Source organism: Suillus plorans, assembly GCF_016647745.1.
Source record: "Suillus plorans strain S12 chromosome Unknown HD556scaffold_1, whole genome shotgun sequence".
NCBI lineage: Eukaryota > Fungi > Basidiomycota > Agaricomycetes > Boletales > Suillaceae > Suillus > Suillus plorans.
In genome coordinates this window covers 2041672-2294174 of record NW_024537385.1, presented here as the reverse complement: position 1 = coordinate 2294174, position 252503 = coordinate 2041672, and the positions used below count along the sequence as shown (strand labels likewise).

The 252503-nt window shown below is 47.0% G+C and overlaps 69 protein-coding genes and 1 pseudogene across 70 annotated transcripts; 33 read left to right on the top strand and 37 right to left on the bottom strand.

Annotated features, from left to right (window-relative positions):
* Positions 1-8709: 8709 nt before the first annotated feature.
* Positions 8710-9568, bottom strand: HD556DRAFT_1302736 (uncharacterized protein; the record flags this gene model as incomplete). Its single annotated transcript, XM_041299532.1, has 11 exons — positions 8710-8724; positions 8777-8797; positions 8853-8882; positions 8935-8955; positions 9011-9043; positions 9096-9116; positions 9172-9204; positions 9257-9277; positions 9333-9365; positions 9418-9438; positions 9494-9568. The coding sequence occupies 11 exons, from the start codon at positions 9566-9568 to the stop codon at positions 8710-8712; spliced, it is 324 nt and encodes a 107-aa protein (XP_041168100.1).
* Positions 9569-16144: 6576 nt separating this feature from the next.
* Positions 16145-18363, bottom strand: HD556DRAFT_1454504 (glycosyltransferase family 15 protein). Its single transcript, XM_041308101.1, has 11 exons — positions 17973-18363; positions 17603-17922; positions 17410-17553; positions 17276-17306; positions 17175-17227; positions 17049-17122; positions 16937-16999; positions 16796-16888; positions 16641-16741; positions 16424-16592; positions 16145-16376 (listed from the first exon to the last, which is right to left on the bottom strand). The coding sequence occupies exons 1-11, from the start codon at positions 18015-18017 to the stop codon at positions 16327-16329; spliced, it is 1143 nt and encodes a 380-aa protein (XP_041168099.1). The 5' UTR covers positions 18018-18363; the 3' UTR covers positions 16145-16326.
* Positions 18364-19436: 1073 nt separating this feature from the next.
* HD556DRAFT_52517 (uncharacterized protein) lies at positions 19437-21171 on the top strand. Its single transcript, XM_041310869.1, has 9 exons — positions 19437-19593; positions 19693-19937; positions 19988-20020; positions 20069-20241; positions 20294-20376; positions 20438-20635; positions 20688-20826; positions 20884-21041; positions 21108-21171. The coding sequence occupies exons 2-8, from the start codon at positions 19794-19796 to the stop codon at positions 20987-20989; spliced, it is 876 nt and encodes a 291-aa protein (XP_041168098.1). The 5' UTR covers positions 19437-19593; positions 19693-19793; the 3' UTR covers positions 20990-21041; positions 21108-21171.
* Positions 21172-23240: 2069 nt separating this feature from the next.
* Positions 23241-24041, bottom strand: HD556DRAFT_1320405 (uncharacterized protein). The gene is given in 8 exon segments (XM_041301304.1): positions 23241-23311; positions 23379-23622; positions 23667-23711; positions 23766-23774; positions 23807-23868; positions 23888-23907; positions 23988-23990; positions 24003-24041. 3 exon segments carry the CDS (start codon positions 23772-23774, stop codon positions 23437-23439), a joined length of 240 nt encoding a protein of 79 aa, XP_041168097.1. The 5' UTR covers positions 23807-23868; positions 23888-23907; positions 23988-23990; positions 24003-24041; the 3' UTR covers positions 23241-23311; positions 23379-23436.
* HD556DRAFT_1320389 (uncharacterized protein) lies at positions 23407-24836 on the top strand. The gene is made up of 9 exons (XM_041301303.1): positions 23407-23449; positions 23517-23582; positions 23650-23730; positions 23800-23868; positions 23988-24041; positions 24098-24143; positions 24195-24341; positions 24399-24605; positions 24660-24836. Exons 4-9 carry the CDS (start codon positions 23842-23844, stop codon positions 24668-24670), a joined length of 492 nt encoding a protein of 163 aa, XP_041168096.1. The 5' UTR covers positions 23407-23449; positions 23517-23582; positions 23650-23730; positions 23800-23841; the 3' UTR covers positions 24671-24836.
* Positions 24837-26196: 1360 nt separating this feature from the next.
* HD556DRAFT_1204162 (uncharacterized protein) lies at positions 26197-26652 on the bottom strand (the record flags this gene model as incomplete). The annotated part of the gene is made up of 3 exons (XM_041296435.1): positions 26197-26302; positions 26369-26407; positions 26459-26652. Coding segments are annotated over 3 exons (339 nt in total), but the record flags the coding sequence as incomplete, so codon positions are not given.
* A 7728-nt stretch (positions 26653-34380) lies between these two features.
* Positions 34381-34737, bottom strand: HD556DRAFT_1222915 (uncharacterized protein; the record flags this gene model as incomplete). The annotated part of the gene is made up of 1 exon (XM_041296845.1): positions 34381-34737. The coding sequence occupies one exon, from the start codon at positions 34735-34737 to the stop codon at positions 34381-34383; it is 357 nt and encodes a 118-aa protein (XP_041168094.1).
* A 2917-nt stretch (positions 34738-37654) lies between these two features.
* On the top strand, positions 37655-39589 carry HD556DRAFT_1436171 (uncharacterized protein; the record flags this gene model as incomplete). The annotated part of the gene is made up of 9 exons (XM_041305526.1): positions 37655-37679; positions 37736-37850; positions 37906-38082; positions 38131-38399; positions 38459-38711; positions 38762-38861; positions 38908-38976; positions 39037-39376; positions 39429-39589. 9 exons carry the CDS (start codon positions 37655-37657, stop codon positions 39587-39589), a joined length of 1509 nt encoding a protein of 502 aa, XP_041168093.1.
* Positions 39590-41867: 2278 nt separating this feature from the next.
* Positions 41868-43439, top strand: HD556DRAFT_1522705 (uncharacterized protein; the record flags this gene model as incomplete). Its single annotated transcript, XM_041309204.1, has 20 exons — positions 41868-41976; positions 42029-42049; positions 42102-42128; positions 42181-42201; positions 42253-42279; positions 42337-42357; positions 42409-42435; positions 42488-42505; positions 42557-42583; positions 42636-42659; positions 42711-42737; positions 42790-42816; positions 42868-42894; positions 42947-42973; positions 43025-43051; positions 43104-43130; positions 43182-43205; positions 43258-43284; positions 43337-43363; positions 43416-43439. The coding sequence occupies exons 1-20, from the start codon at positions 41899-41901 to the stop codon at positions 43437-43439; spliced, it is 555 nt and encodes a 184-aa protein (XP_041168092.1). The 5' UTR covers positions 41868-41898.
* Positions 43440-50206: 6767 nt separating this feature from the next.
* HD556DRAFT_1320362 (aldehyde dehydrogenase) lies at positions 50207-52608 on the top strand. The gene is made up of 11 exons (XM_041301302.1): positions 50207-50542; positions 50594-50871; positions 50927-50965; positions 51019-51409; positions 51468-51745; positions 51798-51872; positions 51923-51978; positions 52045-52104; positions 52158-52196; positions 52251-52323; positions 52380-52608. The coding sequence occupies exons 1-11, from the start codon at positions 50516-50518 to the stop codon at positions 52480-52482; spliced, it is 1419 nt and encodes a 472-aa protein (XP_041168091.1). The 5' UTR covers positions 50207-50515; the 3' UTR covers positions 52483-52608.
* On the top strand, positions 52609-55333 carry HD556DRAFT_1532407 (uncharacterized protein; the record flags this gene model as incomplete). The annotated part of the gene is made up of 7 exons (XM_041309528.1): positions 52609-52740; positions 52799-53412; positions 53485-54155; positions 54217-54833; positions 54888-55002; positions 55064-55280; positions 55307-55333. Exons 2-7 carry the CDS (start codon positions 53098-53100, stop codon positions 55331-55333), a joined length of 1962 nt encoding a protein of 653 aa, XP_041168090.1. The 5' UTR covers positions 52609-52740; positions 52799-53097.
* A 487-nt stretch (positions 55334-55820) lies between these two features.
* HD556DRAFT_1436166 (uncharacterized protein) lies at positions 55821-56185 on the bottom strand (the record flags this gene model as incomplete). Its single annotated transcript, XM_041305525.1, has 2 exons — positions 55821-55922; positions 55997-56185. The coding sequence occupies 2 exons, from the start codon at positions 56183-56185 to the stop codon at positions 55821-55823; spliced, it is 291 nt and encodes a 96-aa protein (XP_041168089.1).
* A 250-nt stretch (positions 56186-56435) lies between these two features.
* HD556DRAFT_1222861 (uncharacterized protein) lies at positions 56436-56690 on the bottom strand (the record flags this gene model as incomplete). Its single annotated transcript, XM_041296839.1, has 1 exon — positions 56436-56690. A coding segment is annotated over one exon (255 nt), but the record flags the coding sequence as incomplete, so codon positions are not given.
* Positions 56691-58120: 1430 nt separating this feature from the next.
* Positions 58121-60898, top strand: HD556DRAFT_51712 (uncharacterized protein). Its single transcript, XM_041310835.1, has 9 exons — positions 58121-58326; positions 58386-58534; positions 58590-58684; positions 58736-58844; positions 58902-58947; positions 58997-59661; positions 59711-59826; positions 59884-60016; positions 60068-60898. Exons 1-9 carry the CDS (start codon positions 58211-58213, stop codon positions 60547-60549), a joined length of 1911 nt encoding a protein of 636 aa, XP_041168087.1. The 5' UTR covers positions 58121-58210; the 3' UTR covers positions 60550-60898.
* Positions 60899-61890: 992 nt separating this feature from the next.
* Positions 61891-64375, top strand: HD556DRAFT_1320343 (uncharacterized protein). Its single transcript, XM_041301301.1, has 10 exons — positions 61891-62340; positions 62394-62542; positions 62593-62791; positions 62839-62899; positions 62946-63094; positions 63152-63296; positions 63425-63770; positions 63827-63890; positions 63944-63998; positions 64051-64375. The coding sequence occupies exons 1-10, from the start codon at positions 61990-61992 to the stop codon at positions 64101-64103; spliced, it is 1572 nt and encodes a 523-aa protein (XP_041168086.1). The 5' UTR covers positions 61891-61989; the 3' UTR covers positions 64104-64375.
* On the bottom strand, positions 64376-65921 carry HD556DRAFT_1320338 (6-phosphogluconate dehydrogenase C-terminal domain-like protein). Its single transcript, XM_041301300.1, has 3 exons — positions 65077-65921; positions 64973-65018; positions 64376-64916 (listed from the first exon to the last, which is right to left on the bottom strand). Exons 1-3 carry the CDS (start codon positions 65626-65628, stop codon positions 64615-64617), a joined length of 900 nt encoding a protein of 299 aa, XP_041168085.1. The 5' UTR covers positions 65629-65921; the 3' UTR covers positions 64376-64614.
* Positions 65922-66058: 137 nt separating this feature from the next.
* HD556DRAFT_1302722 (uncharacterized protein) lies at positions 66059-68655 on the top strand (the record flags this gene model as incomplete). Its single annotated transcript, XM_041299531.1, has 12 exons — positions 66059-66116; positions 66152-66182; positions 66443-66491; positions 66553-67065; positions 67242-67301; positions 67358-67442; positions 67492-67700; positions 67754-67802; positions 67924-68052; positions 68128-68210; positions 68262-68276; positions 68329-68655. The coding sequence occupies 12 exons, from the start codon at positions 66059-66061 to the stop codon at positions 68653-68655; spliced, it is 1608 nt and encodes a 535-aa protein (XP_041168084.1).
* A 1634-nt stretch (positions 68656-70289) lies between these two features.
* HD556DRAFT_1436160 (uncharacterized protein) lies at positions 70290-70915 on the bottom strand (the record flags this gene model as incomplete). Its single annotated transcript, XM_041305524.1, has 4 exons — positions 70290-70538; positions 70593-70736; positions 70791-70844; positions 70907-70915. 4 exons carry the CDS (start codon positions 70913-70915, stop codon positions 70290-70292), a joined length of 456 nt encoding a protein of 151 aa, XP_041168083.1.
* Positions 70916-71122: 207 nt separating this feature from the next.
* HD556DRAFT_1436159 (uncharacterized protein) lies at positions 71123-74696 on the bottom strand (the record flags this gene model as incomplete). Its single annotated transcript, XM_041305523.1, has 13 exons — positions 71123-71445; positions 71497-72149; positions 72201-72339; positions 72389-72574; positions 72637-72729; positions 72823-73031; positions 73089-73237; positions 73292-73457; positions 73521-73711; positions 73768-73889; positions 73950-74139; positions 74189-74404; positions 74457-74696. The coding sequence occupies 13 exons, from the start codon at positions 74694-74696 to the stop codon at positions 71123-71125; spliced, it is 2877 nt and encodes a 958-aa protein (XP_041168082.1).
* Positions 74697-75414: 718 nt separating this feature from the next.
* Positions 75415-75963, top strand: HD556DRAFT_1436158 (uncharacterized protein; the record flags this gene model as incomplete). The annotated part of the gene is made up of 3 exons (XM_041305522.1): positions 75415-75430; positions 75494-75776; positions 75837-75963. 3 exons carry the CDS (start codon positions 75415-75417, stop codon positions 75961-75963), a joined length of 426 nt encoding a protein of 141 aa, XP_041168081.1.
* Positions 75964-85068: 9105 nt separating this feature from the next.
* On the top strand, positions 85069-86143 carry HD556DRAFT_1320315 (uncharacterized protein; the record flags this gene model as incomplete). The annotated part of the gene is given in 5 exon segments (XM_041301299.1): positions 85069-85174; positions 85179-85189; positions 85248-85395; positions 85461-85891; positions 85932-86143. Coding segments are annotated over 3 exon segments (546 nt in total), but the record flags the coding sequence as incomplete, so codon positions are not given.
* A 452-nt stretch (positions 86144-86595) lies between these two features.
* On the top strand, positions 86596-87199 carry HD556DRAFT_1223081 (uncharacterized protein; the record flags this gene model as incomplete). Its single annotated transcript, XM_041296855.1, has 3 exons — positions 86596-86739; positions 86826-87049; positions 87097-87199. The coding sequence occupies 3 exons, from the start codon at positions 86596-86598 to the stop codon at positions 87197-87199; spliced, it is 471 nt and encodes a 156-aa protein (XP_041168079.1).
* A 48-nt stretch (positions 87200-87247) lies between these two features.
* Positions 87248-87722, bottom strand: HD556DRAFT_1320307 (uncharacterized protein; the record flags this gene model as incomplete). Its single annotated transcript, XM_041301298.1, has 1 exon — positions 87248-87722. A coding segment is annotated over exon 1 (221 nt), but the record flags the coding sequence as incomplete, so codon positions are not given.
* Positions 87723-88522: 800 nt separating this feature from the next.
* On the top strand, positions 88523-89993 carry HD556DRAFT_1320305 (uncharacterized protein). The gene is made up of 4 exons (XM_041301297.1): positions 88523-88929; positions 88981-89277; positions 89325-89469; positions 89521-89993. Exons 1-4 carry the CDS (start codon positions 88756-88758, stop codon positions 89880-89882), a joined length of 978 nt encoding a protein of 325 aa, XP_041168077.1. The 5' UTR covers positions 88523-88755; the 3' UTR covers positions 89883-89993.
* Positions 89994-90500: 507 nt separating this feature from the next.
* HD556DRAFT_1454383 (uncharacterized protein) lies at positions 90501-91553 on the bottom strand (the record flags this gene model as incomplete). The annotated part of the gene is made up of 1 exon (XM_041308100.1): positions 90501-91553. The coding sequence occupies one exon, from the start codon at positions 91551-91553 to the stop codon at positions 90501-90503; it is 1053 nt and encodes a 350-aa protein (XP_041168076.1).
* A 3007-nt stretch (positions 91554-94560) lies between these two features.
* HD556DRAFT_1302716 (uncharacterized protein) lies at positions 94561-96514 on the top strand (the record flags this gene model as incomplete). The annotated part of the gene is made up of 14 exons (XM_041299530.1): positions 94561-94600; positions 94751-94770; positions 95004-95043; positions 95160-95208; positions 95332-95408; positions 95525-95560; positions 95605-95607; positions 95638-95678; positions 95796-95846; positions 95869-95914; positions 95937-95981; positions 96032-96137; positions 96205-96211; positions 96428-96514. 14 exons carry the CDS (start codon positions 94561-94563, stop codon positions 96512-96514), a joined length of 648 nt encoding a protein of 215 aa, XP_041168075.1.
* Positions 96515-97160: 646 nt separating this feature from the next.
* Positions 97161-99063, top strand: HD556DRAFT_1302715 (uncharacterized protein; the record flags this gene model as incomplete). Its single annotated transcript, XM_041299529.1, has 9 exons — positions 97161-97226; positions 97293-97431; positions 97526-97595; positions 97648-97751; positions 97794-97945; positions 98005-98064; positions 98124-98183; positions 98258-98853; positions 99015-99063. 9 exons carry the CDS (start codon positions 97161-97163, stop codon positions 99061-99063), a joined length of 1296 nt encoding a protein of 431 aa, XP_041168074.1.
* Positions 99064-100624: 1561 nt separating this feature from the next.
* HD556DRAFT_1302714 (uncharacterized protein) lies at positions 100625-103055 on the bottom strand (the record flags this gene model as incomplete). Its single annotated transcript, XM_041299528.1, has 13 exons — positions 100625-100663; positions 100697-100721; positions 100797-100840; positions 100916-100934; positions 101017-101045; positions 101301-101411; positions 101462-101485; positions 101615-101747; positions 101884-101974; positions 102166-102355; positions 102400-102527; positions 102579-102745; positions 102799-103055. 13 exons carry the CDS (start codon positions 103053-103055, stop codon positions 100625-100627), a joined length of 1257 nt encoding a protein of 418 aa, XP_041168073.1.
* A 1839-nt stretch (positions 103056-104894) lies between these two features.
* On the bottom strand, positions 104895-105533 carry HD556DRAFT_1436152 (uncharacterized protein; the record flags this gene model as incomplete). The annotated part of the gene is made up of 2 exons (XM_041305521.1): positions 104895-105344; positions 105396-105533. 2 exons carry the CDS (start codon positions 105531-105533, stop codon positions 104895-104897), a joined length of 588 nt encoding a protein of 195 aa, XP_041168072.1.
* A 663-nt stretch (positions 105534-106196) lies between these two features.
* Positions 106197-107123, bottom strand: HD556DRAFT_1436151 (uncharacterized protein; the record flags this gene model as incomplete). Its single annotated transcript, XM_041305520.1, has 1 exon — positions 106197-107123. The coding sequence occupies one exon, from the start codon at positions 107121-107123 to the stop codon at positions 106197-106199; it is 927 nt and encodes a 308-aa protein (XP_041168071.1).
* Positions 107124-107289: 166 nt separating this feature from the next.
* Positions 107290-110483, bottom strand: HD556DRAFT_1428452 (uncharacterized protein; the record flags this gene model as incomplete). The annotated part of the gene is made up of 10 exons (XM_041304713.1): positions 107290-107525; positions 107607-107639; positions 107691-108566; positions 108690-108807; positions 108846-109003; positions 109046-109157; positions 109209-109312; positions 109424-109538; positions 109581-109871; positions 110022-110483. 10 exons carry the CDS (start codon positions 110481-110483, stop codon positions 107290-107292), a joined length of 2505 nt encoding a protein of 834 aa, XP_041168070.1.
* A 3448-nt stretch (positions 110484-113931) lies between these two features.
* HD556DRAFT_1428451 (uncharacterized protein) lies at positions 113932-117331 on the bottom strand (the record flags this gene model as incomplete). The annotated part of the gene is made up of 12 exons (XM_041304712.1): positions 113932-114239; positions 114285-114581; positions 114627-114743; positions 114882-115029; positions 115132-115311; positions 115362-115458; positions 115506-115681; positions 115737-115872; positions 115927-116155; positions 116210-116411; positions 116462-116973; positions 117079-117331. The coding sequence occupies 12 exons, from the start codon at positions 117329-117331 to the stop codon at positions 113932-113934; spliced, it is 2655 nt and encodes an 884-aa protein (XP_041168069.1).
* Positions 117332-117546: 215 nt separating this feature from the next.
* Positions 117547-119904, top strand: HD556DRAFT_1436146 (uncharacterized protein; the record flags this gene model as incomplete). The annotated part of the gene is made up of 10 exons (XM_041305519.1): positions 117547-117847; positions 117916-118047; positions 118105-118228; positions 118368-118480; positions 118525-118613; positions 118661-118849; positions 118911-118946; positions 118999-119319; positions 119369-119683; positions 119731-119904. The coding sequence occupies 10 exons, from the start codon at positions 117547-117549 to the stop codon at positions 119902-119904; spliced, it is 1794 nt and encodes a 597-aa protein (XP_041168068.1).
* A 1856-nt stretch (positions 119905-121760) lies between these two features.
* Positions 121761-122406, bottom strand: HD556DRAFT_1302709 (uncharacterized protein; the record flags this gene model as incomplete). Its single annotated transcript, XM_041299527.1, has 3 exons — positions 121761-121869; positions 121914-121998; positions 122268-122406. 3 exons carry the CDS (start codon positions 122404-122406, stop codon positions 121761-121763), a joined length of 333 nt encoding a protein of 110 aa, XP_041168067.1.
* Positions 122407-123661: 1255 nt separating this feature from the next.
* Positions 123662-125816, top strand: HD556DRAFT_1522696 (uncharacterized protein; the record flags this gene model as incomplete). The annotated part of the gene is made up of 11 exons (XM_041309203.1): positions 123662-123684; positions 123738-123762; positions 123822-124398; positions 124450-124511; positions 124569-124653; positions 124703-124893; positions 124945-125021; positions 125079-125224; positions 125295-125380; positions 125432-125446; positions 125499-125816. 11 exons carry the CDS (start codon positions 123662-123664, stop codon positions 125814-125816), a joined length of 1605 nt encoding a protein of 534 aa, XP_041168066.1.
* A 1734-nt stretch (positions 125817-127550) lies between these two features.
* On the bottom strand, positions 127551-130054 carry HD556DRAFT_1454375 (peptidase S8/S53 domain-containing protein; the record flags this gene model as incomplete). The annotated part of the gene is made up of 10 exons (XM_041308099.1): positions 129421-130054; positions 128932-129364; positions 128707-128879; positions 128383-128651; positions 128258-128333; positions 128116-128201; positions 128051-128060; positions 127749-128000; positions 127671-127692; positions 127551-127612 (listed from the first exon to the last, which is right to left on the bottom strand). Exons 1-10 carry the CDS (start codon positions 129838-129840, stop codon positions 127551-127553), a joined length of 1803 nt encoding a protein of 600 aa, XP_041168065.1. The 5' UTR covers positions 129841-130054.
* Positions 130055-130723: 669 nt separating this feature from the next.
* On the top strand, positions 130724-133727 carry HD556DRAFT_51085 (uncharacterized protein). The gene is made up of 10 exons (XM_041310823.1): positions 130724-131216; positions 131268-131844; positions 131896-131960; positions 132018-132102; positions 132152-132342; positions 132394-132485; positions 132544-132689; positions 132753-132841; positions 132893-132907; positions 132960-133727. The coding sequence occupies exons 1-10, from the start codon at positions 130920-130922 to the stop codon at positions 133257-133259; spliced, it is 1857 nt and encodes a 618-aa protein (XP_041168064.1). The 5' UTR covers positions 130724-130919; the 3' UTR covers positions 133260-133727.
* A 145-nt stretch (positions 133728-133872) lies between these two features.
* HD556DRAFT_1320254 (uncharacterized protein) lies at positions 133873-135410 on the top strand. The gene is made up of 7 exons (XM_041301296.1): positions 133873-134073; positions 134130-134296; positions 134348-134383; positions 134434-134701; positions 134755-134886; positions 134942-135028; positions 135076-135410. The coding sequence occupies exons 1-7, from the start codon at positions 133933-133935 to the stop codon at positions 135181-135183; spliced, it is 939 nt and encodes a 312-aa protein (XP_041168063.1). The 5' UTR covers positions 133873-133932; the 3' UTR covers positions 135184-135410.
* Positions 135411-139818: 4408 nt separating this feature from the next.
* HD556DRAFT_1205263 (uncharacterized protein) lies at positions 139819-140304 on the bottom strand (the record flags this gene model as incomplete). Its single annotated transcript, XM_041296456.1, has 1 exon — positions 139819-140304. A coding segment is annotated over one exon (486 nt), but the record flags the coding sequence as incomplete, so codon positions are not given.
* A 942-nt stretch (positions 140305-141246) lies between these two features.
* On the top strand, positions 141247-142697 carry HD556DRAFT_1281551 (uncharacterized protein; the record flags this gene model as incomplete). Its single annotated transcript, XM_041299298.1, has 7 exons — positions 141247-141387; positions 141446-141612; positions 141664-141699; positions 141749-142016; positions 142070-142201; positions 142258-142344; positions 142395-142697. 7 exons carry the CDS (start codon positions 141247-141249, stop codon positions 142500-142502), a joined length of 939 nt encoding a protein of 312 aa, XP_041168061.1. The 3' UTR covers positions 142503-142697.
* A 212-nt stretch (positions 142698-142909) lies between these two features.
* Positions 142910-145846, top strand: HD556DRAFT_1320235 (Alpha/Beta hydrolase protein). The gene is made up of 5 exons (XM_041301295.1): positions 142910-143310; positions 143357-144292; positions 144342-144545; positions 144614-144811; positions 144906-145846. Exons 1-5 carry the CDS (start codon positions 142962-142964, stop codon positions 145415-145417), a joined length of 2199 nt encoding a protein of 732 aa, XP_041168060.1. The 5' UTR covers positions 142910-142961; the 3' UTR covers positions 145418-145846.
* A 2199-nt stretch (positions 145847-148045) lies between these two features.
* HD556DRAFT_1223932 (GTP-binding protein) lies at positions 148046-149098 on the bottom strand (the record flags this gene model as incomplete). Its single annotated transcript, XM_041296922.1, has 6 exons — positions 148046-148188; positions 148245-148451; positions 148513-148595; positions 148644-148816; positions 148865-148897; positions 148955-149098. 6 exons carry the CDS (start codon positions 149096-149098, stop codon positions 148046-148048), a joined length of 783 nt encoding a protein of 260 aa, XP_041168059.1.
* A 453-nt stretch (positions 149099-149551) lies between these two features.
* HD556DRAFT_1320203 (uncharacterized protein) lies at positions 149552-150628 on the bottom strand. The gene is given in 4 exon segments (XM_041301294.1): positions 149552-150236; positions 150302-150449; positions 150508-150518; positions 150523-150628. The coding sequence occupies 3 exon segments, from the start codon at positions 150516-150518 to the stop codon at positions 149850-149852; spliced, it is 546 nt and encodes a 181-aa protein (XP_041168058.1). The 5' UTR covers positions 150523-150628; the 3' UTR covers positions 149552-149849.
* Positions 150629-153372: 2744 nt separating this feature from the next.
* On the bottom strand, positions 153373-154467 carry HD556DRAFT_49660 (uncharacterized protein). The gene is made up of 4 exons (XM_041310786.1): positions 154294-154467; positions 154192-154237; positions 153745-154140; positions 153373-153693 (listed from the first exon to the last, which is right to left on the bottom strand). The coding sequence occupies exons 1-4, from the start codon at positions 154315-154317 to the stop codon at positions 153683-153685; spliced, it is 477 nt and encodes a 158-aa protein (XP_041168057.1). The 5' UTR covers positions 154318-154467; the 3' UTR covers positions 153373-153682.
* Positions 154468-156942: 2475 nt separating this feature from the next.
* On the bottom strand, positions 156943-157998 carry HD556DRAFT_1223958 (GTP-binding protein; the record flags this gene model as incomplete). Its single annotated transcript, XM_041296926.1, has 5 exons — positions 156943-157085; positions 157142-157348; positions 157410-157492; positions 157544-157716; positions 157837-157998. 5 exons carry the CDS (start codon positions 157996-157998, stop codon positions 156943-156945), a joined length of 768 nt encoding a protein of 255 aa, XP_041168056.1.
* A 1558-nt stretch (positions 157999-159556) lies between these two features.
* Positions 159557-161221, top strand: HD556DRAFT_1320146 (uncharacterized protein; the record flags this gene model as incomplete). The annotated part of the gene is made up of 9 exons (XM_041301293.1): positions 159557-159702; positions 159752-159784; positions 159830-160002; positions 160055-160137; positions 160199-160396; positions 160449-160587; positions 160645-160732; positions 160791-160862; positions 160912-161221. Coding segments are annotated over 8 exons (887 nt in total), but the record flags the coding sequence as incomplete, so codon positions are not given.
* On the top strand, positions 160710-161573 carry HD556DRAFT_49771 (uncharacterized protein). The gene is made up of 4 exons (XM_041310788.1): positions 160710-160862; positions 160912-161065; positions 161117-161389; positions 161445-161573. Exons 1-4 carry the CDS (start codon positions 160827-160829, stop codon positions 161453-161455), a joined length of 474 nt encoding a protein of 157 aa, XP_041168054.1. The 5' UTR covers positions 160710-160826; the 3' UTR covers positions 161456-161573.
* Positions 161574-162434: 861 nt separating this feature from the next.
* Positions 162435-165631, bottom strand: HD556DRAFT_49062 (uncharacterized protein). The gene is made up of 17 exons (XM_041310762.1): positions 165598-165631; positions 165367-165545; positions 165184-165310; positions 164994-165127; positions 164867-164931; positions 164748-164812; positions 164673-164697; positions 164568-164621; positions 164329-164516; positions 164179-164273; positions 163929-164123; positions 163687-163873; positions 163625-163638; positions 163449-163564; positions 163304-163392; positions 163118-163249; positions 162435-163056 (listed from the first exon to the last, which is right to left on the bottom strand). The coding sequence occupies exons 2-17, from the start codon at positions 165407-165409 to the stop codon at positions 162729-162731; spliced, it is 1857 nt and encodes a 618-aa protein (XP_041168053.1). The 5' UTR covers positions 165410-165545; positions 165598-165631; the 3' UTR covers positions 162435-162728.
* Positions 165632-177475: 11844 nt separating this feature from the next.
* On the bottom strand, positions 177476-178532 carry HD556DRAFT_1222891 (GTP-binding protein; the record flags this gene model as incomplete). Its single annotated transcript, XM_041296842.1, has 6 exons — positions 177476-177618; positions 177679-177885; positions 177947-178029; positions 178078-178250; positions 178299-178331; positions 178389-178532. The coding sequence occupies 6 exons, from the start codon at positions 178530-178532 to the stop codon at positions 177476-177478; spliced, it is 783 nt and encodes a 260-aa protein (XP_041168052.1).
* Positions 178533-178981: 449 nt separating this feature from the next.
* HD556DRAFT_1320048 (uncharacterized protein) lies at positions 178982-180117 on the bottom strand. The gene is made up of 2 exons (XM_041301292.1): positions 179719-180117; positions 178982-179650 (listed from the first exon to the last, which is right to left on the bottom strand). The coding sequence occupies exons 1-2, from the start codon at positions 179953-179955 to the stop codon at positions 179255-179257; spliced, it is 633 nt and encodes a 210-aa protein (XP_041168051.1). The 5' UTR covers positions 179956-180117; the 3' UTR covers positions 178982-179254.
* On the bottom strand, positions 180005-181478 carry HD556DRAFT_1532390 (uncharacterized protein; the record flags this gene model as incomplete). The annotated part of the gene is made up of 7 exons (XM_041309527.1): positions 181018-181478; positions 180930-180994; positions 180731-180789; positions 180664-180680; positions 180369-180534; positions 180227-180318; positions 180005-180110 (listed from the first exon to the last, which is right to left on the bottom strand). Coding segments are annotated over exons 1-7 (681 nt in total), but the record flags the coding sequence as incomplete, so codon positions are not given.
* Positions 181479-183581, bottom strand: HD556DRAFT_1320029 (uncharacterized protein). The gene is made up of 8 exons (XM_041301291.1): positions 183299-183581; positions 183203-183242; positions 182934-183156; positions 182766-182882; positions 182608-182711; positions 182253-182562; positions 182029-182197; positions 181479-181967 (listed from the first exon to the last, which is right to left on the bottom strand). Exons 1-8 carry the CDS (start codon positions 183411-183413, stop codon positions 181627-181629), a joined length of 1419 nt encoding a protein of 472 aa, XP_041168049.1. The 5' UTR covers positions 183414-183581; the 3' UTR covers positions 181479-181626.
* A 1673-nt stretch (positions 183582-185254) lies between these two features.
* On the bottom strand, positions 185255-185486 carry HD556DRAFT_1436131 (uncharacterized protein; the record flags this gene model as incomplete). The annotated part of the gene is made up of 2 exons (XM_041305518.1): positions 185255-185359; positions 185412-185486. 2 exons carry the CDS (start codon positions 185484-185486, stop codon positions 185255-185257), a joined length of 180 nt encoding a protein of 59 aa, XP_041168048.1.
* Positions 185487-186609: 1123 nt separating this feature from the next.
* Positions 186610-189875, bottom strand: HD556DRAFT_48234 (glycoside hydrolase family 79 protein). Its single transcript, XM_041310735.1, has 14 exons — positions 189590-189875; positions 189216-189526; positions 189154-189166; positions 188939-189104; positions 188802-188889; positions 188664-188752; positions 188566-188613; positions 188326-188516; positions 187959-188274; positions 187894-187903; positions 187798-187839; positions 187504-187741; positions 187397-187451; positions 186610-187346 (listed from the first exon to the last, which is right to left on the bottom strand). The coding sequence occupies exons 2-14, from the start codon at positions 189511-189513 to the stop codon at positions 186945-186947; spliced, it is 1956 nt and encodes a 651-aa protein (XP_041168047.1). The 5' UTR covers positions 189514-189526; positions 189590-189875; the 3' UTR covers positions 186610-186944.
* Positions 189876-190436: 561 nt separating this feature from the next.
* HD556DRAFT_1436129 (acyl-CoA dehydrogenase/oxidase C-terminal) lies at positions 190437-193190 on the top strand (the record flags this gene model as incomplete). The annotated part of the gene is made up of 14 exons (XM_041305517.1): positions 190437-190545; positions 190596-190674; positions 190719-190873; positions 190926-191010; positions 191065-191303; positions 191353-191412; positions 191466-191605; positions 191658-191677; positions 191732-191972; positions 192027-192238; positions 192286-192685; positions 192738-192922; positions 192973-193069; positions 193116-193190. 14 exons carry the CDS (start codon positions 190437-190439, stop codon positions 193188-193190), a joined length of 2097 nt encoding a protein of 698 aa, XP_041168046.1.
* A 1970-nt stretch (positions 193191-195160) lies between these two features.
* Positions 195161-196073, top strand: HD556DRAFT_1281522 (uncharacterized protein; the record flags this gene model as incomplete). The annotated part of the gene is made up of 4 exons (XM_041299297.1): positions 195161-195270; positions 195339-195394; positions 195443-195986; positions 196045-196073. Coding segments are annotated over 4 exons (738 nt in total), but the record flags the coding sequence as incomplete, so codon positions are not given.
* A 2345-nt stretch (positions 196074-198418) lies between these two features.
* On the top strand, positions 198419-199205 carry HD556DRAFT_1302691 (uncharacterized protein; the record flags this gene model as incomplete). The annotated part of the gene is made up of 4 exons (XM_041299526.1): positions 198419-198537; positions 198611-198666; positions 198725-199032; positions 199089-199205. The coding sequence occupies 4 exons, from the start codon at positions 198419-198421 to the stop codon at positions 199203-199205; spliced, it is 600 nt and encodes a 199-aa protein (XP_041168044.1).
* Positions 199206-202240: 3035 nt separating this feature from the next.
* HD556DRAFT_1319936 (FAD/NAD(P)-binding domain-containing protein) lies at positions 202241-204260 on the top strand. The gene is made up of 9 exons (XM_041301290.1): positions 202241-202321; positions 202383-202662; positions 202713-202795; positions 202845-203189; positions 203248-203372; positions 203432-203561; positions 203614-203643; positions 203695-204128; positions 204243-204260. Exons 1-8 carry the CDS (start codon positions 202298-202300, stop codon positions 204118-204120), a joined length of 1443 nt encoding a protein of 480 aa, XP_041168043.1. The 5' UTR covers positions 202241-202297; the 3' UTR covers positions 204121-204128; positions 204243-204260.
* Positions 204261-206236: 1976 nt separating this feature from the next.
* HD556DRAFT_1522676 (uncharacterized protein) lies at positions 206237-208911 on the top strand. The gene is made up of 10 exons (XM_041309202.1): positions 206237-206263; positions 206327-206411; positions 206476-206755; positions 206806-207088; positions 207136-207218; positions 207269-207613; positions 207667-207791; positions 207853-207982; positions 208035-208064; positions 208114-208911. The coding sequence occupies exons 3-10, from the start codon at positions 206720-206722 to the stop codon at positions 208510-208512; spliced, it is 1431 nt and encodes a 476-aa protein (XP_041168042.1). The 5' UTR covers positions 206237-206263; positions 206327-206411; positions 206476-206719; the 3' UTR covers positions 208513-208911.
* A 271-nt stretch (positions 208912-209182) lies between these two features.
* On the bottom strand, positions 209183-209537 carry HD556DRAFT_1454248 (uncharacterized protein; the record flags this gene model as incomplete). Its single annotated transcript, XM_041308098.1, has 1 exon — positions 209183-209537. A coding segment is annotated over one exon (309 nt), but the record flags the coding sequence as incomplete, so codon positions are not given.
* A 1464-nt stretch (positions 209538-211001) lies between these two features.
* On the top strand, positions 211002-211804 carry HD556DRAFT_47997 (uncharacterized protein). Its single transcript, XM_041310727.1, has one exon. It carries the CDS (start codon positions 211250-211252, stop codon positions 211643-211645), a length of 396 nt encoding a protein of 131 aa, XP_041168040.1. The 5' UTR covers positions 211002-211249; the 3' UTR covers positions 211646-211804.
* Positions 211805-212434: 630 nt separating this feature from the next.
* Positions 212435-212890, bottom strand: HD556DRAFT_1223276 (uncharacterized protein; the record flags this gene model as incomplete). Its single annotated transcript, XM_041296876.1, has 1 exon — positions 212435-212890. A coding segment is annotated over one exon (456 nt), but the record flags the coding sequence as incomplete, so codon positions are not given.
* HD556DRAFT_48100 (uncharacterized protein) lies at positions 212637-214465 on the bottom strand. The gene is made up of 3 exons (XM_041310729.1): positions 214261-214465; positions 213523-214208; positions 212637-213470 (listed from the first exon to the last, which is right to left on the bottom strand). Exons 1-3 carry the CDS (start codon positions 214294-214296, stop codon positions 212999-213001), a joined length of 1194 nt encoding a protein of 397 aa, XP_041168038.1. The 5' UTR covers positions 214297-214465; the 3' UTR covers positions 212637-212998.
* Positions 214466-214972: 507 nt separating this feature from the next.
* HD556DRAFT_1454247 (uncharacterized protein) lies at positions 214973-216961 on the top strand (the record flags this gene model as incomplete). The annotated part of the gene is made up of 8 exons (XM_041308097.1): positions 214973-214979; positions 215054-215082; positions 215302-215461; positions 215483-215595; positions 215692-215732; positions 215791-216133; positions 216185-216268; positions 216452-216961. 8 exons carry the CDS (start codon positions 214973-214975, stop codon positions 216959-216961), a joined length of 1287 nt encoding a protein of 428 aa, XP_041168037.1.
* Positions 216962-220597: 3636 nt separating this feature from the next.
* Positions 220598-221701, top strand: HD556DRAFT_1436119 (uncharacterized protein; the record flags this gene model as incomplete). Its single annotated transcript, XM_041305516.1, has 1 exon — positions 220598-221701. One exon carries the CDS (start codon positions 220598-220600, stop codon positions 221699-221701), a length of 1104 nt encoding a protein of 367 aa, XP_041168036.1.
* Positions 221702-222578: 877 nt separating this feature from the next.
* On the top strand, positions 222579-224598 carry HD556DRAFT_1436118 (uncharacterized protein; the record flags this gene model as incomplete). Its single annotated transcript, XM_041305515.1, has 8 exons — positions 222579-222754; positions 222811-223021; positions 223066-223137; positions 223186-223795; positions 223848-223885; positions 223930-224106; positions 224156-224299; positions 224353-224598. The coding sequence occupies 8 exons, from the start codon at positions 222579-222581 to the stop codon at positions 224596-224598; spliced, it is 1674 nt and encodes a 557-aa protein (XP_041168035.1).
* An 865-nt stretch (positions 224599-225463) lies between these two features.
* Positions 225464-225772, bottom strand: HD556DRAFT_1222941 (uncharacterized protein; the record flags this gene model as incomplete). Its single annotated transcript, XM_041296848.1, has 1 exon — positions 225464-225772. A coding segment is annotated over one exon (309 nt), but the record flags the coding sequence as incomplete, so codon positions are not given.
* Positions 225773-228764: 2992 nt separating this feature from the next.
* On the bottom strand, positions 228765-229754 carry HD556DRAFT_1302683 (uncharacterized protein; the record flags this gene model as incomplete). Its single annotated transcript, XM_041299525.1, has 7 exons — positions 228765-228812; positions 228863-228983; positions 229033-229081; positions 229293-229365; positions 229444-229558; positions 229595-229692; positions 229722-229754. The coding sequence occupies 7 exons, from the start codon at positions 229752-229754 to the stop codon at positions 228765-228767; spliced, it is 537 nt and encodes a 178-aa protein (XP_041168033.1).
* A 4834-nt stretch (positions 229755-234588) lies between these two features.
* Positions 234589-235123, top strand: HD556DRAFT_1428439 (uncharacterized protein; the record flags this gene model as incomplete). Its single annotated transcript, XM_041304711.1, has 2 exons — positions 234589-234707; positions 234757-235123. The coding sequence occupies 2 exons, from the start codon at positions 234589-234591 to the stop codon at positions 235121-235123; spliced, it is 486 nt and encodes a 161-aa protein (XP_041168032.1).
* Positions 235124-241368: 6245 nt separating this feature from the next.
* Positions 241369-241443, bottom strand: HD556DRAFT_t2 (annotated as a pseudogene). Its single transcript has one exon. The product of its transcript is annotated as a tRNA-OTHER (tRNA).
* Between the last annotated feature and the right edge of the window lie 11060 nt (positions 241444-252503).

Sequence of the window (252503 nt, the reverse complement as noted above, 5' to 3'; positions counted from 1 at the left end):
CACATAGACAGCTGACAAATGGTATAAAAACACCTTCTCGACGTATCTCCACAACCCAAAGCTTGCACGCGGTGATATTAATGCTTCCCTCGTCATCACCCCAAATAGCTGAATACGAATACGAATTCAAGTTTCCGAGTCTGGCTGCATCTGACCGGGTTACTCGAGCGCCAAGTCACTATAATTTGTATTTCAAGGACCCTAGTAGTACATTAATGACAAGACTATGTTGGAATCCGATCAGGACAAGGTACCAGGAGAGGAGTAGCAAGGTACGAGCGCACAATGACGTCGCTGTTCCGTCGTCCCGAACGTTAGGTTTCAAAGTTATATTTTTATCCTATTCTACCCGTACCATAAAGTAACGAGTCCCGACGACGAAACATCTCAGTCTTCCTACGAGAAACTGAGATGTGAGTACATATACCACTTACTTAACGCGAACGAGCTAACAGGTACATTAGTTTATCTACTAGGTACATTGAAATGAAAGAGTCTTCCTACGAGAAACTGAGATTTTATCTACTAGCTCTCCCTCCCTGCGATCTAAGTGCCTCTCATCACCATAGGTTATGAGCCCTGATTCTACCATGGATACCGCGCTCCCCAGTACCAACTCTGCGTTGTTTAACGTCCCCAAATTGGCCGAAGACGGTTCAAATTGGATTACCTATAAGGAGAGAACGTTAACGGCATTAGGTGCACGAGGTCTGATGCGCTATACCGATGGTCGAGCAGTCAAACCAATCCCGTTCGTGATCGATAAGAGCACGCTAGCCGTAACGAAGCCCAATGGCTCGACGCCTACGCGGACCGAGATCGAAGAGTTAGATAACAAGTTGGACGAATTCCACCAGAAAGACTCACTAGTACGGCAACAGATTTTCAGTACTATCACAGACAGATTACTCTTGCGCATCCAAAAACTGGACCGCGCGTCGAGCATCTGGGACGAAATCTGTTTTATCCATGAAGGAAAAACGGAGTTAGTACAGGTCGATCTCAGACGGCGCCTGCAAGACTTACGTTGTGAGGACAACGGCGATGTCAAAGCACATTTCGCAGAGCTGTTGAGACTGCGCGAATCACTCGCCGGAATGGGCTCCACCATCGAAGATCGCGATTTTCACGCGATACTCATGGGCTCCTTACCAGAGACTTATCGACCCATCCTATCCTCGATTAGCGCTGCTGCCCGAATCACCCAAACGCCACTCAGTTCGAATGAGCTCATCACCGTTATAGGTGAAGAGTACGAGCACCGTCAGTTGACGGATCGACGAGGCTCGAAGAAGGGAGCAAGTTCGGCGCTTGTAGCCAAGTCTGGGCCAGGAAGGAGCAGAAGGAGTGCAGCTACCAGCAAAGAGAACACTGACGTCACCTGTTTTAATTGTGACCGCAAGGGTCACTATAAGACAGATTGCTGGAGGCCAGGGGGAGGTAAAGAGGGTCAAGGCCCGAATCAGCGAAAGCGAGGAGGACGCGCACCGAAAGAAGGCGCTAACTCTGCTGCTTCTGACCCGTCCCCCGATAACTACGCCTTCGCGACCTCCAACCTTCGCAATATCGCAGCCCAGCTCACCGTACCAGTCGAACGTCGAGGAGCGATAGTCGATTCCGGGGCAACATCGCATTTTTGCCCGGATAGGTCCAAGTTCCTCAATTATGAGGCGATAGACCCCCAGAACGTCCATACCGCGGACGGATCCACCCTTAGCGCCATTGGCAAAGGGGATGTGAGGCTAGAATTGCCAAACGGCAAGGAGAAAACATTAGTGACGCTAAAAGATACCCTATACGCACCTAGCATGGCCTTCACGCTGATCTCCACTACTCGTATCACAGCCGCTGGACTTGCTGTGCATTTCGAAGATCGCATGTGCAAAATCCTATCTCCAACGCCCCATCGTAGTGTTATCGCTACGATCCCGCAGATCGATGGCCTATATAGCATTACGGGACACGTCAGCCATCACGCGCACCTTGCAAAAGAAAAACGCACCGTACATGAGCTTCACAAGGCCCTGGGCCATATCGCGCAGAATGCTGTAAAGCACGCTATTACAAAGGGGTTAGTAGAAGGCCTTAGCCTCGACCCCACGTCCACCGAGGAATTCTGTGACGCTTGCGTCAAGGCTAAATCAGCACATAAGCCTTTCCCCAAGGAGGCGAATAGGCGAGCGACAGCGTATGGTGACGTTGTGCACACGGATCTGTGGGGACCGTCACAGACAGCGAGTCTTGCTGGATCGAGCTACTACATGAGCTTTACCGACGATTATACGCGGGAGACCCAAGTAGCGTTCCTGAGGCAAAAGAGTGAGGCGTTAGAAGCATTCAAACAATATGAGGCGAGGCTTACCAATCATAACCGTGGACTTCGCATCAAGACGCTTCGATCCGATAGGGGCGGAGAGTATCTTAGCGCGGATTTTGAGGCGCACCTGAAGAAACACGGTATCAGCCGACAATTAACTGTACATGACTCACCTCAACAGAACGGGGTGGCGGAGAGACTTAACCGCACCCTAGTTGAGCACGCACGTGCCATGCTAGTTGCGCGTGCTATGCCAAAGTTCCTATGGGCAGAGGCAGTCAGTTATGCCGTCTGGCTGAAGAATCGTTTACCGTCCAGGTCCATACCAGGTGCAACACCCTATACCTTAGTGCATAACGCACGTCCGAACCTCTCCTCCGCTCACGAATTCGGAAGCACTGTCCTCGTGCATATCGAGCACACTGGGAAACTGGAGTCGAAGGCCGAAGAAGCAATCTTCGTAGGAGTGGATGCCGAAAGTAAGGGGTTTAGGGTATACTGGGAGGGGAAGAGGCGCGTGTCGGTAGAACGCAATGTGATGTTCGTACCCTCCACGGTCATTGTTGCTGATGGTGTCCAGGCCGAGGGGGGGTATAACCCTACACAAAAGGTCAGCATCCAGGAACCACCACAAACGAATCCAACTACCCCCAAAACCCCCCATCTACTCCTCCCAGACCGAACCAGCACCCAGAAACTCCACCTGCGCCTAGAACCACTAGAGTGAGGCCGCCTGTAGGATACTACTCTGCCCTCAATGAGGGACAGGTAGCCGGACTAGCTGCAGAGACCCTGTTCCAACCAGCAGAAGCGGACATGGAGGATGAGAGTGTATATACTCACCTACATGCGATGGCAGCTGTAGAACCAGAGGTAACACTCCAGCAAGCGCTGAACGGTCCCGATGCCGTCGAATGGCAGGAAGCCATCGATTACGAAATAAGTCAGCTTGAAAAACTTGGTACCTGGACGATCGTGGACCCACCTCGAGGCGCGAATCTGATCCCGTGTCACTACGTACTCGCCACGAAACGCGGACCGGATGGTGAGAAACTCAAGTTGCGAGCTCGCCTAGTAGCAAATGGTCAACGCCAGAAGTACGGCATAGACTACTACGACACGTTCGCTCCCACGACTAACATGTCGTCGATTAGGACGGTTCTCGCCATGGCTGCCCATCGTGAATGGCACATCCATCAGGTTGACGTTAAGAGTGCTTACCTATACGCCGAACTCAAGGAGGACATATATATGCGTGCCCCGCCAGGATACCTGAAGCAGGGGGATGAGAGGAAGGTACTTAAGTTGCTGAGGAGTTTACTGGGTCTCAAGCAGGCTGGTTTTGAATGGTCGGAAGAATTAGCTGGCGCATTCGCGGACATGGGCTTCGTTAGGTCCAAGGTTGACCAAGCCATCTACTACAAACGCCAGGCAGACGAACATACCGTCATCACCGTATCAGTTGACGATATGGCTGTTACGTCTAAGCACCTCCACCACATCAAACACTTCAAGGACGAACTCAGCAAGCACTTCGAGATCTCGGATCTCGGGGAACTCACCTGGCTCCTCGGACTCAAAGTCGAACGAAATCGCGCTGCACGCACCATTACCCTGTCCCAGAAGGCCTACGTCAATACCATCCTCGAAAGGTTCCATCTTACCGACGCTAAAGCAGTCCCTACCCCCATGGAAGTAGGCACAGTCCTATCCGATGCGCAATCTCCTGCGACTCACGCGCAAAGCGAGGCCATGCAAGATGTGCCGTACCAGAGAGCCATTGGATCTTTGATGTACGCGGGCACGAGTACCAGGCCTGACATAGCGTTCGCCATCGCCACGTTATCCCAATTTATGCGGAATCCGGGGAGAGAGCATTGGGAAGCTGTGAAGAGAGTGCTGAGATATCTGAAAGGTACCAGCGGTTTCGGACTGACCTTGGGAGGGACGGACGCAGGGCTAGAAGCCTACGTAGATGCCGACTGGGCCTCGCAGGCACATCGCCACTCAATATCGGGCTACATCGTTATGCTAAACGGTGGTCCTGTGGCATGGAGCGCAAGGAAGCAGCCCCTCATAGCCTTATCAACCGCTGAATCAGAGTATATCGCACTCACCACAGTCGCACGCGAGGTCCTTTATTTGCAGCTGCTCCTCGCAGAGCTATATGACATCGAGCACGACGCCACACCCATCTATTGCGATAACCAGTCAGCAATCGCGTTAGCCTCCAGCGGAAAATTCCAATCACGTACTAAACATATCGACCTCAGATACCACTTTGTTCGGTCCCATGTCAAAAACGGCACCTTCACGCTCGTCTATTGTCCCAGCGAGGACAACGTCGCTGATGCGTTTACTAAAGCACTAGCACGTCCCCGCGTTCAGAAGCTTCGCATGCTGATGAACTTAGAAGACTGCGCTCGAGGGGGGGTGTTGGAATCCGATCAGGACAAGGTACCAGGAGAGGAGTAGCAAGGTACGAGCGCACAATGACGTCACTGTTCCGTCGTCCCGAACGTTAGGTTTCAAAGTTATATTTTTATCCTATTCTACCCGTACCATAAAGTAACGAGTCCCGACGACGAAACATCTCAGTCTTCCTACGAGAAACTGAGATGTGAGTACATATACCACTTACTTAACGCGAACGAGCTAACAGGTACATTAGTTTATCTACTAGGTACATTGAAATGAAAGAGTCTTCCTACGAGAAACTGAGATTTTATCTACTAGCTCTCCCTCCCTGCGATCTAAGTGCCTCTCATCACCATAGACTACTACTATACAGAACTATAGCCTGTAGCCCGAACTACTAAGTATTTCAGAGAGGCCTTCGTGAGTGCAAACAGTTCAGAATCTGGAAGGTCCATGGCGGTCAAGTCCATTGGCAGGCAAGCACAGAGGACGAGAAAGCCTGTTGAGTCATAGGCGAGTAGCACTTTCAATAGGGGATGACAAAACCAACCAGCCCGTCAGTGCACGAGAGAGGACATCCAGGAAATGGCTAGTCTGGGGCCAAAGTCTGGGGTGGTCACGTTTGCGAGGTACCATTGTGCATCAGGAAAAAACAAAAATCGTAGGAGTCCTGGTGACGCTTATATAGTACTATATAGTCACCATAGGTCTATGTAGTTCACGTAGCTGTCACTCAGACTATATAGAGCTACAGTGGGCTACAGGAGGCTATGGTGGGCGCTGGTAGTAACCAGGAGTCGCAATAGCAAAATTTCAGTTCGTAGTCGATAGTAGCTGGGTAGTAACAAAACTAATTAATAGCGGACATGCAGAATGTCTTGGACAATGGCATTCAGCCGGAGATGTGGAAAGAGTGTCAAAAGTGTCTTGCCATTATGAGATGATATGCCAGACCACGTTCAAACCGAAGGTACAATGTTGAACATGACCCTCACACAAACCTTAGGAGCAGCCACCTTTCGCTCGGAGGCAACAAACTGGAAAATACAAATTGAATTTGACATCAGATTTAGGTGTACATCGTGAAGGTGTACAGTCTCACTGAAATATCGAATTTGGAGTTATTGGCAACGTAGCCATGGCTGGATACTACATGCGAAGTGGTTAGATGGTCTCAAGAACACTTGACAAAAAAGGGAGAGGACACACGAAATAGATCATACGCCAATATGCACGAACACTATGCGCTGGTCCAAGGGTAAGTCCTTGTCGGAGGCCAACAACTGGACTGCTCAGTGCAGCGCCCAGGCAGCTCGCTTGGAATTCATTGTGCCATCCCCGCACATGTTTTTGTAAAATGCCTCGACTAAGTGCTGCACGGTACTATCATTGGAAAAATTTGCCACCCAAAGCTTTGATTCCGAGTTGAACATGTAGATATGCCTGATGTACGAGTTGTAAAGATGAGTGTTGATGACCAAGCATAGATAATACTTACTTGCACAACACGACATGCGAGAGTGTCGGCACTCTTGACCTAAACACTTTTTGTGCCTTGCTGCCAATACATTCTGAGAAGCTGAGGAACGTATCATTGTAAGTGAAGAACTGGGATTTGTTGGATGAAACCTGAGATGGAACTGCACCTAGATGTCTTCACCCATCATTAGAAGGAAGGAGGGACCGACGATCACACCCCGCCAGAGATTTGAGGGACACCCATTCAGTCGAGGAAGCTATACATCTGCCAGGCGGAGAACAGATAATGACTTGTTCATGGGACGGCTTGCTGCAGGTATGGAACTTGAAGAGTGGGAAACAGATATGAGATGACTGCGCTCGTGCTGATGTTTCCTGCCGTTTTTCTTTTGCAATGTCGCCAATAGAGAGGTACAGGGTTCGAAAACTTCCAAAGTCCAACATTTGTACATGTTTGTTCACGTGACGGTGCGCTCACGTATGATCAAAAATTTTCCCAACTTCGATGTTCTAACTTCTCTGCCCGAGACAGCTGCCTGTTTCTTATTTAAATTTTCATATTGAGGTGTGCAATGATTTTTATTTATCCCAATCTTGTTCTTTCTATTTAAACCAAATTATTCAAGGTCTTCTTCAACACAACACCTGTCTTCAAGTCCCACAAATGAAGCACCTTGTTGTCCGATTTCGCAAAGGTGCACAGTAGTGACAGCCTGTGAGTGTCGATATTCCTTTGAGCTCGAGTCATGCTGATTCAAATCATTGCCTGCCATTCACAGTTTGTGAGTGTGTTGATCTTCTTTCGGGCTCGAGCCATGCTGATCGAAGTCATTGACCACCGTTTGCAGAGAGTGAGTGTGTCGATCCTCATTCGAGCTCAAGATTTTCTCACTCTGACATTGACAGGACTTGATTAATGATTGGCTACTACTAGTACATGCGCACTTATTCTATGAGCGCACTGCGCCTTATGAACTCCTCGCGAGAATTAGTGAATGGAGGCGAGCGAATGGAGCGACGGAGCTAACAGGTAAACCTAGTCTCAGTTTCTGCAAAGAACTCCATTGACGAAACATCTACCTAACAGGTAAGCCTACTGCGTCACATCAATACTGGTAATCAAATAATGAACTAATGTAAACTCACATCTCAGTTTCTGCAGAGAATTGAGACATTCATTCGTCCTTTCGCTAGACTTTATACTGATACTGTAAGTTGTTTTTCTAACTGATATATTGAAATAAAACTTGGAAACTTTTCAGCTTTTGGGCCCGATGTCACCTCTCCCTCGTCCCTGTGCCTTTATCCTTGCACTCGCACCATCTAGTTGTCCTCCTGTTCCTCAGCTTTGGTTCCCTCGGTCTTCTTCGGCTCGGACGTATCGGACGACAACAAGAGTGGCGGGCTTATAGATGCGGATGAAGAGGAGGAGGAGGATGTGGAGGCTTGTAGCGAGAGTGGCAGGTTTATAGGTGCAGATGAAGAGGAGGATTGAGTAGGACATTTATACTATACTATCTCGTGTGTCGGGTACTCGAATTCAGATGCTATTGGTTTTTTTTTGCATGTGATTTAGCTGCTGGTTACTGCGCACTCCGACAAACTATGGGTTCTATATAGCTGCAGGTAGTTGCATGTAGTAGCACTCCTATGAACTACAGTAGTACTTCGTAGCTGCTAGTAGCCTGCTACATGATACTATGTAGTACAGCGCTGACTACATAGAAGGGACTTGACTACGGAACTACACGCACTACCCTGACTATATAGGTCTATATAGTCAACATGTTTTTTCCTGATGTGACCTCTTGCAGGCCGATCACACTGCGCTAGGTGACATCAGCTATCTCTTTGCCCATCATGCACATGGATGTCGGCCATCTGGTCACTGCCATGAATTCTCATTCACATAACCTATGTTCACCTTACCAGTTTCATCCAACGTGCCAGCTTTAGATTTTGAATTTTGAATTTTGAATTTTATATTTGGCTATATACGCTCGCATAAGCTCAGGCTCAACTGGCAATGATGACGAAAACGTCCCGAATCAAATCCAACGTCCGAAATCAAAGCAAAGCTCGCAAACTCGCTGGCAACAGGTATGCATAAGTGTCCAAAGATGTGGATGCCCTGACTATATAGGTCTATATAGTCAACATGTTTTTTCCTGATGCATGGGTAAACGGGACTCGGTCAGACTGAACACGCGGCTCGAGGTCATGCATGTGCGCGTGATAAGCTTGCTAGAATTTACCCGCCAAGAAACAGAAACAGTGGTTGTCATTCACTAGGAACTACAATATGTCTAGAAATTGAACAGCAATTTGAGAATCGGCAAAACTATTTAAAAAATCTTTGGCATTTGTGCATTTGGTGGCTGTGAGGTACGAGTGCATCGGTCAACCAACATCAAGAGGACCGTGCAAGTTATTCAGCCATGTACATTGTAGGATCAACAAGGTGAGATCTGGTGCGAAGCTGGGCTTACGTCAACCTAGTCGAGAGCAGCCTGAGGACATTGCATGAGAACATGATATGATTGAAAGCGATGTGAGGCTTACGATGATAGCAGTCCTAGCAGCCTGAGGATATTTTATTATGAGAGTATGATACAATTTAAAGTGAGGCGAGGCTTACAGGGGGTGGCCCGCGCTTGTCAATGTCATCCTGGGGACATTGCATGAGCACGTGATATGATTAAAGGCGATGCGAGGCTCACGATGGTAGAAGTCCTACGAGCCTGCGGACATTGTATTATGAGAGTATGATACAATTTAAAGCGAGACGAGGCTTACAGGGGGTGCCCTGCGCTTCTCGTCGTCATCATCCTGGGGACATTACATGAAAACATGATATGATTGAAGGCGATGTGAGGCTCACGATTATAGCAGTCCTAGCAGCCTGGGGACATCGTGTTATGAGAGCATGATACAATTTAAAGCGAGGAGAGGCTTACGGGGAGTGCCCTGCGCTTCTCGTCGTCATCATCCTGGGGACATTACATGAGAACATGATATGATTGAAGGCGATGTGAGGCTCACGATGATAGCAGTCCTAGCAGCCTGAGCACATTGTGTTATGAGAGCATGATACAATTTAAAGCGAGGAGAGGCTTACGGGGAGTGCCCTGCGCTTCTCGTCGTCATCATCCTGGGGACATTACATGAGAACATGATATGATTGAAGGCGATGTGAGGCTCACGATGATAGCAGTCCTAGCAGCCTGAGGACATTGTATTACGAGAGTATGATACAATTTAAGGCGAGGCGAGGCTTACCACTGGCCCTCCAGCGCTGACAAGGGCCGTCAGGCCGAGGAGGACAACGAGAACAGTAGAGGGGCGGATAAACATGATGATCAGTTTGTAGAGAGGTGGATGGCCACTTGAATGTTGGTACTGTCTGTTTTATACTGATGTAAAGTCATACGTTGGATATGGTCAGACTGCTGGCATTGAATCAGTGAGACTCAAGACAGTTCGATGGTATTCGTCCACGGGTGTTGGCCATCAAGGTATACGTGTTATTGCAAGATTCGTGATGAGCTAAACAGTCTTGATGCCCGTGAGCGAACGCTAAATACAACTCGATAGTAAGTGATCAAGCGGTTCTGTTGCAGTCCGGCCCGGGACTGCTAAACGGGTTTGAACTCGAACCAAACCCAAGCGAAGAAAAGTATCACCAGTGGATAATATAAGTTCGGCACCATGATTCTAGACTATACAGTTTAATGTATCAGTGGAGTATGATAGACGCACTCTAAAACTCTACTGGGTCTGGAGCCAGCTTCTGAACACCCTCGTCGAAATGCTACTTCTCTCAAGTTCAACAGACTGGTGGACACCATAGAATGTAGTAATTACATCATATTGTCTGCAAGAAACTCGTCATGAGGCACTGCAACACCTTATGAAGAAACCCTCAGCTGGCTTTACAGCAAGTCTGGGAATCCAAATTTCTGGCAGTCTCCATCCGCGTCTGTAGATCTGTTCGTCTGTGCAAAACTTGTCAGTTAGATTTCAACATCGTCATGCCATACCACATGAGCTCATTTTTACGACTAGTTACACATCTTGAACACGTCAATTTATATAGCGACCTCCAAGCTTGGCCTCAGACTTGCCTGAAGCTGCAGATGGTTTGGACTAAGTTTGCCTGTCTCGTGCGTGAATGTCAGAGATTTGGCCTAGTCTGGGGCAAGTCTGGGGCATTTGAAAGTTCGGGGCGGAGTCTGGGGCCCCGAGTCGGCATGACCCGAGCTGAGTTTTAATTGTATTTGGTCACGTGCTTGCTTTGACAATCTCATCCACATCTTTGGACACTTATGCATACCTGTTGCCAGCGAGTTTGCGAGCTTTGCTTTGATTTCGGACGTTGGATTTGATTCGGGACGTTTTCGTCATCATTGCCAGTTGAGCCTGAGCTTATGCGAGCGTATATAGCCAAATATAAAATTCAAAATTCAAAATTCAAAATCTAAAGCTGGCACGTTGGATGAAACTGGTAAGGTGAACATAGGTTATGTGAATGAGAATTCATGGCAGTGACCAGATGGCCGACATCCATGTGCATGATGGGCAAAGAGATAGCTGATGTCACCTAGCGCAGTGTGATCGGCCTGCAAGAGGTCACATCAGGAAAAAACATGTTGACTATATAGACCTATATAGTCAGGGTAGTGCGTGTAGTTCCGTAGTCAAGTCCCTTCTATGTAGTCAGCGCTGTACTACATAGTATCATGTAGCAGGCTACTAGCAGCTACGAAGTACTACTGTAGTTCATAGGAGTGCTACTACATGCAACTACCTGCAGCTATATAGAACCCATAGTTTGTCGGAGTGCGCAGTAACCAGCAGCTAAATCACATGCAAAAAAAAACCAATAGCATCTGAATTCGAGTACCCGACACACGAGATAGTATAGTATAAATGTCCTACTCAATCCTCCTCTTCATCTGCACCTATAAACCTGCCACTCTCGCTACAAGCCTCCACATCCTCCTCCTCCTCTTCATCCGCATCTATAAGCCCGCCACTCTTGTTGTCGTCCGATACGTCCGAGCCGAAGAAGACCGAGGGAACCAAAGCTGAGGAACAGGAGGACAACTAGATGGTGCGAGTGCAAGGATAAAGGCACAGGGACGAGGGAGAGGTGACATCGGGCCCAAAAGCTGAAAAGTTTCCAAGTTTTATTTCAATATATCAGTTAGAAAAACAACTTACAGTATCAGTATAAAGTCTAGCGAAAGGACGAATGAATGTCTCAATTCTCTGCAGAAACTGAGATGTGAGTTTACATTAGTTCATTATTTGATTACCAGTATTGATGTGACGCAGTAGGCTTACCTGTTAGGTAGATGTTTCGTCAATGGAGTTCTTTGCAGAAACTGAGACTAGGTTTACCTGTTAGCTCCGTCGCTCCATTCGCTCGCCTCCATTCACTAATTCTCGCGAGGAGTTCATAAGGCGCAGTGCGCTCATAGAATAAGTGCGCATGTACTAGTAGTAGCCAATCATTAATCAAGTCCTGTCAATGTCAGAGTGAGAAAATCTTGAGCTCGAATGAGGATCGACACACTCACTCTCTGCAAACGGTGGTCAATGACTTCGATCAGCATGGCTCGAGCCCGAAAGAAGATCAACACACTCACAAACTGTGAATGGCAGGCAATGATTTGAATCAGCATGACTCGAGCTCAAAGGAATATCGACACTCACAGGCTGTCACTACTGTGCACCTTTGCGAAATCGGACAACAAGGTGCTTCATTTGTGGGACTTGAAGACAGGTGTTGTGTTGAAGAAGACCTTGAATAATTTGGTTTAAATAGAAAGAACAAGATTGGGATAAATAAAAATCATTGCACACCTCAATATGAAAATTTAAATAAGAAACAGGCAGCTGTCTCGGGCAGAGAAGTTAGAACATCGAAGTTGGGAAAATTTTTGATCATACGTGAGCGCACCGTCACGTGAACAAACATGTACAAATGTTGGACTTTGGAAGTTTTCGAACCCTGTACCTCTCTATTGGCGACATTGCAAAAGAAAAACGGCAGGAAACATCAGCACGAGCGCAGTCATCTCATATCTGTTTCCCACTCTTCAAGTTCCATACCTGCAGCAAGCCGTCCCATGAACAAGTCATTATCTGTTCTCCGCCTGGCAGATGTATAGCTTCCTCGACTGAATGGGTGTCCCTCAAATCTCTGGCGGGGTGTGATCGTCGGTCCCTCCTTCCTTCTAATGATGGGTGAAGACATCTAGGTGCAGTTCCATCTCAGGTTTCATCCAACAAATCCCAGTTCTTCACTTACAATGATACGTTCCTCAGCTTCTCAGAATGTATTGGCAGCAAGGCACAAAAAGTGTTTAGGTCAAGAGTGCCGACACTCTCGCATGTCGTGTTGTGCAAGTAAGTATTATCTATGCTTGGTCATCAACACTCATCTTTACAACTCGTACATCAGGCATATCTACATGTTCAACTCGGAATCAAAGCTTTGGGTGGCAAATTTTTCCAATGATAGTACCGTGCAGCACTTAGTCGAGGCATTTTACAAAAACATGTGCGGGGATGGCACAATGAATTCCAAGCGAGCTGCCTGGGCGCTGCACTGAGCAGTCCAGTTGTTGGCCTCCGACAAGGACTTACCCTTGGACCAGCGCATAGTGTTCGTGCATATTGGCGTATGATCTATTTCGTGTGTCCTCTCCCTTTTTTGTCAAGTGTTCTTGAGACCATCTAACCACTTCGCATGTAGTATCCAGCCATGGCTACGTTGCCAATAACTCCAAATTCGATATTTCAGTGAGACTGTACACCTTCACGATGTACACCTAAATCTGATGTCAAATTCAATTTGTATTTTCCAGTTTGTTGCCTCCGAGCGAAAGGTGGCTGCTCCTAAGGTTTGTGTGAGGGTCATGTTCAACATTGTACCTTCGGTTTGAACGTGGTCTGGCATATCATCTCATAACGGCAAGACACTTTTGACACTCTTTCCACATCTCCGGCTGAATGCCATTGTCCAAGACATTCTGCATGTCCGCTATTAATTAGTTTTGTTACTACCCAGCTACTATCGACTACGAACTGAAATTTTGCTATTGCGACTCCTGGTTACTACCAGCGCCCACCATAGCCTCCTGTAGCCCACTGTAGCTCTATATAGTCTGAGTGACAGCTACGTGAACTACATAGACCTATGGTGACTATATAGTACTATATAAGCGTCACCAGGACTCCTACGATTTTTGTTTTTTCCTGATGTGGCTCGCAGCATCCGGACAGATTTGCATACCAGACAAGGCAAGTTATCGCGAAACATACCAAGAAATGGCCCTCGGTCCGTGTCCCATTGCAAACGATGAACGTAAATGCTAATGCGCCGATTGCGAGTAGCAGCTGTCAAGAGAGATCGGTGATTCAACTAGCCCACTCCAAGTCGAAGATGACGAGCCTCAGGAATTTTCAAGACGAACAACTTGCAGGAGAGTCGCAGCATCCAGTCGAACGTCGAACACCTATCCACCATCCCCTGGGCTCCAATGTAGAGATATATACCCTGTGAGCTGGCTTACTCGCACGAATGACTGCATTGCGTATTACTTACTACCGCGTACAGTGTTGCGCTGAGCCAGCGAGGGAAGATGACGATACGCATTTTGCATTTTCAGGCCGCCGATCCCTCAGGATATTCGACACATGCACATCCGTGAGTGTCGCACCATTAGTAGCAAGGCCTCCCTTCGATGAGAACCGATTTGATGTCCAAAAGTTCATCGATCATTTATTTACTAGTGCTAGGAGCAGTGACGGTAATCCCCGCTCCAGATAGGTGCCGGTCGAGGCGTTACGAGTTGATGGTGTCAGCTCCCATGAGGGTATGAGCACACTATTGAGGTTAGTAGTAGTTCGCGAGATCAAGGAAGGCGATACCAGGAGGATTTTGGACTCTATGATGCGGCACGGCGAGATGAGTAAAATTGATCTGTAGACTTCTTCTATTTTTGGTGTCCTGTGGCCAGTTCTCCTGGTGATGTTCCTGTGAGGGTCGAGGTGGAGAGCGAGCGTTACGGGTTGTTTTCTCCCATGGTTTCACGTATATCAGGGATTCCTCACTCTTCATACATGGGATCAAGGGAGCTGATAGGCTAAATGGGATATCACACGACACCAGATCGCGTTGTTCCGAATATCCACGTGGACATGTTTCATCTAGAGAAAGGAATGAATTTCGAATTACGCCATGTTCAAACGTTAACTTGGACGATCGTCATCGGTCAAGGGTATGAAAGTCTCACTTTCCCGTATACACCAACGCACGACTAACTGACCTTCTCAAACGCCTTGAACTAATCCTTCGTAGCCTCAAATGAAACCCTCGCAACTTCAACTCCATCGATTGCATGCGACTCTCCGGGAAAGGATAGTACCTCTACTGTCCTTTTTTTCCCTTTCCGGTCTCATTCTCATTCCTACTCCGAAACCCCCCCTCCCCTTAATTGCACGATAAAACCAAAAGCCCTAACCCCGAACGACCCTCAGATCATCCTCGTCTATCAATATCAGCACTGGCGCTGTTATATTTTCGACGTGCGCGATCGGGGATGCGGTAAAGAGGATGCTGTATGTTTCTGGGGGTCATTATCGGGAGTATGAGTGTCGGCATTCGCAATCTGGGGGAGTTGGATGTGGGTGACGTGTAGGAGTCAGAGTCGGTGGAAGAAACCCAGAATTCAGAATAAATCCAATCAGGAATATCAGTCCTCGTTGTGAGTTTCCCTGCTGCATTGGGTGTTGGCCTATCACTATATGCGCGAGCGAAAGTGGGCATCAGCATTACCGAAGCGTGTATGTTCGAGCGTGCTTGAAAAAGCCTATTGTGGAGAAAAAGGGGACATACGATGAGCAGCAACAAACTTACCCACCATGACTGCCTCCCATCACGAGCTGTCTTCTTTCCTCTGAAACGCCCCTTCTAATAAGTTTCCTGACGCTTTCGGCAACGTCTTCGACGTCCATGCTCCCACAGTGCCCGAAGGGTGTCTGTTGTGTGAGTAAGACGAGAAAGAATTTTGTGCTCTCAGGCAAAGGCGGAGTTAGTAAACAAGACTATTCTTGAAATCACTTTAAATCATCGCCCTGCGTATGTTTCACCCCGCTGATTTACTCGTCTTCAGCGAGACCTTAATGTTGAGCGATGCAACACAACGTTCTGGTTCGGAGTGGAGTTGAGGTGTCTTGGCTATGAATGGTCTGTCGAGGTAGATTCTCATGATGTGGAACTGTACGATGGTTGCATAATTACGCCATATGTGTCGTAGTATGGTGTGCGTATACATGTTTAGAGTAAATTAGAGAATGTCGGCCACCGAGTCACAGACTCGGATCCTTGAAGCTGTACGTACGGGTTCATGCACATGACCATTCCTTTGATAACTTATTCATATTTACAAATTATCACTATATGTTGCATTGGTCATAGCTTCGCGGCGTTCGTGCGTAAAGGCAGGAAGACACAACAGGTGACTCGTCACATCGGGAAGTTCATGATTTTACACCACCAACGCTGAGCGAAACGGGAGGAACCGAAAAACGATGACAAAACAGAAGACGATAAAGCTGCAGTCACGACAAGTCAAACGCGATGAGGATGAGCTGAGAGAATGTTTCTTGATTATATGGCGGCAGGCGAAGATAACGTTCAGAGTTCAGATCTCAGAAATACTAGGTAGCACAATTCTTCATGTATATTCATTATCTTCAAGTTGGACAAATTAGACAGCTGGAAGTCCTACTGCCGATTGTGGATGTGACGATGCCATACTAATGGTGGTGCACGTCATACATGTACTCAAACTAGAGGTGTCTTTATGATTACGTGAGCAAAAACCAGGCAATCATGGATTATACGTTCATACCTTGCAATACCAATATATTTGCAATCAATTCTGTAAGTCAAAACCATATCGTGTAGTAAAGTTCATCGTGAATACGCCTTTCAGAGGTAGACACTGCAGATCGTGGAGTGTGGCATCTATAGTGTCGTATAGGGACACATCGCTCACTGCTAAGAACATGCGCTGTGATAGCACTGATGTTTCGGTCTACGAGAATAACTTATCATATCGGTTAAGGCATGAATATATCTGATAGTCTGAAGAAATTTCAGTGGTAGTCCAACATTTGCATAGAGATACTCGCCGACACTCTCATCAGGGTTGCACCAGCATTTTCCTTTCGTGTGCACATCACCCTGTGGACAGTGCTCGAAGGGCTCATGTTGATACCCGATGTCATTGAAGAAGTGAATTTGTTCCTTCTTCGCGAACAGTGCAGCTCCGATGCTATGAACTGGTGCATCTCCCCAACGCTATTCCAAATGAAACTATGTCCCAAAGCGTGCAAAGGCAAGACTCACTTCATAATAGAATCCACCCTGCTCATCAAGATATTCGAAGAATTTCGAGTATGCCTCGCCTCGCCAGAAGTCAAGATCTGCGATTTCAAAGTTGCTCCAGACTGGCCACGTGATTTCATTAGCACGGGAAAACGTCACGATGTGCAGTAACCTACAGTGACATAGGCTGTAGGACTTTCCATCATCATCAGAGAGAAATTCCATCGCGTTGCCAGGAACCACGGTGTCAGGATTAGCATCAATGAAAGCTGCAGGAAGGTGAGATTGAAATCATAGTAAATGCCGAATATGCTTACACTTTACAACGTCCCATAGCGTTGGGATGGTAGCTGGGATTTCGGATATTGCTATGGTAAAGCCTGTCGATGTTTGAGACTAGTGTATAATTGAAAGCATCGTTTGATTTACCATACACCTTGTTTTGGTCTTGCATCATAAGAAAAGGATCATAGTCCACGTCGCAGAAAAGCTGGATGTCTGGCCTGATTGGGGAAGATAAGCTACATCGTATCTCCTTTGGCTGCGTTTACTCACTCGACTCTCCAATAGTACCGGTACTTCTGCAAGAGCTCATGTCGATAGAAGAACTAGGAACTGGTTAGACAACTTCGCCAAGACGCGTTACGATCGCGTACGCCAGAATTGAAGCGACACATATTCCGGTATCTAGGAGCAGTTAGTCAGAAGCAGCGATGATAATTTAGCATACGCACGAAACACTACCTGGAAAATCGTGACACTACATGTACGCTTATAACTGTAAAATAACCTACCTCCGTAAATCACGTCGTTCTTAATCATGTCATCGCGAGACTTGCTTGCTCGTTCTTCATCAATCCACGATGGTTGATGCCAATGGTGGGGTGGGATGAGACCGAATTCGACCGTGGCATTGGTCAAGGCCCGTATGTGGCTTTATAGCCTGTTAGCAATTTCAAGAATTCAAGCGTAAAGGGGCGCACTCTTGGAAGCTCTGCGTAAAGGGCTCGTCGTTGAGGAAGACATAAGGATACTGGAACTTCCTGTTGAACCTATCCTCGAGTTGCTTCATACTGCTCATGATTCCCCAAAGCTCAGAGTTCCGTACAAGTACGACGATTGAGGCATTCGCTTTGCGATCTTGTAAGTGCATGGGCGAATCTGGCTTGCAGTACTCGTCGGGCACGGGTGTTTTGTAGAGAGGGTTTGACTTCGGAGCAGTCCATTGTTCTGCGAAATTTGAGATGGATGTCGCCTTTCCGTATTCCTCATACGTAAAGCTCATGATGTAGTGAATTGAAATCTGTTCCAGTGTCAAGCTAGGTAAATTGTCGAGTTGACATGAACACGTACAATAACGCCCAAGACAAGCAAGATGTAACGCATCGGGGTCATCATCTTTCCACAATAGAACGAGAGGTAAATGCAGGAGAAAAATGGAGAGGTAAGACTGCTGTTGGTCACGGTGGAAGCATTATCAGCCGCAAACACCCGTTGCTCACGCCCATATAATGAACTGCAGCATAAAAGTTTTTCCTCAATTCAGAGCTCCACGTAGCTTGTTCCCTCCATCTCTTCTCGATGTTCAGTCTAGAAAAGATATCAACACACAAACCGTGACATATCGTCGTGCCTGGTCAATATATGTAGTCGTCATCGTGAAAATATGCATTACTAGGACCAAGGGCAGAAATAAATGATGTGCGTCGCTGGAGCCATCTAGTGCTGGGGTCGGCATAGAGAATCGTCTTCATCACTGACATCGATGACTCCTGGCTGGATCAAACTTTATAGCGCCAATATCGTCATCCTGTTCCAGACTGTCACTTGTGTCCGAGTCGAGAGCGAAAATTTTGTAGCTCCGCTTTACCTGTCACTTCTTCACAGGTGCTGGCGGTGAGATTGGAGAGGATGGAAGGAGAAAATCGCTCAAAGTTTTCTGCTTCATCTTGACTTGCTAACATTCATCGAGCCGTGCGCGTGATTTGTGAATAGAGTGCTTAGATACAGACTTTGTGGGTGCTCTAAAGCAGTTGTGCAAGCAGTGCGAACGAGAAAAACGTCTGCTTTGTTCCAAGTAGGGCCCCACACAGTGACCCCGACCTGTGTAAGAGTGAGCTGAGGTAAGCTGATATTACCACATTAGCAGGAGTGAATGCGACGCACCGAAGTGAACCTTGAATTCCTAAATTATAGGAGGCGCAAGGGGACCCATCGAGGTGACTACATCATGAGGAGACAGTTAGTAGAAAAAGTAGTGAAAAGGCATCCGCGTCAGCATAAGTGCGGGTATCTGTGTCAATACAGGCCCATCTGTGTCAATGCGGGCATCCGCGTCAGTGCGGACATCTGCGTTAATGTGGAGATCCATGTCGGTACGAGCATCTGCATCAATGCAGAAGTTCGCGTCGGTGCAAGCGTCTGCGCCAATACAGACATCCGCGTCCACGAGAGTGCGTTGATCCACATGCGCATGGCGGCAGCTGTTGGCAAGGACGGTACTCACGCCAGCAAGCTTGAAAAATCAATGTGCCATACTACACCTTCGAGTGCTCTCAGTGACTCGTAGCCGGCTTCCCTGCCGGACTTGCTTTCATTGCGTGCGGATGCACACAAGGATCTGGGCCATTGGAGCTGACTGGAGTTTGTAGAACAAAAGAAAATCCGAGAGGCGGCAGACTTCAACAGGGCACCGGAGCTTGTTAGAGTGTAGCCTAAGCCTACCAATGGCGGAGAAGAGAACTCACGTGCTCAGGCACACTGTGCACAGCCGCTCCACGAAGTAAGTTTAACCCTACAACCTGCTAATTTCAAATATGACGTGCAAGAACTTGTCGTGTACGCCTCAGCACATGGTTGCCTCAAGGTTGCCTAGGCCTCATGGTACACCGCCGTATCAATATTAATATCCCTCATCAGGCTTCTGGCTAACACCCGAAGTAATTATCAAATAGAAAACTGCGTCACAAGAATGGTATGTGATATAGCTGTTGAGTAGGAGACTTCGTACGCCTCATGGTACACAGCTCTCCTATATTAACAATATTGCCCATTGCTGAACTGCCGAATCTAGATGCTGGCTTAGGGTTGGGTATTTGCCGGGTTCACACCCTGCAATGATTATAAGGCTACACCAACGCTTCTCCGTGACTTACATTTACTACCAATTCCCCCATGGATCCCTCAAGGATAAGAGAGAAAATCGGTCGCTTTCGAATCCTTGTTATAGGGAGAGCGAACGCAGGGAAAACTACTATCCTCCAGAGGGTTTGCAACACACGAGACAACCCAGAAATATACAACAGTGCCGGGCAAATGGTGGGCATCACCATGATAGTAGGAGGATGGTACTGATCCATTGACATCAGATCGATCCTGCAGTTTTAAAGGCATCTAAAGAGGTATCGAGGTGTGCTCTTACTTCAGGACATGAACTGACGTACTCTCAGCGTGGAGAGCACAACATCGAGAACGAAATGGTGTTTCAAAGTAACCCAGGATTCGTGTTCCACGACTCACGCGGGTTCGAGGCAGGCGGCGCATCTGAATTTGAGATGGTCAAGGCATTCATCGCCAGCCGCTCGAAGGAAACCAAAATAACAAACCAACTACATGCCATCTGGTAATTGCAACCGATCAATTGTGACATGCGCTATCTCACGATTTCAACATAGGTACTGTATCCCAATGGACGAAGCAAGCAGGTCGTTCACTGCAGGTGAAAATAAGTTTTTCTCTCAGTGCGACACAGGAAGCAGTAAGTTTTCGCATCCCACCCTCGTTGACGTTCGGCTGATACGGATAATCACAATCCTCAGTACCGGTGATCATATTATTCACAAAGTTTGACGCCCTATACGACGTCGCATTTGCAAAGCTAAGGAAGGAAGGCAAATCATGGAAAGATGCTAAGAAACTGGCCGCGGAACACGCGGAACAGTCATTTGCTAACGGGCCACAATTGAAGTTTTTCAAAGAGGTCCGATGGCCTCCAAAATGTAACGTATGCCTTCCTAGTAAGCCTGTTCATGGTCGAGTCGCGATACACGATGACCGTCGATCTATTAGACATGGACAAGGATGATGCAGATTGCGGGATACTCATGGAACGCACGGCGGGAACTCTGGACAATGAAGTGCTTCAACAATTATTCGTCTCGACCCAGCAGAGCAACTTGGAGATCTGCATGAAATATGCAGTTGAGAGGTAACTACCCATGGCCTCATTCACCTGCCGCAAGCATTGGCGACTAATATTGCACAGAACACTCCCAAAAGATTTGGACTCTGCAGAGACAACAGCATCCAAGGGTTATGAGAGGACGATAGGGATATTAGGCGCCTGGTTTCCACACATTTTGGTAAGATGATCGGAAAGTTCGAAGGTTGCTCTCATTCACGTTGGGCGTTTACTTGCAGGTAGTACGTGTGTCTATCATCGTTCGAACAAGAGCCATGCTGATCCAAGACGTTGCCCACCGTTCGCAGGAAGTGAGTGCGTCGATCCTCGTTCGAGAAAGAGCCATCCTGATCAAAGTCGTTGCCCACCGTTCGCAGTTCGTGAGTGTGTCGATCCTCGTCCGAGAAAGAGCCATCCTGATCCAAGACGTTGACCACCATTCTCAGTTGGTGAGTGTGGCGATCCTTGTTCGAGCCACAGCCATGCTGATTGAAGTCGTTGCTCACCGTTCGCAGGAAGTGAGTGTGTCGATCCTCGTTCGAGCAAGAGCCATGCTGACCAAAGACGTTGCCCACCGTTTGCAGAGAGTGAGTGTGTCGATCCTCATTCGAGAAAGTGCCATGCTGATCCAAGTCGTTGCCCACCGTTCGCAGTTGGTGAGTGTGTCGATCGTCATTCGAGCAGGAGCCATGCTGATCAAAGTCGTTGCCCACCGTTTACAGAGAGTGAGTGTGTCGATCGTCGTTCGAGCAACAGCCATGCTGATCCAAGTCGTTGCCCACCGTTCACAGGGCGTGAGTGTGTCAATCCTCGTTTGAGCAACAGCCATGCTGATCAAAGACGTTGCCCACCGTTCCCAGAGAGTGAGTGTGTCGATTCTCGTTCGAGCAGGAGCCATGCTGATCAAAGTCGTTGCCCACTGTTCGCAGGACGTGAGTGTGTCGATCGTCGTTCGAGCAACAGCCATGCTGATCCAAGTTGTTGCCCACCGTTTGCAGGACGTGAGTGTCGATCGTCGTTCGAGCAAGAGCTATGCTGATCAAAGTCGTTGCCCACCGTTCGCAGTTGGTGAGTGTGTCGATTCTCGTTCGAGCAAGAGCCATGCTGATCCAAGTCGTTGCCCACCGTTCACAGTTCGTGAGTGTGCCGATCCTCGTTCGAGAAAGAGCCATGCTGATCCTAGTCGTTGCCCACCGATTGCAGTTGGTGAGTGAGTTTGTTCTCGTTCGAGAAAGAGCCATCCTGATCAAAGTCGTTGCCCACCTTTCGCAGGACGTGAGTGTGTCGAACGTCGTTCGAGCAAGAGCCACGCTGACCAAAGACGTTTCCCACTGTTTGCAGGGAGTGAGTGCATTGATCCTCGTTCGAACAAGAGCCCTGCTGATCCAAGTTGTTGCCCACCGTTTGCAGAGAGTGAGTGTGTCGATCCTCGTTCGAGAAAGAGCCATGCTGATCAAAGTCGTTTCCCACCGTTTACAGAGAGTGAGTGTGTCGATCGTCATTCGAGCAACAGCCATGCTGATCCAAGTCGTTGCCCGCCGTTCGCAGAATGTGAGTTTGTCAATCTTCATTCAAACAAGAGCCATGCTGATCCAAGTCGTTGCCCACCGTTTGCAGGGAGTGAGTGTGTCGATCCTTGTTCGAACAAGAGCCATGCTGATCCGAGTCGTTGCCCCCTGTTCGCAGGGAGTGAGTATGTCGATCCTCGTTCGAGCAACAGTCATGCTGATCAAAGTCGTTGCCCACCATTCGCAGTTGGTGAGTGTGTCGATCCTCATTCGAGCAAGAGCCATACTGATCAAAGTCGTTGCCCGTTCGCAGGAAGTGAGTATGTCGATCCTCGTTCGAGCTCGAGCCATGCTGATCCAAGTCGTTGCCTACCGTTCCCAGAGAGTGAGTGTGTCGATCGTCGTTCGAGCTCGAGCCATGCTAATCCAAGTCGTTGCCCACCGTTCGCAGGACGTGAGTGTGTCGATCGTCGTTCGAGCTCGAGTCATGCTGATCAAAGTCGTTGCGCACCTTTCGCAGGGAGTGAGTGTGTCGATCCTTGTTCGAGCAACCTCCATGCTTATCCAAGTCGTTGCCCACCGTTCGCAGGGAGTGAGTGTATCGATCCTCGTTCGAGTAACAGCCATACTGATCCAAGTCGTTGTCCACCGTTCGCAGTATGTGAGTGTGTCTATCCTCGTTCGAGCAAGGGCCATGCTGATTCAAGTCGTTGCCCACCGCTCGCAGTATGTGAGTGTCGATCCTCGTTCGAGCAAGAGTCATGCTGATCAAAGTCGTTGCCCACCTTTCGCAGGGAGTGAGTGTGTCGATCCTCGTTCGAGCAAGAACCATGCTGATCCAAGTCGTTCCCGCTACCCGAAGCGTGTGAGTGTTTGATCCTCCTTCGAGCTCGAGCCATGCTGATTGAAGTCTTTGCCCACTGCTCAAAGCGTGTGAGTGTTTGATCCTCTATCAAGCGTAGCCTTCCTAAGTCAAGCCATCGCTGCTGATTCGTTGATAGTCTGTGAGTCCGTTGACTCTTTGTCGAGTTCAAGCATTCCTGATCAACGCAATTCATCATCTATCGGCAGGAGGTCAGTATATTAATCCTGCACCGACTTTCAGCTACTGACCGAAGATATTGTCTATTCATTGACAGCTTGTGAGTGTGATCATCATTTGTCGACCTCCTGCCTTCCTTACCGATGCGATCGCTGATTTATTCTTAGGATGTGGGTGTATTGATTCTACGTCGCCCTCACTGACCGAACACAATACCGCTCCGTTGGCAGATTGTGAGTTTCTCGATCCACAATCGAACGCGAGCCATACTGACTGAATACGTCGACCATCCATTCACAGGATGTAAGCGCATCGACCCGCAGTTGAATTAGAGCACCACTAACCAATGACATTGCTGATCCCTGTTGACAGTTTGTGAGTGTGTTCGTCTGCCATTGAGCTCGAGCATTGCTCACCGACTGCATTACTGATCTGTTGACAGTTCGTGAGTCTCGATCCTCATCCTCATTCGAGCTCTAGCTTTGTTCACCAATGGCATTGCTCATCCATCACCAGAAAGTCAGTGTGCCGATCCTCCATCGAGTTCGAGGTTTGCTTACCATTTGAAATCGCACATCCTTCGATAGAGAGTGAGTCTAGAGCCTTGCTAGCGAACGTCATCGCTGATCCATCAATAGGACGAGCTTCGCGACGATCACCGTGTAGAGATACGGTCTAGGTTACTCTCTGCGGTATGTCTCATTGGTTACAGATTGTGCACACATTTCTCATGTTGCGACTCTGTCAGGCCTCCCACTCATCACCCTTGGAGAATGTCGTTCAGCTCATTTCTGGTGAATTTTGAGGCTTCGTCGCGATGAACCTGCTTATTATTGGACATTTAGCTGTTGTGATTATCTTCGAACACTCTTTCTACATTTTCGACAAGCGGCGCTATCTTCAGGACAAGCAGGAGTCTGGTTCCTCATTTCATGTTGCTCTCGAGCAGTACATGACTTCTCCGCATGCAGCTACTGTCAGGGAAGCTGTGAGTGTTGCCGTCCAGGCATATGAAGAAGCTGTGGCTACTGCCGCCCACGCATATGAAGAAGCTGTGAGGACTGCCGTCTATCCATATCAGGGAAAACTGCCTTCTTGGATAACGAAGTTACCATTTGGATCTTTCAAGAGGAAGGCAAAAGAGGCCAAGGAATACTTTGAATGGTCTCAGGCGACAGAAAAAATATCTTTGTGCTCTCGGGCGAAGGCGGAGTTAATTGAAGCTGTTCTTGAAATCGTTATAAACCATCGCCTGCGTATGTTTCACCGTCACGTTGAGGCAGCACTCCTGCTGATCCGCTTGTTTTCAGCTAGACCTTAATGTGGGGCAATGCGATAACCCATCATGATTAATGATGCTGAGGAGGAGAGGAGAGGAAGTTCCTGGGCTATCAAGGTTGCTTGAAATGTTTGTCGAGATAGATTTCGGGATGTGGAACTGTATGAATGAGTTGTATGATCGTGCGATATGGGGCTTTGTGTGGTATACGTGTTTAAGTCACCCTCAGTCGAGGCCGTGGCAAGAGCTAACTGCGCTTGGGCTTGATGTGCCTCTCAAGTATCCGTGGTACGGTTTGAGGTTCAAGGTTATGTTATACTCCACGTACAGTCTGTCTCAACTTGCGTGATTTTGACCTGACACTTTGTGTAGACGCGTGAAATCGAACGTTCCTGGTCAGTGACTCCAATTGGTGCACCGGTGATGGATGAGATCTTTACAAAGACCTGGCTGTGAGCGGGAGTTATTTGAGGGATAATGAATGCGCAGGTGATCATAGCTGTTGATTCTGAAGTTTTACAAGGTAGATGCATCATTCCCTTATACATTCAGCGTTGGCCACTCCTTTGTGCATGCCACAGTCAAAACCCATTCTCATTCTCACTGTTATGATAGGCTATCGATCGTGTGGATCATAACCTGGGTCTAGATGGATCTTCTCGAGGGACTGACAAACGATGTCATCGTGGAACAAAGGAGAAACAGACTTACAGGGCATCAGCATCAAGTCGATGGAGAATTCTGCAGCGTTGGATGTCAGCTATGCTAAGGCTCCAATCGGTTCTTATTGTATTATGCGTGTCTTACAAGCACACGAGCGCGTCGAAATTGGTACACACCAGAGATCGCAGCATGGGGAATATCAGGCCCTGGAAATTGCTCTAGAGGTCTAATGCAGATATCCAGCAGCTCCGCTTCTGCTTTTTCTTGGCAAGTTCCTCGATGGCCTTGTCGCTCAAGGAGGGCGAATGCAGCGAGTGCTTGTACCCTCACATGGATGCGGGGGCTTATGTAGACTGTCTGTGTTGTGGGTAGCCTTCGTTTGAGTCACGATTTGTTTGCAAGAGTCTGAGGGGGCTGGGGTGAGGAACTTGAGACTGGGGTTGCGTGCCCAGATGCGCCTGTAGTAGCCACTTGCGCCGGAGTTTGGGTAATTGATAGATAAACTGAATTCATTGGACATGTGTGTAACATATGTCACTGTGTGGATGAATCGATGATGGGTAGGACCTATAGTGGTCTTCTCAAGATATGGCCCATCAATTTTTGCGTCATGCTGCTTGCGCAACGCGTGTGCATGTGAAATTTTCAAATCTCCCTGCATTGGGACATGCATTTTTATGGAAAGCCGGACGCGCGCGCTCCGTTACATGATGTGACACGCACCAAATGAGGTAGTCACATGGTTGGGACACCGGACACCTCGAACACAAGAAAATTTTATAGTACCATACAGTCCGACGAGTACATTTTGCTGCAATCTAATGTTCTACTTCATCATCGTTCACTTCCTTGTCATTCTCGTCATTCTCGTCATTCTCGTCATTCACTTCCTTTACAAATGCTTTCAGCCCAAAACCAGGCCATTCACAATACTCATTGCAGGCATGCTGGGTTTCAAAATTGCTGACGGACGCCTCGATATTTCCATCGCCGAAAATATCACTCCCATTGCTGACCGACCTATCCGAACATCAGCATGTCAAGGTATTGAGTATCCGAACGGATAAAAAGACATACGGATCGGTCATGATTTGAGGATCCGTGAGTAGTACTGTACTCCCTGAATACAATGTTTCATTCCAGCCGAGCATTGTGTATCAATGAGACGTACCCTGATAGTCAGATATGAATGCGAGTTGGCCGGTCTTGACATACTGGACGTGCTGTGTGAAAGCAAAAAATTCTGCCATGTCGTAGCCATAGTCCAATTCATCGAGCAATGGATTGGCATCCATATTGTGGATGAATTTGAGAAATGTATCATCACCACCCTCAATGAGCTCTTCGAGGAGGAAGGCAGCTCGCATTGACCCCGTCTTCGCTCCAGACTTGCTACCACCCTGACTGTAGCACAATGCGAGGCTGTCATATCCCGCGTTCCGGACCCGGACCTATCACACTCATCATTTCCGGATTTCCGGATCCGGCCGACTTCTATGTATCGTCCGGATCCGACCCGCGTCTAACTTCCGCGCCTTATCCCTTTGGTATTTCCCTTATCAGTTAGTACGCTTTATTTTCCGTTCCTCATTCATCTCCGTCTTCATTTTACTAAGTTCCGATAGACTAGTGATAGTCGTACCATATGTTTTCTTCATAGCTTTACATAGCTTCGCACTGCACTTACTATTCTCCGTTATGTCCTCAGTAGTATATAAACCCCTGTACAATCTCTGTAGTTTCCTCAGTTCGAATATCATATTAGACTCTGCTCATTCTCTCCTCCGTCCGACTTGAGTTTCTCTCTCGTCGACCTCCGCTCGTCTTAGGATCGACTCCTATAGACTTGACACCTCCGCCTCTACCTCTGGTAGTCCTCCGCTGTTTCCTTTCTAGTTCGGACTTCGTCCGGATTAGTCTTATCTCTTGTTTCCGAACGTCCGCCGGAATTCCCGCGCATCGGACATCGGACTCCGGACATCGCCCGACGCCCTCCGGACATCGTCCGGTAACCTTCGGACATCGTTCAACAACCCTCGGAAGTTAGGGGCACGTACTCGGGTAAGGGGCGCAGCGCACGAGCTGAAGCCAAGCCCTTCGGATCCGACCCTTGAGCACGTTCTTAACAGTATATTCGAACTCACACCTTACCGAGTATACTTACATCTGACTTCATGGCACCTACACGGGCGCAGACCGCTCTCAATGCAGCGGGTGTAGTAACCGCCCGACGCGACTCTACTCCCATAGTCGATGCCTTCCTCAGTTTCTCACAGCGTCGCGCTAGTGCGCAAGGCGCTGCCTCCAGTATCTCACAACTCATGAATCGCCCACATCCGTCTACCCCCACCCCCACACCCGCCGGAAATCTTCCGCACAATGATTCCGACGATGAACTTGCCCTAGGCGGTAACCCGCCAGGAGGAGGTGGCGGAGATCCGGATGATGAACCTCCGGAAGACCCGACTGACGATGAAAACGAAGGTCTAGGTCCACAAGACTTGGTCTTCCTCCGGCTATCCCAAGCCATCAATAACCTGGCGCGTAACAACCGCCAATCCTCCGGATCCGGTGATCCCAAAGTCAAAGTCCGAGAACCGGATACCTTCGATGGCACTGAGCCCCGGAAACTCCGGGCGTTCTTTGTCCAATGTGAGCTTAACTTCCAAGCTAAGCCGAAATCTTTCCGTACCGGCCGAACTAAGGTCAACTTCGCGCAATCATACCTCAAGGGCATGGCCCTTGAATGGTTTGAGCCGGACCTCCTTTCGGATGATCTAATGGATCGTCCGGACTGGATGGACGACTACTCCGAGTTCATGTTAGAACTCCAAACTAACTTCGGACCTCATGACCCGGTCGGAGATGCGGAAATGCAGCTGGAACAGCTCTATATGCGCGACGGACAGCGCATCAACAAGTACGTTGTAGAGTTCCAGCGGCTAGCTTCCCAAGTCCGAGGTTGGGGCGACGGAGCTTTGCGCCGTCAGTTCTACAACGGACTTCCGGCTCGCATCAAGGACGAAATCAGTCGTCAAGGAAAACCCACCACTCTGTCCCAATACAAAACTCTCGCCCAGACTATCGACGCTCGATACTGGGAACGCAAGGGAGAAGTCTCCCGCGAAACCAAACCCTCCGCATCCGCGCCTCCTGCTAAGCAGTCAGCTTCCACTTCCGACCGGAAAGAGTACTCCGGCGGAAAATCCGGAAACGCTTCGGCTTCCTCCTCCACCAAACTTCCGGACTTGACGTCCAAGCTCGGAAAAGACGGCAAACTCACCTCCGAGGAACGCCAGAGGCGCATGGAGAGGAAGCTCTGCCTCTTCTGCGGCGGACCCGGTCACACTGCCCGGGACTGCCTAAAGTCCACTTCCCGTGCGGCCAAAGGTCGTGCTAGCACGGTGACTCCGGAAGCCAAACCGGAGGTCTCGGAAGAGACAAAAAATTAGTCCGCAACCCTCCTGACTCCGCGCGGGACGAGGGTTGCGTTGACTCAACCCGTGCAATGGAGCTACGTCTCAACGCTATTTCCTTTTCCGATCCGAACTCTCTAGTACCATCCGTTTCAATTTCTACTTTTCCCGATATCTCTCCGTTTCCGGCTCTTGTAGATTGTGGATCGTCTCATTGTTTTATAGAAACCAGATTAATCCGAGAAAATAACATTCCAACCTATGCAATTCCTCCGCTTCCGCTCCATCTGTTTGATGGTACTTCTAATGCCACTATTACTGAGGCAGTAGATTTACCGATCCGGTTTCCGACCGGCGTGGTTACCTCCGAAACATTTTATGTTACTCCGCTGGACTCATCCTGTTCCATCGTTCTAGGATATAGCTGGCTCACCCGACACAATCCGTTGATTGACTGGGTAAAGGGCAGCATCGATTTCCGTCCGATTCCTCATGGAGTGCCTCCGACCCCTCCGACCTCTTTTCCGCCGGCTCCGGCGGAAATCCCTTCCTCAACCTCGCCGAGTCCCTCCGCTGATAATGCCGGTCCTAATATTTCCCTAATCAATGCAGTTGCCTTTTGCCGGGCCTGTAAATTAGAGGGATCGGTTCAGTTCAGTATTTTTGTTCGTCCGTCCGGTGTCAATCTCCGCTCCGCTACACTCTCCTCCGAACCTCCGAACCTATCCGGAATTCCTTCGGAATATCACGAGTATGCGGATGTCTTTGATAAGGGCAAAGCAGGACAGCTCCCTCCCCATCGTCCATATGATCTAAAGATCGAATTGGAAGAAGGAGCGGCTCCGCCCCTTGGCACCATCTATTCCCTTTCTCCGGTTGAGCTTGTAGCTCTTCGCAAATTCCTTGATGAGAATATTGCGACCGGACTTCTTCGTTCCTCATCCTCTCCGCACGGAGCCCCTGTCCTATTCGTCAAAAAGAAGGACGGCTCCCTACGCCTCTGTGTAGATTTCCGAGGACTCAATAAAATCACAAAGAAAGACCGCTACCCGCTTCCCCTGATTTCCGACCTTCTCGATTCTCCGAGCCGCGCTAAAGTTTACACTAAAATCGACCTCCGGTCCGCTTACCATCTAGTCCGGATGGCGGAAGGAGACGAGTGGAAAACTGCTTTCCGGACGCGCTACGGCTCGTATGAATGGTTGGTTATGCCGGAGGGTCTCACCAATGCTCCGGCGGCTTTCCAGCGCTTTGTCAACACCATCTTCGCCGATATGCTTGACATATGTGTTATTGTTTACCTCGACGACATCCTCATTTATTCCGCAGACCTTGCATCCCATAAAAAACATGTCCTTGAAGTCCTCCGACGCCTCCGGAAGCATCGGCTATATGCTAAACCGGAGAAGTGCGAATTCCATTCCGACTCCGTAGAATACCTCGGTTACCTCCTATCTCCGGCCGGACTTACAATGTCCTCCGACAAAGTCCAGACTATCTGCGACTGGCCGGAACCTCGGAAAGTCAAGGATATTCAATCGTTCCTCGGATTCGCCAATTTCTATCGTCGCTTCATATTTAACTACTCCGATATTGTAGTTCCGCTTACGCGGCTCACTCGCAAGGATGCTCCCTGGAATTTCTCCGAGGATTGCCGGAAATCTTTTGAAACTCTCAAGAAAGCCTTCACTACCGCTCCGGTGCTTACGCACTGGATGCCGGATGTTCCTATCGTCGTTGAGACGGACGCTTCCGACTACGCTATCGCCGGAATACTTTCTATAGTATGTCCGGACCAGGAGCTCCGCCCGGTTGCTTTTTACTCCCGAACCCTTTCGGCTCCGGAACTCAACTATGACACCCATGATAAGGAACTCCTAGCTATTTACGAAGCTTTCCGGTCCTGGCGACACTACCTTGAAGGCTCTGCCGAGCCGATAGACGTCGTCACAGACCACAAGAACCTTGAGTACTTCGCTACCACAAAACTCCTCACCCGCCGCCAGGCCCGCTGGTCGGAATATCTTCATCAGTTTAACCTCGTTATCCGGTTCCGACCCGGAAAACTCGGAGCAAAGCCCGACTGCCTAACTAGACGTTGGGACGTCTACCCCAAAGAGGGGGATAAGGACTACGCTCAAGTGAATCCACACAACCTCCGGCCGATATTTACCACAGAACAGCTCGCTTCGTCCCTCCGGGCATCACACCTAGCAATTCCGGTGCTCCGGGCAGCTGTACTGATGGATGTCGAGCAGCTTCATAAGGACATTCTGTCCGCCCTCCCTAATGACCCTATCGCTTCCTATCACCTTCCGGGTCCGTCGGACCCGAGATGGACAGTGGACGAGAGTGGTTTCCTCCGTTGCGACAACCGTATATACGTTCCAGAATCCAATGACCTCCGTCTCCGAGTGCTCCGGAATACGCACGACCACCCGCTATCCGGACATTTCGGTCAGAACCGGACCCTGGAAGTTATCCGTCGGGAATATACCTGGCCCGGAATCCGCGCATATGTGAAGGACTATGTTAAGTCCTGCACGACCTGCGCCCGAGCTAAAGTTCCACGACACAAACCATACGGATTATTGAAGCAACTCCCCATTCCCGAAAAACCATGGAATTCTATATCCATGGACTTCATCGAACAACTCCCTGATTCCTCCGGCTTCACAGCCATCCTGGTAGTCATAGATCGACTATCCAAGCAATCCATATTCATTCCGACCTACGACACCATCACCTCTCCGGACCTCGCCCGGTTATTTCTCCTCCATGTGTTTTCCAAGCACGGAGTTCCGTCCCATGTCACTTCCGATCGCGGTACGGAATTCGTTTCCCACTTCTTCCGGTCGCTCGGAAAAGCACTCGACATGATCCTCCATTTCACCTCCGGATATCATCCGGAAGGCGACAGACAAACCGAGCGAGCCAACCAAACCCTAGAACAATACCTCCGGATCTACTGCAACTATCAGCAGGACAATTGGTCGGAACTGTTACCCTTGGCCGAGTTTGCGTACAACAATGCTCCGAGTGCTACCACCGGAGTTTCGCCATTCTTCGCCAATAAGGGTTATCACCCGAACATTTCCATACATCCGGAGCGTGATCCCTCATCCGCCCGTGCCCGGGACTATGCCATAGATCTAGACGAGCTTCACCAATTCCTCCGAGAAGAAATGTCCCTTGCCCAAGCAAGATATCAAGGACCCGCGGACGCTAGACGGAAACCCGCTCCGGACTTCAAAGTCGGAGATCAGGTCTTCGTCAAAGCAAAATATTTCTGCTCAACCCGACCATCGAAAAAGCTCTCGGAAAAGAATCTCGGACCATTCGACATCATCGCTCGTCCCGGTACCCACTCCTTCACCATCCATCTTCCGGACACTATGCGATCCGTGCACCCCGTATTCCATGTCTCTCAGTTAGAACCCGCAACTCCGAACACTATTCCTAATCGCATCCAACCTCCTCCGCCCCCGGTATTAGTCGACGGAGAACCGGAATACGAAATCTCCGAAATCCTGGACTCCAAGATCGACCGCCGGAGACGTCACTGCCAACTACTATACTTAGTACGTTGGGCCGGATATGAAGGGACGGACGAAGAAACTTCCTGGATACTCGCAACCGAACTCGGAAATGCGCCGGAACTTCTATCGGATTTCCATTCAGCATATCCGGACAAGCCGGGACCAACTTCTAACAAAGAGTAAGGAAAAACATGCATATATGTACATTATTTAGGCGTCCGACATCCGGACTTCGGATCCGACGACCTAAGAGTCCATCTCCATGTCTCCGCCGGATCCGCCGGCCTCTTTTTCCGCCTCCTCCTCATTTTCCTCCTCCGGAGCATCTTCTACATGCATCCGGAAACCGCCCCTCAGACTCTCCATGAAGAGAGTCTGAAAATCCCTCTGCTCCTCCATGAACCGGAGCATGGTCTCACTCACCCGGTCCATCGCAGCTCTACTTCCCTCCGCCGCTGCAATACCCCTCTCCATCAGCCCATTCGTCCGGGCCAGTTCCGCAACTATGTTGTTGGCGGCTGCGACCCAGGCCTGGTCGTCGTACTCCGCCCAGTCTTGATCCTCTCCAATAACCGTCCGGGGATTGGAGACTATTTCTATGTCGTCGTCGATGTCCTCCGGACTGCGCTGACGTCTTTTTCCTTTGCCCTTGGGGCTCGGAGATCCCTCCGGACGCGCGCGTTTCTTGCCTTTGCCTTTGCCGGCCGGCGCCTTGACAGGCGGATTTCCGCCGACGCACTTTTCCTTGGACGCGCGGCACTGGTCACACGTCCGGATCTTTCGGAAATCATCAGTAGTCATCCGGATCCGGACAAAACAGAAAAACTCACCCTAGGCGTCCTAGACGCTACTGCCCAGGTGCAAATCTTGCGCCTAAGGACGCACATCTCACACGCAACCTCCGGATCCGCCGGACCGGAGGACTAAAAAATTGTTAAACTCCGGAAAAACGCAAAAAACCTCATCCGACTCACCTCCGACGCATTACCCATCCTAGCCTTTGCCAAACGCTCCTGCTCGCGCTCCGCCAACCTCTTCCGAGTCTCCTCGATATCCTTCCGTTTCTGCTCCTCCATCCGTTTCCGTTCCTCTTCCGCCTCCTTGCGCTTGCGTTCCTCTTCCTCCGCCTCTCTCCGAGCGTCCGCCTCAAGCCGCACAATTTCGGCCGCCATTTCCGCCTGTCTCTCTTCGAGAACCTGCCGGGCGGTCTTCTTGTTGCCGGAAGTGGAGTTAGACATGATAGAAGCAGTAATAGGAGTTAAAGGGAAAGTTTTAGACGTCTCATAGGCGCCCCGGCCTACTTATATGCTCAGTGCTATTTTTACGAGCTCCGCCCATCATCTCGCATTCATAAAAGTCCGGTCCGGACTTCCGAATCAGAAGCCTCGTGGGCTCGGCCCTAAAGGGGGGATACTGTCATATCCCTCGTTCCGGACCCGGACCTATCACACTCATCATTTCCGGATTTCCGGATCCGGCCGACTTCTATGTATCGTCCGGATCCGACCCGCGTCTAACTTCCGCGCCTTATCCCTTTGGTATTTCCCTTATCAGTTAGTACGCTTTATTTTCCGTTCCTCATTCATCTCCGTCTTCATTTTACTAAGTTCCGATAGACTAGTGATAGTCGTACCATATGTTTTCTTCATAGCTTTACATAGCTTCGCACTGCACTTACTATTCTCCGTTATGTCCTCAGTAGTATATAAACCCCTGTACAATCTCTGTAGTTTCCTCAGTTCGAATATCATATTAGACTCTGCTCATTCTCTCCTCCGTCCGACTTGAGTTTCTCTCTCGTCGACCTCCGCTCGTCTTAGGATCGACTCCTATAGACTTGACACCTCCGCCTCTACCTCTGGTAGTCCTCCGCTGTTTCCTTTCTAGTTCGGACTTCGTCCGGATTAGTCTTATCTCTTGTTTCCGAACGTCCGCCGGAATTCCCGCGCATCGGACATCGGACTCCGGACATCGCCCGACGCCCTCCGGACATCGTCCGGTAACCTTCGGACATCGTCCGGTAACCTTCGGACATCGTTCAACAACCCTCGGAAGTTAGGGGCACGTACTCGGGTAAGGGGCGCAGCGCACGAGCTGAAGCCAAGCCCTTCGGATCCGACCCTTGAGCACGTTCTTAACAGAGGCCAGCTTCCACAAATCGAACACGTGGGACCACGAATGGCGGGGGTTCGGGTGAAGATGTGATCGAACGATCAATAAAGTCGTACGTGAGCTGTAATAAAGATTTGGACCAATATAAGACGTTGGCTTCCCTGAATAACTTGGGTAGCTCGTCAGCGAGTGCATACCGGCCGACTTTATAATGTCCAGCCTTCACGGCAGTTGGAAATACTTTATAGAATGGATGTTTGACCACAACCTTATGACGAGGGACTGATCCGAGACCGGTCCTGGGAGAAGCTGTGAGTGTAAGCCATCCGGCATGCGCAGTCTTGAAGCCACCAATTCCAATGAAGCCTTCCGTCGACATATCAATAGTCAGCTGTCCAATGGACGACTCGGCTGTGTCCACCGAAAACGAATGATACTGTGCGTTTCGCAAGAGATCGGTAATGGCACGGGTAGGGATGTGGTGGAATTGAACGTTTTCGTTCTGTAGTCCAAAAACTGTAAAATAATAGTAAGCGCTCGCCGCTGACACAATTTGAGAAATTGATGAATGTATGTACCTTTCTTTACATTTAAGTTGGCACTTCCTCCGATCTTCAAGACTTCTTTGAGTCGATCCCGATCGGGTGAACAGAGAGCTGCAGGAGGTACATTCTTCTTTCGAGGTGGAGAGGAAGCACCACTGAGACCGCTAGAGCTTTCAGCACGCTGGTGGGTTCTCTTGGTAGAGACTGTCGTAGAATTGTCACCGGTGGTCACCGAGGGCAAGAAAAGCTCATTCTCGGCTAGCGAAGTCGTTGCTGATGAGGGAACATTGCAACTGACGGCTTTGTGAGCAGTCGTGTGCGCAGTGGCGTGTTTGCTAGACTGCGTACAGCTTGTTCGGGTAGCTTCTGCTTCCTGGACCACAAAATCATGGTTAGTGTTGGTAATCAGACAAGACAACATCCAAAATGCGTACCATTTCGGCACGAAGTTCCAACCAATTTTCATATTTGTTCCATTGAACCTCCGGGACAACGACCATCAGCGCAAATTGTTTAGACTTGAAAGTTGATTTGGTGCCTTTGCGAGACGGCTGCAGGCATTGATCGTAGAAATAAGGGACAGATCGCGGGTGATCGGATAGATCCACCCATGCAGCATCTCAGATGATGAACTCCTCGACACGCCAGATAAATTCTCCACCGAATTTGCGTAACTTTGGAACAATGGTCTCCAATGCTAGCTCAACGAGCCTAGGCGCATCGATTTGAGCGTCGATGTCCTTCTTACCCTCACATATATTCTAAGCTGAAGTGTAAGCAAGCCACAGTATATTTCAAATGTAGACATACTCCAATAGTGACTCCGCCTTTTTTGCGAGTTCCAGCACCTTCATGAACCGCAGTAATTTTAAGCAAAATTGTCTCTGCTAGAGACGAAGCATATGCGATTTTGCCCCAGCAGTCACGCTCAGCAGCGTAGAGAACATGTTGTGATGAATACCCAATGGCACCGGCACCCGTAAACGGAGTTGTTGATGAACCGTTCCATGATGTAGGAATTCTAACATCTGGCCCTCCAGTGCGAGAGCTGCCGGGTACAGCAACCACCGGAGGCGGATTAGGTGTTGCTGTTATGATATAAATAAGATCACCACGGTAACACAAATCTGTAGCTTACATTTGCGTTGCGCTGCATTCACAGATTGCTGTATAGTACGTGGATCAGGAGGGACGCGGTATTGCAAGGTTCGACCACCTAAGTCAGTAGTCCGTAATCCAGCAACTTGTCGATTGACGGTGATTGCGTACCAGTAGGTCTCACCGAAGTGGCTTGTTTCTTCTCGTAATGCAAGTGGCAGGATGCGCACACATAGCGCCCACGTTGACCTGGCTCGATTGTCGCAACATAGAAACACGGCTCTCCAGTCCTAATATTAGCCTGGCAAGACGGACGGTCGCAAATTCGGTCTGCTTTGGCATAGGCGTCCTCGGTGTATTGGGTGAGAAGTTCATAGTCTGACATGGTGCTCTGAAGGCAGCATACTAAGTGGATGCCAGGCAGCTTAAATATCGGGCATAAGTATGAGGTACCGCGGAAATTTGGAGTAGCTCAGGAGTAGCTCAGAGTTGAACTGCGGACTGGGAGGTAGTAGTAAACATGAGGTACTGTCAGGAATGGTAAGCAACAAGCAACACCGTCACGCCAAGTCAGATTTCCTTCAGGTGACACCAAACAACTAGCAAGTGGAGGACCCTGTCCGTCACGCCAAGTCGGATTTCCTTCAGGTGAAGGACCCTGTCCATCACGCCAAGTCAGATTTCCTTCAGGTGACACCAATCGCCGAGTCGGATTTCTTGGATAGTGAACATGCTGCTAAATAGGTGCGTCAGTGGGCTGCACATGAGTTCAGACATAGGACGCACTATCAGACTCTTTGTTGAGCTCTTGTGCGTGAACCGTTCGGACTCTTCACTCAGACTCTTCATTGAACTCTTGTGTGAACTGTTTCTCTAGTGAGTCAACCTCATATGAAAGTCAACTTGGAAGCGCGCACCTATTTGTGATCTCCGTCCATTCCACACCCGCGCTCAGGCAAAGTACTAGCTGGGTTCAGACTTGATGATGTGGGGCACGAGTGAGGCATGAGTTTGTCCAGAAGTAGTGTGCCGTTTGGGACAAGTCCGGGCATGAATTCCCATGTGGCTGCGGCATGTACCTCTGAGGCAGCGATCTTAACGTGAACGGTTTTGGGGGTGGGACCAGGTGGGTCTTAACCTCGTCATCTTGCTTCTGAGTCCGGGATCTGTTGGCTGCGGTGTGTACCTCTGAGGCAGCAATCTTAATGGTAAGAATCGCTTGGAATCCATATGATAGATGTGCGATGAAATTTTACCTTGAAGTCTTCAAAGGCTGGTTGAGTTATTTCCATTGCACGGATGATGTTTTCTTGAGGGCCAGACACTAGCTTGCGAAATTCCACTGGCGTCGGTCGCGGTATGGTGAGATGGTCGGTTCAGACTTATGGCAGCGGGGCATGAGTGGCAAAGCCAGAACATTATTTGGGAGTTTACAGAACACCAGATTCAAGATCCACATGCGCATCTGCAGCTCGCAAGGCACGAGCGGGGCATGAGTGGCAAAGACAGGATGTTTGGGACAAGTCCGGGCATGAATTCCCGTGTGGCCGCGGCATGAACTCCTGGACTACTGAACTAGGTAAGCCCAAAGCAAGTCACTACTAATATAAAGGTGACAATGCAAGCCTAGTTGCAGCCAGTAAGCGTGCTGCAATGCCCAACCAGAACAAACCTACACGTACATACCTTTCAAGTCACTCCCACTAGTGTAACTTCATTCTGAACTCTAAGCAGCACCACTGGATGAAATCGCACCCCATATCCTTCGACTGTGGAAGGCCCGCCAGACTGATCGGCAGATCATTCAGGAATTACAAAAGCATATCGACACCAATCGTTATGGTATTGGGTGAGCAGTGTTTTAATTTGAATCTCGTTATTTACGTCAAATGATCATACACTAGGCTTACCACACTTCTCAAAATTCGCAAAACCATGGGTCTTCAACGGACCCGCAAACAGGGTCACACGGTTGAAACTATTCGTGATGCGATGCTTGCTTTACGTGCTACCTATCCGAATGCTGGAGCCCGCGAGATGGTGAGCTTGCTATATCATGAAAGAGAAATGAGTGTTGCTAGGTTATACATTTATCTATACATCGCTGATTGCTGACCTGTGCACCTTAGGAGGGTTGTGACAGAATACTTTGCTTTGTATGAACCGGAACTTGTTCGTTACCGTAAGGCTTGTCGCCTTCGAAGAAGACGCTTCTGGGCAGCAGGCGTGAACGACTTATTCACGGTCGATCAGCACGATAAGTGGTTGAGATTTGGTCTCGGGTTGCACACTGGCATTGAGCCTTTCTCCGGTCGCATAATGTGGATTCGGGTATGGCATTCCAACCGAAATCCACAACTCATTCTGAGTTACTACCTCGACACAATCGAGGCTCTCGGTCATAAGTGTTTCGTAATTTAAACTTTAAAGCATGAACCTAGATTAATACAATATTAGATATGCCGATGGTCACTCAAAGTGACCCCGGGTCTGAAAATTACGGGATCGCGAACGCCCACACCATGCTGCGACAGTGGCACGACGAAGCCTTGCATGGCACACTCCAGCATCGTTGGATGCGAAGCAAGAAAAACGTCATGCCGGAGATTACATGGTCTCAGCTGCGCCGCCTGTTCACACCCGGATTCGAGAGTCTTCTAGATCATGGCGTTAATTCTGGTTGGTATGATTCCGGTAATACCCTTCAAGTGTGCGCCATTTTCCTTTTCTTCGAGTGTTGGTCATAATGTTCATCTGCAGGATGGTTTTCCATTGGGTGTTCATACCGTGGCTCCAGCAGGAGCTGGATGCATATCGGGATCGTGTTAACAACACGGCCAAGCGCCGTGACCGTAACAAAGTATGTGCCACTCCCACAAGTATCTTTGCATTGACGTGCCATCTAGATTCTTCCTCATGGAGTACCGAATATCATCTACCATTCAGCTGAGGACTTTGGTGCTTTAGATTTCAAGGTATGTGTTACATCAATTCGGCCATTGTCAAATAGTACTCTAATCTCAACACTATCATAGATTAAAATCGAACACGAGGCCCTAGTTTATGTCCAAAACCTTTACATCAAGTCTTCTCATTGTGTGTTTGACCTGGTCCCAGAGGCTTTCGGCAAATGCATCCAGCGTCGTTATGACGATCTTGGTCGCCCGGTTGTCACGCGACAATCAGCCTGGGACACATATCGGCTTTTACTAGATGCACTCCGTGTCGCTGACGAGTTGCCAGGCCAGATTCAGCCGCTGGATGATGAAGACGAAGACTTTGTTCCACTTTTAGACGACTATCAAGACTTACCTTCTCGTGAGGAGCCTGATGGCGCCTATTACATGGGCGGTGTGGGAGGAGGCATTGGCCTTGGTTTGTCGTCTCCAATCTCAATGGTGCAAATGCTGATTTGGATGTTTACTAGATACTGAACACCTTCATCAACTAGATATTCTTTCGTCTAATGATGAGCCGCCTGATGTCACACTCGGGACTGATGAAAACTTGGTCGGTCTTGATCATGCCGGTTTGGTGATTTGGGAGTTCTCGGACTGTGAAAGCGACGATGAAGCAGATAAATGGTGATTTTCCTTCCGTTGTGTACATATCTCGTGTATATATTTAGTATTCTTGGATGGCGGTATGCGGAGTCCTACTGCCCGTTATGGATGTGTGACGCTTATTAATGAGCGCGCGCGTCCAGCTTTCCATACATTTTCTATTTTTATCGTGCATCGTTACTTGCATATTTCCCTACGCTGCGCCAGTCTCATCAATTCACTGATGAGTCAAGGAAGTACCCCAACATGTCATTTCGCAGGATGTGATATCTGGGGATGAAACAAGGCAGGAAAACGTGATATATATACTGTGCGGTAGAGGTGAGTGCAGAGTATCGTGCTCTGTTCATCTTCCTTCGTTCATTAGTATCTCACCAAGCACCTAAACACAGCGCACCTAGTATAACCCTCCTTATTTTGACGATATCGAACCATCACCAGCGAATGAAGCTTGCCAATTCTTGCCTCACGCTGGCCATGTACGCTCAAGAACGAACATTCGACTAGGATTTTCACCTTCTCTCAGTCCTCCCGAAAAAGACATGCGTGTTCCCGAAACTGTAGTCGTTATTCACGACTCCATGTCCGACTAGATACCTGCAGTCTCCTGCTCGTTATGTTTTAGGGGTCATTGTTCCGGATCTAAAATTGATTGTGACCCGGTGTACTGCTCTCGAATATTTATCCTTGATGCACACCGATGCACTACAACAGATAAGCTGCCCATTCTATACTATGACAGTGTCATTTTGTGCAAGTGGCTTGTAACTCTGTCTTGTCCACCTTTCGACTAGGCAACATGGGAGCACCTCTCCAACTTCTCACAGTCACGGTTCGTATGAAGAATAATCCCTTCCGTATCGGACAATGATATGACCTTCGGACCCTTCCTCAACCTCACATGTGAGCTCTTTCTTTCCTGGCAGAAACGGCTGCATACATCATAACACTCATCCCTTCGCTGAAAAAAAATTAGACCTTTGTTTCTTTACATTACCTTGCGTAGACGCCGAGCGGCTTTTCCAGGTCATATCCCAGTGTAAAGCATGCCAAACCCTTGAACACACTAGGATGCAGTCCTGCAGATTGGGAGGTCAGGATCCGGACAGCTCTTGGACAGCAATCACACGATTTCAAGACCGAATCTCAAAGCTCGAATTTCCTTATTGCTGCACCCACCTTGACAACGACCATCATCCAAAGCCATGTCATGTTGGCCACGCATCTGCTCTCTGAAATTAGAAGATAAAAAAGCCATTACATTCCGTGGACTATTCGCAGCGCTTCATCGATGTCTTCGAATAAGTTGAGAATATTGACGTTAATCGCCATACGTACTTCACAGTTCGAATTTCAAACCACATTGCACAACCGCCAACGATCGGCCATTTCAAGCGGATCCCGAGAGGCTTGCGAGCGATTGATTGGTCAGCACTTCAGCAAAGGTTGTTTGTCTCTGTCGTACAACGTTCTACCCCACTATTTAGACTATGGGTCCCCGATAGTGTTTCGGGCAGAACTATTTTGTAGCTTTGCCAGCAGAACGGGCAGACCCTTTCAGAACTATGTTCTGCCAGCGTGACAGATGGCGGAATATGTTGTTTTCATTGTGCTAGAGGTACGAATTACATGAAGACGACCATTAATGGGCTTGAAGAAGCATTGCTTTCCTCGTCATCACCCAAAATAGCCGCACAAGACGGGTCCGGAGACTGCCGGAAATTTCAAATTCCCAGACTGCTGTAAAGTCAGCTGATCGCATATAGGTGTTTGCAGTGCGTCCACGACGAGTTTCTTGCGGACAATATTAATTACTGCATTCTACGGTAGTATCCACCAGTCTGTTGAACTTGGGAGAAGTATCATGGTGTTCAGAAGCTGGCCTCCAGACTTGGTAGAGTTTTATAGTGCGTCTTTTCACGCTATCATGATCATACACCACTGATACATGGTCTAGAAACATAGTGCGAACCTTATATCATCCAATGGTCTTCGGCGTTCGCTCAGAACCGTTTGGTTCGAGTAACCCGACCGTTTCGGGAATTCGAATTTCTAACAGTCCCGGGCCGCAGAACAATTTGTAGCTGCTTTCAACTTGTATTTCGCGTTCGCTCACTAGCACTAAGACTGTCTAGCTCATCACGAATCTTGCACTACCACGTATACCTTGATGGCCAACACCCGTGGACGAATACCATTGAACTGTCTTGAGTCACTGATTCAATGCCAGCAGTCCGACCATATCCAACATACGACTTTACATCAGTATAAAACGGACAGTACCAACATTCAAGTGGCCAACATCCTCTCTACAAGTGAAATCAATTGAACATCATGTTTATCCGCCCCTTTACTATCCTCGTTGTCCTCTTCGGCCTGACGGCCCTTGTCAGCGCTGGCCCAGCGCCAGTGGTAAGCCTCACGTCGTCTTTAATCGTATCATATTGTCACACAATGTCCACAGGATGCTAAAGCAAAGGCCCTTGTAAGCCGCGCCTGCCCTTAAATCTTATCATTTCCTCATACAATGTCCACAGGATGACAAGAAGCTTAAGACTCCCCCTGTAAGCCGTGCCTCGCTTAAAATCACATTCTATTCTCATACAATATCTACAGGCCGCTTTAGAGAAGGCCACTGTAAGCCTTGCCTCGCCTTGATCATATCGTATGTTCATATAACGTCCACAGGAGGACCAGAAGCACAAGACTCCCCCTGTAAGCCCCGCCCCGCCTCGCCTTGAATCATACCATATTCTCATACAATATCCACAGGCTGCTAGAAAGACTGATATCGTGAGCCTCGCATCGCCTTAGAGAGTATCATGTTCTTATAAATGTCCACAGGAGGACGAGAAGAAAAAGACTCCCCCTGTAAGCCTCGTCTCGCCTTAAATCGTATTACATTCTCATACAATGTCCATAGAAGGACAAGACTACAATCGTGAGCCTCCCATCGTCTTAGAGAGTATCATGTTCTTATAAATGTCCACAGGAGGACGAGAAGAAAAAGACTCCCCCTGTAAGCCTCACCTCGCCTTAAATCATATTACATTCTCATACGATGTCCATAGAAGGACGAGAAGGACAAGACCATCGTAAGCCTCGCATCGCCTTCCATAGTATCATGTTCTCATGAATGTCCACAGGAGGACGAGAAGAAAAAGACCCCCCCTGTGAGCCTCGCCTCGCCTTAAATCGTATTGCATTCTCATACAATGTCCATAGAAGGACGAGAAGGACAAGACTACCATCGTAAGCCTCACATCGCCTTCCATAGTATCATGTTCTCATAAATGTCAGCAGGAGGACGAGAAGAAAAAGACCCCCCCTGTAAGCCTCGCCTCGTCTTAAATCGCATTACATTCTCATACGATGTCCATAGAAGGACGAGAAGGACAAGACTACCATCGTAAGCCTCACATCGCCTTAGAGAGTATCATGTTCTCATAAATGTCCACAGGAGGACGAGAAGACAAAGACCCCCCCTGTAAGCCTCGCCTCGCCTTAAATCGTATTACATTCTCATACAATGTCCATAGAAGGACGAGAAGGACAAGACTACCATCGTAAGCCTCACATCGCCTTCCATAGTATCATGTTCTCATAAATGTCCACAGGAGGACGAGAAGAAGACTCCCCCTGTAAGCCTCGCCTCGCCTTAAATCGTATTACATTCTTATCCAATATCCATAGAAGGACGAGAAGGACAAGAAGCCTACTGTAAGCCTCGCCTCGCCTTAAATCGTATTATGTTCTCATACAATATCCACAGGAGGACGAGAAGCGCAAGACGCCTCCTGTAAGCCTCACCTCGCTTTTAATCGTATCATATTCTCATGCAATGTCCTCAGGCTGCTCGCGTCACAAATTACTAGGCCGGGGTTGAGGTAAGCCTAGCTTCGCATCAGATCTCACCTTGTTGATCTTACAATGTGCATAGCTGAATAACTTGCATGGTCCTCTTGATGATGCTTGACCGATGCACTCGTACCTCACTCCTACCAAATGCACAAATGCGAAAGAGCTCAAATAGTTTTGCCGACTCTCAAATTGCTGTTCAATTTCTTGACATGTTGTAATTCCTAGTGAATAACAACTACTGTTTCTGTTTCTTGGCTGGTGAATCCTAGCAAGCTTATCACGCGCACGGCCTCGATCCGCGTGTTCAGTCTGACCGAGTCCCGTTTACCCATGTCAGCGCAAGAACTTTGGTTCAGGTGCACATGGCTCGCAGCATCCGGACGGGTTCGCATATCAGACAAGGCAAGTTATCGCGAAACACATCAAGCAATGGCCCTCGGTCCCTGTCCCGTTGCAAACGATGAACGTAAATGCTAACACTAACATGAATGCTCGTGCTCGATTGTGAGTAGCAACCATCAAGAGGGTGATTCAACTAGCCCCACTCCGATCCGAGTCGGAGATGACGAGCCTCAGGAGTATGTCTTCGATTTTCAAGACGAACAACTTGCAGGAGAGCTACAGCATCCAGTCAAACGTCCAACGTCGAACACCTATCCAGCAACTCCTCGGATCCAACGTAGAGATATACCCTGTGAGCTGGCTTGCTCACATGAATGACTGAATTGCGTATTACTTACTACCGCGTACAGTGTTGCGCTGAGCCAGCCAAGGATGATGATGACACGCATTGTGCATTTTCGGGCCGTTGATATTCGACATATGCACATCCGTGAGTGTTGCAAGATTACCAGCAAGGCCTCCCTTCGATGAGAACCGATTTGATGTTCAAAAGTTCATCGATCGTTTATTTATTAGTGCTAGGAGTAGTGACGGTAAGTCCGAGTCTCTCCGCTCCAGATAGGTGCCGGTCGAGACGTTACGAGTTGATGGTGTCAGCTCCCATGATCTCGGGCATGAGCACACTATTGAGGTTGGTGGTAGTCCGCGAGATCAAGGAAGGTGATACCAGGGTCTGTGTCCACTCTGAGGGGTGCCGGTGGCCCGATGAGTACTTATGATGCGGTACGGCGAGATGAGTAGAATTGATCTCTAGACTTGTTTTCGCGGTATCCTCTAGCCAGTTCTCTCAGTGATGTTTGTGTGAGGGTTGAGGCGGAGCGTGAGCGTTACGGGTTGTTTGCTTCCATGATCTCGGGATTCACCATTCTTCACGGATCGGTTGACAGGATTTCGAATGACAGCACAATACAGGATCGCGTTGTTCCGGATATCCACTTGGATGTGTATGATCTGAAAGGAATGAATTTAATCTCTAATTACACTATGGTCAAGGGATGGGCAGAAGTGCGAAAAGGGTCTAGTCCAAGTTGTTTAGGCCGCCATCGGAGAACCGGTGAGAAGATACTGGACGGTTTCGAGCCTTTGTTTCAGCTCCATGAAATTTTCTTTCATTTAGTAAGATAAGCACATATATGCCGCGATGCCTGGCTAGCTGGTGTTATCTCGTCGCCGTTTGAGAATGAAGAATAAAAACAAGGACATAAGCGACGACAACATCGTTCGATAAGAAGACTCAATATTGATGTGCAGCCAGTGCGCGAGGTGACCGTGTGCCGTGTGACGTAATACGAGAAAACGAGGCGTTTAAACTTTAAAGCGCATGATATAAAAGGAAATGAAAAGAAATGCATCCGTCGCTATTCGCATCGATGAAACATACGGACAATTGCTGCGTCCTACATCGTGAGCTTTTCGACCGAGATTTGGCATGACTAACATGTCACGGTACAGTTCTACGAAGGGATACAACTGCCAATACCTGTGATACTTGTAGAGAGTTGAGACGAGCGGGGGACACGCGGGACGCTAAACGATGATGATAATCTCAGTATCTTTGATAGAACTCTGTGTGCTACGTGACAAGTACCTAAACGATGATGATACTAAGTCTTTTGTGAGTTCGTCGTAAGGTAGATAGAATCAGATATACGTACATCTCAGTATCTTTGATAGAACTGAGATGTCGTGTCGTTCGTACTCGAACCTTTATACTAGCGTGCATAGGAACGGAAAATTTCAGTATCATAGGAATATAGTGGAATATAACGAAAAAGATATCGGCCGACGTCATATGCGTCACTCGCTCGACTCGCTAGTACGTTGCGCTCGCCTATACTCATTCCTCTTCTTGATCGGCCGTTTCGGATCCCAACACTCCCCCTCGAGCGGAACCTAGCGCCATCGATGCTCTCAGCTTCTGGAGGCGAGGACGCGGGAGGGCTTTCGTAAAGGCATCGGCTACGTTGTTCTCTGTTGGGCAATAGAGCAACGAGAACGTGCTGTTTTTGATGTGCTGGCGTACGAAATGAAAACGAATGTCGATGTGCTTGGTACGGGCGTGGAACTTCGGCTTGGAAGCAAGGGCTATAGCAGCCTGATTGTCGCAGTAAATGGGAGTAGGGGTACGGGGCACGTCGTAGAGCTCCTCGATCAGAAGCTGCAGGTACAGCAATTCGCGCGTGACCGTAGTCAATGCTATGTACTCTGCCTCGGCGGTGGACAGTGCTATGAGTGGTTGCTTGCGGGCACTCCACGCAATGGGTCCACCATTCAGCAAGACGACGTACCCGGAAATTGAGTGACGATGCGGCTGGGACGCCCAGTCTGCATCAACGTACGCCTCTAACCCTCCATCTGTCGTGCCTAGGGTGAGTGTATAGTCTGCTGTCCCCTTCAAGTAGCGCATCACGCGCTTGGTTGCTTCCCAATGCGCGTGCCCGGGGTTCCTCATAAATTGGGAGAGAGTGGCTACCGAAAACGCGATGTCTGGCCGCGTACTAGTCGCTGCGTACATAAGCGAACCTATGGCGCGCTGGTACGGGACGTCGCGCATCGTGTGGTGCTCGGCTGGGGTCGAGGGAGATTGGTCAATGGTCAATACAGCGCTGGTATCCATGGGCGTTTGGGACGATTTGCAGTCGGATAGGTTGAATCTTTCGAGGACAGTGTTGACATAGGCGTTTTGGGAGAAGGTGATGGTGCGTGCGACGCGATCCCGTTCTACCTTTAATCCGAGTAGCCAGTTGAGTTCGCCTAAGTCCGTGATTTCGAAATACTTGCGCAGGTCAGCTTTGAAACATGTGATATGAGTGAGGTGCTTTGAGGTAACTGCCATATCGTCGACGGACACGGTGACAACCATGTGTTCGTCGTGGTCCCGTTTGTAAAAGACGGCTTGATCGACCTGTGAGCGCGTGAAGCCAATTTTTCGGAACACACCAGCAAGTTCTTCGGCCCACTCGTACCCTGCTTGCTTCAGCCCCGGCAGACTTCTCCTCAACCTCAAAATCTTTCCCTCATCACCTTCTTTTAGGTACCCTGGGGGTGCACGCATGTACACCTCCTCCTTCAGCTCCGCGTATAAGTAGGCGCTCTTGATGTCCACTTGGTGGATCTGCCAGTCATGCTCCGCGGCCATGGCTAGGACGGTCCTGATGGTCGACATGTTGGAGGTAGGCGCGAACGTGTCGAAATAATCGACACCTTCTTGCTGACGTTGGCCGTTAGCCACGAGGCGAGCACGGAGTTTGAGTTTCTGTCCATCCGGACCGCATTTGGTGGCAAGGACAAAATGGCATGGGATAATGTTGACACGTGAGTGCGGACTTACTATTTCCCATGTGCCTAACTTCTCCAATTGGCTGATTTCATAATCAATCGCCTCTTGCCATTCAACAGTGTCTGGACCGTTTAGTGCCTGCTGCAGTGTTGGTTCCGGTTCGGCAGCCGCTAAGGCCAGATGGCAGGTGCGTGCTTCTTCCTCGTTGTGAGCTAACTCCTCTGCTTCCAAACAGGACTCGGCAGCCAGACTTACGCTCTCTCCCTCATGTAGGGCGGAGTAGTAGCCTATTGGCGGACGCACGCGGGTTGTCCTTGGAGCCGGAGGGGTCGTAGGTCTTATGGATGGCTTTGGTGGAGTGGTGGGAGGTGCTGGTGGCGATGTTTGCTGAGCGCTAGGTGCGTCAGCAATTTTAACTGCGCTAACTGAGTTGTTAGGCTGGGACTCCCCCTCGTTCGGCATATCATCTGCCACCATCACGTCCGCTGGAGCAAACGTCACGTTTCGCTCCACGGACACTCGCCGTTTTGACGGCCAGTACACGCGATAGGCTTTGCTCTCCGTGTCTATCCCCACGAAGAGGGCCTCCTCCGCTCTGGCTTCGAGCTTCCCCGCCTCCATCAGGTGAACGTAGAGCCTGGACCCAAACTCCCGTGCCTTCGTCAGGTTCGGCTTGGCCCCACGTACCAATTCGAATGGAGTTGTCCCTGGGGTGGACCTCGACGGTAAGCGATTCTTCAGCCAAGCAGCGTAATTGACAGCCTCCGCCCACAAGTATTTTGGTAAGTCCCTTCCCAACAGCATAGCCCTGGCATGCTCAACCAGTGTCCGGTTCAGACGTTCTGCCACTCCGTTTTGCTGAGGAGAGTGATGCACGGTAAGCTCCCTCTCTATTCCCTGCTGCGCAAGGTGCTTATCGAACTCTTCGCTGAGGTACTCCCCTCCTCTATCGGACCTGACCTTCTGGATACGGGCACCGGGCTTCTGCCGTGCCACCCACGCCTCGTAATGTTTGAAGGCCGCTAAGGCTTCGCTCTTGGCTCTCAGGAAACGTAAGGTCGTTTGCCTGGAATAATCGTCCGTGAAGCTAATATAATAGCTGCAGCCCGCAATGCTCATTGTCTGGGCTGGACCCCAGAGGTCCGTGTGCACTTTTTCGCCATAGGCCTTCGCACGGTTCTTCGTCTCCTCGGGAAATGGTCTCCGAGTTGACTTCGCCTTGACGCATGCGTCACAGAACTCTGGGTTGGAGGTAAGGTCAAGTTCTACTCCCTCAACAGTACCCTTCTTTACAGCCTCCAGGACAGCGGCATGCGACACGTGACTGAGTGCACGATGCACCTCGCTGATGGTGAGTTTGGACTTTGCCACGTTCGCATGCTCTTCGTGCTGATTTCGAATGCTATAGAGTCCCTCGATTTGAGGGATCTGGGCAATGACGTCGCGTTTCGGACCTTTCGACAGGATCTTGCACGTTCGGCCTTCAAATAGGACGGCAAGGCCGGCAGCTGTGATTCTGTTGGTCGATATGAGAGTGAACGCCATCTTTGGCGCGTAGAGAGCATTTTTGAGTACAACGCTGGTGCGCTTGTCACCTAACGGTAAGTCTAATTTGACATCACCACGTCCTACTGCACTTATGGTTGTTCCATCGGCTGTATGCACTGGCTGGGCAGGTATGGCCACGAAATTCGAGAACTTGGACCGGTCGGGACAGAAATGGGACGTTGCCCCCGAGTCCATTATTGCACCTCGTTTGCTGACAGGTACGTTCAAGTCCTTCGCTATGGTGGCTAAGTCTGACGTGACAAAGGCATATTGGTCCTGGGGGTCTGGGTCAGTAGCGGCAGAATTTGCTGCTTGCTTCTGGCCCTTTTCGCCTTTTTCTCCTCTCTTCTTCCTTTGATTTGGACCTTGACCCTCTTTTCCCCCTCCAGCGCGCCAGCAGTCACTGCTATAATGGCCCTTTCGGTCGCAATTGAAGCACACGATGCTGGAATCCGTTCTGCTAGTGTTGGAGCCGGAGGTTCGGCCTCTGCCCGCGGTTCCCCTCGCAGAGAGGGCAGCATTTCCTCCTCGTTTGGTCGGACGCCTATCGGTGAGTTGCCGGTGCTCATATTCTTCGGTAATGATGGTGATGAGTTCGTAGGGGGATAGAGGTGTTTTGGTGATCTTAGCGGCAGCATTCATGGATGAGAGGAGTGGCCGGTAAGATTCGGGCAGGGACCCTAGGATTATTGCGTGGAAGTCGGTATCGACTACCGTGACCCCCATTCCAGCCAAGGACTCTCGTAGGCGTAGAAGTTCGGAGAAGTGCGCCTTTACGTCGCCTCCTTCATCACATCTCGTCTCCTGGAGCCTTCGCCTCAGGTCTATCTGGACCAGTTCCGTTTTGCCCTCGTGAATCTGACATATCTCTTTCCAGATTGCGGACGCGGACCCTAGTTTTTGGACCCGCAACAGAAGCCGATCTGTGATCGTGCAAAATATCTGTTGCTTAACAAGTGCGTTCTTTTGATGATACTCGTCGATCTTTTCGTCGAGCTCATCGATCTCTGTCTGCGTAGGCGTTGACCCGTCCGCCTTTGTAACAGCCTTCGTCGTAGGATTTACAGCGAAGGGTGTTGGCTCAATAGCCCGACCATCGGTATATCTCGTCAATCCTCGCGCACCTATAGCTGTTAACGTCCGTTCCTTATAGGTTATCCAGTTCGAGCCGTCTTCGGCAAGCTTCGGGATGTTGAACAGGCTGGAGTTGGTGCTGGGAGTCGACGAGTCCATGATCGGGTCAGGGCTCATAACCTGTAGAGAGTTGAGACGAGCGGGGGACACGCGGGACGCTAAACGATGATGATAATCTCAGTATCTTTGATAGAACTCTGTGTGCTACGTGACAAGTACCTAAACGATGATGATACTAAGTCTTTTGTGAGTTCGTCGTAAGGTAGATAGAATCAGATATACGTACATCTCAGTATCTTTGATAGAACTGAGATGTCGTGTCGTTCGTACTCGAACCTTTATACTAGCGTGCATAGGAACGGAAAATTTCAGTATCATAGGAATATAGTGGAATATAACGAAAAAGATATCGGCCGACGTCATATGCGTCACTCGCTCGACTCGCTAGTACGTTGCGCTCGCCTATACTCATTCCTCTTCTTGATCGGCCGTTTCGGATCCCAACAATACTTTGTACTTGCGGCCTTACCGCGGCCGGGACTTAGTTCAAGGTTCTTCCGAGTCTTTGACTAAGTATGCTATCACAGCCGGTAGTCTCATTTCCCGTCGACCGGCTGTTTGTCCTTGATCTGAACGAAACGTGTTGTTTTTAAACTGCTAGCCTTTTTGGGGCCTGCAACTTGAACTTGACTTTCACTTCATCATCCATTGTTCTGCGACTCAAAGATGTCGACAATCGCTACCATCCCAAAGGTAAGTGCGGTCTGTTCAGCACTCGTCGTATGATCTAAACCGGCGGTGAAGATTAGAGATGCTCTTCGAGCGACCTTCCGTAGCGGTTTGACGCATTCCATACCGTGGCGTCAGCACCAGCTATACCAGCTTGCACGCATGGCGCAGAATGAACGGGAGCTCATTTGCGACGCCCTACAGAAAGACCTCGGAAAGCCAAGAACAGAGGTCCTGGGGAATGAACTGGGCAGCGTCATCAAAAGAGCTCTGAAGAGTGCAGAGCGGCTCCCGGAGTGGGTCAAGGCTGAACATCCTGAGGTGATTGATCGGCAGAAGCCATGGAACCCAACGTGAGTGATACGATGATCCATCAATATAACTGATAATCATATGTACATATTGCAGGATATACAAAGCTCCGAAGGGCACTGTGTTGATAATCTCGTGAGACGGAAGATACTGTCTCAATTTCACTTCCTGACATCTCGCTTAAACAGACCATGGAATTTCCCTATGATGCTCTCTTTCCAACCTCTCACTGGAGCAATCGCAGCCGGCTGCACTGTCGTACTAAAGCCCTCTGAGCTTGTTCCCACTTTCTCACAGCTCTTGGAGGAAATTGTGCCAAAGTACCTCGACCCAAATGCGTACCGTGTCGTTAATGGTGCTATACCTGAAACTACAAAGCTTCTGGAGCTTCAATGGGACCACATTTTCTACACAGGGAATGGCAAAGTCGCTAGGATCGTTGCCAGCGCTGCGGCTAAGCACCTGACGCCAATGACACTGGAATTAGGTGGAAAGAGTCCTGTCATTATCGACTCAGCATACGATATCGATCTTGCTGCAAAGAGGATATTGTGGGGCAAGTGTCACAATGCAGGACAGGTGAGGTCCAATTTCGAGCTACTCCCCGATGCGGCGTACTGAATTGGAATTCTGACAGATCTGCGTGGCACCTGATTATGTCCTCGTACAACGGGACAAGCAGGATGAGCTGGCGAGGGCGTTTCAAAAGCATTATAACGCATTCTTCCCCAAGGGTGCGCTAGATTCGCCATCGTTTGGAAGTATCGTGTCAGATTCGCACTATAAACGCCTCACCTCACTTCTTTCCCGCACAAAGGGTGAAACCGTTCTTAAGGGCCGCGCTGACGCTGCGAGGAAAAGACTCGAGCTCACCATTGTCAAGAATGTTGCGGGCGGCGATTCATTGCTAGAAGAGTCAGTATTCCCTTGTGTTAGAAATGTGATTCTGATGGCATGGTATCCATAGAGAACTCTTTGGTCCGATATTGCCTATCGTGCCCGTGGATTCGCTCGATCAGGCGGTTAACTTCGTCAATGCACGGTAAGCTCTTCTCCCAAAATCTAACTCGTCGACTGATTTGTCGCACCAAGATCTCATCCACTAGTTCTGTATGCTTTCAGTGACAACGAGAGCGTGAAGCAACGACGTATGTTTCACTTGGCCGCTGATGGTCGGTTCATGCTAACAATTGCAATCAAATTTTCTACAACAGTTGTCTCGGAAACACATAGCGGTGGTATTGTTTTCAATGACACCTTCCAACAGCTCGCTGGTATGTTATTGACGTCATGCTTGAATTGGCACTCACCCACATTTATCTGCCAGTGAGTGAACTGCCGTTTACGGGAGTTGGCGAGTCAGGCTGTGAGATTTCCATTACACTGGGCTAGGATCGCCGCTGACGCTTGCCCATGACAGACGGATACCAGTTTATGAAATATACATATGATACGTTCACGCAGCTTCGTAGTTCTATTGACATGCCGAAGGAGTGAGTTCTGCTTTTGTTTTGGTTACCTTTGAACTGAACACGATGATGATGAATAGGGCTGAGGCGAGCCTGGCGGTGAGGTATCTGCCTCACTCGGAGGAGGCGGTGAAAGCCCTCACTGCTGCTGTGTATACGCCTATTCCACCAAGCCGCTTGTGAGGAGGGATGATGTGGGAACATTGTTGCATGTGTAAGATATAGGGGATGCGCACATGGATAATTCTATACCTTGTACTATTTTACCAATACCCGACGGCCAATGTCACAACATTGTCACAAACTCCCATCGAGATTTAAAATTCGACTATTGTCGCTTTTCACTACGAGAAACCTTGCATGGCACCAGTCTAAGTTCTCTGATACCCAAAGCTACCTGGGTCCTGCGTTGTAACTCAGGAAAGGATCAAACCGAGACATGTAAGTATTTTGGCTACGTTAATCGGTACCCATCAGTGACAAATTGCGCGTCCGAAAGTAGATTGGATTTGGGAATCGTATCACAATTGAGACAACATACTCAGTCTATCCAGTGATGTCGTCTTAAACGACGCCAGCTGTGGGTGAAGCTACTTCATATTCGATATCTTCAAGCGCCAGAAAGATATCTTCGGGTTCCCGTCTAAATGTTGATCGCGCTGTGCAGAACGGGCTAATTCTTCTCACTCTCCGAACGAAATGCACAATATATATAGACCATGGTGATTTCCGGTCTGTACTTATGATTAGACGAGATAGACTCAACACAATCGATCTTCAATCCTCGTTGTGCTCACCATGATGGATTTCCAAGGAGATGTGTTTGCCTACTGGGGTCGAAACATTATCGAAGATTACAATGACGCTCTCTTTCAAAACATTTCCCTCGCCCCGACTGATTTTGAAGAGACTTCGCAGCTACCTGCACTATCCAAACATGGTTATGGCCCGCCGGGTACAGTTGGAATCCTAGGCGCAGGAGTTGGCGGTCTATACACCGCCCTCATCCTAGATTCGCTGGACATCAAGTATGAGATCTTGGAGGCGTCGGACCGCACCGGTGGACGCCTCCATACCTACGACTTTCCAAATGGTGGCGAATACGACTACTGCGTATGTCGTTCATTCGATGCGGCTGCGCCAAAGATACTGACCATGTAAACTTTTGGCTTTCCCGCTAACTAGGATATTGGCGCCATGAGATTCCCCCTGCCGAAGAAGGACGCTCAAGGCAATTACAAGATGGGCGTCATGATGCGCTTGGGGGAGTTAATCAACTACTCAAAGCTCAACAACATCGACGCTGTTGAACCAGCTCCTCCGTCGACAACTGTAAACCGTAGGCCATTCACTTGGGGTTCATGCAGGGCACCTCTAAACTCCCACCTTATCGATTATCATATGACGTCAAAGAGACAAGGGCATTTCCTCTACTTTAACAATCAACGTTATCGAGTCTCTCAGACATCGCACCCTCCTGACTTTCATGCCCAGGAATTGGGTGTGGATCCTCAGTACATTGCCGCAGGAGCTGAGAATATTATCAAGGACGTTATTAGTCCATTCGCTAAGGACCTCATTAAAGACTTGGAGCAAAATGTCGATTCGGGCTGGAAAAACTTGAGGGAGCACGATGCATACTCCCTTCGCTCGTTCATGTCATTCAAGTACACTCCCACCATCAGCCTCCAAATTCCGCGCACGTCTCTTTCCACCAATACTATCAATTGGTGCGAAGTACTCAATGGCTGCACGGGATCGTTTGACGTAGCCTTAACTGAATGGGTTGTTGATTCGCTGGCATTTAACGGTGTCGAGTCGCAGACCTTTGGACAGGTAGAATGGAAGTGTTTCAAGTAAGCGCGTTTCTGTCTTGGAACTCATACACAACCTCACACATGCCATTACCGTACACAGAGGCGGTTCTCAAGTTCTCATCAATTACATGGAGACATACCTTACTGCTAACGGCACCGAGTCTCTCATCCAGTTCAATAAGAAGGTCACGAGCATCTCTCAAAGTGGAGACCTCGCAATGAATGTTTCTGTGCGTGGCGAATGTAGCCCGCGCACATACTCACATGTTATATCGGCTATCCCTCTGCCGGGCCTGCGGCTGATTGAACTCGGAGGTGCCGGTTTAAACGTGATGCAGAGAAATGCGTTGCGTAAACTGCGATACGATACTTCGGTCAAGGTTGGCATGCGCTTTCGATCAGCGTGGTGGACCGAGCTTTTCGATATTATAGGAGGCCAATCATCCACAGACCTTCCCATCCGAAGTATTGTCTACCCCTCTCACGGTGCTGAATCTAGCACGCCGTCCACAGTACTACTTGCGAGTTACTGTTGGGAGAATGATGCAGAACGCTTGGGAGCGCTCATCAACACCGGTAAGATAGAGTGCGAGGAACAATTAAAGGAACTCGTGCTGCGCAATCTCGCAGAAGTGCACAACGTGGATTATAGTTTCTTGTTGGATCAGTACGTAGACATGCATGCATGGAACTGGGGCGACAACCCGCTCACCGCGGGTGAGTCTCTGAATATTGATGTGAGCCAATTAATTCTCACTCGCTCTGCCACAGGTGCCTTTGCATCCTTTGGGCCCGGGGATTTTTGTGATTTATACAAGGCTCTCACCGTGCCGAATGCCAACAAGAGGCTCCATTTTGCTGGAGAGGCCATCAGCACCCGTCATGCGTGAGTGAAAAGCGGTTGGGTCGTCTTGATGATTACAACGTAAAATCAATGTAACTTGCAGGTGGATCGTCGGTGCATTGGACAGCGCATGGCGCGCGGTGTATGAATACCTGCTCGCATCCGGGCAGCAGGAGAAAATCCAAAGATTCTTTGATCTGTGGGGTCAGAACGTCGAGTGGACATGTCAATCCAAACATGGAAAGCACGATCCAACTGATCCGAACACCATTTTACGAGTTCACATGGGATGCTCATATGCTGGTGAACTCGCTGGACAGGTGAAGTTTTGATGATTAGCTCATAGGAACTGGTACATGTCAGCATCCGTTAAGTGCTAGTTCTGGCAGACCCTATTAGAATAAAGACAGCTGCTCCTTTACATACAGTATCTGCTGGTGTTGTACTAAGTGTATATGTACGATGTTGGTTATCTTACGATTTAGATTTCTCACTGCAGATCTAGTAAGGATGGAAATTCTGGAAAGGATGTTCAAACATGTTACATCTATTATATATTACGGTTAACGTGATCCGCATCCTTAACATTGTGTGACTGCAAAATTTGTGCTCAACACTCTCCACAGTATCGCTGTTGCGTAGGGGTATCTCAAGACACCTGCTGTCTCGCACGAATGAGATTCGCCAATGTCGGGGTGTAAGAGGAAATGCAAATTTGAGGTTTCTCTTTTTCTCGTAGGGTCCCTGCGGCATGTAGAGGAAGTAGTATGAATTCGGCAGTGGGACAACCATCAGATACGTGAGTTACGGCCAACTTTTGACTCGTTAAGGGCTTGGACCACGGGGTCGACAATACGGTCTCAAAGCTTGCAAAGGATGTTGACAAACTCGTTTTGATGATCAGATGAACCAAATTGCTTTACGAAGGACTGGAACTTGAAGGACGACTCGGAGATTTCGGCCTGTGTGATATCGAGAGGAACATGGACAGGATCTTAGGCCCACAAGATGATTAAGGCATCACAGCCGCACTGACTAGCATTGACGATGATAGCTGGACCTCCTTCAGCTGCCCTCTGAAGGTCTGAAAACGGTGGAGGTAGAAGAAGCCGAGAAAAATGAGGGAGCATGCGGATCGTGAGACGACATCATCATAGGCGTTACGAAGGTCAAAGCTGAGCTGCGTAATCTCATTCGCTAAGGCTGCGCCAGCATCACCTGACATGGGTAGTTCATAGTGGGGTGCGAAGGCATGCTAACTGGGTCCAAAATACACCACGGCCTTGCTCGACCAGTTCCACGGTAGTCGTGAGAGAATCGTGACGAATACTGCATGAAAAAGCATCCATAGCAGAGGAGGAAGTGGTCTCTCCGAGGACGTCAACGTAGCATGAAGAAGACGGCGACAAAAGAGTAACATACTGGTCCAGAAACTTCAAAGAAGTTGCGGATGAATCTTGAACATCTCATCCAGGTCAGCCGAGGCGTCCCGCATCTGAAAAAAAATCTAGTTTAAAGGTCGATGGCAAGATTGTCGAGAGACACCGATCAGGATGACCGAGGGGACGGAGAAGTAGTGCAGTACCGCCAAGCTCATCGATGTCAGACGGGACGTACTGTTGCGGAGGTCTGTCTCTCAAGCCGGCAGAAAGATTATTGAAAGACATGGATCGATCAGGGTGACCGGGGGGACGCAGTAGTGCAGCTCGATGGAGCTCAATGATCTCATCTCAGTCAGATTGGACACCTGTGATCTGGCTCCGAGGCTAACGGCGAGATTGTTGAGACGTGGACCTACCAAAATGACATAGGAGCAACTCAGCTCGATGGTGCTCGATGTCCCCATCCAGATCAGATGCGGCACCCTACTGCTGGAATCTGTCTCGAGGGCTAAGAGCAAGATTGTCAAAATACATGGATAGATCATACTAAACCAGAGGGTGGAGGAGTGACACAGCCTGATGGAGCTCAATGGACTCATTGAGGTCAGATAGGACACCCCACTGCTGTAATCTGTCTCAAAGGCTGTCGGTGAGATTGTTCAGAGACGAGGATAAATAGGAGTGAGTAGGGGGAAAGTGAAGTAGTACATCCCGATGAAGTTCAACGAGGTCAGACGGGTCACCCCAGTGCTTGAATCTCTCGCGCAGACTATTGGGAGTAATGCGGCCCGATAGAGCTCAGTGGCCTCATCAATGTCAGACAGGGAGCCTCGCTGCTTAATTCTGTCGTGAAGGGCTATGGAAAGATTGTAGAGACACTCTGATCCACGATAGTGACTGGGGGGACGGAGCCGCAGACTCGCGAGTGTCCTGCTGTATTACTGCCCAGGACAACGACTGTTTCATTTTACTGCAAATGGTGTTGGAATGAGTGCGAAATCGAATCAATCAGAGTGAATACGCACACAAAAAGTGGAATTCAACTAGGACACTGACACACGACCTGGGAGGGAAGTAAGATGGTCGGTTTCGAGGTAGCCCAAGCCTTTAACAGCAAGCCACAAGATCGCGTTGAGGCTGAGGCAGTGTCTGGACTCTGCATGAGGCCGAGGCCTGAAGCTGAAGGCCTGATGCATGATGGGATGTGAAATGTATTTGCCATCAGTCACGTGTGGCAAAATGAGCTGGTTCTTTCTTGGGTCCGAACCTCGTGCTTGCTCAATGAGTCTACGCATTCAATTAATGTCGCATAGGGTCGGGTGGACCACGGTTGATTTCTGTGCCGTCGCGGTACTGGGCAATGAAAACTCGACTTCCGCTATCCTGACGCCCATCGAGTTCTGAGGAGGATCTAAATTCAACAATGCAAGATCTCATTCATCGTGTTTGGGGTGTGTACCATACTACCACCGGAATCCCTCCTATGATGATGCAATTGCCAGGACTCTTTCAGACCCTCATGTCTCCTGCCAGCTCCTGGCGGATGACAAGCTGCTGATCGTACCCTTCTGCACATCTTTCAAAGCTTTCAAGAATAACTATACGTGCGCCTTATATCACCGTTATTTCGTTGGAGTTGATTATCTACACAGGCTGTGTTCAAGTTTCATTAGCGCAGAGTCGCAGCATTGGTGCAGCATTTTTTTAGTGTCCAGGTGACTTTCAAAGCTTCACCTCGAATGTGTTGGACAACTGACGACGTATAGCTCTACTCTTTTGGGTACTAAACGCGTCGCTATAATCCCGAGTTTGTGACAGCCGATAGAAGTAAGGCTGCCTTCCCTCCCATCTTTCCGTGCTGCTCGCCTATGAGTGAGATGTCGACGTCCCCAACCTCGAACGAAAAACCTGATACCGCGGTAAAGAACCCGCATGATGTTCACCGTCAAAGGTCAAATATGGACGCAAGGACAAGAGCCATCGCGTACGTATGAGATCGCCCTTGTATCAGGCGCCCACAACTGACGCAGTTTTTTCTGTTAGTAATGCCAATGCCAAATTGTCAAACCCCTTGAGCGGCATACCTTATGATCGTTTAATGGCGGATGTCGAAATTTTTGCCGAAGAGAGAGGACTGACCCATCTGCTGCCTGAGCTTGAGAAAGGGGCGCTTGTTGCCCAGGATTCCACTTGTATGTCATCATGGGAAACGTTTTCCCTAGCTGACTTGAGATCCTTAATGTACAGGTTATGATCGTTTAGACATATTTTCAGTTGAAGACAAGCGGATTTTAAAGGAAGAGGTTACGCACAGGTGGCGACAAACGCCAATGCTGTACTACGTTGGTATCACTATATTTTCGACTATTTGTCATAGCTCATCATTGAAATAGATGGTCGTAATGTCATCACTTGCAGCGGCTGTTCAGGGAATGGACGAGGCTGTTATCAATGGCGCTCAAATCCTTTATCCCACACAGTTCGGTATCGGTAATTCCAACAGTGCGTAAAAGCTCTTCTATCATTCTAATGATCATCACTCATAGATTGTGTGTGCAGACCGCGATTCATGGTTGGTCGGTCTCATCAACTCTGCACCGTACTTGTGTGTGCTTTGTTTGTATAGCAGAATGTCGCTCCTCATCACTTCACAGATGCTGTGCCACAATTTCTTGTTGGATGACGCAACCGCTCAACCACTATCTTGGGCGTAAAATGACTATTTTCGTCACTTGCATGATCTCGTTCTTGACATGTATCTGGTCTGCATTGACAAACAGCTGGTGGCACCTTTTCATCGCACGATTCTTCCTTGGTTTTGGTATTGGTCCCAAATCTACCACTGTCCCAGTGTATACCGCCGAGTGTTCACCTGCACCAATACGTGGCGCCCTCGTCATGATGTGGCAGATGTGGACCGCTTTCGGCATTGCTCTAGGAGACCTTATCGACTTGGTATTCTACTTCATTCCAGACGCCCCGGGTGTGACTGGTCTGAACTGGCGTCTCATGCTAGGTTCTGCTGGCGTCCCCGGTCTTGTTGTCTGCTTGCAAATCTTATTTGCACCCGAGTCGCCTCGTTGGTTAATCTCCAAGGGTCGGTACGAGGATGCTTTCAATGAGCTTTGTCGGCTTCGTTTCTCGCGCGTCCAGGCTGCTCGTGATTTGTACTACATTCACGTGTTGCTCGAGGCGGAGAACGATATGGAGGGTCGCAACCGTATAGTTGAGATGTTCGCGATTCCGCGTAATAGGCATGCTGCCCTTGCTAGTTGGGTCGTCATGTTCGGTCAGCAGTTTTGCGGTATCAATGTCATCGGTATGAGATTCGTTTTCATGATTTGAAATGATGATTAACTTGATGGTAGCTTACTACTCGTCCAACATCTTCCTGGCTTGTGGTTTCACGCAGATTCCGGCATTGACTTCTTCCTTTGCATTCGGAGCACTTAACTGGTTGTTCGCCCTCCCTGCTATCTTCACTGTGAGTGGTCCTTTTTACAATTGGGGTTTCCGTAAATATCGAAAGTTGAAACACTAGATCGACACTTTTGGGCGGAGGAACTTACTTTTATTCACATTTCCTTGCATGGCCATCTGTCTTTTAATCACAGGCTTCTCCTTCTGGAGTACTTCAGAAACAGGGCGTGTAGCTGGCGTCAGTATCGGAATATGTACATCATCCTTTTGATACTTAAAACTACTGCTGATATTTGCTCCTTCAGACCTCTTTACGATCTTCTATTCTCCAGGCGAAGGTCCAGTGCCGTTCACGTACTCCGCGGAGGCATTTCCTCTCTATATCCGTGATGTTGGCATGTCCTTTGCCACTGCAACCACTTGGTTTTGGAACTTCGTTCTGTCAATCACTTGGCCTTGGCTTATCTTGGCCTTCGGGCCACAAGGTGCCTTCGGCTGGTATGCAACATGGTGCTGTATCCTCTGGGTACTCATCTTGTTATTGGTGCGCGAGACGAAAGACAAGACCCTGGAGGAGCTCGACCAAGTTTTCTCTGTCCCCCTTGGCACGCACGCCGCATACGGCCTGCGGCAGATACCCTACGGCTTCAAGAAGTTCGTGTTGTTCCAGAACCCTGTCCCTGAGCAGCTTTATCGGGTTAAGACCGAGACTGAGGTGTTGAATGCCGGGGACGACGAGAAGGCAAGGAGGGTGGAGGAGGAGGATCTGGAGAAGGCAAATGCATGATGAGTTGAGCTGTCATGTGATGATGGCTGACACTTCGCTTGATCTTCATCTAAGACGGATGTGTTTGATCGATTTATTTGCATACCATCTATTTATTTGGCATTTGTTGCCGATATCGCATGCGCGTGTAGCGTTTTGATACAAGCTCTCGAGGCTCAGCTGTTAGGTTGCAGAAATAGATTGACCACCCACTTTTTCTAGGCATGAGATTCGAACCCTGTGTTGTATAACTGCCTCCTTTTGTGGTAGAGGTCATACGGAATATGTAGAAATCAACTATGGTCATTTTATCAGACGCGTGGTATCGGAGAATGTTTAAATTAGGCCGGTATAGAGAAACCGGTCAAGTATTCATTTCTGTGTCATGTCAGAAGTATATGCAGCTATGTAGCCTTATAGAGATACACGATAATCATTTCTTCGAGCGTCAGTAAGTATTCCTAGGATATGTGTGACACAGTGCAGCAATATTTCAAGAAGTCGTTGCCCACTGTTCGCAGGTTGTGAGTGTGTCAATCCTCGTTCAAGCTCGAGCCATGGTGATCAAAGTCGTTGCCCACCGTTCGCAGCTCGTGAGTGTGTCTGTGGCACGAACCGGATAAGCCCCATATTTAACAAGTGTTGCCATGAAGTTGGGTTTGTTCCACGGGAACGCAGGCATTGGCGCGGGCCACTCGTGGTGAGATCCTGCAGGTAAATGCTTCGACATCGTGGAGTGCCGGAGAGTTGTAGGTTCGAGTCTATATGTGAAGAAGTCTTTATACTTATATTCACTCTGGGCGCTAATAAAAGTGTGCGGGAGGTGGGCGGCAATGGAACTGGGATCGTCGAATACTTTGAGGCTGCGTTACAAAACAATGGGAGTCAAAAATTCTCCATGTTGTATTGATGGTTGACTGTAGATGGGACTTGACTCATATGAGGGAGGTGCGGTGGCGATGGAACTGCTATCGACGGATACTTTGGAGGCAGACATTGATGATATGCGCCACAAAACAGTCAAAACATTCTGTGTCGTGTTGTCCATTGGCGATATACCCAGCAGTCCTCTATGTGCAGGCCACAGGAACCACGTCGACGAGAGGAAGGTTTAGCCGGGCTATAAACGACGAGCTAACTCTGGGAGTGGTGGACGTAAAAGCTGTTCGTTGATGTCCATTATACGGCGCTAAGTCACATGCGGCCCATCAGTGCAGATCAAGTTGGACGTAAATGCTAAGAATCAGCCAACCTGCGGGAGTCAAGTCAGGGAACACGACGCTAGTGAACACCGGGAAATGCCGAGTGGGAAATGATTTGTCATGTTAGTTGTGGATGTACGATGTTCGAGTGAATTTCGCACTTTGAGGATTCTAAAAAGATGATGCTGAGAGAAAAGGGACTTGAGGGATACGTTCCTTTTTAGGAAACCACCAACCTCGTACCCACCTCCCCATCACCATGTCTGAAGACGTAGTAATGCAAGAAACTGACAATACAATTGACCAACCACCACCTTCAAAGAAATTAAAATCTTCTTCATCATCTTCTTCATCAAAACCCGCTTCTACAATAAAACCAAAATCAAAGCCACAACGTCCCCGTTCTCCTTCTCCAACTCCGCCACCTCCTCCGCCACCCCCTCTACAAACTATCAGACTCCAAATAAATCTAGGAGGTCCAGATAATTATGAAGTCGATATTGCTACTCTGGCAAAGACAACAGGTCAACGTCAACCAACACCACCTCCTCCAAAAGCAGACACATCTGACTCCGAAGGGGATGATGACGGCGAGCCGAAAAAGAAAAAGGTAAAATCTCACACAACATAAATCACCCACATCATCACTGAATAAGGCACCAGAAAAAACATGCTACTTCAGAGTATTACGACGTAAACGACCCTTTCATCGATGACTCAGAGTTGAACATCGATAATCGCACGCATTTCGCTCAGACAAAGCAACAAGGCTTTTACGTCTCTAGTGGCGAAGTCGCTCTTATGAAAGATAGGTATGGTCCAGTCTGATCACATGTCCTGTGTCCTCATTTCCTCTCCGCAGCAGAACCCCCAAGAAACCTAAATCGAAAAAGGTCCCTGTTGAGGGAGGTGCAGCTGCCGGACCTAGCAAGACTGCTATCAAGGAGGATGGGACAAAGGAACATCCTATCAGTTTACTAGGTGAAGACAAGAGCAATAAGAAACGCAAGAACTATACAGTCATAGAGGAGAACGGGAAAAAGAGAAAGGTCGTCGATATCGTACGTCCCTGAAGTCCGCCCAATGCCCATCCACTCACTCCCACCAGCGTGACTTCCATCCTGAGCTCCAATTAGCTATCGAAGACCTAAAGTCTGCCATTGCTAAAGGTCCGTGCTTCTGCATACCCCCGCTTATGACCTCACGTTGTCATAGAATCATGGGACGTCAAGGGCAAGTTCCCACCCTCTATCAAACCCCTACTCGCAGACTTTGCCTTGAAAGCCGTCAACCTCGGTGAATACGATGACGACTTTTTTAATCTTATGCCAGTGCTGTTTCCTTATAACCGCTATACCATGACTGTACGTCGTCTTACATATACTTGAACGCGCTCGCTCACTGAACGGGTCGACCCACAGAAACTCATCAAACGCACGATATTCACAGACCACCTCAAGATCTTAACAGATAGACAGGACGAACTGCTTCAACAGCTTGCGGGGCTTACGAAAGAGGGGTTTTCGAAGGCACAGGAGGAGTGGGAGAAGAGTGTTGTTGCTTGGGGTGCGTCATCTTCATCTTTCTTGTCCAACGTCTTGTCCTTTTGTTCGTCTGTCCTTGTATACTACTCGCGTATACTACACTTTTACCTTGCATTCCATACCTCACATCATCACTAACACCTCTCACAGAACGCCGCAAAGAAAAAGCCAAGAACGAAAGCGAAGCAGGCGCGGCATCAGCCTCGACGCCCAGTGCAAGTGTAGACGCCGCACACCCCGACGATGGCACAGTGAGCGGTGTCGATGGTGATAACGCCCGTGCCGACGGCGACAGATCCCTCGCCGACGGTGCAGGCACAGACGGTGGAGGACCAGGCCCAGATGGCGACAACGCCCCAGGAACAAATAAAGCAGACGGAACACGTGACGCACATCCCCCTGCACAGAAATATCGGTTGACGGAGGCGATGAAGGTGATTGTGTGGCAGCTTGTGATGCTTAGTAATGAATGTTGTAGGCTTGAGAATGAGAAGAAGTGAGTCCGAGTTCTTTTCTTTCGTTATGGAAGTGGCTGCTGATATGAACACACAGTGACTTAGACGGGAGTAATGCGCTTGTTAGCGAACAGGGGACGAGAAAGATTTTGTATCAGAAGGTGTGTTTTCTGTTTTGATTAGTATGATGAAAGTGTTCATTGGGCGGTGGTAGATTGTAGCGGCATTTCCTAGTGGATGGTTGAATTCGGGTCAGTTATCACGAGAAGGTGCGTTTTCCCCACCCCCCTGTCCTCATTCCTAAACTGACGACGAATACAGTGAGCTCTCTAAAGAAGAAGTACGAGAAAGAGACGATGGAGCAAGAGAACTGAGTTGGTTCTGTTTATGTTATTTGGTCATAGTTATGAACTCAAGGACGTTTGAGGCTGTTTTATATGTGGTTGGTATCTTATTCGTCCTGTCTACTTTGGTCCCTACTTATTTTGATCCACGCGTTTCGATCCTCACTTGATATTTGCTCCAGGTTTCGTTGTTATGTCCACCTAGCTTGAAGTACTTAGCTTACGCTCTTACTATTGACAACATTATCCTCATTTATTGCTTTTATGCGATTTCGAAACAGCTTAACGCTTAGTAATAAATCTGAGTGCCCGTTGTCAGTTCTTCTATCGATCTCGCATCTTGAACTTATGTGCATGCATGTCTGACGTACATTGTCTGCAAGTTCGTGGTCGGGATTCCTATTGGTTGATAAGTGTAACCTCGCCCACAAACTTCGGGACGCACGTTGAGCAAATTTCTGATTGATCGACGAGTCCTTTAGTTAAACCGTCCAAGCACGCCGAGACGTCTCTCAACGAATCACCTCCCGAAATCCAACGCCTACTTCGACGTCCCCTGCAACTCCAAAGCCTTCTCCACGCCCCTCCTCAACGTCTCGACATCGACCCCATCACCCTGAAGCGACCCCGCTACTCTCTCAAACACTCTCGCGAAGCCCATAAAGACATCTGCTTCTCCCCCTCCTACGAATTCTGCGAGGCCTTCCATCTCTGCTACGAATCGGTAAGCTTTGGGGATTCCTTCTGGGACTGTTTGGATAAGTCTGGACATTAGGGCTGGTTGGGAGATGCTGAGTTCTTTCATTAGGGCGTCGGCTGTTGCTGGTGAGGAGCGGTGGGCGGCTGGGGTGGTTGTTTTGATTACGAGGTGTGAATTTGGGGTGGAGAGCAGAACTCACTCAGCATCATCGTCATGAAGAGGCCTATAGAGCCTTTCTTCATCATCTGTCACCACCACGACCCTAAGCCCCGCTCTCCGTATTGCAAAAAAGGAACGACTCACAGACTCGCAGAGCTTCAAAGAACTCGCATCGCCTATTCCAGCACCTTCGCCTTTCAACAGCGATACTTTAAGTCCGTACTGGGACAGCGCAGCAAACTCCTCCAACACGTCTTGTGCTCCTGGTTCCGAACAGGCATAGAAAGTGGGATCCCATCCTTCTCGCGGCGGTGTCCCTACGATCCCCGCATCGATGAATCCCACAGGGGTCCCACTAAACAGTCCCCCGATGCGTTTCACCGTTTCGGGGTTCACAGCGTTACAGTCGACAAAAGCTCGCAGGGGAAGGGCGGAACCGGAATGGGCGCCGAGTGTGCTGCGAATCTTTTGCGCGAACGCGAATGCTTCTCCTGGAGGCACGATGCTTAGTATGAAGTTTGATTTGGAGAGGAGGCTTTCGATGGGGAGGTTTATCATTCCTGCGTCGAGGGCGCGTTGGTGGGCTGCGGGGGAGCGGTTGTCGAGGTTGGTGTAGACTGTGCATCCGGACTGGACGAGGCGTTTGGCTATTGCGGAGCCCATTGCTCCTGCTGAGATGACGGTGATGGCTGGCATTGGTGGGTCGGGGTCGTTTTTGGGAGGAGGGCTCAAGTGGTGAGGCTGTCGAGCTTATTTATGGCCAGGTTCGTATAATCATCGTTCCGTGATTTACACTGCGGAGGTCCGTACTGTGGTTATTTTTTATTTTGGTTGTGTTGTCTTGATTTAGACGCAGAGTCGTTCTCGTGTATTGAAATTGACATAGACGCCAGGAGTATTTCGGGAATAAGCGGAAATTCTACCATATACGGTTACCGGTAAGTAAACAACGAACAAGGTAAAGCTTGGGGCTATGTCTTCATCAGTCACATCCTGAATTCTGTTCTTTATTGACGTTTCGATGCTGTAACGATTTTGTATCAACCAATCGTTGTCTCTGAATCAATCTAATAGAAGGTCACCAAGAGAAGCTGATCGGCGTGGGACAAAACAGGCGAAGATCACGATGCAGTCGGATGGGATAAAGTTCAAGTTTATGTCTACTGCCATACTCCGAATGGGAGGTCCACCTTATTACCTGTTTAACGTCTGCACCTAGTATCTGCACGCACTTGCGTCGCTGATACTTGGTATGTCGGGGACTTGTGTATCTTGTCGATTGAATACTTGCTCAGGCTGTTGCGTGCCGACAACTAGTACATCCCCCCCTTCAGCGCACTGGAACCCCTCGAAAAATGCTTCAAAAAACACGCACGATGGATTGTTTGCTCCACGCGCATGTTACATCATACATGGCATGCTGGTCATGATCCACATCGTCCTTGTTATCTTTTTTGTCTGTCAATTAATAGACTATACAACTATCTCTTTGTGGCACATCAACAAACAGTGATTTCTTGTCTGCGGTGCTTAGTGCTTCACTGCAAGCGTTTTACACTGTACGTGTCCACGAAATCTGCTGGTATCCCAACAATATAGTAATGATATGACTTGATCCAGATATACACTGCTGTTCTGCTCTTCCTTACCCAACGGCTTGCGATATCGAGAACGCTCGTACGCCGCGTGAAACTGACGGCTGTTCATGACATCTCTGGCGCATGGGCGGGCCTTGGCTCTGCACTCACTAGCGTCTGGCGACAAACTGACATCTGCGCCGCACGGTGGACAACCTCTGCTGTGGCAATCTACCTTGCGAGCATAACCGTGCTGCATGTCACCTCTTCCACTCTCCTACAATTTCAAACCTCGGAGTCACTTACCAATATGGGTAGGAGTGCCTCGGTGCCTACAACACTAGGATGGCCAGACGATTCATCGTACGGCAATTTCACAAACTTGGGACCCATTGCTGCATCCCTACCAGTCATCAATCATTTGACTGGACTGGCGTCTGCAGGATTATCAAACACGACACTCTACGACACCCTTATACTCTCCGGCAGGCTTACATCCTACGACAACCTTTCAAATGGTCCAGTGATAGGAACTTCGATTGTGAATGCGACAACAGTAACCTCGAGTTGTGGATTGATTCCAAATGTGACATACTCTGCGAATACCAGCACAGCAATCTTTTCGTCTGGGCGAGATTCTTTTGTGCTTAATACGAGCATTCCGAGTCTTTGTTGGTAGTTGTGGTTGGGGTAATATCTTATCATGCTGAAATCTCTACAGGGCCTGACCAGATACATATAATTCCATGGACGGAATATGAAGATTCTCATGGTGACTCGGAAGACTCGGAGGTAAGCGTTCACTAGTTCGTGCTCACTATAGAAGCTGAGTAGCATTTTGACTCTAGCTCGATGGTATCTATATTATGGTCTCCACATTATTGGGGATCGACCCTTCAGTACAAGATGAGGTCGCCGTAAACATGACTTGGGGTACGTTTGCTTAGTTGTAATACAGTTATGATAACAATATGTTCTGCAGCTATCCCCGACATCGTCACTCCATACGTCATCCAGGTCTATTTTGTATATTGCTCGTTGTCGGCGAACACTTCACATGAGGAGATCGATGTGCAAACCAACAGTCTACTGAGTCCCACGTCCACATCGCAGCCATCCATGCAATGGGAAATGTACTCAGACTATCAACTTGAATTAGGGCGGTCGAACACTAGTGGTTGGAAAACACAAGTGCGTTATACGGCGCTCATTTTGAAAGTTCAATGTCATACTGTCAATTTTAGATCAGCAAGGCTTTGGCTACGAACTACAGCAGCGAGATGGTGTTTGAAGGTACCCGCTCACAAATCATCGAACCCTCTATTGTGGACGAGTAGGCCGAAAGTTTTCCTTGAGTGCACTGCCGCATGTCTCACGTACGGCTTGAACTCTAGGTATATCATGTCATTGGTAGGCTTGAATCTCGCCGAGGAATATATACAATTCCGAGCCCACGGTGCTCTTCCGATTTCTAATTTCACTTTGAGACCGGATGAACTAGAATTTGCGGTTGCGAAAGCAGCTGCACAACTCATCTGGCTAGGTAAGGGATACGTTCAAGTATTATTTCATTCTTATTCACTCTGTGATACGTGCTTATCGGGACACATGGGCACAGCCAATGGAGGAATTGACCCTGGCAATGGGTTGGCTTATGCCACCCTAGTAGCCGCATTGTCCACAACTACCCTACAACTCAATGTAAGTGAACTGCATAAATGCTGTTTTCAAATGACTGATGGAGCATTGTAGATCAACATTCTTCCGGTGAGTTCGTGGTGGTATACATACGATAACCATTTATCGAAAATTGTTCTAGTTGGCTTTCGCGGCCTCTGCGTCGGTGATCATGTTGGGACTGGCTTTACATATGACCCGAGCATTCGATGCATCGCACGACAAACAGGCCCGGGCTGCTATCCCAAACATAGGTGTACTGCAACTCTTGTGGTTGGGTCGTCGTTCAACCTCTATTAATGAAGTCCTGGAAGAAGTGCAACATCCGACAGAAGCCAATCTGCGTCGAGCAGGCATGATAGATGTCTGTTTTTCCAATATAATACCCGACGAAGGAGAGGTAGAGAGTTCAACTGCCACCGATAGTCTCACTGGTGATGTCGACCACCGTCGTGATGATGAGGAATGATTTGGATTTGAGAATAGAGGGGTGGAAGGCTGCTGCTTGTTTATATTATATGTTGTGTTTTTCCGTGGTTCATACTGCTCTGGTGCGGTGGTCCGTATCATGGTTGTTTTGTTTTTGGTATCATCTGTCAATGTATTTCTCTTAATAACGACTACTACATGGTGGCAGAAATAGGCGTGTCACAGATATCATTATCATGCGGATGGCGCTGGCTTGCTCACCTGGCCTTCCCAATAAGTAGCTTTACTAATACTGGGCAGTTACGTGCTTCGTCAATTACTAGAATGGTCACTTGCACTCAAACGCCAACACCAGCCATAGACCTTGCCCCAAACCCTGCGCGTCCTTAGGTATATCTATGTATAAGGCGCGGGAAAGTTCCGTTCTGTGCCGTTTCGTCGCTAATCCTTCCGCCCCGTTATATGAACTGTTCCCACATCAGTAAAACCTCGAATTACTTAATCAGCCTTTTTTGGACTTTTCGCTGGTTTTCACTTCTTTTCAAAAATGAGTGGCCTTTGTTGCAGTTATTTTTCTTAATTCACTGCCTCGTCCCAACTTGAATATCTGGAATAGATTATTATTATTATTTCATGCAGTTGCAATGGTTGGAGTTCACAATTTGTAAAGATTACCACCTCAGGAGAGGATTTAAACATAAAAATAATCAGTACTCTGTGCCACTTACTGGTACCAAATTTCTGTTTTTATATTTTTAAGCATGTCTCTTAGGTTTATAAAACATATTGGAACTATTCCTGATACTCAAGTTAGGACCAGGCAATGAATTAAGAAAAATAACTGCAACAAAGGCCACTCATTTTTGAAAAGAAGTGAAAACCAGTGCAAAGTCCAAAAAAGGCTGATTAAGTAATTCGAGGTTTTACTGATGCACAGGTTTCCCTTCCCCTCCCTCATCGTTGTCTGTGATCTCGAGGCTGTTAGAGCTCTCCACTGATATGTAGGCTTGGTCCTGGACATCGCCCTTGATGGGCTTACCATCTTTTGTGGACTCATCTCCCTTCAACGCCCATTCCTCTCATCATGGAGCTCACCGTCGTTGAACCATCCTTCAAACCTGGTGCTGGCAAGGTATGTTCCCACTGGGGATTAATGCTAAGTACCTACTGACTTTGTATTGTTTTCAACAGTCCTTTCTCCTCCTCCGCTTCACAGATGACACGTACATTGAGAGTTATATCAGCACTATTGGTACGTCGCTACTGTGAGGCCTATAGCTAACTATCTACTGACTTAGTATCGTTCAACAGTCCTTTCTCCTCCTCCGCTTCACAGACAACACGTACACTGAGAGTTATATCAGCACTATTCATCAGCAAACTAGCCGGTACCTGTACAATGCTGTACAAGCCTGTACAAGCCTTACAGTCACACAAGAAAGTCTCCCCTTTACAGTCTTGTCACAAGGTCTCACAATGTATACAAATGTTACAGTCTGTGCCTTTGTACAGACAATACACATGATACATGTTGTGTAGGTGGGACATGCTATATAGGTCAGACATGTTGTATAAGTTTATGCAATCGCTGGACATTATACAGGCTTGTAAAGGATGCAAAAACTGTGCTGATTGTCATGAATTACAAAATGCTGAATGAAAGAGTATGCTATATTATAAGATGATGTTGACATTGTCCATATCACTGCCTCCCATATCGCCCTTGTCAAAATAAAGGTCACCCACCCCAATCATAGCCCACTGCTCCAACATCTCCTCGAGCTCCGCACAACGGTCAGGATTTTCTAGAAGCGCATCTACAGACCTCTGCAACAAGTTGAAGTCAGCCCTGCATTTATCTGCTGAGAGGTCAGGGACTTTGTCAGTGCCGGTCTCGCAAAAGCTGGTGAGGACACCCTTCACCTGTTGATTCGTCAATGACAAAATAACACAAATAAAATAAATAACAGGGCGCACCACAGCGCCCACAAGAAGTAGCCCATTAATAGGTATTGTACGTCGAAATTCATCTGTGTTCTTGAGGGCCTTCTTGCTATTGCCATAGTAGAATTCGAGGCAGCCATCCCTGAGAGCTTGTGAGACAAAATTCTTCCATTTGCCCTATAAAAGTAATAGTGAGTGGCTGCCTTGGGAGGCGTAAACAAGTAACCATACATTAGATGAATCAGGAATATGAAGATAATCACTGGTCTTGAGTAACTTGGTGGCCTTCGTGACGACACATCTCTCACAAGATCATGTCAACTTAATGCATTATATAGTGTAGTTACAAGAAACATGTTGTGCATTAACGAGTGTAGCTACAAGGCATAGGTAAATGCATTAGTCAAGTGTAATCACAAGACACTAAGATAAATGCATTACACTATGATGTTCGGTCATATGTTTCAGAGTTCATGGCCAAATATCAGAATATGTTTTAGAGTTCGCAGCCAAATATCAAAATATGTCGTGATTTCAACAATTCTACCATAGTACATACTACATCAAGGCGGAGGTAACTCTGGTATAGAAAGATCAGGAAGGTGTGTTGATACTGGATCAGAGGATGGCTCACAGATATCAGTAAGATGTTGTGCCCAAGAAAGCTCGAACTTAGCAGCAAGATTACGAGCCTGTCGAGTAGCATATGCAATGAGTCCCTCTTTTTCAGCACCTGTGAGAGTGCGCAAACACACTGTATTGTCCCACCAGTGCACATGCCATCGGAGAAATTGGAGAACCCGACACATTTCTTCCCACAGCAACTCAATTTCTTCCTCCCATCGCATCACCCTAGCACGAGCTTTGCACCACTCAAGCCGAAGACCTGTTAATCCGATAAGTGTTAAATTTCACCTGGATGAGAAAACAACCATACTGTCCTGGACGACTTTGTCCTCGTCATCTCCAACTCCCTCCACAAGCCAGATCCATGACAACTTCCTCCTTCCCTCACTTTCTCCTTTCTTTGGTGCTGACATCCTGCGCACATCATCCTTCTTGTTCAGCAACCGAAATCTGATGTTCCAGCCCACCTTGCTGAGAACAGGCGCAAGGACAGAAAGTGCTGCATGGGAAACACGATACTTTTCAGCTGCCATCATCACCCTTGCCTCCACCCGGCTGATTGCATTTTGTGCGTGAGTGTTGGCACTCTGTCCATGAACCCAGCTGCGTTTAAAGGAGTACATGTAGTCACGTAGTCGAAGGCTTTGTCTGATCTCATCCAGAGTGTCGCCCGCCTGTGCAATCCGTAGCTCCCACTCGATCGTGAGAAGGTGAGTGCTGCAAGACACAGTTTCTGCTGTAAGTGAGGATGGTAAGAGGAGTTTGGCATCCTCTGGGTTGTCTGGATTGCTGACGGTTTCTATTCGGGACGACAAAAGTTGTGCTGCTGGAGTGTAGAGTAATTGAACTTGCTTCCATGCTTCAATCTTGCGCCGGAGGGTGTTCTGCTGGTGCACAACAGCTGCTTTCTGTCTATCTGTTGGATGCACTCCTTGGAGAGCAATGTCTGACTTAAAGCGGCGCCTAAGGCTATTTAGTGATGTCTGAAAAAAGATTGATAGTTCTAGTACTTACTGTTTGCTTTCAAGGTCAATTCCGATTGCTATAAACACGCTAGGTGATATATCCAGGTGCAGCGACATGTCGGTTCCGTCCTGGAGTTGACATGCTTCCATCTCGGCCAGTTTGAGTCGAACAGCAGCCTGCGTGATCGCTATTGAAAAATCAGGCATTGTAGAAACCTTTGTAGATGCTTGACTTACTGGAAACCTTTGCGTCAAATGGATTAGGGACAGATGAGTCATTTGGGTTTTCCTCCCAGTGCTCAACTTCTGCTCTCCACACCATGGTAATCTCTGGCTCTAAGGCTCCATTCAGTTCTTCGAATGCACTTGCGTGAGCTTTGTGCTCATCCTTAGCCTCGTCCATTTTGCGAAGGAGTGTGGCACCTGAATACAGTAGCAGAAGGTGAGTAAAACACTGACACTGCGATACTAGAGCAGACACATACCAAGACCAACTAATTTCTTCCAATTCCAATCACCGAAGTGATCATCCAGCGTGTCTCTTCGAGATCCTGGGCCCATTTCTTTTGTACTTGATGCTACAGAATTTATATTTGACCAACCTCATCCAGGAGCCTCTCCATCTGTATGCCCAACATTTTTTGAAAAATTGAAGGAGAACATCGACTGACACTTGAGTATGTGGGCGGGTAGATGAAATTTAGGAACAAAGAACTGGACAAATTTATTGGCGTGTTCCAGTTGAAGGTTAGGCGGCATTGTTGACATGTGTTGCCATAAGTGCTTGTGCCATTGGCAGGCAATATTGTATGAAACATTGAGAACATCAACACAGCGTCGGCGGAGCGTCGAGAAAAACAAATAATCCATGCTTGTGTACCTAAGTATGAACATAGTCAGCATTAGTGGTCATTCCTCGTTTTTGCAAGAGGCTTACCTTTCACCTTTTTGCAGATCTCCAACACCATTTGGTAACTTCATGTTATGCTGTGCGCAATCAATTGTCCCAACACCGGTCGCAGCAAGACCTTGCGAGGCCTTGGTGTCCGCCATATTAACAGCATTGTGAGAGGAACAAGTGCTTTTCTTTCGACAAGAGGTCAGACATACGAGACAAGGAAATAACGAGACAAAATCTACCTCTTGTGGTGTCCCACTGTGCTGCCCCAAATGAGACTTATAGGCTGTTTCATCGACAAAGTAGGCCCATCCCCGACTTAGCCCTGGGTCGGTGTCTTCCTTGGAAACAGCATGTCTCTTAAGACGGAAATTAGCATCTATGGCAATGAACAGCGCATATACCCATCTGATATAATATTTGAGCAATCAAGGTCTGTTATATGAAAGTGAGCTCGAAGGAACTTACCACTTGTCGTTTGGTGCATCCTGCCAATCATCTGGCAAGTTCTTACCAGGTTGTGGGCAAGCAGGACATAAGACAGCGCACTCCCCCTCACCCGTTCCCTCTACACCATCTGGATCATGTCCACAACCAGCACATTTAAGCATTTTGAGGTGGCGCCACTCTCGAACCATCCGTAAGAAGGCTTCATACCGATCCTATTGACACAGTTCGTGAGTTAAGAGGCTGGAATGATATTAGAAACATCACACACCTTTTGTGGACAAAGACCGGTGTTGTCAGTGAGCCATGCAATCACATGATAAAACTCATAGCCAGATGCCTTGGACTCAAATGACAACAGATGGTACTGTTCGAGAACCTGAAAAGTAGCTGCTGTTCAAGGGTCCAATGTAGTTGCTGGGAACCAAGCTACATGAAGTAGCTGTTTTGTACATGTCTGAGCAGTGCCGCAGCCACAATAATCAAGACCAATTTTGTGTATACCATTTGAATGGATCAGTGTAAAGTCGTCATTAAATGCCTGTTCTGGTAGTGAACATGCCTCTCCGATTGGATGGCCAAGTTGCACACATAACACGAGCTGTTTGAGTGACAGAGCGGCAAATAATGAGCCTGTCCATTTCTATGCAAACCTTAGTATAGCTGGCATGATAAATACCAGCCAGACTTACCTGAATACGATGCAGTGGATTCCTGGTATGTGAAGTAACAATGCATAGTGAGCAAAACAACTCCCCACTGAAGCAATCAATGCAATGGTATTCTGGAAGGCCAAAATGACAGGCCTGGCATATATAAAGGTTTGCATAGTCACCCCGACCTTCATGCTGGAGAAGTTCAAGTAGGAAAGTGTCGCGTTCAGTTTTCCATGATAGAAGAGGGTGATCCTATGTATGAGCATTAGAAGAGTTGCGGCACAGTGTGAAATTGGCGACTTACACCAGCTGTGCACTTGCGTTTACTATGATCTTCCAAGTCAGTCCCTGGCACATAATCAGGCTCTACATCTATCCCAGTGCAGTCGGAAATATCATTATCAAAGTGAGCTATTAACGAGTCCCTTGTCTTGACTGAAGATACGCCGGCAGCCTCGGGTTGAATGGTGACACGAGACCCGTGCGCTGTGAACCCTTGCTTTTGGAAGACAAAACTGTATGTCTCATGGACATTCAGTGCCATTGGGTTGTGCGGGAAATAAGTATTCAGCTTTTTCCGCTTGGCTCATCCATTGACATTCTTGAATGAAAGATGTCGAGGGAGTTGTTGAACTTCATAAGGAACGGTTCCTGGTGTGTCTTGCATAAGACTCAGAGGCAAGCAAAACAGCAATTTAGATACAAATTTGAAGATGAGTAGTAACAGGTGCTAATGGTATGTGGTATGTACTGCAACCGTGAACACACTTGACGGTCAAGTTTGGAATGTCACGGCAAATACTGCAGCAGCCGGCTCGACAAACGGCTTGGCCCGGTTACCCGAGATGGTGCAAGGAGGTCGAAAATCTTATGTGTGCTATCGACATTGTGTAGCGAGCCAAGATTGATCTTATTCTGTGAGTCACGTATCCAAATTTTCGGTGGTCCATCAGCAATCTGATGCATGGGATCTGGGTGCAGAACCGATGGTGCCAGTGATGCATTACTTAATAGTAATGTATCTATCGTCACGGTAGTATTGCATTACTATCAAAGTAATGCATCAAGCTGCGGCAGTATTGTATTACTTGCTTTAAGGTTACAAGAAGTAATGCAAAACTCCGCTCCTACTTATAATCATTGCAGCCCCAGACATCAAATCACTGCCTTCCCCCTCATTCATTATATCTCATGTCATGTCTTGACTCGGAGATTCACCGGCACCCACAGCACAGTCGCAAGAACGTTCCCGTGCCATTATGATGCCTACCAATGTCTGTAAGTGTCCTCATTAGTCAATTACTTCAGCTTTTATTGATCATGGACATGTCCTATAAGTAGTGTTCAACCACGAGCCCTCTCCCACTGCTGAGATGAGCCTAATTCGACTCCCAGAAACCTTGCCTTACAACACTACTCCGCATATGGTTCCAGACTCAGAGAAATGGACTACCTGGGTTTATCGGCATGAAGCCGCATACCCGGAGATTGTTCGGTCAATGGCTGACGAGTGCGACCTTTACTTGTACCGAGGTGTGTTGTATAACGTACCGGTTAAGCCAGCACCATCCCCACCATATTATTGTGTCACACGCGGACGATACATTGGAATTTTTAATCATTGGTAAGTTATTACTCATAGCTAGCCTGTATTTGAACATTGATATGTTTTTCTATATTCTAGGAATGATGTCATGGAAAGTATCAATGGCTATTCGACCACAGTTTTTGCGGCCACTTCGCTTGACGTTGGGGTAGACCTTCTCTACCTTAGTATTGACCAAGGAAGAGTGGTGCTTTACTATAACTAGAAGTAGTAGGGCGACCGGCAAAGGTTCTGGATGGACAAATGTAGCAAGGTGATACGTGCAGGTTGGTGCTGTGCATGTCCCGCATCCTGTGGCACCTTCCCTTGCCCTTGTAGCCTGAGGCCTGAAAACGATTGAGTCAGTCAGCGGTGGGTGCACAGAATTCAATGTGCATGAGTATATATTTTGGTGGCGGGCCAATCAGATGTGAGTCCTTCACCTCTCAAACTTTATCTTGACGAAGCATAAATACCTCCCCAGATCCCCGCTCATCGTCATCTCCCTCTGTTCCCACTCTCACTGGTAGCTGTCCAACTTTACGACCAATGTGCACCGAGGTAGTAGGGTATGGGACTTGAACACTTGCGAAGATGGCATGGATGCCCTCGTCATACTAACTGAAAGAATAACCAACTGGAAAGTGTAATGAGCCTGAGTGAGATAGTTCGAAATTTTTGGCTCACTGATGCAACAGTTGTTGTCCAGACAGATGCTTTCGTCAGGCCAGGGTCGGCCCATTCTACTTGCACCTGAATAGATGGCACCCGTTGTGCAGGAGTTATGCCCGGAGGGCCATGGGTAGTATCTAGTGGAGGAGGGCTTTGTTGAACACAAACGAATTGGGCATAGTTATTTTGATGCGGTCATGACACGGCATGACGCAGATGTGATGCGGCACTAACAAGCCTTGACGCGGCCAGACGCACCATTCCTATATTCTATATTCAACTTCCAGATCAAGTTGGATGAGTTCACGACCATTCCTTTGTTATTTTATTTGCCTCAGAGCCATGTACAACTAGGTATAGATAAGCCAATGTCTATTTTCTTTTCCTCCCTCTCGGCTGGAAGATAAGCTATTACATTGCCTGTTCTATTTGTCAAATCTGAGTTCACAAGGAGAGTATGTCGGATGACGCACCTGAACGGTCATAGTAAGGCATGAGGTCCCCAAAACTCAGCAGCGGACCTGGCCGATCTGGATAATTTTGATTCTCTGTCTCGTTGTGATAGAAAAAGTTTGATTAATTCCTAAAAGATGGTTATAACAAGTCTACTCCGTATTTCAAAGCACTCACAAAGGCCATGATATGATTTACAAAAGTGTGATGTAGAGACTCATGCCTCTCATTGCATGATATGGCAGTATTCACTAGGGAGTACATAGCACGAACTTGTAGCATCACTCTGTGTGCTATCCACAGCTATTCCTATACGAGGCGCAGCTTTCCCATGCAATGCGCAGCATGTGCGCACAACTTCCCACGCTTTACGATGTATACGCGCGTGCGCTTTCCTGCGCTTGATCGCCCTATAGCGCCAGCCTTCTGGAAGCATCCATCCACTGTCCACCAAGCTCTCTAGTGCGTGTATTTCCATTTCCCTTATTTGCATATCATTCCACCTTTATTTATATCATGGACCCTTACTTACATACATATATCTTTACATACCTTACTCGGTAGCGATTCAGCTCTGCATGACAGCGCTTAGGCGCCATATAAGCGCCAGCATTACCTACCAACTGGACTTTTACCTCCCACTTACCCACTTACTACCTAGCTGAACATAGTAGAAATCTATTCTGTGACACCTCGCGCTCATATCTCTTGTCTTGCATCATATCACCACTTAAGCAAACTCACTCTTACTCTCACTCGTTCCGCATACACGTGCGCACATTCCCGCACCTCGCGCGCACCTGCGCGCTTTCTCGCGCTTCGCATTGGCCAACCAGTAGCGCCTTCAGCACCTACTTCTAGATCCTTGCTGCACTCGCTTCCCCTTTAGGGTCGAACGCACTTGTCGTCTCAAGTATAGCAGACTAGGCAACGCACAACCTCACAACATTTACAGATACAGTAAGTGAATCCTCAAGGTACAATCTCAGCCTTGATATATTTGTATTTTTCCTCATTCCCCAGGTCATTAGGATGAAACTTGCAAGTTTGATGTGTAATCTGCTCTTCTTCTCCTTCTTCAACAGAGTCAAGACCTTTAGAAAGAATTAAATTGTTCTTATGCTTATCCTTCCAAGTTTGCATCAAGATTTTGGTCATATATTGAACTCTGTGTCAAAAATACTCGCATTCACCTAGCAAAAAAGGATGCATGAAACCAACAGCAATGTCAATCAAGCTTGAGATCATCAGTGTTTGCTTGCTATACATTCGTGTGGAAATGTGAAGGTGTGATTTCATTATTCATACAATAAAAATAAAATTGTTATTGTCAAGGTGTGTTTTTATGGAAAATAAAATTCATTGTCGGCAGGTTTCAAACCTGCCCATTCGAAGAGAAACAGATTTTGACTCTGGTGATCACTTGACAATTTGATCTTTAGCAGGTTTTGAACCCACACAGACAGATTTAGATTCTGTTGTATCGACTGCTTGGCTAACACCAGTGAGATGCACTTCCAATAAACTCATCCTTTACAACTGGGTCATGAGTGACAACTGACAATGGAAGGATCACATATGATTGGACTTAAGGAGGATGTTGGAAATTAATATCAGAACTGACAAAATGCAGATAAATGTACCTTGAGTATTCACTTCTGAATGGGCACATTTGGAGTACATCCAACTGGTCTTAGCCAAGCAGTTGATACGACAGAATCCAAATCTGTCTGCGTGGGTTCAAAACCTGCTAAAGATGAAATTGCAAGTGATTATCAGAGTCAAAATCTGTTTCTCTTGGACTGTGCAGGTTTGAAACCCGCCAATGATAAAATTCTTTTTTTTATGAAACCACACCTTGACATATGCTCATGGTTGGTGTAAAGAGTTGATTCTGTGTAGGCGCTACAAATGTTGTTACCTTAGAACTCAATGTGCAAGTGTGATGTTTGTCCCAAATAGACTGCCTATAGAATTATCTCTTGATATCAAATGCAAGGGATGTCTTGTTAAGATCGAAGATGAAAGAAGGAAAAGTCACCCAAGGTGCATTCAAAGTTCCCAAGATGTGTCTGAAGTAACAAAGCACTTGTCTGATGCGAGCGAAGGTGGTCCAAAGTCAAGAAACAAAGGTCCAAGGTTGCATGAAGTGTCCAAAGAGCTTCCAATGAAACAGCAAGGTTTCCAAGAGAGAATACAGTGGGTGTGTCGAAGTATGTCAAAGTATAAGACTTGCAGAAGTACTGAAGTACAACTAAGCAAAGCCTATCAAAAGAACTAAGAAATAGCGAGATGCGAAATGGCAGTGGTCAAGCCAAACAATCATTCCGAATGAACAAAAGATTGATCGCGCAAAGTATGACTATCCGAAGTGACTTTACTAACTATGACTCATAGCAAGGGAAGTGAAGTGAAGTGCGAGTAGCTAGTGAGCCAGATTATATCCTACAGCATGAAAGTTTGGAACCTGTGTAGGCAAAAGTAGTAGCGAGATAAGCTATCCAAAATGTAATAAGACTCAAGGCAAGCTGCTGCAGAGATATGCATGTAATAGTGCATGAGGCGTGCAGCTATACATATTAATCAAGCTTTTCGATGGGCCGACGACGTATGTGTTTAGCCAAGTGGTCGTTTTATGAACTTCAATGTCTGAGATGCTGTCTATGAGCAAATGTTCAAGACATATTCTTGTAAGGCTGATGTTTGAGTTTGAAGGGGAAAGTGAACAAGGATGAGTTTTTGGATAAAAAAAATGAGCGCAAATGTTATGACAAGGATGAGCCATTTTGAGACTGATATATTTGAGACTGTCTGACATTCTTGGAGTGGGGTTCTGGGTATATGATTCACTGCTAATACAAAAGTACATGAGCTGTATATCAGTGCACAATGGCAAGGGTCCTCGGTTAGTTTCACTGAAACGATTAGGATGCAACAGATGCAGAAGGGAGTGGCATTGAGCCTATGATGTTTGTAATGCCTTGGTATTAATGACTGGGCCCATGAGTGACAATTAACAGTGGAAGGATCATATGGATCAGCCTAAGTGGAATTTCATGGCTAGGCTAAAGATGGTGATGTACAAATGTAAGTATCAGGCCCAGACATCAAATTCTAACTCATCCAACTAGGCCTGATCCTTGCATTTGTACATCACCACCTTTGGCTCAGCCATGAGATTCCACCTCATCGCACTAGGCAAGTAAATCAATTTCTGACATCACACTTAGGCCCAACCATGTAATCATGCATGGTTCAGCAAGTACAACCCTATGACATGGGATATGAAGCTATGATCTTATTTCCAATAGACAGCATCTCAGACATTGAAGTTCAAAAAACGGCCACTTGGCTAAACACAACTCTGATGAGCTTGTAAGCAAACCGACCATGAGCATATGTCAAGGTGTGGTTTCATAAAAAAAAAGAATCTTATCATTGGTAGGTTTCAAACCTGCACAGTCCAAGAGAAACAGATTTTGACTCTGATAATCACTAGCAATTTCATCTTTAGCAGGTTTTGAACCCACACAGACAGATTTGAAACAGATTTGGATTCTGTTGTAGCAACTGTTTGACCAACACCAGTTAGATGCATGTTTAAAGAAAACATTCAAAAGTGAATCTGCAAGGCAGGTGTACCGTTCCCTGTCACTCGCAATGTTTTCCCTCAGCTGAACAGATGAATTGAGTACAGAGTGCAATACAACATTTTCAAAAAGCGAGAGAAGAGCAACATGATGATGAAAGGTCTTGAATACAGTACACTTCAACCTTATACATAAGTGAATGGTGGCCAGATGGTTCTTTTGAATCTTTGCCTTAAATCCCAGCCTTGACACATGTGTATTCTTCTTCATTCTCCAGGTCATTAGGATCAAACTTGAAAGTTTGATGTGTAATCTGCTCTTCTTCTTCAACCAAGTCAAGACCTTTGAAGAAATCTGTCTGTGTTTATGATTGGCCCAAGGACTGTGTTCAGATGCATATTCAGTTTTGGTCAGCACTACGATCACACCACTGACATCACTTTCCTGACTCTATACAACCCCAAAGCATGATTTGAGGCATTTGTGCTTAGGATGCGGAGCCACGTCACATGAAGCCCAGAGATGTTCTTGGACACAGAAAAGTGCATCCACAAACACCATATAAAGCAGATGTTTGGGAGCGCGAGCTATGGCATAAAAGTACACATGAGTCAATGTCAAGGTGTGTTCCAACAGAAAGAAGAAGAAAAACATACATCATTCATGAGGAAATGTCAAGGTGTAAATTCGTAAAATAAAAATGTTATTACTGGCAGGTTTCAAACCTGTTAGCCATGTCGTTGCTACAATAGATTCAAAATCTATTTCCATTGAAGTCTGCAGGTTTGAAACCTATTGAGTGATACATTTTTTGTATTAGAACATGTCTCGGATATCTGCTCATAGACAGCATTTCAAGTGTTGATCTTCATTGGTCTTAGTCAAGTTATCACCAGAGTCAAAATCTGTTTCTCTTGAACTGTGCAGGTTTGAAACCTACCAACAATAACATTTTCATTTTTATTCTATGAAATCACACCTTTGCACTTCCACATGAATCTTAATATGAATTGGAAGGCCTCAATTTTCTGGCGGCATCATGACTTTCTTGGAAGAGAAACCAAAAAAATTCAAAGCTGGCATATGGAACCACGTTCCACTGCTAGCCTTGCAGCAGCTTGTTTTATGATCCATGTCAACTGTCAAACATTGTCCGAGTCACTCTCTATCATATTCAACTCGATATGCATCAAACCTGAAAATATCAAACATCAGACATCAGGTTTCACATCGGCCAATCAGATATCACACACACTCATGCTACCTATGTCTCATCCCATCCTGCTAGTCCTGCTGGGTGCGCAGTTCATTATTTCTCACATTACTTACATCATTCACAGTGTTATTACATGTTTTCCCATAGTCCGCGGCACCTCTTGTCTTATTACAACTCAACTAAGACTGATGAAGATCAGTGTCCGAGAGACTGTCTATGATTCAATATTCAAGGCATGTTCTAATAGAAAAAATGCAGCATTCGACAGGTTTCAGACTGTCAAGGTGCATTTTCATAAAATAAAAATGTTATCATTGGCAGGTTTCAAACCTGCACAGTCCAAGAGAAACATATTTTGACTCTGATGATCACTTGACAATTTCATCTTTAGCAGGCTTTGAACCCACACAGACAGATTTGGATTCTGTCGTATCAACTGCTTGGCTAAGACCAGTCAGATGCGCTACCAATGAATCCATTCAGAAGTGAATCCTCAATGTGCATTTGTCTGCATTTTGTCAGTTCTAACAATAATTTCTAATATCCCATTTGGAAGTCCGATCAATGTTTACTCCAGTGGATGTGTACATGGTACCTCGCATCACGATCTTTGCAACACATTCCCTAAGTTACTTGCAGACCGAGACTCGAGTAGCATGGGCTGACCCTGGCTTGGTGAGGGAGTGATGGTAAGCAGCAGCAGCTATACCTGATCTGCCTCTGGGTTTCGCCGGGTGTCGTGTCTTTCGTGCAACTTGAATGCACCGTCAGATCTAGCATGAGCTAGCATTTTACAAAATTTAGCCTCGCAGCATATTATCTCTCCAACCAGATGGTGTCTCTCGGTTTTTTCAGGGTGAGTCTTCCCAGCAATGTTTAAGAATCTTCAGTCTGAGCAGTACATGCTCGATCTCATCAACCGTAATTGCAGGTGGATTTGGAAAACCAGTTCACTCGAGCTATCAGTATCTTGGAAGGTAGCATGCTCTGCCGGAATAGGCATGTCATTTTGAAAGGATCCATACAGCTACAGCATCTCCAAACTATGTCCTGACATCCATCGCGTGTATAGCTCGCCTTTAAACTGAATGATATCATGATTCAATGTGATCCTCTTGAATTTTTTGTTGCGCTGCCACGATAGCAAAAGTGCATTAAAGGGCTGTTCACGGTGAAACATCAAATGCAATACTTACGAGCAAGAATTCAACTATGTAAACCGGCTTGTTTCATGCAGCAGCATGAACCTGTCACATCTCTACGGTTCCGACGTCCATGTGTCAGCGAAAGTTATGTCTTTGACTTGTAATCTCATGGTCCAACGCGATCCTCTTGTATTCTCTGACGTGCTACTGCACTAGCAAAAATGGACTGACTGAAAGGCTGTCCAAGGTGAGCAATGCTTGTGAGTGAGGCTCGTCTTCTGTAGGCAAACCGCCGGGTAACTTGTCAGAGTCGTCCATCAGGAACCCGGGTGATCTAGATGTTGGTATACACCATTATATTCCACAGCACGAGTATGTAGATGAGTGCTTGTCAGTTGATATGCTCGAGCATGGCGAACATCGACAGTGCTAGTGAATCTTCATCATGATGAGCATTGACAAAAACCAAGCAACACAGTACATAAACTTGACCATGTCGGGGCGAGTCTCAAGGAGTACTTTGATAGAGCATTACTGGTGAGCATCGAGTTTGAAAACAAACTGTTAAGACCATGCACAAAAGGTAGGACTGATTCTGAGGGGCTTGGCTTCAGCTCGTGCACTGCGCCCCTTACCCGAGTATGTGCCCTTAATTTCAGAATGATGTCTGAAGAAAGTCCAAGGATGTCCGAAGGACATCCGAAGCGCAGGAAAGTTCGGAAGGACTTTCCGGACGAGTGCAAGTAACTTCTGGATGAGTGCGGGAAAGTTCCGGAGGAACTTCCGGAAATTACGATGAGGTTTCGTCCTGATATGGATATGTGTAATGGCTACTTAGGACAAGTCCTAAGTAGAATCAAACAGAGGAAAGGCTGCAAGGACAAAGTCCAAAGCAGAATAGGTCCGGAGGACCGCGGGAAAGTTTCGGACGAACATCCGGAAACTTCGGAGGATCAGATAAGCGGAACTCTGGCCTAGGGAATTTCTCCCTAGGCCCGAGATAGATATTAACTAAGTTGGAGGACTAGAACTTTTGATATGAGGACTTAGAGTGAGATCTAGTGCGAGGACTAATATGATATTCAGACTGAGGAATTACAGGACATATACAAGAGTTTATATACTAAGGAAATAATGGAAAGATCAGTAAGCAAGCGTCCGAGGCTATGTATGAAGCATAAGCAAAGTTATCAAGCGCGAGTCGGAAATGAAGCATAGGTTAATGGATCAGTAAGCATACCGGTAGTAAGTATAACCAAGATACCATGGACAAGGAATACTGAATAAAGGAATAGGCTGTGTTAACGTTATATGCACAGGAATGAATTAAGAAGCTTATCGTATATCAGATTGGAAGCAGATCTATACATCAGATCAGATCAGATCAGATTGGATGTCCGGATGAGATGTGTGGATAGACATTAGGGTGATGGGACAAAGGATGAATGATGCAGGCTAGCTGAGGTATGGAGGTAAAGGGATCTGGATGTGGATGTGCAGAGGTGCAGGGATCTGGATGGATAGAGGACTGGAGACATGGATAGGGCGTCCGAAGGTCCGGATGAGGCATGGGAATATTGTCGGATGTAGGTCCAGAATACAGGATATGACACAAATGCTCTCTCACCTTTATGGTCTTCAGGCAGTTGCACAGCACAAGTTTGCGCACTACATGGGGATCGAAGTTCTTGACAGCATAGTAAATTGCCTCCATCGAATGAGGTCGATTATCAAGTATGACCATCCTATAAACTAATAATAAAATGGTGTATATGCGTAGAAAAAGACTATACCATACCAGTTGCTGTTCAGTTTCGTCCCTCCCTTGGTCAATCATGAACTCTCCAACTTCTCACTCAACATTCGTCTCCGCTGTATTTGGAGGACTGTTGACTGCCAATTGTCGTTCGCCGAGCATCCGAGTCGTTGTCAGTGTGGATGTTGAGAAAGTTGGACTTAAGTTGATTTTCAGTGTTTGCATATGGATCACGACGTGTTTCTGCACATACCACAGGATTCCTGTACTTATACTTGTGCGAAAATGCAAGGGAGCTTGTTGATTCTGTGTAAAATACTACATGAGGTATTCCTTCATCGGAGTATTTTGGGAAAGTTCATAGGAAGTACTGATTTGGGAAGCTGATACGCGGGATTAGGCTCATGCGCGTGACCAGCGTCTATTGCGGTATTACTAACACTATTTTGGGAAGCTGCGTTTGTGTTTGGTACGCTGAGCGTTGAACATAATGCAAAATAGGTCGCACTGCAGGTTGCTCGGCACCCTGTACTGTACTTTTCTTCAGTGAAGCACTTATAACGCCATCTACGTTGCAGAGAGAGTTTTCTGTAACGCCTTCTTACAGAAATAAATGATAGGCAAGCCCATTATCTGTTTGTTTCAGCTGTATCATTCTGAAGATTTCTCCACTCGAAGTGCTCTCAAGCATAATCCTTCTCATGAATCTTGCGACATGGAAAAGGTCAAGGGACTGATTCCAGAATTGGAAGAGGAAGAGCTATTAAATCTCAACGAAGCTGCTCTTGAGATACTTATCATCAATCTCAACCGGACACTGTGCGCAGTGAGTTCACGTTGTCAGCAGTACTGTTGCATCATCTGATGCATGGTTCTATTCATCAACTCTAGGCTTTCCTTACCAGGTCAATTTGGTTCAATGTGCCAGGACTAGATTCCCCTGTCAACGATGGTATCCCTACACACGATTCCCAAATGTCTTCACTACGTCATAAGCTCTCATGCGGACTCTTCTTTGTCGGCAGCTCACTGAGTTTCTGTGTCGCATTCCTCATTGTTTTGGGCAAGATCCTGATGCGCCAGCACACACTCACTCTGAAGCTGCCACCTCCTTATGGCCCTCATCACCTCCCCAAGTATAAGGCTCAACGTCTACGTGCGATACTGGCATCCATGCCTGCATGGTTCATGAAACTTTTGAAGTCACTGCAGTCTATCTTTCCATTCATCCAGTTTATGATTACCATGACGCTACTCGCGCTCAACCAGTTCTTTTAGTATATCACCCTTCCAACGGCTCTTGCCAATTGTTCTTTCACTCTTGATTTGGGAATGATTCTTCATATCATCTGGTTTTCTGAAATGTTTACCAACATTATCCTTCACCCTGAGGCTCCAAATTGTTATTGTTAAATGAAGTGTGTTGGGTCTTGAGCACTTCAGTGATCGTCTTTCCCGGGCCAGTTCAATTTCTTTTCACTGTATTCATCAGGCACCATATGCAATCTTATTTTATTTACATTAATGCATTGTATGTATTGTCAAACAATATAAATCATCTTGATAGAAACGAATCAGACTCAAGACTTTGTTTGATTACTAAGAGGACTACACAACACCATCGTAAATAAAGTTTAGCAGGGTAGCTTCCTGGCATGTTCCCATCAAAGCTTACACTCCTACCATGTTTAAATACATTCAGGTTTGCACCAATGACTCGCAGTCTTACTGATTGCCTCAATCGATGGCTAGTACTCAGGTGCTTAGTATAAGAGACGGTCTTCGTGTTGCCCACTCTTACGGATCCTTCTGACCCAACACAGATATTCTGCCACTTCCAAATGATCAAAATCACATCGACATCTGACTCCTCGTGTATGCCTCATGTGGCATGCAGCTGCATATACTCATTGCCCACTGAATCTAGATCATTTTCAACTCAGGAAGAATCTACCGAGTTTGCACACTGCAATGATTATAAGGCTACACGAACGCTTCCAAGTCTCCATCACATTTACCTTCCCCCATGGATCCTTCACAGATAAGAAACATAATCGGTCGCTTTCGAATCCTCATGATAGGAAGAGCTAATGCAGGAAAAACTACCATCCTACAGAGAGTCTGTGACACACGAGAGAATCCAGAAATATATAACAGTGCCGGTAAAAAGGTAGGCATCACGATGCTAGTAGGAGGATGGTAGGGATAACTGAGCGATGAACTTCAGATCGATGCCACAGTTTTGATGGCTTCCAGAGAGGTGTTGTATACTTCAGTAAATGGCAACCTGAACTGACACATTCTCAGTGCGGATTGCACAACATCGAGAATGAAATGGTGTTTAAAAGCAATCCAGGTTTCATTTTTCACGATTCTTGCAGGTTCAAAGCAGGTGGTGAATCCGAATTCAACAAGGTTAAGGTGTTTATTGCCAGCCGTTCTAAGGAAAGCAAATTAAGAAATCAACTTCACGCTATCTGGTAATTGCAGCTGATCAATCGCGACATGGCCTTACGGTTTAACATAGGTATTGCATCCCAATGGATGAGGTGTGTAGGCCAGTCACCAAAGGCGAGATCAAATTTTTCTCTCAATGCGATACTGGAAGACGAGGTTTGACGCGGCACTGACACGCATGTGATGCAGCATGTGCTATGGTTGACGCGGCACTGTAGTAGGCCTAAACGCGGCATAGAGTGTGGATGTTGATATTAGTACAGAGACTGCGAAGATATTTGGGAGAACTTGTCGTGGTGTGAGTGGTGCTTGACGCAGCCTAAACGAGGCTTCTGACATGCCATGGTTGGGGCTTGATGTGGTGGTGCAGGGTATAGAGAGTGGATCGAACTTGGAAGGGTGAGGTCGAGGCTTGACACAGTGAGACAACATTTGACACTGCGTCTGAAGACCAACATAGATGAATGAATTAGAGGTAATGCAACAATATAGGACTGATGCGCAAGATGCATACTAGTAGTATGAACACAGAGGACACGCACTATAAATTTGGTGAGAGGTGAACACAGCACTATAGAGCCTGTACATAGGCAGACACTCATATGTTGATCATTAACGATAATTCAAAGTGTTTGGAATGCGATATGAAGTTGTGTAGACATAATCTGTACATAGGAATTTGTTACAGCACCGCGTTGTAGAAACAACAATACTGAGAGGAACAAAACAAAGATTGCTCCTAACTGATATATTTGTGTTGTGGTCTTTGCACTGCCTATTCTGCTATACTTGCCTGACAAGTGCGTTCGACCCAGGGGTCTGCGGTCTAAGAATAGTCTTGGGGGTAAGTGAGTGATGTGGGGTCAATAGTCCGAGCGCGGGAAACAATGTCCAAAGGTATAATTACGATGTCCGACGCAAAAGCGTCGGGTCCGATGTTTTCGGGGTTTCGGGATATCGGGTTCGGGATGTTGGAAACTAATAGTAACGCTATAGCGAGCGTCGGAAGAGCGAGCGGTGTGCGCGATAATAACAATGACTGATATGGATAATGAAAGAGCGATGATATTCGCAATATCAACTAAGAACTACGAAATATCGGGTTTGACCACTAAGCGTCGGGGAACTGCTCCCCTCTACTTGGATAATGAATAATGCTCGAGGTCAGTCCAATATATATGTAAGTACGTAGAAATGCGGAACCCATAGGCGAAAGTAGCGGCGGAGTATTTCGGATCCGAAGTACATGTAAATAAACATGAGGCGCTGCGGACTATGGGAAAACATGTAATAGCGCTGGCTACGACGTGAGTAATGTGCGAAATAATGAACTACACACCTAGTGGGGCTAGCAAGACGGGACGGGACACGGATAGGACAAGTGCGCGGGAAAACATCGGGTCCGATGCGGCCTAAACGTCGGTTTGGCGGGTTAGCGTCGGATAACATCGGGAAGTGATTAGCATGTGACAGGTATTTGGCGTGTACTGTGAAATAGCTCGATACGAGCCCAGCGCCAGCTCGTGTCCTACATCTCCTACGAACTTTGAATACTGACTGTCCCCAGTCAGCGGTATGCGGGAAGTCTTCACCAAATTTGCGGGTTTCTAAGTCACGTGACCAGCGGGAAATGCGGCCGAGACTTTCTCGCGATTTCTGCATATAAACCCGAGCCCTTGACAACTGCGCTTCTCTTCTTTCATTCTTTTCCCCTTCATCTAATCTCACTATGGCGTTCCCCTTTGACACTGCACAAGTCTTATCTCCTGAGGCTGAGTCTCTCCAGCGCGGATTTTCGGAACTTCGGCAAAAGATGGAGGCCGAATCGAAGTGCGTACCAGATGATAGGCCGGATCTCATGGTGGAAAAGGAAGAATGGTGCAGGAGGTGGAACAAGATTTCGGTGCGTCGCATTTGCTGTGATTTTCGGGTTTTCCGTGCTAATATCCGAAAGTCCGATATCGGAATCTTTATAGCGGCCGGAAAGGATAAGGGTGTCGCACTTGCGTTGACTGCGGAGGATGTTGCGAGGGGTAAGGAATTGGTGGGGATTCATGATCGCTTCGTGGAACAGCTGCATGCGCTCAAGGAAATGGCCGCGCGTCAGGCCGAAATTTCCGAACCTCAAGGCGCACCTGCGGATGTCTCGATGGAAGGTGAGGGCGATGAAGAAGAAGATGCGGACGGCGAATCCGAAGTTCCGATTAAGCGGCCGACTCGGGTGCGCAAGGCAAAGCATCCTGCGCCGAAGGTAAGTCCGAAATTTTTGCGTTTGTCTTACGCTAGATATTTCGCAAGGATGATGATTCTGATGATGGAATGATCCTTCACGACCCTCCCTGCGACCGCTGCGCTAAGCGTGACACCGAATGCTTCGGACCCGAAAAACGCGGGTGTACAGAGTGCCGGAACTCTAAACAGGCATGTTCCTATTCTCGTATTGGTGAGTTTTCCTCTTTTTCGCATTTTTCGGCGTTTTGACTCCTGTATTTAGCGCGCGCCAAGGGCAAAGCGTCTGCGCGTCGGCCGATGGCGGCTTCCAAGGTTCGGGTCGGGTCTTCGCTCGGATCCGAACCTCCTATTACGATTTCCGATGGTGAAGATATGGCATCCGCCTCGCGTATTTCGAAGACAAAGCCGGTGGTGCTGATTCAGGGTAGGAAAAGGAAGTTGGCGGATGTAGAGGAAGAGGATTTCGCACTTGCGGATTCGGGTTTGAGCGGAGAGGACCTGATTTTGGCGGGTAAGCTTCGGGGTGTCTATGCGAAGTTTCGCACTATCCAGGGGCTGATGTCCGAAGTTGCGAATGAGTTGGACATGATGCGGGCGCATGTCACCAAAAAGGCGCGTTTCTGAATACTGTCTCTTTCAATTTCTTTCTGCTTCTGTACTACCAATTAGCGTTTCTCCTAGCTGTACAATGTATTCCGCGTGTTTTCCGAATGTCAAAGCGTGATGTCCAATGAATTCTTCTAATGTCCGAAATGTCAAAGCGTCGGGTCCGATGCGATGTCCGAAGTTTCCATGTATGTCCTGTGTCCCTTGTGTCCGTGTCTCGTGTCTTGATGCTAGGTCATCCCCTACTAGGGTGTCTAATAAAAAACAATGAAAAAAATAATCATAAGTGCCAGACGAATTTTCGGATAACGTAGTCAAGATGATACTATGGACGCAGATTACCATCTGACTTGACTTCTTCGTGCAACTTTTGACTGTCTTTCTTCGGGTTTTTCGGGTTTTTCTACGTATATATAAGGGTGCGCGCGCGATGCGCAGTTCGAAGATGAAATGCTATATAAATAGGGGTTATTAACGCGCGTTCGGATTCGAATGTCTGTGTACTATTAGTTTCTTCTGTAGGTGCGGATGTATGAGGATAGTGGTTTTTCGGGTTATTGAGATATGAAACACCGGCCTAATCCCGGGGTGAAACGTGCAAGCTATGAACATATGTGCGCGTTTTCGGGTATCGCGTTACCCGAAATTTCGGGGTTTCGAACTATAGCTTTTCCTAAGGTAAAGACGTCGTTGGCTTTCATACTGGTAAAACGCGATCTGGGAGTGCGATGGACGAGGGTATTGAAAGCGTCGGTAGACCGGATGATGGAATCGGATATTTCGGATCCGATGCGACGGGTGACGATAGGGCGAAACTATGCAGGGAAACTGCGGGTAAACGGGGCATATCTTCGGGATGATGGGGAAATGTGTTTCGGGTGTTTCGGGCTTTGACGTGCGGATTTTCGGGTGTGACAATTCAAAATGATACCTAGACCTAGTGACATAACCGGTGAGAATTAAAGCGACGGCTACTGCGTGAACGAAATGATCAGTGCGATCTGGAGAAGGTAAAACGAGTTCGTGATCTAAACTCCTGGTACAAATATCCCATATTTCTGGGAATTCGTCGGCCGATGTTTCGGGTATCTCGGGTACGTTGTCTTCTAGCGACGTTAGCTCTGAATCTAAGACTTCTGATGTTAGTACGTCTGCATCAATGACTTCTACGAATACATCCAATTGTTCCGATGGTAACTGAACTTGTCCGAAGGTCAAGTCCGAAATTTCGGAACTTCGGACTCCCTCTGGGGCGTCGGATGTTGTGATAGGGTCTTCGGGTGCGGAGATTTCTATTTCTGAAGTTAGGCGTTCTTGTGCGGGTGTGTATTCGTCACTTAGGTGAAGTGTCCACCATTCATAATCATCGGATTCCTCGGGTTCGGGTATTTCGGGCTGCGGATCGGGTCGGGTATACTCGTGTATGCCTCCTTCTGGGTAGGACGACAGAATTTCGTTAGTAAAATCTAACCAAGATGTACCTCGGGCCTCAGGGCATCCTGCCCATAGTTCTTTGTGGTCGCATTGGATATATCTGAGAGTATACTTGATGAGCTCAGTGTCCGATAAATTGCACTTTTGTCCGAGTTGGTCTACAGATTGCAAAAATGCGAAAACTCCGTAAACATCGCCGGTGAATCTTGGGGCTGATTGTTCTGTCCTGAATGGCATGCCAAATCTGTCGGGCATGATGGGAAAAACTGCGGGTACGTCGGAAATATCGTCGGGCCGTCGGGTCCGAAGTACGGGTTCGTCGGGAAATCCTAAAATCAAAATCACTTAATCAAAACTAAACCAGATGGACCCCTCGCGGTGGGCTCCAGTTGTAGAAACAACAATACTGAGAGGAACAAAACAAAGATTGCTCCTAACTGATATATTTGTGTTGTGGTCTTTGCACTGCCTATTCTGCTATACTTGCCTGACAAGTGCGTTCGACCCAGGGGTCTGCGGTCTAAGAATAGTCTTGGGGGTAAGTGAGTGATGTGGGGTCAATAGTCCGAGCGCGGGAAACAATGTCCAAAGGTATAATTACGATGTCCGACGCAAAAGCGTCGGGTCCGATGTTTTCGGGGTTTCGGGATATCGGGTTCGGGATGTTGGAAACTAATAGTAACGCTATAGCGAGCGTCGGAAGAGCGAGCGGTGTGCGCGATAATAACAATGACTGATATGGATAATGAAAGAGCGATGATATTCGCAATATCAACTAAGAACTACGAAATATCGGGTTTGACCACTAAGCGTCGGGGAACTGCTCCCCTCTACTTGGATAATGAATAATGCTCGAGGTCAGTCCAATATATATGTAAGTACGTAGAAATGCGGAACCCATAGGCGAAAGTAGCGGCGGAGTATTTCGGATCCGAAGTACATGTAAATAAACATGAGGCGCTGCGGACTATGGGAAAACATGTAATAGCGCTGGCTACGACGTGAGTAATGTGCGAAATAATGAACTACACACCTAGTGGGGCTAGCAAGACGGGACGGGACACGGATAGGACAAGTGCGCGGGAAAACATCGGGTCCGATGCGGCCTAAACGTCGGTTTGGCGGGTTAGCGTCGGATAACATCGGGAAGTGATTAGCATGTGACAGGTATTTGGCGTGTACTGTGAAATAGCTCGATACGAGCCCAGCGCCAGCTCGTGTCCTACAGCGTCAATTTCACCTGGCCCAAACGAATTCCCATGCATCAGCCGATGTGCAAAGCTGTGCACTTGGACAGAATCTTAACTCATCTGCTGAGTGCTGTACAGTTTTCGGCAAATACTCACCATCATACTTTTGTCAGTAGCTGAGCGCTGAGTCTTATTACATGGATCTCACCGCTCTCAGACATCCAAACATCTGTTTTTCACTGCGATAAGGAATTTCTCGAAGCGTTGGTCCTTGGCTCATTCAATGTCGTCTTCAGCCTGGTCCTTTATTTGTGAGACACTACAGACTTCAAAGCACGTCGATATATATCCTCAAATTGAAATATGATGACATGTGGAACAGCACAAGCGATTATAATTTTGGTGGCAGAAGTTGTTAGCGCTTTGGTCACGAGCGTATGGTTACCATGGGGTGCAGGAGCAGCCATGGGCCTCATCAGCTTCCTATTTTGCGTTGCATGTATCGTGGTTGCCGTGCTGCTAGTTATTTTGACCTCAACTGTAAGGCTACCTGTCTCTGTGAAGTCCAATGCTAACAGCTCGTTCAGATTTCAATAGGCGCAGGCGCAGGTGGTTGGGTATCTTACACTGTTTCTGATTCTTGTTATCAAGGTCATCGAAGCTGTTGTGTGCATTCTTGGTCGGGTCGGCTTTGATCACTCCAGACGGCCAGTTGATAGCAGATTGATCGGTGTGCTTTCTCTTCTCAGATGTTGTGGGCTATGGGGAGGTGGTTGCGAACGAAGACACTACCAAGCCACTTCATCTCCCAAGGATTCTGGAAAGTCATTCGTCGTTATTCGGGCACAGAAGCCTCAATCATCACAACCCGATACTCATCCACACATTCATAAGGTTAGATACTCAATGAACAAAACTGGAGCAGGACCTTCTTCGCAAGCAAAATCTCTGAAGCCATGAATTGACATTATAATGTGCATACACACCTTTTACGCTTTGTTCTTACATTGTCCTACTTTGCATTTATGATGTACCACCTCGTGATTCTTACGGTACGCACCATCTTGCACATGTAATATCTACTGCACTCGTTGTCTTAATAACCGAGGGTCTTATATAAAGTGTGTAAGAATGTAATGACACCACAATTACACTTGGATAAGACTTCTTGCCAGTCCTCGATTAATACGGTCTACGACTTTTCTAGTTTTCGTGGTAGATAACGTGTGAGTTCTTGGGAGGCTCGCTAAACCAATCAGGTGATCAACTTAGCCGGAGCTTTTATGTGTACCTCCAATTGCTTTGTCTAGGATTTGCTACCTATATTCAGAACTGTGATCTGAAGTACAAATAACTTTGCCTAGATTGCACGTTCTAGGCACTGAAATGAACTGGGTAGATTTGACCAAGGCACGAGTTGGTCAAATAGGCACAAATAGGAGTAGAGACAAAGGGGTCTCTGTAATATCACGTTGACCAAAGATTGGTTGGTCAAATAGGCACAAATAGTATGGGTGAGACAACGGTCTCAAGAATAATCATGTTGACCAAGGCACGAGTTGGTCAATTAAACAGTAAAACAGGAGAGACAACGGTCTCTAAAATCACGTGGACCAAAGACTGGTTGGTCAAATAAACAGTAACGTAAGCTTCTTATTGTAAGAAACTTGTATTCTCAAGGGATACGTTTCCCTGCACTTGTTCTGCTACAAGTGGAAGATCTTAACAAGTGAGATGTCTTGTTCAACTGAGGGAGTTTCTCTGAGAAGAAAATTTCCTAGAAGAGGGATCTCTATTTTTTGGGGGAGAATGGGCTCTCCTTATATACATTTTGTGTGGGAAAGTAATGTAGGTTCGCAAACAATAAAATAAAGAGAGAACCAATCAGAATATTGGGTGAAACCCAATAAAAGTATAAAATACAAATAAAAGATGGAGCAATGACATCAGAGATGACATCATAGTGGGGTTAGAATATTCTAGAGCCTATGACATCATTATGACTTCATACATTACATCATAATTTCCAACAGAGTAGTCTAGAACTTTCTGTGGAGCTATATGACATCATTATGACATCATACTCAGAAATAATATTTTCTGGAGTATCTGGTAGGTCATAGCATCCTAAATAAAAGAAAATAAAAGAACAATGCTAAAGAAAACAAGATACAAACAATGATACAAATACAATATGCAAGACACGGGCTTTTTAGATAGGTTTTTGTTAGGCTTTGAGCTTTTCTCAATGGTTTTCTCTAGCCAAAGTGAATAAGCCAAAGGTAAGGCAATACCTTAACCTTCATTTTTACTTCACATATTAACTAGGTCATTCTGTGATTCCCATTTCACATATGACTTTTTCTTCTTCTTCCATATAAAACTTGAAATATAGGACTGAGGTTTGATACCAAGGTATGGGGTGACTAGTCTGAGGACTGTGCTAACAGACATAATCTTTTGAGGGTTATTCCTAGTAGTAGTTATGTCTATGCATGATTCCTGTATCATGCAGGACATCGTGTATCTGAACCACACTCTGTTTTGTGTTGCTGGTATGTATGGTTACAGTACTGGATTTGATACATGCCCTTGACATGAGATAAATTAAGTTGTTGTGATTAAACCAAAATAAGATGTCCACGACTTGAAATATGATAACACATTGCAGTGCATGTCATTTTGAGAACGAGCAGGCCAGAATCACGAGTTGGGGACTGGTGCGCAAGCACCGTTACAATATATAACGATATATGACAATATCTGAAGTCTTCTCACAGGTTCTCTGATCGGCGCCCGTCCACCTGCCTCCATGCATGACCTCATTCTGCCTTGCTTTTCAGCTCACTTACTGCCATCCTGCAAGCGCTGCTCTTCACAGTGACACAATGTTTTGCATTGCACATGTTTGGACTTGCAGGTGCGTTTTTTGTCTTGTATTTATGTATCAGCATGACTTACAGATGTTCAACCTAGCACAGTTTCAGGATACGTCAGTGCTCGCTGACACAGCTGTACTACTGACTCTTCTTCAAGTTCATACATACATTGTTGTCACTCATCTGCCTCAAAGTAAGTAATATTTTCCTGATGCCATGACCATGTCCTGCTCTCAGTGGGTGCGTGATCTCATGTTTTGAGCTTCTTAGCGCACGCTGATGGTGCAACAGCCGCGTCTCAGTCTCAGGCTGTGCGTGATCTCATCTTTCTAGCTTCTTAGTGGACGCTATCAGTGCCACGGCCATGTTCTGCTCTCAGGTGCATGATCTCTTTCCTGCTCTCAGTGGGTCTATGATCTCATCTTTAGAACTTATTAGCGCATGCTGATGATGTCATGGCCATGTCTCAGTCTCAGGTTGTGTGTGATCCCGTCTTTCTAGCTTCTTAGTGGACACTATCGGTGCCATGACCATGTTCTGCTCTCAGGTGCATGATTTCTTCTTTTGAGCTTCTTATCTGACATTGATGGTGCCATGGGCATGTCCTGCTCTTAGTAAGTACGTGATCGTGCAGATCCCTAGATATTGTCGACAACTATGACAGGCTATATCCTTCATAGCGGTGGGAAGACCCAGGCGCATATATCCAGGGTGCTCTTTCAGCCTCTGACACAACAACACGCTCTGGCAAATCCAAATGAAGTGCCAAGGTAACAAGCCTAAGTCGTCACAGCCTCTTGTTATTACATGTACTCAGTCCTTGTTCTTTTCCAAAAGTACCGAGGTGAGTCAATGGGTAAGTCCATCCCCAATAGCCCTAATTGTAGTCTATATTGATGCCATTCATTCCGGTACAAGTCCAATATATTTTCTGTCCGGCTAGAAGTAAGGCAAGCCACAGTGTACATTCAATAGCTAAAAGTACATCATGGTAGGTAGAAAGCATGGCAAAATAAAAAAATGCTAAACTACACCTGGACTTTCTTCACTCGTACTTTAGGGACTCTGGGTGGAATCATGGAACTTGGTTGTCATGACTCAGATGTTGAAGCAGACTTCTACCGCCACACATTTGTTGCAAGCCTAACTTCATCTTAGTTGCGGACATTGGTTGTATTCAATAAATTTTCAAGCCTAGTCCTGGTCTAGAACCAACCAAGCGCATAGCGAATATGATCTTTTACTGATACACAGTATAAAAGTATATGAATTTATTTTCTAGTTTCATCCCCATAGTTTGCCCTCTCTCATTCCATCTCTGTAGCTCATCCTCGTTGTAATTCATTACTACAATGCCAGGTAAACAAGGGCAAAAAACTTGGACAACTCCTGATGAGGAGACCTTCCTCCAAGATAGACTCCCTGCATATATTGAATCTCGGGCACAAAGGGCATATGATAACTTTTGGGCTGAAACGTACCACAGATTTTTCGAATGTTCACCTGAGCGAGCATGTCTATGTAGTGTCCCACAGGGTGGGGAGCTGACTGACTTACAGAGAGATCAGCTAGCTCAAAAAATCCTGAAACTCAAAAAGGTTGAGTTGCGTAATTATATCATGATAGATGTACTTTTTGACACATTCTCCAAGGCCATTAAAACTTGGTATCGATGGCGAACCAATGTTGCACATCTAGCACGTTCCAGTGGATCCAGGGGTGTCTTAAGGCTCGATATGACACTGGCGGGTGCCGATGAACTTTGAGGGACACGCGCTCCACAGGAAGTAGAAATGTACTCACAGATGTATTATGAAGATCACGTCAAGGTTGATGCTGATGCTGCGATCGCTGCTGAGGTTATCACTTCATGTGGTGACAAGTTGTTGATGTGAAAAATCATCACCCACGATAAGTATGCCAAGGAACCTGAAGAGATCAAAACAGAAGTTAGGAGACGACACCAAGAAGCCCTGGATAAGTGGAGACAAACCCGTGAACTAAATAGAGCTGGGCTTGTTGAGGAGGCTGACGAAGAGACAAAAAAGAAGTATGGACTGACTTGTATGAGTTGGCACAATGCTGACACATCACCGGTAGAGCCTTTTTAGAACTGGGAGGACACCTTGACCATATTTTTCGGCACCTCTCCCACAAGACGGGGGCCTCAAGTTTACCTGTATTGCTGGCGGACGAAACCCTATCACTGGAGAAGTGGTGGTCTTGGAGTAAGTGTTTGAATTTTTGATGGGTACTATCATTTGACTTATGGATCCTTAGCTTTCATCTTGGAGACACTGAAGAAGGAGCCGACTTCTCTGCACACTACCCTAGGTTCTCTGAAGTTCAAGCTGTGTATGCTACCTTCCTGTGGGAGGCACTCTGTAAGTATAAGCTTTTTGCTAACATATCATATGCTGACTTAGCTTTGACGCTCTCAGCATATAATAACAATGTGCAGGCATTAGAGAGGGACAATGAACATGACCACTGCAGTGGAGTGGATGAGGCCGAAGGTGGGAATGTTGAGAGCGGTGAGGATGAGTTGGAGAATGACACTTATAATGTGCTGGAAGAGGTGAGTAATGCATTAGGACGATGGAGGTTTGAAACTAATGCATCACTTTAATGCATCAGCGCGACCTGAGTGGTGAGGACTGGGATTCAGGGAACGACACTTATACTATGTCAAAAGAGGTGAGTAATGCATTGGGACAATGCAGGTTTGAAACTAATGCATCACTGTAATGCATTAGTGCAACCCTGGGCCCATACCAAGCCTTGCAACACCCTCCGAGTTGGCGTCACAAGACTTTGTGAGTAATGCATTACTAATATATGGGAGATATTCGACACTAATGCATTGCTTGCTCTGATTTTAATGCATTAGGATTCCTTCTGGACAACAATGCCCACATTGGTTACTGACGTACTGGGCAACACCAATCACAATATCGCCCTTCAAGGTGTCAGCGCATCAGACTTTGCTGAAATTGATAGGCTGCTTGCGGTGATGCCGCAAGTTGATTTGAATTTCTTCGATAACCTGCAAGTCCCCAGCTTCAGCTCAGGGCCCGAGTACAACAATTTCACAATCTCAGAGTCACAATCCACTGCAGGGTCAGACTATAATTTCATGTTCAATGATTTCTCCTTCACAGGAAGTGACTTTGAGACTTCAACACCCCGTTCAAGCCCTAGTCCAACATGTCCTGTCCACGAACTTGAAGAAATACCCACCAGCATCAGTTCAGACTTCACCCTTTCATGTGTCACACTACCTGCAGCCCCTCCAGTGCAATTGCCAGAACAACAACCTGAAGGTCCATGCCAAACTATGCGCCGCCATGTCCCATCAACACGTAAACAGGCACTCAATGCAATTGGATCTTCAAAGTCTCGTGTGTGCCTGTCGGGAGATGTTGGAAAAGAGAATTCACTATCTGGAACGAAGCGGAAGGCAGGTGCTATCAGTGGTGCCAACAAGTAAGTCTTGCCCATATGACTAGCCTACACTTGACTGAAGTTCATTCAGGAAACAAAAGCGCCGCTGATTTTGAGTGTTAGTCTTATTTCACATTGACTCCTGAAGTTCAGTATGTTATTCTGGCCATTGTTTTTTTTACTTGGATCATCTTCGACTACAGTTTCACTTCGCAGCGCATGGATTGCGCACAATACCCATTAGCTCATTGATTTGGTTGCTCTGACTTCATTCCTTTCGATTATGATACCACGCCGTGTCAATGCCAATGACCTATTCATTTTCCGAATCCCATATTGTGACTCATACAATACATGGGCTACTGTCATAGACTTAAGGCAGCATTTTCATTACCCAGAATACCAGTTGTTGCCTTGTCCATTACTTGTGAAAGTGTTCAATCTTGCTGAGTGCTGACTCGAAATACTGACTCAGACTGACCGGCACTGCTTCTCAGCATCAAGCAAAATAAAGGCAGACCAATTCTAGAGTTACAAAGAACATTGATAAAGCGCTGTAGAAACAACAATACTGAGAGGAACAATGATGCTCCTGACTGTATCTATAAATGTTGTGAGGTCGTGCGTTGCCTAGTCTGCTATACCTGAGACGACAAGTGCGTTTGACCCTAAAGGGGAAGCGAGTGCAGCAAGGATCTGGTAGTAGGCGCTGAAGGTGCTACTGGTCGGCCAATGCGAAGCGCGGGAAAGCGAAGGTGCGCGCGAGGCGCGGGAAGCACGCGCACGCGCGTGAGCGGAAACAAGTGAGAGTAAGAGTGAGTTTGCTTAAGTGGTGATATGATGCAAGACAAGAGATGTGAGTGTGAGGTGCCAAGGAATAGATTGCAACTATACTCTGCTAGGTAGTAAGTGGGTAAGTGGGAGGTCCAGTGCAAAGTTCGAAAGTTATTTAATAGTATGTAATGCTGGCACTTATATACGGCGCCTAAGCGCTGTCACACGGAGCCGAAGCGCTACCGAGTAAGGTATGTAAAGCTATATGTAAGTAAGGGTCCAAAATAAAGGTGGAACGATACACAGATAAGAGAAATGGAAACATACGCACTAGAGAACTTGGTGGACAGTGGATGGATGCTTCCAAATGGCTGGCGCTATAGGGCGCTCAAGCGCGGGAAAGCGCGCGCGCGTATACATAGTAAAGCGCGGGAAGTCGTGCGTGCATGCTGCGCCTTGCGCGGGAAAGCTGCACCTCGTAAGGGAATAGCTGTGGATAGCACACAGAGTGATGCTACAAGTTCGTGCTATGTACTCCCTAGTGAATACTGCCATATCATGCAATGAGAGGCATGAGTCTCTACAGCGCAAAGCAGAATATGCAAATACAGGTGCAAGTAGTTACAATCAGCACAGAAAATGAACTGAGTTGTGATTCGCTGTGAATGGAGCTGCAGATGCAATGATGATTGCTAAGGAGGTAACATTATACATAGTACAAGCAGACCAGTCACCTTCGGACGTCGCACCTGTTTTACAATCAATTACAATAACAGCTGTCTGTATACTACGATCACCGTTGTCTTCTCCTCACCCTCTGAAGGAAATAGCACACGAATGTCATGCCGACATTGCACTTTGGATAGCGCAGTGTAAAGCTGTCTGTGTGTGAACGAATCTGCGATGCAGAGTGGCGATGCGCACACGCACATTTCGCACCAATCCATTCTCGATGGACATGTTGCGTTACTGTAGCCTTGCAACCGGCCTCTTGGGCTTTCTTGAGTGAAACAAAGGTCTGACCACCTTTGAAGGTAAGTTAGGTAGAAGGGAATACCGTACTGTTAAGAACTATGAGCTATATCCATGGTCGAAGGTATGAGAGACTCACAGTCTCCATCCAGACATCTGAATTACTGTGATTTTCGTTCAGAACATGAAGGCAAGTTCAAAAAATGTCATCCACGTCTCAGCCAGAGTGGAGCACACACATGATGACGACATGAATTGGTTCCACAGGATCAAACACTCCGTCCTTACAACACATAGATAGAAGATGGCACAAGGTAAACAAATTAGCAGAGACCGAACACATGCCAGAGTGGCTCACCTCAGTCCAGAGGATATGACTGTTTGTAGAAACGATGAGAGGAGGAAGTATCATGCAGCCAGAGAGTAGTACACAATGGGAAACAAAAGACAGGGACGTACCAGAGGGGGGCACGGAGGTCGGAGTAGTACTATGATAGCAGGCAAGTATGAAGGGGGCGGGAGGGAGTGGCAGGCCATCAGAAGTAGTACTACTTATGTATGTGGGAAGTACACAATCAACAAATATCGAAGGGGCATTAGTGGGTGTTGTAATGCATTACTTCATATAGAAGCCCGTGTCAGTTGATGCATTATGGAGTTCTTCATCGTTAATGCATTACAAGTGTCTTCTAACTAGCCTGTATTAATGCAATAAAATGACATTATAGCCTGCATCTCTGTACCTCATCCTTGCGTGCTATGGTGCCCTTCAGAAAGATATCGTATGATGCTTTCGTGACAGATATAACAACTTTCTTCAGCTCTGTGCGAAACGCAAATAGATCATCACAGAGCTGACAGTAAAGATATAAGTTTATTGTACATCCATTAATGAGATACTTACCAGCCGCGACATTTGTGTCACGTACTGCGGGAAATAACCTAAGAACTCAGATGAGATTCGCAAAGGGGGTCAGGCAATGCGAGGAACCTATTCTCGATGATCTGGAATGGGATGCGTTAGAACAGCCTGTTGGTGCATTTTTAACTTCGCCACCTGCAAAAATGCTTGCCAGGCAGGTGGGTAAAAGCTGAGCTTCACGGGGTCCTCTTGGGCTGTCTTGGCCTTGCGCTTATTTCTGCGTGAATCTGGCTCGTCACATGTAGCATGACTGGGGGAAGTGCTTCGCCTAGATGGAGAACACTGATGAGGAGACTCCATGCGGGGGGGACACTGGGATACGTGTGTAGGATACGTGTGTTGGCAAGAGTGCATGCGGGAGGAAGTAGGGTGCGTAGATGGGGCACACTGAGATGTGTGTCTACGAGGCGATACCGAATGCCGATATGGAGACCTTGAGCGTGTAGAACGGCGAGAGTGCATGCAGGAGGAAGTAGGGCGCATAGACAGGGCATGCTGAGATGTGTGTCTATGAGGTGATACCAAACACCAATATGGAGACCTTGAGCATGTAGAACAGTGAGAGTGCATGCAGGAGGAAGTAGGGCGCATAGACGGGGCATGCTGAGATGTGTGTCTATGAGGCGACACTGAACACCGATCTAGATACTTTGAGTGGGTAGAAGTACTGTGGGGTGAGCACTCACATTTAGGAGGTCGCGCTAGAGCAGAAGACCCAGTAGACACCACATGTCGAGGTGATGGTCGACGAGGAGACTTCGAGTGGCTAGAAGCATGTCTGCATTCAGTATGTTTTGCCTTCGATAGATAAGTTAAGGAAGGAGCCTTGCGCCGTCCATTCTTCATTTGATGACGCTCGAGAACATCAAAAGCTTCCTAAGAACATGTGATAAGATTAACCTCAAGACAAAAATTAAAACACTTTCCTCTGTTTTGTCTCTGGCTGCGTTGTCAAGCTCATTGTTGAAATCATCATCAATAGCATTGTCCTGAGCATCAGGCTTGTCCCTCTGAGTGTCAAGCTCATCGTCAAAATCCCCATCAATACCTTGATTTGAAATCCCTAAGCATTAGGCTAATTGTTGACATCCCATCATACCTTGATTCAGAAAATCGTCCACAGTGTCGGGCTCATGGTCGAAATCACAACGATTAAAATCTTCCTGAGCTTCACCTTCGTACTCGCCATCCAAATCATCTTTGTGTTGTCTGAAGTCCATGGTATCGCCTGTTTCGAGTGTTTGCTCCTGGTCCTGAACCCCATCCCTGCATCGGGCACATGTGACAACAGACAGATGAGATAGTAGTGGAAGACATACCTTTCCTCATTTTCCCCGTCAGTTTGGTCCTGCCTGGTCGTCGTCACCGATATCATGCTCTGTATCTTGATTTCCAGCCTCCTCCTCATGGGTATGCTCATTGGACCATGGTGCCTTCTGGATGTTCTGACTGCTAGTCGAAGTAGGCTGCCGAAACCCAAGCCTACCTGAAGACTGAGCTGTGCTTGGGGCTGTTTGGAGAGATGTGCCAGAATGTTGGTGTCCTGAAGTAGGTTGCTGACGTCCTGAATAGACATTCTTGTTGATAACAACGGAACACTGAGTAGGATTGGTGCTCCCGGTCAGAGACCTTTTAGTAGTAGCCTAGAAGAATGTTAGCTTTTGGGAGTTCATATTAGAACGTCAACTATACACATTTTTCTTCAGTTTCCAGAGCTGGGAAGGAGCCATGGGGTTTTCTTCTGCATCACAAATGTCAAGAGTGGTCTGCTTCCGACCTTTCCTCGCTGGGGCTGCTAAGGTTTCTCCAGCTTTTTTCAACTGGTCTGCATGTCCACCTTGGCCTCGTGTAGATCTCTCACTTTGTCAAGTAGCCTCGGAGACTTCATATGAGTGCCTGGCCCTCTTTTTCGGAGGCATCAAGTGACAAGGTGGGAAGTGTTGAGACTCGGTTTGTTACGCACTCAAATAGGTCTGTTATGCGGAGCCCTAAGAGGGGCGTTGTCTGCTAATGTTTGTGATGTAACCGGAAGGGTCCGGTATAGCGAGTGAGACTGGCGACATCGAGTTGGCAGATATCACAGACGCATGTGTCACGTGACTTCTAAGATGACAGTCTTTGAAGTCACTAGGCTCAAAGTGTGGACTGTCTTGTCCGACAATGAGACTATCAATCGAGGTAGACTTAAGCGTGAAGAGCACTTAAGAAAAGATACTAGAGACAGAAGCTGAGAGGCTTCTGAGGGAAGTATGTTCTAGGGAAGATTGAGTAGATTCAAGTTAGAGAAACTAGTACAGAGTGACCGACTACTTATACTAAAGGGAAAGGGTTGAGGGCAAGGTTACCGTACTGTGGGTGAGGGTAAAGGGGAAACGGAAAGGGTATAGGTACATTGGCAACAGAGCCTGATTAGTGATGGTAGGTTGAATGAGGAATGAGATTGGAAAACATTGGAACGAACCAATGGTAAAGATACAACGCGCATCAGGCGTGAGTCAGAGGAACATAAAGGGAAAGCCACATTAGTGGCATGAGTCAGGACGAGTCATAGTGCAGGCGCACGTGCGCATGTTGGTGCGATAGCGATGATAAGGTTGAGGAGGAGATGGAGATGAGGGACAAGAACGGTCCGGAGGATCCGGTCAACAGATATCCGGTAGAGAAGTGCGAGCCGGTAGGTGGTGAGGGCGAGGACGAAGGGAAAATGATAGGGAGGCCCTGTGACCGATGTTACTTGTAACAGTTCTAAAACCTGTTGCTACCAATTAGTACCCAGAGTCGTATCACATAAGCTGATGGTTTGACATACTAAACTAGCACAACAGAGTACGTGTACAGGTACAGTATGACTCCGAACGTAATAATAATTAGAGGCACAACAAGTTGAGTTTTGAGGAGGAGAAGGATATTAGGAAATACAAGAAGGATAAGAGACTTTAGAATTGCGAGAAGGGAGGCTCCAGAGTCCATAATACAGAGCGCCAGCACTCGGAAAGAGGATTGTGGGATGACATGTGTGAAAAAAAAGTTCAGATGCCTTCTCATTGCCTCCTCCAAGTCGTCTGTTTATTCTTTTTTTTCATGGGGAACGAGACGACGAAGGCTTGGAAAGTGCTGTAGAGGATATTGGAGGATTTGCTAATGATTTGCTAAGACAAGTGGAACAACATGGTAAAGGCTCAGATGGCCCTGCTGGGGGTGTATGAAGAGCATGGGATGCTGATGTGCAGGAATGAAGACTCTGCGATGCTGCTGTGCGGGGATGAAGACTCTGGAATTGTCCTAAAGGTGGTTCTTCACCAATAGATCTCATAAATACATCAAGTAGGTCAAGGACTCCAGCATGGGTCAGCTCTACCTGATTTTGGGGAGCATTCACATTGTAAACCATGGTGCCCCATTTTTGCACAAGAGGTCAGAATTCCGCAAAGTATTCAGATGTCTTAGCGACCAAGAATCTGCCTTGCATCAAAACCCCCATCTTTGCAAAACAGATTGTACTCAGAGCCAAATGGGTGTCTGCATTGCCCAAAGCCTCATAAGGGCTTGCCCACGGCAAAGTTTGCCGGGACCAGGTGGGTGCCAATTGGCCGTGTGGCCCCCCATACTTAGCAATAAATTCGAAGAAAATGTAAAATAAGGACTTGAGGTCATCGCTGGGCCGGTGTTCAATTAGATTCGTATCAAAGTCGACATCCTGCAGAGCACTAGCAGCCTGCAGAACAAGGTCGACGTTGTTGTCCACCTTGAAATCGTCCACATTGTTCGGATCAGCATCCTGGCCTGTGATGTTGGCGCCAACCTCAAATGGGGCTAGATCCAGCATAGCCTGAAGAATGCGGATAGAAATGTAGGGCATGGCCCCCTGAAAAAATGACATGAACAATGAACAGCTAAAATGTATACCGAAACTTACTGTACCATGCGAATAGGTGCTAGTTGTGCCTCCCGCTAGAATTGAGGCGTGATCAAAATCGATGAAGTAACCAATACCGTCATGAACAACAAAATTATTGGGACTGAGGTCCCCATGCAAGACTCGCTTCCCAATCATCATGTGATGAGCTGAAAATAAAAAGTTGATACAAGTATTTTGCATGCTCAATAAGACTCACCAACTACAAAGGCATGAAATGTGGTGAGCAGTTCTCATCTAGAGCTGAATTTAGATAATGGCTCTCCACAGGGGGACAAGAGAATGCAGCAGTGGAATCTGTTGCGGAACATCAAGTCATCCCGATGGCCCACGTCATATTGGCTGCGAATGCGCGCTGTGCAGTCAGGCTTTCCTTTGTAATACACATCCCAATGGTCTATGAGTTCAACAACATTATGGATGCCCTTGACCATCTCCAGGATGGTCGTTTCGTGCATTCTCTTCTCCTCTGTCACCCAACAATCTTTTAAAGTGTATGCATTCCCTGCCTCATCAATGACATGATAACAAACTGTTCCATGACAGAAAAGCCCATGGCTCTTCCACAGAACCTCCATAATAGAATATGTTTTGTTGTGGTTGTCCTTCACCCAGCCCTTCGCCTCGTGTGCTAAGTTGGGATGAGTTCCTGTGCATGCAGCGTTACACATGTGGATCGTCGGATCGAAACCTAAATGATGAATATCCAATAGAGTGAGGGTACCCAACATCTCTGTGAGTCGCACAGGGCCCGTTTTTTGATGGATGTGGAAAGGATGGGATATAATGAGACCGGAACAGTCAAAGTAATGTGCGCGAAGCTGATTGGCACAAATCAAAAACCCAACGACAATGTTCTCTCAGCATTAGGTAGGCTTTGGTTGTAGATCTCCAGAACACTGGTATATCTCGCTTTTTAGTGAGATCGCTGGAGGTATGCTCAACAAGGGACAGGATGTCTGCCCATGTCTTTCCCATGTTTTTGATGGCGAAGTCAAACAGGGCTATGTCGGGCTTCTGGCAGTTGTATTTGTCTGGTATAGGAGAGGTGGAGAACTCTGCGGACCAGTACCGGGATCCAGCCAAGATGTTGAAAGGGAGGTGGGGTTTCAGTTTGTGATGCAGGTGGTACTGGATGGTGTAGAAGAGACGCTGAAACTCTTTTTCGGTCGTCACGGGCACCTGTCTGTGCCTTTTCTTCGATCTAGAAGGCTGGTACTCTTGGGAACTCCATGTTTCTGTTTCAGATTGGCCATGGATCACCGAGTCAAAAGAGGGCTCTATGCCAAGCGCTGCACCCTTGATCTCTGCATCATCAATATCTGTATCATCATCCTCTGTAACATCATCCTCTGCATCCTCGTGCTCTGTGCCACTGTCCTCTGTACCATCGTCTTGTTTTGCGCCACAAGTACATTTGATTCCTTTTCTCCTGCGGTGGAATTTCCATTTGTCTCCAGAGTATGCAGATGGTCCTGTTCTGTTGTACTGAATTGTCTTGATGTTGCTTAATTGGAGAGTAGTTTTCATCACAAGATGATGAAAAATGGAGTTCTCCAACAGTATTCTGGCACCCCTTCCAATACCTTCATGAATCAGGTGGTTTTTCAGCTCTTGCCTAAGGAGAGCTTGTGTAGTATCTAAGGTGCATGGGCCAGAAGGGATACCAACAGAGCTTATTGTTGCATAGAGCAAGAATTTGTCGATGTTGGATTGCCGGGATGACATGGATGACTGCATTGTCCTAGTCAGGTGGTCAACGACCAACTTGTCATTCAGGCATGCAACTACCAATTAGGCACTAGGCAGTGTCCGGGCATGTTCCTTATCTGTTCATCAAAGGCATCAGGATCATCTGAGCACTATATAATATAACAATCTATGTATCTATCTGTTATGAAGCATGGTAAAGTGCATGATAAAGCTGCTTGTTGAAGTACTTGTTCAAGAAAAATGACGAGGAATAATGTGCAGAAGTCTCCTTTGTCAACCGTGCGTCCGCTGCAGCTCCCAGCTCAGGTATTATACTGATAAAAGCACGCAATTGCTTGAGGGGAACTATGTTACCTACTGGAGTACCATCCGCATGCTTAGCACGCTTCAATACATGCATCCCAGTGGCAGGATGGACTGCGCCAACCTTCAGGTTATGCACATAGCATAGATACTAATCTCGCCAGGTGATACAAGAGCCTCGTCGGGCCATTGGACGGATGATAAGCTGCACTTCACAGATGGTGTGCCCTTCCAAGAGTCACACTTCAGCCAGATTGATAAGAGTAGAAAAGGACTCACCCCTTAACCCTGACTGGGGCCACTCATACTCTCTATTGACATTGATAAGGACGGTGTCTTGTTGGCCTTTCGGCCACCCAGGACATGGTGGAGAGGCATGTAAGGTTTGCGCTGGTAAGATGACACATGGATCATGGAAGGAAACTTCCTGCAAGCGAACTGTGTGCCAAACTTGAACACGATCAAAAGGCAGAGTAGAAGGACGGTCGATTAACAATCTTCTTGAGACTCCAACCCCATGAATCACATCTCTGTTCCTCGCGTCAAGTCGCAAGAAGTTTGAAATAGCATCCCGAAGATCCGGTATGTTGAACTCATCTGCGACATCGTCAATTTTCATTCCAGTGCAAGTTGGACTATAATTTAGATGGATAGTGGTATTATCAGTGGTAAACATTCGAGGAGGATGAGGGCTAGGTCCATGAGGTACAGTAGCCGCCTCCTTAGCTTTGATGAAGTAGTTGGTAGTGACACGTGTGCGATTAAGTCCCTCCAGGAGTGCAGTTCGTTGATCAGTAGATGGTTCTTCGAACTCAGCAATGTCTTCATCGTCTCCCTCATCCACAGGTAATTCTTTGGGGTCTGGATCAAGGACACCACTCTTCAACGTCATAGCAATCGCAAATTGCCGCAGCTTGTCCTGTTGATCTAAATGACAGCAAATTTGAGGATCATAATCATTATTATTGGTTTGTCGTGCAGGTTCCTTGATTTCGGACACATGTGCGTGTTCAGTGGCGTCCACAGACCACTGGATGAGGGCTCCAACTTTATGTGTGCTGGCAGTGATGCTCTGCATTAGCTCTAGCTTAGGTATATACCAATTGTCAATTGTCTTCTTCGTACCGGTCTGTGCACCCAACGTCATAGTAACATCTTTGTTTCGATGAAAGGTTGAAAGAGATTGGTCAATAGATGCCAATAAATTGTCATCCAGAGAAGGGGATTGTGACATATACCGGATGTCCATAAGGGCACGGATCACGATCACGAATCAACGAGGGGCTGCACCGACAATGAGACCGACAATGTAACACTGTAGATCACGATGGACTCTGCCTGTAACTTGCTTGAGCTTCATTATTATGCCAGAATAGTGATGATAGCCTGTGACTGGCTGCAAAATCGAAAATCGAGTTCCTGAGCTCCAAGAACCGCAATGCACCACTGAAGGTCATGATCGAAAAATTGCTTATGCCAGTGATGCAGAGCCTCTGGAGTTAGAAAGACCGAGGGGCAAGCAAATGGCCAATCTTGCCAGAAGGGCGCATGGACACCGTTTAGACGATATATGGCACATGCATCAAAATAACCTTCAAGGTCATTGGGATCAATGTGTATCTTGGCGAGCTGACCAAGAGTGATATAGCGTGTACGTTCGGGGTGACAAAAATTGTCCCCAAACTCCAGATATGATGCCATCGTAAATGGGGAGGTTTTCCCGTGTACGCCTGCAAGCATACATGCCTCTGGGGTATCAACGATGTATGCTGCAAGGGGCGTATAGCAATGGCGAACATTTCCAACAGGATCAGACATCATTATCCCGATTTCGGCCGCGATCATCAATGGCTTTAAGATGATGGAAAGACATTGATGTATGAGGCGGTCTTCGAGAACACCTCATATCCGTTGATTAGGGTGTAAGTACTGCGGGATAGGGAGGAGTGCTGTGAGTAGGAAAGCCCTGGATGAGAGTTTCATGCGAGTTTGCATGCGGATATTAGCAAGACCGAGAAGGAGTGGATGAGCAACCCTAGCACCAGTCATAGTGGTGATATTTGTTTTGTCGGAAGAAAGGATTGTGCCAAGAATTGTAGCGCCTCTGGGCACTTGACTCTGTAGACCCTGTGTAAGGCAGCACACGTTATGGGGCTCAGATGCACATACCTGGAACTCCCAAGCAGAATCACCTGTAAGCCACTCCGAATAAACGTGGGTAAGCCGTGCTGCAGTTGTGTACACGCGATGAGGAACAAAATCAAGCTTGTCGTGGAAAAGGGGGTTGCTGAAGAGGGCTTCTAAACATTCGACTGGATCCCTCCAAAAAAGTCGGATTGGATTTTTGGTGCGATGGAGAGATGGGATAACTTGACACTTCCAGCTTGGTCCCTTGGGTAGCATCTCAGCTTGGCTTTGCAATTCTTGAGCGGTACTGAATGACAGCTTCAATCCGCGGATCTGTAAAGTAAGGACATGATCAGTAAAAGTGCGAGAAGGATGTTAAGAAATACGAAAAGGATAAGAGACTTGAGAATTGTGAGAAGGAAAAGATGCAAAGTTGTGAGTCCATAAGATCTCAAAGCGCCAGCATTTGTGAAGAGCACTCACCATTGGAAGCACTAGAAATTCATTGATTGCAGCCATACTAAGGGGAGAATGAAGGAGAAAATCAGTGATTTCCCATTCCTCTTTTGATGCAAAAGGATAGAATAGATTATCCTTTCTGTATTCTGCATACTCGTCCACGTCAAAAAGATCCAAGAACATCAGGCCGTCTGGAGAGTAACAAGTCCCTGCGCCTTCGTACCGTTCCTCTGCACTCATGCATTCCTCTCCCTCTGTCTCGAAGAAGTCAACATCAAAATGCGAAGGATATGCATCCGAATTTATACCATGGTGAGGAATTGGATTGGGGGACCGCCATAATTGTAGAGCTGACTCTGCAAACTGAGAAATGTCCACCATGTTGCGAATAGAACTATGACACAATGATCGAGGCTGACTGAGGTGACGAGTGATGCTGGACTCCTTGCTGAATACTTTCCCACATTTCGGACATGATATTGACATGGTTATTTGGAAGGAAAGATTTGTTCACACGCTTCAAGCACACTTCTTATCTTTGCTCATACACCCATTATACGAGTATATATTTACATATGATGGACTCGGATGATTCTGTAACTTCGTCTCCAAGCTCTTCTGCAGTTTCATCTTTGTCTTGCAATTCTTCTCCAAAAACTCAGTCCTTGCGCTCATATAGTACTTGCTTCAAGTATCGCCTTCAAAGACCTTACAATGCGACATCAGTTGGACACCACACATCCTGCTCTCCAAACAAAACTTTATCTTCTCAAATGCGATCGTGCGTTATTAAAGACGAGCACAGCTTATCTCCAGGCCTGCAGTTTGTGGGTTTGTGCATCCGGTGTTCCATCTTTGATTGTTCTTATTCATTGCGCATAAGGATCTCGACTACCCATTATTCAACCAATCAGACGAAGTAGACCACTCTGACCTTGCACTTGAGGCAGCTCAAGCAAAACGTAGGATTTGTCAAGCCCAAAAAGACCTCACAGACAGCATCTTGGAGCATCACATAGTACTCACTAACCTCCATCGCCGTCGTGTAGAAGCTGCGAACATGTGATTATTGATGGCTGACCTTGACGTGGGACGCATGCATATAGAGCAGAGGAGAAATGACATTCCAATGTTTATTGGGTGCAGGGCTGGTGGTACAAGTTAGGTACACTAGTTGTATCCTACGTTGATACATACTTGTATGATGTGTATAATCTGTATTGCTTGTACAATCTGTAGTCCTTGTGGTGTTTGTCCGCCTGTTTGTTTGTGCTTAGTGGCTCCAAATTTTGAATTGCTTGTATGTCTGTAATACCTTGTATAGTTTGTGTAGATTTGTTGTTCGTGTGAAACCTGTCACCAAATTAGTAGTTTGCTGATGTTATCAATCAGCGCTTCAGGTTCATACTCGCAAAATGCTCTCCAGGCCTACCGCAATAGCGATGGGGACTCTCGCCAGCCATGCCGTTTGAATCTGAACACCAGTTGTCACACTAGTAATGTGTCTGATCTATTGGAAGTTATTGAGAATTTCAATGCTATGGTGAGTCAGTCTTCTTTCAACGTTTTTGTAAAGTCTCACAAGGATCGGCATTTCAACAGTCCGTCAAAGATTCATCTGAAGGTGAAGCAAACCTAATGATGGACCTCGTAAGAGCGAAACACAACGTTTTTCGAGCTCAGAAGGACCTCGCAGATTCGATACTACGAGACAATGAGGTTTTGTCGAGCTTGTTAAGATTCCAAGCTGAAGCTGTGGGGAAGAGGTTGGATGATGCAGACCTTGGATTAGGATATATGCAAGTTGTCTTCAAGAAGCATGGTTGGGCTCATCACACTCAGGCTCCTCTATCCGGACTTGAAGGACGTCTGCATGCCGGTAAGCTCGTTATACTGGTATCCCAGGATGAACTGGTGTCTGAACATATCACAGACAACTTAGAAAATGCGCGGCATGTCACCATCCAACTTGATCAATTTTATTTGTTGGCGCTTTCCTCATTTTGCTTTTATGTTCGACATATGTACTATGTGAATTCTTACAATATCGTTTATATGTCCAAATTATATGTTGTCACATTGGTTCATAATTTTCAGTGTGCTACTAGTTTGAGTGATGTAAATAATTCCGGCGAGTCAATTAAGAGTTTGTCTTGAACTTGGGATAATATATAGTATAGTGTGTATATGGCCATGACACTTGCAACTTGAAACCAAGATTACTGTAATTGAGTCCTGTAGTAGTTGAAGTCTGGAAGAAACTGCGACTCTGTGAGTGACTGGAGGCAAGTGGTGCTGTAGCTACTGTATGCTGTGAACTTTGTGTGAACTGTGGCATTCTGTGGTTGGCTGTAGCTAGAATGCAAATTTAAGTCTTCTGTAGACAAAGTTGGTAGTTTGCTGATGACTGTTGTGATGATGAGCATCAGGAAAACATCGAGTTCCTTTTCGGTCCTTAGTGTACTTAAAGTTACTTAAAAATAGTCTTAAGGTAGGTAAGGAGAATAAGGAACTAGTGAGTTCCTTAGCGAAATGTATTCTAAGGAGCGAAGTCGTTACAAGGCAGTTAAGGCATCAAAGGTAGATTTATTTGCAAAAGTAAAATAAGGCGCCTGCTGAGCGCCAAAAAAAATATACATGTTATTTACGTTAGTGTTTTCTTGAATAAGCACTGATATACACGCGACAAACAACAACTCGCTTGACATCCACTCATCAACCGCGAAAATCTACAAAATCTAAGAAAAAAACATCATTGTAAGTTTTAATTGATAATCATCGCATCAATCATTGCTTACCAGGTGCTAGTGAACCGCATGGAAAATCTTGCGTGCAAGTGCAACAGAAGACGTGCAAGTGGGAAGATGTGACTGTCCGGGCGGAGGCCGCAATCAGAGCTGAGGCATTGGCAGAAGAAGCGGAGGTGAGGGCAGACGAAAGGATGGCAAGAGCAGACAAAATGAAGGCAAGAGAAGACAAAATGAAGGCAAGAGTGGGAGCGGGATTACTGGGCTTCTTAAAGAGGGCAAAGAGCCGCTTTTGCAGGAATCGAAATGGAGGGCGTGGCTCGAGCCTTGAGTGACTGTAGACCATGGTGAGTACAAGTATATCTCAAATTTGATGAGAACTTACCAATCATTTTTGCAGGAATTGAAACAGAGCGTGCAGCTCGAGCGTAGAGTGACTGTTGACCCTGGTGAGTACAAGGATATATCAAATTTGATAAGAACTTACCGAACTTTCCAATAGTCTCATCTTGTTGACTCGAAATCAGTACTGTCAGTTTGGTACAAGTGTATAATACAAACCTTGAGATCCATATTGTCCGTGCCAAAGAGTGCCTCGAAGAATGACTCTACAAAGACGGAGTCCTACCAGATCTCCACGGCTGCCATCATGGTACGCAAGCAGACTCTCTTCAGCAACATCAGGCTTGAGGTAGACAGTGAGGGAAGGTGTTTTGATTTTGGTAGCAACATTGATGATCTCCTTCAGATGTGGGACACCGAGTGTCACATTCTTACTGGAGGCGCCGGCATAATGGAACATATTGAGCATCATCTGCATAGCCGGTTCACCGATCGATTGAGTGGCAAGCATGCCACACATTTCTCCCAGGTTCACCAGCGACTGGTTGAACTTGGCCTCCACTTCGCCAAGTCAAATGCCTCTCTGGTAAAATGGCACTGTTCGAGTACGTGGTGAGTGGAGATGGTGGCCCATGGAGGAGGGAGGAGAACGATATACCTGGTAAGATGGTACTGTTCGAGTACACAGCGAGTGGAGATGATGGCCCGTGGGGGAGGGAGGAGAACGATATACCGATATTGTTCTGGTCTTGGAGCCTGCCGTACTCAATATGCTGAGCCTTGGATCTATAGGGTATTTGGTTAGCGAAAGGATGACAAAAGGAGAGGGAAAGACATACCACAAATCACGCTATTTCAAAAGCATGGTGATCTGCGTATCTGTTGACGTAGTATGAGTGGAACATGTCATATGAGTTGTGTGGACTTATTTTTGGGATAAAGTCTGGGCCATAGACTGGAATGAGATGGGCAGCATGAAAGATACAATTGACGTGAATAATTGAGATGTCTGGGATGTCATCACCAGTTGTCGTCGGTGTGATGACATACATGCCTGTGTTGGGATCGTGTTCTTCGCGGACATAAGAGTACCAATGAACTATGATGCAGGGATAGTATGATATCCGATAGTTAAATGAGAAAAAGCAAAGAACTCACGCAACTGCGAGTCCATTCATGGGAGAGTCGAAGTCAACACCCATGTTGACAAAGATACAGTCATGCCTCGGTTCACCAACGCGCCATGATGGTGTTGCCCGGATGTGCTCGCGACGCATACCTCCCGTACCACTCAGATCACTGGGTGCATGGAACGAGGCTGCAGCAGAATTAAAGATGGTGAGGTTCCCTAGGAATACTTGCACTGTTGCCGGATCAAACTCAGGAGGGTTGGGATCTTCTGAATGGTGTTGATCATGTATGGATTCTTGAATCATAAATGGGAGGCATGGAAGGTCGAGTTCGAGGCTGAGTGCATGAACATTTCGTACACAACCTATTCATTGTCAGAAAGGGTCCAGGAGCAAACTGATTCACATACAGGGAGTTAATGCAAGCCCAACATGGGGCTCCACAGCCGGTCCATCAATAATCTCACCAGCATCCACTTCAACAGAATGATTTTGAGGCTTGTGGATATGCAGACGCCCAGGACGGCCTTCTTGCACCATATCAGCCACTGATTCTAAGTCGTTGTCTGCAGGAATATTCTGACCTATTGGGGGTATGAGAAGGGCTAAATCGTCAGAGAGAAATCACGTACGTCTCCGGAGTTCTCCCAAAGCATTGGACAGACAAGAGCCATGAAGCATACCATGTGCCTCAAAATCTATGCGAGCAGCTGCAAGTTTGTCGAGGCATTGATTTGTTAGTAGCATTTGTCTGAGTGCGTCAAACCTGCTAGATCGGCGCCAAGGTTCTTTAACTGCCTTGATGTGCTTGGACTCGGTAATTGAAGAGCAAAGGCCGTTGGGTGCGCCAAAAAGTCAAATCAGTAATATGTAGTGGCACAGGGAGTGTTGACGTGGAAGGGAGAATGTTGAGACCACACCGGTTGTCTTGAAGATCTCCCAATATTGGTGAAAGTGGTCGAGGGCATCTTGTAGTTTTATGAGGTCATCTTCAGTGAGAGCCTCACGCCTCACAGTGTAGCAAAATTCTAAAAATGCACCGAATGTGCGCACCACATCTTGAGGAACGTGACCTTCAATTGCAGCTAGATAGACCTAAATACGAGTCAGCTCGCATGTCGTTTGAAACGGAATACACAGCATACCTTCATCAATGCCTTTGAGTCATCACCCATCCACTGCCGAAAACCTCGCCCATCAGGAAAGCATCGCAACCCAGCGAATGGGGCAACTGCTGCTATCCTGTATGTTATTAGTAGTTATCAGCAAAACATCATAGATTTGTGTACCTGCGGTCAATGTCGTCCATTATCTCAGCTGCATGACGGGTACCGTGTGTGATCAGTAAATACTCTCCCACCCAATCAACCAGATGATCCTTGAAAGTTCCCTTTATTATTTGATGCAAGATATCCGGAGATAGGAGCTCGTGGATGTCTGCTCGAGGAAAGTCATTTGTAAATGGCTAGAAAAGCCGAAAAGGTGAGATTGGACCTAGCGAGTTTCAGCGAGCAACTTACAATGAGATCAGCAATGATGCCATACTCATCCCAAGCCTGTTTGTATGTGAGTTGTTCAATGAGCAACTCGGTATGTGCTTCGCATCGATGGAGACACGGTTGAGAGCCGTCAAGGTCCTTCCCATGTCCTAGACAGCTATTTTGATAATAAATAAGCCATTAAAAGGCAAAACAAAGTTTGGTGATGCACCGTGGACACCAGTTCTGCACGACGCCAGAGAGAAGTATCTGTTCTGGATAGTCCGCAATGTAAGGGCCCAAGCCATACACCGTTCGTTGATAGTGGCCATCCGGAAAGCGTGTGACATCGAAATTTTCCATGAAAGGTTTCACAGACTCAAAAATCTTTGCAAGGGAGCACTGGAACAGCTGCCATCGAAAATTTCTGTATTTGATGTCATCATTATGTTCCTTCGTAGCTAGACAAATAAAGGTTATGATACAGTGATGCATTGAGAATAACAAGTACTTACATTTCGGTATCGCAAGAAATCTAATGAGCACAACACCATTGCGATGTGCCCATCGTACGCTATTGTGAATGTTCCTGATTGAGAGATAGAGTGGGTGGTATTCGGTCTGACCAGTAGCAACAGAAACAACAGTCTTATCACTGCCAATAATCAATGGTACAAATGTTGAACCATGATTCTCCTCATTTCGAGCGATATCATCCTTGAGATGATTGTTAGTGTGCCAAAAATGTAAATATGAAAAAGGCGTACTGCCTGTTTCCACGCCCAGTCACCAGACATAAAGTTCTTCCAATATTGTTTGTCCTTGGTAGTATAATTGCGGTAGGGTGAATACTCAATTCCTCCATCGAAAGCACAGTTTGCCAAAATGCTGCGCATCATTTGCAATGGATCTCTATACCACACATCATATTGTCCATCCATCCACGGCGGTACGTCTTGTTCAGGTTTGGCTCCATTGTAGCACAATGTAAAGCTCTTCCAAGGGGTATCGCTGAGTGGTGTTGCATCGATTGTAGCGTACATGTCCCTATGGTTTGCAAATGGGGGGGCGTCATTGTGCTTAATGAGAGTCGCGGCCCACAAGTCGAGAAGTGTATCAATCTGCTTTGCAGACATTTGATTGCGCGTGAATAAGAATTCCGCCATCTCAAATTCAGCACGATTGTCATAAGGCATCCAATCGGTTGGGAGGGCATCCGTATGAGGTGGCAGGGGTGCATCCTGGTTAATAAATGCCCCATTAGCATCGCATTTGAGTCCTAAGACAAAAATTGAGTAACAGTAAGATGAACTCCTTAAAAAACGCCCACCTGTGAGGTGTGAATGGAAAGTACAGAATAAGCACCCCATATCCACCCAAGTACCTTCCTCCAGTACAAAATCCTGGTCGCCTGCCGGGTCTTGATAGAAATTCTCATCGATAACACCTGCTGGAGTGGGAGAACGACTCCGTGGAGGTATGAATCCAGGACCTGTGAGCGGAGCTGTGCGATTGAGGTTTTGTATTTGTGGGGTGCCATGCCTCGCATGTGTGTGCTGAGTGAGGCCAGACTTGTTTTTGAAGACCTGATTGCAGTTCGGAAACCAACAAATGAGCCTGGTGACAGCTGGGGCCATAGTGGACAGTGGGCAGTCGTAGCAAGATGGATACCAGGGAGCAGAATACGTAGAATGGAGACTAGACTAATACTAAGTGTGTGAATCAGAAATTATGACATGCTCAATCAAAAAAAATATAACTTCACCCGTTCATTGCCACCTTTTGCTAGGGTCCATATTTTTTCAACACCTCACTACCAGCATTCCTCCAACAGCTTGTCCTAGATCTCAACATGCCTCGACCTGCAACACGCCCAGGGAATGTTAACAAACATCCTGGACAGATAGTTCTTGAAGTGAGTTGCGTAGCACGCCCAAAGGATGTAATTGCAGCTGAAAAGAAAAAGGCGTCAGCAGAGAAATTAGCCAAGGCAACCGCCTTGGAAAATGCTCAAAAGAAGGTCGCTGCAACAGAAGATGCTATGACTGTCGAGCAGATGGCTCAATGTGCTGGCCCAGGACACCTTGTCAGACCAAAGCCTAAGCCGTGCCCAGTGACCAAGGCAGCACCAACTGTAAACCCTGACAAGACGTGTAAGCCTTACACAATACAATGCTGTTGCAAGACTCACCAGTCCTTTGACATTTATACAGCTGTTGAGGCAAAAACGGTGTAGCGCGCGCGCGTATACATCGTAAAGCACGGGAAGTCGTGCGCGCGTGCTGCGCATTGCGTGGGAAAGCTGCGCCTCATAAGGGAATAGCTGTGGATAGCACACAGAGTGATGCTACAAGTTCGTGCTATGTACTCCCTAGTGAATACTGCCATATCATGCAATGAGAGGCATGAGTCTCTACAACGGTGTCCCAAAGCACTGATGCCCCGAAGAAGAAATATCCAGGCTTGAAACTCACCTTCAAGGATGGTGTCAACGCCAGTCAAAAGGTGTCCAACAATGGTACATCATCTACAATGTGTGTTGTACTAAGCGCGGGCAGGGGCAGTGACAGTGGGAAAAATTGAAGGTCGCTGTAAGTTTGTCTTAACTGCAATGTTACTCTTATCAGAGCTGACTCTTTATTACTTTGATATAATTCACTCACTACAATGTAGGGGATTTGAACAAGCCATATCGACAGAGGAGGTGGAAGTAGGGAAGTGGGCTAGAAGCATGGCATTGAAGTCCCAACGGAAGCCATCTGCACCACCAAGTGCACGTGCCAGTGGTAGGTTCAGTTTCATGTCTGCACACATTGCTAACAGTTTTTAGTGATTGAAAGCAGGGATGCGGCCATATCCAAAGATGAAAACCTACCTGAAGATCATGACGAGAGCATAACTGTGAGTCAGAGTGGTCAGGTGAGTGAGTTCATGATTGTGAATGGGGAATGCTTAAATCAATGCAGGGTGTCGTGCATATGATTGAGACTGTTGATGATGCCACAAGAGGACGAAAGCGTACCTTGTCCACGACCTTGTTGGATGACCTCGAACCCGAAGAGCGGCATGAAATGGAAGAAGACCAAGATGCCAATGAACATATTCCAGACGAGGATGAGGATGTTGACATGATGGATCAGCAGGGTGATATTGAGGTAAGTACTGGTGGGTCCTGTGAGATAGATGAATCGCTCACCACGATCATGGATCTTATAGGTCTGTGAAGTGTCCAACAGTCGACTCACAAGCTCTGTATGGAGAATTTGCTCTGGTCGCCTGACAACGCTGACAAATTCCTATGCAGATGTCAGTTAGTGTCATGGATACCACGATGGACGGTCCAAAATCCAAGTACATCAAAACTGAAAATGGATGTGCACAACATACTATACTCAATCTGAAGAAAGAAAAGCCGAAGAATCCTCACTTACCCAGCGCTGCTCAGAATCTAAGCTTTCATTCCATATTTATTCCAACGGTCATGCACTGGGTCAGCAATAACAGCTATCCATGGACCATCCCCAATGAGAAACTCTCAGATGTTCTCGAGGATATCTTCATGGCGGTGTGTAAGCAGCCTGGAGACTTCAGGAATGATGATGGCTGCAATCTCGCCTTCAACCTCGTGAGTGAATTCCCATTCTGGTCCTTCTAGCTGACAACTATGCTGGCAGGTATGCCAAAGGATCTCTGAGTGGAGAGGTAACTTCGGCTCCACTGCTATCACCATTCTCATGGCATTTTTCGCATCCACGGACGAATACAAGACCAAGGAGGCATGCAAAGAATATGCCGAATATCAACTTGAAGATTCACACTTTGTATATGAAGATCCAGATAATGAAGACTCACCTGGAGCTTTCTTATCAGAATTTATCTTGCGCATCTTCGCTGTTCAACTCAATGCCACCCAAGGACGCCAGATAATTGACTCGCTCGACTTCGGCTTACCTGCATATCCAACGGCCCTTGCACTGACCACTGCAGCTGTGAGTTTTGCACCACCTTTACAAAACTTCCTAACTTTCATTTGCAGGCCGAGCGTGCACTTATTTTAGCTTGCGACGACCTGATTGTGGAAGATACTTCGGACCATGGGAAACACAAGATCGCCCTAACTCTCAATCACTCCACTAACAAAATGAGTAACACAGGCACTGCTTTTTCCGCAGGTAATTGGGAGACTGACACACTCGCGTACATGGAATGAATTGAGGAGCTGCCCTTCAACCGCATAAAAGAAATTGTCAAACAAGCTCAGCCGTACATGAAGCGTGCTCGCCGCAAGGGTCAAGATGAAGAGTCTAGTATTCTCGATGGTCAAAGTCAGCCCCCTGTGCCAGTGAATCCACGCACGTGTATCCGTATTTGAAGTATTTGTTTCTTTATTCTAATTCTTCCTGCTCTAATGCGATAATTTTTGACAGAACTCGCTTGGCTTTTCTACATGCGTGCTCGTCTCCCAGCCTCGTATTGTTTCACTTCAATCACTGCTCTCGTCAATTGCTGTCCTATGCCTTTTTTAATATTTTTTGGACATTTTCATAGAACGTTTTGAACTCGTTGACGTCCTTATTTTCGCCTTAGCCTACTTGGATTATTCTGTGTCTACTGAAATAATAGTATGCCTTGACTGCCTTATCCACCTGATTTTAAGGCAACCGCCCCTTATTTCCTTACTTTAAGGAAATGAATCTCCTTAGTCTCCTCAATTTAAGGACGAAAAACGGCCTTAAAAGTTCCTTATTGTGTGAATTAAGGCAAATAAGGAGCAAATAAGGAACTCGATGTTTTCCTGATGAGAAGTGATTTGGGTTTGAGAATGGAGGGGTGGAGTGCTACTGCTTGTTTATACTATATATTGTGTCTTTCCGTGGTTCATACTGCTCTGGTGTGGAGGTCCGTACTGTAGTTGTTTTTGGTGTTGTTTCTTGATCTAGATGCAAAGTTGTGGCACTTGCACACCACTAACAGCGCTCCCTACTATACCATGTGATTTGCTTGTCACTTTAACATACCTTACAGTCTTCCACTTTGAGCCACGTTCCGCGCGACATACTTATTTCATGTGCTACCTTACAGATAAAACCTATCAAAGCCCTAGTAGATAGTTAGGTGTTCTTGCAACTAAGCTATTACTACTGGTGACATTGCTTGATCGTCTTAGTCTTTTCTGTGCCCTCACCTCAAGTCTAAGCACTTCGAGCTGTTGTCACAGAAGTATTTATCTCAACGACTACTACATGGTGGCAGAAATAGGTGCATTGCAGATTTCACTGTCATGCGGATGGTGCTGGCTTGCTTCTTTATTTTGACTGTCTTCCTTCTTTCATCAAGTTTGATTTCACTTTCCACAATTGGTCAATACATTCGAGCTTCAAGATTTTTACGTGCGGGCCTACCTCCTTAAATTTCCTTTGTCTGTTGCCAACGAACGACATACACTCCGATCTGAGCACTAGGCTCACGTACATGTTGAGAAATCCCTGCCCCATCTGACGGAGATGATTGTCTATTGACTTGAAAATGCAATAGTACTAGTTAGGATCGTATTCACCCTGGCCCATGCCTCTTCTCATCTGCTCATCATCGTGTTTGGTATGTAGACGAGTTTGAGTTCTCAAGTCCTCATCTTACCTGCTCGTCGTCTTGTTAGTGTTTAGCTTTCATCACCCACTTTATTGCTTCCCTGTTCCTCACTGATATACTAGATTCGTGACCAGCCCTGAGCCTGACTGCACCTCCTTGGACCATGCGCTATGGTAGATTCTCGCACATAAGGAGTGCTACAAGTAACACTAGAACTGCTAGGTCGATTGTCATGTATATGTAGGACTTGGTTATGTAGTCTTGACTCACACGTCAAGACGTTCTGGGAACATCGGAAGCATCCAGATGAGGGGTCTAGACTCTAAAGCGCCTAGACAGTGTTTGGCCGGTCGTGAATGTCAGAGTTCTGGCTGGAAAGCTCGTATACCTGTTTTGCACCGATGGGGACATTCCGTTGCAAGAATACACCAATTGCTTGCTGTCAAGACGGCAGACTCGGACTGCCAGCTTTGTATCTCAAAATGCAAATACAGGCATCGTGGTGAGGGTTGCAACCTCTGAGTCAGTGTCGATGACATTACTGCTATCCTTCACCAAGATACCACCATGCGCTGGACGAGCTACACTGTGGGTCACGGGTACGTCATAGTGCGTACTATCTGTACATACACTTCTCTGCACCCTGCACCCTGGCAGGTTACATCAAGGGTACCTCTGATTGTGTTCTCGAGTGAGATGAGGAACGACATGCCATCTTCATGAACCGTATTGCCGAGATAGCTTCAGACCTGAAAATTCTGATGTTCGGTGACGAAGCTGTACTAGAAGATAAGTACAGCTGAGGACACTGCCTCGGATAATCGTTGATTCGGCATTCAAAATTTGGAACAAAGTCAGCTTCATCTACAGCTTAGTACCAGTCAAAGTGCACCAATTCTTCTAAGTGACTGATTTATCATACTTCGCAGGCATAGTTATGAGGAAGTCAAGGTATTTAGGCATGGAGAATAACTTTTAATTGACCTTCGCAGAACTTCACCTCCTTGACTTTAGTTTTGCCATCACTTTCTGTCGAGTTTTTGATGTGTATATCGAGATTTACAACAAAGACGGTCTCCCACTGAGGTATTTCTGGGTTGGGGGATATAGAAGGTGAGGACATTATTGAAACCAAGTCGCAGTGTGGTGTTCGAGTCGCTCACGTGCTTATGTACTTCGGATATTGCCAAGATGGCTGTTCAACATTCGTGAATGTAAGGCTTATGGAAACTCTAGGTCTAGTCTATGTAGAGTCCACTCTGGGTCCTGTCTGGGGGTGTGCCAGCCGCCTGGCCAGATTGAAGCGGAGTTTAATTCCAAATCGGGACGATGTGACTAAGCTTCAAGTTGTGACTTAGCTCACCCCGCCCTTGTCTTGATGACGCCTGCTGCCCCACCCTCTTGCCTGCCGCCCAGGGATCCGCATGGGTAGGTAACCTGCGTGGGTCATGGGTACGGGTATGGGTTGAATGTTGAAGTGTTGAGTACCTGATACCCTCACGGGTACTGCCGAACCTGCTTACAAATCTTTCCAGACATCGTCGCGTCACACCTACCACATGCTGCGTCAAACCCCACCCTGCGCATCAGCACTTTTTTATATATCATTTCAATTTATATGTACGGGCAATGACGATGGTCATCGTGGTGAATGTTGACAAGCTAGGGGCCGACGCAGTTGTCACGCGTGACTCCCAAGCTTAATCATACTTCGAACGTCCCAATTGAGGATTAAACTCCGCTTTAATCTGGCTGGGCGGCTGGCACACCCCCAGACAGGACCTAGACAGGACTCTACGTGGACTCTACGTAGACTTGACCTAGAGTTTCCATTTCCCGGACGTCCTCCAACGTTCAACCTTTACACGTTATCCAAGCTTCTAGGTCCTGGAATTCTGAATTCTGTTCTTGATTTACGTTTCGATGCTGTGGCATTGTATCAACCATAGAAGCTGATGCGGAAATCGATATCTAACCCTCTTATCACCACGATGGCAGTGACTCCAGTCTCATGGTGAATCATGATGTGGAATGCCCTCGGATATAAAAAAGGGATGGCCGATCTCCTTCTATCTAAGCTTAAGAGCTGCCTCCAGGGTCCAGACTCCCAGCTAGTTCACCAAGTCCACCTTATTACTTGTTCAACATTTATCTGCACTCACTTGCGCCACTGATACGTGGTATGTCGAGGACTTGTGTATCATGTCGATTGAATCCTCGCTATTGCGTGCCGACAACTAGTACATCTGATCCCCCCTCAGCGAACCGGAACTTCAAGAATGCTTCAAAAAACACGCACAATGGATTTTTTGCTCCGCGCGCATGTTACATCCTGCATGGTGTGCTGGTCCTGATCCACGTTGTCCTTCTTTTATTCTATGTCCATCACTGGGAACACCATGTAACTTTCTCGTTCACACCAACAAACAACGATTTCTGGCCCGTGGTGCTTAGTGCTTCACTGCAAGCGTTTTATACTGTACGTATCCAGCGTCTACTGGTATCCTAACAATACATCGATGATATGACTTGATCCAGATATACACGGCTGTTCTACTCTTCCTTACCCAACGGCTTGCGATTTCGAGAACACTTGTACACCGTGTGAAACTGACTGCCGTTCACGACATCTCTAGCGCATGGGCGGGCCTTGGTTCTGCACTCAGCAGCGTCTGGCGACAAACTGCCATCCCCGCCTCGTGGTGGACGACTTCCGCTGTGGCAGCCTACCTTGCGAGCATAACCGTGCTGCATGTCACCTCTTCCACTCTCCTACAATTCCAAACGTTCAATGCTTCTATGACGACTTCAGTGCCCACAACGCTAGGGTGGCTAAACGATTCATCGTATAGCTCTCCCACGAACCTGGGACTCATTACCATATCTCTACCAGTTGTCAATCAGTTGACTGGACTCGTGTCTGCAGGATTAGCCAACACCACACTCTACGACACTCTCAAAACAAACGCTATAGCAGGAAATGCCACTGTGAATGCAACGACGGTAACCTCGCGTTGCGGATTGATTCCAAATGTGACATACTATGCGGATGTTGGCGAGTTGATCTTTCAGTTGGGGCCAAATTCTTCCATTACAACTTATATGGAAATTCCCTGTTGGTTGTTGTGATTGTGGTGATGTTTCATCACGCTGAGAACATCTACAGGGTCAGATCAGATAAATGTAATTCCAGACTTTGGTAATTTATATCCTAGTACACAATCGGAGGTAAGCGTTCTCTTAGTTCGCGCCTACTATAGAAGTTGAATAACGATTTGACTCTAGCTTGGTGGTGTCTATCTTATGGTCTCTACATTATTGGGGATCGACCCTTCGGTACAAGATGAGGTTGCTGTAAACATGACTTGGAGTACGTTTGCTTATTTGTAATACAGTCATGATAATAATACGTTCTGCAGCTATCCCTGGCATTGCCACTCCATACATCATCCAGGCCTATTTCGTATATTGCTCGCTGTCAGCGAACACTACAGATGGGGTAGTCAACATGCAAACCAACAGCCTACTGAGTCCTACGTCCATATCGCAGCCATCCACGCAATGGGAAATGTATCAACTCGGGTGGTCGAATACTAGATGGCAAACACAGGTGCGTTATATGGCGCTCACTTCGAGCTCAATGACATACTGTCAATTTTAGATCGGCAGTGCTTTGGCTACCCCAGATAGCCGTAGCGGGACTGCATTTGCATTTGACGGACCCTCTGTTGTGGACGCGTAGGCCAAAAACTTGACTGCACTGCTAAAATGTCTCACGTACGGCTTAACTTCCAGGTATATCATGTCGTTGATAGGCCTGAATCTCACTGAGGAACATACACAATTCGGAGACGGTGCTCTTCCGATTTCCAATTTCACGTTGAGACCGGATGAACTAGAATTTGCTGTTGCGAGATCTGCTGCACAACTCATCTGGCTAGGTAAGGGATACGTTTGAAGTTTTCTGAGCATCGCCCCGTTCTCGCTCACTCCGTGTCACATGCTTAGCAGGACAAATGGGTGCAGCCAATGGAGGAATTGACACTGGCAATGGGACAGCCTATGTTAATGAGGAGTTCATTGCCCTACGCCTCAATGTAAGTGAACTGCATAGATGCTGATTTTAAATGACTGATGGAGCATTGTAGATTAACCTTCTTCCTGTGAGTTCGTGGTGGTATCTATGGGCCGACTATTTATCGAAAATGGCTCTAGTTGGTTTTCACGGCGTCTGCATCGGTGATCATGTTGGGACTGGTACTACATATGACCCGAGCATTCCATGCATCGCACGACAGTCAGGCTGTTATCCCAAACATAGGTGTGCTGCAACTCTTGTGGTTGGGTCACCGTTCAGCCTCTATCAATGAAGTCCTGGAAGATGTGCAACATCCGACAGAGGCCAATCTGCGGCGAGCAGGCATGATAGATGTTTGTTTTTCGAATATCATGCCCAACGGAGAATTTGGGAGCTCAACTGCTAGCGACAGTCTCTCTTGCGATGTTGACTACCGTCGTGATGAGGAGATGTGATTTGAATTTGAGACTATGTAGTAGGCTGCTGCTTATTTATACATATGTTTTGTATTTCTCTGGTGCAGAGGTCCGCATTATGGTTGGTTTTGTTTTTTAGTATTGTTTCTTAATTTAGATGCTCTCTTCAAGGACGACTACTAGGTGTGTCGCAGATATCATTATCATATGGATGACGCTGGCTTGCTTTTTATTGATTGTCATCGAGTTTGATTTTTTTTACACAACTCTAACTGGTAGACGCATTCGAGCTTCAAGATTTTCACGCGCGGGCCCATCTGTCTGTCCCTGTAAGGCGGCTATACGAGTTCGAAGGGAATTGTTTGAGTACGAAGTAGATAGGTAATAGGTGGGACGATGAAGATGTCAAGTACGCGACTGACGAGTGAAACGACAATAGACTTGGGACGAGCTAGATGGAGCGGCTGTTCAGAGACGTTCTGAGGACACTTGGAGCAGGAAATCACTGAGTTAGATTCTGCTACTCAAAATGAGAGTACATGCGCCATATATATACGTTTGAACGAGTCAACTAGTCCTGAAGGAGCGTGAAGACCGTATGGTAGAGTGAAAGAAAGACTGGAAAGGAATGGCGAGAAAAAGGGTCCAGTTGGTAAGTGTACTGTAAAGCGATGAAAGAGAAAGGAAAAGATCAGGGATGTATCCTCGCTGCTCGGACGCGAAGCGTGAAGCTTCTTCGCGTCAGTGAGTCACTCCGACTCACGTGGAACGTCGGATGGATTCGAGCGTCTATCTAAAGTTGCAGTCGGCGCGTAAAGGATATAGGATCCTTACATCCCTCAAATTCCCTTTGTCCATTGCACAATGCAAATGACATGCGCTCCGATCTGGGTGCTAGGCTCATGCATGACTCACATGCTGAGATATCTCTGCCCCATCTGGCGGAGACTATTGTCTATGTCTAACTTGAGCGCACGATAGTAGTTACTAGGATACACGCTGGTTTACGCCTCTTCTCAGCTACTTGTAATCGCGTTTCATACAGATGAGTTTTTGTTCTGAACTTCTCAAGTCTCCATCCTTCCTCATCTTACCTGCTTGTCGTCTTGTTAGTGTTTCAAAAGTGTTTGTTGCTATCGCTCTCCCGTCCCTTACTGAACTCCTCATGATCAGCCCATCTACTTACGAATGGTAGGTCCAACTGCACCTCCTCCTGACTTGTACAGCGTCTGTAGAGTCTGTGGCCTGGCGTATTACTAGGGTCTTGTGACCTATAGTATCGGGGCTAAGGGTCATCGGGGCAGAAAACGCTATGCTGATATGAGCCATACATGTTACTATTGTAATACGAGTGACACAGCCTGCCTGCGAGTGGAATAAGGGCTGTTGGAAATACTGACTTGTGTAGATCGTGGTGATGGATCGCGTGGACGCCGGAATAAGGGATCAGACGCTCTGATGGGCCTATATATAACTGTACTTTTGCGCTCTTTTGGAAGTGGTTGTTCTGTACGAATACTTGGGAAGACCTCAAGAAGAATGCGGAGATGAAAGATTGAAACAACATCATTTTCCTGCTCGCATGTCCTTGTTTTGTTGTCCACTATATAGCGCCGGTCCGAGTTACTGCCTTGAACCGCTCAGTACATAATTTTACTCGCACATAGGAAATTGTTCGGTGAAAACCCTACAGGAGTGAAGGAGTGAATGTATACGATGCACGTACATCCATCGTAGATCCTGTCTACCAAAATGTATTTCATGTAGATTAATTCAAGGCAAGGCCAAGACCAAGGCTTTCAATTTTTCAAAGTTGGGTGTGCCGTGTCCAGTGACTACAGGTATGATCAGCATGTAGACACGTCATAACTCTGTTTGCCTTCATTAACTCACCAGGATCCCATCCAACAGTGGCCTGTATACAGGTATCACATCAGCAATGTGATCTGAAGGCGTACAGACATGACCTACATTGAAACCCTGAGTTCCACATCCTGGGTTATTCCCTTGGGTGATATCATTTAATGCAGTGTAGCCAGTGGAATATAAAAATGGATTCAAAAGGCCAAGAGGAGTCTTTCCAGCATTGATGCGTGCGTCGTTCAACATGGATACAAATCCAGCAAAGGCGGGCGAAGCACAGGATGTACCAGTGACTGAACCCTCCTGACCTTGATAGATGATAGAGAAGAATGTTGATTGTGCTGCCACGTCGGGATATGCCTAGAAAAACGGGTTCCATAAGATTTTTGCAAGTTAAAGAGTTAACATACACGTCCGGTCCTAGAGATGATGAGTCAATTGTGCATTGTGCTTTCGCCAGCTTGTGGTGACTTACAAATTATAGAGACCTTTGAACGTACCGGGAGCGAGCATCGCTAAGTATTCAGAGACGGCAGCCTCCTGGTACGCAGGACGAGCAAACTTATACATTGCAATGTATGGGTCAGAAGGTTTTATGTGGGGCAGAGATTACTTACATAGTCGCTGAATCCACCACCAGAAAACAACACGGCAGTCTCTGGGATGTTGACAGTACCACCAACAGCAGTCACGCTGTGGTTCAAATTGGTTACTGTACTCCTTGATTAAAAATACCACTCACTATGGGCAGGAAGCGGGGAATGACGGTAGGAATTTTGTGACATTGCGCCCATCATTGGATTTACATAATTGAGTGGCAGGGTCGGGATTGTTATCACCAACACCACCATCACCAGAGGAGAACAACAAAGAAACACCGCGAGCACTGAGAGACGCCATACCAGCGCAAACACGGGTCGCATAGGCGTACGGGACAGTTTGTTCATTATCACCGTAACTGGTAGAGATTGTCTGAGGAATATCATTCTGTGAAAGTAAGCGTTCAAGCCACTGAAGGTCGTAGTCATTAATACAGTAAACCGCCATCGTGATGGTTTGAACGCACGTATGTGTATGGCTCATTTAGATTCGTCGGGTACACCAGGTCGGGGATGTAAGGAGGCTGACCAGCAGTCGTGTAGAACGTTCCGGGAGTGGGCCACACGAGTCCGAAACCAAACTGAGTGTCAAGGTTGGCTTCATCACCTGCCGCCTCATAGCTCTGGTTGTTCTTTCCGCCTGTGAAGCAAATGAACAAGATAATATCGACAAAGTTCGGACTGCAACCCACCATGAATAGAAACCAAAGTGTAATTCGAACCATAAGCGGAAGGATTTTGGGCCAGGTAGAATTGCTGAAGGTCCTTATTATTTGCATACTGGTCAAGATAACCAGTGATACCCAGCTTGTTACAGTTTGTGGCGGTTGTTTTATAGTTCTCTGCATTATACAACTGTCTCAAGCAAGAAAGGGTAATCGTAGAGTTGCAGCTCGCATCGACGGGATTGCCTGCAGGCCCCGTGATTGTTTCGCCCGGCGGGCATGGCGCCACAGGCTGTGCCTGGTTAGTCCAGTGCAGTGTGCTCTTGAATGCCTTGAAACGAGCGAACATGGTCGTAGGCTGAATAAGATCAACATGATGGTGCAAGATGTCAGGGAGACTGTAGCTCGTAGTCCTGAGGATGCTCTCTCCTGTCTCAGCGTGTTTATAAACATGGTATGTCTAGAAACAAACTGTCAATGCATTGTAATTTCCGAAGATGGCATTGCCTCGTTCACAGTATCCAGCATCTCTTCTGCGAGACCGACCGGGACACGAATAGTGACCCAATCGCGTGCGGATGAATGTATAACTTCTTCTGCCAGACCGTGTAAGGTAAGCCATTCGCTGACGATGGCCAGAGTCTCAGGGTGAGGGGCCATGAGTGTCTCGGTCTCCTGCTTCGACAAGTACGCCCCGTAACGTGCGTGGCTAGGATCGCTTATCTCCCAGAGGTGCTGCTCAAGTTCCGGGAACCTGGGCTGAGAAAGAGCGATCTTGAGCTCGAGCATGTGGTGCTTTGGTGCGGGAGCATGCTTGTACCACCCGTGGGGTGGACCGTGAATACTCTCTTTCACCTTCTGCTGGCAGCCCTTGAAGGATACAGTGCTAGCGAGAGCAGCCGCGAAGGGAAACACAAGCAGAGTGACAAACTTCATCGTCAGTGCACAACACAAACTGGGTTGGTACTCACTCGAGTACTTACATATAGTGAGATCGACATCAACCAAGACAATGGAATACGTATTCGATGGTTTAATTGACGTGGCCAGCTGAGCGCTGACGTTCTTCTGTCACTAAGCTGGCAAATGATAAGGCTTCATTATACGTGTCGATAGACCTGAAACATTATGTTTGGCCCATCGATTTGCTTCTACCGTGACAAGCCCAATTGCTCAGGGTAATCTCGGAGAAATACACCATTTCAACTTACCTGTTATGTGTATAAAGTAGAGCATGTGGTTGGGGTGGAGCAAACCGTGTGGTTGAAGTTGCCATGATCCTCCGCCAGCACACAAGAGATTCCTAGTAAGTATAATAATTCACTGCGTCACAACGAAGAACTCAAGGTGTTGTTGAGGAGTACTCTTCGCGCGTGGAACAGCCATAAACCTGTATGACTTGACGTGATTGACATTGTATGAGTACTGCGTGTGCTGATCGTGGGCCCGACGTCCACACGAGAGGTCACCGTAAGATATAAACACGTGGATCACATGACTTTTCGTGGCATTTGAATCTCGGATGCAATAAAGCTTCCTTTAGAAATTTTCGACAATTGTATAGCGAGTGCCTCGATTAGACTCGTGACCAGTCTGTCTAATGAGGCAAGCCGTCGATTAGACATGCCTCGATTGTGATAGTTAAATTGCATATGTACAAGTTCAGATACGCAGGCTGATTGATGTACGTCGTGTAGGAATGCCTATAGTCGATATCACTGAGTTGGCAAATGATGCCGCATTATTATTTAGCCTACGTGACCTTGTACTACGTAGTAGTAGAACAATACGGTATAACAAAAAAGCGACAATGCGACTCTAACGTGCACAGCATTTTTGATGGGCCGCCGCCTCACTTGAAAGTTCGAACCATACCTTGATCGATATAAAGAGGAAAATACAAGGATGACTGACTTCCTTAGGCTATCAGGGTCTGAAGGCCACTTCCAGGGAGACCGACTAGTTGACTACCTGTTTAAAATCCGCACTCACTTACTACATCGCTGATACTTGATATGTCAAAGACTTGTGTATCGTGTCGATCGAATGCTTGCTGTTGCGTGTCGACAAATACACTCTCCCCCTCAGCGGACTGGAAGGCCCATTCGAAAAATGCTTCAAACAACGCGCACAATGGACTATTTGCACCACGCGCATGTTACATCATGCATGGCATGCTGGTCATGATCCACATCGTCCTTCTTTTCTTCTATGTCCGTCACTGGGAACACCGTGTAACCTTCGCTTTCACACCAACAAACAATGATTTCTGGCCCGTAGTGCTTAGTGCTTCCCTGCAAGCGTTTTATACCGTACGTATCCACAGTGTCCAAACGATACACCAATGACATGACTTGATCCAGATATATACGGCTGTTCTGCTCTTCCTTACCCAACGGCTTGCGATTTCGAGAACACTTGTACGCCGTGTGAAACTGACGGCCGTTCATGACATCTCTGGTGCATGGGCAGGCCTTGGCTCCGCACTCACTAGCGTCTGGCGACAAACTGACATCCCTGCTTCATGGTGGACGACTTCCGCTGTGGCAGCCTACCTTGCGAGCATAACTGTGTTGCATGTCACCTCTTCTACTCTCCTACAATTTCAAACCTTCAATGCTTCTATGACGACTTCGGTGCCCACAACACTAGGATGGCTAGACGATTCGTCGTATAGCTATTTAACAGACCTGGGACCCATTACCACATCCCTACCGGTTGTCAATCATTTGACTGGACTCGTGTCTGCAGGGTTGTCCAATACCACACTCTACGACACCCTCAAAACAACCGCTATAGCAGGGAATGCGACTGTGAACGCAACGACGGTAACCTCGAGTTGCGGATTGGTTCCGAATGTGACCTACTCTGCGAATACCAGCACAGCGATCGTTCCGTTTGGGCCAGTGGCTACTCGCGTGCTTAATGCGAGCACTCTCTGTCGGTGGTTGTGATTGCGGCAATGTTTTATCACGCTGAGAATGTCTACAGGGTCGGATCAGATACATATAATTCCATGGATGGAATATGAAGATTCTTACAGTGGCGTCTCGAAGGTAAGCGTTCTCTTAGTTTGCGCCTACTACATAAGTTGAATAACAATTTAACTCTAGCTTGCTGGTGTCTATCTCATGGTCTCCACATTATTGGGGATCGACCCTTCAGTACAGGATGAGGTTGTTGTAAACATGACTTGGGGTACGTTTGCTTATTTGTAATACAGTCATGATAACAATACGTTCTGCAGCTATCCCTGGCATTGCCACTCCATACGTCATCCAGGTCTATTTCGTATACTGCTCGCTGTCAGCGAATACCATAGATGGGGTGGTCAACATGCAAACCAACAGCCTACTGAGTCCTACGTCCATGTCGCAGCCATCCACGCAATGGGAAATGTATCAATTCGGGTGGTCGAATACTAGTTGGCAAACACAGGTGCGTTATACGGCGTTCACTTCCAGCTCAATGACATACTGTCAATTTTAGATCGGCAGTGCTTTGGCTACCCCGGATAGCAGCAGCGGGTTTATATTTGATGGTACACCTTCACAAGTCACTGAACTCTCTGTTGCGGACGAGTAGGCCAAAAACTTTGACTGCACTGTTAAAATGTCTCACGTACGCCTTGACTTCTAGGTATATCATGTCGCTGATAGGCTTGAATCTCACTGAGGAACATACACAATTCCAAGACAATGCTTCTCCGATTTCCAATTTCACGTTGAGACCGGATGAACTAGAATTTGCTGTTGCGAGATCTGCTGCACAACTCATCTGGCTAGGTAAGGGAGGGATACGTTTGAAGTTTTTCGAGCGTTCTCGCTCACTCCGTGTCACATGCTTAGCGGGACAAATGGGTGCAGCCAATGGAGGAATTGACACTGGCAATGGGACAGCCTATGTTAATGAGGAGTTCATTGCCCTACGGCTCAATGTAAGTGAACAGCCCAGATGCTGATTTTCAATGACTGATGGAGCATTGTAGATTAACCTTCTTCCTGTGAGTTCGTGGTGGTATCTATGCGTCGAGTATTTATTGAAAATGGCTCTAGTTGGCTTTCGCCGCGTCTGCATCTGTGATAATGTTGGGACTGGCGTTACATATGACACGAGCATTCCATGCATCACACGACAGTCAGGCTGCTATCCCAAACATCGGTGTGCTGCAACTCTTGTGGTTGGGTCACCGTTCAGCCTCTATCAATGAAGTCCTGGAAGATGTGCAACATCCGACGGAGGTCAATCTGCGGCGAGCGGGCATGATAGATGTATGTCTTACGAAAACAATACTCGATAAGGAAGAGTTTGGGAGTTCAACAGATAGTCTCTCGTGGTGCAGTCGACTACCATGACGATTATATGTGATTTGAGTTCGATGATAGAAGGCTGGCGCCAGGCGAGCTCCTGCTTATTGATGTTCGAGGAATTTCTATGCGACGCGCATGCACGTCCGTTATAAGGGGAAGCGCCGGCGTCGAGTCACATCATAATATCGCCGCCTTCTGTTTCGTAGTATATTATGTAAATTAGTAACATTTTTTGTCATTGTGTTGACTACGCGTGATTCGCGATCCTCTTTGGGTCAGCCTTCTTCCGACGCGTTCGAAGTTCGAACGCTGCTAGCTGACGTGGCCTAAGCCCTTGAGCCTTGGCGGACTATCAGCATTTCTAAGTTGCTTGTCGTTCGGCTAGGTCACGCACCTCCGGACCCATTGATATTGCACTATCATCGACGGTAGTTTAGCATTGCTGCTGTCGACATTGTCGACAACAGCAATGCCAAACGATTGTGGGCCTGGCATCGTAGTATGACATTATGAGCATGACGTGGTGAGAATATGTAATCCGCGCCACTTTACTGTCTGTTAGGAGTCAATTAATGCCGCGTACGCGAACAGTCTCGGCTACCCTGCATACGCGTATAAAAGCCTCCCATTCACGACAGTCACCCTATTCAAACTTTCACCTTCCCTTGAATTCCAAAGCCACCACCTTAGGTCACTTCTCAAAAATCCTTCGTTCAGCATGGGTCACATCTGGTCAGCGTACATTCGGGAGACATTTCCTCCCTCAACGAAGTTTCACGCGTCTGATGTCCCAGACATGTCTGGAAAAGTTGTTCTCGTCACCGGTGCCAATGCAGGGATAGGAAAAGAGACCGCCAGAGTCTGTCTTTCATCATATTTCAAATATTTGCTTCGTGTTGATGTTGTTATTGTTAGGTCCTCCTCACAAAAAACGCCAAGGTTTATGTTGCTTGTCGCGACAAGGCCAAGGGTGAAGCTGCTATTCGCGAACTGAAGGAGAGCACCGGAAAAGAAGCGTGTTTCCTGCAACTCAACTTAGCAAACTTGAAGTCCGTCAAGGCTTCTGGAGAAGAGTTTTTACGGTACGCTTGCGTTATATTTGTTGGGCAACAAGATAACTGACACTCCTTCAGGAGAGAACCCGTACTGCACGTCCTATTCAACAACGCGTGAGTGTTGCTTACATTTTGGTCTCGTCGTCCTCTCACGTGTCGCTCAGTGGGGTAATGACTCCTCCTATAGAGATGTTGACGGACGACGGTTATGATCTACAATTTGGGACGAATGTCCTTGGTCACTTCTACTTCACGAAAATTGTCATGCCTGCGCTTCTAGCGGGTGCCGCGCAGTCACCTGCCGGAACTGTACGTATTGTGAACACGGCTTCTAACGCCCACTGGTTCGGTAGTCTGGATTACAACACGTTCAAGGACTCTCCTGCCAGGAAACAGAAGAGCGCGATGAGTCTCTATGGCCAAAGCAAAATGGTAAGTTTTGTTTCTATCATGTCAACCCCTTTTCTAAACTGCTGTATAAAAAGGGCAACGTCTTATTTGCGGCTGAGCTAGCTAGACGATATGGCGACCAGGGTATAGTCTCGACAGCACTCAACCCTGGTGGTATCAGGACGGAGCTTAGCCGCCATTATGATTCCTTTTCCAAAATGATAGGCGTGCGTTATCACGTATCATCCAACCTTCCAAAAGCTAACCGGTTGATATTTGCAGAACATGCTCTTCCATGATATATCATTTGGGCCACTCACGCAGTTGTATGCTGGAACCACTGCAGAAGGAGCGAATCTTAACGGAAAGGTTAGCCCCTTGTCTTCCGACTGAACTCGAACTTATATTCTTGCCAGTATCTTGTTCCATGGGCGCGCATTGGGAACACGCATCCGGAGGGGCAGGATCCACAGCAAGCTTCAGAGCTATGGAACTGGCTTGAGGAACAAGTCAAGGACGTTTAGTTTCGATTGATTCTCATGATCGTGTCAGTATTATATGGTTGCATAATTGCCTTTAACGTTTCAACACAACGTACAAAACTTTATCAAAGCCAAAGTGATGTTCAAATGAACGACAACGAACTTCACCAGCGTTCCCACAAATCGCAGTCAGCAACCATGACCTTGATTCATTGAGCGGAGGAACCCCGATGTAATCAACGTTAACCTGAACGCTCTCACCTGTCTGCGTGACCTTGCTGCACGACTTCACCCACAGCCGAACTGTTACCGCACTAGTATTATGTAAGCATTTTTGACTGTGCATGTGATTCGTGATCCTTTGTATATACGCGACGTCTAAGAGAAGATGAGAGAGATAGAAAATAATATTCATTAGTTCGAGTCTGTGAGAGGAGTAGTCGTTGTTGAGGGAGAGACGTCTGAGGAGAGGTGTGAGTAAAACTTAGTGAATGAATATTACTTTCGATGAAGCCAGATGATACACGGTGTGTTGAGATCTAAGATAAACGAATCAATGGGAGGTTGCTTAGTTTAATTCGTTTTGTGTGTGGGAGGGTCTGGCTTTGCCGGACCAGTGCGTGAAGGCAGGGGTCTGGGCGAAGCGCGTGAATCCCGCGAAGTCCGAAATAAAGCAGCTTGTGCTCGGAGAGTATTTGGGATTGACGGAGACAAACCCTCGGAGCGTGTTGAGTCCGAAAAGTGCGTAGACCGGAGGGTCCGAAAGGAAACACTGATCCAGACCAAAACTAGGAGAAGCTCACAACGGAAAGTGGGTCCTGAAGGACCCAAACCCACACACTTAGAGCTGATCAACAATATGTTAGCAAGAATGTGACAAATGATATTCATGAGACGCCCGTAAGGTAAGCTTGATGGACAGGTAAAGATTACGTAGATGGGGCAACGCGAGAAAGATGGTGGCGACGAGCGAAAGAGTCCATGACCCGATCAATCTCCAGCAGATGCTCGGTGTTTGCTGAAGAAGCGATGAAGAGCGGCAATATGGTATCTATACGACGCCAATACTCAAGAAAAGCGTCCGAGGACCATCTGCCTTGAGTAGACACGATGTCTGGGTGGACACCTTGCAGCAGTAGCTCCGTAGCTCCTCCGATTCGAAAGGCGTGTCCCGGTAGATCTGGGAAGCCTTGTGCCGTCCAAATGGTGTTACAGCGCGCGAGGAAAGCAGTGCGCGTCATGGGAGACCACCCGGAAGAGTCGCAATACGAAAAGAGAGGAGAGCGTGAGGGCAGGTTCTGATTGATGCGAAAATGCCGCTCAAGCGCAGTGAGAGGGCAGGTACGATGTGCACGCGAGGTGACCGAGATGTCTGCACCACGTTCCTGTGTAGTCTTCGACCAAGGAATGTGAAGTACTGTGGCACGAACATCTTCGCGTACTGTGAGAATGGTAAGTGGGAGAATGGTCCGTGTGACGTGCTTGAGAGGATCGGCCACATTAGGACTGGGAATGACGAGTTCCCCCAATCTAATTAGTGGATAGATGTTCTGAGTGGGAAAGATGAGAGAGTGATGACGATGGTGTGCATACCGACAGCAACACCAGAAAGAGACGAGTGCGACAGCACAAACTGCGACGTCAAAAGAATCGGAGAGATCAAGATGATCATGAAGGATGCAGAGTGCATCTATGGTGACCGGGGGTCTTTTGGCCCGACGAGAGGAGGGAGGGACCATTTTGGAAAAGCCGCGCCTGGTATGATGAAGCAATTGAGATCCATGCCATCGGGCACCATTGATGACATGCCAGAACTGTAGACCTGCCAACCAATTGTTGAGCGTCTTCTCGGAAGTTGTGCCTGCAAAGGCAGCCGCGAATTGGGAGAGTAGAGCCTCGGCCGCTGGCATGCGCTCGGCTTCAGGTATGTTGATGGAGTCGCAAAATTGAGTGTACCGCAAGAGTCCCGCGCCGTAATTGCTGCGGGTATTGGTATCAAGAGATCTGACCATAACCTGTGTGATAGTCAGATGGTGATGAGGATGAGTGCGGACGCAAGAAGGCGTACTTGAAAAAGACGAAAGAGAGATGAATCTGGGTACTTCTGCTCCAAGACAGATTGCCAATCCTGCCCAGCAGGAGTGGACCACAGCAGAAGACGATCGCTGGCAAGAACAGATGGGCGGTGCTCAGAAGGAGCGATGCTGGAACTGGGACGCGGTGCACGAGGGGTACGAGGCCGAGATTGCTGCAAAGATTGAGAGACTGATGTGCGTATGGTGGATGGTGGATGGGCGGCCCAGAAAGAGGCTGCTGCTGCGTCGGCGTCGACGCCTTGCATGACGCGACGATAGAGTTCACTTTCCTTCATCCTGGAAGTAAGAGGAGATTTCGGAAGGGAGAGAAGGAGGAGATGCGAGATGCAACGATGCTGAGGGAAATATACCACGGGAAATGGGATCCGCGAGGTTGAATGCTGTGTTGACGTACACAAGGGAAAGAGATAAGCGAGATTCTCGCATGAGTGCCTCTGAGCGGCGAATCGCTAGATTGATCATGTAATTAGAGCAGCGCCCTTTGCGAAAGGCAGCAATGACACCTTGATTGTCACTGCGGATCAATACATCAGTGTCCGAGATGCCCTTGGTGTGAATGAGCCGAACTGCAAGTTCGATGGCCGAAGCCTCAAGCCATCCTATGTCACGGGAAGGGCTGCGCCAGTCTTCAGTCGTGCGCCAGAAAGCCCAACGTCCGTTCCAGAGAAGGCCGATGCCCATTCCTGTTGAAGCGTCCACCCAGATACCATAGTCTCTGGTGGGGGGGAGAGGCGATATGTCTAGAGGCGATGGGGTCTCTACCAGCAAGGCAAGCCACCATTTGAGATCCGATTTGGTGGAACGACTGAGATATCTGGGAGCGAAGTCGTTGGTGCCATAAGCAGCGATGTCTGAGTATATATTGGTGAGGTAAGAGCGGCCGTGTGGATAGACGAAGGCCGAGTGAACAAGGAAGCCTGCTATGCGTTGGAGCTCTCGCTTCGGCACTTGTGAATCTAGGAAGAGAGCGAGAAAATGAGATAGACGAGCGATGTACTTGAGGCGCTTGCACTCAAGGAGAACTACTGTTTTGTGGGGGACATCCCAGTCAAAACCGACGTAGATACCAGTGTCTCTGAAGGGTTGTCCCTTCTTTTCGTGCCACGGGACTTTGGCAGGGGAGATGAGCGATTTGGCCTGGGCAAGGTCGTAGTCGTATCTATATACTTCGCCCTTTGAGATGCCCAAGAAGAGACCATGCGCCGATGGGAAGCGAAAGATAGAGACGTCGTCAACCCATTTCTTTGAAGGTTTGACATCAAGAGCCCGCCAGATTTGAACCGTCGCATCGGCGACTTTGCCCTGTAGACCTGCAGCTGAGGCTAAGCCAAAGGGGATATTGTGATCTATGTATAATTTACCCTCATGGTAAACGACTAAGTAACGCTTGTGCTCTGGCGCGCATGGAATGCCACGATAGGCGGCCTCGATATCCAACGTTGCGAATTGGGCTCCTGGCGGAGCATGACGGATTATATCTGCGAATTCCGCAGCTGTACCCCATTCAGTGGGGTAATCTTCGGCGTCAATCTCATCATTGACAGAATGTTCCATTGAACCGGCGTATGAGAGGTGACGACAAACTCTATATTTGTCTGGGGTGCCGTCTAGACCCTTTTTGACAACGACTTGCAAAGGGGAGGAGCGAAAATGACCGATCTTTGCGAACAGCTCGTCGTGAGAGTATGGACCCGAATACCGACCTTTCGCAAGTTCCTCTGCGACGTACTCGTCGCAGACTTCCTTGAAGATCTCAGCTCCGGGCAGATTGCGGGGAGTATAGGAGCTGGTGAGAGGCGAGAGGTTGTGGCCTATGGGAAAGCCGTTGCGAAGTTTGTAAGTGAGCTCTGGGAACTGGTGCGTAAGGTTGGTACGTTCAAGAAGAGCATCAAAGCCGTTGGCCGAATATGGCGTATTAATGAGAGAATAGTCGGGGTCATGATCGAAAGGCGAGTGGACATGTTGCAAGTTGTCAAAATATATGTGACGTGGGGGTGGGGGCGAGGCATGCGAGCGATCTGCAATGTGTATCAAGAAGTAATCCTCATCGGCGGGATCCAAGAAACACGTCTCATCGGTAGCATCAGAGACAGACGCGTGACAGAGCGCTGTGCTCTGTGCGTCCACAGAAGGAGCAAAGGTGTTGGTCGGAATGATCCCGTTTGCAGGGTCGTCGAGGATTATTGAGGTTGAAAGTGACGCAGAGCTGTGAGCCGTTAGATCGTTTGCATAAGTTGCCGGAAGAATACTTCGAGAAAGTTTGTGATCCTTTCTGCGACGTCTCTTGAGTGCAGTCGGAGAAGCGATGGCCTGTGCGTCCACAGATAATGCACATGGGATCAGTAGGCTTGGCTGATTTTCCGTCGCGAAAGGATTGACTGTCTGCCTCGGAGGGTTTCTTGGCATGTCGTTTGGAGTCTTTGTCGTATGGTTCAAATCGTGAGGAGGATGCGTGAGCGTTGCGATCAGGGGCGGAGGTGCGTGCGAGTTGTTCTTGGGCACGAAACATGAATTCTTGCATGGTGTCATACTTCTTCTTAGTGAGACGGTGGTTCCATTCTGATTCGCAGTGCTGATGGGGACGAAGAGCATAGTTTTGACGTGTCTCGACGTCGAACTCGATGATGGCTCTGAAGTTCTTACGCACTGCCTCGTCCTTGGATAGTGTGGTAAAGTGAGTGGTCCAGCGTTTGAGAGAGGATGCGTCACCAATGTCTTCTATCCAGGTAAGATAGCGTTGGTATGCTTCCTGCCAGGACAGGGGGTCCAGGTCTAGTTCGTTCTCAAACTGGGAGAGGTCGAGAAGATGATGAGAAACGCCGTTAACGTGTACCTTTGAGCGTTTGAGTGAATGACCTTCACGATGCAAGCGCTCCATGTTCTGATTGGTGAAGAGGGTAAGAGGGCAGTATTGACCTGAGCCGGAGGGAAGTTCTTTTGATGAATCGAAGAGAACCTTCGAGACGGCTGTCACGTTGGGTCTGGCCGTGGACTTAGGCATGATGGTCTCCAGGACCGCTGAGCCTTGTGCTTGAGAAGTCGGGGAGAGTTGATTGAAGGCTGATATCCACTGCTGTATCGCAGTACCAGAAGGTTTGGGCGGGATGGGAATGAGTAGTTCATCTGCAGGAACGTTAATTTCGCCAGCATCTCTGCGCACTTGAAGAGAGATATTGTTAGCGTGACGACGTATGTTCTCTGCTACCATTTGGTCATAAGTCATTTGCATGCCCGAAGGTATAGCCGAGGTTGCGACGTTAGGAGGAGGCATCGACGATGTATTGCCTGTTGTGGAGGCTGAAGGAACTGCCGAAACAGAAGCAGACGTAGACGTAACGTTAGTGGAGGTCATTACGAAAGTGATTGTTTAGCGAGGATTTGCGGGGTCGCTTGTTGAAGAGTGCGAAAAATGAGAGAGCGACCGGCAAAAGAAGATGGGCGCAGAGAAGGAGAAGAGAATGCGGCGCCGATTCTCAGATCAAGTCCTTTTGACTGTGGTGAGCTCTGATGTGTGCTTCAGTAGGATAGAAGCACGTCAAACGCGAATCTTCATGTGACTGCTTACAAAGGCCATGTTTCGTGCGTCAACGCTCGCAGGCTCGCGATCCGCTTGAAACGGCCACCTCTTTGGGTCAGCCTTCTGACGCCGCCGCTAGCTCCGTCTGCATTTCCAAGTTCCTTGTAGTTCGGCTAGATCTTGCACCTCCGGACCCATCAATATCGCACCATCGTCGAACGGTAGTTCGGCATTGCTATCATCGACATGAATTGTCGATGCATTGTGGCATCGGCCCCGGCTACTACCCAATGACATTATGAGCATGACGTAGTGAGTATAAAATTATTCATGTAATACACGCCCGGGCCATTTTGATGTTGCGTTCTGTTATAGGAGTGCCGCATATGGGAACAGTCTCGGCACTGCATACGCGTCAAAAGGCTTGCATTAACACGACAAAAGCTTCACTTTCCTTGAATTCCACCACTTTTCGAAAATCCTTCCTTCATCATGGGTCACATCTGGTCAGCGTACATTCGCGAGATTTTTCCTCCCTCAACGAAGTTTCATGCGTCTGACGTCCCAGACATGTCCGGAAAGGTTGTTCTCGTCACCGGTGCTAATACAGGGATAGGCAAGGAGACCGCCAGAGTCTGTCTCCATTGACGTGTTTCAAATATTTGCTTCATGTTGATGTTGTTATTGTCAGGTCCTCCTCACAAAAAACGCCAAGGTTTATATTGCTTGTCGCGACAAGGCCAAGGGTGAAGCTGCTATTCGCGAACTAAAGGAGAGCACCGGAAAAGAAGCGTGTTTCTTGCAACTCAACTTAGCGAACTTGAAGTCCGTCAAGGTTTCTGGAGAAGAGTTTTTGCAGTACGCTTGCATTGCATCTGTCGAGCAACAAGACAACTGACACTCTTTCAGGAGAGAACCTGTGCTGCACGTCCTATTCAACAATGCGTGAGTGTTGCTTAACTTTGTCATTTCTTCGTCCTCTCACATCGCTCAGTGGGGTAATGACACCTCCTAAAGAGATGTTGACGGACGACGGTTATGATCTGCAATTTGGGACGAATGTCCTTGGTCACTTCTACTTCACGAAAATTGTTATGCCTGCACTTCTAGCGGGTGTCGCGCAGTCGCCTGCCGGAACTGTACGTATTGTGAACACGGCTTCTAACGCCCACTGGGCGGGTAGTCTGGACTACAACACGTTCAGGGACTCTCCCGCCAGGAAACAGAAGAGCACCATGAGTCTCTACGGTCAAAGCAAAATGGTAAGCTTTGTTTCCATTGTATCAACCCCTTTTCTAAATTCCTGTGTAAAAAGGGAAACATTTTATTTGCAGCTGAGGTAGCTAGACGATACGGTGACCAGGGTATAGTCTCGATAGCACTCAACCCTGGTGGTATCAGGACGGAGCTTAGCCGCCATTATGACATCTTTTCCAAACTGATGAGCGTACGTTGTCACGTATCATCCAACCTTCCAAAAGCTAACCGTTCGATATTTTGCAGGATATATTATTCCATGATGTATCATTTGGCGCGCTCACGCAGTTATACGCTGGAACTACTGCAGAAGGAGCGAATCTTAACGGAAAGGTTAGTAGCCCCTTGTCTCCTGACTGAACTCGAACTTATGTCCTGGACAGTATCTCATTCCTTGGGCGCGCATCGGGAACACACATCCGGAGGGGCAGGATCCACAGCAGGCTTCAGAGCTATGGAACTGGCTTGAGGAACAAGTGAAGGACCTTTAGCTTCGATTGATTCTTATGATCGTGTCAGTATTATATGGTTGCATAATTCCCTTCAACGTTTAACACAAAGCCTAGGGGTATATTGGTTTATGTATTCATCGTTTGGTCGGGGTCGATATTCATGCTGGAGGCAGTCACTCAATCTTGAGTCGAGTGTTCTATTTCATGACAAATGAATTTTCTTATTCTCGAGGACGTGGTGAAAAGGAAAACTTCACCAGCGCACATTGAGCATCATGACTGCATCAGTCAACACTGGGCTTGTGAAGGTACTGCGTGTGCCGACTTCGACTGGTGTGATCTGCATTATCGATATATAAGATTGGCAATTGCAAGCCTGCAGCCACTAACAAGAATAAAATCTAGCCAAGCGAGTGCTGTATCTCATAAACCTAATTAGTCTACTATGAAAATGGAAGCGAGCAGCTGCGCCGTGAGTCCGTGACTCGGAGTCCACCAATGTCACTGCAATACACCGGTTCGTCGACGTTCTACACCGAACTAGCTGAAATTCCCCTTCCTGTATCCGCTGATTTCATTGGCGACAGTCGAGTTGCACGGGTCACATATTCCGTTCGCGATCATGACCGAAACATCAAACGATACCTCACGAAGACGTTCGACAATCAGTGCACGACTTCTCATGATTCCCCTGAAATAAAAGCATTCACGACATCTCCTTCTAAATCTCGTCAAGCGATCCTGAGAGAAGTAGCTAATAGCAAACGATTCGTCGAGATCTGGGCTGGCACCCAACTAGAAGCTTCATTGGACGTGTCAAATTACCACCAAGCTTTCCTCACAGATGGTGAGCAGAACAAAACAAATGCGAATGGTAGCTAATCGAATACCAGATTTCCTATACTCTCTCTCTTTCTCCCCCTCCGAAACTTCTCTCTTATACACCGCCGAAGCATCCATCAACACTGATGACGATCCATACAACAAATTCAGATACACACCCCACTTTGGTGATACCTGCCGCGCAAAGAAACGTCCTACCATCTTTCTATTCAGCTGGACTAGATCGCCCTCCTTCACGAGGGCAGCTAAACAGGACTCGACCCTTTTCGCACTTCAGCCTATAACTGAATCACCCATCCTGTTCGCCCAAGCCACATTCGCGACAGAAGACACAATCTTCGCAACCGGTCACGAACAAACCAAAGACGGCCGTATCCTGGGCGCAAAAGGATGCTTTAACCGCCCCATGGGCATATGGCAACTCACTCTCTCAAAGGACTCGCTCGGATCCCCATCCGCATCAAGACTCACTCCCAAAAACAGATCCTGCCGATCCCCTCGGGTCTTATTCGATAACAACCAGCCCATCAAACTTTTCTGGTTCTCAAACCCCTTAGGCGGCCCTCATGCATCCTGCGTCTCTCTTGAATCCCGCGATCTCCTCACAGGCGCCAACACTGTCATCGTACGCACCGTATTCGAACCTACCCCGTCGAATGACTTTCCTGGCCTCTACACCGAGTACAACATGCCAACCAGCCCATTTCTGCGGCGCGGAGATAGCATACACATCGTTCTCCAGTCCATGTGGCGCTCACGCACAACCGTCCTCTTCATCGATACACGATCAGGAGAGATCACAGACGCGACGAAATTAGGCGACGGACCGTTGTACAGCTGGACTGTACACGCTACTGATAACAAGAGTCGGTTTATTTGTTCGAGGAGTACGCCTACTACCCCTTGGGAGGTCTTATTAGGATCTTTCGATCAACATGATACCCTCGAATGGAAAGTCCTCGATAAATCGTTGTTGTCTTCTACGAGTAGGTCTGATCCAAATCTCATTCGTCTCGCTCGCTCACTCGTTCCCAGTCAAAGAAGCCCTGAACGACCTAACGCCATCCATCATAGCCATCACCGCCCGCGCACCAGTGGAAACACTTTTCATCCAATCTAAGAAGGCTTCTACCTGTGGTGGCCCGAAACCAGTGTGCGTCACTATCCTGCATGGAGGACCCCATGCGACCTCGACGACTTCATTTTTTCCGGCCGTCGTCGCATTAGCGCTCGAGGGATGTGCGTCCCTCTCTCTTATCAGACATAACTTGCGAACTACAATTCTCGATCACTCACTCACACCACAGACACCCTCAACATTCCCAACTACGCAGGCTCGATGGGATTCGGCCAAAGATACATCCAAAAGCTCCTCGGACACTGCGGGAGCATGGACGTCGAAGATGTCGCCGAAAGCGTCAGGGAACTGATCAGAAGGGGCGTTTCAGAGGAAGGAAGACAAGCCGTGATGGGGGGAAGTCATGGCGGGTTTATCGCTGCTCATCGTAAGTCCCCTTTTCTCTAAAACGAGTTTTTTCCATTCACACTCTGCATACACTCTTCGATGACGCTGATGCTCACTTTCGCATGCGCATACAGTGATAGGCCAGCACCCAACCCTATTCAACGCAGCATCGCTCCGCAACCCCGTCATCTCAGCAGGCGAATTCGCAACGGGGACTGATATTCCTGATTGGGTTTATTCTGAATTCGGGGTTTCGTCCACCGATTCTGACTCTGACTCCTACACGTCACCCACATCCAACCTCCTCACTTCACCCACACCTACACTCCCGCTAATGACTCCAAAAACATACAACACCCTCTTCACCGCATCCCCAATCGCGCACGTTGACAATATAACAGCACCAGTGCTTATATTAATAGGCGAGGATGATTTGAGGGTCGTTCCGGGGCAGGGGATCGGGTTTTATCACGCGATCAAGGGGAGAGGTGAGGTTCGGACTGGGACAGAGAAGGAAACCACGAAAGGGACAGTAGAGGTGTTGTCCTTTCCCGGAGAGTCGCATGGGATCGATGGAGTTGAAGCTGCGAGGGTTTCATTTGAGGCTACGAGGGATTGGTTCAAGGCTTTTGGGGAGGGCGGTTAGTGTATACGGGAAAGTGAGAGATTTTGTTATATCCTTGACCGACTATGTCGACCGTCCAAGTTTGAACATGGTCCAATTCTCAATTCATTCCTTTCAGATCAAACACGTCCAAGTGGACACACGATTTGGCGTCGTCTGTCAGCTCCCTTGATCTTATGAATGAAGAGTAGTGAATCCCTGCTGTATGTGAAATCATAGGAGCTAACGTGCCACGCTCGACTTTCTCGCCGTGCCGCATCATAGAATCCGAAATCACTCATGCCCCTCAGTCGACCCAGACCCTAGTATCAGCAGCAACTTCAGGACAAAACCTTTCGTTCACGCAAAGGACAGCCAGCCGGTCGACGGGAAATGAGACTACCGGTTGTGGTTCTCTGTAGATTATGGACAGAAAAAGTTCAATCAATTCCTAAACGATCCGGAGGACAATACAATCTAGTCTTAAGGTTAATGTCAGATCTACGAAGAAAGATGGTTGCGTCATACCTAATACCAATCATACTTCGAAAATACTTCGGGCCTTACTGCGGGCCGGGAAGTACTTGGAAGTTCTTCCTGCACCCTCTTAACGTTCTTGACGTGGGTTCGAAGGCTGAAGGGAGGAAAAGAAAATTGGATGTGTAGCTACTTCTATCCCTATGATAAATAAAATATCAAAGGAATGATCGTGCATGCATGAACCCGCGCAGCTTGATCTGCGTCTCAGGCCGACGTTCTCCAAACATGTATACACCATACCAGACAAAGCATCATATTGCGTGATCATGCAACTGTTTCGAACAATTCCACACACTGCATCCACCTCAATAGACCATTCAATGAACCCACATTCCCAGCCAAAACACCTCATCTGAACCGGAACGCTGTATTGCATTGCCCAACGTTAAGGTCTCGCTGAAGACAAGTAGATCAGCAAGATTGTTGCCACAACATGACGTTGAAACATACGCAGGCAATGATTTAAACTGATTTCAAGAATAGTCTTCATTAACTCCGCCTGCGCCTTCGCTTTCGCCTGCGCCTGCGCCTGAGAGTCCAAAGATTCTTTTGCCTTCCTCTGCAAACGTTTAAACGGTAACTTCGCCATAAAAGCATTCAAGTTTCCGTGAGATGTGTAGACAGCAGCCCTCATACGTTCTTCATATGCCTGTACGGCAGCGCTCACACCTTCCCTGACAGCAGCAGCATGCTGAGATGCCATGTACTGCTCAAGAGCGACATAAAAAGAAGGAGCAGGCTGTTGCTGGTCCTGAATATAGTTTCGCTTGTCCCAAATGCAGAAAGAGTGCTCGAAGACAATGACAACAGCTGAATGATCAATGATTAGCAGGTTCATCCATCACAACGCAACCTCAAAATTCACCAGAACCGAGCTGAACAATGTTCTCCAAGCGTGATGAGTCAGAGGCCTAGCACATTCGCAACATCAGAATTGCATGTACAATCAGAGACCAATTGGACATACCGTAGAGAGTAACCTAGACCGCATCTCTGCACATTGACTCCGATCAAGCTGGTCAAATCATGATGTAAAGTTAAAAATCGACCACATCCGCTGCGGATCGATACACTCACATACTGCCAATGCGGAACATCTTCGGTCAGCATGGCCCGAAGTCAAAGAAAAATAAAGAGACTAACTTCCTATAGATAAATCAGCAATGTCGTTCGCGAACAAGGCTCGGATCAAAACACTCACATGCTGTTAAGGGATGTACGGTTTCAGTCGTACGAAAAGCTCGAGCTGGACGAAGAATGAGCACACTGACTTGCTGTCGGTGGATGAGCAAAGTCATCAGTGGGGAAGGTCAGTGATGCTCCAATTCGACTGAGGGTCGATGTGCTTACATCCTGTGAATGGACGGGCGATGTCTTCAGTCAGTACAGTTTAAGCTCGACAGTGGACAGACAAACTCACAATCTATTGATGGAGCATCAATGTGTTCGGTCAGTATGGCGCGAGGGCGACAGAGAATCGGTAGACTCACACCCTGACAAAACTTCACCGATTGCATCAATGAGGAAGACGGGATGTACGCAGAAAATGATCATACTCACGAGCTGTCAACGGATCGACGTTTTCTTCGGTCAGTGGCTCAAGGTCGGTAGAGGGTGAATGTACTGACCTCCTGCCGATGGTGCATCAATAGCTTTTGTGAGGACTTGAACTTGACAAATGATCAATGCACTGACTCTCTATCAACGGATGCACATACTGCGAATGGTGGGCAACGACTTGGATCAGCATGGCTCTTGCTCGAACGAGGATCGACACACTCACTTCCTGCGAACGGTAGCCAACAACTTGGATCAGCATGGCTCTTGCTCGAACGAGGATCGACACACTCACTCTCTGCGAAGGGTGGGCAACGACTTGGATCAGCATGGCTCTTGCTCGAACGAGGATCGACACACGTACTACCTATAAGAAATGCGCAACATAAATTAGAGCGACCTTCAAACTTTCCGATAATCTTACAATAATATGTGGAAACCAGGCACCTGATGCCCCTACCATCATCTCCCAATCCTCGGATGTCGTTGTCTCAGCAAAGTCCAGATGTTTCATGAGTGATCTGGGCAATATCAGTCGCTAATGCTCGAGGCAGGTAATGAGATCATGTGTAGTTACTTCTCAAATGCATATTTCATGCAGATCTCCAAGTTGGTCTTCTGAGTCGAGACGAATAATTGCTGAAGTGTTTCATTATCCAGAGTTCCCGCCGTTTGTTCGATGAGTGGCCCACAATCTGCATCGTCCCTGTCCATGTCTAATAGACCAACGTTAAAATGGATCAGACTCATAAGTCGACGATCAACAGCTTACTAGGGAGGCATATGTGGCATTTCGGAGGGCGTCGAATCTCCTTGGAGTGGTATAGAAACTTCAGTTGTGACCCAATCGCAAATGACTCTTCTGCGTGCTTCGGCGCCCGTTCTTCAGCTTCCTCCATCGATGCTCCCTGCGATTTCAGCTGGGCATATGATTCGTCGTAGAGTGCATCAAATTTTGTGAACAGTACTATTACTGGAACTGAGGATTGTGATTCTGCGCATCAGTCGAATATGAACAACGGTCGGATGCGAAAGCTTACTGTTTCCAGTATCGCATTGAGAGAAAAACTTGATTTCACCTGAGGTGAACGACCTACTCGCCACGTCCATGGGGATGCAATACCTGTGTTCTAACCGTGAGGCCGCGTCGCGATTGATCAGCTGTAATTACCAGATAGCGTGGAGTTGATTTCTTAATCTGGTTTCCTTAGAACGGTCTGCGATGAAAGCCTTCACCTGGTCAAATTCGGATTCGCCACCTGCTTCGAACCCGCGAGAGTCATGAAAGATGAAACCCGGATTGCTTTGAAACACCATTTCATTCTCGATGTTGTGCAATCCGCGCTGAGATCGTGTTAGTTCAGGTTACCATTTATTGAAAGTACACAGCACCTCTGTAGAAGCCATCAAGACCCTGGCATCAATCTGAAGTCCATCGCTCAGTCATGACTACGATCCTCCTACTAGCATCGTGCTGCCTACCTTTTTACCGGCGCCGTTATATATTTCTGGATTCTCTCGTGTGTTACAGACTCTCTGTAAAAGGGTAGTTTTTCCTGCATTGGCTCTTCCTATAACGAGGATTCGAAAGCGACCGATTTTCTTTCTTATCTCTGAAGGATCCATGGGGGAAGGTAAATGTGACGGAGACTCGGAAGCATTGAGGTAGCCTTATAATCACTGCAGTGTGCGAACTCGGTAGATTCTGCCCGAGTTGAAAATGATCTAGATTCAGTGGGCAATGGGTATAGTAACTGCGTGCCACATGAGGCATACACGAGGAGTCAGATGTCGAAGTGATTTTGATCATTCGGAAGTGGCGGAATATCTGTGTTGGGTCAGAAGGATCCGTAAGAGTGGGCAACGCGAAGACCGTCTCTTATACTAAGCGCCTGAGTACTAGCCATCGATCGAGGTAATCAGTAAGACTGCGAGTCATTGGCGCAAACCTGAATGTATTAAAACATGGTAGGAGCGTAAGCTTTGGTGGGAACACGCCAGGAAGCTACCCTGCTAAACTTTATTTACGATGGTGTTGTGTGTAGTCCTCTTAGTAATCAAACAAAGTCTCGAGTCTGATTCGTTTCTATCAAGATGATTTATATTGTTTGACAATACGTACGATGCATTAATGTAAATAAAATAAGATTGCATATGGCGCCTGATGAATACAGTGAAAAGAAATCGAACTGGCCCGGGAAAGACGATCGCTGAAGTGCTCAAGACCCAACACGCTTCATTTAACAATAACAATTCGGAGCCTCAGGGTGAAGGATAGCGTCGGTAAACATTTCAGAAAACCAGACGATATGAAGAATCGTTCCCAAATCAAGAGAGTGAAAGAACAATTGGCAAGAGCCGTTGGAAGGGTGATATACTAAAAGAACCGGTCGAGCGCGAGTAGCGTCATGGTAATCATAAACTGGATGAATGGAAAGATAGACTGCAGTGACTTCAAAAGTTTCATGAACCATGCAGGCATGGATGCCAGTATCGCACGTAGACGTTGAGCCTTATACTTGGGGAGGCGACGAGGGCCATAAGGAGGTGGCGGCTTCAGAGTGAGCGTGTGCTGGCGCATCAGGATCTTGCCCAAAACGATGAGGAATGCGACGCAGAAACTCAGTGAGCTGCCGACAAAGAAGAGTCCGCACGAGAGCTTATGACGTAGTGAAGGCGTTTGGGAATCGTGCGTAGGGACACCATCGTTGACAGGGGAATCTAGTCCTGGCGCGTTGAACCAAATTGACCCGGTAAGGAAAGCCTAGAGTTGATGAATAGAACCATGCATCAGATGATGCAACAATACTGCTGACGACGTGAACTCACTGCATACAGTGTCCGGTTGAGATCAACAATAAGTATCTCAAGAGCAGCTTCGTTGGGATTTAATAGCTCTTCCTCTTCCGATTCTGGAATCAGTCCCTTGACCTTTTCCATGTCGCAAGATTCATGAGAAGGATTACGCTTGAGAGCACTTCGAGTGGAGAAATCTTCAGAACGATACGGCTGAAACAAACGGATAATGGGCTTGCCTATCATTCATTTCTGTAAGAAGGCGTTACAGAAAACTCTCTCTGCAACGTAGATGGCGTTATATGTGCTTGACTGAAGAAAAGTACAGTACAGGGTGCCGAGCAACCTGCAGTGCGACCTATTTTGCATTATGTTCAACGCTCAGCGTACCAAACACAAACGCAGCTTTTCCCAAAATAGTGTTAGTAATACCGCAATAGACGCTGGTCACGCGCATGAGCCTAATCCCGCGTATCAGCTTCCCAAATCAGTACTTCCTATGAACTTTCCCAAAATACTCCGACGAAGGAATACCTCGTGTAGTATTTTACACAGAATCAACAAGCTCCCTTGCATTTTCGCACAAGTATAAGTACAGGAATCCTGTGGTATGTGCAGAAACACGTCGTGATCCATATGCAAACACTGAAAATCAACTTAAGTCCAACTTTCTCAACATCCACACTGACAACGACTCGGATGCTCGGCGAACGACAATTGGCAGTCAACAGTCCTCCAAATACAGCGGAGACGAATGTTGAGTGAGAAGTTGGAGAGTTCATGATTGACCAAGGGAGGGACGAAACTGAACAGCAACTGGTATGGTATAGTCTTTTTCTACTAGTCTTTTTCTACGCATATACACCATTTTATCATTAGTTTATAGGATGGTCATACTCGATAATCGACCTCATTCGACGGAGGCAATTTACTATGCTGTCAAGAACTTCGATCCCCATGTAGTGCGCAAACCTGTGCTGTGCAACCGCCTGAAGACCATAAAGGTGAGAGAGCGTTTGTTTTCAAACTCGATGCTCACCAGTAATGCTCTATCAGTGTATTCCTTGAGACTCGCCCCAACATGGTATGACAACGTCAAGTTTATGCACTGTGTTGTTTGGTTTTTGTCAGCGCTCATCATGATGAGAATTCACTGGCACTGTCGACGTTCGCCATGCTCGAGCGTATCAATTGACGAGTACTCATCTACATACTCGTGCTGTGGAATATAATGGTGTATACCAACATCTAGATCGCCCGGGTTCCTGATGGACGACTCTGACAAGTTACCCGGCGGTTTGCCTACAGAAGACGAGCCTCACTCACGAGCATTGCTCGCCTTGGACAGCCTTTCGGTCGGTCCACTTTTTCTAGCGCAGTAGCACGTCAGAGAATACAAGAGGATCGCGTTGGACCATGAGATCACAAGTCAAAGACATAACTTTCGCTGACACATGGACGTCGGAACCGTAGAGATGTGACAGGTTCATGCTGCTGCACGAAACAAGCCGGTTTACATAGTCGAATTCTTGCTCGCAAGTATTGCATTTGATGTTTCACCGTGAACAGCCCTTTAATGCACTTTTGCTATCGCGGCAGCGCAACGAAGAATTCAAGAGGATCGCATCGAATCATGATATCATTCAGTTTAAAGGCGAGCTATACACGCGATGGATGTCAGGACATAGTTTGGAATAGCTCGAGTGAACTGGTTTTCCAAATCCACCTGCAATTACGGTTGATGAGATCGAGCATGTACTGCTCAGACTGAAGATTCTTAAACATTGCTGGGAAGACTCACCCTGAAAAACCGAGAGACACCATCTGGTTGGAGAGATAATATGCTGCGAGGCTAAATTTTGTAAAATGCTAGCTCATGCTAGATCTGACGGTGCATTCAAGTTGCACGAAAGACACGACACCCGGCGAAACCCAGAGGCAGATCAGGTATAGCTGCTGCTGCTTACCATCACTCCCTCACCAAGCCAGGGTCAGCCCATGCTACTCGAGTCTCGGTCTGCAAGTAACTTAGGGAATGTGTTGCAAAGACCGTGATGCGAGGTACGCATCTACTGGAGTAAACATTGATCGGACTTCCAAATCGGTCGCGACAAATCTAAGGCCCCAAGCTATCGTGCGTAGACTCATAACCAGCCTCATATTCTGTTCAACGTTTTTTTGAGATGAGTCGTGATTTCTGTTATAGGCACGACTCGAGTATATACGCTGGCGCAGGCTGGTCACGAGTTTAAATTTATCGTGCACCATATCTCATCGATCATCGACCAAATTCTTGTTTATTCCTGGTTATTCGCTTTTCATCATGCATGTCTTCTGAGAAGGCCAACCAATGTCACTACAATATACCGGTTCGTCGATGTTCTACATGTACATATCCGGTGAGAGTCTGAACATGGTCTAATTCGAAAATCTCATTTCTTTCAGATCAAACACGTTTTTGGATATTTGGAATAGCGCGATCTGGTGTCGTTTGATATCATATTTGCCCTGTCAGCTCCCTTAATCTCATGCATCACGGGTGATGAATCCCTGTTATGTGTGATATCATGGGAGCTAACAACGTGTAACGCTCGACCTTCACAGGAACATCATCCGGAGAACTGGCTGGAGGACCGGGAAAAAGATAAATCACAGCAATTCTACCCTTCTCGCCGTACCGCATCATAGAATCTGAAATCCCAATAAGTACTCACCCAGTCGACCCACACCCTGGTATCACCAGCAGCTTCAAGACAACATGTTTCGTTCACGCAAAGGACAAACAGCCTGTCGACGGGAAATGAGACTACCGGTTGTGATAGCATACTTGGTGAAAGAAGGACTTCCGAGTCCAAGTCCCGGCCCGCAGTAACAGTGCTAGCAGAGCTCACAGAACGCACAGTTTCACATGTTGTCGGATTACACAGTCATGCACAGTGGACACCTCTTACCCTTAGGCCGGCCTTATCCGCTGAGCGATGACTCGTAGCCCTATACAGCTATCACCAGCGCTACGACGAAATAGAGTTTTTCCTGATGCGAGTTATCCCAAGTTGTTTCACTGCCGCTCTTTGGAAGAGTTCTCACCCGTTAAACGTTCTTGACGTGGGTCCGGAGGGAGGAAAAGACAATTGGTTGTGCAGTATATATCGCTATGATCAATAAAATATCAAAGGAATGGTCATGAACTCGTGCAGTTTGATCTGCGACGATTCTGCGTCTACGGTGACCGACATTCTCCAAACACGTATGTGCCATACCGAACAAAGTGTCGCCGACGTCGTACTGCGTAATCATGCAACCATTGCATACAATTCCACGTCCTGAATCTACCTAAACAGAGGAAATCCACATTCACTGCCAGCACACCTCAGCTCCACTCCGAACCGGAACATGGTGTTGCATCGCCCAACATCAAGGTCTCGCTGAAGACAAGTAGATCAGCGGGATTGCCACAGGATGATCGTGAAACATACGCAGGCGATTATTTAAAGCGATTTCGAGAGTAGTCTTGATTAACTCCGCCTTCGCCTGAGAGCACAAAAATTCTGTCTCCCTCTGCTGAGAGCATTCAAAAGCTTCTCTTGCCTTCCTTCGGAGGCGTCGAAACAGTAATTTCGCCATCCAAGCAGGCGATTTTCCTTGATATGTGTAGACAAAAGCCTTCACAGCTTCTTCATATGCGTGGGCGGCAGTAGCCACAGCTTCTTCATATGCCTGGACAGCAGCGCTCACACTTTCCCTGACAGCAGCTGCATGCTGAGATGCCATGTACTTCTTCAGAGCGACATGAAAACAAGGAGCTAGCTGGTCTGCAAGAAAGCGTCGCTTGTCGAAAATGTGGAAAGAGTGTTCGAAGATAACGAGAACAGCTACGTGATCAATGATAAGCAGGTCCATCGCAACGCAGCCTCAAAATTCACCAGAACAGAGCTGAACAATGTTCTCCAAGGGTGATGAGTCAGAGGGCTGGCACATTTGCAACATCAGAATTGCATGTACAATCAGTGACCAATTGGACATACCTTAGAGAGTAACCTAGACCGCATCCGTGCACAATGACTCCGATCAAGCTGGTCAAATCATGATGGAAAGTTGAAAATAGACCACCTCTGCTGAGGATCGATACACTCACACGCTGCCAATGCGTAACATCTTCGGTCAGCATGGCCCGAAGTCAAAGAAGAATAAAGAGACTAACTTCCTATTGATGAATCAGCGATGTCGTTTGCGAATAAGGCTCGGATCAAAACACTCACATACTATTAAGGGATGTATGATTTCAGTTGTAAGAAAAGCTCAAGCTCGACAGAGGATCAGCACACTGACATTCTGTCGGTGGATGAGCAATGTCATCGGCGAAGAAGGTCAGTGATGCCCCAATTCGACTGCGGGTCGATGTACTTACATCCTGTGAATGGATGGGGGATGTCTTCAGTCACCATGGCTCAAGCTCGACAGTGGATAGACCAACTCACAACCTATTAATGGAGCAGCAGTGTGTTCGGTCAGTATGGCACAAGGGCGACGGAGAATTGGTAGACTCACACCCTGGCAAAAGTTAACCGATTGCATCAATGATAGGCAGAAGATGATCACACTCACAAGCTGTGGACAGATCGACGATTTCTTCGGTCAGTGACTCGAGGTCGGTAGAGGGTCAATGTACTGACCTCCTGCCGATAGAGCATCAATAGTTTTGGTCAGGAATGCTTGAATTTGACAAAGGGTCGTCACACTCACCCACTGCGAACAGTGGGCAACGACTTCGATCAACATGGCTCGAAATCGAACAAGGATCGACACACTCACACACTGCGAACAGTAGGCAACGACTTGGATCAGCATGGCACGAGCTCGAACAAAGATCGACACTCACACCCTGCGAACAGTCGGCAACGACTTCGATCAACATAGCTCCTGCTCGAACGAAGATCGACACACTCACATCCTGCAGAAGGTGGGCAACGAGTTGGATCAGCATGGCTCTTGCTCGAACGAGGATGGACACACTCACACCCTGCGAACAGTGGGCAACGAGTTGGATCAGCATGGCTCTTGCTCGAACGAGGATGGACACACTCACACACTGCGAAAAGTGGGCAACGAGGTGGATCAGCATGGCTCTTGCTCGAACGAGGATGGACACACTCACACCCTGCGAACAGTGGGCAACCACATGGATCAACATGGCACGAGCTCGAACGAGGATGGACACACTCACAACCTGCGAACAGTGTGCAACGACTTGGATCAGCATGGCATGAGCTCGAACGAGGATCGACACACTCACATCCTGCGAACATTGGGCAACGACTTGGATCAGCATGGCTCCTGCTCGAACGAGGATCGACACACTCACATCCTGCGGAAGGTGGGCAATAACTTCAATCAGCATGGCACGAGCTCGAACAAGGATAGACACACTCACATCCTGCGGAAGGTGGGCAACCACCTCAATCAGCATGGCTCGAGTTCCAACGAGGATAGAGATGGACACACTCACGTACTGCGAACGGCGGGCAACGACTTCGATCAACATGGCTCTTGCTCGAATAAGGATCGACACACTCACAGCCTGCGAATGGTGTGCAACGACTTGAATCAGCATGGCTCAAACTCAAACAAGGATCGACACACTCACATACTGCGAACAGTGCGCAACGACTTGGATCAGCATGGCACAAGCTCGAACGAGGATCGACACACTCACGGCCTGCAAACAGTGGACAACGACTTGGATCAGCATGGCTCTTGCTCGAACGAGGATCGACACACTCACAGCCTGCGAACAGTGGTAACGACTTGGATCAGCATGGCTCTTGCTCAAACAAGGATAGACACACTCACAGCCTGCGAACGGTGGGCAACGACTTCGATCAGCATGGCCCGAGCTCGAACGAGGATGGACACACTCACACCCTGCGAACAGTGGGCAACCACTTGGATCAGCATGGCTCTTGCTCAAATGAGGATCGACACACTCACAGCCTGCGAACAGGGGCAACAACTTCGATTAGCATAGCTCGAGTTCCAACGAGGATAGAGATAGACACACTCACATACTGCGCACAGTGGGCAACGACTTCGATCAGCATGGCTCTTGCTCGAATAAGAATCGACACACTCACAGCCTGCGAACGGTGGGCAACGACTTCGATCAGCATGGCTCTTGCTCGAATGAGAATCGACACACTCACCCACTGCGGACAGTGCGCAACGACTTGGATCAGCATGGCTCGAGCTCCAACGAGGATCGACACACTCACACCCTGCGAACGAATTGGATCAGCATGGCTCTTGTTCGAACGAGGATAGACACTCACATCCTGCGGAAGGTGGGCAACGACTTAGATCAGCATGGCCCTTGCTCGAACGAGGGTCGACACACTCACATCCTGCGAACAGTGGGCAACGACTTGGATCAGCATGGCTCGAGCTCCAACGAGGATCGATACACGTACTGACTGTAAGTAAACACGCAACGTAATGAGAGCAACTTTCAAATTTTCCGATGATCTTACCAAAATATGCGGAAACCAAGCACCTGATACCCCTACCATGTTCTCATAATCCTCGGATGTTGTTGTCTCAGCAAAGTCCATATGTTTCAGGAGTGATCTGCACAATATCAATCGCTAACGCTCATAGCAGGTAAATGAGATCATGGGTAGTCACATCTCAACTGCATATTTCATGCAGAGCTCCAAGTTGGTCAGCTGAGTCGAGACGAATAATTGCTTGAGCACTTCATTATCCAGAGTTTCTGCCGTTCGTTTGATAAGTGGCCCGCAATCTGCATCGTCTCTGTCCATGTCTAATAGATCATCGTCAAAATGTATCAGACTCATGAGTCGACGATCAAAAACTTACTAGGGAGGCATATGTGGCATTTTGGAGGGCGTCGAATCTCCTTGGGGTCGTATAGAAATTTCAGTTGTGGCCCAATCACAAATAACTCTTCTGCGTGCTTCGGCGCTAGCTCTGCAGCGACCTTCATCGATGCCCCCTTTGATTTCAGCTGGACGTATGCTTCGTCATAGAGTGCATCAAATTTTGTGAACAATACTATTACTGGAACTAAGGAGTGTGATTGTGCGCATCAGTCGAATATCAACGACGGTCGAGTGCGAAAGCTTACTGTTTCCAGTATCGCATTGAGAGAAGAATTTGATTTCCCCTTGGGTGAACGCCCTACACGCCTCATCCATTGGGATGCAATACCTATGTTAAACCGTGAGGTCACCCGCGTCACGATTGATCAGGTGCAATTACCAGATAGCGTGGAGTTGATGTGATAATCTGACTTCCTTAGAACGGTCTGCGATGAATGCCTTGACCATTTTAAATTCAGATTCGCCGCCTGCTTCAAACCCGCGAGAATCATGAAACCTGAAACCCGGGTTGCTTTTAAATACCATTTCATTCTCAATGTTGTGCAATCCGCGCTGAGATCGTGTCAGTTCAGATTACCATTTACTGAAAGTACACGACACCTCTCTGGAAGCCTTCAAGACTGTGTCGTCAATCTGAAGTTCATCGGTTAGCCATCACTACCATCCTCCTACTAGCATCGTGATGCCTACCTTTTCCCCAGCGCTGTTATATATCTCTGGATTCTCCCGTGTGCTACAGACTCTCTGTAGGATGGTAGTTTTGCCTGCATTAGCTCTTCCTATCACGAGGATTCGAAAGCGACCAATTCTCTCTCGTATCTGTGAAGGATCCATGGGAGAAGGTAAATGTGATGGAGACTCGGAAGCGTTGGGGTAGCCTTTTAATATTATCATTAATGCAGTGTGCGAACTCGGTGGATTCTGCCCGATGTGAAATCAGCATCTAGATGATCTAGATACGCAGCTGCATGCCACATGAGGCATACACGAGAAGTCAGATCTAGTCAGATGTCGAAGTGATTTTGATCATTCGGAAGTGACGGAATATCTGTGTTGGGTCACAAGGATCCGTATAAGAGTGGGCAACGCGAAGACCCGGCCGGGTTTCTTATACTAAGCGCCTGAGTACGAGCCACAGTAAGATTGCGCGTCCGTGAATATATTAAAACATGCTAGGAACGTAAGCTACCGTGACGGTAGGAACCAGGACCTTGTTTGCTTTTGTTGACGTTGTGTTGACGTGCTGTTATTTTAGCGGAAAGAGCTTTGGTTGTTTCACGCTATGCGTCCTATTCAACTTGCTGACATCGACGGTGATAACAAGTGGATCACAAGAACGGTGCGATGATGCTCTACCAGTGTTACTATGAGCGTTGATTGCAGCTCCAGCGCTGAAATTTCAACTTCCGCGAACGTACAAATCCAATTGCAAGGAATGACAAGACCTCGAAAACCTCGTCAGCTGCAAATTTACCTCTGAGTGGTAGCAACAGCGGCGATTAATCAACTTTCTGGCACTCGCCAACGCTAACGATGATTCATCTGCACGCAAGGCGTCACCTAAAATCAACCTACACTGGCTCGGGTTGTTCATCACCTATCTCTTTGCTTGTCTAGAATACCCGTCATCTAGCTCTCAAGTCAAGTCTCATCAGTACATGCGGCTGTGTGTGCCCTCTACTATGCCAAACTTCACTCGTCCATGGTCTTGCCCACCGCAGTATGGAGCATTGTATTGCTCGTATCTTATCGGCTGATTTATTGTCAGGTGTTCCAAAACACGAGCCCGTGCCGGTACACCACCTCACTCACTTTGCACTTGATGGCGACTTAGACATCTCGTCCGTTTTGAAGCTGAACGAGCTTTAACAAAACGTAAAAAACATATCTCCTTCATTTTTTTCGATATGATTTTGCTCATGTCTCTTTATCCTGTGTCGTCTTTCTTAGTCACTAGATTTATTTGTATTGCTAAATCACATTCCGTCCTATGCATATGCTATAGACGGGATAAGGCTAAATAAGCACTCCATCATTTTCCTACTGCGACTGGGCAAAAGCAGGAAGTGGCAGGAGGGCCTCGGGAGGTCACGCTCTGGCGTGAGGGTCGGAGGCAGCACCGGGCTTCATGAAATTGGGAGTGAGGTGTGGTAGCCTGGTAGGCAGACTCGGACGCGCGATGGGCCGATGGCGTATTACACGCACGTACGCGCTGAGGGTAACAGAGTCGTATAAATAGGTGTCTGTTTTGAAGTGTTGATACCGACTAATTTCAAATCGGACAGCTTCCATCAATACTAGATACGCTGGCTTCGGTTTGGGCATTTTCCGGACACTGCAATGATTATATAGGCTGCTCCAACACTTCTACTTCAGTCACATTTACCTTTCCCCATGGATCCTTCAAACATAAGAGAGAAAATCGGTCGCTTTCGAATTCTCATTATAGGAAGAGCTAATGCAGGAAAAACTACCATCCTACAGAGAGTTTGCAACACGCGGGACAATCCACAAATATATAACAGCGCCGGGGAAAAGGTGGGCATCACATTGCTAGTAGGCAGGGGTACTGACCCATCAACATCAGATCGACCTTGAAGTTCTAACAGCATCCAAATCGGTGAGTTGTGCTCTCAGTTTATGACATGAACTGACGTGCTCTCAGCGCGAATTACATGATATTCACAATGAAATGGTTTTTCAAAGCAACCCGGGCTTCGTTTTCCACGATCCACGGGGTTTCGAGGCAGGCAGCCAATCTGAATTCGACAAGGTCAAGGCATTTATCGCTGACCATTCCAAGGAAACAAAAATAACAAAACGACTCCATGCTATATGGTAATTGCAACCAGTCGATCGCGACATGCGCTATCTCACGGTTTCAACATAGGTACTGCATCCCAATGGACGAAGCAAGCAGGTCGTTTACTGCAGCTGAAAATAAGTTTTTCTCTCAGTGCGACACAGGAAGCAGTAAGTTTTTGCATCCCACCCTCATTCACATTCGACTGATGCGCATGATTACAATCCTCAGTACCTGTGATCGTTTTGTTTACAAAGTTTGATGCCCTATACGACGTCGCATACGCACAACTGAAAAAGGAAGGAAGATCTCGGAAAGATGCTAAACAACTGGCCCAAAAACGCGCAGAAGAAACATTTGCCAATGGAACACAATTGAAGTTTCTCCAGAATGTCCGATGGCCTCCAAGAGGTCACGTATGCCTTCCCAGTAAGCCGGTCTATGGTCGAGTTCCGATACATGATGACCGTTGATCCATCAGATATGAACAAAGATGATGCAAATCCAGGGCCACTGATCGAATGCACAGCTGGAGCTTTGGATGATGAAGTGCTGGAGCGATTGTTCGTCTCGACCCAGCAGACGAACTTGGAGATCTGCATGATACATGCAATTGAAAGGTAACTACCTATGGCCTCATTCACCTGCCGCAAGTGTTAGCGACTGATGTTGTCCAGCACACTCCGAAAACATCTTGAGACAACCGCATCTGAAGGTCATGAGACGATGATAGGAACCTTAGGCGGCTGGTTTCCACATATTCAGGTAAGATTATCGGAAAGTTCAAAGGTTGCTCTCATTTACTTCGGACCTTTACTTGCAGGCAGTACGTGTGTCAATCCTCGTGTGAGCAAGAGCCATGCTGATCCAAGTCGTTGCCTATCGTTCGCAGGATGTGAGTGTGTCGTTCCTCGTTCGAGCAAGCCATGCTGATCCATCAATAGGACGTGCTTCGCGACGATCACTGTGCGGTGATACAGTCCAAGTTACCCTCTGTGGTATGTCCAATCAGTGGCAGATTGCACACACGTCTCATGTTGGGAATCTGCCAGGCCTCTGGCTCATCAACTTTGGAGAACATGGTTCAGCTCATTTCCGGTGAATTTTGAGGCTGCGTTGCGATGAAGCTGCTTATTATTGACCGTTTAGCTGCTGTCATTATCTTCGAGCACTCTTCCTATATTTTCGACAAGCGGCGCTATCTTCAGGACAAGCGGGAGTCGGATCCCTCTTTTTATGTCGCTCTGGAGCAGTACATGTCATCTCCGCATGCAGGTGCTGTCATGAAAGGTGTGAGCGATACCGTTCACGCTTATGAAAAAGCGGTGGCTACTTCCGCGAAGGAGAATGAATCTTCATGTTCTCCGGCGAAGGCGCAGTTAATCAACGCTGTTATTGAAATCACTTTGAATCATCGCCTGCGTATGTTTCGCCGTCATGTTATCGCAGCAATCCCACTGATCTACTTGTCTTTCAGCAAGACCTTAATGCAACGCAACGTAGATGGTGTTCCGAAGTGGAGCAGAGGTTTCTTAGCAGTAAATGTGGGTTCCTTGAGAGGTCTATTGAGGTAGTTTCAGGAGATGAAACTGTGCGAAATGGTTCACACAATATAGCGCTTTCCCGGTTCTTTGAAGCATGTGAGTTACGCTGAGAAGGTGGTGGGATCTACTGGGCTTGATGTACCCGCGAAGCGTTCTTTGTCCGATTCAAGTGCTTTGAGGTCAGGTATGTTCTATGTACCATTTTGCACCACACCCTATCTCGACTTGAACAAATCTCGATCTTTCGATGGGGTCGAGTAATACTGACAAGAAATCGAACAGCTGTTGGCGTCGATTTGCAGTCGCGCCACGCTAAAATATCTGTGACTGCCTTCGTAAGCCGGACATGGAGGGACGGACAAGTCTACCTTACGAGGTGAACACGCATGGTAGAAGACATACCAGCTGTGGGTACCATCAGAAATAATACACCCCGTCCGCGCCACATTTTCTTTCCCTGTGCTACTCCCTCCTGTATATCATGCTATAACAGCAGATGCAGCAGGTAAGTATAACCCTCCCCTCTGCCTGGCATGCCGATATCCTCAGCCACGGGCGCTGAGACATTTGACGAGGAAGACAAGCACGAAGATGCATGTCGTCGAGTTGATGACGACGGGTATTAGCTGAGTGACACGAACTTGTTAAGCCCCATGTTTACTAACTGTTGCTATGTGGGAGAGCGAATGTAGGGAGTGCTTGTACCCTCCCGTGGACGCGAGGGATTATGTGGACTTGTTGGTGCCGTGGGCAAGCTTGCTCCTTAGAGGAGCTGAGAAATGATTTGTTAGGAGCGAGACGAGGGCCTTGGGATTGGGAGTGCCCTCATGGCCGGTTGTCGCCTGCGTTAAAGTTTGGGTGGATAGTATGGATGGAATGGAGCGCACAGCAAGATGATTGAAAGTAAGGCGTGCTGCCTCTTCGCTGATATGATATCCCTAGATAATAGTACTAGTTGTATATCAGACTTTGGACTACTACTTACTAGATTACTATACAGATGAGTCGTGAGTTTTCAAGTCAGGCTGTAGCTATTAGTAAACCTAACTTACAATAATACAACAGTACTAGTGTATCATAGGCTACAGTGTTGTGATCGGTCATAAATCCGCTTACATAGTACAAGCTTGCAATGTTTGCAATCGCGTCAGCACTGAAACACCGCCACGCGCAAAACCATCCGGGAAAGAAACAACCGAGTGCTACGACTTCTCGATTTACCATGGTTCGTCCGACGACAAATCCACAGGAGGAACATCTGCCCGAAGTTCAGATATTTGTGCCCCATTGATCTCGTACTTTTGCATCACTTCAATGATCTTATTCAAGATTTCGCGATCCGGGCGTTCTAGGATGTTCAATTGCTCATCATAATCTTGAATGCAAGTAAGGACTTGTCCGCTCGTTGGGGAGGCGAGGTAGGAAGTAACCGCGAGCTTGATTGCCCTAGGAGTGATGTCCTGGCTTTCTGACACGATAAAAAGCGTCTGCAACACAAGCGTTAGGTGAATGATGTAGGCCATGAAGCGCCGAAGCACCGGGCGGCTGACAAAGAAGTGTCAATATCCTTTCGAATTCGTACACGAAAAAAAATAGTGATGCGTACGATATCTGGTATACCTCGTGAACCCATGCGGCGAGTACGGCACCTACTGCTATCGGTACTACGATGGGAGCCGTAGGTCCCGCCAGGTCGGACACGATGCCCGCAATAGCGCCCACCATGGATAATGGAGTCCTGTAAACATTCAAAGAGATCAGAATTTGTCTGTCACGTAAAAGACCAGCCTACTTGATGTTGGTGGGATCAGCTGTCGGTCCAACTTGTATGTTATCGACCACGGTCGTCATCAATTCCCTGAACTCTCGACTGTGCAAGTACTATGCACAAATCACGTTAGGGCGGGTGCAACGACGGTAAATAAGATGCCTATTACATGATAAGGGTCATGGAAGTTCCACACATTGACGATGTCAGTGTGAAGCACATCTAGACAATCCCACATCTTGCGATTCTTGAATGTTGGGGATGACGCAAGCGTATTCCAGTATCCTGCAAGACATTAAGATTTACATTGTGTTCAGTAATCATGAACGCGAAACTGGGACAGACTTTTCTTGCCAACTCTGATGCTGGGTAAATCACGGGATAAGAATGAAGCAAGCAAGACTCACTCGATTGATGCCTTTATTTTGAGTCCAGGATCCACTCGCTGAGCGATGGAGGTCATCACCGCAGTCTCAGGCGCAGTGGGTTGAGTGATGGAGGCCGTCGCTGAGGCCTCCGACGCGGAGTGCTGGCCGACACACTTTTCAGTTATTTGGATCAGGTCGGTGAGCGTCTCTTCATAGCCTCCTTCGGCTGTAATACTATGCGTCAGAGGCACGCATAAACTCGTCAAAGTATTGATACACACTAGAGATCTTAGCGCTGGGAATATTAAGCGCTGCAAATTGCTTTAGAGGTCCAATGCAGGTTTCCTGCAGCCAGGCTTCCGCGTTCTTCTTGGCGCGTTCCTTGTGGTCTTCGTCGCTCGAAAAGCTTCCACTTAGAGTTCGCTCCATGCGTTCGATGAGCATGTCGTACTTAGTAAGAACGACGATAACGGGAACTTGGACGTAGCGTGAGCTCCAATGTAGCAGAGACATAGTTATCGATTCACTTACCATTTTCCAGCGTTACACTGTTTTGCGATTCCAGGAATTTCTCCACTCCAGTCTCTAGCAAACGTCCGCCTGCACGGGGTATCTCAAAGCAAAGCCTTCCATGTATTTGGTCAGTCCACCATAACGGAATGATCGAGATAGAATCCCTACCAAACGGCATGCAACTGATCTTCCGGAGGCATTTCCCTCCGACGGTCAATGAAATCTTGGACTTTTTTGAGGTTGTCTTCGTCCCCTGGTTCAAAACCTTTGCTATCGTGAAGAACAAACTTGTTGTTCCGAAGTGAGATGAACTCTTTGTTGATGTCAGCCTGGCCTGGCTTATCGTGCGCAACGATCTATTGACAGCATGAGTAGCTGTGCTCGTTGAAGCGTCGTGTTCAGCCCACCTCTTTTTCTACTCCAAATACCTGGCTGATCAGCGATGATTTGCCGACGCCAGCCTATTAAAAGCATGTCGTCAACACTAGCCTGGGATGGAGAAAGCCAGATACCTTTCCTATCACTAGAATTCGGAACCTTGGGAGTATTGACCTCAAGAACGGCACTTTACGATCATCATGGCTCACCGAGGACAGTGCTGAAATATTTCGACAGTAGTAGGCTGAAGGCTTTGATCAGGAGAGACGGACTGCTGTGTTATTTGTCTATGATTTAGACAGGTTCGATGCCAGACGTGGATCCTTACTTCGGCTGTTGTACTACTGGAAAGTTTGACGACGATCGTGATGTTGCTATGGACCTTGTTGTATTCTGTGCATGTGAGGTTGAATTCGCGAACGATCAAGGCGAAAATGCAATGATTCTTGTTTCACCTTGTTGACTTGCATTATATGCACGGGACATGTCATCTGGATCAAAAGTAATGTTTTCATGACGACGCTTGATTCTCAGAAAATGTTTCTTGTGCCGTATATGTAAGGAAAATGATTCCCCGTGAAGAAGCACCCTAAGGCAACAAGGAAACAAGTCAGGTGAGAACATGAGTTGGAGTCGAGTACTTACATGGGTGAAGAAAATGTGTGTCGCAAACTCTTTTCTACTTTGTGTTCAATTGGCGAATGTGAATCGCCAATTCGCAATTCAGCAGATTCTATGTTCGTTTTCGACTTGCTGAAATCGACGGTGATGTCTATTGGATATATTCAGCGGGGTTGATGATAGCACTTGACGACAAGAATTGAGTACCATGGATGTAGAGAACCATTGAGGGGTGAAGAGCATTAGCCATGCTGATTTTGATTTGGGGAAGAGCTCTTCTCTGAGCTACTTTATCTAGAACAGGCACCTATTGTGGGTCACAAGAACAGGCTGGTATATAGCTCGCGCACGATAAGAGCTGGGGTTAATTATAGTCGGCGCTATTACTAGTACCCTTCGGTCTCTTCATCAAGCTCTCGAAAACAATGTACAACGTACGTGATGACAAGACCTCGTCAACTGCCGAGTAGTAAAACAGCAGCGGCAAAAACGTCTTAACCACGAACAAGACAACTTTCTGGCGCTCGTCAACGCCAACGATGATTAGTTTACACCAAAGGTGCCGGCTTTAGTGCTAGTGCTGCTGCAGGTCCTTTCCAAACTGGACTCATGGTTCAGTCAAAGGTCAGTCATTTCTCTTGTGATGCGTTCAGGGTTCGGTGATTTCCTGGTGCAATGCCGAAAGGGAGAGAAGGAAGGCGTGGTCGAGGTATATATCCACGAAGCCGATGCCGTCAACTGTTCCATGAAGCGAACCATCCCGGGGTCTTTGAACCAACAGGGTGCTACAAAATTACAAATTCGCACGTGAGTTCTCTTCTCCGCCTACCCCACAGCGCCCATTGGCAGGTAACACTCCAGCAAGCTCTGGCGCCCTATCTGCAGTCTGCCGCCTTTTGAATCTTCTTTTCTTCTACAAACTCCAGTGAGCTCCAATGGCCCAGATCCTTGTGTGCATCCACATGCAATGAAAGCAAGTCCGGCGGGGAAGCCGGCCACGAGTAGAGAGCACTTGAAGGTGCTGTGGCACATTTATTTTTCAAGCTTGCTCGCGTGAGTACCATCCTTGCCAACACCTGCTGCCGTGCGCATGTAAATTCCGGCCCTTTCGTGGACGCGGATACTTGCATTGACACAGGCGCTTGCACCGACGCGAACACCTGCGCCGACGCGGATGCTCGCACTTATGCTCACACGGATGCCTTCTTACTACTTTTGCTACTAGCCGTCTCATGTATCCCCTCCATGCGTCCCCTTGCGGGCTCCTGCAATTTAGGGATTCAGGGTTCACTTTGGTGCGTCGCATTGACTCCTACTAATGTGGGACTAGCAGCTCACCTCGGCTCACTCTTGCACGGGTCGGGGTCACTATCGGGGCCCTGCTTGCAACCAAGCAGACATTTTTCTCGTCCTCAGTAACACAGGATTGTAGGTTCTTGAATAACGACCATTTTTACCTCGAACGCATGTATGCACAAGATCCGTTCCACCATCATGATGCGGGGCATTGTGGACCCGAAAGTTCTCATCGCGAACATTGCAAGAGTCCTGTAGAAAATCTAGATGTGGAGATATGCGAAGACTCAACCGCCTTCGCCGCGAAATCACACCTGAGGCCTGAGACCTGGAGCTTTGAAGATCTGAAAGGTCCATATTTCGATCAATTACATCTCCAGATCGACACCTGAACTCTATACCAGTCTGTCATGATCAATCAATCATTTCTTATCCTGAGAGGCTGCCTAGTAGTGTCGTGGTCCCGCTGAGATCATAATGCATTTTTGTACCTCCGACTCGTTTCAGCTCATGATGATCTGTCTAGTTGGCAGTTAACAAAACGTCTAGATGGGGTGCGGCATATCCTCTCATCAATTATATCATCCAATGGCGCGCATGCAAGTGATATTGGAAGCACGAGATAGATATAAGTCGAACATGTATTTTTGAGTGATGCTATTGGGTAGCGTAGGATAGAAAAAGAAATGTGCGATGATGAAAACAGTATTTTGATAGTGCAAAAAAAACGTACTCGGTCCGTCTGCTCAGACCCGGGGCTTCGTGGCTCGTGGCCATTTGAAAGATCGAGATGGGCCTGTTGATCTAGTCCCATAGCTTCAGAAAGTAGATTTCGAAGTCCCATGGGTCTCATGAGTCTCGCTGGTCAGGGACTTGGTCGATGCGAGGGAGCATGGAGAAGAGGATGCGAGCAATAGCTTTGGCATCTGCTAAACGAGACCGGGTCAAGTTCGATGATTCTAGGGTGGTATGTCGACAATATTAATTCTCACGGCGTCCGTTGCTACGTCCAACCTAAGCAAGCAGGGACCGTTGAGAGAGCACTGTGAATAGACGGTGGGTACCGTTTCTCCATCCCCTGATTCCAGCGAGCGGACGTGTAGCCAACTTGCCATGGCTTCCAAAGGACGGTTGTTATCAAGTTTGAAGCAGCGATGAGGAAAGTCGAGCTGCAGGGTCCGGAGCTGAGTAAAACAAAAAAAATTGTGTGGGGTCAGGGTCAAAGAGCTGCTCGCGGGCTTCCCGACCGTTGAACCAGGGGAGGTATTGAATGTTCTGATTCACCTTGCAGTTGGAGAGCGCGCGACAGAGTTGCTCGGCCTCTGTCCAAGGCAAAACACTGACTTCCAGTGCAAACTCTTTTAGCGAGGGGAATTCTGATTTGTGATAGTGGATGCAGCCGTTTTTACATAGAAAAAAAGACCTGTGAGGTTACGGAAAGGTGTAAAGTTGGCGGTGTCCTGTCCCAGATTAAAGGCCGATGAGGAGGCTCGCATGGCTCACTGTGAGGAGGGTAGGGAGGTTGGAAATGTGCTTCCATGCTTCCAAGTTGAGAGGTGAGCAACACAGTGTTGCAAGCTGCTTGCACCAATGGATATAGTTAGACAGCGACAAGTGCTCCAATTTTGAAAATGCTTGCTGCTTTTCACATGCACACGAGCAGCGCGACGCAAAAATTGATGGGCATCATAATGAAATAATGTCTTGAAAGGACCACTATAGGTACTGCGTCGAGATGTTTCGCCGTTCGTTGAATCAGCAATAGAGCTCACCGTGACAGGACGCACGGTTTCATATGTTGTCAGATTGCACAGTAACGCACAGTGGGCACCTCTCACCATGTTTACGGTGCTTACTCACTGGCACTCCTCAGTCGACCCAGACCCTAGTATCAGCAGCAGCTTCAGGACAACACGTTTCGTTCATGCAAAGGACAACCAGCCGGTCGACGTACTTGGTGAAAGAAGAACTTACAAATCCCGGCCCGAAGTACTTTCAATGTCCTCTGGATCGTTTAGGAATTGATTGAACTTTTTCTGTCCACAATCTACAGAGATAGATATATAGCTGATCGAAATCATCGATCAACAAATGATCGATGAATCGTCCCAAGTTGTTTCGCTGCCGGCCATTTAGAGTAACTTGCACCCTCTAAACGTTGGACTAGTGCTAGAGATGAGATGAGAGACCGCTGCTGCGAAGGAATGAGCTATGCTACTACAGGAACCGTGTGCATGTGCGTATCGTCTGACTAAGCTGTGGAAACCTCCGAAAGCCTAGGTCTCTGTACCCTTGTCCTGGGACCCCTGGTCCATGCACCCCCCTAAAAAAACAACCGGCGCCGGCCTCGACGCCACTCTTGATCCTATTCCGTCTTCTACTCTCCTTCCGCTTCGCTATCGTTCTCTTCGTCGTTCTCTTCCTCTTTTCCGTCTCTTTCTTCATCGTCCTCTTCGTTGTTATTTTCTTCATCTTCGTTATCTTCTATTTGCTCTTTTTCCTTATTTCTTTCTTCTGTCGTATGTTCTTCGTCCTCCTCCGTTTTGTTTTCTTCTAATCTTTTTTCGTGTTCCTCTTGTTCTCTTGCTAGCTCGGTGCCTAGACGCGGTGTGAAGGCTCTCAGTCTTCTTGCACTGAAATCTCCCTGTAACGGTGTCCCCTTCAGATTTTCTAGCGTGTATGAATTCCGTGCTCTTGCTCGCACTCTTCTTGGGACGGACCATTTCGGTATAAGCTTCCTCTCCGTTTTGAATGTATAATCTAAATCGTTACGGTAGACCTGAACCAATTGACCTATTTTGAATGTGACTTCACCTGGTGCCCGTTGCAGTACTCTTTTATCGAATTTCACCTTCCGCTTTATGGCATGTCGCATGACTTCGTCGTATCCATCTAACCTCTGTTGTTCCACGTAAGCTATTTGTGCTAATGCTTCTGATGAACGTAGTGTTGATGTGCTTTCCTCTACCATTGTTATCGGGGTATTAATGACGAGTCCTAATAGTAACTCCTTTGGTGAAAATTTTAGTGCCGGCAACAGACGATAGTTAAGGGCGTGGACCGCATTATCGATGTGGTCCGGCCATGACTTAGGCAGTTTGTCCCATGCTATTTCCTGCTGTTGATCCTCTCCTATTTCGGGTGCGCACAATCTTTTCAGTACGTGTAATAATAGCTTGTTCGTACCTTCTACTAAACCATTGACCCAGGGCGAGTATGCCGCTACTGTGTGCAACTTACACTTTCTTGATTCGCAGAACATTCGTACAGCGTCGTTATTGAAATGTTTGCCCCCGTCCGCCATGAACGTCTCCGATGGTGTGAATGCGCTGAAGATATTAGTTAAACTGTCGACCGTGGTTCTTGCGCTACCCGCCGATTTATACTTGAATACCCAAGTATGTTGCGAAAACGTGTCGAGATAAACTCCAAGTGTGCTATACCCTCCCTTCCCTTTCGGGAGAGATAGGTAATCCCCGACTAAGAGCTCGAATGGGTGTCTCCTGGTGATGGGTTCAAATAGTGAGTTTATGTGTGTCGGTCCAAAATTCTTGCACTTAGCGCAGTTCTTAATAGCTTCCAAAATCGACGCATCTAACTTCGGGCTCCATATGCTGTCCAGAAGAGCAATCTTGATAGCGTCCCTCCCCCAATGCCCGCCTTCCAGGTGCGTTTTTGCCGCTCGTGTCTTTGCTTCTTCTCTCGATATACATTCAACCTTAGCTCTGGCTCTTGTCGTTGTTCCGCCATGTACTTTCCAGAGCTTCCCTTCTTCTATGATGTATTGGGATGCTCTATGCCTTGCTCTCTTTTTCTCCCGTACGTCCTTATCTTGATCCAGATTGTGTATTGCGTCTACGACTTCCAAGAAAACTGGTTCTTTGTCGAATCGTTTACGGAGATTGTCGATTTCCGTATTGACCAATTCCACGTGCATGATATCGTTTGCTAATCCTATCCTTGCTTCCCAGTCTTCTTGTACCGTCCACTCGCTCCCGTCTCCTTGAATGGGTTGCGTGTTCTCCCATTTCCTACTGAGGCCATCAGCTACGACGTTTAGCTTACCTGGTATGTGTCTGACGTCCACTATATGATATGCTAGAATTCCTTCTCGCCATCTAGCGTGCGCCACATTCATATTTGGATTTAGTAGCGTGTCCTTCATCGCGCTGCAATCTGTCTCGATTTCGACTGGGAAACCCCATATTATACCTGAAAATTTATCTAACCCAAATTTCAGTGCCGCAAATTCCAACAAATACGACTTATACTTCCTTTCCGTTGCCGATGTCCGTTTCGATGCGAAACCTAGTGGATGCATTCGTTCTACCCACCTTCCTGTCGGTGTTTGTGTCCTTACTCTCTGCGATAGTACCGCCGCGAAGCCCTCCAGACATCCGTCCGACGTAACCACAAAATGTGAGCCATCATATCTTGGTGCTTGTAATACTGGTCTTGATGTGATCGCTGTTTTGAGGTCTAGAAATGCGTTAGTGTGTTCCTGAGTCCAAATAGCACCTAGCTTGAAATTGCTCATTGTTCGTCGGTACGTTGCTTTCGACATGGTGTTGTCCACTGGTACCCTGAGTAACAAATTACGAATTGGTCCCTCCCTTTTTGCATATGCGCTTATTAGCGTATGATAAAACCCCGTCAAACCTAAAAACGATGCTAAGTTTTGTGCGTCCTGGGGTTGTTGCCATTCTACAATAGCTGTGAGTTTTGTTAAATCTGGTTTAACTCCATCTCTTCCTATTGTTCCCCCCGCAAACTCGGTTTCCGTCATGCACAGCTTGGTTTTGCTTGGTGCTATCGAGAACTTACATTCTCGAAAGCGCTTGAATAGAACCGTTAGTTTCTCTATCATTTCTTTGAATGTACTTGCCGTGCAACCCCCATCGTCCATGAACAACTCCATGAAGTGTGTTACTAATAAATCATGTAGTCTTGCCGCTAACGCTTCGCAAAATGCTGTTGGGGCTCCCGTTATTCCCATTGGCATTCTTCGATACCAAAAGTACCCGCGTCCTTCGATATAAAACGCTAGGTATGGGCGCCACTTTTCCGGTACTTCTATGGCGTAATATCCTGCTGCGAAATCAAATATTGATATGAAACGATGACCACTTAATCTTTGTTGTTTTGCTAGGATATCCCCCTGTGGCATTGGTGCGACTTCTGTTACTTTGTTGAGTTGCGCAAAGTTCTGACAAACTCTCCATTTCTTCGGTTTTCTCTCTTCTGGTTCGTCCAATGTTGGTCTTGGTACTTCTCTCGGTGGTAACTCGAACGCTGGGCGCATTCCTGCTGTCCTATATTGATCGTTGACTCGTTGTTTGAGTTCGTCCCACGTCAAGCCTCCAGCTTCGTGTGCCTTTTGAGCGATGACCGTTGTTGCTGCGCACTTGATAAGCTCCGGTGGTGCCCTTTCCACTATTCCTGCTGCGAGCATTTCGCTCACTCTCTCGTTGTAGAACTGCGACTGTTCTGGTGTTAGTTGTCGTTGGTGTATCCTCAGATTAAACGTTGCGTCGTCCGGGACGTTTAAGTTCAACGTCGCTCCTGGTATTGGGACCACTTCCTTTAATGTTAGTGCAAAGTTATCCGCGTTCCTCGATACCAGTTGTTCTAACTCCTTTCGTTCCTCCTCTGTTAAGTCGTCCCCGAACGTTATTTGCCGTAAGATTTCCTTGACTCTTATCGGATTGAATGGGTCCAATTGACGAGTGTATAGTGCCGCACTTCCTTTGATTGGTTCTGGTTCTCGAAGCTCCTCTAATATCTCGTCCTCTGTCTCCCCTTCATCTTGTTCCAATATTACGTTGGTGCTGACCGCATGCTCTGTAATCCCTGGTGCGTTAACGTTTTTCTCCTTTTCCGCTGACGAATTCTGATTGACTTCCCTTGCGGGGAGCTCCTCACTCCCCCGTAATGTTTCCCTCTTTAATTCTTTTCTCCATGTTCCCCTTTCCGTTCTTTGCACCGTTGGTCTCCACTGTCCCATCGGTGTTCTCGACTGCCTTCTTCTTTCCTGCACCCTCTTTGCTCTCGTGCTTTCAACTTCCTCTCTCTGCTGTTTCTCGTCCAGCGTTAAGTTGACCCCTTCGCCTTGCTCCATCATGCGCTGATCTTTGACTTGATTCTCTAGTTGTGCTTCTTGTGCGCCTCCTGAAATCTTTATCTTGTCTGTTGCGTAATCGTGGACCGCCGCAAATGCTTGAAGCGTTGGTTTTCCCAGTAGAAATCCCCAACTCCCTCCGCTATCGAAAACCTCGAATGTACTCTCCGTTATTATCCCGTTAATTCTAACGTTTCCTGTCCATTTCGCAACCGAATTAATGATGTTTCCATTCGCCATCCGTAGTTTTTTGTTCGATTGGCCATAGTTGTGTAGTCTGTGCTTGATTTTTTGAAATATTGATGAGCACATAACGCTAACCATTGCTCCGTCATCGAATAGCGCTCTGATTCTAACCACCTCTCCCTGTGGACCTTCCAGTTCGATTCGGTGTATGAATGGAACTGCCTCTCCGTTCTCTATTTGTGCCTTCGTCGTTTGCGGGTGTCCGACCGAATACAAGTCAACTATCTCGATTGCGCTGCGAGAATTGGTGATACATTTGACATCCTTAGCTACGGCTTTAGCATAGAGTTCGGGGCTATTGATCCTGATCTTTTCCTCGCATCTTGCCTCCACACATGCGAGGACTTTGATTTCGTCCTGCGGGTCCTTGAAACTTTGGGTCGACGTATTGTTCTGCTCTACGTTGACCCGTCCCCTTTTCCCTGTTGCTCCGAGATTTCTTCGATCCATGCTCCTGTTGTCTCATAGTTTCCGTCAATGACGAGCGCTATAGTGGTTGCTGTCGCTCGATTGAAGGCTCCCAACGCTTTACTTGTGATTGCGCGCCATGCCGCCTCCTTCCTCGAGAGCCTCTCTGTGTGGTCTGCTGGTAAGACACAGTTGCGACTATTATGTCCATGCGTTCCGCAGTTGAAACATTCACTTGACGCGATAGCTGCTGTCCCTGGCTTGAGCGGGTACCCAGTCTCATGCGAAACTCTTGTGCTCTCTCCCCATTTCACATTCCATTGTGCGATTTGCGTTCTGTATGCTGTGTGTCCTGCTGGAGTGTCTGGTTGATGAACGATTGACGAAACGAGTTGTCTAATCGTGTTCTTTATGTCCTCTGTTATGACGAGCGGTTGTGGGCTTGTGAGTGGTTGACGGCTAATGGTGGATGGTGCGGACTGATTTGTTTGCTGTGCTGGTACTCGTGCCACGTTACTATTGCTTAACGGCGTCGTAGCTTGTTTTGGTGCCGCAATTGACATGCGAGATAATTGATTCTGGAGTGCCGTGATTGGGTTTGACGTTGTGCTGCGCTGTTGCAACCGGGCTACGTCTGCACGCAACATGTTGACCTCTCGTTCCTGTCTGATGTACTGCTCCTTCTTTTCCAGAAGTCTATTGCCCTTCAACTCTTTAACTTCTTTCGTAAACGCCTCCCAATTTGCATATTCTTCGTCTTTCAGCAAGTCTTTGACGACGCTTGGCAGTTGTCCTCTAACTTGCCATATCATCGATGTGCTTCCTTCTATTCCTGCACTTGTTGCGAGCTGCTGCGCCTTCGTTGCCCATGCTTCGTGTGCCCAACATTCTTGATCGTACAACATGGTCTTCGTCCCCACGTCTACGTCCATTAAACGATGATCTAACAACTCCCTTTCGTATTCCGCCTTGGTCTTCTTTGCGATCGTGATAGGTGGCCATCGTGCTTCAAAAGCTACGACAAACAGGACCCATGTTGTCTTGTTCGTCCCCGTGAGTCCTTTAAACCATACCTCCGCTTCTGATCCTGTGCTGAGATAATCCCCGAACGCCTCTAACTTATCACTGCTCGTGATTATTGCCTGCTGTCGCATTGCCCGATTGAATGACTTAAGAAAGTCTGCCGGATTTTCCGTTTTGCGTCCATCGCCATGAAATATCTGCGGTGTCTCCGTAGGCATATATTGTTTCGGCTCTGCGATTTCGAAGAACTCGCCAAGATTGTAGTTTGGTGTCGTGAAAAGCGATGTGAACGGTTCTGGTTTTGCATACTCTTGTAGTTCTAATTCGAGCTGAGATAAATCGAGGTCCAAATTCGGTACGTCTAACTCAGACAATGCCCTGTTACTTCCTGAGCTATTGATGCTCGTGAGCGGAGAATTTGGAAATTGTTCTGGTGTGTCTAGCGGGGATGAAGCTGTGGACGTATCCGCTGACCAGTTAATTTTTAACCGAACGTTGGTTATCGCCTGTCCTGTTTCTGTTCTAGGTCTCAAACCGCTATGCATCAGTTTTTTGGTGAAATTCCACGTAAACGAGTAGAATAGAACACAGCCCTTTTTGAATACTTGTGGTTTGTTTAACAAACACCTGTTGTTTATCTTTATCTTTTTTGATCGTAATACGACGTAATACGTTGTCTGCGAAGCTTTTCGCAAATGGTATTCTGCTTTGCTTCTGATTCTGATGCTGCGGTTATATGCAAGGCTGCTGCTAAATCCGATGATCTGAAGATGCTGAATGCTCCTAAAATCCTATGCGTCTTTGGTTCGAAATCGCTCTGTTCACCAAGATGGACTAGTGCTAGAGATGAGATGAGAGACCGCTGCTGCGAAGGAATGAGCTATGCTACTACAGGAACCGTGTGCATGTGCGTATCGTCTGACTAAGCTGTGGAAACCTCCGAAAGCCTAGGTCTCTGTACCCTTGTCCTGGGACCCCTGGTCCAACGTTCTTGACGTGAGTCCGCGACGTTCTCCAAACATGTATACTACCAGGCAAAGCATCATATTGCGTGATCATGCAACTGTTTCGTACAATTCCACACACTGAATCCACCTCAATAGACCATTCAATGAACCCACATTCCCAGCCAAAACACCTCATCTGAATCGGAACGCTGTATTGCATTGCCCGACGTCAAGGTCTCGCTGAAGACAAGTAGATCAGCGAGATTGTTGCCACAACATGACGTTGAAACATACGCAGGCGATGATTTAAACTGATTTCAAGAATAGTCTTGATTAATTCCGCCTTCGCCTGCGCCTGAGAGTCCAAAGATTCTTTTGCCTTCCTCTGCAAGCGTTTAAACGGCAACTTCGCCATAAAAGCATTCAAGTTTCCGTGAGATGTGTGGACAGCAGTCCTCACACGTTCTTCATATGCCTGCACGGCAGCGCTCACACCTTCCCTGATAGTAGTCGCATGCGGAGATGCCATGTACTGCTCGAGAGCGACATAGAAAGAAGGAACAGACTTTTGCTGGTCATGAAGATGGCGTCGCTTGTCGAAAATGTAGAAAGAGTGTTCGAAGACAATGACAACAGCTAAATGATCAATGATAAGCAGGTTCATCGCAACGCAGCCTCAAAATTCACCAGAACAGAGCTGAACAATGTTCTCCAAGGGTGATGAGTCAGAGGCCTGGTACATTCGAAACATCAGAATTGCATGTACAATCTGTAACCAATTGGACATACCGTAGAGAGTAACCTAGACCGCAGCTCTGCACTTTGACTCCGCTCAAGCTGGTAAAATCATGATGGAAAGTTGAAATCGTCCATCTCTGCTGAGGATCGATACACTCACATACTGCCAATGCGTAACATCTTCGGTCAGCATGGCCCGAAGTCAAAGAAGAATAAAGAGACTAACTTCCTATAGATAAATCAGCGATGTCGTTCGCGAACAAGGCTCGGATCAAAACACTCACATACTGTTAAGGGATGTACGGTTTCAGTCGTAAGAAAAGCTCGAGCTGGACGAAGAATGAGCACACTGACATTCTGTCAGTGGATGAGCAATGTCATCGGTGGGGAAGGTTAGTGATGCTCCAATTCGACTGAGGGTCGATGTGCTTACATCCTGTGAATGGACGGACGATGTCTTCGGTCAGCATAGTTTAAGCTCGACAGTGGACAGACAAACTCACAATCTATTGATGGAGCATCAATGTATTCGGTCAGTATGGCGCGAGGGCGACAGAGAATCGGTAGACTCACATCCTGACAACGATTCACCGATTACATCAATGACGAAGACAAGACGTAGGCAGAAAATGATCATACTCACGAGCTGTCAACGGATCGACGTTTTCTTCGGTCAGTGGCTAAAGGTCGGTAGAGGGTCAATGTACTGACCTCCTGCCAATGGTGCATCAATAGCTTTTGTGAGAACTTGAACTTGAGAAAGAATCAATGCACTTACGTTCTATCAACGGATGCACAATAGCTTCATTCAGGAAGGCTCGAGCTTGAAGGAGGATCAAGACACTCACACGCTGCGAACGGTGGGCAACAACTTGTATCAGCATGGCTCTTGCTCGAACGAGGATCGACACACTCACAGTCTGCGAAGGGTGGGCAACGACTTGGATCAGCATGGCTCTTCCTCGGACGAGGATCGACACACTCACCCACTGCGAAGGGTGGGCAACCACTTGGATCAGCATGGCTCTTGCTCGAACGAGGATCGACACACTCACAGTCTGCGAAGGGTGGACAACGATCTCGATCAGCATGGCTCTTGCTCGAACGAGGATCGACACACTCACATACTGCAAAGGGTGGACAACGATCTCGATCAGCATGGCTCTTGCTCGAACGAGGATCGACACACTCACTTCCTGCAAAGGGTGGGCAACGACTTGGATCAGCATGGCTCTTGCTCGAACGAGGATCGATACACTCACATCCTGCGAAGGGTGGGCAACGACTTGGATCAGCATGGCTCTTGCTCGAACGAGGATCGACACACGTACTACCTATAAGAAATGCGCAACATAAATTAGAGCGACCTTCAAACTCTCCGATAATCTTACAAAAATATGTGGAAACCAGACACCTGATGCCCCTACCATCTTCTCATAATCCTCGGATGTCAGTGTCTCAGCAAAGTCCAGATGTTTCATGAGTGATCTGGGCAATATCAGTCACTAACGCTCGAGGCAGGTAATGAGATCATGAGTAGTTACTTATCAACTGCATATTTCATGCAGATCTCCAAGTTGGTCTTCTGAGTCGAGACGAATAATTGCTGAAGCGCTTCATTATCCAGAGTTCCCGCCGTTTGTTCGATGAGTGGCCCGCAATCCGCATCGTCCCTGTCCATGTCTAATAGACCAACCAGCGTTAAAATGGATCAGACTCATAAGTCGACGATCAACAGCTTACTAGGGAGGCATATGTGGCATTTCGGAGGGCGTCGAATCTCCTTGGAGTGGTATAAAAATTTCAGCTGTGACCCAATCGCAAATGATTCTTCTGCGTGCTTCGGCGCCCGTTCTTCAGCTTCCTCCATCGATGCTCCCTGCGATTTCAGCTGGGCATATGATTCGTCGTAGAGTGCATCAAATTTTGTGAACAGTACTATTACTGGAACTGAGGATTGTGATTCTGCGCATCAGTCGAATATGAACAACGGTCGGATGCGAAAGCTTACTGTTTCCAGTATCGCATTGAGAGAAAAACTTGATTTCACCTGAGGTGAACGACCTACTCGCCTCGTCCATGGGGATGCAATACCTGTGTTCAAACCGTGAGGCCGCGTCGCGATTGATCAGCTGTAATTACCAGATAGCGTGGAGTTGATTTCTTAATCTGGTTTCCTTAGAACGGTCTGCGATGAAAGCCTTCACCTGGTCAAATTCGGATTCGCCACCTGCTTCGAACCCGCGAGAGTCATGAAAGATGAAACCCAGATTGCTTTGAAACACCATTTCATTCTCGATGTTGTGCAATCCGCGCTGAGATCGTGTTAGTTCAGGTTACCATTTATTGAAAGTACACAGCACCTCTGTGGAAGCCATCAAGACCCTGGCATCAATCTGAAGTCCATCGCTCAGTCATGACTACGATCCTCCTACTAGCATCGTGCTGCCTACCTTTTTACCGGCGCCGTTATATATTTCTGGATTCTCTCGTGTGTTACAGACTCTCTGTAAAAGGGTAGTTTTTCCTGCATTGGCTCTTCCTATAACGAGGATTCGAAAGCGACCGATTTTCTTTCTTATCTCTGAAGGATCCATGGGGGAAGGTAAATGTGACGGAGACTCGGAAGCGTTGGGGTAGCCTTATAATCATTGCAGTGTGTGGACTCGGTAGATTCTTCCCGAGTTGAAAATGATCTAGATTCAGTGGGCAATGGGTATAGTAAATGCGTGCCACATGAGGCATACACGAGGAGTCAGATGTCGAAGTGATTTTGATCATTCGGAAGTGGCGGAATATCTGTGTTGGGTCACAAGGATCCGTAAGAGTGGACAAGGCGAAGGTCGTCTCTTATACTAAGCGCCTGAGTACTAGCCATCGATCGATGCAATCAGTAAGACTGCGAGTCATTGGCGCAAACCTGAATGTATTAAAACATGGTAGGAACGTAAGCTTTGGCCGGGAAGCTACCCTACTATAACTTTATTTACAATGCCTTAGTAATCATGAACGCATAATATCTTATCTCACAAAGTCTCGAGTTTGATTCGTTTCTATCATGATGATTTATATATCGTTTGACAATACAATGAATGTACATAAAATAAGATCGTATATGGTGATTGGTGAATACAGTGAAAAGAAATAGAACTGGCCCGGGAAAGACTATCGCTCAAGCTCAAGAGCCAACACGGTTCATTTAACAATAAAAATTTGGAGCCTCGGGGTGAAGGATAACGTCGGTAAACATAATTTTCCTTAGACGATATGAAAAATTGTTCTTGGGTCAAGAGAGTCAAAGAAAAATTGGCAAGGGCCCTTAAGCTTTGGAAGGGCGAATACCACCGAGCACGAGTAGCGTCATGGTAATCGTAAACTGGATGAATGGAAAGATAAACTGCAGTGACTTCAGAAGTTTTATGAACCATGCAGGCATGGATGCCGGTATCGCGCGTAGACGTTGAACCTTATACTTGGGGAGGCTACGAGGACCAAAAGGCGGGTGCCTCAGAGTGAGCGTGTGCTGGCGCATCAGGATCTTGCCCAAAATGATGAGGAATGCGACGCAGAAACTCAGTGAGCTGCCGACAAAGAAGAGTCCGCACGAGAGCTTATAACGTAGTGAAGGCGTTTGGGAATCGTGCGTAGGGACACCATCGTTGACAGGGGAATCTAGTGGTGACGCGTTGTACCAAATTGACCCGGTTATCAAAGCCTGGAGTTGATGAATAGAACCATGCATCATCAGAGGATGCAACAATACTGCTGACGATGTGAACTCACTGAGTACAGTGTCCAGTTGAGACCGACGATAAGTGTCTCAAGAACAGCTTCGTTGGGATTTAATTCCTCTTCCTCTTCCGATTCTGGAATCAGTCCCTCGACCTTTTCCAAGTCTGGGAGCTGCTGTTTTTCCATGTCGCAAGATTCATGAGAAGGATTATACTTGAGAGCACTTCGAGTGGGGAAGTCTTCAGAACGATGCGGCTGGAACAAACGGATAATGTGCTTGCCTGTCATTCATTTCTGCTGGGCGCGCAGATCAATATTACTAGTGAGAAGGCGTTACAGAAGCGCTCTCTGCGACGTAGATGGCGTTATATGTCTGCTTGACTGAAGAAAAGTAAAGTACAGGGTGTTGAGCAACCTGCAGTGCGACCTGGTCACCTATTATGCTGAGCGCACACACAGCTTAGTAACACAGCTTCCCAAAATAGTGCTCATACTGCAGTTCTAGTACTTCCCAAATAATTCCTATGAACTTTCCGAAGATACTCCGACACAGCAATACCTCGTGTAGTATTGAATCAACAACTTGAGTTCCCTTTTCAGAATTTTCGCATATACAGGAATCCCGTGGTATGTGCAGGAACACGTCGTGATCTATCATGCAAACACTGAAAATCACCGCATTTTAAGTCCAGCTTTCTCACCGACAACGACAACAACGATGCTTGACGAACGACGATCACAGGGCTATTGTCAACAGTCTTCCAGACACAGCGGAGATGAACGTTGTGCGAGAAGTTGGATAGTTCATGATCACCCAAGGGAGGGACGAAACTAAACAGCAACTGGTACATATGGTATGGTCTTTTCCTACACATATACACCATTTTATTATTAATTTATAGGATGGATATACTCGATAATTGACCTCATTCGACGGGGGCCGTTTACTATGCTGTCAGGAACTTCGATCCCTAGGACCCTATGTAGTGCACAAACCTGTGCCGTGCAACCGCCTGAAGATAGTAAAGGTGAGAGAGCGTTTGTTTTCAAACTCTATGCTCACCAGTAATACTTTATCAGAGTACTCCTTGAGACTCGCCCCGACATGGTCAAGTTTATGTCCTGTGTTGCTTGGTTTTTGTCAACGCTCATCATGATGAGAATTCACTAGGACTGTCGACGTTCGCCATGCTCGAACGTATCAACTGACAAGTACTCATCTACATACTCGTGCTGTGGAATATCATGATAATGGTGCATACCAACACCTAAATCGCCCGGGTTCCTGATGGACGACTCTGACACGTTACTAACTCCGGCGGTTTGCCTGTATTAGAAGAGAAGCCTCACTCAGGAGTATCGCTCGCCTTGGACAGCCTTTCGGTCGGTCCATTTTTGCTAGCGCAGCGGCGTGTCAGAGAATACAAGAGGATCGCGTCGGACCATGAGATCATTGCACGAGTCAAAAACATAACTTTCGCTGACACATGGACGTCGGAAGCGTAGAGATACGATAATAGGTTCATGCTGGTGCACGAAACGAGCCGGTTTAGTCGAATTCTCGCTCGCAAGTATTGCGTTTGATAGTTCGTCGTGAACAGCCCTCAAATTGGTGCATTTAAATAGAGTATGCTGGCGCAGGTTGGTCGCGAGTCTGTGCACCATATCTCATCGACCAAATTCTTGTTTAGGAGTCCTGGTTATTCATTTTCCTTGATCAATCATATGCATGCATGTCGCATCCGATAGGATTCTTTGCTGATATTCCTGCCGTGGTTAGTATCAATGATTTGTCCTGATTCGTCCGATGAGTCCGTATCGTTATCTTTCCTGTAGCATTGTGCATGTAATAGAATACTGAATATGAGTATACATGAAAGTTATAACAGAAGTTGTCTTTCAAGACGAAATGCAATGCCCCAAGGTACAAATTGTGCACATAGCTTATCGGTACAGATATTATGCAGCATCCGTTTTTGCTTTTTTTGATGGCGCAATAGCGGGGATAGCCTGACCACGAATACCAGTGTCAGGGCCGCCGTCAGGCTCAATAGCCCGTTTGCGCTTTTCTCCGCTTTGTTCCTCAGACACTGCAGCGGGCTGGCTTTTCTCGCCACTGCGACCTCCGCCACGACCTCCACCACGACCACCGCCCCTACCACCACGACCTCCTCTACCCCGACCCCCGCGTCCGCCTCCACGTCCGCCTCGTGACGAACCGCCTTTTTCCTGAGAACGCGAGAGAATTGACCGCGCAGCAAAGTTAGCACGATCGATTTGGAATTGTTTCTCTTCTTCCCCTGTGACATGATAACAGGAGTAAGGCACAGATCGTATGCAATACGGGGAGGGTGACAGTACCTTCTGGTATAGACCATTGGACTTCATTAGAGTTCACTGTCTTCAGGTTGGTCTTCACGAAGTCGATCTCATCTTCCGTCAAGACTTTGTCGAATCCGACGAGACCAAAGTCATCTCCCTTTGAGAATTGGATGTATGGTACCCGAGCGAAGCGCTCTCTCAAAGGAGTCTATCGGTCCAAAAAGTCAGAACCTCGACAGACGAAGTGAAAGCCACCAAATTACCTTCATCTCCGTAAAGTTAGCATCACCACCACAGCCCGTGAACTTCATTGTTGCGCCCTTGATATATGGCACATCTTCACTCTTCACGCTGCCTCCATCTTCCTCCTGCACGCGAATTTTAGACCCCATGAACTCGAGCCAGACTTCGGGGTTGGGCTTGTCTTTGCCCTTTTGACCCTTCCCCTTCTTCTCGTTCTGCATCTCCTGGAACGCATTGAACCCCTTCCGGCTTGCGATGTTGTCCTTGCGCATCTCGGCGGTCTTGCCAGTAAGACCCTTTTCTTTGATTTTCATATCGCAGTAGGCCTCCCTAGAGTCCATTAGAGAGAGAAACTCAGAAAGAGAAACGTCATACTTGGACATAATCAGCAGCTCCTTGCCGTCCCAAGATGGTTTAGGATCAGCATTTAGGAATGCTTCCGCGGATTTCATTTCTGCAAATTCGACGAAGACGGATCCCTGCGAAAAATATGAGCGCGTATGTTACGTCTTGATTGCGTCTACGAAACATACCTTGAACTGCTTGTTCCCGTCTATACGACGCATCCTGACAGCATTCGTTCCTCCATACTGGTCGAAAAACTTTTCCAGCTTCTTTTGGAGATCGGAAGTCTCATCTCCAAACCCTTTCTACAGTGCATGTATGAGCAAATTTGTCGATACCTCGATGATCTACCTTACCGCGTAGACACTTCTCTCAAACTGACCCTTTGGTGGTTGCACCTCAGTGCGACGCCTCGCATTTTCCCCAGCTTCATCCACTTCCAGTTCCTCGCTTGTCCGTAAGGCCTTCACTATCCAGTCATGGCCCTTCGACGCATACTCTCGCATGCGCTTGAACGAAGAGACGGTTTTGATGGGTACCCAGTGTTCGGCATTTGCGGTGTGGAGACTCCACATGAACCTGGATCATATCAGCCATGCACGCGGTGCATGATGATCATGCGCACTTATCGAATGGCAGGTTCGAGTCTGCAAAGTAGAACTCGACTATGATATCGACGGTCATCCATCTGCAGAAAGATGATAGCAGAAAAAACGCGTACTCTGCTTGCGAGCATCCTGCAGCTTCTCATCTTCATCTCCTTCGTGTATCGCCACAGCCTCTTCAGCAGGCCGTTTTTCCTCAGCAGAGGCTGTTACTATAGGTTCCGTAGACATGGGTAATAAGCAACAAATAATTCAAGATAGAGGGTTGAACGTTATAAACAGATTTGACGGAGATGAGTCGAGTTTCGGTAAAGCAACTCGCTCGAAGTTGAAATATTGAGTACTGAGTGTTGACTTCGTTCAACGCTGGCAAATAAGCCCTGCTGATATATATGTGGCTGTACAATTGGAAATTGAGATGCAGGAGTAAATTAGAAAATAAAATCGGAGATTAGATAAGGTGGCTCGGCAAAGCTATTGTTTCATCTCCGAACCTCGGAAACCAAATGACTCTGCGATATGTGCAACAGCCCGGATAGAAGTCTGTCTTATCCAGAATCGACGGAAAATAACAATAACCTTCCAACGTTGCTTCAACATCGCTGTCACCGCTGCTGCTTGGTTTGGAGATCCTAGTCTGCCCCAGCTATATCTTCATCAGGTGATCAAGAATGTCCCACCAACAGAATAGAACGACAATCTTGAGAGTCGCGATGATGATTCCGCCCATATGTCAGCAGCACATATATGCTTGTTGTCTATCTTTTTCGCTTGCTTGATTATGACCACTAAAATCGCTCTCTTTACTCTGAGATGCGCAGAACCATCTCTTTTATGGGAGGCACACATGTTCAGGCCCATAACTGTATAATCAATCACGACATGGGCACAGTCATATAGAACCGAGGGTACTTGGATAGGTTGATCCCGAGTCAAGACTCAAGGCTCACTCGCTGCATTTCCGAAAATACAATAGCACACGCTGCAGACGAGCCGCAACGGCGTAGAGCCTATTCCCATTACAATGGCGGTCATTCTACGATTACGCCCACATCCTACAAGATCACCATCACACAAGACCGCGTCGAAGCTGTGGAGACCGGTCAACGTCCTGCAGATCCCACCATTGCGTATGAGATAGTGCCACCTGTTGGAGAGCCCGCTTAGCTGAAACAGGAAAGGATGAAATCTCACCGTTGCCAAGTTGCTATGAGGCGTCTGTAGCTCTGCAATAATGAATGAATTGATTGATGTGATTGATGGATATATTTGAGGAGAGGAAGTGAGTTGAAATCATAGCAGTGATGTGAATAACCTGGTTAGATCAACGGCCAGTACCGAGGTAACCCACTAAAATGAGACTGCTCAGTACAAACTCATAATCAGGTGCCCGATTCTGTCACTTGTTATGGGACCGGGACAGACAGAGAGACATGGATTCGGACACTAACGCCATGACCATGCCTTTCTATCTGTGACCAAAGTTTGAAGAGGACTTCTGGAGTTGGCTGGCAGAGGGCCCATCGACAAGTCCAGCTGAGTTCAAACACCGCTCGATGACAAAGCTCAGCTGTCTTGCAATAGGTCTTGTTACTAACTTACTTTATAAAATCTGAAGGTATGTCGATTTCGCAAAATGAGAACTTCCTCCCTTTTTTGTGCATCGACAACTTCCAGAACGTTCCGCCCTTTCGATATCTAAGTCGCGCCGCTACCAATCAACCTCTCAATTCAGCCGCATCGTCTCTGTACGGAGATGCCAGGGTTCCCTTTTCGATTCGGAAACGGCGGTCGGAAGAGGGTAATGGCCACGAGACTTGGAGCCCCACCAGCGTTCCCCCAATCATAAAGTACTCCGCCGGTGGGTCATGGTTACGGACGCAGCTGGCCGGTCACCGGACGCGGCTGCAGTCATGCGATAGAACCATAGGCTGAGTCTTACTATCATTGCGCCAGAGTTGCAATATCTGACGTGACCTCATTTTCATATCATTGTTTGCTTCATATCACAGCTAAGTTATCACTGACTCGGTCTGCGAAAAATTGTAGCACCTCGCACCAGCCATAATCGTTTATAATTTCGCAGACCCCACTCTATTGGTTTCTGATCCGACTTTGTAGTCCTCGTCTCTCCCGATGACATTACGCTCGTCGAGGTCAATAGCTTCGCGAGCGGCCTGCGGACATCGTATAACAATACGGCAAGGTTTAAGGTGAGGCGAGGCTTACTACTGGCACTCCAGCGTCGACAAGGGCCATCAGGCTGAGGAGAACAATGAAAACACTAGAGAGGCGGGTAATCATGATAGTGAGTCAATCTTACTTGTATAGAGGTCGTTTGCAACATGATTGCTGACGCTTTTATACTCCATAGGAGAAGGCATATAGTGGACGGTCACATTTCGAATACATGACGGTATTGGCAGAATTGACTCGAAACAGTTCAATTGCATTCCTGTCCGCGGGAGTTAGTCGTCAACGCATACGTGGTGTTGTAATAGAGCTGGGCCCTATGGCCTCGAGAACTTGAAATTGACTCGTGGCACATAAGCAGAATGTTGTTGATCGTTCGTGTCCATCAACTCTAACATAGATTCAGCTAAAGCACTGAAGCCTGATTGCTTGTAAGGCATTTCTGAGGCGCTGTACACGATCATTTGCATCTTCGCGATGTGCTATTTGCCTTTCGACAACGAACCTTGCTCGCTCTGATGCAACCTCGCTGTCGGTAAGTCGACGGACTATGTGCCTAACATGTTGTGTCAGAGGTTGATGATTTGGAGTAGAGATATGTAACATGAGATGCCTTGCATTTGATAGACTCGAGTCATGCCGGTGAGGAAAATAAAGTGCTAGCCAAGCACTAATTGACTAAGCATTCGTCTGGCTTGCTCGTTACTTGCCAGGAGGAACGAGGGAAGCAGACAAAAACCAAAGGCAAGCAGAGAGGAAAGAGGAGGAATCTGAAGCTGAAAATTTAAAATGAATTCGAACTGACTGCGCGCCCAGTTCGAGGGCCGCCCCGCCGGTGATGCCGGTCTATCATTTCATCATACCAGACTTACTGGTTATAGCGTACGTTACTATTACGGAAAAAGCATATCGAAGAATGAGAGTCTGTTCGATCGCCATGCAAACTTTGACTCTGGCCGGGACTCGCTCCGGGTAACACTAAAGATCCCTCCGCTTTCAAGGTTAATGATGCATTGCAGTCTACAACGTGTATACTTAGTCGTGAACGAGCTGAATCATTGCAAGACGAGGGTAATGCTCTGCTTGTTGATTAAGAAGCCCGTGAAAAGGCTATCGACGCACGTTTAACCCGATGATGGCTCGCCAGAAAACATGAACATGAAAAAGATACCTCCGACTACAGAAAGATCGCAGTGGTTTCAACTGACTTGAGCCTCCAGTGAGCGACAAGTTTTCGGGACTTATCGAACTTCGTGATCCAAATTGCCTTGAAAGTCAGTTCAGTTGTGATAGTAGATGCAGTGGTACGAGTGATGAACAAAAAGATGGCGAGTATGATTAGCGTGTGGGATAGATGCAGGCCCAAGATCCAAAGGTAGGATTAGTTGTAAGCAGTATATGTACGCAGGTCAAAGATCCAAGTGGCCAAAGGATGTCATATACACACAGCAGTGACAATGATCATTTCCGAGATATATGCCCATGTGCATCAGTTCCGATGCAAGTGCAGGTAGATGAACGAATGAAGTTCCTGAACCACTGAACCCCGAATGAAAAATTCAAAAACGTTCATCGCACGAGGGCCAGACGCCCGATCATTAGAGCACCAGCCATGACACCGACCAAGCTAGGCAGCGCTTGCGCGAATCCCAAAGCGTTGCTCATCTGGCGGCCTTTGCTCGTGCCCGCTAGGGCGTTGGCAAATCCTTTCTCACCATTCGAGGTAGCCAGAACGGAGGGGTCAATAGTGACGGTTGGTCCACCATGAAAATTCGTATATGCGGTGGTTGGGAAGGTCATCGTTGAAGTTTGGTCGGACTCGGACAGCGCATTGTTGGTGAGGAATACAAGGGCGAAACCAGGAGCAGGTACTTTGACCTGACATACGTTATTAGTCTGGTCACAGGGAATAGTCTGTATGTCGAGTGTGCCATTAAGTCGTCCGTCTGATGAGAATGGGCCGCCGAAAGTCTGGGGAATAATTAGTCTAGGTAATCAAGGAAGATTCACGTTGTGCACACCTGTCCAGCCCACGTGAAGTTGTATAGTTCAGAGACAGATTTAGCCAGGAGGTATCTGAGTGAGCGTTAGGAAACAATAAATTCATGACAATTAGGGAATCACTCACTTGACTTGTACTTGAGCAGGCACCGTCCCCCCGATCGAAATACTCGCAGTGTAATCGCTATCTCCAGACGGATCCGAGACGAAGTTAGTCAGTGCAACACGGACTGGCTGGCCATTTTCGTAAATCGCATAACCCGGAGTGTAGTCGTTTCCATCATTTGCCTGCAGATCCAGGACTTGTGCGATATTGGAGGAACCCAGTGCTTCTGCGACTACTAAAGCCGAGTAATAGATCGGACCTGCGATGGGAGCTCGATTAGCATTCAATGGAAAAATGATGCAAGGTAGCTCATACCAATGGTCCACTGTTGGTACGTCGACTGGTTTCTCACAGGCGCTAAGGAATAACGTTCAAAAAAATCACCATCCAGATAGGATGATTAACACGAACGTGTAAAGGGCTGTAGAAGACAATAGTTAGAGGTTGAATAACGACAGGACTCGAGTTGAACGTACATTGTAATATGTGCTCTGTCCACCAACGTGCAAAAGAACAGTGGAGAAGTTGCTGTATGCGAGTTGGAGAGCATAGTCAATTCCCCACAGGGCGGCACCGAAGCTGTCGCTTAACCCGGGAAAACCTCCGCAAGATGCTGTATTGGTTTCCGACATGATAAAAGGCTTTCCAACGGATTGCGCATATGCGGCAGCACCGGGGAACTCAGCAACGATGCTCTTTCCGGCTTGGTGTGTCAGGAAGGTCGGGAACATCTCTTGGCCAGTGCGTGGAGTTCCTATACCGAACTGGGCGTAACAATTATCGGTGGGATACCTTCACGATTGTGAGCCAGAAGATGACGACGACGGATAATCTGTGACTCACCTTTCAACACCCAACGCAGCAAGGTTTTGGTTGAAGTCTGTAGCGAACCCGGTTTCCCAGATATCTGTTGGGCTCCACACGCCAGCCAAGTTGGGGCCAATGAGCAAATTTTTATTGGGGATATTGGAGTCCGCGTTCATTGCGTCGATGAGAAGACCGAATTCATCTTTGTAATCCTGAGGGCCATAAGACTGCAGAAAGGTTAACAATGAATACGGAGTCAGGCCAAAAAAAACTTACATCCGGTCGATGACCGTGCCTTGAGTAAAGATCAGGTTCATTGCCGCCCTAAAGTAAAAGCAATCAGAGACTGTCGCACTACACGTCGGGTTCCTGACCTGTAGACCAATCAGATAATTTCCAAGCATCGCCTCTCCGACTTCAGCGATCTGCAAACGCCAATGCTGAGTATCATTGAACGGCACACCTACGCAAGAAGGTCAGCGACAACAAGGGTATTATCAGGTATCGCATACCCATATACCAATAGACATTAGCGAGTGCAGAGATCTCCGCCATCATTTTGATGATCTCATTTGTGAAGACGAGGGGCGGCGTTGCCGTCTTGGGGGTGTTCAGTCTCAAAATAATTGAGTAAAAAAAAAGCACTTACGGGGTTTGTTATGCCCGCGTAGTTCTTCTCGAGAGCTGCACCGTCCGGGGTACTGGCCACTAGGGTAGCGGTCTCTTGAGTATTACCACCGACACGAACCCTAACGCCGCCCCCGCGTTGTTGCAGGTTGGCCATAAGGTTGAGAAATGGAACTTGGAGGAAAGAACTGGTAATTGGGGTAAACGCTAGTCCTTAGTGGTAACTGAATTAGTTACCTGTTCAGCCCGACTACAAGACATGTTCAGTGGATACACATGCGAGTGAACGAAATACTTACGGACTTGCGTCGTAACACTGAACTCTATGCTGAAGCCAAAGAATGAGCCTTGTTGTTGAATCGAAACTCCCGAGACATCTCCGGTCTGCAGGTCCACGTTGAACTGAGTGGGTGGGGGTGGACTAGGCGGCGGCGGTGGCTGTAATATCGTTCGGTCGTATGAAGCCGACCCCGTGTATGAGGCAGAGGCAGCCGTCGTAGTCCCAAATGGTGACTGGACATGCGGGCCATAGGCAGTGACAGCTGCCCGAACGAGGCCAAAGGAAAAGAATAACGAATGGACGAGGAGAAGATACATTTCAACGAAATGACTAAAGTGATAAAAAAAAATGCATCAGCTAATTGTAGATTATTTAGTAAGTGTAAAGGAGTACCAGTTCCTCTAGATGGCGATTCCACACACCGTTGGAAAGAGTTGGAAGGAAGGTGCTCCCGAAAACTATGACTGCAACTTATACCATTATTGCAGCATTTACATAAATGTCGAAATAAGCGACCATCTTCTAGCCGCTCACGGCAGAGCCCGCTACGGAATCAGTGCAACGATACAGTCGATTCAAGACTCGAATCGTTGACACGAATAATAGTAGCAACATGAGCAAAAAAACCCAAGGATTTCGCAGCAAGTGGAAGACATGGTCGACATAGCTAATCATTGGAATTTTAACCAAGATTACAGAGCACGCAGCCTGCAGGTACAAACAGCCAAGCTAGCTGATAACCGTGCGAACAGACCGGGGTAGTGGCATTAATGCGGCAATAGTCATGATGGACGACACTCATACATTCGCTTGAAGTCGGTGATAATGTGTTGGGTTGGTCCGTGCGTCGGGACGGGGAGCCGCTAGGAAAGCGGGAAACCTGCTTACGAGTTAAGACAAACGAGAAATTCTTTGATGTTTACACTACACGAACGGCATCGATGTCGACTTATATCGATATCTATTGATGGAATTACGGTGCGTAATGACTTCAGGGAAGTGGAAAGAATAGAAAAGTGTACGAGTGAGCCTGATGCACGAGCCATGTCGAACAGCCTGCTCGACGTCGTTGCTAGATCGAGAGGAAAATACGTCCGTGCCGAGTTACGGTCCCGAAGTCCGTACTAGTACTGTTGAAGTTAACGGTGACCGCGCCGGTAATTCGAAAATCACGAGCTCTCGTACCTTTGTTGTATAACGTCTTGGTCAATCATCCTCTCACCTTGCCAGCACAAAGAAGATGGCGCCTAGACCAAGAGTCGATGTCAACCAGCAGACGGCCGCTGATATGAACGCAGCACGTTCACAAACCTCAATCAACGTTCAGACTGTCAGAAACTATCTATATGGTGAACACTCCAAGACATCCTAGTTCTTGTAACACCCTAACTCCCCTCAGGTGGACAGAAAGTGTGGGATCTACGTCAACGCCTGGAAAAGATTATCGTCCAAGAACCATTATTTGACAAACAGCACAGGTAGGTGCCGGTCATCTTGTCTTTCGTACTTCTTATTCTCTCAGGGACTTTCTAGGCCGGACAGATCAATATATCAGGGCTGCCGCAATCATAAATAGGCTGACTGAGTTACGACGAGTCCATGGCTGGTCTCAGGAAGAATATAATACAGCCTCGTCACTTCTTTCGGAAGTACTATCAATCACACTACATGACGTTGGTATGCAGACTTATATCCTTCACGCAGACCACGCACTCATATATTTGTATAGCATTCCAGCCCGTCTTCCTCGGTCAAGGATCTCCTGCACTGATGGAAAACTATTGGGACTTGGTGCATGAGAAGGGTATTCAAGGGTATGTTGACTTCAAGTCGTTTTCTCCTGAACTATACTCACTAGGAAGCTTCAGGTGTTATTTGCAAACAGAACTCGGTCACGGTACAAATGTAGCTCGTCTAGAAACTACTTCGACGTATATCCCGGAAACCCAAGAGTTCGAATTAAACTCTCCTAGTCTTACGAGCACTAAATGGTGGATCGGTGCTCTGGGAAAGTCCGCAACTCATGGTGCTGTCCAAGCAAAGTTGATCTTGCCGGATGGGAAGGATATGGGACCTCACCTTTTCTTCGTGCAGCTGCGCTCACTAGGTTCGCCTGGGCGTTACCTATTTTATAGCGGCACTGAATGCTGTTGCAGAGGACCACAAACCTCTCCGAGGAATCACTGTTGGCGACATTGGTCCAAAGGCCTCGGGAGGTAAGTGAAATCTGAAGCCACTTTTAATACCTTGTTTGATGTGTTCCCTACAGGCATGGCTGCACAAGACCAAGGCTTCGCGAGATTTGATCACGTACGGATACCCAGGACAAACATGTTCTCGAAGTTTGCTGAGGTCACGATAGAGGGTAGTTATATCCAACCTCCTCACGCAAAACTCAGCTACGGAGGAGTAATTCTCTTCAATTCGCCCTGATATTGATATCACTGACACGATGTACCAGATGATGTATATCAGGGCAACGTCTGTCAATTCTCTGCACTTCTGCTCAACAGCACTAACAGTATAGCATTCCAGCATGATACCATCGGCCGGATGGACCATAGCCAAAGGTAGAGCTCTAAGCATCCAGTGTAATCCCAAATGTAATCCTCTTGCAGCTGCAACAGTTGCTATTCGTTACACGACTGTCCGGAGACAAGGCGAACTAGATGCACAGGGACTCGAACGCCAAGTCTTGACATACCCTTCAACATACTACCGCTTGTTGCCCATCCTCTCTAGGGCATTTGTGTTCATTGAGCTCGGGAGGTATACGGTTTGTTTTACTTCTTTATCCGTTGGTCCAAGTACTCACCTCCGCAATGGTCAGATTAAAGCGTTGACTCAGATGCAAGAGCGGCTTGCAAGTAGGGACACTTCCCTTCTTCCAGAGATGCATGCTCTCTTGTGTGGCTTAAAAGTCTTTGTTACTACACAAGGAATTATTGATATTGAAACCGCTCGGCGTTCTATGGGTGGACATGGGTACAGTGCATTTGCTGGGCTAGGGCGATTATACATTGAATACCTCCCCTCCGCAACGTGTGTCTTACCTTCTGAGCGTTAATTGACATTGAAGAGGTATCCAGGTTCGAAGGGGACAACTTTGTCCTGGACGGACAAGTGGTGCGTGCCGCCACAAAGCTATGCAAAGCTGTGCTTTCGTCAACATCAGCTGTTGCTGAGCTTCCCCTTCCATCAGCTTATCTGCGTCTCTTGTCCACGACCAGCGAGGCCCCTCCACAAGTCACTGCATCAACTTGGCATGATGTCCACAGCGTTGTCCTTCTTCTAGAGTGGCGTGCTGCTCTTATGGTCAAGAATTTCACACAGACGCCAGCGAGTGGAGATGTCGATGCGAACGTCAATCAGCGCTTGGCCAGAGCTATAACAGAGGCTTTTGTCGCAGCACAGGTCGGTGAGATGATCAACAATCTCACCAATTTACCTTCGGAGGACGCGAGGGTTGTCGGCTGCCTTTATAGACTGGTTAGTTGCTATCTTTGTCACTGAAAACGTTCTGATTGCATCATGTTAACAGTACTTGCTAACGAGTGCTGAAAGTGCGCTCGTGGACCTCCTTTCGGTTGGGTTGATTCGTCATACGGGTGCTGGCGATCCTACGCAGGATCTCCGTTTAGCCGTCAAAGCCCTTTGTCTTGAAGTCCTGCCCAATGTCATTGGTCTAACAGATGCTTTCGGCTTCTCGGACTGGTCCCTAGACAGGTACTTGCAAACTATATCTGTACGGTTGACGTACTGACCACGTTCGATAGCGCACTGGGAGTCTCCGATGGCCGCGTTTACGAGGCACTCTGGAAACGAGTGCAGATGGAACCGATGAACAAGGATGAAGTTACTCCCGCTTATGCTGTAAGTCTTTGTTCGTTATTTGATATCATTTACTCAGTCAACGTAGCCTTACATTCGGCCCATGCTACAACGCGGGCAAGCTGCGGCTCAGCAGAAGATGAAGCTCAAAAGTAGACTCTGAAATTACGAATGATCATGACATGTTCAGAGCAGTAGGCATTTACGAGATGTACGTGTTCCTCCTTAAACAAGTACTCAGACGAATAATTTGCGCACTCCAGGATTGATGTAAGCTAGTATGACCTGAATCCATTCTTGGTTTTTTTGAATATTTGTCATTTTGTGGGGTATATTGACATGTATGTTGAGTCAAATTACTCATAACGACCACTCAGTTCGGCACTCGAAGTAATTTCAAAAGCTGATGGTATCCAGATGTGTCGTTCTCTGGCCACTACGTATGACGAGAAGTGCGTGGCGGCGTGGGGCCCGGATCATACTACATATTGTGGTCGTGATAGGCCGATCGAGAACCAAACGACTGGCTATGTCATATCTCCTCGGTATGTGTTGTGTGTTTCGCTGGTTTTAAAAGGGGGTCGGTAATGCTTTGGCTTCCGATTGGGAGAGCCCGGCTCACATCAGACGATGATTCGCACAACATCCTGCGCAAAGTCCTGAGACCTTGGGTGCTTTAGTGAAGATGTACTTAACCATCATCCAAACAACTTGCATTGACTCATTCCCTCCAGCGCCAGTGTCGCCACTTATGGAAACAGCTATAACATATCACTATGATATCATGGTAACCTGCCGGGACAATGAGCTTTCTGAAAGTGGATGAACATTTTGGGGGTTGCCACCACTCGCTCGCAGTTCTTCGGCAAGGTCCGGGCCAAATTTAGATAGCTGTCTTGGTTCTTACGACTAACTTCATATCGATAAACCATGACATGATATTTTTTCTCCTTCGAGAATGGCATACTGATATCATGCAAGAACTGTACAAAAAGCGCAAGCAACAGGAGATATCGATGTGGGCATCAATCAATGCTTGGCTAAAGCCGCCATAACCGAAGATTTGGTCGCCACGGAGGTCGGCGAGCTGATTGACGATCTCAGCATTTGATTATCAGAGCCCAGTATTAGGGTTGTCGGCTGCCCTTATGGGCCTCAGTTAGTCATTATCTTCGTCACCGTCCTTATTGATAGCATCACTCTTCTAGCACTTACTGATATCGTTCTTGTGGGTCTTCCGTCCGCGACGGATTCCGGTGATCGCACACGGGATCACCGTCTATTCAATGCTAGAAGTTTCTGAGCCCTGCACATGGGATCACCGTCTATTCAATGGTGGAAGTTTCGAAGTTCTGCACACATAATGTGATTGAACCAACGAATGTTTTGGCTTTTCAGACTGGTGCCAAGGTTTGTGTAATTCACATGTATGGCTTCAGTCGAGCAATTTTCTGGCCGGAATGAAAGAATCGGATAGAGTCTATGGTCTCACGGTATTTATGTAAGTCACGTGTACACCTAAACTAACTTTCTCAACACTAATCTGATTCTTCGTCTGAGTTGTTTATGACCTACGGCCGCTGGCCCGGGGGTGGAGACCCTACTTCACGACCAAGCCCTGAATCTGTTATCCATGAATATGGATAGCAGCTGATTGGATAGTTAATTCCCTCTGAATCGGACAGTCGAAGGTACGGGGTGTTCTAAATTCAGAAGGGCAAGCTGTTACAGGAGTTTAGGCTCATCAGTATCCCCCTGATAAGAGCTTTTGCTGGATCGATACTGTTGCCAATCCGTCTCCCTAGCATCCCCCTACTCAAGCTGACAGAACCATATACTCGGGGACAGCTGACTGCCGCGGGTGCAATGGATGTAGTTTGCTTAGCAGCGCTTGCTTGTATGCGGTCTTCGCTGATCACCTGTTGATTATGTCTTTGTCATTCTTCACACGGACCGAGTTATTAAAAGTGGCGTCCAAGAGCCGTCCGCACTGCTGGGCTATCACGAGACTTTCTCCGATGATATCACCCTGGATAACACAGGTCCCAAGAAAGTTTGAAATTCGTTGACCAAGGTATTTATACGTAAGGACTGTTGTAAAGATCACTTATCCCCAAAGCTTCACTCGCATCTATGTCTATCCCAACCAGCGAACTCGTCATTTTTGACACTACAGAAGCGATTCGTAAGGATCGCTCAATTTTGAAACCTGCATTCGAGCTAGTTTCAAAGTCTAGATGTGCGTATTGCTCTCCTGGTGGTATACATCACCGGTGATACAGGCGCCTTAATCATACTATTATTGCAACAGGCCTGCCTACGTTGGAATCCAGATCGAGAATCCTGCTAAAGGCTATGTCTTCATGAGTATGTGTTACATATTTCATGAGTCTTGAAATAACTCCCTTGCTTCAGACTGGGACAGCCTAGCACACCATCAAGCGATGCTGGCTTCCCCTTCGTACCCGAACCTGCTCGAAGCTCTGAAACCTGGATATGGGGGCTGGTCGAAGATGTACCATGTGATTTTTAATGCCCAGCCCGTCGCAGTCAAGCAGCCTGTCACGGAAGTTCTCCTCCTTACTCTTAAGAACCCCAGTAACCGCACAGAGGTGTTTGACATCCTCACCAAGTTCTCGGACTCAACTAAGAAGATGGCCGTATTTGGTCCTACACTGGAAGATAAGAATGTGATTATTCTCGTTGCTGGTTGGCGGAGCGTTGAGGTATGCGTGGAGATTATTGCAATTTTAGACATACTGATGCCGTCGACTTCTAGGCTCATTGGGAGGCGGTCGCTAAGCCTGAGACGAAAGCTGCGCTTGAACGGTTGTACACTCTTGCCAACAAGGACCATCTATTCCACACCAGCCTCACCTCTTTCACGGGAAAGTAGGGTTTGTCTCTTGAGGATACTGAAGTCGAATTCAAAGCATGTAATACTATATTCTAAGTTTCTGTATCACAAACTTCTCGTCAGTGACGGAATGCTGTGAGGGAAGGCATCATAACGACCTGGAAAGCATACCCAGACCTTATAAGCCCAGACTCGGTATAAATTTAGGTAGAGTGTGGGGTAAAAGTCCAGATCAGAGGGAGATGTGACGCAGTAACTTGATATGACCTATATCAAACTTTGAAATTCGAGAAGCTGGCACAAAGCGATCTGTACATCGTGTCCGCAAAGTCACCTCGGTTTTAGTGCTTCAGCAAACGACAGTGTGAGAATGAACAGTAATAACCTACACAACGCCGTCCCGACATCAATTTCGTACCCCATAATTGTAATCATAGCTTGCTTGCACCTTCAGGTCAGACTGGTCATATGCTGCTAGTATGCATCTCTTTAAGTCAGATATGCGAGTGACTTTTGCAGCAGATCGTCCTATGACCGATCAACCGTGACGCCTCAGACCATATAGGACAATGGGAAGCCGATATACTGCGTGTACCGATGACGACCCATGTAGGAGACTGTTATCCTTGCTCGTAGGCAATAGAAGGAAGGCACTCGTTCCTCCTATCAAAACAAAAATGGTAGCAGGTGTCGGCACATAGCACATACGGCGCTATTGGGGTTATCAATAGTAGCTCATTCGAGCAAGATCAATGCCGGTGAGGGCGCCTGGTGCATAAAGGCCATGCAAAGATCATAACGAACGCCATTGTGATATTGTTGCATTCATTTCATGACCAAGCGCCCAGGACCCGAAATTCCCGGACTGCCGCCTACTGTCGCGACTCACTAGTTGACTCGGAAAGTCGCTGAATGATCGCAGTGACAGATTACTGCGCACCAAGTTCACCTGGCGTTTCCGCTACATCGCATCACATTCATAGTCCAGGCACGAACTGCTATCTAATCCGCACAACTGTGCGGCGATAGCCAGTTGCCCCGGTGCCCGAGTGACTTATTAGACGACCTTTCGACTTCTCGGACAGGTCCGCTCGTGTAAACCTGGTACATCTGTGCGACTCAACGTATCGATAGCGTGCCAAAAGTTTTTATTAGTGTTGTACGATTCGTACATTTGCACCTTTGTTCGATCATTTGGTTGTCATTTATATGATCTCTGGTCAGTGGTGACATATGCGAAGTTGCGGCAGAGCAGAAGATGCATCGATGAAGCTCAAAAACTCTGAATCTGGTGGATCTGTTAAATCTGTATGGTATCCGCAGAGCCCTGACTGTCGTTATCTGTGAGGTGTACGTGTTCCTCCCACATGTTCGGATGGATAGGATCTGAAATTCAGAATAGCAGCCTTGAGTTAAGCAACATGCACGTATGCCCTGTGTTCGCAGACTGGTGACCTGTTCGTAGTAGACTGTCGATAGACATGTTGGTAACGAGTCTGCTGTTCGTATAACACTAATATTGCTCAGTATCTCACACATACTTGTATATTGAGCCTGCAAATTAGTAAACGCACCGATATTGATGACATGTGTGCTCATTAATGTAACCACTGGCTTGAGCCTTGGATCACTGTCTGTCGGATCCACGAATAGGGTTGTGGGCAGAACTCTGCCATTCTGCCACATGACAGAGCGGAATCTCCTGGGTAGAATGCGGTAGAACTACAGGTTCTTCACGATGTCTAAGTCTGGAGGCCGTCCTCTCAAGTCCCTTGTCGAAAGTAGGCCGGCTTTACTACCGAGGATACTGTGACTGCCAAGTGGCTCGAGACTGATTTTAAAGCTGAGTTCGCTTGACTAGAAGACATTTGTAGTGGGAAAATAACGATTGGCACGGAGAATTTTCCTTGGACTGGGATGTGAATGGGACGGAAGCCTTGGTAATCACAGGATAGTTCCCACCAAGTTCCCACGTACCTGACACGACAGGGTGCGACGTGTTCTGACAGGTCTAAATCGACCTCTTTCTGGTCGTTACCAGCCAACTTGAAGTCAGATATACCGAGGAGCCTTACAGTGTAGAGTGAGTGCCGGTGGTGCTCTCGCTATCTAGTAGTCTCACATCAAAATAGCAAATTCCACCACCCGACAGAACATGGTTCTGCCGAGGAATTTTGTCAGTTGGCAGTCCTGAGCTGCTTCAAAATAGTTTTGCCCACAACACTATCCACGAACCGCTTCGTGATTCCCTGGTCCAGCTAATTTTCAATCCAGGCATTAACAACACTAGTTATAACACTATTTCATTCGATATAAACCATTCAGCTACGTACCAAGCTAATCTCAACCAGTGCTAGTATGCGCTGCTCTTCCCTCTAGCTACAGCCTCTTTCCACACATCAGTTTGTTGTCACCGCAGTGAATTAACTCTATTTTATGATATAGGTTTTTTCCGACGCAGGTGGCACTTCCAGAGTCCGACTATATATTTAGGGGATATTGTAAGGGGCTCTTTCAGAAATTCTCCCGCAACCATGTCTACTATCCCAACCACTGAAATCATCATCTTCGAGACATCAGAGAAGTTTCGTGAGGACGTCTCATTTTTACGTCCTGCATTCGACATAGTTTTAAAGGCTGATGGTGTCCACAAGTGCGTATGGTTCTCTTGCTGGTAGATATTACCCATAGCATTGGACATCATAATCATGCTGTTATCACGATAGGCCCGTCTACTCCGGGCTACAGATCGAGAACCCAGCTACAGGGTATATCTTTCTCAGTACGTGTTATGCATTTTGCTAGTCATTGAAAGGGAGCCCATCATGCCCTGGCTTTAGACTGGGATAGCCTGGCCCACCATCAAGCGTTCATGACTTCCTCCTCGTACGGTCCTCTTCTCGAAGCTCTGAAACCCGCCATTGGGGGCCCACTCAAGATGTATCATGTCATTTTCAACGATCATCCCACATTCCGGCAGCCTGTCACGGAGGTCCTCCTCATCACGCTCAAAGATCCCAGCCATCGTGCAGAGGTGTTCGACATCCTCAATAAGCTCTCAGACTTAACCGAGAAGAAGCTCATATTTGGTCCTACGCTGGAGGATGAGAATGCAATTATTCTTGTTGGCGGCTGGTCGAGCGTTGAGGTAGACTTTGATATTATTACGGTTTTGCACCTACTGATACTGTCGTGAATTTACAGGCTCACTGGGAGATGGTTGCCAATCCTGAGCCGAAAGCAGCGGTCGAACGGTTATTCGTTCTTGCTAACAAGGATCATCTGTTCCACACCGCCTTGAGCTCATACGCAGGAAAATAGCGGTCGAAATCAAGCATTTGTGCATTATCACATGTCCTCAATATTGTAGGGTATGTTAAGATCATATTTCACCATTTTAATCGAGAGATTGATGGAGTGATGTAAGATTGGATTGTGTTGCACACGTGCATGGACGAATTGAGAGAACAACTCAAACGTGTGCGTTGACGACAATACGATACACGACACGCTGTAATAATGCAATGCAAATTGACGACGACGAAACGTTTTGACAATGCGATGCCCGCAGTCACGGACAATGGTGTCGTTGAAGATTATACGCTGCCAGCAGTCAACTGTGGCTTCCTCACTCGATTGAATATACTACAACTCAAACAATTGAACTTAAGTGAGTAAATATGTTAGAACACTGAGTGCAGCACCAGTTTGTCCCCATGCAGCGAGTCAGATGAGAAAATGCCTTAGTGGCCAATGCTCAGAGGAATTGTAAGTTTGCATAGCAATTTCTGCGGTACTGTCACATATATATAGTGTTACCAATTAAATATATAACTCACTATGGTCAGTTGAAAGCGAGTACATTAGGATGCACGACAAACACTGGGCACAACTCCCCATATTTGTCCAGGGTCTAGTTGTGAATGCCTCGGAGTCACTGGCCAATGCAAGTGTAAGTTTGTCTGCTATTTGTCTGCCATTTCATAAATTAACATAGGACCCAATATTAACCACGTGTGATGCATTCCTGAGGATGAGGCCTAAGCTTGAAGCCTAATTCAAAATCGTTTATCGTTTATAGATATTGCAGTAAGTACGATGCAACTCCTAGGCGATCTGCTGTGCTGACCCAACTTGACCCAAGCTCTTGCCATCATGGACCCATCCGAGACCTGTTACGTCGTACCCATCGCAATCCGCCTGAATGGAATAGCCGGCGGATAGAGAGCACTCAGATCAACGATAAGACACGTTGCTCACTAACTTAGCTTTAGCGGTGCTGGCGATAACTCCAAATGTCAGGCATTGCATCGCGCGCAACGGACCGGAACTTCATACATGCATGACCAGCCAATATCCCGGAAGCAGATGCGACGCAATACAATGTTTCGTGTTCCCAGGCGATTCGATTTCAGCGACATAGTGCTTACTTCTACGAAAAACCCTCACTACGATATCTAAGCCAATACAAACGCAATTAATATTAGTTCCTCAGATTATGTAGAACTTGCCCGGAGTCCGATCAATCCAACATTGTAGCAATATTTGCAAAGACGGTTCGTGGGTACTAGTAACTGAATTTTGGCACCTACGTATGCGCTCATGTAAGCAGGCCTAAAACTAACTTACTAATTCGGGTAATATTCAGGAATATTCAGGTGTCAGTGGCACCGTGTCTACTGGAGTGTGTCACCTTGCTTGACCCAAACTTATCTCCACGACTCGCAGAACTCAGGCAACTCACTTAATCCCGATAATCAGGTGCCTGTGGCACCAACTCAAACTTTCTCGACCTGCGGTCACCAAACTCGTTTCCACGACCCGGCGTGTGGGTATGCATGAAACTTTGACCCGAGTACCCGTATCACGACTCGATCAGATACCACATCTATGCCTTTGGTACGGATATGTAATAGTAAAAGAGTGGTTGGTTGATTCGCGCAAGCATTGGAAATAGTCAATCAGTGAGTGGCATTGAGCTTGCAGGCACTCGACGTCCAAAATGACTATTTGGGCGGCATCTTCAAGAGACTGCGATCAGGCATCCGCGCTTTCATGGAGGAGCCCAGCAGGGTGGCCTATCAGTGCAAGTTGTGTGCTTCATGTAACTCATATGAAGGTAGTCTTCCCCCTAGGCAGATTGTTACAGAAAGAAGACAATGGTCTCTTACGCGAAGTGCACCCTGCCTCTGGAAGAATAAATTTGTCCAATGAATGTTGTTGCAGTTAAGACTCAAGGTCTGTGACCTGGATAGTGCGGTAGACTAACACTAACGAGCTTCTGAATCCGCCATGCATCAGCAGAAACCCACAGGGAAAGAGATCTACAAGTTGTCCACGCTCATCTATGTTCAATTTTTTTTTAAAACATCATCTATCCCCAAGTTACTCGTACGTCCGATGGTGCCTACCCATCGAGAATAGCATTTGACAGTAGTCCTAAATCAGGATGAGTGCACTGACCTCTTGGGCAGCTCATTCAATCTTATCTCCTACGCTATACGCCATGCATAGGTTGCCCGGAGGCCGGGGCTGCAACCCGTGACCGTGGCACAGTCCCTACTGTACCTCATGAGTCACACATGCCCACGCTTGTCATCATTCAGGATAGTGAATATACAAGCTAGGCTTATCATAAGCCTGTCATAGTCGACCGTATACATGGAGCAGATTCGACATTTTGTCTTCGTTCCTCGGCCACGGGGAGTCTCCTCTAAATGTTTACTGCGGTAATTCATTTTTCCTTGCAGTGTCCCTTTGCATTACCTTTCGTCGAGAATGGAATTACTAATTGGATACCCAACAGTCCGGCAACCATACTGCGACCGTCTTGTCTTACCCACTCCTATTATAATCGTCTTTGCAAGCATTCTGACTCTGAGTTAAACCTCCCGGGCTCGCTGTGGAAGCTCATGTGCATGAGAATTTGGATAAACATTTTGACAAACTTACTCAACAATTTTAATAACATTATGTGCGTCCACATGACATACAAGCCGAGTTTATCGGATAACGAATCATTTAGACACAGAACAAGCCCTGACTGTCAAGATGCTTTGAGTGATGGATCTTCATGGCAGCGGCCGCCCGGAAGTAAATCTTGGCCAGTAACTACGAAATAATGATCTGTTTTACCCCCTGGCTCAAAGGACCAATGCTGACATCTTCAAGTAAGAGACTACTCCTGATTCCAATTCAGGAGACAGAACCCACGGAGAAAGAAAAACGACTAGTCAGTCATGGATTCGGGCGCGGAACTCCTGATGATTGGATCGATACGACAAAATAAGGTACATTCCGATTCTCCTTAGCAGCCTATATCAATAGTCCATCCACATCAATCATCAATCACTTTCAGTCCCCTCCATCATCCCCACTCTGTTATCTCGAAGTCCTGCTCTTTGAGTGATACAATGAACGCACAGCAATCTAAAACAGTTAGTATTGATGTGGGCCCTATCAAACCGGAACTATGTGCTGACCTTCTGGATACCTTAGGCTGGCTCGACTCAGCCGGACCATCTATACAAAGGAAGGCGAGCTTCGCTGCCCCTCAACATTGTAGTCATAGGATGTGGTTTGGGAGGTCTCGCTGCTGCATATTGCCTTGCACAGGCAGGCCACAACATCACCATCCTCGAAGCAGCGTCGGCCATCGGTGAAGTAGGCGCTGGTATCCAATCCAGCCCCAATGTCTCGCGTCTCTTGATGCGTTGGGGTCTCGGCCCACAGCTTCAAGAAATTGGTGTCAAAATCCAGGCATTAAGCCTTAAACGATGTGAGTTACGTCGAAGTGTTTTGACGCTCTTGCTTGATGCCAATCTCCAGGGAGCAACGATGAGGTCATAGGGTGGACACCCCTTGGAGATTTGATTGATAAGGAATACGGGTTTCCTTTCTACCTCTTACATGTTAGTCTTCTCCATATTGCACCTATTCTTTCTGACCAAGCTAGGACAGCGAGCTGATTTCCACCGTGTGCTCTACGAAGCCGCTGAGCCACACTGTAACATCCGTGTTAATAGTCGCGTTGTATCCGTGGACCCATCAAAACCTAGTGTGACCCTTGCATCTGGGGAGATCGTATATGCCGACTTGCTCATTGGCGCCGACGGAGTCAAAAGTGTTACTCGGGAGCATGTTGTTGGCGGGCCCGATAAACCCAGGGCTACTGGAGATGCTGCTTACAGAGCCCTCATCCCGGCCGAGAAACTCCTACAGGATGATGACCTGAGACCATTGGTGGAGAAAATGGAATCGAATATATGGATGGGCCCCGCGGGTCACATTGTCGGCTATACTATTGTAAGCCGACTGTTCGCTTAATATGGTTAACAATGAAGCTAATGCGAGGGCTGTGTAGCGTGCCAAGAAAGAATTTAACCTCGTCATGATGCACCCTGATGATACTGAAGGGGGCATAGAATCATGGACTGCTGAAGGTAATGTGGACAAAATGATAGAAACCTACAAGGGATGGAATACCACGTTAGTGACTCTGTTTTAATCCACGCCTTGTGCTCATGCTGAATGATGGCGGGACGCAGTGTTCAAAAGCTTCTGGCACTTGTTCCGTCGACGCTCAATTGGAGGTTGATGGACCGAGACCCACTGCCTTCGTGGATTCACAAGGATGGCAAGTTGGCCTTGTTGGGCGACTCATGCCACCCAATGCTGGTTTGTGCGAATTTTCGATCAAAATAGCGCATGCTGAGTGTCATCCCTATAGCCATACCGTGCACAAGGGTCAGCCATGGCGGTAAGGAGGAGCGTTGACAGTAAAACGAGTGCTAATATCAGAGTTCTCTAGATTGAAGACGCTGCCGTCCTAGGCAACCTATTCTCGCACTGCTCGGATCGTTCGCAGATTGCGCCACTGCTCTGTGCCTACCAGTCTATCCGGTACCACCGTGCTACCGCGACACAGAGGTCCTCAAGTCTAAACCGGTTCATATTCCACAAACCCGACGGGCCAGAGCAAGAGGAGCGTGATCGTGAGATGCGCGCGGCCAAGGAGGACGCTTTGCGTGTTGCGCGTGGCGAGAAGAGCACATATGCACTAACAGGCAATTCGAATCAGTGGGCTGATAAGACGAAGAGCGACATCCAATTTGGATACGATGCGGATGAGGAGGTAGAAAAGTGGTGGCTCGTGAATGGGAAAAGGCTTACGGCCCTTGTTCCTTCAATCGAACTCAAGCCAAGAGTCATGTCTTCTGCAAATCGCGATCACTAACTGCATAGGAGTCTTTTGTTTATTTGTATTGTCTGTTCTGGACTATCTGGCTGATACACGAGAATCTGGTGGCTTTTTAGCTTTATTTCATACTGGTACTGTACTTATTGAGCAGCCGACCTGTAACATTTTGAATCTTCTTTCATTATTATTTTTTACAAGTGTAACAATGTAACAATGCAACATGACAAATTGACTATCTCAATCTTATCTCATATTATGTAAGCAGCCGCCCAGTTGCGAACCAAGTGAAACCCACGACTCCATTTAAAAAATCCTAGGGCAGAACATCACAGCCGGAAAGTTCAAGTCCTTGTCCATGGCTGTCCATGTGTCCATTTTACGTGCGACGCAAGGCTAGCTATATATACTTAATCGTGCCCACGCCAAATCCTCGTGATATTGAGTATCGGTATCAAACGCCACTCCGTCTGATGCCATGGCCCATCGTGCTCTACTTATGTCGGAAATCCTCCCGCGGAATCGGCGTTCATGCATGTGAGTCGAATCTGTGGCAATGGACCCGTCTTTGGTTCCTTTTCTTTCTGATGTCCTGTTGGTTTTTTTTAGCATTTAGGTTTATTGTTGGCTGTTTGAGTCGTGCCTCGATTCTGAGACATCCGACGCGCGTGCCAGAAGCATCACGAGCTTGCATGCAATAGAATTGGTTTAGGCTGACATGGGTCGATTCAGAGGTGGTTGTTCAACGATGGGAACGGCTGTGTAAAGAAGCTACGTCCACTCATATCGTCAAACGTCACTGCGAACTAGTGGTATGTCTGGTATGTATTGTTCATTTGCTGATTCACCGAGCAAGTTGATGAATGCAGTACTCGTAGTCCTCTGGAGTCGAATATCTAGTTGCGCAGAAGGTCTGGCTAATGGACAGTCTTAGGGCAGGCCTGTCACGGACTCGGGAATTTTTAAAATACTAGGTATTTTATCTGTTTTACTTGGTCGCCAAATCTAATCTACTGTTACCTGAATAGACACTTCTAGACGAAAGTCACCTGCCTCTCCCTAGAGCCTCTCCTCAACTCTTTAAGAAGTACAGCAGCACCTCTCACGGGCTCATCCATTCTCGTTAGGAGTCCTACCGGTCCTAGAGGCTGAAAACCCTCAACATCTTATACGAGCTTCGTCGGCATCTTCTACCTCAATTTCTCAAGACGTACAACAACATTCTTGCAAGCCACCCCGTCGTCATCGTTGGGAGGGCAGGCCCTGCCGAGAGGCCCCAGCTCGTTATACCAAGCTTCTCCCGTCGTCATCGGTATAGTGACCCTCCTGTATCCTCCTATCATTTTACTACTTATGTTATTCTTATGCGATCATCTGATATTTATGTTTGATGAGATGATCCACCTTCATTTCATGCCTTTCTCGAAAATGTGTCGCACAACAAGGGTACTGCCGGCGCAGCTCGGCCTTTTCCAGTGATAAACCTCTAACCGAATTCAGCCAAGCGATTGACACGGACTCAGAGCGTCCATTTTCTGGACGTTCTCGCGTGTTCGATGCCTTGCCATTTTCTGAGGATGAGGCCATCAATTTTTCTGCCATGTCGTTTGTGTGCGCCCATAGTGGGGATAATATTTATCGACCATCCTCACCTTCTGTCTTCCCCGATAAGACATCAGATGAGTTCCCGAGACTTCTGGTTCTACTATCGTGTCTGACTGGATGTTTGAACGCCTTTCTGCCGTTAGTGCTTTCCAGCGGATCCTTCATTAACGAAACACGGATAATTGATTATCCATGGCAGAGGGGCGCTCGACAACTATGGACGCATATGTAACATATTTAATGGGTTATCAGATAAGTTGCAGATAAGCATCGTAAGCTCCCAGGTGTAAGCGTCCCTATTTAATCTTGATAATTCAATTATATACGCTGTCCCTGATGGGCTCTGAGTGTCCGTTTCGTAAGTGGCTTCTGATCTGTAGAACTGTTTCTAACTGTCACAGTCGCAATTTGTGACGAACATTAGAAACAAATTGGACAGGATCATCTCTCAGCGTCTTACTTTGGCTTGGTAGAATCACGACAGTATTACATGCGACACGAACGTTTAATGAACTTCTCGACAACATGCCCACTTTATATCCAATCAGGTCAAATCGGAGCGGCTCTTGTTCCACAGGCACGCCAAATCGATTTAAAGATAATAAATAATAAAGTAATTGAAATTGCTGTGTCGACTTAGCAAGGTACTGCTACATACTTTGATCACGGCAACGACCCTCAAATTTCAACTTGAAGGAAGCTGGGCCGGCGACTGCGAAACTATCGTGAGTCACTGCTTCCAAATCAAAGAGCCAATGCTCAAGACGTCACTCTTGCTTCCAATTCAAGAGGCCAAATCTACGAAGGGAAGAGAAACGACTAGTCAGCGAACACTGACGCGAAACCTTGATAATCATTGGATCGATATGACCTGATTTCAATATTTAATAGTCTACATCAGAGGGAACCGACTCGGTGACGATAAGTATAAGGCGGCAAAATAGTAAACCCTCCTTTACAGCCTATATCAATCTTCCACTCACACACTCCAGCCTCATCCATCATTTCTTGATCCTTCCAGCCCTTGTGTGATATGGACACCAGAGAACCTCAAATAGTCAGTGACAATGTGAGACCGATCAACACGAGACTTATGTACTGACCTTCTGGACGTCTCAGGCTGACACGACACACCAGCCCGACCATCTATACAATGGAAGGCGAGCTTCCCTACCTCTCGACATCATAGTCATAGGATGCGGTCTGGGAGGTCTTGCTGCTGCATACTGCCTCGCACAAGCAGGTCACAAAGTTACTATCCTCGAAGCAGCGTTCGCCATCAGTGACGTGGGCGCTGGCATTCAAGCCAGCCCTAACGTCTCGCGCCTCTTAAAGCGCTGGGGTCTCGGCCCACATCTCGAAGAGCTTGGTGTCAAACCACAGAATTTGAGCATTAGACGATGTGAGTTACGATTAAATGTCCTGGTGTTCTTGATTGATGTTCTCCAGGGAAGAATGATGAGGTCGTGGGGTTCACGCCATTTGGGGAGACGTTCGTGAAGGAATACGGCTCCCCTTATTACCACGTACATGTTGAGTGCTCCCCCTGATGCACTGATTTTGCCTGATCAGATTGAGTCAGCGAGCCGATTTTCACCGTATGCTCTACGTGGCAGTTGAACCATACTGTAACATACGTGTAGGTTGTCGTGTTGTATCCGTGGACCCGTCAAAACCTAGTGTGACCCTTGCATCTGGGGAGATTGTATCTGCTGACATACTCATTGGCGCTGACGGAGTCAAAAGTATTACTCGGCAGTATGTCGTCGGCGGGCCCGATGCACCTATGGCTACTGGAGACTCTGCTTACAGAGCCCTCATCCCGACCGAGAAACTCCTGCAGGATGATGACCTGAAATCACTGGTGGAGAAGACGGAATCGATCATTTGGATGGGCCCTAAAGGTCATATCGTCGGCTATAATATTGTAAGCAGTTCGATTAACATAGTCGACAATGGGAGCTAATGGGAGCTGCACAGCGTGCCAAGAAAGAATACAACCTCGTCATGATGCACCCTGATGAAACAGAAGGGGGCGTGGAATCGTGGACTGAGGGAGGTAATGTAGAACGAATGAGAGAGTGCTACCAAGGGTGGAACATTGTGTCAGTGACTACATTTTGATGCACTCATTGTGCTCATGCTAACTGGTGACACTGGACACAGTATTCAAAAGCTTCTAGCGCTTATTCCGTCAACGCTCGATTGGAAGTTGATGGTCCGAGACCCACTGCCATCGTGGATTCACAAGGATGGAAAGTTGGCCTTGTTGGGCGACTCATGCCACCCAATGCTGGTTTGTGTAAATTTTTGATCAAAATAGCGCATGCTGAGTGTTATCCCTATAGCCATACCGTGCACAAGGGTCAGCCATGGCGGTAAGGAGGAGTGTCGACAGTAAAACAAGTGCTAATATCAGAGTTCTAGATTGAAGATGCTGCTGTCCTAGGCAACCTATTCTCGCACTGCTCGGATCGTTCGCAGATTACGCCGCTGCTCTATGCTTACCAGTCTCTTCGGTACGAACGTGCCACTGCGACACAGACGTCCTCAAATCTGAACCGCTACATTTTCCACCACCCCGACGGGCCAGAGCAAGAAGAACGCGATAACCAAATGCGTGCGGCAATGGAGGACGCTTTGCGCGTTGCGCGCGGCGAGAAGAGCACGCTTGTGCTAGAGGGCAATGCGAATCAGTGGGCTGATAAGACGAAGAGTGATATCCAATATGGATACGACGCGGATGAGGAGACGGAAAAGTGGTGGCTTGCGAACGGCGATAAGCTGATGAGTTTCGTCCCTAGTATATTCGAAGCGGTGAATTAGATTTGTGGCAGCACGAAGTTCTGTAACTTGTACTAGAAGTTGTGAATGTGATCCTAGCAGTTAAGAGAATGTAGTACTCATGTGAAACAAGTACCTTTTGTTATCCTGGCATCGATTCTGGTGGCCTCTGGTTTGACGTTTATAGTTGTATACTTATTGTTGTATGACTATTTTGTTCAGCACAAACAGAGCCATGTGAGCAGAAAGGGCTGCTCACACAGCGGCGGTTTCAGAGTTCACCTGTAGTTCCCACGTACCCACCCTAATTAGACTTGACAGGTGGGCTGATGGCGTGTCTAATTCGACTGGAATTTGGCTGTACGCACCAGAATGAATAAATATTCAATAAAGGGGGCCTTCTAGGACAGTATAAGGTGCTGGGTGGTGTAGGTACCAAGCGGGCCCTCGGCCATGTCCGTCCCTGAGTGCCTGGGAGCCAAATTAGGAACCCGTGTCCCGATCGAGCCACATCATTGCCAAACCTTCGTGCTCACTGTGTACAACAGCGAGCTTGAGTATCTCCCTCATGTGCTTACGGATTTTGGCCGTATTTTCGTATATAAGTAGCCAATGCAAATTGTATTAGATCTTATGTATACTACGAGACTTCAAACCTGCAAAACAAATAACTAAGCTTCATCCTCGCTGGTCTCCTCCTCATCAGATGTGACCACAAACTCTGCACTCTTTGGAGGCTGTACAGAGGACCCAGACCCTCATGCATACTTTCTTGGGCATCCGTTCTCCTTTCCATTGCATTTTTGTGCTACCCCAGCATCAGAGCGCTTCTTGCAGGGCTTACCAATGGTCTCTCCTCTCTTGTGGCGCACAGCTAGTTGAGTGGTATATTCCTCCCTTTGACGCGGGGACATGCGGAACCAATGGCAAGAGCCATCTTTAAGTGCATTGCGGAGCTTCAGAAGGGTGTTGTGAGCATTGAGGCTGGTGGGGGATTGGAATGGAATGCCCTCGGGCCAGCCTTTCAGATCAATCCCAAGCTTCTCTTTAATGGTGGTGCCAAAGTTTGCATCACAGCGTAGTTGATATGAACATCCCGTCTCTTAATTATAGTTCCTAAAACATGATAGTTAGTATTGTTTTATCGTTAGATATAAAAAACAAATGTATTTAGCCCAGAATTAAGCCGACAAGTGCAAACACGTTGCATGATTTGCACTGTCTTGCACTCGTCAATGTCTAGGATGTTGATATCAATATAGCACTGGTGGGAAAGCAAGAAAGGACATACTTCAACCTAACATGCACACCCATTGCTCCAGCTTTCACATGATTTCATTGGCCTCCATTTGGAGGACATCCTCCCAGAAGTCCATAATATTATCCATCCCAAACCATGTTGCCTGGGTGGTGTCATATACATGTCCACATGAGGTGAAGAGACACACATGAACCCCTGTTCGACCTGCAAGGCTATCTAGCTATAGATTCATTAGTAAGGTGTAAGGCTGCTCACACAGCGGCGGTTTCAGAGTTCACCTGTAGTTCCCACGTACCCACCCTAATTAGACTTGACAGGTGGGCTGATGGCGTGTCTAATTCGACTGGAATTTGGCTGTACGCACCAGAATGAATAAATATTCAATGAAGGGGGCCCTCTAGGACAATATACATCAGCAAACTACAAATTTGGTTACAGAAACAACATGTCAATACAGAGCCTATGATACAAGTCCATAGACGGTACATGGGTACAGTACTACAGGTTTCACAATGTTCCACAAGGTTTCACAGAGCGATACAAGAACTACAAGGCAACAAAGTAATTACATCATAAATAGAACTATAGTACTATACGAAGGTCGAAGATAAAAGCTCTACATATGTTCTGCCTCCGTCTCGTTATGCGAACTTCAGTGGGCCCAACTCGAGAATTTTTAGATGGTGTGAATGCGAGCCTAACTCAGGCTGCAAATATGTGAGTTTAGTACAAGGACGAGGTGCCGACTGTCTGTAGACATACTTTCAAAATTCACAAATAACAAAATTGAGGACGAATACTCACTGTTGTGCCATCTGAATGACTCCGAGTCATGGATATTGAGATACCAATTTTCTTCTGCTCCGTATGGAGGCGTCCAACGTTGAGCTCCGCCATCAACAAACGAGAATTTGCGGCCTGGACGCGCTGATGCCAGATGTTGAGAATCACCGATTGGTGTGCCAAAATGCAGTCGGCCAGGTGCTTCTCGGCCTCGCACACCTTTCGTTCAGCTTTGGCAGCCGCAAGCGCAAGATCAGAGTGTTCATCGCCTTCTATTTCTCCGTCCGATGGGGCATAATCACCTTGCTGCAGAATGTGAGTCCTGGCAAGTAAAAGCAAGCAAGGTACTCACAAGGTGCAGCGCGGTAGGGAAGTTCTCATCCTTGATTGATGATGCTTCACCAAAGTCAGGCCAATAGAACGCCGATTGATTCGTGGTTTGAAGAGGTCTTTGGTTGCGTGGCTCATGTGAATATCCTCTGAGACTTGGAGAAGGGGATGTAGTACTATGGAATGTTCGAAATACTGAGTCACGTTTGTGTTGGGGATTAGAGGCTGCAGTGCGATTCTGATAGGGCATCATAACAGTGTTAGGTGGATATCAACAAAGTTCATGTGAATATTTTAATATCTTCAATGTCACTAATGTCATGCCCAAAGTGCGGGAAAACATTCACGAAGGAGAGCAGCGTCACTCGACACCTGAGCCAGCCTTGATCCTCGTGTCATAGTCATATGCGTGACATTGTTGATGTTTTGCAGTTCGCGGAAGTGGTTCCTCCCCAGCGTCGCACAGGGGATCATACCAACAGCGTCCCGGAAGTTCACGATGGGGATCACTCGTATGATAACATCAACGATGAATTCGGAATGTTTGGAGAATCGCTGGAGGAAGAGTATGATGGTGCGGGGGCCTGTTACTCTCAAGATGGCTCAACCTTCTTGGATTTATTTGACGCCGATGAATACACAGAATGCAGGGTAGACAACCTCTACTATCCTTTCGCATCCAAAGAAGAGTGGGAAGTTGCCGATTATCTCCTGCGCTCGTCCCTCAGCATGGCAGCAATAGATGAATTTTTGAAGCTTTCAATGGTGTGTATTCTTTGCATCCTCAGGCTGGAGCATTGATACATCAACCGCAACCAAGAGGTACCCGCTCGGGAAAAAATGTACATGAGGCCACCTTACATCGTTAAGACCCTCCCAGACCCTCCCCCCCTCCCGTGGGAATTTCCCACGCCCAGGGGTATACCAAATTTGGTAAGTTCTGTGGCACCAACAGCGGACGAGCAACGAACAATGTATTGCCAAACATCCTAGGCATCGTATATACGACTTTTAGATTTATAAAAACATTACTTTGTCTTCTTCTGAGAGCTGGTGTTGCTCCTGCACATATCACTGCAGAACCAATCTGCCTCTGGAGCATCAAGCAAACCAACACATTCAAAATGAAACTAGTATCAAAACGGAATCAGCCACGGTGATAGAAGCACATCGAAACAAGACAGGTACCCATTCATTACAGCTATCAAAACTGCATTGGACCATTTCTCCGGACTCCGGCCCTCGACACCAGCAAAATTCATCTTGGAATGGGTCATCAGGCTGAGTGTCTGCATCCGAGTCTGGAATGACACGATTCTTCACTTGAACCAAGCTGAGGCGTGCTGCTGAGGGACGAATCTTGATGGTGAGACGAGGTTTTGGTGCAGAAGGTACGTCTTGACTATCACTCGCATCAGACAAACCTCGCAGACGTTTACCAAGTAATATGGCAGATGATGATTGAGCAAGAGATGTTTGTGCCGATTCGGAGTCAGCCACAGACTCAGTGGTGTAGTGGTCCGTTGTCCGTTGTCTGTTCGGGTGCTCATTAGTCTACTCAATCCAGACACGACTCATTCATACAGAAACTCACTGTCGTAATGCCACTCTTGAACTGTGCTCTTCAGAAATCCGCAGCATCGATGTCGCTGTCATTTGCTTTCGTTTCCGAGCCTTCATTTTGAATTTTGTTGATATTTGTGTGCTCTCTTCGTTGTCAATTCTCCACAATTCTTCGAAGCGTGTCTTATTCGCTGATGGGTGCAGTATATCAATGTGACGTGACAGTGAGTATTTCCACACTGGAGCAGCATCACTGTCGCAATACGGGCAATGAAGCGGGGTGTTTGTACAAGGCGAGTGCTTTGTTGACTTGCGTGCATTCTTCAACTTGATCTTGAATAGATTCGGGCAGCGCGAGCGACTGATGTCGACAACTTCGGAACCTCCGGCGCCTCTCGCAAGTCGAATCTCGCATAACCCAATGCTGAGACACAAGCCGCAGACATTGTGCTTGTCTCGTAGGTCCTGATCAAATAAAATATGACCCCCATGTGCTCAATAAGTTTTGGGCCGAGTTCCTCAAATGCAACGGCCGGGCAGCGAAGGCAGCGATAACGCTCATGCAATGTTCCACGAACTTCTCCATCAACTTCACAGACAAAACATGCGGCCCCTATTGTTGTGCCCCTTCAGACGTTTCATGGTCTCGACGAGTTGGAAATAAGAGAAGAATGGGTGATTGGAATTCTCGTGGACTCCATTGTGCATACGTTTACGGACACCCATTATTTGCTCGTTGTTCTCCAAGTGGCGACAATCAAAGCAAGTTGTATGTTGCTTGCCGTGACGATCCAATACATTCATTGACACATTTTTTTGGCAGCTCTTTGAAACCAAGTAGATTGCATCATCGTGCACAACGCATGTCCATGGTAGTGTGTATCTGGTGTGTAGTCCGAAAGGATAACATCCATATGGTGACTGACCGGAAGGGATTTCGAGTTTGTATCCACTGCATGGTTGACAGGCTAAATTTTCAGGCCCACGTTTACTTGCCACCAACGAGCCACGAGATTTTACAGCAATGTGGTTAACTGGTTCTGGTACTATCGCTTTTGCTCCGCTGATAGAACACTGGTGAGTTTTGATGTCGCTCGATGTCAACACATACTTACCAGATTTGGAGGCTTTTTATCACCTTTTCGATACGCGGCTCAAGGAGAACCCCTTGAATGCCCAAGAAGCGGATGCTGATTTCCAGCCAGTTACACAGGCCATCAATACCAAGACTACCACGGCGCATGCATCGTGCGAGGTCTTCAGGTGTCTTTTCATATCCTAAAGCATTGTCAAGTGCCTGATTAACCATCTCCCAAGGGTCTTGATCTTCCTCGACTTCTTGCCTGGGATCGCCTCCAAAGCGTGACAGGAGCTCGTCGCTTGCACCAACTGGGATACTTGGAGCCAATCCCTTGGCTAAATTCCGCAGGTCCTGGATAAGCTGCAGTCCATAACCACATGGTGCTGATGTATTCGCCAGTTCTCGTGCTTCAATGTCAATGACATTATCATTGCACGATGGCAGCTGTTTGCTTGCTGGTGCAGCACTGAGTTTGGCAATTTGTGCCTCACCAGTGCCAGTTACAGGCTGCCAAGCTTTTGCAGGGCCAGCGACAGCAACTGATTGCATACTTACACTTTTTGGCTGGAAAAAAGAGGTGAGCATTCGATTGTTCTGAACTGCACTGGTGTTTTTCCGATGCTCAAGACTCTCAGTATGAGCTTTCCAATTGGCCTCGCCTCCAAGGCCGATGTTCACATCCTGGTTGCAAGAAGTGCAATTCCGAGAAGCGTTGACATCCTGATAAGATTAGGTTCAGAGGACTCATTCCCTGAGAGAGATTATTTCGTACGGTTGGCTGGGACACCTTTGCTTTTTTCTTTGACATGCTGGGTGTTCAGGGTGTGCGTTTAGGTCCCGATCAAGTCTCAATCAGCTCAATTATCGTCTGTCATCATGTTCTGCAATCTAAGACAATCTATATTTGATACAGTAATATACATTTGATGCTCAGACTGGTGTTTGAACCTAACAGGAGCTGTTTTGACACCCCCCAAGGTTACGCAAATAAGGACCTCTGGGGGACCCCCCCCCCTCCCTGCCTTATGTTCGGCATTTCCCGAGCGGGTACCTCTTGACCGCAACTTACACTTCTTGTTTTCAGGTCCAAGGATTGCAGCTTTCGTTCAAAAACGCCAAAGAACTATGAAGCCGTGCTGAAGTGCTCCCTAGCGGACCAAGCTGGAAATGCCAGACTATCTCCTCCATCCATCCTACCAAGTAGTGATGTGCACGGCCCGGCTTCAGGCCGTGGGCCAGGCCAAGCCGGGCCTGAATAGGCCAAGCCAAGCCGGGCCAAAGTCACGGCCTGGTGGCGGCTTTGGCCTGGCCTGATATTATGAAAAGCCGAAGCCGCCGGCTTGGGCCGCGGCTTTTGGAACTGTGCCTGAGGCTTGCAGCGCCCCAAGAATCTGGCTTCTATCTCGTCTTGTTTTAGCTTTTCAATCACTTCCATTGTGCTTCATGTCTCTTAACTATACCAACTAGCTGATCATACGCATCAGATGACTGGTGAGCCATAGATATTGTCATATATGCTGATATTATGATCATATATAGAAAAGGTTTTCGTATTGCTGATACAGATTACGAGTACCTCGATCCCATCATCGGCGTGAGTATCTTTTTGAGTTATGCTCATGTTCATTATGACCCCTCACAGACACCTAGTACTTTTTGGACGTTGTGATCTAGCCTGGACATTATACTGTTCTCCACGGACAGCGGCAGCGCAGACACTAGACCTTACGGACCTGAAACTCACATTACCCCACAAATCTAAACATTCCTCATTTTCATTCCCTGTCACGCCGAATCGTAATTATTACTCTAGTTGATTGGACCGTTGTTCCATATCCCGAAAGTGCGGATTCTTTGTCTTCGAGTGCACGGTGTTCGCGTTGGAGCTCAGACTCATGCATCTTCTCGACATCGTCGAACTCGCGCTCAAGACTCTCCCAAGCTTCCTGTTCATGTTTCACTTGAGTTACTAAGTCTTTGATGTGCCCTGCTAGTTCTTCCTGATGGGCTCGGTTTTTGCACATCTGTGTTCATTTTGCGCGAGCTCAAGACGACACTGATATACTTCAAAAAGGCAACTGTCCTCCTCGCTACAAGTGGTGTTTTCGTCAGTACGGGCGATGTATATTTGCGCATGTAGACTCGACTCTGGATGGGGGGCTGGAAGCAGAAACATGACTTGCTGTCGTGACGTGCCGCTCAGGCTGCCGCATGCAGGACAAAACTACATTCTAAGATGTGCAGGTATGTCATATGGTCGAATCCCGGTTGAACAGCAACCTGCTCATACTCACTTTGTCAGGACCATGAATTCCCTACTCGAGCCGCGGCTCAGGCCAGAGCCGGGCCAAAGCCAGCCGTCATTGGTGGCTTTGGCCCGGCCTGGATTTTTTGCAGGCCAAAGCCGTCTGAAGCCAGGCCAAAGCCGCGGCTTTTGGGCCAAGCCGGGCCGGAACATCACTACTACCAAGTCTCCAATCCGACTCTTTTGGAGGGACCCCGTGGAATGCTTGGAGAGCCTTTTCAGCAATCCACTGCCTCACGACAAGCTTGATTTTATCCCTCGCCGTGTTTACAAAACAGCAGAGCGGCTTTTGCGTGTATATTCAGAATGGTTAACGGGAGATTCTGCTTGGGAAATGCAAGTAAGTACTGATTCTGCTGAATTTTGCGTCATCTCACCATATATCCTGCAGACACAACTTCCCAGAGGTGCTACAGTTCTCGGCGCCGTTCTTTCGTCCGACAAAACTAACATCACCACCATGACTGGTGCCAGGGTTGCCCACCCTCTTCTTCTAGGCCTCACCAATATCCGCATGTGTACCCACACAAAACTCTCATCTAAGGCTTTCCTGCTCACGGCTCTCCTTCCAATTCCAAAGTATCTACATCCCAATCAATGAATGCGGGGCATGCTTGAAGACCGTCTCGTCCATGAATGCCTTTCGATCGTTTTAAAGCCATTGATGAAAGCTGCTGAAGTCGGGATTATGATGTCCGATCCGGTAGGAAACGTCCGCCATTGCTTTACCCCTCTCGCAGCATACATTGTTGATACCCCGGAGGCGGCCATGCTTGCATGTGTGCGCGGAAAGACCTCTCCTTTCACCATGGCCTCGTATTTGCAGTTTGGGGATAATTTCCGGCACCCTGCTCATACGCGCTCCATCACTCTTGGACAGCTCGCTAACATCACGGTCAATCCTGATGACCTGGAGGCTTATTTTGAGGCTTGTGCTGACTCGCGGCTGAACGGCGTGTATGCACCGTTCTGGATGGATTGGCCGCTCGCAGATCCCTCCATCTTTCTGACGCCAGAATCATTGTGCACCATTGGCACAAAGAATTTTATGACCACGATCTTCAGTGGTGTATCATGGTCGTTGGAGCTCAGGAACTGGATTTTCGATTCTCAATATTACAGCCGACTACTGGCTATCGCCACTTTTCTGACGGAATATCTAAACTGAAACAAGTTATGTTACGGACTAGGATAGTTCGAGCTCTCCTTAGGCGGATTGCCTAATCTGATAGCGGGCTCGCTATTGGAGAGACGGGGATCTTCTCTCGAATGAGAGGTTCGGGGGTTCCACTTAAGGTAGCGTCGGCTTTCCTTAAGGTGCGGCTTAGACTGAGTGATTGGGATGATCACACAGAGGAAGTTCTGATGAAAACCTAGTAGATTAAAGTAAGGAACATCTACTTTAATCCTCGTCCTTATATAAGGCTATTCTATCGTATCTAAGCTCAGCTTGAAGCTGGGTTCTAATCTGCTTATCTATCGAGTCAGAGATAGCATGCATGAGGCAGGCTTCTATCTAAGATAGGACCACGAGGTGTCCTTCTATCAGTGCATGAGGCAACACGAGGCTTGCCTTCTATCTTGATAACATAAATAGGTCTTCTAGACCTATGTCGTCATGTGTGTCGTCAGCAGTCCAGACTGCTTATCTAAGCCGGCAGTTGCCGCTTATCTTCTTTTATCATCTGTGGCCTACAGGCCTGGTTTATCGTCTATGGTCTCCGAGGTCTCTGAGTTCGGGTACGTGTCGCTGCCTTTGCAGGGCAAGCAGGGGTGGTAGAGGGGACAGCGTAGTTCACTGTAACAAGTTACAGGTAGGGGTCATCGTGATATTCAGCGCTATATTGTTGGCCTAATATCCGGTGCAGCCCCTCGTTGTTTTGTCATCACGATCCGTGCACTCATGGATCTTCGTTACCTAGCGCAGTGTCCTGCACCCGATGACAATATCTTGGCGTGTATCGACCGATCTTTGTCGACCTTTCACGAACACAAAGACGTTATCTTGACCTTAGGCACGCGGATGGGCACAAAGAGGCCTATTGAAAATTGGCATATTCCTAAGCTTGAGCTCCTACAGAGCGTCACTTCCAGCACGTGTAAAGTTGGCGCCCTCATACAGTGGTCTGCAGACGCTACCGAGCATGCACACATTTCCGAAATCAAGGAACCTGCACGGCAAACAAATAATAATGATTACGACCCGCAGATCTGTCATCATCTTGATCAGGAGGAGAAGTTGCGGCATTTCGCAATCGCCACATCGCTCAAGAGCCATCCCACATCCTGTTGTAGAGACTCATGCCTCTCATTGCATGATATGGCAGTTTTCACTAGGGAGTACACAGCATGAACTTGTAGCATCACTCTGTGTGCTATCCACAGCTATTCCTATACGAGGCGCAGCTTTCCCGCGCATGACTTCCCACGCTTTACGATGTATACGCGCGCACACTTTCCCACGCTTGATCGCCCTATAGCGCCAGCCATCCGGAAGCATCCATCCACTGTCCACCAAGTTCTCTAGTGCGTATATTCCCATTTCTCTTATCTGTGTATTGTTCCACCTTTATTTTTATCATGGACCCTTACTTACATATATCTTTACATACCTTACTCGGTAGCGATTTGGCTCCGCATGACAGCGCTTAGGCACCATATAAGCGCCAGCATAACTTTCGAACTTTCGAACTTGGCACTTTACCTCCCACTTACCCACTTACTACCTAGCAGAACATAGTAGAAATCTATTCTTTGACACCTCGCGCTCGTATCTCTTGTCTAGTATCTAATCACCACTTAAGCAAACTCACTCTTACTCTCTCTCATTACTGCTCACGCGCGCGCACTTCCCGCGCCTTGCGCGCTGTAGGGATTCATTTCTGGCTGGGCTTGTAGAGACTGTTTTTACCTTACCTTATGTTGGCACTTTTGTAGCTTACATAAGGAAGTTATCTTTTCACCAGTTACCAGTAGGAGTCAGAGTACTCAGCAGTTTTTCATGATATTTCCTCTCCTCTGAGCCTTGAGCCTGGTCCAGAAACCCTTTAGGGTCAAATAGCAGCTAGGTTCTGCAAGACCCAACATTGTTCAGACTCACCATCAGAATTGTTGTACCTTCAACGTTGAAGGTACAACAATTCTGATGGTGAGTCTGAACAATGTTGGGTCTTGCAGAACCTAGCTGCTATTTGACCCTAAAGGGTTTCTGGACCAGGCTCAAGGCTCAGAGGAGAGGAAATATCATGAAAAACTGCTGAGTACTCTGACTCCTACTGGTAACTGGTGAAAAGATAACTTCCTTATGTAAGCTACAAAAGTGCCAACATAAGGTAAGGTAAAAACAGTCTCTACAAGCCCAGCCAGAAATGAATCCCTACAGCGCACCTGTGCTTTCTCGTGCTTCGCATCGGCCAACCAGTAGCGCCTTCAGCACGCACTACTAGATCCTTGCTGCACTCGCTTCCCCTTTAGGGTCGAACGCACTTGTCGTCTCAAGTATAGAAGACTAGGCAACGCACGACCTCACAACATTTACAGATACAGTCAGGAGCATCATTTGTTCCTCTCAGTATTGTTGTTTCTACACCGTGATCCTAATTTTAGGGCCGAAGACATTCTTGAGGAGGATGACCTGGACGACGGAGACGAACAGGAAACAAACAATCCATGAACGGCACTCCTTGAGGAGATGAACCACACTCGTGTTGCGGTCATTATTTCCGCAAAGCCAGGCATTTGGCTACTGTGAGACGCGATTCCAGTATCCCTCATCGAACATTTATTGCTGAAAACACTGCCATCCACCTCAACTACAGTCCATCTCGCACGGGAGTCAAAGTTGATGATGTCAGTACTGACTTCAACTTACCGGATCTGCATGTTGCGCTTTCGGGCTTCTTACAGCGTGATGCGAGAGAGAGAGGAATAGTTCATGGGGTGGGGGGTCCAAGACGGAGACTGTCGATCGATCGTCTACCAATCCTTCCATTCGACCACGTTCAATTATGGGACACGGTTCGCCTCCAGCACACATCTTTCCATAATCCCAATATCGTGTTGCCGGCTCAAACTATCCATGCCTCTCCTCCTGGTCCTGGGTGGCCAAAAGGTCGACAGGACGCCATCCTCGTCAATGTGGATACCGCATATGATTGGCCTAAATCAGGTCTATCAGGTGAGTCCTTTTTCATCATATATGTCAATGTATATAATCAACGCACTTCCCCAGGGCCACACTATCTGCGAATTATGCCTCATAATGCACCCAATCCATCGTCGAGGTTCTTGTATCGCTTGGAAAGATCAGTACCTTTGTTACATGCGGCATCTGAACATTGGCCCCTGCGATCCTGCCACTGGGATGCATGTGTTGAAGCATGCAAAGCATGCAGATGGTACCCCTATCGGTAGTATCATTCCTCTTTGCCAACTCCGTGCATTTATTAGTATCATCCCTCGCCTGGGGGATGTGGCGGATGTACGATTGACTTTGGCTACGTCTACACATTACTCCCAAGAGTTTTTTTTGAACAAATATTTTGATAAGGACTTTTATTACGCACTTCACTGCGCCACTAACCCCGATAGTTAGCTTCGGATACCATTGCTACGTACTGTTTCAAACGCACACTAAGGGCTCTTTGAAAATGAGCTGCAAAACACTTTTATCGCATGCTACGGTATAAACCGGGTAAATGCACTACTGATTTTAATATTATCAAATCGATCGATTTCTGTGCAACTTACTGAAAGAACAAGGGCACCACGCCGCCAGTGACAACAGGACAACGAATTGCCCTCCATGTCAACATCTTTCGCCAACTATCTCCTAGCGGCTGTCAGCACCGTCACGATCCATCCCGTACGTCGCACGAAGGACAAAATGGATATACTCATGAAGAGTGAGTTGGGCCTGCAAGAGCAAGATCCCCGGGTTCTGTGGGAGGAGGACCTGCAGCCTAAGACCTCCATCCTTAAAATCCTCATTCCTCTATCAAATCTCAAGAAATCGGAAATCAAGAGGATCACTTACATCAAACAAGTACCGGGAAGCCAAACTCAGATACACAGGGCTCCCGTTTTCGATAAGGAATGGCGACTCAAGAATGCTTTTCAGAAGAAACGCAAGGTGCCAGCTAGGTGTACCCGGTTGCAGGCGGCTCAGACTGAGTCGCAGATAGATACTGACATAGAAATTGAAGGGGATTCCATGCTAGAGACGGAGGGCAGCTTGGGGCAGCAGGCTTTCGTCAAGGCTGGAATGAAAAGAGCAAAGCCTGTAGGACAAACGGAGGAAAAGAATCGGGAGCGTCTTTTCCGGGCAGTATACTATCACATGCGCGAACTGCTCAAGGAGCAAGTCCAAGAGCACAGTGTTGATGGATCGCAGCGCTCGCACATTTTGCCCTTCACAGAGATAGCAGATCTCCGGTACTGGTCTTCAGAGTTTGCCACCAATCCCATACCAGATGCTACCGATTCATGGAAGCCTGATCTCGTCCTCCTGGATTACAGGCTCAGAAAGTTCAGTTTCTCGCAAAAGTCCTGGAAAGATGTCCTCACAGGAGTTGAGATCACCCAATCTGACCTCTCTGTCGATCGCAAAATACCTTTGTTCTTGGGGGTTGCTACCAAGGGCTATCTGATGATGTGGGAGCAACCATGGTGTCGTTTCATCCTAATTTTTAGTATCTCTAAGTTCAAACTTCGTGCCCATTATATGGATCGCTCCGGCATGGTGATCTCAAAACCACTCCCGATCGTTACATCCCCCGTACATTTTGTCGACATGTTGAATACCATTAATTTAGCAAATCGCTCTTCCCTTGGCTTTGATCCAACAACACCATTCCAACTCACGCTAATTTACCGAATGGCTTTGATGCCATGCTTCCCGGGGCGATAGGCTGGGTTTACGACAACGACGAGAATGTGTACTGGATTATGGATATTCTATGGAAAAGCCGTGGACTTTTCAAGCGCGGAACCGTCTGCTATCGTGTTCGAGACAAGTTTAATCAGGAGTATGCACTGAAGGATTGTTGGGTCAACGAGGATGTCAAAGACGTCGAGATACAGCTTCTCAAAGTGGTCGAAGGCATCCCGAATGTGGTTCAACTCAAGAAATATTGGGATGTGCTTTATGATGGGAAGCCCGACTCCACTTCGCACATTTGTAGTCATTGCTCGACATTCAAATTCGAGAAAAAAAATTCATTGGCGTATTCTCTTAACACCCTGCGGGGTGCCATTGACGCACTTCAATGATGTACCTGAGTTAATCGGGGTTTTTCGTGACCTTATTGTTGGTGAGTTTCTTTCGCAATCACCTGATGTCCTCTGTAATCGCCATGAATTGTAGCCCACAAGGCATTGGTGGGCCGACGTGTCCTTCACGGAGACCTGAGCCCTAACAATGTTATAATTTACAAAGGAAAAGGCTATTTTATAGACTTTGACCATGCAAAGTTTCTCAATGATGATGGGAAAGCGGATCCGAGTCCACGTGGTACTGTGTGTTACGATGTCGCACTTATTTCTGCTTGCGTTAACCTCATGGTTTATAGGGGACTGTACCATACATGTCCTTTCGTGTTCTCCGCCTAATGGGAGATGGCCATTTGGTCCAAAATACGCCCTGCGACGATCTCGAGTCGCTTTTTTACATCCTGCTCAAATTTATTGTGATGTATATAGGACCGAAGGGTGCACTGGCCCCCCGACCTAGTGAAGAAGTTTTGTGACGGGACGCCGTTCAGAGGTGGGCGCTCTCCTATGAGAACATGACCCGAGATGGTCTCGCGACCAGCAGTATTTGGAAGTGGGAATTCATCCATGGTATGGCTGACCCAATGCGGGATTTGGATGAACGTGACGAGTCAGAGAATGATGCCAATGAGCAAGATCACAATGATCAACCTAGCGAAGATGAAGATAGTTTGTTGCGGGATATGCAGGAGTAAGTTGTACCTTGTATCTTTTCCTCACATTTTTATTCCTCCTTGTCCGTTCAAGGGCTCCAGTCGACCACATGGCCTTATACAGTGATGAAGACGATGAAGACAGCGATACTCACATGGATCACGACCAGGGGGATTTTGACAGCCGGGTCTCGGATGATGATACTCATCACAAAGCCACAGACACTTTCGATGTCCTTGAACGCCATCAAATGAAAAATGGACGACGCAAAGCTCCCTCCCCGACTCATTTAGCACGCACACGTGTTTCATTTTGCTTATCATGCACAATTACTGATATGTGCCCCAGTCTTCTCGCAAACACAGGTCCACCCGTCCACATGAAGCTGGCTCGAAGTCTCGTCAGCATCCATCCAGTCATGTAAGTTCTTGTGACTTCGGGTCTGTTGTTTTTAATTTGTTGCATTAGGGATCTCGTCGCCCCTCCCTCGAACGAGCATGCACTTCTTCCTCTTCTGGGCGCTTGGCCCTTGGACGTGCGCCTCACAGAGCACCATCTGAAAAAACCGCATCGACCCGTGTGCGGCCAGAGCGTCCACCTGCACACCTCTCTGTTACTCGTTCAAAGTCCCCTCAACGCTTACCTTGTTCTTCCTCCCGCAAACTGTCTCCTCGTCGGCGCTCTCCAACTCAGTCTATGGTTTCTTCCAGTCACAAACTGCCCTCCTCTCATGGATGGTCTTTGTCACAGTCTCTGCCCAGGCATTCTGCTCAGCCAGATTGGACACCTTCTCCCGCTCCTAGTTCAAGCCGATCTCACTCTTGTAGTGCCTCACCTGTTCAACACAGCAAATCTGGAGACGGTGTGCGGTGCGCCAACCAACAAGGTAACCCCTCAAAGCTCAGCTTCTATCCAGCATCTTGGCAAGCTTTCCTGCAGGCAGCAAAGTTGGAAATGCGGTTGCAGGCAGTTTTATTGCATCCTCTTCCAGTTCATCAGGATGCGGTAGTACTGGCACAAGAGGTTTTGAGTGCTGTATTATGGACATACCACACGAAGAAGGTGAAGCTTGACAAAGGTAAGTTGCCCTGCACCGTCAGAAGTCGCTCCAATTTGATGTCCTTGTAAAGGTTATTTCCCGGAGTATAAAGTGCCGATGTCGCGACTAGTAAGTACCGAGCTTAAATATGAACTTTGCTGATGAGCCAACAGCTCTGTGACGACCTGTTCACCTTTCGTATGGAACTCAAAAAAATCATGATATCTATCGTGAAGCAATTATACGGCATATTCTCGAAGGGCAACTCAATGCACAAGGAGCGCATCAGTGCAGCAGCAGCTAAGCTCCTTAAGACCGGTGAATATCTTCAGCTCCCCGACTCTTCTGAGGTCAGTGGCAACCTCGTGGTGTGCGACAATTCATTATTGATGTTTACAGGGAAAATATACCAATTTTGTGTCACAGGTTCTCAAGGAAGCCTGCCTTAGTTTTTACTACGGCAACAGTAAAAAAGCGCTCAAGCTAACTGACGAATTTCAACACCAAATTCCTGTCAACAGCCTTATTCTGGTGGCCGTGGTTGTAGGCTTTGGTTTAATCAATTTTTATATTCCTTGCTGATCAATGCTTAACAGGCGAAGGATGTTCTCTCCGGCTTCCGTGACAGTGGTACTGACAAGGTGCCTGACCTTACCGCTGATACGTGCAGGGCTGAATTCAACATACTGCGAAAGTCTGTCGACAAATTGATGGACATTCCCGAACGTCGTGTGGAGCTTGAAGAGATGCTGAGGGAATGGGCCGAGGAGGGGATGATAGGTGAACTTTGCAATGACTCAGACAGTGCAGCGGGCAGCGAGGATATCAATATCATCATTTAGTAGATTTTATGAGCCGTTACAATGTCGTTTGCACAGCATGTTTGATCTGTCTACAATAATCTAGTCTGCCTGCAATGTCCAGTTTGTCCACACTGTCTACATTGTCTAGTCTGTCCAGTCTGTCAATATTGTGCCTTTGTGTATGGATTGTAAGGCTTTGTGACAGGACTGTAAAGAAGGCACTTAGCTGTGGGATTGTGCTGTTTGTACAAATCTGTACAAATCTGTACAAGGTTTCACTAGTTTGCTGATGTAAGGTGCTGGATGGTGTAGAATTGAAATCATCTTCCTGTAGATCAGTCAGATCTAACCGTACTCGCGTCGGGGTGGGTGTCTCCTGTTCTTGACTTGGGCTTTGATGCCAGCGACGCTTGCCTAGTATGGGTGTTAGCTGCTCCTGCTTGATCTCGACATCAGCTGATTGCTGCTTCTTCTTCCTGCGCACACTATCACACTCGCCTTTGATGTTGAACCGCATGTGGGAGGGGTGATTCAACTGCTTTGAGGACTTGAACAGTTTGTCGAACTCCCTATACTAGGTACCAAGCGGGCCCTCAGCCATGTCCGTCCCCGAGTGCCTGGGAGCCAAATTAGGAACCCATGTCCCGATCGAGCCACATCATCGCCAAACCTTCGTGCTTGCTGTGTACAACAGTGAGCTCGAGTATCTCCCTCACGTGCTTATGGATTTCGGCCGGATTTTTGTATATAAGTAGCCAATGCAAATTGTATTAGATCTTATGTATACTATGAGACTTCAAACCTGCAAAACAAATAACTAAGCTTCATCCTCGCTGGTCTCCTCCTCATCAGATGTGACCACAAACTCTGCACTCTTTGGAGGCTGTACAGAGGACCCAGACCCTCATGCATGCTTTCTTGGGCATCTGTTCTCCTTTCCATTGCATTTTCGTGCTACCCCAGCATCAGAGCGCTTCTTGCAGGGCTTACCAATGGTCTCTCCTCTCTTGTGGTGCACAGCTAGTTGAGTGGTATATTCCTCCCTTTGACGCGGGGACATGCGGAACCAATGGCAAGAGCCATCTTTAAGTGCATTGCGGAGCTTCAGAAGGGTGTTGTGATCATTGAGGCTGGTGGGGGATTGGAATGGAATGCCCTCGGGCCAGCCTTTCAGATCAATCCCAAGCTTCTCTTTAATGGTGGTGCCAAAGTTTGCATCGCAGCATAGTTGATATGAACATCACATCTCTTAATTATAGTTCCTAAAACATGATAGTTAGTATTTTTTTATCATTAGATATAAAAAACAAATGTATTTAGCCCAGAATTAAGCAGACAAGTGCAAACACATTGCATGATTTGCACCGTCTCACACTCGTCAATGTCTAGGATGTTGATATCAATATAGCACTGGTGGGAAAGCAAGAAAGGACATACTTCAACCTAACATGCACACCCATTGCTCCAGCTTTCACATGATTTCATTGGCCTCCATTTGGAGGACATCCTCCCAGAAGTCCATAATATTATCCATCCCGAACCATGTTGCCTGGGTGGTGTCATATACATGTCCACATGAGGTGAAGAGACACACTGTCATATCCCGCGTTCCAGGTCCGGACCTATCACACTCATCATTTCCGGATTTCCGGATCCGGCCGACTTCTATGTATCATCCGGATCCGACCCGCGTCTAACTTCCGTGCCTTATCCCTTTGGTATTTCCCTTATCAGTTAGTACGCTTTATTTTCTGTCCCTTATTCATTTCCGTCTTCATTTACTAAGTTCCAATAGACTAGTGATAGTCGTCCCATATGTTTTCTCCATAGCTTTACATAGCCTCGCACTGCACTTACTGTTCTCCATTATGTCCTCAGTAGTATATAAACCCTGTACAGTCTCTGTAGTTTCCTCAGTTCGAATATCATCTTAGACTCTGCTCATTCTCTCCTCCGTCCGACTTGAGTTTCTCTCTTGTCGACCTCCGCTCGTCTTAGGATTGACTCCTATAGACTTGTCACCTCCGCCTCTACCTCTGGTAGTCCTCCGCTGTTTCCTTTCTAGTTCGGACTTCGTCCAGATTAGTCTTATCTCTTGTTCCCAAACGTCCACCGGAATTCCCGCGCATCGGACATCGCCCGACGCCCTCCGGACATCGTCCGGTAACCTTCGGACATTGTTCAACAGCCTTCAGAAGTTAGGGGCACGTACTCGGGTAAGGGGCGCAGCGCACGAGCTGAAGCCAAGCCCTTCGGATCCGACCCTTGAGCACGTTCTTAACACACACATGAACCCCTGTTCGACCTGCAAGGCTATCTAGCTATAGATTTATTAGTAAGGTGTAAGACATGGCACTGTATCAAACCTACCATCTTGAAGACATTGTCTAATGTTGACTGGACATCATGCGCTGCGGTGGTGTTAGTTGCGTGAACACTCATATTCTGAAGAGCACGGTGCTCATTGAGTTTGTTGATGTATTCCTGTTGTTCCTTGGGGGTCAGATTGTGCATACTATGATCCTCCTTCAGCAGGTCTTGGATCTCATCAAGTGAATATTTCGCACCATGAGGTTGGTCTATTGCTTCCAGTGCTGCCGCGGTTCGGTCCAGAACCATGGTTTGAACCGGACTTTTGGTCCAGTTCTCCGCGGTTCGGTCCACAGTTCTCACATCAGCCAGAACCAGACCGGAAAACGGTTCTTGGTTCTAGGTCTTCCCAAACGGTCCCGTTCTGGTTTGGCAAGGCCAAACCGTTGTAGAAACAACAATACAGAGAGGAACAAACAAAGCTCCTGACTGTATCTGTAAATGTTGTAAGGTCGCGCGTTGCCTAGTCTGCTATACTTGAGACGACAAGTGCGTTCGACCCTAAAGGGGAAGCGAGTGCAGCAAGGATCTAGTAGTGCGTGCCGAAGGCGCTACTGGTCGGCTGATGCGAAGCGTGAGAAAGCGCGCAGGTGCGCGCGAGGCGCGGGAAGCGCGCGCGCGTGAGCGGTAATGAGAGAGAGTAAGAGTGAGTCTGCTTAAGTGGTGATTAGATACTAGACAAGAGATACGAGTGCGAGGTGTCAAAGAATAGATTTCTACTATGTTCTCCTAGGTAGTATGTGGGTGGTAAGTGGGAGGTAGAGTCTAAGTTCGAAAGTTCCTAATAGTATGTAATGCTGGCGCTTATATACGGCGCCTAAGCGCTGTCATGCGGAGCCGAAGCGCTACCGAGTAAGGTATGTAAAGATATATGTATGTAAGTAAGGGTCCATGATATAAATAAAGGTGGAATGATATGTAAATAAGGGAAATGGAAATACACGCACTAGAGAGCTTGGTGGACAGTGGATGGATGCTTCCGGAAGGCTGGCGCTATAGGGCGATCAAGCGCGGGAAAGCGCGCGCGCGTATACATCGTAAAGCGCAGGAATGGTGCGCGCATGGCGCGCGTTGCGCGGGAAAGCTGCGCCTCATATAGGGATAGCTGCAGATAGCACACAGAATGGTGCTGCAAGTTTGTGCAATGAACTCCCTAGTGAAAAGTGCCATATCACACCATAATAGGCATGAGTCTCTACACCGTTATCGACTTCGACTTTGCTTTGACTTTGCTCAGCGCATGCTTCCAAACAAGCACCTTCAGTCTCTTTTCAATCTCCCGCCTTCGATGCAGTTCCCAATATCCTTCGGCTCAGGCGACACTGCAAATGGGCTGCTTTCAGCCACTTTTTCACATTCAATGCTCTCTTCACCATGAATGACGTGACCTTGATCGTGAGTACTAATTCTATCCTCATTCGAGCTCGAGCCATGCTGATCCAAGTTGTTTCCCACTGTTTGCAGTCTGTGAGTGTGTTGATCCTTGTTTGAGCTCGAGCCATGCTGATCTAAGTCGTTGCCCACTGTTTGCAGTCTGTGATATCCTATTTCTGGTTGTGTCAACCCCTCGTTATCGCAATTGCTCTCCTGATACCTCTCATGCATGGTAATTGGGGGAGCAACCATGTTATTAGATTAGTTACTCAACATGTAGACTACTTAGTACTATGTCAATGTTTTTTTGTGTGCTCTTACAGTTTTTTGTTTTTTTGGTTCAATTCGGGTTTGAACCCCAAAAAAACCGAACCGGACCATAGAGAACGGTTCTCTATGGTCCGGTTCTGGGTTCGGACATTTTGCAGAACCGAACCGATGGTCCGGTTCTTGGTTCTCATCTAAGACCCTCTGAACCGGACCAAACCGGTCCACGGCAGCACTAATTGCTTCAGTCAGCATGATAGTTGCAAAAATGACGACAAGTAAAATGACTGACCTGCGTTAACTTCCTGTGCTTTTGCATGTATAAGGGTGTTGGCTTAGCTGTAAGTGCCGATGTGCTAGTAGCATCAAGAAAGACAGGGCATGGATAAGCAAGCAAGATGCTGTTGAGGATTCTGTTGAGGAATTTGGCAGCACCAGCTCACTATGATAGAGAAAACTCACTCACCTGCAGATAATCCAGTGACATTCCCTGTAAGACTGGAGGCGCCCACTGACAGGATAGGTGAGGTATGGCCAGGAATATTCAAAGGTTGGTTGAGTGATATCCATGGCACAAATAATGTGACCTTGGAGGTAAATTCCCCTGGCATCAGTCACTGACGCTGGGGGAATTTACCCCAAGATCACATCTGACAAGTGCTTACTTAATTCACAGGACACTGGTGATTGAATCCCTCTGAGTCAACATCTCTGTCACTCACTTTGACCTTTCAAGTGTCTGCCACGTTCACCAGTAAGCCAAATCGCCAATCTGGTGTAGCACTCGAGCTCGTGCTAGGCTCGTATTCAGTTATTTCATGATCCATGTCAAATGCCCATCACATGATAATCACTTCCTGCTCAATCTGACACTTTGACTAGTGGACCCGATGCTTTGACTAGCAGACATGATGTTTCGGCCACAGCGGACCTAATATTTTCCTGCACACTTGTCCTATCCGTGTCCCATCCTGTCTTGCTAGCCCCACTAGGTGCATAGTTGATTATTTCGCACATTACTCACGTTGCAGCAAGCACTATTACATGTTTTCCCATAGTCCGCAGTGCCTCGTGTTTATTTACATGTACTTTGGACCTGAAATATTCCGCCGCTACTTTCGCCTACAGGTTCCGCATTTATATGTACTTACATATATATTGGACTGACCTCGAGCATTATTCATCATTCAAGTAGTGGGGAGCCGTTCCCCAATACCTTGTGGTCAAACCCGATATTTCGTAATTCTTAGTTGACATTGTGAATATTACCGCTCTTTCTATCCAAAAATACCTGTCTTTATTGATAATCCACATACTGCTCGCTTTCCCGACATTCACTATCACTATTCTCTGTAACCCACTGAACCTGCACCTGAAACCCACTAACCCAAAAACATCAGACCCGATGTAGGACTGGAAGTCCTTACAGCCTTGTAGAGGCTATTTTGCAGTGTCCCTCAGCATCCTATTGCTTTACTATATGAAGCGCAGCTTTCCCGTGAGCCTCGCTTAGCGGCCGCTACTTTCCTGCAACGGCCGCAGTGTTCCCACGCGCGCGCACAGCCGCGCTTTACTCATGCTTCATTGGCCGATGTTCTGCATCCATCCATAGTCCAAAACCAACCCAATGGTATGTTATTCCATGATTATATTTACATATCAGACCATTTCCACATTGCACCACCTTTATTTTGTCATAGACCCTTATTTACATATAGCTTTACATACCCTACTCGGTAGCGCATCAGCTCGGTTCTGCTTGACAGTGCTTAGTGCAATACTTAAGCACTAGCAGTACATATCTTTCAGTAGCTTGTTTTCCGGATGTTCCAGTAGCAACTCCCATTAGCCTACAGTTAGTAGCTATTGGCAATCCGTATCCATTTACCGCTTGCACCACGTCTGTTATCGTCCGCTTTACATCTATTTCTATTGTCTATCATCTCTATCATCATCTGAACCACTCGCGCATCGGCCGCTTCGCAGCCGCATTCTTCCCGCGCCTTCGGCTTTTGGCTGCTGCTTCATTCCTGCGCTTTGCATCGGCCGCTAAGCGGCACCTTCTGTGCTCATTTCTAGACCTTTGCTGCACTAGCTTCCCCTTTAGGGTCAAACGCACTTGTCCCACAAGTATAGCAGACTAGGTGTTGGACGACCTACAACATAAAGATATTGGTTTGGAGCCTATAGCACCACACTGAGTTGTAAACCTACACCGACACTTTGGCATCGGACTTGTGATTATATCTTCGGACTTTGTTTCCTGTGCTCAGACTTTTGATCACTTATCATTTCACTACTTACAGACTAACACCAGATAGCTAACCCCTCGGGTCGAACATACTTGTCTACAAGTATAGCAGACTAGGCTGTGCAAGACCACAACATTTTATATTGCTGGTTACTTACTTTGAGTAGTGTCCAGCAATTGTTGTCTCGTTACACCGGAAATTTGTACTAAATTCCGCTTATTCCTTTAGTATTGATGGCATTGTAAAGGCAGCATGAGGCAATGCACCGCTGGCTTTCAAAGCCCAAGCAAGTCTTTGAACTTAATTATCATACTTGATCATCAAGTTATTACCAGTATCCATGAAATCCAACGTGAAAAGGCACGAGTATGTTTGCAGCGGTGAGTTTTTCTATCATGCTTGTCACCTTTTGTGACTTATCAGATGGTCAGGAATCGTGCTAGGTACTTCATTGCTCAACTAACACTGTATTGTGATCGCTAACAGAATCCTGACAGGAAACACCAGCAAAAGGACCTGCAGGCGCCAATCTCAGAGGCTAGTGATAGGTGGACATCTTCTCCAGAGTCTTTACCAGACCAGGATGATGATACCCATCATCACATCTCAATGACAGTGCAACTCAAAGCTCTCATATCCCTCTCCAAGATCTCCGACATACATACATTGATCACTGGGTGGCAAACTGAATGGGGCCCTGCAGCTACATGGGCGAAGAACTTCCATCACATACTTTTGTGTGTGCAGGAGAAAGGGCGGAGGGCCACAGACAAGTTCTTCTCTCAGTGTGAGGACCATGTCTGAGAGGGTTGGGTGATACTGCGTGACCTTCAGCTTCTCGTGCACCATCTGCCAAATAAGGGGTCCAAGCAGGTGAAAGATACTTATATTTAGATATATGACTTGTTGTCAGTAGTTCTTGTGGAGGTGTTTTTTTTTGAGCTCAAGCTTGATGAGTATGCCCCTGCAGTCCCTTTGAGCAAACTTTCTGAAGTACAGTATTATCATAGTATCTAGCCATATCTAGTATGTTATAAAAATTCTTCCTCCCCAATCATATGTCGAATGGAAAGGCTTGAAGTGAGTGAATATATATACATATAGAACAACATATATAGTGAATGACATAGCAAACGAGTTCACCATGATACACAATTTCTACTTGGGTTTCATCATGTTGATGTTGATTGAGTTGTCCAACTGGTAGTGAAATTCAATGAACTTTATCGATCATTTGCAGTGGAACCAAGAAAACAAGGATGTGTTTTAGTGTTGGGACATAAGAATTCACTTAACTTGAATTATGAATTGCACAAACGACATTGTGAATCTTTCAGTGATTTGGTGCACAACTATACTCAATTGTTACTCAATTGCATGCAAACACAACAAGTGCTGCTTCCTCTCTCCAAACTGCAAAGATACACTCATGTATTCATTTGTGTAATTGTTTTCTGCATATATACTACTATTTTCTGCATTTCAGTCCCTCTGAGCTGTGACAAGTAGTAAGAGACATGCGATCAAATTCCCAACATTCAGATGGACAAAGTAAGTACATAGAGATCGCAGTATGCAATTAGCTTTACCCTCAAACACTGCTATCATGCAACTCTATCCTGTCCACTAGCGCCAATAAGTCTGACAAGTCCTCGACTTGGGCCCACAACTCATCACTGGAATGGGAGGAAGTAGGCGTCAGAGGAGATGCTACTGCACTATCTACAAAGAATGTGGCCGTCTCAGAGGAAACCGAAGTAGATTTGGATGCTGGAGAAGAGGGTCATTCTGGCATGCCTTGCACCTGCACTTTGATATGTGAATTTAAGATTGGGAGATTGGACTATTGCAAGGTTAGATTATAGTTCCAACATAATGAGAAGAAGAACTTACTGGACCTGTGATCACCTGTTTTGCCTCGGTGTCCATGGTGCGAATTTTCTCAGTCTCAGTCTCAGTTTCTGTAAACTCCCGCATGGTTTTTGTTCAAGTAGTTATGTGCTGTGAAACAATCTGCATCTTTTTGTTCATCCAGGTGCAAGTGACTAGTGATCTTGGCTGTTGCAGACCTAAACATGCTCAGTAATCTGAAAATGAAGAAACACAATATCAGTACATACCTTGCAATTGATGAGGTTCGTGGTTCATATTCACACTTGTCCAGATAGAATTCTAAGTCTCCTCTTGACCTGCACAGTCATGTGCAGGTGTTGACAGGTAAGGCTCTGTTTCACATCAAATCAATAATATGTTAATGGCTGTCACAAGCATGAGCAAACACCCTCGAAATCGTATGAGACTCACCTCCTCGAAGATACAGCATGTGGTTTCCCATTGAGAGACTGCAGCTCATGGTGTTCCACCAATGAGTGAAGTCCTTGGGCTGAAGAAAATCACCCAGCATGCTGCCAGTGTGGGTACTCCCAAAAAGGCTCGCCTAGCAGGTAAGAATGTTTTTTTTAGAATATTCTTGACTTGGACACTGATGGAGTACTTACATAGTGCTGACCTCCGAAGAGAAACATGCGCTCAAAGCACTTTGGGAGCATCATCCAGAAGAGACTGATTTCGGTGGCAGTGATGACTTTAATTTTGGTCTCCTGGACGGGTCAAAGACAGTTGACATTAGCCATGCAGGTGGAGAGTTTCATGAACTCACCCGCAAAGTTTTGGGCAACTTTTGGAATCAGTAAGTCAACTAGCACTATCACATGTAGAAATACTTACTAAAATATTACTAGAAATCAAACAAGGTCGTGCTCTCATCAGCATGATTTTAGGACCAGACATGACAGGATGAGGTGTTGCACTGAAGCCTTTGACAAGCAGATATCAGCATTAGGGAAGGCGTTGATGACTTGGCAATTTGAGAACCGTGATGGGAATTGAAGCTTCTTTGCATGTGACAGAAGTGTGTCTTCAGACGAGGAAGTCGCAGGGACTATTACAATAAGGGTTGTGGACCTGTTCTGTACATAGGTTCTATTAATGATCTGCACCTGTTTTGCTGACACACACTTTAGACGCTGAGAATATTTCTTTGAACATATTCCCGATAGACACATTCATTGCCTCAGCCCTTGTTCATCAAGGGGTCATACCTTGCTCCCCGATCTCCCTAACTACTGGAATTACAGTACAGGCAGTTGAATTCTATCACATAACATGTCAATGAAATCCCCACTTCTCAATTCAGGCATATGTGAAGACAATGTATGATCTACAAGGTGTGAGTGCATATACTATTCAGGTACTAATACCATTGTATTGATTTGACTTAGGTTCAATTCCGTGCGTATCTGTCTCGGCAATTTTCAATAGCATATGATATATACTTGCAAATGCTTACTAATATCAACAGCCTTGTTCATGCAGCAATTGGACATAATGATCCAGATTGGAGGCTCAAGCATGCATGTCCAGCATGCACGTACACATTGACTAATGAACTCCCTTTAAGATTTAGAATGCTCTACACCAAAGATGGCAATGATTCTCTCAAGCACATGTTGAAGCAGCGCATCAGAGACAGCAACATGGATTCAGACAACACCACAGTGTTGTCTCAGTGCTCCTGCGAGCTTTCAACTACGCAATTTGTGGGAGGTGACTGGTACTTATCAAGAGATTTCATTGACAGTTTCATTGGTGACTTGCCTGTTGACATGCTGGCAGATGACAATGAGGTAAGTCTTTTGTTGTCTTAACTAATTCTTTGCAATTCACTCAAACTCAGGATAACCCATGTGCTGGCCAGTGGAAGAACATGAAGGACAAGAAGACTAAAAAAATGTGGGGTGTTTTTGACGAATCTGGAATATTCATGGTGGTTTGTCACCATAGGTTCTCTCTTGTGATTGCAGACATAGTTCAGAGTGGCGAACAGTAAGTATTGTCACTACTCTACCTTGATTTCTACTGACTCATTATTTAGGGCTAAATATCCTCTGGCTGTAGTCTCTAAGCTCCTTGATGCATTTGGCAAGGACCTCGGTAGTGGGTACAACATAGGGTGCAGGTTCAAGACCACCCTCAGTCGTAGTGTGCTTGGGCACCGTGCACATGAACTCAATCATACCTCACTCGTCAGTGTGTTTCACGGTCATGCTCATCAGCATCTGTGTCAGCTCGATCGCCTTGCCACTTATGTTGATGGCCTTGGGCTAGAAGACCTTAAAGGCTGTGAGTGGACATTCTCAAAGTCCAATGCACTCGCGTCTTCAGTCCGATATGCAAGCATATTTGACTGGTGTCAAGCTATCACCAACTACTTTCAACATAACAATGACTATGAGATCTAGGGAACACTAGGACATATTTAGCACTTAGTGGACCAGCCATGGTGTTCTGAATCATTTTAAATCCAGTTGGTGGATGGAGTCAACAGCGCACCCTTGAGATTCTTCAATTGAAGAAACTGGGTGGAATATGCATGGAGGTCCAGCATACCGTTTTGCTTCAGAATAGCAAGGGGCACTCCTTGAACCTGATTTTATATCAGTATTAATATACATCACCAAGAAATACTGAACTTACTGTGGAACGGGAACCATACAAACCCTGAGTCAAGGTCTTCCCATCGGACATCAGACAAATGAAAAAAAAAACTTTTGAGAGGCATGCTGAACATAATTTCATTTTACTGGGTACTAGACAGAAAACTTGACACATGTGGTAAGTGTAATATGAATACATGATATGCAAAGTCTTAGACAAATATCATTGACCGAAGGATACAAGGTTATCTAGGCCAGCTACCAAGCTGAGGGTTTCAATGTCATCAACAGGATCTAGCTTACATCTCTTGCCAAGTGGTGTGACTTGTACCCGTTGAAGGTTCAACAATACAGCGAGGCACAAACGAGGCTCCTGACTGTATCTATAAATGTTGTAAGGTCGCGCATTGCCTAGTCTGCTATACTTGACACAACAAGTGCGTTCGACCCTAAAGGGGAAGCGAGTGCAGCTGTTAAGACCGTGCACAAAGGGTAGAACTGATTCTGAGGGGCTTGGCTTCAGCTCGTGCGCTGCGCCCCTTACCCGAGTATGTGCCCTTAATTTCAGAATGATGTCCAGAGGAAGTACGAAGATGTCCGAAGGACATCCAAAGTGCGGGCAACTTCGGACGGACTTTCCAGACAAGTGCAAGTAACTTCCGGATGAGTGCAGGAAAGTTCTGGAGGAACTTCCGGAAATTACAACAAGGTTTTGTCCTGATACGGATATGTATAATGGCTACTCAGGACACGTCCTGAGTAGAAGCAAACAGAGGAAAGGCTGCAAGGACAAAGTCCGAAGCAGAATAGGTCCGGAGGACCACAGGAAAGATCCGGATGAACTTCCGGAAACTTTGGAGGATCGGATGAGCAGATGAGCAGATGAGTGGATGAGTGGATGAGCAGATGAGCGGATGAGCGGATGAGTGGATGAGTGGATGAGCGGAGTATCGGATAAGCAGAGTCCTGGCCTAGGGAATTTCTCCCTAGGCCTAAGATGGATATTGACTAAGTCGGAAGACTAGAACTGATACAAGGACTTAGTGTGAAGACTAGTGTAATATGATATTCAGACTGAGGAACTACAGGACATATACCAGAGTTTATATACTAAGGAAATAATGGAAAGATCAGTAAGCAAGAGTCTGAGGCTATGTATGAAGCATAAGCAAAGTTATCAAGCGCAAGTCAGAAATGAAGCATAGGTTTAATGGATCAGTAAGCATACCAGTAGTAAGTATAACCGAGATACTGACGACAAGGAATACCGAATAGAGGAATAGGCTGTGTTAATGTTATATGCACAGGAAATGAATTAAGAAGCTTATCGTATATCGGATCGGATCGGATCGGATCTGGACGAGAAGTGTGGATATACGGGATATGACTTTAGGGTGATGGGACAAAGGATGAATGATGCAGGCTAGCTGCGGAGGTATGGAGGTCTGATGTACGGAGCTAAAGGGATTTGGATGTGGATGTACGGATGTGGATGTGCAGAGGTGCAGGGTTCTGGACGGATAGAGGACTAGGGACATGGATAGTGCGTCCGAAGGTCCGGATGAGGCATAGGAACACTGTCGGATGTAGGTCCGGAATACGGGATATGACAGCAGCAAAGATCTAGTAGTAGGCGCTGAAGGCGCTACTGGTTGGCTGATGTGAAGCGCGGAAAAGTGCAGGCGCGCGCGAGGCGCAGGAAAGTGCATGCGTGTATATAGAGATATGAGATGTAAGTGCTACTTTCTAGGGAGGGATTCCAACTAAGCTCAGTTGTGTAGTGTGAACATGGGGGTTCTAAACTACCTTCTGGTATGTACTACTGGCACTTATATATGGTGCCTAAGCGCTGTCATGCAGAGCCGAAGTGCTACCGAGTAAGGTATGTAAAGATATATGTAAGTAAGGGTCCATGATAAAGATAAAGGTGGAACAATATGCAAATAAGAGAAATGAAAATATATGCACTAGAGAGCTTGGTGGACAGTGGATGGATGCTTCCAGGTGGCTGGCGCTATAGAGCGCTCAAGCGCGGGAAAGCGCGCGCGCATATACATCGTGAAGCGTGGGAAAGCTGTGCCTTGTATAAGAATAGCTGCGGATAGCATGCAGAGTGATGCTACAAGTTCATGCCATGTACTCCCTAGTGAAAACTGCCATATCACACAATGAGAGGCATGAGTCTCTACACTGTATGGATGTGTCCTGTGACTTCATGAATAAATAATGTCTGATTGACAAGTTTTTGCAGGATGGCCACATCATTGTCAGGCCAGTCAGATGACTCAAAGTGCTTGTCGTAAATATTGATGATGGCCTCATGTGAGTGCAGGATCTCCATACCCGTCTCCTTCTGGTATGCAGCAGACTCCAGCACACAGCTTTCTGCAACATCTATTATCTTCTAATCATACAAGTTTCTTCTGTGCCTCAGGGGTGATGATGGAGTACCAATGCAAGAAGAACTGGGCCAGTTCAAGGACAAGGTTGTCAAGCAGTTTACAGTCGACAAATATATCCTGCGGAAAATCTGTTCTCACAACAAGCCAATTCAATTTTGCACATCCTCCAGATCCCACCAATGAATGAGCATCAAAGATCTGCATAATGAATTGTGTCCAGTCAATGACAGTCATGTGGCTCTCCCTGTAGATCAATGCTGTCCACAGAATGACGTACAGACTGGATTCCAGGTCATCCTCAATACCATGGACAGTGTCATATCCCGCATTCCGGACCAACATCCGACGACATTCCCACGCCTCATCCGGACCTCCGGATCTCCTGTCCATGTCTCCAGACCCAATCCTCTATCCGTCCGGATCCCTGTACTCCTGCATCTGATATCCGGACACCAGATCTGATATCCACATCTCCGGATCTCCGGATCCGACCTATCTGTCATGTCCGAACCCAAACCTTAAATCAGCGCCCATCCCCTTATGGTAATCACCTGTCTCTGGACTTCTGAACATCCGGATCCGACCCAGGTCTATCTTCCGGATCCGACCCACGTCTATCTTCCGTGCCTTATCCCTTTGTATGTTCCTTCTTGATTTAAACTTCCTCATTTTCCATACCTCGTTTCATTTCCGGCTTTATTTTCCTATGTCTTCATCTCCGTCTTCATTTACTATTTTCCGATAGACTAGTGTTTGACTTTTCTACATCCTCCGTCCACAGCCTCGCATAGCTTCGGACTGTGCTGACTGACTCTCCATTAAGTCCTCTGTAGTATATAAACTCTGTAGAATCTTTGTACTTCCCCAGTCTGAATATCATACACATATTAGACCTCGCACTAGTCTTCACACTAAGTCCTCGTAACAGTTCTATTCCTCCGACTTAGTAATCATCCATCTCAGGCTTAGGGAGGAATTCCCTAGGCCGGAGCTCCGCTCCTCCGCTCCTCCGCTCCTCCGCTCCTCCGCTCCTCCGACCCTCCAATCCACCATTCCTCCAATCCTCCAAGTTTCCGGAAGTTCCTCCGGAACTTTCCCGCGGTCCTCCGGACCTATTCTGCTTCGGACTTTGTCCTTGCAGCCTTTCCTCTGTTTGCTTCTACTCAGGACAAGTCCTGAGTAGCCATTACACATATCCCCGTCAGGACGAAACTCCATCGTAATTTCCGGAAGTTCCTCCGGAACTTTCCCGCACTCATCCGGAAGTTTCTCACACTCGTCCGGAAAGTCCTTCCAAAGTTTCCCACGCTTCTCCGGAAGTCCATTGGACTTCACTGGACTTTCTCCAGACTTCATTCTGAAGTTAAGGGCACATACTCGGGTAAGGGGTGCAGCGCACGAGCTGAAGCCAAGCCCCTTGGAATCAGTCCTACCCTTTGTGCATGGTCTTAACACCACCAAAGATGAAATTATCAAGTGATCACCAGAGTTAAAATCTGTTTCTCTTGGACCGTGCAGGTTTGAAACCTGCCAATGATAAAATTCATTTTCTATGAAAACACACCTTGACATGTGCTCATGGTCGGTTTGCTTTAAAGCCGCTGAGACTAGTGTTTAGCCAAGTGGTTGTCATAACAGAATCAAAATCTGTTTCTATTGGAGTGCAACAGGTTTGAAACCAGTGAAACATCACATTTTTTTCTATAAAAAAATGCCTTGAATATTGAATCATAGACAGTATCTCAGACACTTATCTTCATCAGTCTTAGCTGAGTTGTCGCCAGAATCAAAATCTGTTTCTCTTTGAACTGTGCAGGTTTGAAACCTGCTAATGATAATATTTTTATCCTATGAAATCACACCTTGACATTTCCTTTCGAAGAGTTTTCTCAAAAACTCATCTTAAATGGTCTTAGTCATGTTATTGCCATAATGAATTTAAAATCTGATTGTCCTGGACTAAGCAGGTTTGAAACCTATTTAATTACATTGTTTTTGTTCATTGAAATATACCTCCAACATTTGCTCATGGATGGTTGTCTCAAAAACTCATTATAACCAGTCTTAGCCAAGTGGTTGTTACAACAGAATTAAAGTCTGTTTATCATGGACTTTGCATGCTTGAAATACGCTGAGTAATACATGTTTTTGACCTGCTCAGTCCAGGAAAATCAGATTTCGACTTTCATAACTTCTGAACTAGCAACAATGAAGATCAAAGTCTGAGAAACCGTCCATGAGCAAATATTCAATTGAGCATGTTGCAACATGAAAAAATGTGTCATTTGACTGATTTCAAACCTGTAGGCTTTGATTGAAACATATTTTGAATATATTGTGGCTATGATATGGAAAAGAGCATTTATGATGGGTTTTGAAGGAAACTATCCATATCAGGGGTTTAATTTCATAGAATAAAAATATCATCATCAGCAGGTTTCAAATCTGCAAAGTTCAAGAGACACAGATTTTAACTCTGGCAACAACTTGACTAAGACCAATGAAGATCAATGTCTGAGATACCGTCTATGAGCCAACATTCAAGGCACGTTCTCATAGAAAAAATGTGACATTCAACAGGTTTTAAACCTGTCGCATTCCAATAGAAACAGATTTTGATTCTGTTGCGACAACCACTTGGCTAAAGACAAGATTGATCAGCTTGCAAGCAAACCGACCATGAGCATATGTCAAGGTGTGGTTTCATTGAAAAAACATGAATTTTTTTTATCATTGGCAGGTTTCAAACCTGCACGGTCCAAGAGAAACAGATTTTGACTCTGATAATCACTGTGAATTTCATTTTTAGCGGGTTTTGAACCCACACATGCAGATTTGAAACAGATTTTGATTCTGTTGTAGCAACTGCTTGACTAACACCATTTGAATGCATGCTTAAAGAAAACATTCAAAAGTGAATCTGCAAGGCAAGTCTACCGTTCCCTGTCACTCACAATGTTTTCCCTCAGCTGAACAGATGAATTGAATACAGACTGCAATACAACACTTTCAAAAAGTGAGAGAAGAGCAGGTCTCAAATACAGTGCACCCTAGGATCACACTTGAAAGTTTGATGTATAATCTGCTCTTCTTCTTCTTCAACCAAGTCAAGACCTTTGAAGAAATCTGTCTGTGGTCATGATTGGCCTGAGGACTGTGTTGAGATGCACATTCAGTTTTGGTCAGCACTACGATCACACCGCTAGCATCACTTTCCTGACCCTCTTAAGCAGTGAGTGCTTTTGGACAGCATGAAGTTTTCTCAGAGAGCATCAACAAAGCCTTGTGGATCAAAGATAGAAAATACATTTGTACCGTGTGGCAGTGGGATGAAAGCTATACAACCCCAAAGCATGATTTGAGGCATTTGTGCTCAGGATGCGGAGCCATGTCACATGGAGCCCAGAGGTGTTCTTGGACACAGAAAAGTGCATCCACAAACACCATATAAAGCAGATGTTTGGGAGGGTGAGCCACAATGTCAAGGTGTGTTCTAACAGGAAAATGAAACAGAAAAAAAAAAAACCATATATTATTCATGAGGAAATGTCAAGGTGTGATTTCATAAAATAAAATGTTATCACTGGCAGGTTTCAAACCTGCACAGTCCAAGAGAAACAGATTTTAACTCTGGTAATCACTTGATAATTTCATCTTTGGCGGGTTTTGAACCCACACTGACAGATTTAGATTCTGTCACATTGACCGCTTTGCTGAGAGCAATTGGATTTAACTCCAATGAACCCATTCAGAAGTGAATCCTCAAGATACGTTTATCTGCATTTTGTCAGTTCCAATATTAATTTTCAGCATCCTTCTTGAGTCCAATCATGTGTGATCCTTCCATTGTCATTTGTTGCTTGTGGCTCAGACGTTAATACCAAGACATCACAAACATCATGGGCCCACCATGGTGGTCTGCCATCAGCACTTTTTTAGAGCAATTGCTAGATAAACAGGTCTTGAAGTGAAGAGCCTCAGAAGAAGTCTGATGTCTTTTGTGATAAGAGTAGAATAAAAGAATCAATCATGGTGACCATACTATTGAAAGAACTGCCTTGAGGGTTCACTTCTGAATGAGTTTATTGGAACTGCATCTCACTGATCTTAGCCAAGCAGTTGATACAACAGAATCTAAATCTGTCTGTGTGGGTTCAAAACCTGCTAAAGATGATATTGTCAAGTGATCACCAGAGTCAAAATCTGTTTCTCTTGGAAACTGCAGGTTTGAAACCTGCCAATAATAAAATTTATTTTCTATGAAAACACATCTTGACATTGTCTCACGATTGGTTTTCTCAAAAGCTCAACTCAACTGATGTTAGTCATGTCATTGCTGCCACAGATTCAAAATCTGTTTCCATTGAAGTCTACAGGTTTGAAACCTGTCGAGCGACACATTTTTTCTATCAGAACATGTCTTGAATATCTGTGGCAGTTAATTTGTCAAGAGAGAAAAACATACATGAACTATGTCAGTCATGTTAAGCACGAAAGCAAAGCGAGTGCATGATAATATGTAATATAAGGGTCCATGACATAGCATTACAGAATGTGTGCGCATAGCACCAGCATTACTGTCCGAATTCACAGAAATAGAATAGAAATATGCACCAATGAACTGAATGGACATGTAATGGAAGGACAAAGGACGAGCATGACTCTGTTATGACAGTCACATGGCTAAAGACAACTTTGATAATCTTGCGAGCCAACCGACCATGAGCAAATTTCAAAGTATGTTTTCATAGAAAATAAAATTCATCATTGGCAGGTTTCAAACCTGCACATTCCAAGAGAAACAGATTTTGACTGTGGCGATCACTTGACAATTTTACCTTTAGCAGGTTTTGAACCAACACAGACAGATTTAGATTCTGTTGTACTAACTGCTTGTGTTAAGAACGCGCTCAAGGGTCGGATCCGAAGGGCTTGGCTTCAGCTCGTGCACTGCGCCTCTTACCCGAGTACGTGCCCCTAACTTCCAAAGGCTGTCGAACGATGTCCGATGCATGGGAATTCCGGCGGACGTTCGGAAACAAGAGATAAGACTAATCCGGACGAAGTCCGAACTAGAAAGGAAACAGCGGAGGACTACCAAAGGTAGAGGCGGAGGTGACAAGTCTATAGGAGTCAATCCTAAGACGAGCGGAGGTCGACAAGAGAGAAACTCAAGTCGGACGGAGGAGAGGATGAGCAGAGTCTAAGATGATATTCGAACTGAGGAAACTACAGAGATTGTACAGGGGTTTATATACTACTGAGGACATAACGGAGAACAGTAAGTGCAGTGCGAAGCTATGTAAAGCTATGAAGAAAACATATGGGACGACTATCACTAGTCTATCGGAACTTAGTAAAATGAAGACGGAAATGAATAAGGGACGGAAAATAAAGCGTACTAACTGATAAGGGAAATACCAAAGGGATAAGGCACGGAAGTTAGACGCGGGTCGGATCCGGACGATACATAGAAGTCGGCCAGATCCGGAAATCTGGAAATGATGAGTGTGATAGGTCCGGGTCCGGAACGCGGGATATGACAGCTTGGCTAAGACTAGTTGAATGCACTTTCAATGAACTCATTCAAAAGTAAATCCTCAAGGCACAATCTCAGCCTTGATATATTTGTATTTTTCCTCATTCCCCAGGTCTGTCATATCCCGCATTCTGGACCAACATCCGACGACGTTCCCATGCCTCATCCGGACCTCCAGACCTCCTGTCCATGTCTCCAGACCCAATCCTCTATCTGTCCAGATCCCTGTACTCCTGCATCTGATATCTGGACGCCAGATCTGATATCCACATCTCCGGATCTCCGGATCTGACCTATCTGTCATGTCCGAACTCAAACCTTAAATCAGCGCCCATCCCCTTATGGTAATCACCTGTCTCTGGACTTCCAAACATCCAGATTCGACCCGCATCTATCTTCTGTGCCTTTTCCCTTTGTACGTTCCTTCTCGAGTTAGACTTACTCATTTTCCGTACCTCGTTTCATTTCCGGCTTTATTTTCCTATGTCTTCATCTCCGTCTTCATTTACTATTTTCCGATAGACTAGTGTTTGACTTTTCTATACCCTCCATCCACAGCCTCGCATAGCTTCGGACTGCGCTGACTGATTCTCCGTTATGTTCTTTGTAGTATATAAACCCTGTAAAGTCTCTATACTTCCTCAGTCTGAATATTACACATATTAGTCCTCGCACTAGCCTTCACCCTAAGTCCTCGTAACAGTTCTAGTCCTCCGACTTAGTAATTATCCATCTCAGGCCTAGGGAGGAATTCCCTAGGCCGGAGCTCCACTCCTCCGCTCCTCTGATCCACCATTCCTCCGATCCTCCAAGTTTCCGGAAGTTCCTCCGGAACTTTCCCGTGGTCCTCCGGACCTATTCTGCTTCGGACTTTGCCCTTGCAGTCTTTCCTCTGTTTGCTTCTACTCAGGACAAGTCCTGAGTAGCCATTACACATATCCCCGTCAGGATGAAACTCCATCGTAATTTCCGGAACTTTCCCGCACTCATCTGGAAGTTTCTCGCACTCATCCGGAAAGTCCTTCCGAAGTTTCCCACGCTTCTCCGGAAATCCTTTGGACTTCACTGGACTTTCTCCAGACTTCATTCTGAAGTTAAGGGCACATACTCAGGTAAGGGGCGCAGCGCATGAGCTGAAGCCAAGCTCCTTGGAATCAGTCCTACCCTCTGTGCATGGTCTTAACAAGGTCATTAGGATCAAACTTGCAAGTTTGATGTGTAATCTGCCCTTCTTCTTCTTCTTCAACAGAGTCAAGACCTTTAGAAAGAATTAGATTGTTCTTATGCTCATCCTTCCAAGTTTGCATCAAGATTTTGGTCATATATTGAACTCTGTGTCAAAAATACTCGCATTCACCTAGCAACAAAGGATGCATAAAACCAATAGCAATGTCAATCAAGCTTGAGATCATCAGTGTTTTCTTGCTATACATTTGTGTGGAAATGTGAAGGTGTGATTTCATACAATGAAAATAAAAATGTTATCATTGGTAGGTTTTAAACCCGCACAGTTACAGTTCGAGAGAAACAGATTTTGACTCTAGTGACAACTTGACTAAGACTAATGAAGATCAATCAATGTTTGAGATGCCGTCTATGAGCAGATATTGATATTCAAGACATGTTCTAATAGAAAAAACATGTCGCTCGACAGGTCTCAAACCTGCAGACTTCAATGGAAACAGATTTTGAATCTATTGTGGCAATGAAATGGCTAACATCAGTTGAGTCGAGTTTTTGATAAAACCATTCATGAGATGATGTCAAGGTGTGTTTTTATAGAAAATAAAATTGATTGTTGGCAGGTTTCAAACCTGCACATTCCAAGAGACACAAATTTTGACTCTGGTGATCACTTGATAACTCAATCTTTAGCAGGTTTTGAACTCACACAGACAGATTTAGATTCTGTTGTATCAACTGCTTGGCTAAGATCAGTGAGATGCACTTCCAATAAACTCATTCTTTACAACTGGGTCATGAGTGACAACCGATAATGGAAGGATCACATATGATTGGACTTAAGGGGGATGTTGGAAATTAATATTAGAACTGACAAAATGTAGATAAATGTATCTCGAGTATTCACTTCTGAATGGGCACATTGGGAGTGCATCTAACTGGTCTTAGCCAAGCAGTTGATATGACAGAATCCAAATCTGTCTGTGTGGGTTCAAAGCCTGCTAAAGATGAAATTGCAAGTGATTATCAGAGCCAAAATCTGTTTCTCTTGGACTGTGCAGGTTTGAACCCTGCCAATGATACCTTTTTTTTTTTATGAAATCACACCACCAGCAAGATGGTGCTCTCAGGAAAGCATACATGAGTCCATGTCGAGGTGTGTTCTAACAGGAAAAAACAACAAAAACATATGTATATCATTCATGAGGAAATATCAAGATGTGATTTCATGGAATAAGACTGAGACCAATGAAGATCAGCGTCTGGGATGCTGTCTATGAGCAAATATTCAAGGCATGTTCTAATAGAAAAAATGCAACATTCAACAAGTTTCAAACCTGTTGCACTTCAATGAAAACAGATGTTAATTCTGTTATGACGACCACTTGGCTAAACACAACTCTGATGAGCTTGTAAGCAAACCGGCCATGAGCATATGTTAAGGTGCATTTTTATAGAAAATGAAAATTATCTTTGGCAGGTTTTAAACCTGCACAGTCCAAGAAAAACAGATTTTGACTCTGGCGATCACTTGACAACTTAATCTTTGGTAGGTTTTGAACCCACACAAATAGATTTAGATTCTGTTGTATTGACTGCTTGGCTAAGACCAGTCAGATTCACTTCCAATGAACCCTCAAGGCACATTTATCTGCATTTTGTCAGTTCTTAGCACGAATTAGGAATCTTTTTCACTAAAAAATTACCAGAGGCAAATGCAAGTATTCTTGATGCAAACTTGGGACAATAAGCGCAAGAACAATTTAATTCTCTCCAAAGGTCTCAACTTGGTTGAATAAAAAGAGCAGATTACACATCAAACTTTCAAGTTTGATTCTAATGACCTGAGGAAGTTCTGAGATAAAGCAGAAGTATTTAGACAATAGTGCGACATTCTGCACTTAGGTGCTTTCAAGCGCTCAGTGTCAAATAGCAGTTATAGTGTATTTTAGACTGTGAGTAGGGCTCAGCAGGGGTATGGGTAACCCCTGTGGGTCGTGGGTAGGGGTACTTGAGGGTATGGGTATGGGTAGTGGCCTCACAACCCAACAATGACTCTATGAATATTTTCGACTCCCTACTCATGCTCACCCATCCCAAGTGCACTGCTTCAGTTGAGGAACTCAACAACTATCTCAACATGGATACTGAGGATGTTATGGACCCATTAGCATGGTGGCATGGGCACCAGAAGACTTATCCACGACTCTCTTGAATGGCGTTAGACTACCTCACCATTCCAGGTATGTTTGTATCTCTGTGCAGTCAATATTCTCTAACATTTGTTATACCAGCAACATCTGTTGACGTCGAGCGTATTTTCAGCCGTGGACGGCTACTTCTCTCGCATGTCTGAAACAGTCTCTCCACACAGTCGACGCACGCACTCCTTTGTGTCAGGCTGTGGAGCCAGCTAGGATTGGTGAAGGATACTGACATTCAGTCTGTTTCTAGCCTACCTGATGTCAACGGCGACGACGAGGCACTTGATGATGGGTGGGATAGTATCATATTGGACTAGGTACTTATACTACTGACTTTTGTTGTTACCTACATATGAATTGTATCGTGGGTATGAGTATACCCACAAGACGCTCGACCCGTGGCATACCTGTGTAGAGACCCGTACCCTTAGGTACCCATGGGTGCATGGGTATGGGTAGCAGAGGGGTACAGGTGTGGGTTGCTCTCTCGACACCCGCGGGTTTACCCCTGCGGACCCCTAACTGTGAGTCCCACAATATGCAAGATGGTGGTGGAAAGTTGTTTAGAGTCAAAAGATACATGGTGCTATGTAAGTAATTCTCAGTGTGTTCTCAGCGCGCAGAAGCAAGTTGGAAGCGCAGCAAATAGGCAAAAGTATGTAAGTCGCTTCTGAATGGGTTCATTGGGAGTGTAGCTAACTAGTCTTAGCCAAGCAGTTGATACAACAGAATCTAAATCTGCTTGTGTGGGTTCAAAACCTGCTGGAGATGAATTTGCCAAGCGATTATTAGAGTCAAAATCTCTTTCTCTTGGACTGTGCAGGTTCGAAACCTGCCAGTGATAAAATTTATTTTCTATGAAAACACACCTTGAAAAATTTGCTCATGGTCAATTTGCTTGCAAGCTGATCACAGTTGTCCTCAGCTAAGTGGCTGTCATAACAGAATCAAAATCTGTTTCCATCAGAGTGCAACAAGTTTGAATCTTGTCAAATGTCGCATTTTTTCTCCAAGAACGTGTCTTGAATATTTGCTCATAGACAGCATCTCAGACATTGATCTTCATTGGTCTTGGTCAAGTTGTCACCAGATTTAAAATCTGTTTCTCTTCAACTGTGCAGGTTTAAAACCCGCCAATAACAACATTTTTATTCTATGAAATCCAAAATGGTGGAATGTGATGAATCACAAGTTAATGCAAAAGACACATCATTATACAGATTACAAACCTGCTTAGTTCAAGAGAAATATATTTTGACTCTGACAATCACTTGAATAAGCACAATAAAGAATCTCAGCCTTAATAGATTTGTATTTTTCCTAATTCCCCAGGTTATTAGGATCAAACTTTGAAAGTTTGATGTGTAATCTGCTCTTTTTCTTCTTCAACCAAGTCAAAACCTTTAGAAAGAATGATATTGTTATTATACTTATCCTTCTGAGTTTGCATTGAGATTTTGGTCATATATTGAACTCTGCATCAAAAATACACTGTGTCATCCTTTCATTGTCAGTTTTGACTCATGGACCCACCGTGGTGGTCTTCCATCAGCACTTTTTCAGGGAAATCATTAGATAAACAGGTCTTGAAGTCAAGAGCCCCAGAAGGAAGTCTGTGTCTTTTGCAATAAGAGTAGGATAAAAAAATCAACAGTGACCATGCTTGTTAACAATGTGCTCAAGGGTCGGATCCGAAGGGCTTGGCTTCAGCTCGTGCGCTGCGCCCCTTACCCAAGTACGTGCCCCTAACTTCCGAGGGTTGTCGAACGATGTCCGAAGGTTACCGGACGATGTCCGGAGGGCGTCAGGCGATGTCCAGAGTCCGATGTCCGATGCGCGGGAATTCCGGCGGACATTCGGAAACAAGAGATAAGACTAATCCGGACGATGTCTGAACTAGAAAGGAAACAGCGGAGGACTACCAGAGGTAGAGGCGGAGGTGACAAGTCTATAGGAGTCAATCCTAAGACGAGCGGAGGTCGACAAGAGAGAAACTCAAGTTGGACGGAGGAGAGAATGAGCAGAGTCTAAGATGATATTCGAACTGAGGAAACTACAGAGACTGTACAGGGGTTTATATACTACTGAGGACATAACGGAGAACAGTAAGTGCAGTGCGAAGCTATGTAAAGCTATGAAGAAAACATATGGGACGACTATCACTAGTCTATCGGAACTTAGTAAAATGAAGACGGAAATGAATAAGGGATGGAAAATAAAGTGTACTAACTGATAAGGGAAATACCAAAGGGATAAGGCACGGAAGTTAGACGCGGGTCGGATCCGGACGATACATAGAAGTCGGCCGGATCCGGAAATCTGGAAATGATGAGTGTGATAGGTCCGGGTCCGGAACGCGGGATATGACAATGCTATTAAAAGAGCTGACAAAATGCAGATAAATGTACCTTGAGGACTCACTTCTGAATGGGTTCATTGGAAGTGAATCTAACTGGTCTTAGCCAAGCAGTTGATACAACAGAATTCAAATCTGTCTGCATGGGTTCAAAACCTGCTAAAGATGAAATTGTTGAGTGATCACCAGAGTCAAAATCTGTTTCTCTTGAACTGTGCAGGTTTGAAACCTGCTGATGATAACATTTTTATTTTTATTCTGTGAGGGCACACCTTGACATATGCTTATGGTTGGTCAGCTTGCAAGCCGATCAGAGCTGTATTTAGCCAAGTGGTTGTCATAACAGAATCCAAATCTGTGTCTATTCGAGTCCAACAGGTTTGAAACTAGTGAAACATCACATTTTTTTCTATAAGAACATGCCTCAAATATTTGCTCATAGACGGCATCTGTTAAGAACGTGCTCAAGGGTCGGATCCGAAGGGCTTGGCTTCAGCTCGTGCGCTGCGCCCCTTACCCGAGTACGTGCCCCTAACTTCCGAAGGCTAATGGACAATGTCCAAAGGTTGTCGGACGATGTCCGGAGTCCGATGTCTGATGTGCGGGAATTCTGGTGGACGTTCAGAAACAAGTGATAAGACTAATCCGGACGATGTCTGAACTAGAAAGGAAACAGCGGAGGACTACCAGAGGTAGAGGCGGAGGTGACAAGTCTATAGGAGTCAATCCTAAGACTAGCGGAGGACGATGAGAGGAGAAACTCAAGTCGGACAGAGGAGGGAATGAGCAGAGTCTAAGATAATATTCAAACTGAGGAACTACAGAGACTGTACAGGGTTTATATACTACTGAGGACATAACAGAGAAACAGTCAGTGCAGTGCAAGGCTATGCAAGGCTATGGAGAGAACATATGGGACAACTATCACTAGTCTATCGGAACTTAGTAAAATGAAGACGGAAATGAATAAGGGACAGAAAATAAAGCATACTAACTGATAAGGGAAATACCAAAGGGAAAAGGCACAGAAGATAGGAGCTGACCGGATCCGGAAGTCCAGAAGTCCGGAGATGATTGCGTGATTGGTCCGGGTCCGGAACACGGGATATGACAGCATCTCAGACATTTATTTTCATTGGTCTTTAGTCAAGTTGTCACCAGAGTCAAAATCTGTTTCTCTTGGACTGCGCAGGTTTGAAACCTGCTGATGATGATATTTTTATTCTATGAAATCACACCCTGACATTTATTTCTTCATGAATCATTCTCTCAAAAAAAGTCTTAGCCATGTTATTGCCACAATAGATTCAAAATCTGATTATCCTAGACTGAGCAGGTTTGAATTCAATTGGGCTCAAGGGGGATGTTAGAGATTGATGTTAGAACTGACAAAATGCAGATAAACATGCCTTGAAGTTTCACTTCTGAATGGATTCATTGGTGGTGCATCTCACTGGTCTTAGCCACGCAGTTGATACGACAGAATCCAAATCTGTCTGTGTGGGTTCAAAACCTGCTAAAGATGACATTGTCAAGTGATCGCGAGAGTCAAAATCTGTTTCTCTTAGACTGCACAGGTTTGAAACCTGCCAATGATAACATTTTGTATCTTATGAAAATGCACCTTGACAGTCTGAAACCCATTGAATGCTGCATTTTTTCTATTAGAACATGTCTTGCATATTGAATCATAGACAGTCTCTCGGACACTGATCTTCATCAGTCTCAATTGAGTTGTAATAAGACAAAAGGTGCTGCGGACTATGGGAAAACATGTAATAACACCATCTATGATGTGAGTGATGTGAGACATAATGAACTGCGCACCTAGCAGGACTAGCAGTATGGGATAAGACATAGGTAGCATGAGTGTGTGTGATATCTGATTGGCCTATGTGAAACCTGATGTCTGATGTCTGATGTCTGATGTTTGATATTTTCAGGTTTGATGCATATCAAGTTGGATATGATAGAGAGTAGTATTGGGGTAGCTTGGTTATGGCTGACTCAGCTCCGGCTTTTACCAGTTATGCATCAGTTTGTTTGGCAGTCGGTTGGCTCAGTTAATTTTTCAGTTTGGTTCACCCCGGTTAACTGCATGAACCAGCCCTAAGCCCATTATGTGTGAAAGGCAGTTCGAGCTGGCTTGAGCTGGCTGAAGCTGGCTCCAACCAGCTAGATGCCACCTCTGCCAAGCTTGGTAAGCGCAGCGGCTCGTCAAGCTGTAGGGCTAACGGATGTACGGCTAAGGTAGTGTCAGCTTGCCTTAGATGTGCGGTCAAGACAGAGGGACTGTGTTACAACACGCTACACGAGTCCCCTCTGCCACCCCTGCCCTCTGCCACCTTGCACGGCAATGATACGATACCCGGGCCTTAGGCGCCCTAATGACAAGAACTAGAAGAGAAGCCCGGAAGATGCCGGCTTAGTAAGCGGTCTGGACCGCATATGACGACATAGGTCTAGAAGACCTATTTATGTTATCAAGATAGAAGGCAAGCCTCGTGTTGCCTCATGCACTGATAGAAGGACACCTCATGGTCCTATCTTAGATAGAAGCCTGCCTCATGCATGGTATCTCTGACTCGATAGATAAGCAGATTAGAACCCAGCTTCAAGCTGAGCTTAGATATGATAGAGTAGCCTTATATAAGGACGAAGATTAAAGTAGATGCTCCTTACTTTAATCTTACTTGGTTTTACCTTGAACTCACTGTCCTGCTAAAGCTACCTGCTTGACATAGCCCCCACTATCATTGCTATGTAACCCCTTGCTTACCGACAAGCCTCATACCCTTGTCAACCAGCAAGCTATGCTAGCATACGCAACCTTTGGTTATCTCCAGAGGCCAACGACTCTCAGCACTTGGTATCACTGTCGTGGTTGTCGCTGTTAGAACCATCCAAGTCGCACACGACTGCTTTGTTGTAACAGACTGGAGGTCACTCTGAAAGGATGTTCTGGGTAAAACCAAGTATATCAAAGTAAGGAATACAATGATATGTGTCTACATTATATAGGGTCTAACTACATAGTTCGGGAGGAGTCTGTATGTATGGATCTATCTAAGTCAGAGATAAGATCCATGAGGCAAGCCTTGCTTGTCTGATAAGATGCATTGAGGTGCCTCTTCTATGTCAAGATAAGTACATGAGGCGGCATGTGTCAGTCTAGTTCTACATGAGGCAGACTGTCATCATGATGGGATCGGGAGGCCTTCCCTCTAGGCTCTGGCGGTGTTCCACCGTGTCAGTAAGTCAGAAAAAGGGAGCATAGGGTGAAGTCTGGCATGTTATTGTAACACCTTCGAGTTCAAGCTATGCTGATCAATGCTTGCCTATGCCTCCACTCCTCTCATTCTGGTACCTTTTGGTGTCATTCACATATGTTCAAGCCACATCAGCATTCACTGACATGCGCTGGACATATGTTACAATAACATTTTGACCCCCTATTCATTTTCCTTATCTTCCACCAAGCGGGCTGTCCGCACTATGTTTG

Coding starts and splice junctions, on each gene's coding strand:
- HD556DRAFT_1320389 (XM_041301303.1), top strand. CDS start 23,842: ATGGCATTGCTCATCCATCACCAGAAA. Junction 23,869..23,987: donor TGCTCATCCATCACCAGAAA/GTCAGTGTGCCG, acceptor ATCCATCAATAG/GACGAGCTTCGCGACGATCA. Junction 24,342..24,398: donor TACTGTCAGGGAAGCTGTGA/GTGTTGCCGTCC, acceptor ACGCATATGAAG/AAGCTGTGAGGACTGCCGTC.
- HD556DRAFT_1320048 (XM_041301292.1), bottom strand. CDS start 179,955: ATGACAGGCAAGCACATTATCCGTTTGTTCCAGCCGCATCGTTCTGAA. Junction 179,651..179,718: donor TCAACTGGACACTGTACTCA/GTGAGTTCACAT, acceptor CATCAACTCCAG/GCTTTGATAACCGGGTCAAT.
- HD556DRAFT_49062 (XM_041310762.1), bottom strand. CDS start 165,409: ATGGCTAATGCTCTTCACCCCTCAATGGTTCTCTACATCCATG. Junction 164,517..164,567: donor TATTTGGAGTAGAAAAAGAG/GTGGGCTGAACA, acceptor TGCTGTCAATAG/ATCGTTGCGCACGATAAGCC. Junction 164,124..164,178: donor CAGTGTAACGCTGGAAAATG/GTAAGTGAATCG, acceptor GCTACGTCCAAG/TTCCCGTTATCGTCGTTCTT.
- HD556DRAFT_1320029 (XM_041301291.1), bottom strand. CDS start 183,413: ATGTCTACGGAACCTATAGTAACAGCCTCTGCTGAGGAAAAACGGCCT. Junction 183,243..183,298: donor GCAGGATGCTCGCAAGCAGA/GTACGCGTTTTT, acceptor TCGATATCATAG/TCGAGTTCTACTTTGCAGAC. Junction 182,563..182,607: donor GAGCTGCTGATTATGTCCAA/GTATGACGTTTC, acceptor AATGGACTCTAG/GGAGGCCTACTGCGATATGA.
- HD556DRAFT_1319936 (XM_041301290.1), top strand. CDS start 202,298: ATGAACGCACAGCAATCTAAAACA. Junction 203,373..203,431: donor TACAAGGGATGGAATACCAC/GTTAGTGACTCT, acceptor GGCGGGACGCAG/TGTTCAAAAGCTTCTGGCAC. Junction 203,562..203,613: donor ACTCATGCCACCCAATGCTG/GTTTGTGCGAAT, acceptor TCATCCCTATAG/CCATACCGTGCACAAGGGTC.
- HD556DRAFT_1320203 (XM_041301294.1), bottom strand. Junction 150,237..150,301: donor TCAACCGGACACTGTATGCA/GTGAGTTCACGT, acceptor CATCAACTCTAG/GCTTTCCTTACCGGGTCAAT.
- HD556DRAFT_52517 (XM_041310869.1), top strand. CDS start 19,794: ATGGATCCCTCAAGGATAAGAGAGAAAATCGGTCGCTTTCGAATCCTT. Junction 20,242..20,293: donor AACCAACTACATGCCATCTG/GTAATTGCAACC, acceptor ATTTCAACATAG/GTACTGTATCCCAATGGACG. Junction 20,636..20,687: donor ATGTAACGTATGCCTTCCTA/GTAAGCCTGTTC, acceptor TCGATCTATTAG/ACATGGACAAGGATGATGCA.
- HD556DRAFT_48234 (XM_041310735.1), bottom strand. CDS start 189,513: ATGTATCTTCTCCTCGTCCATTCGTTATTCTTTTCCTTTGGCCTCGTT. Junction 188,614..188,663: donor ATTATCTGATTGGTCTACAG/GTCAGGAACCCG, acceptor CTTTTACTTTAG/GGCGGCAATGAACCTGATCT. Junction 188,517..188,565: donor GGCACGGTCATCGACCGGAT/GTAAGTTTTTTT, acceptor ACCTTTCTGCAG/TCTTATGGCCCTCAGGATTA.
- HD556DRAFT_1320343 (XM_041301301.1), top strand. CDS start 61,990: ATGTCTGAAGACGTAGTAATGCAAGAAACTGACAATACAATTGACCAA. Junction 62,792..62,838: donor AGAGAAAGGTCGTCGATATC/GTACGTCCCTGA, acceptor CACTCCCACCAG/CGTGACTTCCATCCTGAGCT. Junction 63,297..63,424: donor GAAGAGTGTTGTTGCTTGGG/GTGCGTCATCTT, acceptor CACCTCTCACAG/AACGCCGCAAAGAAAAAGCC.
- HD556DRAFT_1320405 (XM_041301304.1), bottom strand. Junction 23,623..23,666: donor GTGCTCTAATTCAACTGCGG/GTCGATGCGCTT, acceptor CGACGTATTCAG/TCAGTATGGCTCGCGTTCGA.
- HD556DRAFT_47997 (XM_041310727.1), top strand. CDS start 211,250: ATGCGTGACATTGTTGATGTTTTGCAGTTCGCGGAAGTGGTTCCTCCC.
- HD556DRAFT_1522676 (XM_041309202.1), top strand. CDS start 206,720: ATGGACACCAGAGAACCTCAAATAGTCAGTGACAAT. Junction 207,089..207,135: donor GAATTTGAGCATTAGACGAT/GTGAGTTACGAT, acceptor GATGTTCTCCAG/GGAAGAATGATGAGGTCGTG. Junction 207,983..208,034: donor ACTCATGCCACCCAATGCTG/GTTTGTGTAAAT, acceptor TTATCCCTATAG/CCATACCGTGCACAAGGGTC.
- HD556DRAFT_49660 (XM_041310786.1), bottom strand. CDS start 154,317: ATGCGGTCTAGGTTACTCTCTAAG. Junction 154,238..154,293: donor GGTCTAGGTTACTCTCTAAG/GTATGTCCAATT, acceptor CAAATGTGCCAG/CCCTCTGACTCATCACCCTT. Junction 154,141..154,191: donor CATTGTTCAGCTCTGTTCTG/GTGAATTTTGAG, acceptor TTGATCACGTAG/CTGTTCTCGTTATCTTCGAA.
- HD556DRAFT_1320235 (XM_041301295.1), top strand. CDS start 142,962: ATGTCACTGCAATACACCGGTTCGTCGACGTTCTACACCGAACTAGCT. Junction 144,293..144,341: donor ATCGTTGTTGTCTTCTACGA/GTAGGTCTGATC, acceptor ACTCGTTCCCAG/TCAAAGAAGCCCTGAACGAC. Junction 144,546..144,613: donor CGCATTAGCGCTCGAGGGAT/GTGCGTCCCTCT, acceptor CTCACACCACAG/ACACCCTCAACATTCCCAAC.
- HD556DRAFT_51085 (XM_041310823.1), top strand. CDS start 130,920: ATGTCAAAGACTTGTGTATCGTGTCGATCGAATGCTTGCTGTTGCGTG. Junction 132,103..132,151: donor TGTTGTAAACATGACTTGGG/GTACGTTTGCTT, acceptor TACGTTCTGCAG/CTATCCCTGGCATTGCCACT. Junction 132,690..132,752: donor TGCACAACTCATCTGGCTAG/GTAAGGGAGGGA, acceptor TCACATGCTTAG/CGGGACAAATGGGTGCAGCC.
- HD556DRAFT_49771 (XM_041310788.1), top strand. CDS start 160,827: ATGCTGATCCAAGTCGTTGCCTATCGTTCGCAGGAT. Junction 160,863..160,911: donor TTGCCTATCGTTCGCAGGAT/GTGAGTGTGTCG, acceptor ATCCATCAATAG/GACGTGCTTCGCGACGATCA. Junction 161,066..161,116: donor CATGGTTCAGCTCATTTCCG/GTGAATTTTGAG, acceptor TTGACCGTTTAG/CTGCTGTCATTATCTTCGAG.
- HD556DRAFT_1320254 (XM_041301296.1), top strand. CDS start 133,933: ATGGGTCACATCTGGTCAGCGTACATTCGGGAGACATTTCCTCCCTCA. Junction 134,384..134,433: donor CACGTCCTATTCAACAACGC/GTGAGTGTTGCT, acceptor CGTGTCGCTCAG/TGGGGTAATGACTCCTCCTA. Junction 134,887..134,941: donor CCTTTTCCAAAATGATAGGC/GTGCGTTATCAC, acceptor TGATATTTGCAG/AACATGCTCTTCCATGATAT.
- HD556DRAFT_1320305 (XM_041301297.1), top strand. CDS start 88,756: ATGGCGTTCCCCTTTGACACTGCACAAGTCTTATCTCCTGAGGCTGAG. Junction 88,930..88,980: donor GGAGGTGGAACAAGATTTCG/GTGCGTCGCATT, acceptor AATATCCGAAAG/TCCGATATCGGAATCTTTAT. Junction 89,278..89,324: donor CAAAGCATCCTGCGCCGAAG/GTAAGTCCGAAA, acceptor ATATTTCGCAAG/GATGATGATTCTGATGATGG.
- HD556DRAFT_1320338 (XM_041301300.1), bottom strand. CDS start 65,628: ATGCCAGCCATCACCGTCATCTCAGCAGGAGCAATGGGCTCCGCAATA. Junction 65,019..65,076: donor CTTTGAAGCTCTGCGAGTCT/GTGAGTCGTTCC, acceptor TGGTGGTGACAG/ATGATGAAGAAAGGCTCTAT. Junction 64,917..64,972: donor CTTCATGACGATGATGCTGA/GTGAGTTCTGCT, acceptor CAACCACCCCAG/CCGCCCACCGCTCCTCACCA.
- HD556DRAFT_51712 (XM_041310835.1), top strand. CDS start 58,211: ATGAGTGAGATGTCGACGTCCCCAACCTCGAACGAAAAACCTGATACC. Junction 58,845..58,901: donor CGGTATCGGTAATTCCAACA/GTGCGTAAAAGC, acceptor TTGTGTGTGCAG/ACCGCGATTCATGGTTGGTC. Junction 59,662..59,710: donor TTGCGGTATCAATGTCATCG/GTATGAGATTCG, acceptor ACTTGATGGTAG/CTTACTACTCGTCCAACATC.
- HD556DRAFT_1454504 (XM_041308101.1), bottom strand. CDS start 18,017: ATGATGACCCCGATGCGTTACATCTTGCTTGTCTTGGGCGTTATT. Junction 17,923..17,972: donor TGCTTGTCTTGGGCGTTATT/GTACGTGTTCAT, acceptor ACACTGGAACAG/ATTTCAATTCACTACATCAT. Junction 17,228..17,275: donor TGTGTCGCTTCAATTCTGGC/GTACGCGATCGT, acceptor ACCAGTTCCTAG/TTCTTCTATCGACATGAGCT.
- HD556DRAFT_1320362 (XM_041301302.1), top strand. CDS start 50,516: ATGTCGACAATCGCTACCATCCCAAAG. Junction 51,746..51,797: donor GGCGATTCATTGCTAGAAGA/GTCAGTATTCCC, acceptor TGGTATCCATAG/AGAACTCTTTGGTCCGATAT. Junction 52,105..52,157: donor CACCTTCCAACAGCTCGCTG/GTATGTTATTGA, acceptor TTTATCTGCCAG/TGAGTGAACTGCCGTTTACG.
- HD556DRAFT_48100 (XM_041310729.1), bottom strand. CDS start 214,296: ATGTCAAAGAAAAAAGCAAAGGTGTCCCAGCCAACC. Junction 214,209..214,260: donor CAAAGGTGTCCCAGCCAACC/GTACGAAATAAT, acceptor TAATCTTATCAG/GATGTCAACGCTTCTCGGAA. Junction 213,471..213,522: donor ATAAAAAGCCTCCAAATCTG/GTAAGTATGTGT, acceptor GTGTTCTATCAG/CGGAGCAAAAGCGATAGTAC.